Below are 288,358 nucleotides of genomic sequence, written 5' to 3' on the forward strand. Positions count from 1 at the left end.
CGGTTTGTTTATCCTTTAGGCCGCTCCTTGTCCTTCCTCAACTGCGGCCCCAAAGCTCCGTCCGCCCCTTTGCAGCTTGTCCACCTTCCGACATCGATTTCCTTAGACCCTTTTGCAAATCACTCCGCATGAAACACCAACGAGGGTCCGACACCTCTGGAGAAGGAGTAAGGAAGGGTGGAAAATAAGAAGTTAAACATGCATTTGGAGGGGACAGCCCAACTCCGTGGGTGCAATCTTCTCCGACCACAGGCGAGAAGGTCGCCGCCCGGGGTCCCCGCACCCCAAAAAAGACATCGACGACCCGCTGGTCCCGTTAAGAGGGTCTAAAGGATGCTCCGAGCCCAGGTGTGAACGGACTCCCTCAGTACCTTACTTAGAACATGGAGCAAGAGGCGTAGGGGGCCTAGGCAACCCCCGCAGAACCGTGAGGCCCCGAGGCAGGCCCCTGCGACCTCTGGAAGCCGCCTCCAGCCAGGCCCGCCCTACATCTGTCTCCAGATGAAAACTCCACCTCCCGGTTCCCAGGCTCCGGCCCCCGATCTCCTATGGGCTTGTCCTCCACTTCTCCATCCCCAAATACTCCACCGCTCGCCTCCCGCGTTGCTGAAAGCCTCGGACGGCTCCGCAGAATCGCCCAGCTCCCGCAATATGGCGGCCGAGCATCCTTTGCTGCCAGAGTTCGCTCTGGGCGCGTCCGACCCCGGAGCATTCTGGGCATTGTAGTTCCCACGGCAGCCTCCGGGCCCCGGCCAGGCTTGAAGACGACTACATTACCCAGCACGCAGCGCTCCCGAGCATGGCTATTGGGGCCTTTCGGATAGAGGGATGATGTCATTGCAAAAACCCCACTGCATTCATTGTGCTACGATCTACCCGCCCCCCCTGCTGCTGCTGCTGGGCTTGTGATTGCCGCTCGCTCCAGCTGAGCTAAGAGTAGCAGCGGCATCAGGGCAGGGACTGACTCCAGCCCTTGGACTTCAGGCTTCGCTCGCACCACCTTACGTTGCGTGCGTGACTCATTCGCATATCATTTCTGTTTATGCCTGGGGTGGGGAGAAATATCCCAAACCAGGTGAGTTGAAGTGATTTGTATTCAAATGGTTTTTACCAAGTTATTCCTCCCGCTTCATTATCAAGGCTTTTTTTTTTTTCTTCTTTTCTTTTCTTTTTTCTTTTTTCTTTTTCTTTTGGGAAGATGGGGGCTAGAGGGGGAAGGATTGAGGAGCTGCTTGCAAGCGCTGCTAAGCGAAAAGCTCTGTGCAATTGGGGTCACTGTACAGAACAACTCCGGCCACCTTCCCCCGCGGGAGGACCGATCCCTGCCAATGCTCTAGCCGCGACTCCCCTCAACCTCTCCGAAGCCGAGAGGGGGGCTGGGCTGGGCTGGGGAGGATGTTGGGAAGTGAGTGCTCTTGCAGAATCAGAAGGCTGAGGCGGGGGACCACTGCAGTCCTGTCACCCACGGCCCGCGTGCTGAGGTCTGAGTGGGGATGAGGTCTGAGTGGGAATGAGGTCTGAGTGGGAAGGGGGGATGCGTGGGGAGAAATGGAGACAGTGATTGAATGTGCTCGCACGACTTTAGAACATTTCTGTGTCGCCTGGGCGAGCAAACTCTCTTCGCTTTTAAGCTGGGCGTGCTTCTTCTCCGGAGGCTAAGTTTTTTTTGTGTGTGGGGGGGCTCTGCTTTCTATGCGTGTCTGTGCCGCTTGCCTCGCCTTTTCTGCGGATCTGAGGTGACCGTGTCCTTTCATGGTGCGCTCCGTGCCCGTCAGAAACCTTTCACGTGTCTCGGGAAGCTCCTCTTCGGGCTGCTGGGGAGCAGCCGTTTCGTTCGTTCAGCGTTCTTTTCCCCGACTGCAGGGTTTCAGGGTTTGTTTGGAAGCGGAGCTGACAGATTGGTGCTTGTGTGAGTGTTTTAAATTACATGGCAATGGGCTCCTCGCCACGGGCAGGGGTACCGTAATGAGCTGCTGTTTCCTGAGGCTCCGTCAAACCAGGCACGAATAACGGTCTGGAGAAGGGATCATTAGGGAAACCTGGGTTCGTTTCAACGCGTTAGGGGAGGAGGGAAAGTTAGAAGCGCCGTTCACCTTCATTTGCCATTACTGGAAGGTACCCATGAAAGAGTGATCCTGGCCAAGGAAACCAAGGAATATAGTAGTATTTTTGTTTTGTTTTCTTCTTAAAGGAACTAACATTTAACAGGACAGAAAACATTCTGACTTGTCTCATGTTGGCTCTCTTCTTGTAAGTAATTAGGATGATGAGTGCAATAAATATGTTACTTGGACATAAACAACTGGCTGACTCAAGAACAGATGGGGCCAGTCTTAGCTGAGAGATCTGCAGCATTGGAAATGAATAGACCCGGGGTCAACCACACCCCCCTCTTAGAATGTCAAAAGAAGGAGAAAACTCCAGGCACTTTATGCTTACCTCTAAAAGGCCAGACCTTTTCATAGTCAAGTCAGGCATTGGGGGGAAAGTCTTTACTGGTTATCTTCTGCTGCTGAATTGATCTTGCTCATTTTTAATTCTGATCCTTAGGTCTCCAAAGTTACATCTGGGTGGTGCTTCATTTAATGTTGCTTTTTTTTACTGAATGCAAAGGACAATCCATTGTGTGGGCTTTGTAGTGGAGTGATTTATTGGAACGCAGTGACCAGCTTTTGGGTTTGGGAAAAGATGGACTGCCTGGCTTTGCCTCTCTCTGTGTGTCTCTCTGTTGCTTACTGTCTGCTTTTTTGGGGCACCTTACTTGTTTCTCCTGTACCTTCCTTTCCCGACCCTTCTACATCTCTTGAAGTTCTTTCCGTTTCTTTTCCCATTTCTCCATTTGCGATTCTCACATTTCCTCCGTGTTTCAGAATTTCCCTCTTATCACCGGTATATCACATCTGTTTCTTTAAGTTTCTTCCCAGTCTCTGAATATCCTCCCCGCCCATTCTCCACCCTACCCAGAAACTCCGGGCTGCGTGGAGGCAGTGTGAGTATTTATTCCACAGAGTTCTCTTTGAGGAGGCTTTGTCCTTCCCCTGTCTGTCCGTTGGTGCTTGGCAGGATGAGCAACATCGGGCCTGACCCCTTGGCCTGGTTTGTGGCTTCTGTGGCAGCATGCGAACAATGAAATGTTGCAGTAGAGCTCATGCCAACTGTATTGCTGCCTTTATTAAGAGCTGCCAATGGGTTAGCACGGTTTTAAAATGCTTTACCTGGAGTGCTCTCATGATTCCTAAGGAATAAATAGATTTCAAATGGCTTTTGCCTCATTTAATATTCTCCCATCTCCCCCCCTCCCCCCCCATCCCTGCCCCGGTAAGTGGTGGGAAGTCTGCCTTTCTCCCCTCCCTTCTCTGTTGATTGCTGAGGAGCATCATCCAGAAGGGACACCTTGAGCAAAGACATCTTTTTTTCTTTTTCTTTTTCTTTCTTTCTTTCTTTTTTTTTAAAGAGCCCTTTTATTTTATTTTAAATACATTTTATTGATTTTTTTACAGAGAAGAAGGAAGGGGGATAGAGAGTTAGAAACATCGATGAGAGAGAAACATCAATCAACTGCCTCCTGCACAGGGTATGTGCCGGCAACCAAGGTACCTGCTCTTGACTGGAATTAAGCCTGGGAGCCTTCAGTCTGTAAGCCGACGCTCTATCCACTGAGCCAGACTAGTTAGGGCGTAAAGACATCTTTCTCTCCTGTGGTTTTTAATTTGTGGAGAAGAAAGTTTGTTATTTTATTTCCCCCTCTTAAGAAGAAGAGTATGGTGGTGGTTATATTTGTTTGTTTAACATGAGTGCTTCTCTAGGCATGGAAAGTCTAATGTCTAACTATTTGGAAGCAACTAGTACGACAGGCCGATTCAGAAGCTGTTATCTTAGACTTCTTCTCTATACCATCTTCTCATTTCTAGTGTTCTTCTCAGATGCTCCCTTTCCCAACCATGTTTCTTAGTGTTTTAGGGAGGAGAAATGCTATTTCTGTGCTCTTGAATAACTATGTAGTTCTTTCTATTTTAGTTTATATCTTTACAAAGGGATAATGATCCTTGCCTTTTGGTTTATTATACTTGGCCTGCTGCAATCTGGGCCCAGCTTATCATTCTGACAATAAATATTAATTGAGCAGCTACTGTGTTCTAAGGACCATGGATATACCAGGGAAAAGAGAAGCTTCTCTTGCCCTCATAGAGCTTATATTCTAATAGGGAGACAATCATTGAACAAGTTATTGCAAATGTGATGAGTGTTACTGACAAAGGGGGGGGGGGGTGTATTACAAGGTGGAACAGGAGTGCCTAACTGATGCTCTCCCCTTGTCGGGAGGAGTCAGGGAAAGTTTCCAGTAGAAAGTGACATTTCAAGAGACTTGAGTGCAAATACTTTAGGATGGTAATGGAAGGTTCAATTACATATGTAGTTGGTTCAATGTAATATATAGAAAGATATTAAAAACCTTACCATGGCTGTTAAGGGAAGAAAAAATTGGAGAGAATTGGCCAAACTGAATGTGTGACCAAGTAGTATGTCATTTTTGTTGTCTTAGTGTCAGAACCTTGGAGAGAAGGGATGAGATTAGAGAGACACAAAGTTTGAAGATTATAATTGATAAGATTATTAATTGATAGGATGTGAGGATAGGGAGAAGAGAGTCAAGATAACTTGATTTTTTTTCTTGAGCCACAATTTACAGAGAATGAGAACACTGGATGGGGACCTTGTTTTTGTTTGCTTTTTTCAAGAAGGAGTGACTTTTGGACATGTTGAGTTTGAAGTTCCAGGAAGACATCTAAGATCTTTCTCTCACCCTGTCCACATGTACAATGTGGCATGGTGGAATAGAAGAGAACTCTGGTGACTGGGTATTATTTATTAGCTGTATGATGTTGGACACGTCATATTCTTTTTTTTGATCTTTATTGTTCTCATCTGTAAAAATATGTATTCCATGAATTTATACTGATCTCCAGCTATATGTGCACTGTGCTAGGAAGGTAGCACTGACAAGATAGTGTTTACTTTGGAAGAGTTGAGGGAGGAAGACAAATAACCACATACAGAGAGGTATGTAGACCTTGGTAGAAGAGCACAGCCCCAAGGAATGCTTTTATTCTTCTTTGCTGGGGGGGAGGGGTAGTGTCTACATTGGCCTGTGACATTTGACCTGAGATACGAGGTAAGAAAGAATCCTCTAGACTGTCCCCAGACACCTAATAGAGTACCTTGCATAAATCAGGGAGTCTGGATATTTGTTGATTGAGTGAAGTAACCTAGGTCACTAAGGGCCCATTCAAAAGCAGGAAATATCAAAATACTGAAAGAGCAATTAGTAATGCAAATATCAAATGTGAAATGTTTTTAACAAATCCATTAACATGTATTCCTGAGACCTGAAGCCTATGAGATCTTTGGTGGATGAATTTGGGGAAATTCAGAAATATTTCAAATCTGGTTTCCTTTTGATCTTCACTTCCTTTATTCAAGTTAGTTTCTCAGAAATAATATTAACTGTATATAGTTTGCTAACCCAATGGATCTTAGACTTTTGAATTTTATAGATAAGTATAATTTTTAAAAATAAGGTAATATGGGGGGTGAGCGGTTGACAATAGTTATTTTTCTAATGTCCCCTTTGACTTTTATCTCATAAAGGACATTTAATGCCAAACGTTGTAGGAAGAGACATAATTTAAAAATTAAGAATATATTTAGCTTTATAATTTTTTTTAACATTTTCTTTATTTTCTCACTTTGTTGGAGAATGATTTAAAGAAGACAAAAAATATCCCTAGCCGATTTGGCTCAGTGGATAGAGCATCAGCCTGTGGACTGAAGGGTCCAAGGTTTAATTCCAGCCAAGGGCACATGCCTGGATTTCGGATTGGGGGCCTGCAGGAGGCAGCTGATCAATGATTCTCTCTCATCATTGATGTTTCTATCTCCCTCTCCCTCTCCTTTCCTCTCTGAAATCAATAAAGAAATATATTAAAAAATTTTAAAGAAGATAAACAATAAAAACTCAACATTATAATATTTTTAAAACATCAATTTATTGCTCCACTTATTTATGTATTCATTGGTTGATTTTTAAAATAAATGTGGAATATTTTTTATTTAAAATACATATCTATATTTTATTTATTTCAGAGAGGAAGGAAGAGAGAGCTAGAAACATCAATGATGAAAGAGAACCATTGATCAGCCGCTTTGTGCACACCCCCTACTGGGGATTGAGCCCACAATTCAGGAATGTGCCCTGACTTGGAATCGAACCCACAACTTTGGCCTATGGGGACGATGCTTTAAGTGACTGAGCCAACTGGGAATGAGGGCAATATCATAATAATTTATGGAACCACTGTCCTATATTCTTGGCTGTGATGAAAATGTGGCCCATCTCCAAATAAGAACATTTTTAAGTATGGAAGAATATTATATGGACCAAGGCTAATTTATTTTCAGTTTCTTCTTCATAGGAATCCAACCTTTAAAACTAGATAGGCCTCTGCAAGATTAGGCTAAGGCAGGGGTTCTTAACTAGTCCATGGAGGATTCTCAGAGAGAACATGAACCCCTGAGATCGCATGTTAAAGTGTGTCTGTGTGAGTTCACATGTGCATACACATGTTTTCTATCACTACATGTGTGTCCTTGGGCAAGGATACACATGTTGTGATATCCTTTGTTTCTTCGTAAGATTGTTGTGAGGATTAAATGAGATTATACACACACACACACACACACACACACACACACAAATATATTTTTATTGCTTTCAGGAAGGGAGAGGGAGAGAGAATCATTGATCGGCCACCTCCTGCATGCCCCCTACTGGTAATTGTGCCTGCAACTTGGGCATGTGCCCTTGATGGGAATCGAACCTGGGACCTTTCAGTCGGCAGGCTGATATTCTATCCACTGAGCCAAACCAGCTAGGGCAGATAATATATTTTAAATGTCTGGAACTATGCCTGGTGCTCATGGTAGCTGTTTTTAACATTAAATGCACTTATTGTTTTGAATATTTTATTTATTGGCTGAGGCTTGCTTAGTGCCCACAGTGATAAAATGAGTAAAATATAACTTAGTATAACTAGAAAACCTAATGCAACGGAAAGTATACAACATCATTGATGTAGAATTCTTGCCAGAAATGTTTGACCTAAATCTAATCATGAAGAAATAATCAGCCGAATCCAGGTTGCGGGACATACTGCAAAACAGCTGGCCTGCGATCTTTGAAAATGTCAATGTCATGAAAGACTAACAAAATGAAATAAAACAAAATGTGTGGGTGGCTGATCGAGACTAAAGGAGACTAAACAGTTGTGCCAACCAAATGCAACAGGTAATCCTTGGTTGGATCCTGGACTTAAAAAGCTATAAAGGAAAATTTGGGGACATTTTGGGAAACTGAATGGGAGCTGCCGATTAGATAATCAGTTACAATGTTAGTTTTCTTGAATGTGGTCATGGTACGTTCTGTTTAGCCTGACATGCTATGGTCTTGGTGTCTGGATCAGTGGCCATTCCTGAATGTCCTCTTTAGGAATGTGTTACCGCAAAGCTAGAAGACATCAAGGGCTGCTTCAGAAGGCAGTGATTTTTTTGGTCACTACAAGTATTTAATCAGCCTATGTGCTGGAATACCATTTGTTGGGGGGGCATTGTAAGTGATCTTTGTATCTTTTCTAAACATAATCCTGTATAAATTCTATAAAGGTGTAGACTTTGCCTGGCCAGTGTGGCTCAGTGGTTGAGCATTGACCCATGAACCAAAGAGGTCACTATTCGATTGCCGGTCAGGGCACATGCCCAGGTTTCAGCCTTGATCTTCAGTGGCAGGCGTGCAAGAGGCAGCCAATTTAATGTTTCTCTCTCATCGATGTTTCTACCTCTCCCTCTCCCTGCCTCTCTCTTTTTCAAATCAGTAAAAACATATTAAAAAAAAAAGAATGCAGACTTTTTAGCTTGCATTCTACCTTTGATATTAATAGAAGTAGTAATGCAGCTGGAGCTGCAAACTAGATGGTTCCAAAATGAAGAGGAAAGGCTGAGAAAGGACACAAAAATATATCTTAACTTTTAAAAAAAATTCCAGATATAAGATTAATCAAAATTTATTATAGAAATACACAATGAACTACATAGGAAACGTTCCCCTTAATTCCACCCTGTTGAGATTTTTATGTATATTCCTCTGTCATTTTTTTCCTACACATATGCTAATGGTATTAGTATAATAAATATATACATATTTTGCTTGCTTCCTTTAACTTAATATATTTTGGGCATTTGTCCCACGTATTTGCATGCTGCTCTAATTTATCCATTTTAATGGCTGTCGGGCACTGCTGCAGTGAATATTTGCGTATGCACCTTTTTGTGATGAATTTGTAGGACTGTTTCGGTAGCATACATTTCTAAGGTTAGAAACACTGGGTCAGGTGGCATGAACAGTTCCCCTTTAATTGTCCCCTGACAATTGATTTCCCGTGAACGTTCGTTGAGAGAGCCATTTCTACATACCTTTGTCCAGTTACTTAGCACTGGAGCTAAACTCTTTTACCGAGGGAAGAAACTTGTGATGGATAGACAGAAAGTGGGCAAAAATGGAACCGCAGACGTCCTGCTGGTTTTTGAGATGGCTGTAATAAAGGTTGATATGTAAATAACATGGAAACCCTCTGGAAAAGTAAAATACATTATCTAAGCCTGTGGCACAGCATGATGTTTAAGAAAAAAGTGAACTGAAAGAATAAAGCAGCCAAGAGTTTTCCCCAGAAATTTCTGCAGGAAATTTTTTTTTTTTTTTGAGTTATGGTTAACTTCACTAAAATGTGGACACCATCAATCTTGAGATGAAAATAACCTCTTCTGCTTAGTTCCGCTCCATCTCAGTCACACAACCACAGTGGAAAGGGGAATTGAAGCTTCACTTCACTTTTTAAATATCTGAAGCAGGTGGTTAAAAGGCCTGATTATCAATAGAAGCAGTCCGAGGGCAGGTTTTGGGCATTTTTTTCTGGTAAAAGAAAAAGGTCTGACTTTAGGAGTGGCTGTCAGTGACTCACTCTGCCTCAGCAAAAACCCTGAGGAAGCGATTGTAAGGATCATAGGCTGTGAATTATTTCAAATTTGTCAGCCAGTTGTTCCCTTTCTTTTGTGGCTGAGTGGAGCAAGCACACATTTGAGTTGTGTGCTACCTGGGTAATTTATCTTTTTAAGCCGCAGTTTCTTCACCTGTGAAATGGGGATTATTGTGAGGCTCAAATGACATAATGTGTATAAAAGGTTTTGGCAAATTCATGTGCTGTTGTGAAGGTGCTGCTGTCTCTGACTGGGCCAGCTCCTCTTAATATATATATATATTTTTAATAGAATTTGCAGCCTAAAAAGCATCTGTCTCATACAGTCTCTCATTACTTCTTTAACCAATATTCGTGAACGTAAGTTAAATGCAAGGCCCTGTGCTGGGTATTCTTATAGGGAAACAAAGGTGGACCCGTCCAGTTTTCCTTCTTCCCCACTTTTATTCTAGGAGACTAATAATATCTTTTAAAGAGAGTCTTTAAAATAAGAGATGCTTTACAATGCCGTGTTATGTATGCTGTCTCATTCTCTCAAACCTAGGTAGCAGATTTGAGCTCCATTTTCTCATATAAATGAAGAAACAATTCTAAGTGAGGTTAAGCAACTTGTTTTTTTAATTTATTTATTTATTTATTTTATTTTTTAAAGTTACCTAGCTTAAAAAATTTTGCAGATGTAGCTCCTAGGTACATTTTCTGGAACCAAAAACCATACTGCTTCTTCAGCTGCCTTCTGTTTCTGCCTTAACTTCTGATAAAAAATACAAACTTCATGAAGGCAAGGACTGGCTGGTGATGTTTCCTTTAATGTGATTCATTTTCCCTACATGCGTGGGGGAAGGAGCTTTCTGCAGATTTAGCTGAAGCCATGATGTGAACTGTCGTGACATCTACTGGGTAATAGACGGTTTATGTGTTTTATTTGCTTTCCCCCCAACTTATTTTGAACATGTTCAAACATATGGAAAAATTGCAAAAATATTACAGCGACCACCCATACACCCTTCATCTAGATTCATTTGCTTTCTTTATCTATGTTCACACATTTTCTCCTTCCCCTAGATTACTTGAAACTGTAGTCGTAGACATGACAACACTTTATCTCTAAATACTGGAAGCATGTATCTCTTGAGAACAAGGACATTCTCCTGTGTAACCATAATACCATTACATCGAAACAATAATATTTTCAGACTTTCCCAGTTGTTCCAATGTTGTTATAACCTTTGTCTTGGAACCCAAGATGGAAAGAAGGATTACACACCGTAGTTGTGTCTCTTTAGTTTCCTTTAACATATCACAGTACCCCTGCCTTTTTTTTTTTTTTTTTTTTTGTCTCTTATGACATTGAAATTTTGAAGATTCCAAGTCTGTTGCCTTGTTATAGACTGTAAGTTGGATTTGTCTGATTTTCCCCCCTCACTATGAGACTCAGGTTAAACATTTGTGGTTAGAATTCCCCATACGGAATGTTGCCTCCCTCCCTTGCGTCATATTTGGTGACACACAGTGTGAGTTTGTAACATCACTGGTATGTGAGGTGGTATTGCCAGATCTCTGCATTGTAAAGATAATGTTTTCTGTTTGTAATTAATAACATTATCTGTGGGGTTATCCTTTAAGATTGTTTAGATATTCTGTTCCTCTGCAACTTTCCAGTGGTTTTAACATCTATTGATAATCCTTGCTTAGGTCAATTGATATCTATTGGTGTTTTCCCGATTGGTTAGCTTTCAGCTTCCCTCTTCTTCTTCCCTTTTTTTTTTTTTTTTGTATCACTTGGACTTCTGGATTCTATAATCCATTACCAACCTTCTGTCTTCTCCCTCCCCGCCCCATCCTTATGCTTTTTGATACACAAATTATCTAAAATTTGGCCACAGGGTACCTGTTTTAATTTACTTAACTTTAAAAGCAACCTAATAAAGTAGTAGGTGGGATTTTGACCACTTTATAAGTGAGAAAATTAAGGCTCAGAAAGTACAGATAATCATCCCAGGTCACATAGCTAGTTAGCAGATGGGGCCAGATGCAAACTCAGTTCTGACTAATTCTAACTGCTTCCTGCTACTCACACTGCTTCCTGGCAATCCAGGAACAGAATGTCATCTGATGAGACCAGGTTAAAAGCATTGCATCATTGTTGGAGATAGTGAATGATTGGGAACAGCCTAAGTGTGCATCAGTGGGAGACTGGTTAAATAAATGGATATGTTCACACAGGGGAAACTATGAAACTACAAATAAGAATTAGGGTATTCTTGCCCAGACTCTTGATTCCAATAATTACAGGCTGTTGTTATTCCTGTGATTAAGCCCCTACTGGTTTGGCTCAGTGGATAGAGCACTGGCCTGTGGACTAAGGTGTCCCAGGTTTTATCCTGGCCAAGGGCACATGCCTGGGTTGCGGGCTTGATTCTTCCCCCCCACCCCCACCCCACCACCCCCTTCCCAGCCCCAGTAGGGATGTGCAGGAGGCAGCCAATCAATGCTTCTCTCTCATCATTGATGCTTCTCTCTCTCTCCCTTCCTCTCTGAAATCAATACAAATATTAAAAAAGAAGAATTAGGGTATTCTTGAAGTACTGGAATGGAGAGATCTCCAATAATATGTTAAGTGAAAGAAAGAAGGTGGCATAACAGCACATATTTTGTGAAAGAAATGGGGCTAAACATATTTCAGTTTGTATGAAGATTCCTTGGAAGGGTGTAAAATAAATTGGTTACTAGGCACTTGTACAGGGCAGTAGGGGTGAGTGGTTTGTATGTATAATGAGATTTCTTAAGATTTACTATTTTATATAATGCTGACTTTTATAATAGCTTTATTGAAATATAATTCACACATTACACAATTCACTCATTTAAAGTATTCAATTCAATAGTTTTTAGTATGTTGACAGAGTTGTGTCAACATACTAAAAACTACTGAACGATTGGGAACAGAGCTGTGTCAACATCACTAGACTCAATTTAGAACATTTTCATTATCCCAAAAAGAAATTCTGCACTCATCATCAGTTATTTACCATCTTCGTCACCCCAAGACCTCAGCCCCAGGCACCACCTATCTTCCAGTCTATAGATTTGCCTCTTCAGGACATTTTATATAAATGGTTTCTCTCATTAGCATAATCTTTTCAAGGTTTATCATGTTGTAGCATACATTAGTACTCCGTTCTTATTTCATTAACAAATAATATTTTATTGTATGAATATACCATATTTTATCTATTCACTTATTAATTGATGGGCATTTGGGTTGTTTCCATTTTGGGGGTACTATGAATAATGCTGCTTTAAACACTTGCGTACAAGTTTTTAAGTGGACATTAGTTTTTATTTACTTTGCATCTGTATCTAGGAGTGTAATTGCTGGGCCAACTGAGAGCTCTATGTATGAACTTTTGAGGAACTGCCAAATTGTTTTCCAGAGCAGCTGCACTATTTTACATCTCCTCCAGCAATTTCTCTGCATCCTTGCCAACACTTTTTATTATCTGCCTTTTTATTATAACCCTTCAATTGGGTATCACATTGAGTTTTGAATCACGTTAATATAGTACCATGTAATATCTATTCCAAAAATAAAATTAAATTAAAACAAGAAAATTAGAAAGAAATGGCAGCTCAGAAAGAAGTTTCAGATGGCCAGCCAAAGGGTCAGGGTGTGGTGATATGGCCTTAGGGTAAGAATGAATAAGGTTTGTCTTGTTTGCTTTGGTATCTTGATGCATATACATTTCCCTCTTCTGCTTCTTTCTTTCTTCCTTTCTTCCTTTCTTCCTTTCTTCCTTTCTCTCCCTCCTCCCTCCCCCCCCCCTCTTTCTTTCTTTCTTTTTGGTTAATCTTCATCCAAGGATGTTTTTTCCATTGATTTTTTATAAAGAGAGAGTGGAAGGGAGTGGGGAAGAAAGAGAGTTTCTTCATCTATAATAAAGGAGCCTAAAGTATCCACCTCATCAGAAGGTGCTTACTAGTTACAAAGGGGGAGAGAGTGACTTTACAGTGGAGAAAAGTGGCAGGCACCATTTTTAATTTCAGTATGAGACAAATCAACATCTGAGGACATATCATTTGTGTGGCATTCCTGCAGAAAATGCATAATCTGAATCTATGAGGAAATATTAGATAAACTGAGAAACAGTCTATAAAATAAATCAACTAAAAAAATAAAAATAAATAAAATAAATCAACTGTATTTCTCAAAAATGTCAAGATCATGAAAGACAAAAACTGAGGGATAGTTCTAGATTAAAGGAGACTAAAGACCCATAGAGACTAAATAAATCACATGATCCTAAATCAGATTGAACCAGGAAAAAAAATTTTTTTTTTTGCATTAACAGACATTATTTGGTGAATTAGTGAAATTTGAATAAGGGCTGGGATTATAGTATAATATTTATATTAATTTTCTGGTTTTGATAAACATACTATGAAAATATAAGAACATGTCATTATTATTATTATTATTTGTTAATCCTTACCTAAAGATATTTTTTCCATTTATTTTTAGAGAGAATGGAAGGGAAGAAGTTGGGGGGGAGAAAGAAAGAGATGGGGAGGAGAGAGAGAGAGAGAAAAAAACATTGATGTGAGAGAGACACACAGATTCGTTACCTCCCACACACTCCTTGACTGGAGCCAGGCATCAAACCTACAACCCAGGAATGTGCCCTTCACTGGGAATTGAAACCGAGATTCTTCCTCATGTGAGGCAACACAAGCCAGGGTGAGAATGTCCTTATTTTTAAGGAAATGCTAAGTAGTTAGTGGTAATATAATATCTGTTTACAGAGACAGCGAACGATAAAGCAAACGTGAGAAAATATTAACATATAGGTAATCTGGGTGAAGGATATATATCGATTCCCGATTTTTTTCCTTTCTTTTTGTATGTCTGAAATTAATTTGAAATAAAAAGGTAGAAAAGGAGGGAGAGGCTATGCCAATACCTAGAGCATAGGGTTGTTGTGAAGATTAAACAGGCCCCTGTGTGTCAAGTCTTAGCATGGTGCCCCCCACCTGGTGGGTCTCGATGGACAAGGCAGCCCATAGCCATTGCTGGGGAGCCAGATTAAAATTGACACAGGGGATATGGTGACCGTATTGTTCTGAATCCAAAATGGTAATGCATGGTCTGACAAGGAATTTTTTTCTTTACTTATAAATTCACTTAATTGCAAAATTTTACAGATACATATATTACATCTCATTTTGTTTTTCATTAGCAAGTCATCTTAGTATAGTGTTAAATTTACATGAAGTCATGATTTTTCTAGGAAAATTAGGTGTTGTTCACTTGGGGCCACATTTGGGCCGATATTAGCATTCAGGCAGCTTCCATTTACCTTTTCTTTTCCTTCCCTTCCCTCTCCTCTACCACACAACCAAGTTTCCGATTTTTGTCTCAGAGAGCCATTTTTAAAAAAAATATATATTTTATTGATTTTGTACAGAGAGGAAGGGAGAGAGATAGAGAGTTAGAAACATCGATGAGAGAGAGTCATCGATCAGCTGCCTCCTGCACACCCCCTACTGGGGATATGCCCGCAACCAAGGTACATGCCCTTGACTGGAATCGAACCCGGGACCCTTCAGTCCCCAAGCTGACACTCTATCCATTGAGCCAAACCGGTCTGGGCTCAGAGAGCCATTTTAATTAGCCATGTCAAATGTTAATTATTATGGCAGACAAAAAGAAACTTGAATAAGCTTTTCCTTCTAATACTTAAAAACTACTTTCTAAGAGCTAACCTTGGAAGGAATGTTTCTGGTCTGGAAAATTCAGATAGCAACCTCAAAAGGAATTCATGTCTTAGAGGAACTGGGAGGAGAGTGGGGAGTTCAGTTTCCTTTGAGACAGATTAAAATAAATATTTCTGTCTGAAATAGTAATGAAGGTCTATTTATTGCTTTCATCTTTTTGCTAAAAGCTTTACAACACGAATGATTAAATTCAAAATCGATTTAGCCGAGGTACCAAAAAATGCCAAAACCTCAAGTAATCCTGATTAAAAAAACATTTGTGAGATCTTGGACAGGCTGCTACTCTAAGTGAGATGACCCTTAGTATAACATTTAGGTCTGTTCCTTTGAAGTGATTTCCAGCTACTAGAATTGAAACCGTATAGCTCAAGATTTCACATTCAGTGGTACCAATTGGATTCATTGTTACTGCTGCGAAAGTGTCTGTTTTGACTGTTTCTTGCCATAAATTGTTTGGTCTCAGAATACTCCATGCTCTTTGCTTTTAAAGTTATTATGGTCAGGAAGCTCAGTGGTATGTTTGTATGTGCAATAAGTGACTTTTATTATATAACTTTATATAATAGTATTGGCCAAGTTTTAAAGTTTGTGATGTGCCAAGAGCTGTGCTGCTGTACATAAGTTAGAGCATTTAATTGTGGCAAAACCACATGAGAAAGTTGAAACTTTGAGAGCTTATTAAAATGCATAAGGTCCTATGACTAGTAAGAGGCAGATCCAAGATCAGAAATCAAGACTGTCTTACTGCAAAGTCTGTGCTTTTCTGCTGTGATTCTGCCCTTTTGCAGATTTGTATGGAAGATGATTCCTTTTTTCACTTCATGTTTGGAGCAGCCCTGTCTTATTTACTCGATGGGTACTTATTGAGTGCCATTACCTGTTAGGCACCTTGAGAACTGTAATGATGATTGAGACCCTTTATTTGTCATTAAGAAGTTCACACTCACATAAAGGAGAAGAAACAGATGCATCCATGTACACCCATGTTCATAGCAACATTATTCACAATAGCTAAAAGGTGGAAGCAACCCAAGTTTCCATCAACAGATGAATGGATAAGCAAAGTGTGGTATGTACTTACAGTGGAGTGTTATTCAGTCTTAAAAAGAAAGGAAGTTTGACACATGGTAAAACATAGGTGAACCTTGACGACATTATGCTAAGTAAAATAAATCAGACACAAATGGGCAAATATTGTATCACTAGAGGCCCGGTGCATGAAAATTCATGCACTGGAGTGTGTGGGGGGGAGGGTGGTCCCTCAGCCTGGCCTGCCCCCTCTCACAGTCCGAGAGCCCTCAGGGATGGGAGGTGACCTGGCGATCAGGGGCTGAGGGGACTGGGTGCTGCCATCTAGTGGCTATGGGCACCACCATATTTGTGATAGCATGATGGTCAATTTGCATATTCCCTCTTTATTAGATAGGATTTCACTTATTGAGTTACCTAGAGTAGTGAAACTCATAGAAACCGAAAGTAGAATGGTGATTGCCAGAGACTGGGGTGGAGGGAGCAATTGGGAAGTTATTGTTTAATGGGTATGGAGTTTCACTTTCACTAAATGAAAAAGTTCTTAGATTAGTTGCATAACAGTGTGAACATACCTAACAGTACTGAACTGTGCACTCAAAATGGTTAAGGTAGTAAATTTTATATTATGTGTATTTTACCACAAATTATAAACCCCAAACAAATATACCCCTCCACTATGTGGTGGAAACTAATTTGTGAGTCAGGAAGGTCTAATGAGTTCATAGGAATTAGAGATGGCAATGGGAGATGGGTAAGATTTGTGTGGCAACGAGGAAGGTGGGAAGGGCATTTCAGGTGAAGGGAATAGTGAGCAAAGTTATTGAGGCTGCTTGGTGCTGCCTTAAGATCCGATTCTAGCAAGGAACAAATCTCCAAGTACATGGTTCTGTAATTATGGTGTCCCAGCCACCTTCCATGTGGGCAGAGACTTATGCAAAGTCTAAACCATGAGGTCGTGGTATGTTGGACAGGGACTTATTCATGATTCATTCAGTAAACATTTATTTAGCACATAGTGCTATGCTGGGCACTTTATGTATGTTGGCAGGTTTAATACCCCCAACAACACTGAAGTTATTAATAATCCCAATTAACAGATGTAGAAATTGTGACTCAGAAATGAAGTACCTTGCCCAAAGTCACATGACTGGTAGGTAGCAGGAACAAGAAGACGTTGTCTGTGTTCTCCAAGCTTTACTGCCTCCCCTTGGTGGTGAGTGATAAATGATATCTGTCTTTGAACTCAAAGTCAAAATAGCATGTGACTGCCACCACTTGTCATCTTCTAGCTGCTTATGAGGATACCTTGCCTGAGTTATCTTACAGCTCTGAGGCTTCTTCCTTATCTGTGAAATGAAGACCTTGTGTTTCTCCCATATTAAAAATCCCATTCATCCCTCCCTCCATCAATCAATCCATCCATCCAACACTAATTTAGTATCTATTATATACCAGGTACCGTGCTGGTGGACACTGGTAATTGATATTTCACAGAGCACTGTTTTTGCCTGAAAGGAGAGTATAACCTAGAGAAGGAGACATAAAATGGATGATTATTATACAGTATGGTCATAGTGCTGGTATTGGTATAAATAAACAGAATCCTGGAGTACAGAGGAGGGGTGCCAGACCCTGTCTTGGATAGAGGATGTCAAGAGGAAATGGTTCTACAGATCAGGAAGATAATATAAAAAAGATCACACGAACTGCATCCTTCCGATGGCCATCTTTATTAAGTTTAAGAAAACATTGGTAAAATCAGAATTTCTTTTTATTTTAAGCCTTGTGGAAAGTTTAGTTGAATTTGGCCATTGTTGAGTACAGCTATGTGCCAAAGATATATAAGGTTTGAATTCTCTTTCAGATTGGAGGAAGATTATAAAGTTGAAAAGAGCTGAAACCGGTTTGGCTCAGTGGATAGAGCGTCGGCCTGCGGACTGAAAGGTCCCAGGTTCAATTCCGGTCAAGGGCATGTACCTTGGTTGCAGGCACATCCCCAGTGAGGGGTGTGCAAGAGGCAGCTGATTGATGATTCTCTCTCATCGATGTTTCTAACTCTCTATCCCTCTCTCTTCCTCTCTGTAAAAAATCAATAAAATATACTTAATAAAAAAAATAAAGTTGAAAAGAGACCTATGAGTTCGTCTCCCCATCTACCTACTTCTTCCTTCCTTCCTTCCTTCCTTCCTTCCTTCCTTCCTTCCTTCCTTCCTTCCTTCCTTCCTTCCTTCCTAGAATTTAAGAAGCAAAAAGTAGACTAAGAGGTCCAAGGGCCCAGAGTTATTTGATATGTTCAACTAAAGTCACAGATAGTTATATTTATATTTCACTTTTTTGTTTGTTTTTGTCTGTATCTTTGGTTGTTTTTGATGGTTATATTTCAAAGAGGTAAGTGAAATGTCAAGATATTGGATAACTGCCTGATTGGTATAGCTCAGTGGTTAAGTATTGAGCCAGGAACCCAGAGGCCACTGGTTTGATTCCTGGTCAGGGCACATGCCTGAGTTGCAGGCTCCATCCCCTGTGGGGGGCGTGCAAGAGGCAGCTCATAGATGATGTTCATCTCTTATCATGGATGTTTCTATCTATCTCTCTCCCTTCCACTCTCTCTGAAAAATCAATAAAATATATTTAAAAAAAAGATATTGGGTAATATATGTGATTCTTTCAAGATTACTAAGGGCCAGTAGATTAATAGTAATTAGAATAACTAAGTATTAGAATTCCAATATTAGGGGATTGATTGAAGGGGAAAACTTAGGAGTTAACATTTATTGATACACAGCTACTATTTATCAGGCACTGTGCTATGCCCCTTAGATTCATAATTTTGTTTTATCCTCCCCACAGTCCTATAAAATAAGCATCCTTATTCTTTACAGATATATAAATGGAAGCTCAAAGAGTTTGTGATTTGCTTCAGGTCACAGCTGACTAGAGTCTGAGCAGTGGTTCAAGCACAGGTTCTTAAAATCAAGGCATTTGCCCCTTACACTAACCCCGTGGTCGGCAAACTGCGGCTTGCCCCTTGAGTGTGGGTGGCTCTTGCACAAAATACCACAGCCTGGGCTAGTCTATTTTGAAGAAGTGGCATTAGAAGAAGTTTAAGTTTAAAAATTTGGCTCTCAAAAGAAATTTCAATCATTGTACAGTTGATATTTGGCTCTGTTGACTAATGAGTTTCCTGACCACTGCACTAACCTAATGCTTCTTCAGGATCTTGAATTTTCTATTTCTGGAGGAACTTCACTGGGATAGAGGACCTCTCTCTCATTCTTGGAGCCCAGGAAGTAATAGTAGTCAGGAGAGGCCGCCAGTTCTTCACACTTTCCATCATGCCTAAGGACAGCTCCCCGAATGTCCTGTGTCTTCCTTCTGAGTTGGTAGATCACCAGCTACCAGAGATAAATGGTTCTTACTAAAATGTCAATTATTTCTCTTCTTTGCCATTATCAGGCAGTATATGAATGCTTGCTTTTGATTAAATTCAAGGATGAATTTTGACAAATTGTCTCTTACAAGTGGCTCTAAAAAAATAATCGGAGAGAGCTGGCCAGGTGGTTAGAGCTGATGTGCTAAGGTTGTGGGTTTGATCTTTTGTCACGGCACATGCAAGAATCAGCCAATGCATGCATAAATAAGTGGAACAACAAATGGATGATTTTTTTTCTCTCTCTTTCTCTCTCTCTTTAAAATCATTTAAAAAAATCATGCTAGAGAATGCTCATTGAAGCCAACTAAATCTATATAGTGGATCCCCTCTCCCTCTCCAACAAAGGTTACCTTGAGCTCATTTGCCCTGGATTCTATCTTTGGAGTCCTGAGAGACCTTGTTGTCTGGGTCTCAGAAGCCTCCAACTATGAGATTTTTGACAAAATCACATGGAGGTCTCAGCACTTCTAACCCATGCCTCAGGCTCCCTCTTCCTCCCTCAAGGCTTCCCTGTGGGTATAAGCTATGGTATCTTGTCAGGGAATATTTTCCCAGCTGTTTTTGGAGGCAGGCCAGGCATCTTATCCCAGACCCTTTAACCCTCTGGGAAGTTCCCACATATGGCTACATGCAACAGAGCAAACTAACCTCCAACATGGGTTGAAGAATGATGGCACTGGGGAAAAATCTTGTCCAGCCAGGCCATTACCCTGCCCTGGAAGTCCATAGTGAAATGGACAGAGGTTCTGGAATTAGGAGACTGGATCTCAGGTCTTGGCTCAAGTCATAAACCCTGGGGCCATGAGCACTTGACCTGTCTGAGCCTGTGTTCTTAGCTGAAAATGAAGGGCCGATGACAATCTCGTCTTCACACGGTTGTTCTGAGAGTCAAATAACTCAATGTGTAGTATAAAAGTGCTTTATAAGAAGCCTGCAGAACATATCACAGATGTCAGTGCTTGTTGTTATAAAACAATTTTGGCGCAATGATAAACGTTTCTGGAAACTGAACAGGATGCATGCTCTGTCATCACTGGCCCCCAGCTTCTGGCAGACCTTTTCATTGCTCAAGTAGGCATTCATCACATCACTCTCCTGTTTATTTTGTAATCTTTTCATTTATAGTCTTATAAATGTTCCCAGAAGCTTTGCTAATTCTTGAATATTTATCTTTGAAAACTCTGGCCAGGGTTGTGTACTTATACCCAGAGCTATTTAGCCCTGAGTAATTATTTGAATTCTTAGAGCTCTATGTCGATCCATTTCCCAATAAATTATGGGACAACAGAGCTGGCTATGTATGATAAATGAGGTTTATCTTACTCATTAGGATTCAGTATGTTTGAGGACTCCAGAGGGTATCTAATAGTAGGTAAACCCTGAGGGAGGGCTATTACAACGTGGTCCATGCTTCTGGTAATAAATTGAGAAGGAAGAGAGAGTATCACATTGTAAATGGTTCATGATTTTATTTTTTCTATTTTAAAATATATTTTTATTGATTTCAGAGGGGAAGGGCAAGGGAGAGAGGGATAGAAACATTACTGGTAAGAGAGAAGCATTGCTTGGCTGCCTCCCTCACGCCCCCTACTGGGGATTGAGCCCACAACCCAGGCATGTACCCTGAGTGGGAATAGAACAGGACCTCTTGGTTCATAGGTCAATCCTCAACCACAGAGCCACACCAGTTGGGCTCAATGGTTCATGATTTTAGAGCTAGTAACCCTTGAAACTGAAAAGAGTCTTTTGTGGATTGTCATAAGTTTATTGGAATTATTACTCTGTTCTGAGAAATTTTTTAGACATTTGGGGATTGGTTACTTCAATCTTCTTGCCACTTCAAATGATTGCAATTTATTTTTCTTGACTACATTCCTCCAAATTATTTTTAAAAAATTATTTATTGATTTTAGAGAGGAAGAGAGAGAGAGAGAGAGAGAGAGAGAGAGAGAGAGAGAGAGAGAGAATGAATCATCGATTTGTTGTTCCAATTATTTATACATTCATTGGTTGATTCTTGTATGTGCCCTGGCGAGGGATCGAATCTGCAACCTTGGCATATTGAGAAGATGCTCTAATCAGCTAAGCTTTCAGAACTCCTTTATGTTGTAGAGATGAAAGACCCTAACTCAGCCTGTCTTGGGCAAAGAGGGAATTTATGGAAGAACACTAGAATATTTCATGTAACCACGGAAGGTTGGGTGCAGCTGGAATCAGGAGACGTTAGAGATATAACAACCCCCCAAGTTTCGGTGCTTAACTTGTCTATATAGCAGTCTGGAGAGCAGTTCAACATGGTGTCCTGGTTAGGCCACCTTCTATGTTTCAGGAAGCCAGGATCTTTCCATCTTGTGGATCCCTTATCTCAAAGTTCTCTCCTTTAAACCTGCAGTTGCAGAAGGAGATTGAAGGATCTCATGTGGGAGGTTCTCATGGGTTAAGTCTGGAAGTGCCTTATATCACTTCTGTCCTCATTCCATCAATTACTACTCAGTACATGGCTCACATAATGGTAAACGAGGCTGAGAATATGGCCTGTTTTCCCAGAAAGAAAAAGAAGCAGGTTTGGTGAGCACGTAGCTACAATAGTTTGAGCCACACAGGGACTCAAGTGATGTTAACATTCTGTTTCTCTCTCTCTCTCTCTCTCTCTCTCTCTCTCTCTATATATATATATATATATATATATATATATATATATATATATATACACACACACTTTTTTATTGATTTTTTTTTTTTAAAGAGCGGAAGGGAAAGGGTTAGAGATTTAGAAACATCTCTGAGAGAGAAACATCCATCAGCTGCCTCCTGCACTTCCCCTATTGGGGATGTGCCCACAGCCAAGGTACGTGCCCTTGACTGGAATCGAACCTGGGGCCCTTCAGTTTGCAGGTCAACGCTCTATCCACTGAGCCAAACCAGTCAGAGCAATATTCTCTTTTTTTTGCTTTTGCTTCTCTCCTACATAGCAGGGAGCATGGCCAGGATTGTTCCTGAGCTCTTTTTTTTTTTTTTTTTAAAGAACCTCTGGCTTTTAAAGACATATTTATTTGTTTTTTAATTTCAATGAGAGAAAATCATCAATTGGCTGCCTCTTGCACACCTCCTACTGAGAATTAAGCCCACAACCTGGTCATGTGCTCTGACTTGGAATTGAACCGTGACCTCCTGGTTCCTCGGTTGATGCACAACCACGGAGCCACACTGGCCAGGCTTTTTACCCCCTTCTTTGTTTTTTTCAGTACAGTTTTATAGTCATCTTTTTAACTCTTCTTTCCACAGCTACATCAACTGATTGTATTTCACTGAATCTTTGACATCATCATTTATAATGTGCATGATTATATTCTATGTATTACTGAGAAAGAAAGAGAAAACAAGGTTCCAAATAAACTATGACACAATGCCAAGATGCCTTCCATTGTAAAGTGCGTCCTAATTTTCAAGCTGTCAAAATATGAGGAAAAATGTTTTTAGAATTAATGAAAGATGATATTTATTACTTCAGAACCTATACTTTCATGCCTCAGTACTACTGCTCCTTTGTTTCTTTAGTCCATCCATTAGTTAAAAAATATTTATAGGCCAGGTAACAATGAATAAGACAGATTCAGTTTCCACCCCCTTAATGTTTACCACCTCTCCCCCTTTTCCGTCCTGGTGTAATGTAGTATCTGCTGTGTGCTAGGCAGTCTGTTAGGCACTGAGGGCTCATGAAGAAATAAGATTAGGTCCTTGTCCTCAAGGGACATACTGCCTGGTGTAGTAGAAGCTATAGGGTGTGGGCAGACAATCCTAGAGAGAAAGTAAGTAGGTAGCAGTTTTATCTTGCAGTGGAGTTAGTTTTCATTTCTGTACATTAATTACCTAGACTCCTTCCAGAGCCACTTTTTCACCCACTGATGCTTTTTCAGGCCCTAGTGGCTGCTCTGGATCACATGCTCTGCAGGAGGAGAGCAGGAGCTGCCAAGAAGGGCTGATGCAGGCACTCATGGCCATGCTGGGCCTGTGAAGCAAGGTTTACAGTGGTGGGATTTGGAGAAACGGTGGGTGAGGCTGTTTGGAACAGGGATCAGAGGACAGCCATTGCTGGGCTTTTCCTTAGAGAATCCCAGAAGCCAACACTATAACCCGAGTACTGGATTCTTCTCTTTCAAGCAAAGATTGTCCTTATCTTTTCAGCTAAGATTGAACCCACTTTGAAAAAAATACGTTTTCATTGATTTTAGAGAGAGAAGATGGGAGAGAGAGAGAGAGAGAGAGAGAGAGAGAGAGAGAGAGAGAGAGAGAGAGAGAGAAACATAGATGTGAGAGAGAAACATTGATGAGTTGCTTTCTGTACCCACCACTATCGGGGACCGAACCTGCAATCTGGGCAGATGCCCCGACCAGGAACCCAACATGTGACCTTTTGGTGCACGGGAGGATACTCAACCAACTGAGCCACATCAGCCAGGACATACTAAACCCATTTTGATCCATTTAAAAAGCTCATGAAAACAAGAAGACTCTGGGAAGTAAAGGGAATTTTTTGAGGTTTATACAGAGATCCACAGAAGGCTAGTCTCTGTCTATGTCTTCTGACTCTTAGGAAGAGCTTAACTAATGAGTCAGGAAGACAATCCAATCTTTAACTGTTGTTCTCTCCTCTGGTTTATGAAGAGTCTGGAAATAACTACTGAGCCATACAGGCTTTTATTCCTTAACCTTCCAGGTCACTGTGTGAATCTACCTCATTATTGGTTGAAGGGGGTCTTCAGGCCTCTGGTCAGTTGAGAGGAGAGAGAGCTCCAAGTAGCAGCAGCTGCTGCTTCTGCTGCTTCTTCTTCTTCTTCTTCTTCTTCTTCTTCTTCTTCTTCTTCTTCTTCTTCTTCTAAACATATTTTTTAAATTGATTTTAGAGAGGAAGGGAGGAGAGAGAGAGAGAGAAACATCAGTGATGAGAGAGAATCATTGATTGGCTGTCTCCTGCATGTCTCCCTACTGGGAATCAAGCCTGCAACTTGGGCATATGCCCTTGACCAGAATCAAACCCAGGACCCTTCCGTCTGCAGGCCAATGCTTATCCACTGAGCCAAACCGTCTAGGGCTCCAAGTAGCTTCTTTAGAGGAAAGTAAAGAGGATAGAATCTCTACATCCACTTTGCAATTTCTAAGGACAGTCTGACACAGTACGAGGTTGGAGTGTGCTCTACTTATAGTAGAACTACTTGATGAGGGGTGGCAGAAAAGCAGCCCTCACTCCCTTCAGGAGAATGCTTTGTAGGCTTACAGAAAGAGGAAGAGCAAAGAGCAGGGAGGAAAAAAAGAGAACAAGAAGCTCATCTTTTGAAGTCAGCAAAAGGTATATACCCGGGAGTGACTTATGGGTGTACAGAGGAGGAACATTAAAAGAATAACTGTTGGCTGTTTATTTTAGAAAAGTATGGGTAGTGGGAATGGAGGCAGGGAGCTTTATTTTCTATTTTACCTTGCTCCAACTTCCATTAGTGTTAATGGGGTTATATATTCTAGACTTTCCTTGGCCTGCTGCCCTGACATAACTGTTTGAATTCCTTGTTTTAGTATTATGTAGTCTTAACAACAGAGGGAAAGAGAAACAGAATGTTGTGTGCTAAATTATTCTAAGCCTCATTGTGGATGGGATTTATTCTCATGGGTCCATGGCTGTTAAGATGATCTGTTCAGATGATCTGTGTTTCTGATAGCTACTTCTAGATAGCTTTATAATTTGCCCAAGGGATTTGTTCAGGGGATGGCTACATGTATTTTTTATTTGCTAGAACAAGGTAAGTCTTAATCCCGGTTATCTGAGCTCCAGGCTGGTTCGGGGACTGCTATCACCCACAGGGCCAATGGAGCTATGTGTTCCTCTTGTGGGGAGTCGATCGTGGAGGTATTTTACTAGGCGGTCATTTGATACACATTGGCCCTTTTGGTGGGAGACTGTGTTCTTAGGATTACTGCTGCGGAATCCATTTATTCAATTAAACAAATATCAATTGAGCTCCAGTATTTCTTCAGTCGTGGGAATACTCTGTGCAAGAAGCCGGAATTGGACTGTTCAAGGAAACCCAGCAGAATTAGAATGCTAAAATTCCCGGTTTGAAAGAAATTTAGAGATAATCTAAGGGCCTGAGAATATGTATATTCATTTTAGGGGACCACAAACAGTTTCTGATGCATGTTATTCTGTTTGCTTTTATAACCATTTGAAAATGTGAGCCACCTTGGCAAGAGACAACTGATTGATGTTTCTCTCTCATCTCTCTCTCTCTCTCTCTCTCTCTCTCTCTCTCTCTCTCTCTCTCTCTCTCTCTCAAATCAATAAACATATCCTCCAGTGGGGATTTTAAAAAAAGAATGAGAACTATGCTAAACCAGGGGAAGGGACCACATAGGCTGGATTTGATCCATGAGCCATAGTTTCATGGTTTGTCAGCCCCTGATCTAATCAATTCTCCTCCAGTTTTTTTTTTCTTTTTTAATCAAAGGGGAAACTGAGAGCCAGAGGGTGAAATGATTACTCCCCTTATTGTCCACGCTCTCCCCCCCCCCCCATAGTTACACAGCTAGTTCTTGATATTGTTGGGTTGGTGACCCTTAAGAAAAGATCCCCAAAGTGCCTCGTCATTTTTGCAAACAGCTAGTTTTGGTACCGAGGGAAGTATGAATTTTAGTTAATTTTAAACTTATTGAGTGCCTACCTACCACCTTCTGGGCACTGTGCCTGGGATTTAGGATGCAAAGTTAGCATGACAAAGCCCCAGGCATCAGTCAGCTTAGCTATTGGTGCAGATAAGATGGCAGTGTGGAAAGCGCATATGGAGACAAGTAGTGGGTGCCAGGAGGCACAGGGAGGCACTCTGCCCTCAGTATGTGGATGCTTCTGTGGGTGAATGAATGAATGAATGAATTCATTCATTCATTGCACCTCCCCCACTTGTGTTTTGGATGCGTTACCCAGCCTAACGGAAGGGGACAGGGTTTGGCTTTCTCCCCACTTGCTTGTTTTTCTCTTGGGGGCTCATACCTTGTATACATCCTATGCATGCAGGGGTGGGTTAGGAGATTAAAAGAACCAAAGTGAAAAAGGATCCAGACACCCACCTGAGAAAGATGGCAGTTGTTTTGACGTACCCGTTTATCTAAGCAGTGGCACTGAGACACATCTGAAATCATATAATATCAACCATGGAGCCTTTACTATTTTAGAGTTGGAAGGACCTTAGAGGTCACTTAACTATATACTCTTCCATTTTACATATAAAGAGCTTGAGGCTCAGAGATGTTAAATTTCTGGGTCACACAATTAATTCACAGAATGAATCTCAGTGTTGCAAAGGACTGTAAAAGATATATAGTCTAACCACCCAGATAATAATAAGGAATAATAATTATAGCTAATATTTATCGAAAGTTTATTGACATATATAGTAGTATGTATTGTCTCATTTAATTCTGCCAGTAACCCAATGTAATAGGTACAATTACCATCCTTATTTTAAAACGGAGGAAGCTAAGCTTGAATAGTTTAAGTAATATTTTCCCAACAGATGTTTGCACAGTGAGTGAACCAATGAGCCAGGCAATCAAGTCGTACTTTCAGCAGTTGACACTTTTAGTGACAAGCGAATGGGAACTCAGTGGCTGAGCTAGAGCCATGCCCACGTCTTCTGATGACTTATCCTGTCACTGGTTGTATGCAGTGCTACAATGCAGTGCTAATATGCAGATGTGGTCCAGGAAAGTGTATTGTTCTGCAGCTGTCTTTACAGTGACACTGAACAGTTTTGAGAATTAATGTGCACAGTAGAATTTTCTTTGAACATCAAAAGTTCCTTGAAGATGTGACAGCCTGATTGGTTTCTCTGAATCTGCTGAAGTTTGTAGAGGCAACTGGAAGATTCTCTCTGTGTGAGGTACCTTCTTTTTTTTCTTTTCTTTCTTTCTTTTTTTTTTTTTTGCACAACCATTTAATTTAAAGTTGTAGTTTCAAACTATATTCTGAGGCATCCTGGCGTTTGTGCGCTACAGAACTGAGGCGCTCTGTAAGAAAGCATGGGCATGGATTTGGCTTTGAGCCAAATAGTGCCCCAAAACAAATATCTTTGCTGCACTAATTCTTTTAGCTCTGACAGATGAGCACAACCAACTTATTAGATGTACAGTAGCTTGTGATGTGTTCTTTCCTTATAAGTTGAATGTTTTTCTCACTGAACAATGGTAATATTTGGGCTTGTTTGATTGGAAGTTTTTGAAGTCAAAGACATTTTAACACATTTGTAGAGCTTGTTCTAAAAACAAAACAAAACAAACAAAACAAAACAAAAACACACCAAAACCTCTCCACCTAGATTACTGCTTTTTATGTAAAGAACAGCATGGGCATTGTTTGCCATCCATTGTAAGCAGAGTATCTCTGTATGGCATAGAAAAACTAAGGTTCTTGGATTTCAGCTCAGAAAGCTATATCCTTTGAACCTAGGCCCCGGGGTTGATTCATAACGTCAATACATAGCATTAATAATTGCTGCATATCACTTGGAGGAAAATCCACATTAAATAAAGGAGGCTTTCATTAGGTTGTGGAAAAACAGATTCAGGCTCCATTGGAAAGATAAACCACCATTTACTTGTTTGAGGGCCTTTCAGGGGGAAGAGATGTAATACAAGATCATCTTCTCATTTGTAGGCGTTTGAGAAATCCCTTAAAATAGAAACACATGAATATTTGTTTTCTAACACAAAACATTTCAGAGACCTCCCCATGTGTCTTGCCAGAGCTTTTTTCTTTTCAAGTTTCAGCCAACCACCACAAATGTTTTTTAATTATACCAGGGAGAAATCCTCACTCAGTGAATCCTTGCTATTAATACCTACTTTAAAATTTTTATTTATTTATTTTTTTAATCCTTACCTGAGGATATTTTTTTAAATTGATTTTTAGGGAGGGAGGGAGGGAGGGAGGAAGAGAGAGAGAGAGAGAGAGAGAGAGAGAGAGAGAGAGAGAGAGAGAGAGAAACATTGATGTGAGAGAGAAACATTGCTGTAGGATAGAAACATCGATCCATTGCCTCCTGTACAAGCTTCTTCTAGGATCGAAACAAAAATCTGGGAGTGTTCCCTGACCAAGAATGGAACCCAAAACCTTTTGGTGTACGGAATGATGCTCCAGCCAACTGACCTACCCAGACAGGGCAATACCTACTTTTAAACACTTCTTATGTATTAATAAACCTTTCTTTTAACTCTACCAGGGCTTGCCCCTGATCTACTCTACCTTCCTCTTCAGCAATAGTAGTCGCTTTCAGTAAAAAAGGGGTAGGAGGTGGAGGATCTGTTCATTATGTGGTGGCTGCTGTGTTACCAGATAAGCTTTCAGTGTCACCATGTTCTGGAGATAGGTACACATGTAGATTTCTAACTTTTCATTTTCAAAAATTTCAAATGAACAGATTAGTACAAAGAACATTCAAACATTCTTTTTTTTTTTTTTAATATATTTTTATTGATTTTTTACAGAGAGGAAGGGAGAGAGATAGAGAGCTAGAAACGCTGATGAGAGAGAAACATCGACCAGCTGCCTCTTGCATATCCCCTACCGGGGATGTGCCCGCAACCAATGCACATGCCCTTGACCGGAATCGAACCTGGGTCCCCTCAGTCCGCAGACCGACGCTCTACCACTGAGCCAAACCGGCTTCGGCTCAGACATTCTTAAATTTGCTAATTCTTAACGTTTTGTCACATTTGCTTTATTATTATGTATGCAGATTTGTGTTTTTGGGGGGCAGATGTCATGATACTTGATCTCTTAATATGTCAGTATTTATCTCCTGAGTATAAGGACATGTTTTTACATCACCACAACGGCATTATCATGCCTGAGAAATTTAACATTGATTCCATAATACAGTCTATATTTAAATCTCATCTTTTTTTATTTTTTTATTTTATTTATTTTTAATTTTTTTATTAAATTATTATCTTTGTACGTAACCATTGCCCCCCCCATACATCTTTAATCAGTTAACATTTGCTGTAAAACAAAACCATCATTTATTTGTTTAAAATTTTTTTTTATTGATTTCAGAGGGGAAAGCAGAGGGAGTTAAAACATCAATGATGAGAGAGAATCATCTATCAGCTGCCTCCTGCATGCCCCCTGCTGGGGATTGAGCCACGCCTGCCAGGAGAAATCACCATTTCTCATGATTCTCATGAGAATCACCATTTCTCACGCCTGCCAGGAGAAATCACCATTTCTCATATTAACTCTCATGATTCTGTGAGTCATCTGGATGGTTTTATTTTTTATTTTATTTATTTATTTATTTATTTATTTATTTATTTATTTATTTATTTTTTACTGTATGTAAACCATAGAACAGAACACAGATTTTAATTAAAAACTTCAAACAGAATATCCATGTGAAAAGTAAGACCGAAGGAACAAGGGCACTGATAATGATTCCATCCTACCTGGTTCTGCCATCTGAGACTTTTGTATTAGGACATCTCTTATTTTCTCCACCCAGAGGTAAAGAAAACTTTCACCAATATTCTGTATGTAGATCTCCTCCGGGCTGTTGGACAAGTCTGCCTGTTCCTGCCCTTTAAGCCAAGGAGCATTCAGCTGGTACACAGGGGGCGCTGAGCCCGGGGACTTGCTCGGCAGCATCACCTGCAGGCAGATCGTCCACTTGGGGTCGTCTATGTCGTCACTGATCCTGATACATAAGATCTTGGCGCTATCGTCGATGACACACCACTCCTCGCCATAGATGGCCGCCATGGCCTTAATTTCCTCATTCTGCCTCTGGTCACCGCCGCCGTCCCCCTCAGCCATGCGGACCTGGATGGTTTTAATTTGCATCAGGACCAGCTGATCTTGGCTGGGTCCCCTCAAAGTCTTCAGTCAATTGCTGGATCTATCAGAGACAAGCCATCCATAGTGCCTACCTTCTGGGTGTGTGTGTGTGTGTGTGTGTGTGTGTGTGTTTTAAGGATTAGGTGACAAAATGCCCCTAGATCATATAATGCATGCAAGCATTATAGTAATGGCTCAATAAATGCCATTTACACTTATTCTTATTATAATGTTTCAGGCATTAGACTTTGGTTCTCACAGCAATTATCCTGGATTAGGCATTATTTTTCCCATTTCTCAAAGAAAGAAGCTAAAACTCTAAGGACTTAAATAACTTGCCAGATATCACAGAGCTGGTCTGGGCTGTCAAGGATTTGCCAGGGAAGTTGTGGCAACTCCAGTTCTGAAAGTCAGCTTAATAAAGATTTTATCTTAAAACCACAGAATTCTAGAGTTTAGAAGGATTTTAGGCTTAGGAGGATTTGTCAGCCCAATTATTGAATTCTTTAACCGTGTAGCCAAGGGGTCATCTGGTTTATTCCTGAACACTTCCAATGACAGGGAAGTCTTCAGCACCTGGGGAAGCTCATTCCACTTCCCCAGCTCTGACCAGGAGATAGCCCAACTCCTCTCCTGTGTCTGCTCTCATTCCTAACTCTGCCCCCTCCCTGCACTTCCTCTGCCACCAGAACTCCCTCTTTAAGGCACAAATCAGATTGTCACTCCCCTAATTAAAACACTTTTTTTGATTTTCCATTGTCCTTATGACAAAATCCAAACTCTTTTCTGTGGTCAAGTAAGCCTGCCTCATCGCAAACATTCTTTTTCCTTGCTGTTCACTCAGCCTTGGTCCTGGTGGCCTCTGACACACCCAGCGTCTTCCTGCAGATGGCCCTTGCACTGGTCCTTCTGCCTGTGTGCTTCTTTTCTGAGCTTTGCAAATGGCTGGCTCGTTCTCATCTTTCAGATCTTGGCTCAAAGGCCACTTCCTCAGAGAGGCCTGTCCTGACCACTTATCTGAGCCCCTAACCTCATCTCCTGTGCCCATTCTTCATATCACCTTGCCTTCTCTCCCCATGAGAATGTAAGCCATGTGCCAGGATTACCCTGTAATTCCTCCTGTAGTTCCTCAGTGGCGGCACACACACACTGGTTGCGGGCACATCCCCGGTAGGGGGTGTGCAAGAGGTGACTGGACCTAGGAAACAGTGTTGGCAGTTGTATCCTCTACAGCAGCACAGTAGCTGTCCCTAGAAAGTGCTCCATAAATGTCTGAGGAATAATGAATGGCCTCATGATTGACTGAATGTAAGGTTGTGGAGTCATTGAAAATGGAGTTGAGTATTGTCCCAATACACCAAGCTTGTGGGTCTGATCACCAGTCAGGGCACATCCAAAAGGCAACCAGTGAATGTATCAATTGGTTGCGGGCACATCCCCTGTAGGGGGTGTGCAAGAGGCAGCTGGTTGATGTTTCTCTCTCATTGACGTTTCTAGCTCTCTATTTCTCTCCCTTCCTCTCTGTAAAAAATCAATAAAATATATTAAAAAAATATATATATATATTTTAATAGCATTTTCGAACTTGGCTACTTTTGGTGTAACTTTGGAAAAATTATGTTAACCTCTGGGCTTTTGTTGCTGCACCTGTATACTAGCAATCTTATCTACCTCACAGAACGTTATGAAGATTAATGAAGGTATCAGCTGTGAATGTACCTGTCACATTTCCTGGCATACGTTAGTGTCCAGTCCATCTCAAAGCCTGGGGCTTTATTCTGAGCACGTGTACAGGAATTCTGTGAAGTTTCAGCCTGATTAATGGAACTGTTTACATAGTGTTCCTATGTGTGTGACTCACAGTCAGGTGAGAGATGCCTGTGACTCCTCTGACGTAATGCTTGCCTGGCTGGGAAGACAGTGCTAACCCTGGATATCAGTTGTGCCGAGTGATGCTCAGTCTGATAACCCAGGGGCGCCAAGCCCAGAGCCTTCACTGGGCCACTGAACACAGCTCCCCAAACTAAATGCTCACATGTGACCTTGTGGCCAATCTCTTGCCAAGATGGATTGGGATGCTCTGTCTAGATGGTTGTCTCCCTTGGGAAATCATAGTTACCTAACAGGAGGCACACGGTGTCCTGTTAAGAATACAAATAGCCTGTGAGCTGTTTTTCAGGGGGTGGAGGAGTGGAGGTTGCTGTGAGGTGTGTGGGTCTGTGGAGCAGAGCCTGCAGACGGGAGCTGTCGGCTTCTCTACTCACAAGCATCTCAGGACCATGGTGGTAGCCTTCTCCTTCACACGTGCAGTGCCCGCAGAGCCCACAGGTCATGGGAAGGGGAAACTGTCACTGGCAGCCTAACTGGAGCCAGTGTGTGTGTGCCGCCACTGAGGAACTACAGGAGGAATTACAGGGTAATCCTGGCACATGGCTTACCTGCTGGGAAGGGGGCAGAAGTTTCCATGCAACTTGCTGGCTTGGCATGATGGCCTCGGGGGTTCCCCTCTGTAGGCTCTTAGGGTGAGTGTTTTAACATGGGGAGGTCTAAACTGAGACAGACCTAGGATCAAATCCTGGCCAAGTTATGACCTTGGCCAAATTATTTAACATCCAGCCTTAGTTTCCTCACTGAAAATGAAGATAATAATAATCCTAGCTTATTTGGTTGCTGTGAGGATGAGATGATACAGTGCATGCAAAAATCTTAGCTTAGTTATAGGCCCATAGTTCGTGTTCAGTAAATGATGATTCTTTTTTAAAAAAATATTTTTTTTTTACTGATTTCTTATAGAGAAGAAGGGAGAGAGATAGAGAGTTAGAAACATCCATCAACTGCCTCCTGTACACCCCCTACTGGGGATGTGCCTGAAACCAAGGCACGTGCCCCTGACTGGAATTGAACCTGGGACCTTTCAGTCCACAGACTGACACTCTATCCACTGAGCCAAACGGGTTTCGGCATGATGATTCTTTTTATCTGGTAGGACAGGTCAGTATTCTGCGTTTATTTCTGATGAGCTGCATTCATACTGAACTTTGAGTCTTGGTTCACCCCTGCCAGCTGTGTGCCTCGGACAAGTTATCTAACCTCTGAGTCAGTGTTCTTATCGGTTACATGCAGTTTATAATTCCCACCACACAGTGAAGGTAAAATGAGATAAAAAGCACCTGACACATGGTAAGTGCTCAAAAAATTCTTTTCCCTCACCTTTGGTTCTTGAGCGTCTGAAATACGGTCCCTTTAAGCTTGTTAAGATTCTTCACTAGCCTTGAATGCAGCTGTATTCAGACAGCATTGGCAGAAAGAGGCGCTTTTTAATTTTTTTATAAATGACTGTTTCATAATCTGTTGGCTCATCTGTGCTGCTGCCACACCCTGTGCCTCTCAGGGACTCTGGGTCCTATTGCATTTAGCATGTGCCTTGCCTCTCACCTAAATGACCCTGGAAAGTGGTTGCTGTGGGAGGTTGCTGAATGCTAAATGGATTTTTCTCCCTGCGTTTTGGGGCCATGCTGGCTCAGGGATTCTTAGCTGCAGGAGGAGGGGCTGGCAGGCCTGAACTGCAGTTGGACTTTGCGGCCTGGCGTTTTCTGGTTTTCATTAAAATTCTCTGGCTGTCTTTCGGGGTTGCTCCATTGGCGATGACTGTGCGCTGGAGCTGGTTGTGCTGTTTTCTCAGCCTCACACACCCATCAGATCACAGTGGCCCTGAAGACGAGAGGAAGTTGAAGGTGGGGAACAGGCTGATTAAAGGAACCCTTTTACAACTTACTCTTGATGACAGACTTGCTCTTGAGGCAGACAGGAGTTTCCTGGCAGCTGTCAGAGGGTCCTTGAATGTTAGTTACATTCATGAATGAGATCAGTGTGGTCTAATCATTTCTCTGAGGGTATCTTGGGCTGATACCCTCATAGCCCAATGATATGGAAATTGGGTAGCAGTTCTCTGAGTTTGACAGTGAATTGAGTAAAGAGGACTTGGTGTTTAAATGTTAATTTTTTTTTTATTGTCTAAAGTTTTACATATGTTCCTTCCCCTCCGCCTCTCCCCCAGCCCCTGATTGACCCTATCCCCAACCATTCCCACCCCAGGCAAGCCCCCACCACCCCAGTGTCTGTGTCCATTGGTTATGCTAATATGCATGCATACAAGTCCTTTGGTTGCTCTCTAACGCCTGCTCCCCTCCCCTGCCATTTGTCTCTGGATCTATTTTTGTTCATCAAATTATGTTGATCATTACATCCCACATGTGAGTGAGATCATGTGATATTTACTTCTTGACTGCCTTATTTCACTTAGCATAATGCTCTCTAGTTCTATCAATGCTGTTGCAAATGGTAAAAGTTCCTTCTTTTTTATAGCGGCGTAGTATTTCATTGTGTAGATGTACCACAGTTTTTTAATCCACTCATCTGCTGATGGGCACTTAGGGTGTTTCCAAATCTTCTGGTAGGGTATGATCACAGAGAGTGGACTGCTCTGTCTTTTCTACTCCTAGTCTCTCTCTGGCCTATCTCTAGCTCTCTGTGGGATGAAGTGAATGCCATCAGCTAAGCAGAAAGACAGCAGGGAGGGGACAAGCAAGATACTTCATCAGCACATTGTCAAGGCAAATAGGAAAGAATCTGGACCAAGTTTATTTATCATAATTTGTCAGGTTCAAAAGAGAGTATATAGTACCACCTATGGAATATTCTTACGTAAAAGTTGACCCTTCCACCTGATCAAACCTATAGAGCTGACTTTAATTTATTGGGAATACAGGGGAAAGGATGACAAGTTAAATTACACTCCAAGGAACCAAACACATAAATCTAATGTTGAACAACTGATTTGGTCTCTGCATGAAGTCAATGGCATGAAAAAAATAATGTGGTTTAGGAATGATAATCAAATGTGTTATATATATTTATAGTAGGGAACTTTAATGCCCCACTGACATCACTGGATAAATCTTCTAGACAAAAAAATCAACAAGGAAACAGCAATCCTAAATGAGACTCTAGAATAGATGGAACTAATTGACATCTTCAGAACATTCCCCAAAGCTACAGAATATACATTCTTCTCAAGTGCACATGGGACATTTTCTTTCTTTTCTTTTTTAAATATATATTTTATTGATTTTCCACAGAGAGGAAGGAAGAGGGATAGAGAGCTAGAAACGTCAGTGAAAGAGAAACATCGACCAGCTGCCTCCTGCATACCCCCTGCCGGGGATGTGCCCGCAACCAATGTACATGCCCTTGATCGGAATCGAACCGGGGACCTTTCAGTCCACAGACCGTTGCTCTATCCACTGAGCCAAACCGGTTTCGCTGCATGGGACATTTTCAAATGTAATATATAGATCTTGTTTTTATTTGGATAGTCTCTGTGTTAGTTTGTTAGATATCATAACAAAATATCACAGATTGGGTAGTTTAAACAAGAGAAGTTTATTTTCTTATAGTTCTGTTGGCTGGAAACCCAAGATCAAGGCGCTATCAAGGTTGGTTTTCTCTGAAGCCTCTGTCCTTGGCTTTCAAATGATTGCCCTTTTCCTATCTCTGTACATGGTTATCCCTCTATGCACATGCAGACACAGTGTGTGTGTGTGTGTGTGTGTGTGTGTGTGTGTGTAGGGCACAATTTAGCCCATAACACTCTACCTGTATAAAGGTGTTTTTGAGATGTTGGGGAAATTTTATTATGGACTAATATCAAGGGATTATTGTTAATTTTCTAGTGTTGTGATGTTAGAAAATGGGTAATATAGAGATGGGTTCAGAAGTACATAGGTTGAAATGAAATGATTGGAATTTGTTTTAAAATATTTAAAGAATGAGAGAATAAAGGATAGATCAAGTAAACAGGCCAAATGTTCATCATTGTTGAATCTGGGTGATGGGTATTGAGGTTCTACTTTTGAGTATGTTTGAAAATTTTATAATCACACAGTTTAAATATTTAGACTAAAGAGGGTTTAATGGCAGAGGGGTTGGTGGTGATGACCATCCTCAGTGTGTCTCCCTGGAGACTCTCCCTGGAGTCTTGGGGTCCTCAGTTGCTTGTCTCTACTAGATCTTCTGACTCTTGTTTACCACCTGGTGAAGGACATCCCCCAGCTTGTAGAATCTTCTCTTCTGCAATTTCACAGTCATTTCACGTTGTGTCCGGTGTGCTGGGTCCTTTCAACCTGGCAACGTGCACTCCTCCGTTCTTCACAGTTTTGTCGAATGATATTGATTCATCATGATTTTCCTTTCTTTTTTCTGTTCTCTCTTGGGAATTTATCTTATTCTGATAGGAGACACCCTGTACGGGTTTCCTAGAACAAGCATGTCAAACTCAAAGGCTAACACAGGCCAAATAAATGAGGCATGTGGTCCGTGGGCTGTGAGTTTGACATGCTTGCTCTAGAGCAGTGTTTCCCAAAGTGTGGTATGCGTACCCCCAGGGATACGGGAAGGGTTTGGTGGGGGTACGCGTTGCACCGGAGTTTGGTGGGGATATGCACTGCACCGTGCTTAGTTGCACCTAATTCTACGTTCTCATGAGTACGAGGGGTACTCAGCGTTACGAAAATTATAGAAGGGGTGCACATATGTCAAAAGTTTGGGAAACACTGCTCTAGAGTACTAACTTTCTCCTGTTTTCCTTATCTTTGTCTTTTGACTACACTAGCAGATTTCCTCAACTTTATCTTTTAATCCTTTTATTGAGTTTTTTTTTTTTAACTTTTGCTATTAAATTGTCAATTTCTAAGAGCTTTTTTTTTTTTTTTTTTCTCTAAGTGTTTCCTTTTTATAGTATCCTATTTTCACTTCATGGAGGCAATTTTACTTCCTTTTTGTGAGAATATTAATGGCACTCTCCCCCTCCCACATAGTATCTGTTTCCTTCAAGTTGCTCTTTTTGTTTACTGTGGTCTGTGTCTTTATTAGAGGCTTTCCCAAGATGTCACTCTGAATGTGATCCTTGGCTATGTTGCTCCTGATTGCGGGAGGGTGTGTGTGTGTGTAAATAAAAGCTGTCAAGATCTTGCCATTGTGGTAAGTGAAAGAAGCCACTCATAAAAGACCCCACAGTGTGTGATTTCATTTATGTGAAATGTCTAAAATAGGCAAATCTATACAGACAGAAAACAGATTGGTAGTTGCCTGGGGCTGGAGAGTAGCTGAATTGCAGAGTGACTGCTAATGGGTATAGGGTTTTCTTTGGGGGGGCAATGATGAAATGTTCTAAAATTGATGGTGGTGATGGTTGTACAACTCTATGAATATACTAAACACTGCTGACTTGTACACTTTAGAAGAGTGAATTGAGTATGTGAATTATATCTTAATAAACTATCCCAGTGGTGATGGTTGTACATTCTGTGAGTATACTAACTACCATTGAATTGTACATTGTAAGAAAGTGAATTGATTATGTGAGTTCTGTCTTAATAAAGTTGTCACACAAAAAAAGAAAGAAAAGCTGTCAGGAAACTGAGTATGGGATGGAGATGATTAACTCGGAGCCTTCCTGTGGCATGATTGGGCTGGGCTGTTTTGGGGAGCCCCCGAGGCAACATCTTCAGGTTCTCTAGATTTTTGCATTTACCCGAGAGGAGTCTTTCGCTCCTCTTTGCAGTATGTGGCTCTACCCGACAATGTCTGGTAGTCAGGAGGGTGTGAGGCACTCCACCTGTGTAGACACATGCCCTTTGTTATGTTTCCCTTCAGACGCGCTGGGTCCTTCTGGACCAGAGATACTCTTACTTTTTATTATGGAACATATGAACCCCCATGTTCCATCACCCACATTCACCAGTGATCACTTCATGGACATTTGTGTTTCTTTCTTTCTTTTTTTTAAAATATATTTTATTGATTTTTTATAGAGAGGAAGGGAGAGGGATAGAGAGCTAGAAACATCGATGAGAGAGAAATATCGACCAGCTGCCTCTTGCACACCCCCTACTGGGGATGTGCCCGCAACCAAGGTACATGCCCTTGACTGGAATCGAACCTGGGACCTTTCAGTCCGTAGACCGACGCTCTACCACTGAGCCAAACCGGTTTCGGCGACATTTGTGTTTCAACTGTATCCCCCAACCCCTTCTCCCAGATGGTTATAAAGCAAATACTGGGCATTTCTGTTTTATTCTCTCTGGAGACTAAGCAGCCAGCATTCTGCAAGTGGGGAGAGGACACAGGGACTGCTTTCCAGCTGCTTTCACTCTTATCTTAGTCATCGTAGCATCCTACGCCCCTCAGTACACGGGACTGCCAGTCCCAGGCCTGGAAGGATTCTGTGGTTTAAATCGGCTCAGTTCTCAGCTTTCCCTGCAACTGGCTTAGGGTTTAGAATTCTTGAATCTGCTAAGCCAGTCTCCTTTTTCCCTGAACTTGCACGGTTTTGTTATTAAGAAAAAAACAACACAACACTCCACCGACTTTCTGTGGGTTTCAGGAGCAAGTGAAATTAGATGCAGCTGTTCCGTGTGCTGCAGGCTCAGAAAGATCAGCTGGTCTTCCCCGCCCCCCCTAACGCGACCCCTCCCCACCCTGGTGTTCTATCCTACCCTGTTCTACTCAAGCCCTATTTCATTTACTTATGTATCTTTAGATTTATTTGCCTTCACAACTCATTTTCAATCTTCAGAGCACTAAGGGGACTCCTCTTCTTTTACCTCGCCTTCCTTCTGACCTTGAGACTAGGCGAAGTGAAGGAGTCCCGCATTTGTGCCTTGCTAGCGTTTTGTGCTCACCTCTTATTACAGAATTGTTTGCTTGCACTTTGCATGCTGCATTGCAGTTTGTTTACCTGCCTATTTCCCCGAGAAGCCGGGGTTGTGGGTAGGACTGCGTCTGTTTGTCTCTGAATCATGAGCACAATGCCTCGCTGCCAAGTGCACATTTGTTCACTCACAGACGGGATTGCTGAACACCCAGGGAGGGGACAGGCAGCAGACAATGCCTCTTTCCTTCTCGCCTTTTATTGACACCACCGTTTGGTAAATATTAAGGAGCAAAACATGCCTTGTCTGGTGTCTTGCTGTTATGCAATGCTGTTCCCTTTGCTTTCAAGTCTGGTGTTTTTTACTTAGTCAGCAGGTTGGAGAGGGAGGGAGGGAGGGAGGGAGAGAGGGTGGCTATTGGAGTGTAAACATCCTACCAAAGAAGGAATGGACTTTGTCAGAGATGCCTTGTTTCCCTTGATAGAAAGGCTGGTGTGTGTGTGTGTGTGTGTGTGTGTGTGTGTGTGTGAGTGTAAGGGGTGGGGGGGAGAGTGGAAGATAGGGGGGATAAATGGTGATGGAAAAAAATTTAAATTACATTAAAGAAAGAAAGGCTTGTGGTCTAACTTCACAACTGGAGAAGGAGGGTATTTGTTTTCTTTTAAGGATGGGCAATTTATTTATTTATTTAACCCTCACCTGAGGATATGCCCCCCTCCCACCCCCCACCAGAAAATGCTTTTTATTGATTTTATTTATTTATTTTTTAAAAATATATTTTATTGATTTTTTACAGAGAGGAAGAGAGAGGGATAGAGAGCTAGAAACATCGATGAGAGAGAAACATCGACCAGCTGCCTCTTGCACACCCCCTACTGGGGATGTGCCTGCAGCCAAGGTACATGCCCTTGACCGGAATCAAACCTGGGACCTTTAAGTCCACAGACTGATGCTCTATCCACTGAGCCAAACCGGTTTCGGCGCTTTTTATTGATTTTAGAGAGAGAGGAAAACATCAGTTGCATCCCATATGCACCTCCACCAGGGAAAGAGCTGTGACTCTTTGGTGCACAGGAGGGTACTCCAATCAACTGAGCCACCCTGGACAGGGCAGGCATTTGTTGGTTTGATAGCTACTTAGTTCTGCACAGCCTTCCATTGCTTTTTCCCTTTGAGCAAAATGCCAGGAGAATTTTTAAAATTACTGATTACAGTACTTAAAGATTTGGTGTTAAGGGGTTATCTATGAGAGGTCCTATTGCAAAATATAACTTTGCAAGGGTAACACTTAACCTGTTTTTTCTTAACGTTTGTTCCTCAAGATGCAGTGATCCTCCAGAGGGGAAAGAAGTAGAGAACTTGTGGTCAAAGTTGGGGTGTGAATTCAACAAAGTTAAATAGAGTTTCTTAGTTCAAGAATTCTCAGAGCCTTGCTACTGTGTGTTGTGGGTCTCTTAGAGGGCTAGGTAGTAGGCAGAATTCCCTAAATTTACTTTTCTTTTTTATAAAAAGTATATTCTTATTTATTTCAGAGAGAAAGGGAGAGGGAGAGAGAAATAGAAACATCAGTGGATGAGAGAGACTCATTGATGGGCTGCCTCCTGCACGCTTCCTACTGGGGATCAAGCCTACAAGCTGGGCATGTGCCCCTGACCAGAACTGAATACAGGATTCTTCATTCCACTGAGCCAAACTGGCTAGCGCCCTAAATTTACTTTTCCTCTGATGAGCAGGTGATTTGAGTTTTGTGTTTTGCAGACCACACATACAACTCTGGAGATAGCCCCTCAGCTTAAATTGATCCTTTGAGGTCTAGTTTAAATGCCACTTCCTCCAAGGCTTTCTCTCCCCCCCAGAGATATATACCCTTTTCCTTTTCTGAATCGCACTGTCTTCATTTGTCTGATTCCTCCCCAACCTTTTCCCTACATAAATTCTATATACATGTTGTATCACTTCCACTGCATCGGGGACATTGCCTTGTCCAAAGGTGCTCAAGAATCATTTGCCTTTGGTGTCCTAGCTGAGTCATCCGCAAAGTCCAGAGGGCAGTGGCCGAGTGGGACTCTCATTGCTGAGGGATATGGATGGGGAGAGGGCTCACAGCAAGGGCACAGGGCCAGCATAGAGCTTGGTCCTGAAGGACAGACTCGGAAAGCTCAATCAGGAGATGATGAGAACATTAATCAAATGTGCTGAAGGCTGGTTATATGCCAGCCACCCTGAGGTCAGCTTTGAATACTTAACCTTAACCCTAACCTTTCAAGTAGGTAATATTCTTCGCATTTCATAGATGAAGAAACGGGGCATCAGAAAAGCGAAGAAGGAATAAGTACCTGTATATACTAGGCACTGTGCTGGGGACACAAAGATGACTAAACACTCAGGCCTTTCCCTGAAGGGACCCCCGTTTTATGGAGTAGATAGTCTTATAAATAAATAATTGTAAACAGTGGGTAACTGCAGTGATTAAGCTGTGGCTAGGGTATCATGGGAGAACTTAACCTGTATATGGGGTGGGCGGTAGGTTGAGGGGTGGGCGGGGGAACGGGCAGGAAGGTGACAAATCCAGGAAAGCTTCAGGGAGAGTGATGTCTGAGCAAGGTGGAACAAGAGTGTAGGGTTTGAAGGGACCAAAAATAAACATATACTTACACAAATCTAACTAACCAACTACCTACCTAAATAAATAGCGTGGGCTGAGAAATATCCTGAGGAATTTATTGTTACTGGAGTATGAAATGTGAGTTAGGTGAGAAGTGAGGCTAGATGAGTTGAGATGATGTTTTAAACATGTTGAAGAGTTTAGGACTTGATTTTGAAAACCATGGAAAGCCATTGTAGAGTTTTCAGCAGAAAAGCAAGCTATCTGATATATTTTGGATAAATACCCAGGTGGTGGGTAGTAGGTAGTATTATTCTTATTTTCTAGGTGGGGTAATTGAGTCTCGGAAAATGACTTGCCCAAGATTACCCAGCTTGTCAGAGGTTGAACAGAACCATGATTTCAACTCAAATCCAACTCAAAGTAACCATGGCCAATGATTGTATTGAATTTTCTACTGAAAAGTACTGTTTTTCTCACTCTGACACTTGAATCAGAGAATAGTTTTGAGCATTAATATGATCAAGAGCTAGAACTTAGTGCCATTAGCTTCAGAGAAGGAGACACCAAGGAGGACTTCATGGGAGAAATGGCATTTATGTTGTCCTGAAGGAGAAGGGAAACTAGAACAGAGAGTGGGAAGCCAGGTGATAGAAAGATGGGGCTGGAGGGGTGAGGTTGTGCCACCATGTGGTAGAGTAGGAATGAGTATGGAAAACATAACAAGAGACACAGGCATGTCACTTGCTTTTCCAGATACCCATAGAAAGAGGAAGGAAACAAAAGTGATCCTGTTCCTTAATTTCCATCTTCACTTCAGCTGACTTATAAATACACAACTGGCATTTAAAAAATCTTTTTACTGCCTAATTGCAGTCACTTGAAAGATCTCCCTTACAGTGTACAGGGATTAATTTCAATGTCCCCATCCTTTCTTCAAACCCACTATGAACATAAAATGGCAACAGCTGAGGGTCCTATAGTTAGTAGGACTAAAGCCAGAGGTGCAATAAATGATATTTAAGTGAAAATGCGGTAATGAAAATTGAGCTTGCTTACACAGAAGAAGGGTGTGTTTGTTTGGCTTTTATTTCTCTAAATATTCCTTCCATCTCTGTTATGATTCACTTCAGAGGTTGGTGTTGGGATATTTTTCCAAGTACTATTGTGTTATATAGGCTGGGGCAAAAGTAGGTTTACTGTTGTGAGTATGCAAAATACAGTTTATTTTTGTAATATTATTGTTTTATTTTCCATAAAAACAACCGTACACCTGCTTTTGCCCTACCTGGTATATATTGTAGTCAATGGTGTGGTAGAAAGAGGACGCACCTGCCAAAACCGGTTTGGCTCAGTGGTAGAGTGTCTGTCTGCGGACTGAAAGGTCCCAGGTTCGATTCCGGTCAAGGGCATGTACATTGGTTGCGGGCACATCCCTGGTGGTGGGGGGGGGGTGCAAGAAGCAACTGGTCGATGTTTCTCTCTCATTGACGTTTCTAGCTCCCTATCTCTCTCCCTCCTCTCTGTAAAATATCAATAAAATATATTAAAAAAAAAAAAAAAAAAGAAAGAGGACGCACCTTCGAGTCAAAACACACCTGGATTAGTATCCCAGTTTCCTCTACCTACAATTATTCCCCCTAGGGCACATTATTAGCTTCATTAAGACTAGTCTTATAGCCTTAACTGGTTTGGCTCAGTGGATAGAGCATCAGCTTGTGGACTGAAAGGTTCGATTCCCGTCAAGGGCATGTGCCTAGATTGCAGGCACATCCTCAATAGAAGGTGTGCAGGAGGCAGCTGATTGATGTTTCTCTATCATCGATGTTTCTAGCTATCCCTCTCCCTTCTTCTCCGTAAAAAAAAACAAACAAACCCCCCCCACAAAAAAACAAACAAAAAACCCCCACTACTTGATCTTTGATCTTATAATTATGTCCATAATTATTAAATTTACCATCATTAAATTTATCCTCATCCCTGGATAATTATTGGTAGCAAAGAAGCATGCTCTAACATTTCTTATCGGAAAGCAAAATAACAAATCCCAAACCTTTTCTAAGCTTGTTTATTATTTATCTTAAACTCTGTTGACATTATATTTTTCTCTAGCTATCTTCTAGGTTTTTTTTTCTTCTCATTAAAACTTAAAAGTTGTCTGTAGTTTTTTTGCTTTGACTTCTTCCTCTCACTCTAATCTCTTCCTATCATTCTACCAGGACTATTCTTATCTGTGTCTACTAATGACCTTTTTGTTGCCAAATCTGAGGCCACTGTTTTCTATGTGACCTTTGACCTGCCCCATGTCAGTCTCTTAGCCTCTTCTCATTGACCAAGCACCCAGCCCCATTACTTTTGGTTCCTGGAACATGTCATGTTCATTCTCACGTTAGGGCCTTTGCAGCTGCTGTTACTACAGTCTGAAATGTTTTTCTTTCATCTTTATGTGCTTGGCTCTTTCTTATTTAAATATCAACTTAAATATAGCCATCTCAGAGAGGCCTTCTCTGACAATCCTGTCTACAACAGCTACCTAGTCAGCCTCTGTCCCTTCCTCCTACTTTAATTCTCTAGTAGCACTTGTCACTATCTGATATTTTTCTTGTTAATTTATGTATATGATCATTTCCCCATTCATTCATTGCTTGTTCTTCACTATAGTTCCTGGACCAGTGACTTGACTGACTCACAGCAGATGCTCAGTACAGATGGATGGAATGAGTGAATATGTCTTTCTTATCAGTAAAATGGAAAGGCCAATACTCGTGTCTCAGAGTTGTTGAGGACTTGCATGATCTAATTTGAAAATACATGTAAAGTAGTAGTTCTGTGTTGAGCACTCTGTGTTTAATAAATGGAAACTGATTTTCTAAGTACCTGGGTCATCATAGACATTGTACAAAGATTAGTTAGTTGTCTTTCTTACAGTCTGCACCCCCTGCAGTATTTTTTATTTAAATAACCCATACTCTGGACAAAGTGAAGCTATGACTCTTTGTTTTTTGAAGAAGAGTTTTAAAAAGCATTATTCAATGAATAGTCTACATAAGCTAGTTTAGAACCATTATTAATGTATCTTCTGTCCCCTACCTCCCCATGCGCACAGAGACACTCCATCATAACAAGGTTTGGCTTTCTCTTGGGAAATTATAATTTCCTTCTTCTCTTTGGTTATATGATCTTTGCCAATTAATCCTCCATAGGATCAAAGTGTTTTGGGGCTTGATTTCCTCTCTGGTTGTTTAGGTTCTCTGAAAAGTATTTCCAGCTTTTTGTGTGTCCTGATCACTTTTTCTTTTGCGTTTATTGAATAAATATTTATTTAGGGACAACTGAGTGCCCGGCAATGGGGACACAGATTAGAATTCTTAGGAGCCTCTGTCCTTAAGGGCTAGTGGGGAAAGCAGAATACATAAACCGGTGAGGAAAATGAAGTGTTCATGGAGAGAGTCTCCGTAGAACATAGTGGAGGCACAAAGGCGCGGGTGACTGATGCACGTGGAGAGGGAAGGAGGGTTTCAGAGAAGTGTGGTTGCTCTCCAGCCAACAGGGAGAGAATGGGCGTGTGAGTAAAGATGTGGAGGATGAACCTGCCTCAGGCTCCGCACTCTGGGAGCCTGCTGTGGCTCTGTGGTCACAGCAGTGGTGGCAACTCAAAGGTCACGAGAAACAAAGCCAGAGAGATGAGCAGGGGCTGAGTCGTGGATGGCTTTGTGTGCCCGGCAAGGGACTGTGAACTTTCTCCAACAGTAACAATGACAAGAGCAGCACCTAACATTTATTTTTTTAAAATATATTTTTATTCATTTCAGTGAGAAAGGGGGAGGGAGAGAAAGATAGAAACATCAATGATGAGAGAGAATTATCAAACGGCTGCCTCTAGTACTCCATCTACTGGGGATTGAGCCCACAACCTCAGGCATGTGCCCTGATTGGAATCGAACCTCCTGGTTTATGGGCCGATGCTCAACCATTGTGCCACACCGCCTGGGCAACACCTAATATTTCTTGAGTGCTTCCTCTGTGCCAGGTTCACTCCTTCATGCTGAGTTGTATTAATTCCTTTAATGGCACAACCACCTTTGGAACAGGTACTGTTATTACCCCTGTTTACAAATAAAGAAACTCAGGCACCAGGATGATAGGGGACTTCCGCAAAGCCCCCAAAGGCAAAGGCAGGACACAGACTGAAGCAGCTTGGCTCCAGAGCTCACTCTCATCACCAGGGCACTGGACTTCCTTTCAAATGGTTTTGTATAGGCACCAGGGAGCAGCAGAGCAGATCTAAATGTGGAGATGACACGGTCAGATTCACTCTTTGGAAAGGTTGCTGTGGAATCCCATTGCCTCTGGTACAGGAGTTGGTTTCTAAAAGCATCCATGGCCACCGGGCCTGTGTGGCTCAATGGTTGAGTGGTGATCTATGGACCAAGAAGTCATGGTTCGATTCCTAGACAGGGTATCTACTCTGTTGTGGGTTCAATCACTGATGAGGCAGGAGGCAGCTGATCAACGATTCTCTGTCATCATTGACGTTTCTATCTCTCTCTCCCTCTACTTTCCTCTCTGAAATCAATAAAGATCTATTTTAAAAAATAAAGTAAAAGCATCTAAGGCCAAAAGTGCAATTACATTTCTCCTGGAAGTGAGGAGTGCCTGAGTGAGTTTTGCTACGTTAGCGGTGGCATTTCATGTCTGAGCCAGCTCAACACAGCAGCTTTCCCCCAGCCCTGGAACAGAGGGCAGTCTTCGGTAGACGTGCATCTAAGAGATGAATAGTCGGCTTGTGTTAATGGGCCCTGGTGTGTGAAAAGCACAAAAGCGTGTCACACCCTGTGGAAACTGAGCCCCTCAGTGGTGACCGCAGACTCAGCTGCTCCTCTCAGTTTTCTCAGGGCTCACACTCACTCACGGGCTGCAGAGCCCATGTGCTGCTTAGATCGTGATTTCCCCCGTCCCTGTTTCTCTCCCAGGAGGAGTGGCATGAGTGTACGTTAGGCCTGTGCGTGACGGCAGCAGAGTGGAGGAAGGTCTGCCTATGAGAGGGGAAGTGAGAAGAAGGCAGAGAGAGCAGGCAGCACAGGGCAGCTGCAGCCCAGGTGTGAGAGGCTGGCCCCCATGAAGGTCAGGGCAAGTGCACAGGAGAGTGTGGATGTGAGAGATGTAGAGAGGTTAAATATTCTGGACCCAATGACCGATTGAATTTGTTCCCTTCAAGCTTTTTCTGATCTGAAAACATAGTTCATCATTGCATCTTTCTGTTTTCACTCTTGTAAAACCCCTTCTAATTTCCAACTACATGAGCCTTAGTAACACTCACTCCTGGTTTGTGGCCACTGAAATAGGCTTAAGGGTTTTCTGCACGCATTAGGAATTTTGACCAATCTGTCTATTCTGTCACAATGGTGAAATATTTCTGCTTTGTTGTTGCTGTTGTTACAGACATTATATTGGGCCAGATCTCTTGATAGCACTTGAAAAAAATCACCACGATGTTTTTCTCATACAGATTTTATGCTAAGTTCATGGATTCTTAAAAAAAAAAAATCAAAATGATTTCTAACTACTTTTAAGAAAACTTGAACATGATTACAATGATAAAAACCAAACAAACCCACCCAGTGTACAGGAAAAAGAGACAGGGAGAAGCATATAAAAATGCTGACAGTGATTGTGTTCCTTTTGGTAATTTGTTTTCCCCTGTGCTATGTTTTCTACATTTAAAAAAAAATGTCAGTGGTACATGCAAAATGTTAAAAACGTACTTAAAAATGGAAAAAAACTTAAAAAATAAGCTCCTTGGAATCCCATAATCCTAACACAACACATGTTCTTACTTTTGAAGTGCCCTTGTTCACATGCAGGCTTATTTTTCATGGCCGAAGTCTTGATAAGTGCAGCTTTGTGTATTCTTTTTATTTTATAGCCCATTGTCAACATTATTTCATATTTCTGCATAGTTTTCATAATCGGCATTTCTAACTGCTGCCCTGCATTCCAGGGTGTTGATGTTCCACGCTGAACTATCCCTTGTTGGACGTTTGGATTGTTTCCAATTCTCTTAGATAAGACGTAGTGAGCATTTTTGTTCACTTAGCATTCTGAGTTGGTTCAGTTCTTTCCCTAAAGTGATTTCCCAGCAGTGAGCTCAGTGCATGACAACTTTGAACTCTGTGATGGCTTTGGCCTGTACCAAGAAAGATCATGATTTCTGGAAGGGCCAGTTGAAAGTGGTTGGTCACTGGTGTTTCCACAAAGTGTTTTTTTTCTAAATTTCATGATTATTGAAGAAAATTTGGGAAAGATATAAGCCTATAAAGAAGGAAATAAGCTATAATCCCGCCACCCAGAGGTAAGCATTTTGAATGCATTTCCTACCCGGCTGGTGTATATCAGTGGTTGAGATCCCCAGTTCAATTCCTGGTCAGGGCACATGCCCAAGTTGCAGGCTCGATCCCCTGCAACTCCAGAAGGGGGTGTGTAGGAGGCAGAAGTTTGATGGTTCTTTCTCACTGATGTTTCCATCTCTCTCCTTTCCTGTCTCCTCCCCCCCCCCCCCCCCGCCTTAAAAAATCAATAAAAATGTATTTCCTTTCAAGTATGTTTCATCATGTTACATCGTGTGGCTCTATGAAAGCATAACTTCTTCTTTGTTGTTGGATGGCAGTTTACTCCTTCCTCCAGTGTGCATACCGGAATGAACTTCGTTGTGAAGAAATCTTTGTACACATCTTGGAATCATTCCTTAGGAAAAGTCCCCCACGCAGAATTGCTAGGTCAAAGAGGATGCACATTGCTAAGGCGTTTGATGAAAATCGAAAACTTGCTACTGAGGAAAGTTGTGCCATGTTATACGTCTCCTGGTTAGAAGTGTACAGGAGATTGGCTGGGTGACAGCTGACCAGGGCCTGAGCCATGTGGGTGTGGTAGAGACAAGCTGGAGCAGAGAGGGAATTCAAGCAACATTTCTGAAAGAAAATCTGTGGACCTTGGTGACAGACGGCTTTTGGCATGCTGTGTGTGTATTGGGGGACCATGCTGAGAAAGAATATCTACCTCGTCTTCCACATAGGAATTCACCACGATGCAGATACGATAATGAGCAAAGCACTTGCAACCCTAAGGTGTTGTTTAGACATAAAAGCTTATGGATAGTAACAGTGACTAAGAAACCCCTCCCAGCAGGGCTGTCCCAAGGATGAAATGGGCTGGTGTGTGTAGAGCTCCTAGGCTGTAGACAGATAGTTTTTTCCGATAGGCTGTAGACAGATAGTTTTCTCTTGAGGAAGCACATTCCTGTAGCTTATCCTCATCTATGTGAGTCCCAGAGCACGTGGACACCTTCTTCTCTTCCATTCTGTCCTGCTTCCAGTGCAGAGGGAATCTGCGTAAACAGCTGATAAGAGTTTAGCTGGAGCGAGAGTCTCCTGGCGGAGGAGACACCTCGGTCCTTGGTGGGCCTTGCGTCCCACTGTGGGCTGCAGCCCTGACCTCTGGCCACTTGGCCAGGCTGCATTGTGTGCGCAGCCTCGGGGAGGAGACTGAAGATACTGATAAGAAGGCCCTTCCGGTCCAGCCAGACAGGCTCAGGAAGGCTTCTGCAGAGGAGAGATTAGACACAGTCCCTGATTTAGAGCAACAAGGAGGGCCAGGGAACAACCTCCCGACTCCTCCCCTTCCCTCTCCCCCCCCCCCCCTCCCCAGTTCTTTATGGGTGGTATTGTTTATTGTTGGAGGAGGACAACAGAGGGAGCCTTGCTTGCTTGTGCAGAGTACGGAAACAGCAAGCTGGGTCTGGAAGGGCCTTTTTTTAGATCAGTTCAGTAAACATGATCTGCAGATAGAATCTCTCCATCTTGGAAAGCAATTAATGAGTAGGAAGGGTAATTTTCTTTTCCCCCAGGAAACAAGGTGCTAGTATTTCCAGGAGCGCCCAAGACGCTTTGTCAAGCACCTGCGCCCAGGTGCTTCGTACCCAAACCAATGAGCTCTGTCTGGGGAGTTAGTGCAGGGGGAACCCAGTGTAGCCACCCTCCCTTCTCCTCTCACCTCTCTGTGGGAGAGCCAGCCTGTGCTCCGGGCAGGGACACCTGCTCCCTCTGGAAGGTGACAGAGCATTGTTACTTTAACAACCTGATTCAGACATCTGCTTTGGTTAACGCTGATGAAATGCTGTTTCACGGCTTAATTTTCAATTTCCTTATGTGTCTGGTATCCCAAATGTATTGTGTATGTCCAGGAAATAGGAAAATATAAAAGACAGTGCAGACAAAGACTATGAACAGTAAAATATTTTATTGTTTTGCTTTTTAAAAATAATACTTTGAAGGTCTCAGGCCTACTTTATTTTTAGTGTTTATTTATTTTGGAGCTCCCTCTCATCGATGGCTCCATGCCAGCCTCCCTGGAGGTTATGTCCTTGGCCTTGCTCAGCAGGGAGTTATCTTTGCAGACCTTATTCATCCTTCCTAGCAGCAGCTCTGATTTGGTATCAAAGGAGCATGAATGCTCTTCTGGTTGTTGCTGGCATGCTGCATGGCTGGAGGCACCTCACTCTTTTGAATGCTTGGAGGAAGATTCTGTGTCAGAGTACAGTGAGAGTAATTTCAGAGCGGGAATGCATGATACACATGTGCCAGAGTTTTACTTTTATCAGTGACATAGATACACTATTGTTCTACCCTTTGGTTTTGGCTGTCATACACCAGATACTTGGTTTTGAGGGAAATCGGTCTGAAAGAATGAATCTACGGTATAGGGATTTGCTGTGCTGAGATATGTTTATTTATTTTTAAAATCCTCACCCAAGGATATTTTTCCATTGATTTTTAGGGAGAGTGAAAGAGAGAGGGAAACATTGATGTGAGAGGAACACATCAAAAGGTTGCCTCCTGCACAATCTCTGATCATTTAATGCACATTGCAGATGTCCTTTGCCGGGGAGGAGCCTGTAACCAAGGTATGTGCCCTTTCTGGAATCAAACCCGAGACCCTTTGGTCTGCAGCCGACACCCTACCCACTGAGTCAAACCGGCTAGGGCCTGAGATATGGTTTAATAGAGAAGCAGTGGTATCCAGAATCTAGGTGGGATAGTGTCATGTGAAAGGGTGCAGCAGAGCAGACAAAGAAAAGAACAGAGAAACAGCACCCCAAAAAGATTTTTTTTAAAGGGCGTCTCTCTGTATTAAGCACTACTGTACACTGAATAGAAGAGCAGAGTATAATTTTTTAGGATTTGGAGGTTATCTTTTTTCCTAGAAAAAACTAGATACCTCAGCATCCCCAGAGGTAACACTTGCTGGTTTTCTTTCGTATCCTTCCCGAGAGCCTTCATGCTTCCGCAGATAAATAATGATATGCCCCCTGTTCACACTATACACACCACTTTCCACCTTCCTTCTTTCACTTAATGCACATGACAGATGTCCATAGCAGGCTGCGTGGTACGTTGATGTATAGTTTCCACAGACTATACAACTATTTTCCTGCTGCTGGACTTTCAGACTGTTTCTATTTGCTGTTGTAATGACATTCCAAGTGTCTTTGTGCACGTGCGTCAGTGTAAGTGTAGCATAGATTCCTAGAGGTGGAATTGCTGGTCAGAGGGGTTGTAATAGCCTTTCTGTTTTAAATCAGCATTGCCCTCCATAGAGGTGGCATTGACTCACCTCCTGTAAGGTCCCAGCTAAGAGGTTTGCGAAGCAGAAGCAAGACACGGAATCCAGGCGATTAAAAGGGAGGAGGTTTTAATCTGTGCTCCAGGGCAAAGCTCTCTGGTCCAAGGTGGGCCAGGGAAGTTCATGCCAAAAAGCAGCATAGGCACTTCTTTTATACAGTGTTTAGGGAGGGGAGGGCGGAGGGCATGAGAGGTGTGGAATTCCTGCCTCGGGCCGGGGTCTAGGAAGGCCCTAGGAAGGTGCCAGCTAGCCAGCTATCTTTGTCACCGTCCACCTTGCAGATGCTTGCCTCGGCTCTGGACTTCCCCACTGCCTCAACCTAACACCTCCCACCACCAGCGTACCAGTCTCGCCAATACAGAATGAACTTTGCCAATCTGCAATGAAAAATGGCTTCTGTTTAAACATCCATTATGATTTTCATTATGAGTTATAATTTACATTTACAATGAAAACTTATGATTATAATGTACAATTATGAATGATACATTTTATAGAGTTTGATTTACTCTTAAGAGTGAAGCTGATCATTAAAAAAATATGTAAGTGCCCCTTTTATTTTCTGTCTTATAAACTATCTGCTCATGGTCTTTACCCATTTTTTTTTTTCTGTTGTGTTATTCAGTTTTTCTTACTGATTTGTAGGAGGAACTCTTTATGCATTTAAGGAAGTTAGCCTTTGGTTGTACGTATTTCAATCGGTTCATTTTTGTTGTTATGTCATATAGAATTTTTAAAAGATTTAATGAGTCACTGGTCGATCTATTTATTTTTTGGCAGGGGTGGGGTACGTCCAGCCAATGGGCCGCTTAAGTCCCGCGGAATCATTTGGTCTTTGGTCTGGCTCTGCCAAGGCATTAGGGGTGAGTTAATTAAATGTTTGACCAAATATAGCAGGCTAATTTTTAAGTTGATAATTTTGGTGGCCTGTGAATGATGTTATAAATATCCAAATGGCTCTTGGCAGAAAAAAGGTTCCCCATCCCTGTCTTCTGGCCTTGATTTTGAGTGAGTTTTAGAAGGTTATTCCCACTTTAAGATTTTTGTATATATTATGCTTTTTTATAGTACTTTCATGTTTTTATTTTTAAAAAATCCAAATCTTTAATTTATCTGGAATTTATTTTAGCATAAAAAGTGAGATAGAATTCCAATTTAACATTTACCTATAAGATGTGGGTTTTGATTTGTGTACTTTTACTCACTAGTTTTCTAATTTTGACCAAATTAACCTCTGTGAAGCTCAATTTCCTTATCTGTATAATGGGAATGGGGATAATAATAATTACCCGATGGAGTTGTTGAAAAGGTTAAGTAAGAGTATATATGGAAAACATTTAGCATAGTTCCTGGCCCATATTAAGTGTTCAAATCATGGTCCACATTCTCAGGAACCTGGAACTTCATAGTGTGTTCCAGCAAGCAGAGAAGTTCCAGGTGGTTAAGAGACAGAGGATACCTAGCAATTTCCTAGGGTGTGATTTAGGGTGAGTCACTTTGTCACCTAAACCCTCAGTTTCCTCACCTGCATATTGAATGATCAGAGCCATCCATGAGATATTGGCAGGTCCCCTGTAAGGGACCATATAAAAAAGCTGGAGAATATGGCCCAGTAAGTAGGAGCAGGGATGGCACAGGGGGGTGTTTGACACCCCTAGCCAAGGAGCATAATTACCTTGCAATAACATGAAATTAACAGCCGGTGTTAAGCAAGTGAGCTTGCAGCAGTTGATTATAATAGTGTTTAGTAATTGCCTTCTGGTAATTAAGCAATAATGAGCTTCCTGAGACAGAACCTTGTTAGAGCAAGAGATGGATCAAATGCTTTCACTTCAGCGTATGCATCTTGAGCACAGCGGAGGGATATGCAGACACGAGTGTCTTGTTGAAGCACGCTTCTTGTCCTCGAGGACAGTTGGGGCAGTAGAAGGTAGAGCACTCCCTTCTCCACCGGGCAGGTGCACGCACCTAGATGTACTTGGAGGAAAGCCCACAGCGGCTGGGGTTGTCCAGGATGGAGAGACTTCGCCTTCAGAGCCCCGTATGCCAGACCCAGCCCAGTCCCCAAGTGTGGCCCAGCATCTAAAGAGCCCCAGCTCAGAAATGCCTTCTTCAATGTCACGTGTTGCCCCTTTTTATTCTCTCTGTTCGGTTGTTTGGCGTATTCTGTTTCTTATGCTCTGCAAATCTCCCTCCACAGCTTCTGGGTGAGCTTGGTGTGTGTTCAGGGCCTCTGTTTTTACTGGACTTGCTGACTCAAATTTTCCCTGGGTGGGGTTGCCAGATAAAATATAGGATGCCCAGTTAAATTGGAATTTCAGACAAACAACCAATAATTTTTTCAGTGTAAGTATGTTCCACACACTTCTATACTAAAAAATTATTCATATGTCCATGTCATATTTGGAATAAACATATTAAAATGTATTTGTTGCTATCTGAAATTCAAATTTAACTGGTATCTTTTCTTTTCTTCTTTCCCTTCTTCCCTTCTTCATTTCTTCTTTGCTCCCTTCCTTCCTTCATCTAGCAGCCCTACCTGTATGGCCCCAATTTCAAATGCTATAAAATAGCATTGATTACACTAATGTTTAATGGCGCCCTAGTAGCAAAGGGCATTAAAAGGTGTTATATGAGAAAAGAATTCTGAGCTACAATCATGCTTGGTAAACCCTGGATTAAACAAGGTTAGCCAGTTTTCTTAATTTTGGGAATTTCTAGAACCTTTTAAATTTCCAACATTGGGTTGTAGTATGTAGTATTTCTCAAAGGTATGTCACTGTCCTTCCCCTCTCCATTTCTGAGTATTTAGGGTTATAGGAGCAAATGCTGAATGGATGCTGATGGTCTCTGATCATAGACCATGAATTCTTATGTTGGGTTTTGGGAAAATACTTCTCTATAGAAAAAACAACAACTTTGTATAATGTTATGATTCTGTTTTTGTTTTTGTTTTAAAAAAGTATATTTTTAATTGATTTCAGAGAGGAAGGGAGACAGAAAGATAGAAACATTAATGATGAGAGAGAATCATTGATTGGCTGCCTCCTGCACACCCCTACTGGGGATCGAGCCCACAACCCGCACACGTGCCCCTGACTGGAATCGATCTCAGGACCCTTCAGTCCATAGGCCAGTGCTCTACCCACTGAGCAAAATTGGCTAGGGCTGATTCAGTTTTTGTTTTAAAGACATACATTTATAAAATATACAGATAGATGTGAGTATATAGAGATTTAAAAAAAAAAAAACCAAAAAAAACCCCCCAAAACTAGAAGGATGTATATACCACAATGTTAACTGGTCTTATCCCCAGAAGAGGTGTGGAGAAGGAAAAATTATAGGTGATTTTCTTTCCTTTTTGTTTTGCTGTATGTCCTGTAGTCTGTATATATGACTCTTATCAGAGGGTTAAAAAATGTGATTATTTCATTTTAAAAAGGATCACTATTCCACATATTATTTTATTTGTCTCCCAAGCAACTCAGTGATCTAGGCTCTAATAGTATCCCCATTTTATGGAGGACACTCAACACAGCTCTGTAGCAGACTCGGGTCTTCTCATTCTCAGGCCTGTGTGGTGTGAGAGAATGGGCTGTCCTGGGAGGGGTAGTAGCACCTGTCCACCCAACCCTCACCTCCCGCTCCCTCCTCTCCAGTTTACAGAGTCTCAGGTGAGACTGTGAGAGGGAAAGGACCTGAGTGAGACACATGGTTTTTGAACAAGGACATGTCCTCAGATTATCTTTTTCTTGGGCAGAAGGTAGGACAAGGATTTTGCTTTTTATTCACTAGAAGCCTTGACTTTATCTGTTACACTAGACCAGAAGGACAAGGGGGAAGTGTTCTGATTCACAATGGTGAATACAGTTTTGTTTTGTTTTTTTAAAAGGTCACTTTGATAAATGATTTATGTTGCCAAAATCATATTGCTCAGAATTTTTTTCTTGTCTTTTTTAAAAAAATCTTTATTGTTGAAAGTATTACATAGCTTCACTTTCCGCCCCCCATTATCCGCTCCCATCCTCCCCACCCCAATTTTTTTTCTTTTTAAGCTTTGCAAAGTACCTGGTTTCTGTATCTTTTTTATTTTTATTTTTTATTTAAAATATATTTTATTGATTTTGTACAGAGAGAAAGAGAGAGGGATAGAGAGTCAGAAACATCAGTGAGAGAGAATCATCGATCAGATGCCTTTTGCACACCCCCTACTAGGGATGTGCCCGCAACCAAGGTACATGCCCTTGACCAGAATCGAACCTGGGACACTTCAGTCCACAGGCCGATGCTCTATCCACTGAGCCAAACTGGTTTCGGCTCCTATATATTTTTTAAACTCATTTTTTTCCTTTCCTTTGTCTAATTTTTCTGTTTTGAACCTTAGGCATATCTCCATTTATTTAGAGCTATTGTGGTGATCATGCCATTTGGGGTTTTGCTTGTTTATCTGAGTCATGATCCTGTCTCTGTGCCCTGTGCCTGGTACTTGGTTACATGGATGAATGATGACGGAATTGTGGGCATGCTATACAGGGAAAATCTGGGTCCAGCTCCTAAAAGAAACCTGCGCTCAGAGGTCACAGTGAGGAGCAGTGCTTGTATGATCTGGAATCAGTGTGTGAACCTATCAATGTGGGTGCTGCTTCCAGAGCGGGGAGATTCTAGAGCACTGTAGTTCAAAGGGGCTGGGTTTCCATTCACCTGGGCCTCCGCCCTTATGACAGATAGAGCAGTGCTATTAACACGAGGCAAGGGGCAGCGGCATCTACTTCAGAAGGAGTTGTGCTTTGGAGTTTGATGGGTCTGGGTTTGAATCTTGGTCCAAAGACTAACTAGCTGTATATGTTTAGCATAACCTCTCTGTGCCTCAGTTTCATCTTCTGAAAGCCAGGGATGATAATATTCCTGGACAGAACCTGGCACATCATAAACATTGAGTGTCAGCTATCATCATCATCATCAATAATAGAATATACAGTTTCTAGAGTAGCGCCTAGCCAGTGGCATGTCTTGGCAGGGGCTTGCTTCCCAGACAAGGTGTGACTTTGCTCCCCCTTTAGGGATGGGTGTACCTGACTGCTTCTGGATGGGTTTCCCTTCCTGGGAACCTGCCTCATCACCTGGTGATCGGTGATGCCTGAGCTGTTGCATTACTCACCAAGCAGAAGGGCTTCCTCAGAGTGCAGTTTCCAGAGAATTATGTGAGCTTTTCACTCAGCATTGTGTCTTCTATTAGAAAGAAAACAGTAACCACAGCAGGTAACATGGAGTTTACAGTTCAGCCTTAGCCTGCATTTTTAAAGAATCCAAACACTTTCCTCCCAGATGTTTTTTTTTTTTTTTAATTCAATAGAGCATTAAAGTAATTTCTTATAGAAAGAAGAAGAGCCTTAATTTTTATTCTGTGGCTCACTCCAGGTGGTAACTACATGAGACTTGATGATGCCTGTGGACTTGGACCAGATAACTCTTTGCCTTCCTTTCCTGAAGGTGCATGATTTGGGCACTGTTAACCTTCTCTTAAGAGCCCTGTTCCTCAGGTTGTTATATTTGAGCTAGAGACCTGGTGCACAGGGGTTCCCTCAGCCTAGCCTGCACCCTCTCCAATCTGGGACCCCCTCAAGGATGTTTGACTGTCCCTGATCCTGGGGATCAGGCCTAAGCCGGCAGTCAGACATCCCTCTCACAATCCGGGACAGCTGGCTCTTAATTTCTCACCTGCCTGCCTGTCTGATTGCCCCTAATTGCCACCCTCTCCCCCCACTGCAAGCCTGATCATCCGTAACCACCTCTGCCTGACAGCCTGATTGCTCCTAACTAACCCTCCTCCCCCGCTGGCTTGGTTGTTCCTAACAATCCTCCCCTTCCCCCTGGCCCCCCACCGGCCTGGTTGCCCCTTACTGCCCGCCCCCTCTCCCCCCCGCCAGCCTGGTCGCCCCACACAGCCTGCTGTTCAGTCGTTTGGTCATCCGTCACTAACCCCCCTGCTGGCCTGGTATCCCATACAGCCTGCTGATCATTACTGTTACTGTGATGGTGTCCCAGACAATTTGCATATTCCTCTATTATTAGTATAGATGCTGTTCTATAGATTCTCTGCTTGCTTCTTTGACCTCTGCCAAATATGGAGAAGTAAACGTGTGGCAAACAGTTTAAGCTCAGAAAAGGAATGCAGCCCTATCCTGTATTCCATGTTTATAGGCTCATGAAAGCAATGAGCTGTGGTCTGTGGGTGGTCCACATAGCCTCACATCTTTCTGCTATGCTTGTGCTGTCACTGTGTTTTCTTTCTTTTCACTGTTAACAGCTTGAGTTTTAATGAACATATTCTGTCCCTGAGTTTTTATTCAGAGTTTGACCTTGATTTTTATTTAGATTACTACAGTGAGGTGGAAAAGAATTTTGGATTTGAAGCCACAAGAGAGAATGGAAATCATATATTTCTTAAGTGCTTACCCTTTATCATTTAATGTGTCAGATCTTTTTTAAGCTCTTACTATGAGCTAGGTACTGTGAAAGGCACAACAGGGCAGTAGTTCAGGGAAATGAACCCAGGCTGTCTTAACAACTTCAGTGAGGTCTTAACAACTTTTTATTTACCTTCTCTTCTGCTTCAGTATCCCCATTTGCCAAGTTAGGCTGCTAATAGTGTCCACCAGATTGGATCGTTTGGAGGATGAAATGAATTAATAATATATAGTGAAATGATGATGATGGGGACAGGTTGGGATCAGGACTGAACAACTTCGTTACTCTCATCCTGCTCATGGTCCTGAGTGTGTGTGTGCGTGTGCGTGTGCGTGTGCGTGTGTGTGTGTGTGTGTGTGTGTGTGGCCGAGGTGCTGAGACATGATGATGGAGACAGATCTATATGATTAAGTACAGTCGAACATGATGAGTACTACTAAAGGAGAGGAGGAGGGTATTGTGGGAGCATATAGCAGGGTACCCAGTCCCCCTCAGAGGTCAGAGAAGCACACTAGAGAGAGCTATGTTTAATCTGAGATCTAAGGAAGGAATAAAAGTTACCAGGGCTGGGAGCAGCGAGGGGAGGTTGCATTCTGTGTGGTGTTTAAGAAACTGGAGAAATCTAGTGAGCCTAGAGCATGGGCAGAGATGGTGCCTGCGATAATGAAAGCAGAAACCAGACCATGAAAAGTGTGAGTCACAGTGAAGATTTGGGGTGACTAAGAGCCAGATCCTGTCCTTGGGGCTTTTCATTAATTACTTCAAGCATCACAACTGTGTGGTATACATGTTATTAACCCCATTTTGCTGGTGGTGAAGTTAAGACTCTAAAAAATTTTCACTATCCTTCAAGGCACAGACTTAAAAGTCAGGGTGTGAACCTAGGTTTCTCTGGCTCCTTTTGATGACTTCAGGCTAGCCTCTTAACTTCCTTTGTCTTCCATTTACTCACTCGTAAAGTAGAGAACATAAATAAATATCCACCTCATAGACTTATGAAAACAAATGGGAATATAGAAAAGGTGCCAAGTACCTTGTCTGGCATATAGCAAGTACAATGACTTCTTACGGACCCAGGTTCTTGACAGAGAAATATTTTCCTTTCATGGTCCCCTGAGCTGAGACAGAACCCCATGAGCTGCCAGCTGCATTTGGCCTGGTTGTCAAGTCATCTTCCCAAGGACTGGTTGAAATTAAGATCCACAGAGAACACATCTTTGCATACAGGAAACCTACTCCTCTTGCTGCCTGTCAGGTGACAGTACAGTGGGCTCTGCTTCTGCCCCGAAACCCTGAGTCATTTGCCGTCCAGCTGGCTGAGGCTTCTCTAGCTCACCAGGCATCCTTCCCCTCATGGCTTGCTGTCACCCTTTCCCTCCTCCTCCAGAGTCCACCCGGCTTGTTCTGCCTGCACCTTATGAAATGAGCTCTGCTACTGATTGGAATTGAATTGAACTTTGTTGATGTTGTTTGGCTTTTCTCATGTTGGTCTTAATGGCAGAGATCTCTGTATGGTGATTAGCACAGTACCATCGTAGGTACTCAGTACACTACAATTATTTTCAGTAGGATGGGGCTTTATGGATTCTAAGACTCTATTTTATAGGTGTTGTTGTTTTTTTTTTTTAATCTTCACAACGGTCCCCTGAAGTAGAGCATATAGTATTCTTAGCACACTTGGAGAAGCTAAGGCCTATAACTTAAGCAATATGACCATTAGTGAATATTTCATTCTAGAGTAGTCATTTACTAGGTGTAACTCTGTCCCTAGGAAAATAGAGCTGAAAGAGGTAAGCCCTTTCCTCAAGGATGGGATAGACATTTGAAGAAATAACTGTATATAGCAAGTGAAGTTTAGGACAGAGGAATGATGAAGGTGTTTAACTGATAGTTGGGGAAGATCAGTGAGGACTTCGGAGAGAAAGAGATGGGTTCTCCTTTGCCTTGCTGCCTTGCACCCCGACTTCTCCGCACATAGATCTGTGTTCTCCTTTCCATGCGAAAACACATCTTATCACACGAGCGACCTGCGACCTGACTACTTGGAAGTGTAAAGGTTACCAGGTGAAAGAACATCTGTGTCATTTGCTCTCCGTGGTGGCTGGGGAGGAATAAAGTCCATCTGTGACCAAACACCTGTGCTCCCCTCTCACCAGCAGAGTCACCAGAGGGGAGCATTAAATTGCTCTTCAAATGAGTCAGACCCACTGTTCCCGAGGAGACAGGGCCAGTGCAGCTTCAGCTCTGCGGGCAAGTCTGACCAGGCCCCATCTCACGCTTGCCTGTGTTTGTTTGCCTTGCAGCTGTGTAAATGAGTATGGAAGATTATGATTTCCTGTTTAAGATTGTTTTAATTGGCAATGCCGGCGTGGGGAAGACGTGCCTAGTCCGACGATTCACTCAGGTAAGAGAACTCGGAAGTCCGGGGTTGGCTTTCTCGGTGTGGTCGGTGGGGTTAGGAGGAATAACAGGACAGGTGACTGGCCCCGCGCCAGCCTCTTGGCTGCCTATTGTTAACTCGCCATGTGGAAGAGCACCAGCTTTGCAGCCTAGGCTAGAGCTTTTAAAGCACCTCAAGGAAGCATGGCTCTCTGGGTCACCACCACTTTCCCATGGTCTTGTTGCTTCTTTTAATGAAAAGGGGCAAGTAGATTTGTTTTTAGTGTGCAGCATCAAAAATAGATGATTAGGCCCTGGCCGGGTGGCTCAGTTGGTTGGAACATCATCCCTTACAACAAAAGGTTTTGGATTTGATTCTTGGTCGGGGCACATACCTAGGCTGTGAGTTCAATCCTCGGTCAGGGTGGGTATGGGAGGCAACTGATCAATGCTTCTCTTTCACATAAATTTCTCTCTCTCTCTCTCTCTCTCTCTCTCTCTCTCTCTCTCTCTCTCTCTCATTCTCTCCTTCTCTCAAAGCAATAAACATATCCCTAGGTGAGGATTTAAAAAACAAATTATTAGATTAATAAGTAGATTATTAATAATAACTCAAAGGAGGAAACAAATAAATCTAGATATCAAATTAAACCTAAATATTAATTTTAAAAAAATCTTTATTTTGAGAGGATTACAGATGTCCCCTTTCCCCCTCCATTGCCTCCCTTCATCTAGTTCCCACCCTGACCTAGGCCTTCACCACTCTTATAGTCTGTGCCCATAGGTAATGCATACATGCATGTAAGATCTTTGGTTAATGTCTTCCCATCCCTTCTCCCCGCTTCCTCTGTCCATCTGTCCCATGTTTCCATACCTCTTATTCTATGTTATTCATCAGTTTATTTTGTTCATTAGATTTCTTGTTCGTTTATTTTGATTTTTATATTCAATTGTTGAAACTCAAATACAAATTAAACCAATCAGATTGCATTCTCAAGTCCTCAGAAAATGGAGGGAATTGTTTTGGTTCAGAACCAAATATGCTGATTTTTCTAGATCTGTTAAGTGGAATGAATTGAGAACAGTGAAGGACTACTTGAACTAAATAAAATCTCTGCCGTGGGTTGAGCCCTTATCTTATGATCTGCGTACAAATTTCCTTTGGGGCTGCCCTGTTGAGAATTATTGCCAGAGATTATATACTTGTTTTTATACAGAAATGGTGGGAAATCATTCTGAGGTTGACCTTCTTTTGTGTTTTTCCAGAAAAGATTTGAATGGCATCCTTTTTGGGATTATCATACATGCATCTTGCATTTTTCATGAAGTGCTAGTTGGGAAAGTTGAGACTAGTTCTTTTATCTGAGGCACAGAGCAAGCTGGTGCCATGGAAAGGACATTGCTTTGGGAGTCAGGACACAGGTCCTAGTGCCAGCTCTGTCCTTGACTCATCTCTGAGCCTGGGTAGGTTACCGCCCACCTGCCTTCCTGATGGATATGAGGGGCCTGGTGTCCTTCAAGGCCCCTCACAGCAATAACAGCCTGTGGCTCTGGGGAAACCTGGAGAGGCAGATTGGATAAGGCAAACAGCATTGGGACAGAGAGTCACCTTTGGAAATGTCAGGGTTTCCCCCATTACAATGAACACAATAGGTCTCCTGCTTTTTGCTCAGTCTCAGCCTTGTGAAATCAAAAGTAACAGACTCAGTCAAAACCACAGGGGCGTCATATTGGAAACTCCAACTGGTTTTACTTCCACCCAACATTGGCAGGAGGACAAGACTGCAGAAATGTAGAGAAGTTTTCAGTCATTCCTTTGACCACCTCTTATTGCAGAAAGATCCTTTAAAGAGCCCACGCCTCTCATTTTATGGGTAAAAACCTCAGGTCTAGAGGGATGAAGTGAACTCTTAGTATCACATATCAATGTTAGTGGCCAAGCTAGTATTAGACTCAGGTCTCCTGGTTTTCATCTTTATCGTCCATATGTTCTATCTTCTGAAACCATAGGCATCTTTTTAAAGGAAAAACCTTGTCATTAGAGGTAAAACACACACACATACACACACACACACACACAAAAACACAACAAAAAAACAAAACAAAACAAACAAACAAACAAAAATCAAAAAAAACCTTCCACTTTTGAACAGATTTTTACCAGTTAGCACATCACCCCTTATTTTTCATTTCTGTGTGCTTTTTGCCCCTCCCAGTCCCTCAGCTCCCCCTAAAGTTCATATTTCATAGACAGGCTTATGTGTGGTTTTGTTATTTAGTAGGCAGTTAAAATGAATTGGATTCAGCTGTTGCTGAGGCAGGAGGAGTTGGGGAGCAAAGTGAGGGGAGAAGACATTAGAAGGGATTTGTTTTTCTTTCGTGGCATTTGTTAGCCTGCAAAACAGCTGGAGCTGTACGCTTGAAGCTTGGCAGCCTCGTGTTTGAGCCAAACCAAAATAGAAGAAAATTGATTCAATATTTGTAAGTAAAGTTATGAATGTTTATGTTTACATCTTTTGCAGACATGCAATGGAACATTTTCTGTTGTTTTGAAGCTCAGTCTTTTAAGATTAAACATAAATTAAAGATTTCTCTTAGTAAGGAACGGATTTAATTAAAGATGGCCCAATCTTAGCTGCCAGAGCCAATAAAATCCATTTTACTCTGATTTCTGGAAATTCTGGAATGTAAGTGACGAGGGAAGAGAAACTAGGTGAAATGTTCTTTCTTGATAGAACTTCCTCCCTAAGCTTACAGGAAACATTATGTAACAGTCAATTACATTACGCATCTGATTTTGATAGAATCTAGTGTAGCTTCCAGTTTGAGATAAACTTTGTTTTGTTTAGAAATGCTTATAGCAGCTTCAAACTCACTGGATTTGAGGCCCAGATTGGGTAATTCGTTTGCCTGAAGTCAACAGAGATCCTGGGCTGTTACCTCCGGGTTCAGTGCTATTTCTATTGGTCTTTAATCCTGAATGACTGGTTTCTTCAGTTATCTTCCCAGTATCATTGGCCTGGGTCTCATGTAATAATATATCACCCTAAGGGCAGGGGGAAATCCAAAAGCTTCATTGCCATGTTTATTTTTCTCATACTGCGTTCCTGTTGTTTCTCAGATTGTTGTCCACCTCCATGAATGTCCATGCCCTAGACTGAGAACTAGTTTGGATCTTCCTTGATTTTACCTCTTTTAGAGAACCCACCCATTTTTGCCTTCCCCCTAACAATCCTGATCTCATCCTGGTGGCTCAATGCAACTCAGTCTTAGTTTGTGTCTGATTTTTTTGTTTCATTTTTTGAAACCAGATCTGCACCTCTGCCCATTCCCAATTCTCTCCTTCATCCTCTGTCTTCTTCTCCCTTATTTGTCCCCCTTTCCATTTCTTTCATTTCCTTTCAGAATTTTTCTCTCCCCTTTCCTCCTTCTTTTCTCTTTCCTTCAAAACATACATACATGTAAAGTTAAATGACACAGGTCTCCCGGGACACTAACTAGGTTCTTCTTTCTGCTGGTTAACTCAGCCAAAGGAAGGGACTGGTGGTGGGGGACGTGGGAAAATTTTCTGTAATTATAAGATTTGCTTAATTATTATTTTCCATTATTTCTTCTTTAGGGTCTTTTCCCCCCAGGTCAAGGAGCCACAATTGGAGTTGATTTTATGATTAAGACTGTGGAGATTAATGGTGAAAAAGTGAAGGTAAGATGCTACGTGTTCAGTAAGGCTTTTATTGTGCTATGTGAGAGGAAATGGTGCTTTTATAACATTTTTCATATCTCCTAATTGAAACCCTCATTGAAAATAATACACTCAGTCATAGCAGCTTATTTCCCAGTAGAGCTCATTCCCTTTATGGGAGCAGGAAGGGGCTGTAGATGATGCATTTACAGATGGGAAGACAGAGAAAGAAGGGCTAAGGCAAGTTTGTCCTGTTTTTGTCACATCAGAGGTGATGCTAAAAGGAAGGCAGGCATTTCTTGTTGGGATCTCTCTCTCCTGAGTTGGGCCAGGAGGTGGTGCTACCTCTTCTGAACAGCAACCCCTTGAAGAGCCAGTGGATTCCTACCCTGGTTATAGGTCATTCAGTCACATGGATCATTTGCTATCTCCCATCATCCCCCTGTTCCTAGCAAGGGAGAGATTCTATGAGAGGTTCAGGAGGGATGCATGACCTCTCCCTCCCCCTTTGTGGCCTCTGGATAGTTTGATGCCTGTAAGAACTATGGTGTCGACAACAGGAGAAGGGAGATGGTGTCTATCAAGTGCCCAATATGTGTCAGTCCTTTTGCTAGTTGATTCTGCACATGTCGTCCTATTTGACTTAATCCTTACTATAACTGTTGTGAGGCAAATATAGAAAATTATCTTCATTTAAAAAATATATTTCATTTATTTTTTACAGAGAGGAAGGGAGAGGGATAGAGAGTTAGAAACATCGGTGAGAAACATTGATCAGCTGCCTCCTGCACCCCCTACTAAGGAACATGCCCTTGTACCTGGAATCGAACCTGGGACTCTTCAGTTCCCAGGCCGACGCTCTATCCACTGAGCCAAACCAGCCAGGGTTTATCTTCATTTTGTAGGTTTCAGAGAGGTTGAGTGACTTACTTATCTGTGGCTTCACAGTTAGGAAGGGAGGTGGGAGATAGGCAGGATCTGAATCATCCCACTGCCTCCCTGGGGTCTCCCCTGCCATGAAAGAAGATGGGAAGGAAGGCAGAATAAGCTTGTCACCTTGAAGCAAGGAAAGAAAGAAGGTGTTGGAAAGGTTGAAATGAGATTAATCACACGGAAGGAGGATAGAGAGACTTGAGTTAGTGAAATTCCACTGTCAGGTCTTCCAGAGCTGAGGCCCATGGAAAGATTCCACGGCCCTGGCAGCAGCTGCACAGTGAAAACCATGGCATCAGCCCAGCTAGATCCCAGCCCAAGCACTCCAAGTTTGAGTCCCCGACATTTGCATCCTTCTCCTGTATACACCTGCATTCCTGCCCTCAAATGCTTGGGGAAGGACAGAAAAGCTCCAGGGTGCTCCTGCAGCGTTCCAGAGACACACAGAGGAGTGTTAGGATGAGGCTCCTATGTGGGGGACAGCTCTCTGGTGTCGTCCAGCAGTGACTCCACCAAGTGGCTCCTTACTGCAGACATTTACACCAAATACATTAGCGACGGAGAGCTGGAAAACCGAAACGGTGCGGAATCCACGAGTGGCAGGGCAGGGCCAGAACCGAGGTTTCTCCCCTGACTTCTCATCATCCCCTTCCCCCCGTGCTCCCCTACAAGCCTCATTCTTTCTAGAATGGCTCCCAGAATTGAAGACAGAAAATAAAAAAGTTTTAGAAAGATTCTTATAGCTATTTAGTGCCAAGCCAATAAAGCAAAACTGAGGAAGAGGCCCTTTTTGTAAGGTGCTCTGCATTAATGAAGGTGACCTTGCCCAGAAAATGTAACTAAAGCATACAGAATTTTCTCTTTTCCATTGATCTTTTTTAGTCTAGCATAATTAAACTAGAGGTCCGGTGCACGAAAATTCTTGCTCTGGGGTTGGTGGGGGGTGCGCCGTGGGAGGGAATCCCCTCAGCTCGGCCTGCACACTCTCACAGTCCAGGAGTCCTCAGGGAATGTCCTAAGCTAGTCTACCATATTTTAACTTTAGGAGATTAATTATAGTAATAGACTCTCCCCTCACCCCCTCTAATCAGGTGTATTTTGCATAGAAAGCAAAGTCTTGAAAGCATGCACATGTATTTCCTTATCCGACCACCCATCTATCCATTTATTTATACGTCCTCTATTATAGTAGATGCTTTGTTCCAAGCACAGTGTTAGGTAAAGCACCTTGCTCCTAGTAACTTACTATTATCTAGCTCAAACATTTTATCTATGAAAACATCTTTAATACTCTACACAAAATTAACCCTTACTCTGTGATTCCACAATCCTTGGACACTAGCCATTACTCAAATGTGTCCACCGTGTACCATGTACTGTGTTAGGAAGGCACTGGGGTATAAAGTAAGAGACAGTCCTGGCCCTTAACGAACTTAGTCTAGTAAAGAGACACACGAGTAAACCAATGATTACAGTAGGTTATTGTGACGGTGAGGCAACAGAGGTGTAAGCAATGTAAAGAAGAGAGCCCGTGAACAGCCTAGCCCCATGTGGTTAGCCCGTGGCTGTGGCGATGAGAACAGATTGGCATGAGACTAACGCTAGGAGGAACTTTCTCCTGCTGGTGCCTCTTTAAAAGGACATCTCATGTTTTATTATGGTCAGTTAATATTGTGTTTATCTTTCTTACAGACTGTGAGCTCTTTGAGATCAGGGGTTGTGTTTTATTCATCTTTGTATTCTCCCAGTGCTTAGTACAGTGCTCTGCACATATTAATGAGCTATAAATGCTGAGAAGGAGCAAATGAATTGCAGAGAGAGAGAGAGTGATGAAACTGAGCTAAAAGATAAAGGCAATTAAATATAGATATCCTCAAGAAATGGGTAGCCTCCTATGAGAAAGCATCCTGGCAAGGTAATGCAATTACACTTTCAGGAAATATTTCAGTGGCTTTAATGCTTGAGGCTGTTCTCAAGATGCGCCAGTCATGAGAACACACTGCTTTCTAATGACTGACAGTGCTAAGTCCCATCACAAGTGATTTTAGAGGCTCCGCGAGTCACTAAAACAATAGTCCGTTGTTCTAAGGTCCTAGCAGAGGGGAACCATGTCTGTATGTTTGGGGCAGGGGAGAAATAGTAACCTTTGTCCCAGCAAAAGCCAGAACGTCTGTACGGTCGCCTGCAGCCTGCACACACTTCCATGTCCACCGTCAAAGAGCAGCTGTAACTCCAAATCAGAGAGCCTTTGTGCCTCGGCCAAACGGGTGTGAGCAGCGGGTGACCCCGCCTGCCTCATCCCCGCTGGATGCCAATGCCCATGTAAATGAGTCTCTGGCAGCAAACAGCACAGCGGCATGAAGTGCGTCCTCAGCTGGGAAGGCCTGCAGTCTGAGTCCCAGCTTTGTGAGTCACCATTAGGAGGTGGAGTTTCCTGTTCATGAAGGGGAGGCATACACCTGCCGAACCCACTGGATTGCTGTGAGACTTAGGCCAGACCATCGGTAAATATTTGAACCTCCTATTACTTGCCAGACACACCGGTGCAGGGAAGACTGGGTGAATTGGACCTTGACTTCTCCCTCGTGAAGCTTTCAGTTTAGTGAGGCAGACACCTGATAAACAAATTATTACAGATAAGTGGATGGTTCACATGTGTCGAGTGCTGTGAGAATTATAGGGTGGGTTGCAGGAGAGAATATGGGGCTGGGGCTGGGGCTGGGGCTGGGGAGCCTGCCTCATGCGAGGGTGCCCAGGCCTTCTCTGAGGAAAGGATGTTCTGTTTATAGGGGGTGAAATTGCATTGCTCGACGTGTGAAATGTATGCAGTTAGAAGGGAAGACTATCATGGTTATTTCTGAAGGTCTTCCGGTTTGTTCTGACTCAGCGGTCTCTCTGGAGGATAGCTGTCTTTCAGTATCTTCTGTTCTGTGCAGGGAAATTTGGGGAGAAGTGAAGTATTTTGCCTTTCTTTTTTTGGTTATTTTATTAGGCCATAGAACTGATAGATGACTTCAGAAAATGTGCACTTTCAGCAGGTTTATTAACCTCTTTTTATAAAGAAACTGCTGAAGCCTGAAGAGACTAAGTGACTTGGTCAAGGTCACAGAGCTTGAAAGTGGTGGAAAAAATTATTTTTTTTTCTGCCTTGGTACCGTTCCTGTTTTTATGAACAAAGATAATACCTTAATACATTCATTTGAACTTTGAACTGGAAAAGGTGGTGAAGTTGGATTTTCTCCCTCTCCAATTGCTGGCTGAATGACGGCTCTCCCTATATCCTGACTCTTAAATATTGCATTGTGATTAAGAGCAGGGACTCTGGGACCAAACTGCCGGGTGGGACTGGCTTTGGAACATACTGGCTGTGAGATGGTGAGCAAGTTAATTAATGTCTTTGTGCCCCATGTGAGCATTGGATACAGTTAAAAGTGCCTACCTCATAGTCATTGTGAGGATTGAGTTATTACATGTAAAATGCTTGGAATGGAGCTTGACACAGACAACAGTGTGGTGATAGCCAGCAGGGGCGGAGGTAGGTAGTGGAGGGCAAAAGGTGTGGGGGAAATGGAGATGAAAAGAGACTTTGATTGGGTGATGGGTGCATGATGCGTTGTGCAGATGATACTTCGTTGAGTTGTAGACTTGAAACCTGTATGCTTTCATGAACCAATGTCACTCCAATCAATTCAATAAAAAGGAAAAGAAAAAAAAGAATAAAGGGAAAACTTTAAAAATAATCTAACAAGCACATACACACACACACACACACACACACACAACAACAACAACAACAACAAATCAAAGCAAGCCCCTATCCCTAACTAGACACACACAACAGATTAAAAAAAAAAAAAGGTAAGTGCTTTTTTTCTTTTTTTTTCTTTCTTTTTTTTAAAATATATTTTATTGATTTTTTTTTACAGAGTGAAAGGGAGAGGGATAGAGAGCTAGAAACATCGATGATGAGAGAAACATCGACCAGCTGCCTCCTGCACAACCCCCACTGAGGATGTGCCGGCAACCAATGTACATGCCCTTGACCGGAATCGAACCCCGGACCTTTCAGTCCTCAGACCGACGCTCTGTCCACTGAGCCAAACCGGTTTCGGCTAAAGTCAAGCAATGCTTTTATTTCTTTTCTGCTTCTCCAACCTGATCCTTCTTGTATGCCTTTACAGCTTCAGATCTGGGACACAGCAGGTCAAGAGAGATTTCGGTCCATTACTCAGAGTTATTACCGGAGCGCCAATGCCTTGATCCTCACCTATGACATAACCTGTGAGGAATCCTTCCGCTGCCTTCCTGAGTGGCTGCGGGAAATAGAACAATATGCCAGCAACAAGGTCATCACTGTGCTAGTGGGTAAGTAAGGACTAATGAGGAAGGAAATTTATTTTTGGGCATCAGAGGATGTATAATCACACAAAGCACTGGTGCCTTCCAAGGATATAATCTACAGCTATATAATTCGAGCAGCCAGCCAGCATTTAGTTCTGCAGTTGAAGAGAAAATTAAATAAGTCCTATCCCATGGTGATGGTTCAGAAAAGGAAAGTAGAAAATACTGCTGATTGATTTTTCTATCAATGGAGACTCTAGGGAAGAAGATAGACTGCCGTGAAATTATGTGGGCTGATAACCATTATTTTAAATCTAATTATGAGATCATGAAACTGCTGGTCTAAAAGTAAAATATCTCTCTTAAGTTGATAAGAAATTCATTATTGAAGCAATTGTTTTTTTGCCTAAAAAATGGACTTTGGCTAATTCTGTCCCTTCTTTCATTTATGCTAACTTGAGAAATTCTTAATTTTCAGAAAGAATCCACTAAGGGAAATTCTGCAGTTTATTTCATTTTGTAGGAGAGTAAACCTCTGTTTTGCATGGGGGGAAAACAGAAAACAACCCATGATTTTCTATGGTAACATATACATCCATTTAGCCCAGGCCTGTTGAGTAATGGCTAGAGCACCAGCCTGCAGACCAAAGGGTGTGGGGTTTGATTCCCAGTCAAGGGCAACTGTTTCAGTTGCAGGTAAATTGTTGGAAAGATAAAATACACCATGAATTATTCATGTGGTTACTTCCATTTATAATTTAGAACTTCAGAAATTTTACTTAACCTTGTTAATCTTATATCTGTATTTACTTTTTCTCATGACAAAAATCCCTGTCCCAATGACACTTGCACAACCACTCACTTGCTTTATCCCCAACAAACATTCATAGCAGCCTCAGAATAACAACGCCTGCACTACCACTGACAAGATGATTACTGCAAGAATTTAAGATTTTTTTCCTTCAATTCTTTTTGTTCTTGGGGTATATGTGACTAGAGATGCATAAGTTACGGTCTCTTAAACTCACATGAAATCGTTTCTCTGTGGGTTATGCTGTTTCAGGATAAACAGGCTCACTTGTGTAATTTTGCTTTCAACTTTAGGAATTGCTTTTTAAATTTAATTCCATATTAATTGTATAGTTATAATTAATTATTTATTTATGTAAAACATTTATAAAATTCTGAAGTCAAATCTATAAAATAAGATATATTTAGAGAGTTTTTAGTTTCTAGCCCTCTCTACCCCTATTAAAATATATTTATATTTTTATTTATTTCAGAGAAGAAGGGAGAGGGAGAGAGATAAAAACATCAATGATGAGAGAGAATCATTGATTGGCTATCTCCTGCACACCCCCAACCAGGAATCGAACTGTGACCTCCTGGTTCATAGGTCAACACTCAATCACTGAGCCACGCTGACCCAGGCTTAACCTTATTTTTTTTAATGGGTAATCATTATCTTTAAAATTAAGATTATGGTTTATTGTCCCATTAAAAAATAAGCAAATAAACTGTGTGTATATTTTTCATCCTTGTTCTTAGATATACAGTTGTATGTTATACACTACTTTTTTCTACTTTGCTTTATTCACTTAACAATACATCCTAGTGTCTCAACTGGCAGTATATATAGACATGTTCCTTATTGCTTTTCACAGTAACAAATTACTATGGGTCTATTATAGTGTATTTAGCCAGTGCCCAGATGATGGGCATTTGGGCTGTTTCTAGTCCTTTGCATTACATATGGCACTGGTATTTTAAAATAAACATTCCAATAATTATACTCCCATTATTTGGCTTTACAAACCCATCTGTCTGGTTTGACTTCAGATTAGGAATTGAATTTTGCTGTTTCCAAGCCTGCAAAAAGTCAAATGATGATTCCGTCTGTGATTCTACCACTGTTTTAGGCAACAAGATTGATCTGGCTGAAAGGAGAGAGGTCTCCCAGCAGAGAGCAGAAGAATTCTCAGAAGCCCAGGACATGTATTATCTGGAGACCTCAGCCAAGGAATCGGATAACGTGGAGAAACTCTTCCTTGACTTGGCGTGTCGCCTCATCAGGGAAGCCAGGCAGAACACCCTTGTGAACAGTGTATCATCACCCTTACCTGGGGAAGGGAAAAGCATCAGCTATTTGACTTGTTGTAACTTCAACTAAAGGCCAAGGCAAGGAGAAGCAAGAGGAATCACCCGCTGTACCAATGGGCCACACATTGCTGGGGAGATCTGGCGATGATGATGGCTCTCGCCCTCAGACCTTCTGACTCCTGAGTTTACAAGCATGGCAGGCCAAGGGCCTAGTCCACAGGCCGGGATTAGCAGAACATATAATGGTTTCGTCCTTTTGCAGTCGGGAGTCAGAGCAAGGAGACGATTGCACTAGGTGCTCCATGCCCTGCAGAGCATGTTGCTTTTGTTTTTTCTTTTAAAAAAAAAGCAAGCAAAAGCGCATTCCTGAACACAGTCCAGGGGAATCCCTCCTGCACACCAGTGGGTGCACGTGGAGGCTATTCTTTAGGGCTCCTGGGGACCTTGGTTTTCTTGTCCACCGGAGAAACCAGAACTGGGAAGGCCAAGTACTGTCTCTGTGGTGCGTGTCGATGACCCCATGGAGAGTTTGAAGTGTTATTTCTCTTATTTACAGGCACTTTCAAGAACTTTGAGATGTAAGATGAAAAATACCTTTACCCATGACCAAGAATTAACATTTATTGTTTTAATGATATATACAAGCTCATGACTCCTTTTGGTGCTAATGATTCCGCTATTTCACAGACCAAATGTTTTAGTACATTGATGTCCTTGCGTGTATTTCATAGAAATAAAAAAAAAAAAATTAAGGGAAGTCCATGAATCAGCACTCTTTCTCAAAGTCTTGTTATACTTTAGTAGATTTGTTGGAAAAGAGCATACTTTCCTTTCATGTTTCCCTCTAAATCTTACCATTCTCTTCTATTTTCTCATCTTTCCTGCCCTTTGAGTAAATGAAAAATTTTGAAAAAATGGAAATAAGAATGGTTGATAATAATATTCTGATATAAAAGATTATCTGTAAGACTCTATGAGTATGTGTGAGGAAACAGACCAGATCTGACCAAAATACTGTGGATTCATGGACTGCAGTGCAGAGCTCCTTGCAGAGCACAACCCTTGAGCGGGTCACATCTTTCTCTTTCTGGTACTATCTTTCTTGGACAGACCAAGGCTTGGGGTTTTGTAGGTTTTTAGTATAAGTGAAAATAGCAACAGATGAAAACTCTCATGAACCATTTTTGTATGTTCAACGACAACCTTAGAAAATGTCTGCTTGTGGAAGCAGGTTCAATTGTCATTTGTCACCTCCTTTGTGAAGTAATGTCACCTTCAGACCATACCTTCTTTCTGTTTCTTTTCTCTTTTCCTCTGTTTTTTTTCTGGTCTCTCCCTTCTTCTCTTCTTTCCTCCTTCCCTCTCCCCAACTCCCTCCTTTCCTTAGATGCATGTGTTACTGAAAAATCTCCAATTCAAATGGAGGTGTATATGCCTTTACTTAGCCAATTTTAAACCAGGATTCAAAAATGGAAGACATGCTGCTGAATATGTATTATGTCTTCAGTGCCATACTTTGATACCTTCCAATTTATTCACTGATATAAATGCAAATTGGGAAAATAATTAAACCTGTACGTTGTTGATGCTGTCAGATGTTTATGTAGCTTGCTGCTTAGCATAACTGAGGGATGAGTAATGGGATAAGGATATAATATGCAATTAAACTGTTTCTGTAGATGTGGCAATCTCCGTCCTGATAGGTTGATGTTTGAAAGCTAATTTTAAAGAAGTGAGACATGTAGAGACGGTATTGATAAAGCATTTCTAGCATTCTCTAGCCTGTTTCAGAGTGATCCACCTCTTGCACATGGAAACTATTATATATAGTATTCTTTAAGGGACTTGGACTGGTTGGCCCCACTGTGTTTGTGCTGATTGTATGGGTAAGAGAGATCCCAGAAGTTTAGAGTGTTTTTATTTTAGAATTTCTCTCTACAAGAAAGAAAAATCATTTTAATAAACACCAACCAAAAATAATTTATAACTGTTGCCTTTCCATCTCCATCTTCCCCACTAAGCCAGCAACTAAAGGTATTCAGAAACAAGTTGATCAGGGTGGGCAGAACTTCTCTTTTTAAACTGTAAGGAAATGTCTCTACATTTAGATTTATTATCTTTTAATTAGGTCAAACGTCCAGTTACCATAGGACATCATGACCCAACTTTGTCTCACAACAGCAAGTATATTGAAAATAAAGTTGCTTTGTGAACTTAGAGGATAGGACCTTATTAGATTGGACACATTTATATAAAATAACAGCTTCTAGTCATTCTAGCATCTGAAATTCTTTTTTCCCCCCTTTATTGATTAAGGTATTACATATGTGTCCTTATGTCCCCATTGCCCCTCTCCTCCCATCCCCCCCGCCCCTGCTCGTACACTCATCCCCTCTAGTGTATGTGTCCACTGGTTATATTTATATGCATGCATGCAAATCCTCTGGTTGATCTCTCCCCCTTATCCGCGCCCCCCCCCCACCCCCACCTTCCCTCTGAGGTTTGATGGCTGATTGATGCTTCTCTGTCTCTGAATCTGTTTTTGTTCATCAGTTTACGTTTTTCATTAGCATCTGCAATTCTTATTCACCTGCCCCTATCTACCTTTGGCTGCACTTAGAAGGGGATTAGAAGGTCTGGTCTCCGCCTCTTCCTTCCCTTTAACCTTCCAGCCTTTCTGTAATGTACAGTCACCCATCCATGGCCCATCAGCAGGACAGATGAGAATGTTAGGGCTTTCTTTTTTTTTTAAATCTTTAGTTGTGTGAATTCTAGATTAGGCCTTATGGACACTTATTCACTAATGTAGCTCAAGTTTGAGAATAATCCCTGATAAAATGGTAGGTGTTTAATAAGTGTAGTTGAATAAATAACTTAGTGCCAAGAAGAACTTTTTTTTTGGTTAAATAGAAATTTCTCAAAAAGAACTCGAGAAAGGACACTAATTAAATGTGGTCGTCTTAATCCAGGCCAGAGCCTAAACTTACTGGTTTGCCTTCTAATTCTGACTGTCATGGCAATATTTGCTAAGATGATGATTCTTAAATACAAAAGAATTCTCATTTAATGGTGATTGAAAAAGAGTTACTTTCTCATAAATCAGTTTGGTTTAATTTGAAGACTATCAGATTCCACGTCTGTTTCCATTTTTGGTGTGATCTTTTTCTTCTTTTAATAAAGTTACTAAATACATCCCAATAAAAATGTATCCTATTTATGTCATGGTGTCAGGTTTGGGAACATCTGTGAAATCATACAGTTTGATGATTATTAATGATTTATTATGGCTTTGTGTCGACTGCATCATCAAAGGATTTCGTGCTTTCTCTTTTACCTATGCAATGATTTTTATTACGTTATATGCTTTTATTAGATGTATTGAATTATATTAACATTTAATTTTGATTATATGGGGCCAGTTGCCCTTTCTGTGGATTACTTAGATTAGCCTATTAGCTTTTTCCGGCCTTACTTTTCCCCTTTTAGTCTTTCATGTTCTCATCTCTTCTTGAGTAAAGTGGCAAGAACACAAAAAAATGAAAGCCAAATGGATTGATTTGATGTCATAATTTCTGATTTAGAACTTGGTAAAAGCCACTGGCCAAAGTTAGATATTTGGATTAGGATTATTTTAGGCAATAAAGACTTCTGAGAGGGTAGAGGGAGAATTTAATAGAAAACTGGATGCATTTTCTGTTCATGAACATATGTCCTTGGAGGACACTAGTGACTTCCAGTGTTAGATTAATGATTTGCCTCATTTCCCCTTTTAGCCATCTCATAATTCTTCCAGATTCAGCACCCACTTTCGGGTAATGAATCATTCTGAATAAATACCAGTTATGATTTTGAATTGGTCTTCCAACTAAAACCCAAACATCTTTTTTTAAAATTATATATATAAACCAGCCACATTAGCTCTGGAAGAGCTCCTTTGGGGTTTGCCCTTTCAACTAGAATTGGTTACTTATTTTCCTCAACTATAGTCCAGAGAGATTTTTTTTTGTGTGTGTGTGTGTCTGTGTGTTTTTACTTATTATTATTATTTTTTATTGATTTCAGAGAGGAAGAGAAAGGGAGAGAAAGTAGGAACATCCATGATGAGAGGGAATCATGGATTGGCTGCCTCTTGCACGCCTCACACTGGGGATCGAGCCCACAACCCAGACATGTGCCCTGACCAGGAATCAAACCGTGACCTGCTGGTTCATAGGTCGATGCTCAACCACTGAGCTGTGCTGGCTGGGCCAGACAAATGTGTTTTAATGCAAGTATAATAATACTTCCAAGACTTAACTAGAAAATCAAAAGCAGTGAAAAAAAACATGTGTATCCCATCCTTCAGTCATAAGCATTATAGTTGAATACTAATTTGGGGATAAGAGAGGGATGTTCTTTTCTTTTCCTGTCTCATTTCTGTCACATGAGCCTGTGTTTGGAAGGAAAATTGCATTCTCTTATTCTTCACATTGGGCACATACTAAATTAAGAACTTATCATCCCTTGAGACAACTAATTAATGTAGTAATGTTATCCCAAGGGAGATGACACTTCATTGCTTTTCATAAGATGTTGGAGTGTTATAATCATTCCTGGAAACCATACTTTGAAATAAACAAATTGAGGCATAAAAAAATATGTGAAGGAATTTAAAATTTAAGATATTTGAATATTTGAAAGATTTTGGGGAGATTTAGCTTGTGAAAGGGGGAATACAATTAGTGCGTTAGAGCAAGGCTCTGGTTCAAAGGGGTGTATTGAGGCCCCTTAAATAAGAGGCCATAGGGCCACGGAGTTGGGCTCCACATCTGAGAACATTCTTTAAAAGATGTTCATTATGGAAGGGGCTGTTTCAGTAATAGTCTTTCAAGCAGAGGTTAGATATGAGCTCAGCAAAGATGATGTAGAGAAGATTCCAGAAAGATTAGGTGTTGGAGCAGATGACCTAGTAACTTAAGATTCTATGTCCCAGTGCTTTGTCCCTCATAACATGTTTAGTTAAATATTTGTTGATCCACAGCTTATAATTTGAAACAAAAAGGCTTTGCTCCTCTATCAAAAGTGAATCCTATCCTCCAGCTAGGATGCTGATTACATGTGTTAGGCCAAGGCTACTTGCCGTTATGCCCTAAGCTGGGGTTGCTTTGTCAGTCCACCCATTGATGTCCTGTTGAAATCACAAACTGGTTCTTGAGTTAAACATTTTTAAAAAGGTGTTGTTTTAGTAGAAGTTACCTGAAATCATGAAAATTGTGTGTTAGTCACTTGCCAAAAATAAACCAGACTCAGGTTAGTAAATAATTGATGTCTCTATAGGATTTCAGGATAGGCGTTTTTAAGTAGAGCAACATCTTCAGCTAAAAGTCTCATAAAACCAACATGAAGTTTTGCAGCTCCCATCAGAGATGGGCTGGTGGATCACTGGCATAAACAGTCCCCAAGTTCTATTTTGGAAAAATCTCAAATGATATTTGGTTTTATTCTCTTGAAAAAAAACAAAAACAAAAACAAACAAAAAAAAACATGATCTGAAAGTGATTTTAACAGAAAGGAGGCCAAATTGCTTCATATAAAAAGTAATAAAACACAGTCTTTGAAAACCAGGAATAAGCAACATTTGCCAATAAATCCCATGACCCAAATAATTTTACCTGTAAAATAATATGCATCCTTGCTACACTGATAGATTCATTGGCATTTATTAAAAAGTCGTTGGTTTCACCCGGTTGGTGTGGTTCAGTGGTTGAGTGTTGTTGACCTATGAACCAGGAGGTCTTGGTTTGATTTCTGGTCAGGGCACATGCCCAGCTTGCAGGCTCAATCCCCAGCAGGGGGCGTGCAGGAGGCAGCAGATCAATGATTCTCATCATTGATATTTCTCTCTCTCTGTCCCTCTCCCTTCCCCTCAGAAATCAATTAAAAAAAAAAAAATTATATATATATATATATATATATATATATATATATATATATATATATATTAAAAAGTCATTGGTCTTGCATCAATAGGAAAACTTGAGTTTGAGTGAAACCTTTTGATTACTTTGGCTAAGAGGACAGAATATAAAAGCTAGCCACCTGTTCATTAATTGACTTCCTGAGATGCATAAGTCAAAATTTTACTTTCCCACTGAGTTAAAGCAGAATTTTTGGAGATGTTGTATTCTAGTTCCTGATGGAATCCTTCATGGGTTGTGATTCTGACACATAAGGGAGTGATGTAGGGAGCTGCATAGAAGGGGAAACACTAGGCTAGGTGTCAGGAGTCCTAGTACTGCCATGAATTAGCTGTAACTTTATACAAAGCACAATCTCTTGAGTGTCAGATTCCTCATTGATGATAGACATATAATACCTGTTAGGATTATTATGAAAATTAGATAAAGTATGGTGCTTGTAACAGTAAGCACTCAAACATTAGGTTTTTTATCTTTGATTTAAGAGCAGACTTTGGATGATCTCATGCAAGCATTGATCCTTTGGACAAAATAAGGAAACCTTGATGATTTCAAAGAAAAGAGCTCCATTTCTAAAAGGGTCTTAAAAAGAAGTCATTTATTTGATCCATCAGCCTGCCTTTGGGTATTACGGTTACGCAAGAGACTCTTCATTTCTTTACATATTTCAGGAAAGGCATTCTTTCTCTTTCCTCCCCCCACCCCCAATAGGTAATTCCAGGGTTGTAAATTCCTCTATCAGGAAAGTTAACCTTATTACTGAAATACCTCACAGTGCAATTTGAACCTGTTTCTTCCTGATCCTATTCATGGGAAGGAAAATGGGTTGATCCTATCTTCTTTTTAAGGGGCCATGTTTGGCATTTATTATTGCCCCTTTGCTTCATTTTTTAAAATGACAGTCAGAAAAGCTCATCAAGGTGATAATAATTATTCCTTGAGGGAATGTCAGGATAGGTATTTATAAACTCTTAAGCTTCTTATTGGTATGATATTTAGACATAATTTTACTGTTGGTTAACTTTTGAATTATCCATGTATTTTTCTTCCGTTATGTAATGTAATTGATAACAAAGTGTGCTTCTGAAGAATTATTTTGGTTGTGTGGCTTGTTTCTTACTCCTGGTAAAAATTAAGTCATAATTCCAGTGATAATCTACTTTTAGAATTTAATTTCATAAAGGACATTATTTGATGGACCCATATACCAACAACAAAATTTAGCTGGGTTTCTTTCCCTTTTTATGTGTGCACTAAATTCTGAAATAAAAATTGGAGTACCAAATGCCTAATTAAGCAAAAATTCATGTACAGAATAACAAAAGATAAGAATCTGGTCTGTTAGGATAATTTGTCACTAGTTGGTTGAATGGTGCATAGCTTTTGTTTAAGGTTACTTATGCCTGAATTAGATAACAATAGCAAGACTTGATAAGCCTTCTGAAAAACAGCTGCTAAACCCATTGCTTTCTGAACTGTAATCATTAAGAATAAATATTCTCTTCTCCTATACAATTGCCGAATGCTGGTGGAACTTTCTTGTAGGCTATTTGACAATGAATGTTAATTCATTTAAATAAAAATTTAAAACAAAATCCTCTTATCCCTTTAAGGCATGTTGGGACTTCCATGTCCCAGTTGTAGAAAATTTCAAATGATTGGAATGCTGGCTTCCAATTTCTGCTCACTGAAGTGTCCTCTAGACATACCAGATTGTTGGCACTCCTTTGATAATATGTATGGGAGCTACATCAATGTATTTGTCAATCCATTTACATAAAGGTAAGTATGTCAAATTGTACACTTTCAGCAAAAACAAACAATCCTCAACATTTCAGATAATAAAAGTTAGATTTTTTGATAAAGGGAAAAGTGTGCTCCATATATTGAATATATTGTTGCATACACGCATGATTTTTTTAGTACAGGGATGAAATAATATGCAAAATATATCATTCTGGAGGTCTTCTTGGCAGCTAGTAAAAATATTTAGAGAAACTGTTTTATGAAGACTTAAAAAATCCTTGACATCCCCCCTCCAATTTCCTATCTCTTTTCATAAAAACATGGATCTTAACACACAGCTTGACAAACATACTAGTCATCAAATCTTATGAACTCAATTCTTAATATTTGGCTGTTGGTTTTAAGCATAGGCTCTCAGTAATATCTGAATACACCAGTATATGAAATCTAACCATCAGCTTCAATGCAAACATAAGACTTGGTTTTAAATGTTAATATTGGATATTAGCATTACACTGTACCATGTCTTATGTGATCATGTATCTTTTCCCCTTAATAAAAAGCCTGGTAGACACATAAGCCCATAATGACCTGAGTACAGTTAGCTACAAATATTCTGTAGAAAGGTGATTGTGTATGAAAACTTCAATCAATATTAAAAAGGAGGGGTAGGAAACAGAATCTAAACAAAATATTTTAAATGAAGTTGCATCTCTCATTTAAAAATTAAGATATAATTCACACATTATATAATTCCATGTACCGCATTTTTTTGCTGTAGACATCTTTGTTGTAGCATCTTAGCCAGAAACATTTTTGCCACAAATGTTTTTTGCCGCATAACTAATTGTTCAAAAGGCAATTTTGCTGTAAACGATAAATAACATTTGTCTTTTGTTTGGTTTTATTTCTCCATTGACAAATCAACCATTGTGAAAAAAGATAAAATAACTGCTTGGCAGTTGGGTTTGGTTGGTTTGGTTTCTTCATTGATGAATCAACTGCCTTACTGTACTTAAGACTTAATGTATTTAAGCTGGTCGTCAGTTTAGTTTTATATTCCTATTGACAAAGTTTTCTCAGTTACTCCCAGTTTTGTATTATATATAAATCTTAGCTAGCCCTTATAATGACCTATACAGTGATGAATAAAGATGCCTACAGTGAAAGTATTTAGAACCATACAATTCACCCCCTTAAAGTGTACAGTTCAGTGTTTTTTAGTATTTTCACAAAGTTGTACAACCATTACCACTATCTCCAGAACCATCATTCCAAAAAGAAACTCCATACTCATGAGCAGTCACTCTCCTCCTCTGCAACCCTGAAGCTTCTGAGAAGCACTAATTTACTTTCTGTCTCTATAGATTTGGCTATCCTGGCCATTTCATATTAATAGAATTATACAATATGTGGTCTTCTATGTCTGACTTCTTTCTAAATTTAGCATACTGTTTTCAAATTTCATGTTGTAGCATGAATCAATACATTCATTTTATGTCATATTCATTTTAAATACTATATATATATATATATATATATATATATATATATATATATATATACACACACACACACACACACACACACCATGAAATAGTATTCCACATTTTATTTGCCCATTCATCAGTTGATGGATATTGGGGTTGTTTCCACTTTTGGGCTATTCTAGATAATGCTGCTATGGACATTGCGTACAAGTTTTCTGTGTGGGCATGTTTTTACATCTCTCTTAAAAGCAATTAGTCTAGCAAATCTAGTTGTGTGTTCATTTAAGCAGAACTTCTTAAACTCCTATTTAGGGAATGCAACCTATAACCTTAAATCAATTGTTCAACTAAGAGACGGCTACATATGTCCATAAGAATTTTTCTACGAGCCTATCATTTAGATATGATAATTTCATGAAGACAGCTTCAGTCTTGTAGAAACTGAGTTGTCATCATATAGAGAATTTCTAAAGTCCTCTGCATTGTTTTAAAGGACAGCTACACGTCATGCTGGAGAGGAAAAGTACTCATTCAATCTTCTAGAACTCAATGAAGGAGCACTTTTAACATATAATTTCCTTTACATATCAACTATCTTTTAAAGTTTGGATTTTCCTCCTAGAAAAAAAAGATTTGTCAAATAGCCAAACCACCTGACTGTCCATTGTAGCTTAAGTGTTTATTATTAAGACATAATTCACACTGAGAGTCAAAAAGTAAGAAGAATGTATTTTGTGTGCAAAGGATGAATGTATCGGTAACTTTATTTGTAACAGATTTTTTAAAAACAAGATGAATGGAAATTGCTCTCCCATGTACTTGTATATAAATAAACATTTCCTGTTGCCCACATTTGGAGGATGATATGCTATCAAAGTTCATAAAAAGCAAATAAGCTTCAAGTACACTAATGTCTTTCAGCATTACGGAATGTGCTCTGGACTTGGCCATCTGGAGGCCTGAGCTTGTTGATTCTCTAACTGACTAACCTGGACAATTCATTTAACGTTTTGCACCATGGATTTCTCCTCTATAAAATAAGGGGCTAGACATAATAATCTTTAAGTTCTCTTAGAACACAAAATAAGACTTCTCTGCTGTTCTCAGGATGTGAAAGTAATATGCTAATTATTTCTAATGGTGAGAAAGATGCTTTATCTGATGACATAGTGGAAGGAGTATTATTACACCGAGAATGAGGAGTCAAATCTAGTTTCAGTTCCGACACTGAGGAGCCATGTTATACTAGATTAGATAACTTTAAGATCCTTTCTAGCTAAAACACATTATAGGGTTCTATATCCTCATTTGGGCAATTCCTTGGCAAATTGGAAATCGGTGTTTTGAAAAACCTTGAGGATCACTTTCATTAGTTGACTCAATTATTCCACATCTGCTACCCACAAACTATACCGGATATATGCTATCTCTATACCCTCAAGTACATCTGCAGCTGAAAGACAGAAACTGGAGCTATTTTTAAACCACACCATGTGCCTGTGTTTTGGGCCAGGTGCTCACCTCTGAATATTTCAAGAACTGAAATATCCTATTTCCATTCCTTGCAGGAAACCACATGTTAGTTACATAAGACATGCTACCTAAATGGTCATATCTAGAATTTATTCAGGCTTCCCAGAGAATAGTTATGTTTTCACATGTAGGTAAAAATAAGCTTAAAGACACAGGCTAGCCTTTCTGACTTTAATTTTGGAGATGAAACCATAAAAATTAACAACTGTATGTGGCTTAACATTCTACCAAGTTTATTGATGCTCAGAAGGGGTAAGGGGGCTCCCTGTGACCTTTTAATAAGGGCACTAATCCCATTCATGAGGGCTTTGTCCCCATGACCAAATTACTTCCAAAATGCCTACTCTCCAAATATGATCATATTGGGAATTAGGTTTCAACAAAGGCATCTGGGGAGGGGGGCACAAACAGTCAGTCAATAGCAGATGGTGTCTGATTAATCAGCCAATTGGTTACTCAGAGTTATAGGTTTAGTAGCGGAGTAAGCATATCCATTTCCCCTTCGTTATATATCAAAGAGATACCCCCAGATCAAAGAGTTATAACACACTGTCAATGGCTTTTGACTCCAGTTAACTTAATCTTATGTCCATTTAGCTTGTTCAAATTAATATTTGTCGAAATACTTTCAACCAATCCCTTCATCTGGTACCAACTGGACTGCAAGCCTTGAGACAAGTAATTTGGTTAAGGTCTGCTGACTTATGACTATTTTGCTAATCACATGAACTTTAAGTTTAGATCTTTATATTAATTGTTAACACACTAACATTCCAGTTAGAGGACAAAGATCGCCAAACTGGACAACAAAACAAAACCCAACTCTTCAAGCCTTCCAAGAAGCACATGTAAGACATAAAAATACAGATTGAAAAAGAAATGAACAACAAAAACAAAAACCTCATGCAAATACTAAGCAAAACAAAGCTAATACAGTACAGTGATACAATTAGTTTTTAGGACAAAAATATTAATAGTAATGAAATGGGACTTCATTACTATTAATATTTAAATTTTTAGTCCACTAGGAAGATACAAGATTGAATTTGTACCTAGTAATGATCTCCAAATAAAATAAAAACTATAAAACTAAAATGAGAAATAAGCCGAAACCAGTTTGGCTCAGTGGATAGAGCATCGGTCTGCGGACTGAAGGGTCCCAGGTTCGATTCCGGTCACAGGGCATGTACATTGGTTGCGGGCACATCCCCGGTGGGGGTTGTGCAGAAGGCGGCTGGTTGATGTTTCTCTCTCATCAATGTTTCAAACTCTCTATCCCTCTCCCTTCCTCTCTGTAAAAAAATCAATAAAAAAATAAAATAAAATAAAATGAGAATATGCATTCACAATCACAGAGATTTTAAAATCCCTCTTCCAGTAATTAACAATTAACAGAATGGGGAAAATCAGTACATATATAATTAGAGCAACATGATTAACATATCTAGTACATTTAAAATTCTAATACACATAGTTAGGTTTGTGCCCTTTCAGAGTGCATATGGGAGACAACCAATCAATGCTTCTCTCTCTCTAAAAAAATCAATAAATCATATCTTCGGATGAAGATTAAAAAAAAAATTCTTTGCCCAATAACTGCAGAACACATGTTCTTTTCAAACACATGTGGGACATTTAAAAAAACTAACTATAGATTGGACCACTAAACAAGTCTCAACAAATTTCAAAGGGCTGAAATAAGGAGAACATTTGTAAAAATCTTATACATAAAAAAATAAAACAAAAAACACATGGAAATAAAATACTAGAGGCCTGGTGCACGAATTCGTGCACCAGTGGGGTCCCTCAGCCTGGCCTGCAGGATTGGGCTGAAACCGCTCTCCAACATTCCTCAAGGGGTCCCAGATTGTGAGAGGGCACAGGCCAAACCGAGACCCCATCTATGCACAATTGGGGCCAGGGAGGAATGTGGGAGGTTGGCCAGCTGGGGAAAGACTGCAGGAGGGCTCCAGGGTATGTCTAGCCCATCTTGCTCAATCCCAATTGGCCAGACCAAGCAGCAAGCTAACCTACTGGTCAGTGTCTGCCCCCCGTGGTCAGTGCACATCGGTAGCGACTGGTCAACTGCCCCCCAGGTGGTCAGTGCACATCATAGCAAGCAGTTGAGCATAGCATATCATCATCACGCTTTGATTGGTTGAATGGCCAACTGCATGACTGGACACAGCATACCAGGCTTTTATTATAGAGGATTTTGAACTGAATGAAAACAAACACTAATGTACATGCTTGGTCTCAGGAGAAATTCTAGATAGAAGACTTCAAATTAAACAGCTTATGGGTAAATATAGATGAGTGAATGAATTCAACTGAGTACATGTAGAAAGGACAATAATAGAACACTAAGCTAAGGCACTATCTTTTAAAAGGCAGGCAAACAGGAGACAGCCAAGGATAAGGGGGCCCCCGGGGAGCTTAGACAGTACCTTTGAGATCTGAGTAAGCAGGGATCCTGCCCCTCACGTGTCAGGAACACTTGTGCCTTATTAGTAGATGCCTTTTTCAAGATTTTGTAAATCCTCCTCGTTCCTGGGACTCCACAAGCCACCCTGAGCCTGGATTTGGTCTCATATGGGACCTGGTTGCCAGAAGTACCTCTTGAGGTTTTCTAACTCTTTGCACTCCGCTGTCCCCTCTCAGGGGACATAGGAATTCTAGCATATCACTCGGATGTCCCCTCTCAGGGGACATCGGAATTCTAGCATATCACTCGGATGTCCCCTCTCAGGGGACATTGCAGTTTATTAGTGATTACAGGGAATTGAGTTATTTCAACGCAACTTTTTGAGACATGCATGTTTCCCTGAAGTTTTATCTTGAAATGGCACAAGAAATTAAATCAAAATATTGTAAAATTACTAAGATATATACAAGAAATGTCAGCGGGTTTTGTGTCGGACGAGAACGTGAGATGTGTGCTCACAACGGTCCGAGCACTTCGCGACGCCACTTGAAAAGAGCGATAAGGGGAGTTTGTAGAAGAAAGGTCGGTTTTCGAACATAGTGCGCACTGTATAGTGAGATATATAAGTACAAATAAACAAGTCTACATCTGGAGGAAAAGATTTTCAAAGCTGAGCTCATTTTGGTTTGAAGCTTCGAGCAGTGCACATAGATCTAACGAGTGAGAAAATCGGAAAAGTGATTCTTTTCTTAGTGAATAAATTGTTTGGTGAAAGCTATTTTGGTAAATATCATCTTGTCAGTTAGTAATAACAATTAGAAACTTATCATACTGTACAAAATTATAAACAATAAAATATTGTTTTTTTTGCAAATATACATTCCTCGATGTCACCCAATTCATATAAGTCCAATATCATTATAATACGTTACTTGGTTCCAAAATTATACTAAATAATACGAAGGTCTGTAAATGCACATTTCCGCCGCTACAGCGTCGAGAGTAGCTGGTAGCCAATGTCCAGAATGGTTCGGAGTGCAAAGGGCTAAATTTCACTTTGGTGTGTGAAATATTATAGATGTTATTTCTCTCCTTTGACCCAAGGAAATATCAACAGGTGATCTCAATCTTCTCCGTGAAAGGAAGCAAAAGGAGCAGCAGGTTGGCGGCATGAAGAGAATGAAGATTTGGAATAGTTGCTGTGGGGAATGGCACAGGGAGCAGAACAGAGTACAGGTTTCACAGCTAAAGGTTTAGCTGAGGGGCTGCTAGGGACTTGTGTGTCTAGAAACTGCTGTTGATTTTTGCTCCTATGAGCACTACAAGCTTATGTCCAATCACAGAACTTATCAGATACTGTTTGTTTATTAGACCATGAATTTCTTGAGGGAAGGAGCTTGGCTTTCACCTTTGTATTCCCAGTACCTCGAATGAAGTAAGAATATAATTAATATTTATTAAATAAAATAGTCACATTTAATTCTACTACTCAGTTTTTTTTTTTTTTTTTACTTTTCTTCTTATCCCCAGCCCAGATTCTGCTGGGCTCACTGCTCCCCTATCAGGATCCCATAGCAACATGAATGTTTGTAACAGCCACTAAAAAAACTCTTTCATTGCATTTGGTGCATTGTAGTGAAACTGTAATATGTCTGTCTTACCTAGTGGAGCAAAATCTTGTAGGCTTGCTATCACAAACTTGACAGAGTAGTTGGCCTAATACACAGCAGGCATTTTTCTGGGCTGACCAGACCAATTAATGAAGATTTTAAGTCTTGTTTTGTAAAGGCTTTATTTCTGAATATACATGTGAGTTAAATAATTTTAACAAGCAAAACCAACAATATTACTAACATACAATCAAAAATATAAAGTGCCAAGTTATCCGAATCAGAATATTGTGGATAAAACACAGAAAAACAATTGCTTTATAATATTTTTAAAAGACAGCAGCTCTTTTCTATTTGTGCTTCTTCAAGTGTTCAAAATGGGAAGAATGCTTCCCATGCCAGTGGAGGCAAATGTTTCCAAACAAACCTTTAAAGTAGGGGTGTCGAACTCAATCAGAGAAGGGGCCAAAATCTAAAATCCAGCCTAAATCGCGGGCCGAATGGTTTACTGAACAGTCATAAACTGACAATGTCATAAACTGACAGTGGAGTGCAGTGATGACAGCGCGGTGCGGGCCACATTGCAAGGCCTGGCGGGCTGGATTTGGCCCGCGGGCCTTGTGTTTGACACATGTGCTTTAAAGGTTTAACCATTGGGTGGAGGTGACTTTCTGTGAAAACAATTCAGGAGACCAAACATTTTTAGTTTCAGGCACTGAAGGAGGCCAATTTTCTGAAAATGAAAGGCAATAACTGACTTCTGAACTAAAACCACGTCCCAACACTGACTCTTTGGAAATCCAGCCTGAGTGTGTACTGCTGTAGTTAGGAGTTTTCTGGTTTGCGACTACTGCTGTAAGCGTGTTCTTTATATTTAACTCTTTCTTAATGAAACGCTCACTGGTTCTTTGCTTGATATGCTTCAGTTTCTTTCTCGGTAATGTGTTCTCATCAGGAGAATTATAGGCAGGAAGGCATTTTCTTATACCCAAGGCTTGGAATCCAAGCCTATCGGGACGAAATGCTTTTTTTGTGGTAGGAGGGACCCACTCATCAATGTCAGATTCAAGGCACTCAGCAATAGAACAGTTGTTGTCAACCTCTGGTTGTGTCACACCAGGTATAACAGGGCTTTTGGCTTTCTGGCTGGGTATTTTTATATTTTTTTGAGACCTGGGAGTGGCTTGCTGTGCCTCATTTTCAGAGGAAATCCCTGCTTTTTTATAGTTAGTATCAAGATCCACATAAAAAGCAGGTAGTTTCTTGAAAGCTCCTTTCACCCCATGAATTCTTGTTTGGTGGAATCCTGCAATAGGAGTTGACTGTGAACATGGAACGAAGTCCTGGCTACTTTCAATATCACTTTCTGAATCTGATGGAAAATGTGGTGAAGAGCATGTTTTTGGATTCATGGAGGCAGGTATGTTTGGTAAAGGTAATTTTTGTGAAGATTGGCTGAAGTTTTCAGAAAGTGATCTCAGTGAAAAATCAGATTCTATATGATGACTTTCTGCCAAAGACTTTCCCCATTGTAACAAAATATCCTGTGACTTTTTGGTGGTTTCTGTTGAAATGTCCATTTCTTTAGCACTATCATCGAAGAGATCAGCAGAAGCATTGTAACTGCTTTCATGACCAGGAACATAGGTCTGTGTTAAATTATCTTTGATATGTCCATAAGGCACTTCTTTCAATGCATTTGTACTTCTATTTGGACTGCCGCAAAGAGCTTCTAAGGAATATGTAAGTTTCCTGCATATTGTAAGACTGTCACCTTGGTCCTTTGGCCACCTCCTACATTGTTTATTTTCTAAGTTGCAAAGGTCAGAAACATCATTATACCTCCTGGAACACAAAGTCATCAACTTTTCACTCATTTCCAAATGTGATTTTTTTCCACTTCCATGAAAACATTGGATATTGAGATAAGAATGGTCACTCTCTGAAGTACTGTGTGTATGTGAAATCGTAGCCCTACGTGGTGGAATTCTGGTAGACTTCCTAAGAGTACGTGCTGTTCCTAAACCTTTTGAAATTGGATACAGAGCTGGCAGAAAAGCATTTGATAGAAAACATTCAGAAATATCTCTTCCATTTCTACCTATGGAGACAGCCTCTGCTGTGTTATCTGGTTGTGACTCCTGAACACTAACAGCTGGATTTGCTTCACAGTTGGAAAGAAAGTTACCTTTGCCACAGTTTGCTTTGACTGCTGCTTGAGATGATCTTAACGCTATAGGTGGTGTATGCAAGGCTCCAGCAGTTCCCTGGGGAGTCACAGATAAACTGCTGTGGTCTGCCTGTAATTCATCGATGCCATTATCTAGATGATGCTTCCTACTGCTGGCATCTGTGGGGGTTATAGCAATCTCACTTTCGATAGCTGCCAGAAACTTGTTTAAGCTTTCAGAGAGTGGCAGATCTTCCCAAATCTTGGGATCATAATCCTGGGAACCATCAGCTATATCTTCAAGACTGAGTGACATAGGTGGACAACATGCAGATCTTTCCTGAAGGCTGGAGGGAGTATTGATATCATGACACGTTAGCTCATGCTGGGAATTTGTCTTTTTAATTCCTACTGCACTGTGGAAGGATTTTGTATTACTTGGTTCATGGGACTCTTGCATTTTCAAGGAGAATATATTAGAACCAGTAACTCCAGTTTCATGATGACTGCTGTGTGCTGCACTTGGCTGATTAGCTTGTAAGCCACGTTCATCACCTAACTTTTGTGCTGTGCTCTTTTTATCCATATACGAAACAAGGCTCCATGAACCCTGAATGGCATCATGGCAACCACCTGAACCAGTGGCCTCTGCCAAGGAAATGCACTTTCTGTTTTGGTGAAGAGTATCAAAGGCCTTGCTTTGTTCTGAAGCTGAAAAATTATCCTCATCTGTTAGTTGTGAAACAATGGAAGTGAGTTCAAGTGAAGGCTGCCAGGACATTAAAAAGTTATCTCTGCCAAGGGACTCAACAAAACAAGAGCTGCTGTCAAGGTCACATATGCTGCTGAGATCGCTATTACCGGAGCATTCTAAAGCAAGCAGGTGGCTATTAGGTGCCCGGGAGCCACCGTGGAGTTTCCTGAAATTGGAAAGCTGCAAAAGCTGCCGGAAATAGTCAATGACAGTGAAGCCTGCAACACCTGGGTCTGGTAGGACGATCTGGCAAGCCAATAGCTCTTTAATTTCTCTCCTGCGGCCAGGGCACTGTTCTAAGAAGTTACTGGAATCTGAACCTTGCCCATGTTGGTTTTCAAAATTCTGTGAAAGAAGTTAATACATTTAAATGAGAATAAAATTTTCTTCGACTAGAATGTGAAACATTTAAAATAATTTCACTTCATCTAGTGTTATAGACATAGTAGTATAAATAAGAAAAGTAAACTTTGGAGTAAAGCGACTTGTATTCAAATCCTAGTTCTAACATTTACTGGTGTAACTTTGGACAACTTATTTAACCTTTTTGAGCCTTAGTTTTCTCATTTATAAACTATAGATTAAAAAAATGCAAGTTTACTGTATTTGCAGTAACATGGAAAACTATACTACTTAGCAAAAAGTAGTTGCTCAATAAATGATTGCTATTATATCTGTCATTAACTTTCATAAACTTTAAATGCTTAAGGGAATGCTCTCCCCTATTAAAAAAAAAGATAAAAGAATTATCTAAGGTTTTAACAAAGAAAAGCTCTGTAGCTCCTGGCTTCACCTTCCCTTTGGTCTTTCTCACTGTGCAGTTAGGGAGTGCTCTGTTCTTAGTTTTAAAACCCTAATTCCCATGCATATAAGTACAACCAATGGACACAAAACTCTGGGGAGGGAGGGTATGTATGGGGGGGGGGCAATGGTAAGATATGTACACAGATAATAATTTAATAAAAAAAAAAAAAAGAAAGAAAGAAAAAAAACACACCCTAATTCCTATGTGGATAAAATTTACATTTGTTTCCTTTAGCACAGATGAAATAGAAAATGACTACTCCTTCAGAATTAGTACATTATTTTCAGCTTCTATTATCACTTTTATAATTATTTAAAACCGTCCTTTCTAACCTATTATTAGTTATCAATATGCAGATAAACAAATATCTAACACTTCTGAATTTATATAAAGTTAGATTTTTAAAGTTCTGAAAACATTTAAACTAGACTTTTCTGACTTTTGAAAGGGGAAGTTGTCACACATGGTGTTTAACCGATAGCTATTTTTACACAGTCTAAAGTGCTTCTACAGGATCTCACATTTATGACTCCGAGAAACTATTTAGAGAATTAAAATAATTTAATTACAATGGAAATGTTAACAGAAGAAAGTCTTAATTACCGTCACTCCAAAAATAAAGCTCTGTCCAACAAAGCAAGTTTCAACTGCTTTAGTCAATAGGTTCTGAGTTGCATCCCTATCCAGTGCTCCTGGAATTTCACTGGAATCCTGAATGTACCTTGATTGGAAGAAAAAAAAAAAAAAAGTGTGAAGAGATAAACTTTGAAATTTTAACTTGCCATAAAGTCAGAAATATGAACAATTAGTTTGAAAATGCAGCATGAAACTTTTGAGTTACATATTTAAAAAAGTGACTTTAGCCCTAGCTGATTTGGCTCAGTGGATAGTACGTAAGCCTGCGGACTGAAGGATTCCAGGTTTGATTCTGGTCAAGGGCACAGGCCTGGATTGTGGGCTTGATCTCTGGTAAGGGGGAAGAATGGAGGTAGTGCAGGAGGCAGTGGATCAATGATTCTCTCTCATCACTGATATTTCTTTCTCTCCCTTCCTCTCTGAAATTAAAAAAAAAAAAAAAGTGACATTAAAAGCTAGGCATTTTGTTCCCTCGTTTCCCATAGCTAGAAAGACAAAAACAATTGATCAAATGTGAATAAATAGATGCCTGCCTAGGAATTAGGCCCAGCAATTATTCTAGAAGTAGCAGTAGAAGCAGTGATGGAATCTCTAGTCCTCATCAAAGCAGACGGGAGTCTTTCCTCTTCCCTGGCGATCCTGTGGTCCCTCTGCTGTCCCTTTCTTCAAATGAGTCTGCTCTCGACTATAAGGAGACAGGCATTTCTTGTTAGGGATTAGGGGAGGTGGGTAGAAGACTGCTTAAATATATCCTTGCATTTTTAGGACATCATCATAAAAGGTCAAACTATGCAGGTAAGTTGCAATGAGAGAAATAACATTTCGACATATGATATGCAAATATTCCCACAAAAGACTTCTTCTGCCTCAGGGATGTTGGCCAACTGAATGTAAGTAACTTGGATAATCCCTCAGTTTGAAACAATTTTACTTTCTTATTCTATGTCCTCTAATTTGGATTAGAGTTTTGGAATTTAGTATTCTAATCACAGCTTAATTGGCTTGGATAAAAGGAGCTTGGTTTAACATTATCACATTATATATTTAGGAAATAAACATCTATTTCTTGATGATCTTTTATTATTTTTATTTTATTTATTTATTTTTTAATATATTTTATTGATTTTTTACAGAGAGGAAGGGAGAGAGATAAAGATAGAGAGAGGAACTTCGACCAGCTGCTTCTTGCACACCCCCTACCGGGGATGTGCCCGCAACCAAGGTACATGCCCTTGACCGGAATTGAATATGGGACCTTTCAGTCCGCAGACCGACACTTTACCACTGAGCCAAACCGGTTTCGGCTCTTGATGATCTTTTAAAGAAACTGATGTTCTGAGGGTTGAGCGGTCAATGAATGAGGTCATCATTTTTTTTTTTTAACCAAATGTTTATTACCTTAAAAACACATATTTTAAAATTCTATTAATATACTAAAGGTGTAGATAGGAAAAAGAATGCTTTAAATAATCTTACCTATGCAAATCAGTGGCTGTAAGACCAAAAAATGCATCTAAGCAGCTTCCAAAAACAGTAATGCCAAATAATTTGTTTGATTCTGCAACTTTTATGCAAAGTCTGTATCTGTAACTGGCATTTTCAGCTTCACCAGTAGAACCACATTTTGGACAATTAGACCTGGAAAAGTAGAAGAAAAAAGTATAGAAATGTTCACTAATTTTTTTTTTTCATATGATGAAAAACAAATCTGGAAAAGTAAAAATTAAAAATAATGTTTTGTGTACAAATGTTCCTATACAACTTACATTCATCTTAAACTATTTCAGATTAGTTTCTTTTGAATTTCTTTACTCATAACAGCTGCTTTCAATGGTTTAAATTAAGTGGCATGAACTGACAGAAAAGTGAAGGGAGTGTGTGTGTGTGTGTGTGTGTGTGTGGAGGATTTAGGAGACAGCATGGTGGGAAGAGATGTTCTAATAGCTAAATCATCATGAACAAAGTGAGATACATTATAGCCTGGGGTTGGGGGTATGTGCAAACTAAATATAATGAAGTAAACACTATGCCAACAGGAGACCTGAAAATTAATGTCTATCTTTTATTAAAAATAATTAATAATCTTGAAACAATTAATAAAAATGTATATATAGAGAACCCAGTTACATTTTTTCTCACCATTATAAAAATAACCTTACTTTCTTTAATTCATTGGAATATGTTAAGAATTTATCAGATTACAAAACATCTTATTTCACTTGTTTTTCTAAGGCAATGTATAATTATCGTCAATGTCTTTCTAGTGAAAAAACCTATTAAGTGTAACTTTACTGTCATGTACTAAATGTCTGGTTTTAGGATATTTACTAAATCCCTTAAACCTTGATTGCCTCATCAGTAAAATTCAGGGTTGAAGAAGTATAAAAGAAGACAAAGAAAAAGAAAAGAAAGTAAAGAAAACATCTATTGCCAATTTTACCAATTAATAAGTTAGTTTGATTCTTGTTATTAAATATTGTAATGATATTGTCACTTCTACTGTTTCCCTCCTTTTAAGTTGTTTGCAATAATGTCTTATAACTTACATTCTTAATTTAGCACACTGACTGATGAAAACATCTTTTGGTAATAGTTAATCTTAGGATTTTTTGTTTTTTGTGTTACAGCTTAGCAATTATCAACCTTTTTCATTTCATGGCACACATAAACTAATTACTAAAATTCTGTAGCACACTAAAAAATATATACTTTGCCAATCTGACAAAAAATAGGTATGATTTTGATTCATCCACACAGATTGCTATTGTTGTGTTGGCTGTTGCCATTTTTTTTTTATTTGGCAATCTAAGGAAAAAGAGGTGAGTGCCCCTGACTAAATAATCAGGTATTACATTTTTTAAAAATTCTTGTGGCACACCAGTTGAAAGTCACTGATCTAGCTTAAAAAAGCAAATATTGTAGAATATGCTAACAGAAAATAAAGAGAGCTGTAAACATTAGATTGCTGCCACATAGCCACTAGGGGGAGCCTAAACTCCACAGGACCAAGGTGACTATTTTGAACAAAGGTTAATCCTTCATATAAGAAGTTATTAATTCATCATTAGATCTGTGCTAATTATTTTTTTGCTACACTTAGGATGGATCTGTGCCAACCCATTTGTGTAATCTTACCCAAATCTTCTGGAGTTGTGTTGTAGTTTGGCTATAAATATACCTTCTTTAAAGATTATATAATAATGCATTCAAGTCTAATGTAATATTCTTAGCTAGCAGGGTCGCCCAAGACCATTGGAAAACACAGATATTTACATTACGATTCATTAACAGTAGCAAAATTAATTATGAAGTAGCAACTAAAATAATGTTATGGTTGGGGGTCACCACAATATGCGGAACTGTTTTAAAGGGTCACGGCATTAGAAAGATTGAGAACCACTGATGGAAGCTATTATGCTAAGTGAAATAAGTCAGTCAGAGAAAGACAAATTCCATAGGATTTCACTTACATGTGGAATTTAAGAACAATATATTGTAAATGAGCAAAGAAAACAGAAACAGACTTATAGACACAAAAAACAGACTGATGGTAGTGGGGTTAGGGTAAAAAAGGTGAAAAGATTAAGGAGTACAAATTGGCAGTTACAAAATAGTCACAGGGATGTATAGTACAGCAGACACGTCAATAATATTGTTATAACTCTGTATGGTTCCAAATGGGTACTAGAAATATCAGGGGAAACACTTTGTAAGGTATATGATTATCTAACCACTATGCTGTACACCTGAAACTCTAAAACTAATACAAAAGAATACTGAATTTGAACTGTAATTGAAAAAAAGTACTTTAAAGCTTTACATACCACTTCTCCCCAATAGGAGAAAACTATGATCAATGTGTGTAAAATTCAACTTATTTAAATAAATGACACAAACTTTTTGGGTGGCTGAGCAGTGGGGTGGAAAGGGATAGGAGAGAGGATAGATAGTGTCTGAGCTACAATTCACATTTTAAGACAGGAAATGGAAGTGCTTAGTATCAGAGAGATTTCTAAACTAAAGAAACTATGTGTCCCATTATGTAACTTAGAAGGACAACTCACAACTGTTTGGGTTAGATGAACAGCTTATGTGGATAAAAAAGTACACCCCCCCCCCCATAATTTTTGGGAGAGCAAACACACACACACACACACACACACACACACACACACACACGCGTATATGAATATGATAATCTTATATGAATGATCAAAACTTTTCAAACATGTGTTTTTTATATCTGTACATCTATGTGTCTGCATCTTTATATACATCATGGAACTTTTTTAAATGAAATTTTGGAACCCTAACAGAAGGATGAAAATGGAGGTCTTACTGAAACAAAAGTGGGGGCCCGAGCCCATCCTACTTGTTAGCACTATTATTCCTTCTCTAATCCCCATTTCCCTCTAGAAGCATGAACCCTGAAGGCTCTGCAGAATGTAATTTGAAAACCACCACTGCTCTAAATCTTGAAGGTTAAAACAAAGAAGAAAGTTAACCTTATTAAATACAAAGCACCTATTATAGATTTTATCACTAAGGATTTGGAATTCAAAGAAAATCTTTAGGTGGAAATTTTTCTGCTCTTTGGTGTATCTAAAATCCTTTCCAAAGGCTAGAGTATGGAATTCCTCTGTCAAAACCTTGCTATGCTGTGCTGTAGCAGTGGGGAAATGCAAATGGGGAATTTCTGTTTCTTGCACTGGCTTGCAACTGACTTGTATTGGGTCGGCAGGTAAGTAATTGCGGATTTTTTAAAGAAAATCAAAGACAATTTTTTCATGGAACTAAATAACTTCATTCTTTAATGTATTGCCCATTTTGATCAATGACCTTTTGCCATCTTTCAGGCAGCATCATAATCCCACGTTCAAAAAACTTCTGTTTTTTATTAGCAAAAAACTGAACCAGGTACGATTTGACATCATCATCATTATTGAAATTTTTACCATTCAAGGAGTTTTGTAAAGATCGAAACAAAAAGTAATCAGATGGTGCAAGGTCAGGACTATATGGTGGATGTGGCAAAACATCCCAACCAAGCTCCATTAATTTTTGCCGAGTGACCAAAGATGTGTGTGGCCTTGCATTGTCATGATGGAATACAACACCTTTTCGATTTGTCAATTCGGGCCGCTTTTCTTCAACTGCATTGTTTAATTTCGTTAGTTGTTCAATGTAGACATCAGAATTGATCATTCGGTTGGGTGGTAAGAGTTCAAAGTAGACAATTCCTTTGTAATCCCACCAAACTGATAACAAAACCTTCTTTTGATGAATATCAGCTTTTGATGTTGTTTGAGTTGGTTCACCTGGCCTGCTCCACGATCTTTTCTGCTTGATATTGTTGTAAACAACCCATTTTTCATCGCCAGTTATCAGTCGTTTTAAAAATGGATCATTTTCATTATGTTTCTTTAGCAAATCGCAGCTGCTAATGCGTTGCGTTAACTGTGATTCTTTCAGTTCGTGAGGAACCCATGTATCGAGTTTTTGAACATAGCCAAGTTGTTTTAAGTGATTTTCAATGCATGTATGTGATACATGAAGCTTCTCTGCAATCTCACGTGTTGTACTGTGACAGTCCGAATTGATTATTGCTTTGATTAGGGCGTCATCAACTTCAACTGGACGACCAGAGCGTCTTTCATCTTTGAGTGAAAAATCACCAGAACGAAATTTGGCAAACCAATTTTGACACTGCCGTTCTTTTAAGGCTTCGTCACCATAAACAGCACATAACTTTTTATGAGCTTGTGATGCGTTTTTCCCTTGCGGAAATAAAAAAGCAAAATATGACGAAAATGTTCCTTTTGATTTTCCATTTTTCAACGAACGCCAAACAAAAACTACAAAACAGATCAAAAAACTTTTTTTACTGATTAACAGCTGAATAGCCAACTATCAAATACAAAATGTGTTTTACATTTGTACTACGTCTGCAAACCTAAAAATTCAACTGAAGCCATATATGTGTGAAACCCGCAATTACTTAGTTGCCGACCCAATATTTCCTCTCTTGTGTTTACAGGCTTTACATTTACCTTTTGGAGACTAAGATTATCCGAGAGAAACACTTTTGACATGAAGGATATATAAAACTTGAATTTTGGAGAGCAAGAACGGAGGCAAGAAGAAACTTTCTTTTTCTGTTCATGTATTCACGCTGTGGCCTGCAAAACAAAATAGTCACTGGGGTGAGTGGCAAATCTTTAATTGTAGGTGCATAATTCATTTCTGGAGATGTCTTTTCTAGTAAATGTCTATGTATTGAAAAGCTAATTTTCTTTTCATGCTCATTTAAAGTATTAATAGAAAGAAAATAAAATTTAAAACAGAATAGTTCGAACAAACGTTCTATTTCTGAATAAATATTCCATTTCCAATAATTCAGGAAAAGTCATTTAGCTTCTTTCACATCTTTATAAGAAAAGCTACACAGAACTTTATTAGATCTCAGTGTGTACATTTTGACACAGCTTAAAAAGAAAATATTTTGCAAACAAAAAAAGCAAAACGTTATATGGTGAAAAGAGAGTTCAAAGTACTTTAAGATCCTTGTATAAAACATATCAGAGAAATCCTATATCATAAAAGCATAATATGCTAAGTGTCTGACTGTTTGACCATTTGACCAGTCACTATGACACACAGTGACCTCTAGGGGGCAGATGCTCTGATTGGTAGGTTAGCTTGCTGCTGGGGTCTGGCTGATCGGGACTGGGCGAGATGGGCTGGCCATGCCCTGGAGCCCTCCGGGCCTGATCGTGCACCTGTGGGGTCCCTTGGCCTGGTCTGAGCCCTCTTACAATTCTGGAACTCTTGAGGGATGTCGGAGAGTCAGTTTCAGCCTGATTCCTGCAGGCCAGGCCGAGGGACCCCGCAGGTGCATGAATCCGTGCACTGGGCGTCTAGTAAAAAATAAAATAGTGCCCTAGCTGGTGTGGCTCAGTGGATAGAGCATTGGCCTACAGACTGAAGGATCCCAGGTCCGATTCCAGTCAAGGGCATGTATCTTGCTTGGTTGCAGGCATATTCCCAGTAGGGAGTATGCAGGAGGCAGCTGATTGATGTCTCTCTCATTGATGCTTCTAACTCTTTATCCCTCTCCCTTCCTCTCTGTAAAAAAAAAAAAAAAAAAAAAATCAATAAAATATACATATTTAAAAATAGCAACATTTTACACTCTTAAAATTTCAAATGTTAGTTTGTTTTCCAAAGTAAAAGTCATAATTAAAAATAATAATAGAAACTTTTAGGCAGAACTCTATACGAGATAATCAGAAATTTAGAAATGTGGTGAAGATGAAGACAGATCTTAAAATGGTACTAATCCTGCCCATCAATCAAAATGTCATTTCTATGAAAATAGACAGGGAAAGAGAGAAGCTTCAATCAGTTTCCTCTCTCATGAGCTCCAATTGGAGCTGGGGATTGAACCCACAACCTAGGCATGTGCCTTGACTGGGAATCAAACCCAGGACCTTTCAGTGTATGGGATGACTCTCCTGCCAACTGAGCCATAGTACCCAGGGCAAAAACTTGTTTAATATGTGTTTTTCAGGAACTAGAGTAAGGACCATCTTTTTATATCCCATGCCTAATTCAAAACTTGTCAATCTGATCTTTAGTTATTAAATTTTTTCCTGATTTTTAGTTTCCCTTTTCTTGAGTCAGTTCCAACATGTATCATTCAATATAAAATACCACTTGACCAAATCACAAAACAATTTTATATGTGTATACTAGAGGCTCAATGCACAAAGATTCGTGCAAGAATGGGCCTTCCTTCCCCTGGCTGCTGGACTGCCTTTGCTTTGGCTGGTGCCACCTTTCCACCTTCCCACTCTGTCCAGAGGTCTGCCGTGGCTGAGGTGGTGCAGAAGCCTGCGTCCCACCCTGCCCCCAGCCGCTCTGCACCTGTGTATGCAAATTAACCCACCATCTTTGTTTGCATACTCACTCCTGATTGGCTGGTGGGCATCATGAGGGTACAATCAATTTGCATCTTACTCTTTTATTAGTGTAGATACATTACAGTAGAGTAGTTTCATATATGGTGCCTTAATTAAAACTTATTTTAACCTTTACTTAAATTTTATCCTTTTTGGATTTATTTTCTTTAATTATGGTTATATGAGCAGAGATGATTTTATTTAGAGTTCTAAAATTTTATATTGTACCAAAACTATTGGCATGCATCAAATCATATTCTTCACAAAACGATTATCAAATTCAAATTTTAGGAGATAGATTAAACCTGTATGATGACTAGGACTCTGTGCCAAGTGTTGTGGGGAAATTTAAAAAATAAGATACTTCCTGTCCTAAAATGTTCACTGTTTAAGTGGGCAAACAACTTACCAATAAGTGAAAAACATATAAGCAAAAATATTTGGAAATTAATTTCTAAGTTAAATGTTAAGAACTAATTACTATATTTTTAAAGGAAGGTTGATTAAACTGTCTTTAAGGATTTACTGCACTCTAGTGGATAAAATAAGTATGTCTAGAAAATTATGACTAGCAAATTTGAGAACTGAAATGAAAAAGGTCATCAAATATTTCTGTTTCACCTTGTAAACCCCAGAAAATTACAAAAAAAACTTCCCATTCATTGTCTGGTGAACAAAAATATAATAATATCCTTTTAGATAGTTACTATTAGTTATTCTTGGCTGTTTCCTTTATGATACTTGTCATCTAGTTTGCTTTGTCTCTCTCTGTCTCCTGCTTGACTTGCAGTATGGTGAATCCATATTTGATGCATAACTGAATGAAGTATTGGGAATGAATAAATACTAAAGTTAGGCAAGCACAATGATAGACTTAACAATTTCATATGTGGTATTCCTTGCAATTTATCTTTCTTCTTGATTTTTATTAGAAAGGTTGGTGATACAGTATTACATTTATTTCAGCTTCATCATAGTCAGCAAACCATATCCTGTGGGAGGCTGAGTAGGAGGGGTGTGGTAGGAGTGGAACAGGTGCACGGGGGCTGCAGCAGAACAAGGCTAATGTATGAGGCACTTGAATTCTTGGTTTAAAACCCCTATATCTGGTTTCAACTATCAACTTATCATCAGCCACAAATCAACTGGGAGAAAGGGAGGCTCAAAGGATTGAAGACAAGTGCTTTCACTGAGCACAGAGAATAATGCCAGTGTACTGAGGAAACACATTTACATTACTTACCCTAAGGAACAGAATGTGGTACAGAATAAAAGCACTAAGAAAATCCTGAACCAGAGGCAAACAATTTCCAATTAAATAAATCTCTAAAGAGCAAGGTATACAATTATATCTAGTAGAGCTTTATTCTATTATAATCATTTGCTAATTTTATTTTTTCATTTTTTAAAAAGAAAATTAACCAATTAATCCTCAATTTCTTATACCTACTTGTACTTTCAATGTAACTTTGTCCCATTATGATCAGGAAATTCTTTTACTAAATACATTTAAGGGGAATAAATTCCCATTTAGTTAACAAATTCATAGAAACAGGGGTAGAAAAAGGTCCAAGGGACTCATTGCTTTGGAGAATAAGCTATCTTTCCATGCTGGTCTGTAGCTTTTGACCCTCTCTGCCAACTCCCAGGTCTGATGACTTTTACTTATTGATTTCAGATAGAGAAGAAGGGGGAGAGAGAAACATCAATTTATTGTTCCACTTATTTATGCATTCATTGGTTGATTTTTTTTTAATTTTTAATTTTAATTTTTAATTTTATTGATTTTTCAAAGAGGGGAAGAGAGAGGGATAGAGAGTTAGAAACATCGATGAGAGAGAATCATTGATCAGCTGCCTCCTGCACACCCCCCACTGGGGATGTGCCCGCAACCAAGGTACATGCCCTTGACCGGAATCGAACTTGGGACCTTTCAGTCCGCAGGCTGATGCTCTATCCATTGAGCCAAACCGGTTTCGGCCACTGGTTGATTCTTATATGTGTCCTAACTGGAGAGAACCCACAATTTTGATGTATGGGGATGCATTCTAATCAACTGAGCAATTTGGCCAGTCTTGGGTCTGATGAATTTTAGTAAAAGAAAAAGCTTGTTCCTCTTCTTAAAATGCTGAAATTTGGTATTTTTTTTTTCTGATTTTGAGCAAGAAAGGAATGGCAATTAAACTTAAGTAAGCCTAATTGTCTTAAATCTCTTCTATTGTTTACGGTTTTATTTTTAATTATACCGGTAATTTGTCATTTTATCTTCTATTTAAACTGCCAAATATATTCACATGGCCTGAATTTTTTACAATATCATTAACAAAAAGACTTAAAATAGCCAAAACTGGTTTGGCTCAGTGGATAGAGCATCGTCCCGTCCTTTTCCTCCCCTCAAAAGGCATGTTCACCCCGGCACATGTGCTCTTTTCTCCTTGGAAGGCAGCCCGGCAGGGGTCTTCTGCACCAATAAAGCCCGTGTTCTGCTCTCTGGCCCCTCCGTTTCATCTTTCAAAAACAGAGTGGAGAAAGTGTTTACAGAAATCTAGCCAGCTGAGTGTACTTCTTACCACAGGCATCCCCTCTGATCCTCAGACAGATGGAGAAATTGCCTCCAAGTCTCATCTTGCTCCTTACCCCAGGCACCCCCACTACCTCTTTCACACAGGCTGCCTGGAAGTGGATGGAGCATTTTGCATTTAGGTCTCTTCTCATCCTTTTCCCCAAGCAGCCAGGCCTACTGTCCATCACAGGCTAGGCTAAATCTGAGAATTTGACTCCAGGTCCCTCCTCAATCTTGACCTCAGGACACCCTCTGTCCATCATGTACTTGGCGAAGCTGGAAAAAATGCCATCAGCTCCAGGTCTCTCCTCACCTGTTTCCCCAGGCACTCTTCTGCCCATCACATGCTAGGCTGGCATTAGGATGAATTATTTGCCTCCAGGTCTTGCCCTTTTACCCTGGACAACCTGGCTAGAGCCAAGATGCAGAATTCAGCTTAAGGCCTCTCCTGGCCCGTTAATCTCAAAACACCCTTGGCCCTTCACATCATGGCTGGAGCCAGGAGAGAAAATTTGTCTTCAGGCTTCTCCTTGTCTTTTAACTTATGAATCCAGGACATAAAGCCACATACAAGGACTCCAGACCCCAGACACATAGCTAAATAGATTTGACACCAGATCACAGGCCCTGGGGATGGAACCCAGATCCATAATCAAGACCGCATAGCCAGACTCCAGAGTTGGAGCCGGACAATGGACCCCCGTTGCCGCCAAATGCAGAGGCTGAACCAGATCCTCATGATGTAAACAGGCTCATGACTCAATGAAGAAATCTCATGACTCTCTAAGTCAATGCAGCTAGCTTCGCAAATGTAGAAGAGAGGAAAATAACTCAAAGCACTTCTAAAGTCTACCAAACGCTGCAGAAATAGACCAGAAAGGCAGACAGAGTGAACAAAAATAATGCTTACCTTTGCTGGCAGATGTTCATGATCTTTCAGGTGCAGCAATTTCCAGAAGTTAGCAGTGTCCCTGCCATTAAGTTCATGACTGGTTCATCAGTACTGTGGATTAAAAAAAAAAAAAAAAAAAAAAAAAAAAAAAATTCTGCCCTAGCTGGTTTGGTTCAGTGGATAGAGCATCGACCTGCAGCCCGAAGGGTCCCAGGTTCGATTACAGTCAAGGGCACATGCCCAGGTTCTGGGCTTGATCCCCAGTGTGTGGTGTGCAGGAGGAATTCATTAATGTTTCTATCTCTCTCTCTCCCTGTCCCTTCTCAATGAAATCAATAAAAATATATTAAAAAAATATTTTCCTCACACTTTGTAAGTTAAAACAGATGGGCTAATAATCAAATTAGCATATTTAGATTAACAAGCAATTCAAAGTTTAATACATGTGAAGGAGAATTTGCATACAAATAAATAGCAAAAATATTGGGTATACAGGACATTTTGGAAATGGGGGAACAGGGTCTTAAACTTTAGGTGAAATAGGCTATAAGCAGGTAATTTTAAAAAAGTGCAACATACATGGCAACCCCCAAAGCTGTAGCACATGGTCCGGGAGAGATAAGGAGGTCAACAAACTCCTGCTTGGAGTCTGAATTTCTAAAGCTAAAGTGATTATGCTTACGTTTTCTTCCTAAACCAGATTTTCCTAACGAAATATCTTAGGAAAAAATGAGATGAGAACCATAGGTTCTTTCTCAGTTTTTTGTTTCTTAACAACCAGCTTAAAATCAACATGCAAAAAAAAAACAAACAAAAAACAAAAAAACAAAACAAAAAACAAAACAAAAAACAAAAAAACCAACACGCCAAGTGCAAAACTTTGGTCCTCTTCATCCCCACCTTTGAAACTTTAAATAAAAGTTTTAGATCCACGAGCTAAATTACTAGATTGTTCCATATGTTCCATATTTCACTGATATAATCACTTAGTCTTGAGAATAACTTAGTTTAGTTAAATTGTTAAAACTTTATTTCAGGAAACGGTGACGTTAATGTACTCCCCAAATTTACCTACTATTAAATGTCTGATTATTTGCTTATGAGGGAAAAGAACAAACTTCCCTCTAACCTCAAGGTTCTATATCCTGATCTAATCAAATATATATGAGACAAATTAGCAAAAAAAAATAATCAAATTTAAGACATACATATGTATGAAATCCTCACATACATGAGTCAGAGACTCCAAATGCAGAAGAGGATCAGAGATAGAAAGAAAACTAGGATATATAAGATATTCTGAGCTAGGGATGATGTAAGGTGCCTTCAAAGTGCCCTTGCAAAGTGGCAAGAGGCTTAGTAAAAGGTGCTATTCCCAAAACGTACACTAGATGGCAGCAAAAAGGGAAAATATTTACTGGTGGCCTCAATGTTATTCTAAAGATGCACACTAGCTGGCAGTATGCATAAGTGTTGAAAGGGAACCCATTCTGAGAGTAGAGGGTCCACTCACATTAGCTCTGGGTCATATTCATGTTGGGAAAATTATTTAAAGTCCTATAACATGAGTTCAGTTCTGGGTCCTGTGACTGGACAGAGGTCCCTCTCTGAGACAATAGTGGTTCCTATCAAACCAGCTCTTGGTCTGGTTAGTTTGGTAAAAGTCCCACCTGAGAGAATAGTGGATCCTGTCACATGAGCTTTGGATCCTGTTACTATGGAAAGGAGTCCCACCTGAGAGAGTAGTAGGTCCTGCCACATACACTTTGGGACCTACTATTATGGGCATATGAGACATTCTGAGGTAGGGATGATATAAGGTGCTTTGAGGAATTCATAGGGTCCTTGCAAAATGATAAGAACAGATGATTAGTGAATAAGCATCTAGTCCCAAGATGACAGCAGGGAAGAGCACTTCCTGACAGTATGCATCTGAGTGTATGGAGCTCTTCCACTCTCAGAGCAGGGAGGTCCTGCCACATCAGGTCTGGATTCTCTGAGTGTTGGGAGGGGTCCTCCTTGAGAGTAGGAAGTCCTGTCATGTCAGCTCTGAGCCTTGTGAGTGTGGGGTGAGTTCCCTCATGAAAGAGTTGGGGGATGCTTACACATCAGCCCTGGGTCTATTTAGTGTGGAACGTTGAGCCACTTGAGAATATGGGGTTCTCATCATCTCTGGATCCTGTGAGTGTGGGGAGGAGTCCAACCTGAAAGGGTGGGGGAATCTCGTGACATTAACCCTGAGTTCTGTAAGTGTGGAGAGGGGTCTCACTCTGTAAAAGTTGTGTGTCCTGTCACATGAGCTCTGTATCCTGTGAGTGTGAGGAAAGGTCTGTCCCTGAGATTTGGGGATCATGTCACATTACCTCTGGTTCTTGTGAGTGAGGGGCAGGGTCTTTCCCTGAGATAGCAGGAGGTCCAGTCACATCAGCTCAGGGTCTGGTGAGTGTGGAAATTAGGTCCTTTTCTGAAAGAGTTGGGAGTCATGTCACATAAGCTCTGGGTCCTATGATAGTGGACTGGGGTCATACCGGAGACAGTAGGAGATCTGATAACTTCACAAATAATATTTACAACTATTTAAAAAAAATAATCAGAGGGGAGAAATCACATAAGAGTGTTTTATGGAATATAAATAGAAATGAAGGTGTTATCTAATGGTTTCCTTCAAGGGAACAAAGTTGTCATAAGATGTCCCTGAGAAATGATTTACTAACTTCATATGAAAACTCTAGAAAGGGAAGAGAGAGGCCGGCAGGAGATAGAAAATTAAACAAAAAACAAAGAGACAAAACCTCTTTTGTCTAGAGAAATATTGGTGAATATTTTGAAATGTTATTCAGGAAAATCTTAGTGATTATAACACACAGTTTGTCCACTGCATTTATGAGTGTTAACATAAGAAACATTCAAACCTGTGAAGAATTTTTCTGAGTTTATTTGAGCTAAAGTGTTGACAATTGTTGGGAAGCAGAATCTCAATGGATTGAGATAATGCTCCAGAGAATGGCAGTTTTGCACCTTGTTTTATACGTTACAATAAAAAAAGGAGATGTAAGTGGATTACATAAAGTCCACTGGTGATAGATTAGAGAGGTGGGAAAAGCAAATCAGGGAAACCTCTGTGATTGGATAAAAAGTAAAATGATAGACACATACTCCTTTTACTTAGGCGAGCACAGGATAGTAACAGTCAACAACTAACTCAATAATAATGAGAAGATTTGTGGTCAATGCAGAGTGGTGCCTGTGTTTTGAGGGGTTCAGAAAAAGGAAAATTACTTTGACATTCCAAAAATATGTAACTGTAGATGCAAAAAGGCAGTAGGCTCACTTAAGGTAAAGACTGACAGACTGACCTTTGTCAGGGAAGATACCAGCCTAGGATATGAGTATCCACCATAAATGGCTTTTTAATTTTAAAGTTTTAATTTCAGAACAACATTTGTAGTTACTTTAGGTCTCTGAGTTTGCAAGACTTCCACACAGTCAGGTTAGCATGTGGCCCCTTTTTGTCCACAACAGGTAATACTATTCTGGGAATAGGGGAGGGAACAGGGTTACAGACAGAAAAAAACAGGCTTGTGTTCAAGGAATTTATAATCCATTGGCAATGTATAATTGCCAATGTATAATTGCCAATGAAGTGACACAAAGGTGCACACAATATTTACAAGCTCCAGACTTCCATATCTTTACTGCTCATCTGAGAGCCAACAGTATTTGGATGTCTCATAGACATCTCAAGTCTTAATAAGGATTCTTGGTTTCCTCTCAAACCTCTTGTAATTTTCTCCATTTCAGTAAATGGCACTACTCTCCATCAGTAACTCTGGCCAGATATCTAGGAGTCATAGGTTTGCCACAAGTCACACAATATACCCATAGGCAAATGCTTGAGTCTATTTTCCTTATCTAAAAACCATCATTCACTTCTCCCCTCCCCCTGCCCAATCCCACCTTAAGCTGCCACCACCTTAATGTAAACAACCATTACCTCCTGCTTTTGTGGCTCCATTCACAACCTAACTAAGTGGTCTGATCCCTGCCAATCTCTCCAGACTCATCTCATACAACTGTTCTTTCTGAATATATATATATTTTCCAGCAACATTGGTCTTTTCTGTTCTTGAACACGAAGAAGCCAGACTCTTTTTGGCCTCAGGGCCGTTGTATAATCTATTCACTCTGGAATGTTCTTCCTTTCCAGTTCAATGCCTAGATTATTCTCATCTCATAGGCCTCAATTTAAGTGTCGACTTCTCAGAGGCCTTCTGAAACCAACCTGATTCATATGGGCTACCTTGTTATTCCTCTAACGTCCATCTAGAGAAGGTTTAAGTTCTATTAGGGCGGGAATCTATCTTGTTAACCATTGTAATCCCAGTACCTTGCAGTTCTTGGCAAAGAGGAGAGAATCACTTAAAAAATTCTCAGCAGAATGAATAACTAACTGGAGGTGAGGGAGATGGTGCATTTGAAGAACTCAAAAAGACATTCCGTATGGCTGGAACCTAGGGCTAGAGTGGTGAAAAACAAAGCAGGAGAGGTTGGCAAAGGCCCAACAAGAAAAGCCTGGTGACCCATGTTAAGGAGTATAGATTTACATCTGAGGGAAGATCGGAGCGATGGAAAGGTTTTATTTATTTATTTAATTTTTTTTAATTGATTATGGTATCACATAATTGTCCTTATCCCCCAATTCTCATCCCAAACCCCTCTCTACATATGCCCCCACCCCCCTGTTGTCCATGGCCACTGGCTAGGCCCATATGCATGCACACAAGTCCTTTGGTTGATCACTTCCCCTTACCCCCACCCTCCTCTACTTTCCCTCTGAGGTTTGAGAGTCTGATCTGCTTCTCTTTCTCTGAGTCTGTTTATGTTCATCAGTTTATGTCATTCATTATTTCCTCTAGATGTGTGAGATCATGTGATCCAAGAAATACTCTTATAAGAACCTAAACTGCGACAAGCCATAATGGATATGCTGCGAGGCAAATGAATCAGTCTGTAGAAGACAGAAGAGACACAATTCAGAGATGGAAGATGCTGACGACGCCTCACCATACCAGCAGACGGAAAGGTTTTAAATGGGGAGTGCCGGGACCAGACCTGAGCTTTACCAGCCTGGCAAGGTGGAGCCTGGCCTGGAAGGAAACAAGACTGAAAGAAGGAGAGCCAGCTGGGAGGCTCCTGTCACAGTGACTGGCTACATGTGAGCGATAGGAAGGAATCTAGAAAATGTGCACGTTTCTGGTCTGGTCCCACCGCTCAGTTACTCACTTTTCCCTCTGGGCCACCACGGCAGTTTGGAAAAGACGCCTTTGCAGCACGAATTACTTTTCAGCGCAGCAGCTGGCGGTGTCTGTCTCTCCGAGCACCTCCAACGCCGCGGCGTCCCATTGTCCTTTCTGTATTTCCAGTTCCAGATGCTGATCCGGGTCCAGCTCGGTAGCTCAGTAAGTAAATGCTCAGTAAACGATGGCGAGAGCTCCGTCTCAAGTGAAAAGGACCGCCCTTTTAAAGAAGAGGCTACCTCCTGGAACAACAACAAAGAACGCTCTGAGTCTCATTCATAATGTTCAGGGGGTTCGTTAGGAGTTTCGGGGTCTCCCCCTCCCCGCTGCCACTCACCGCAGGCCGAGGACCGGGACCCGGAACCTGCCCGGGCAACACACCCACCGGCAGGCAGAGCCGGCTCCAATCGAACCTCCCGCGCCCCGCTTCCGCCGGAAGTGACGCTCCCGCCGTGGCTCCTGGGAGCCAATCAGAAGGCGGCGCCGCGCCGAGGGTGGAGACGAACCAGGATATGCTGTGAACGTTTGGGAGCGACCATTTTCGTCCAACTGGGAGTGGAGGCAGGTTTGACGAGTTTTTCCCCGGCCGGCGGGGCAGTGGTACTGCCTGTGAAGGGGGCGTGGGCGCGGCGGGGCCGCCTGGGCGGGGGGATTGCCGCGGGGGAGGAGGGCGGGAGGAGGGAGAAGGGGCGGAGCCGCCCTTCGGACTGGGCTTCGGCGTGGCGGCTGCCGCAGGGTGAAGGCTGGGCGGAGAAGGGGTTGGTGGAGCCCCGAAGTCCGAAGGGGTCTGTGCCCGAGGGGATGGCACAGCCCGAGGCTGGGGACCGAAACGGGTGGCAGCGGGAGGCGGGAGAGGGGCATACACGGAAGAAGGGACCAGGACCCAGCGGGATTCGGGGGCTCTGTGGGCCCCCGGCGACCTCTCGGAAGGGGTGGGTGGTGTGGGCTGCGCGGGGGTTCGGGTTGACCCCCCCGATAGGGCCCCGCGGGAGGTGGTTGGACTGACTGACTGACGAGGTGAAATCGGGGAGCCCGGCGGAGCGGTCTGAGAAGCCGGGCTCCACTTCGGAGGGACCCAGGGCAAGCCCCGCACCTGCCTGAACCCGTTTGTATAAATGGGATCAACAGTCAACAGATCAGTACGCACGCAAAGATTTCCGTGATGGTTGAGTTAGAGGAGATGGTGTGTGTGTGTGTGTGTGTGTGTGTGTGTGTGTGTGTGTGTGTGTGAGCTTATTGCTCACTTGACACAGTGACAGGTAGTGAACGATCCTCAGCAACCTGCACTTGTCCACCAGCTTTACATCACGCCCCTCTATAGTCACGAAGTACTCGATTCACTACATCGAACAGTCACGGTAGCTGTTAGTATTACCGGTATATCGGATTTAGGGAGGGCAAGCGGTGTGGCAATGTCAGTAAGACGGACAGGGTAGGAGGTGACGATAAGGCGAGAATGTAGGGTGAGCAGTTGGAAAGGGGGCGATATAGTCAGGTAGTTTGGGACCCTGGGGAGATGAGGACAGGTTTGTAGTGTCCCCGAAAGGAGGGTGGACTCTAAAGAGGAGGTGGCACGAGAAGGAAATAAAATGTGTGGCGCCCTCGGGGCGGGGGCGGTGTGACCCGGGTTGGCCGGGTTGCAGAGGGGCCTGGCGACTTTGGGTTTCCCGGGGGAGGAGCCGATTGGTGGCGGGCGGAGCTGCGGGCTGGGCTCCGCTCTGGCTACGCGCATCAGCTGGTCCACCTCCCGCCCGCACTGCAGCCTCCAGCCCGAGTCATGGGGCGCCTCGTCCGGCTTCTACTCCTGGCTTTCCTGATGCCCGGGCTCGCCATCCCCTTGCCGCCAAGACTAAAGGCCCTCAGCAACCTGCACTTGTCCACCAGCTTTACATCACGCGCCTCTATAGTCATGAAGTACTCGATTCGCTACATGGAACAGAAGGTAAGGCTGGGTAAGGGGCCATGAAAGGACTGGGGCTTCCCGGTGGTCTCCCGCCAAACCGACGAGACCCCAGGCACCGGACGGTGCCCACCCATTGGGGGAATTTCGGGGCCCCCAATGCCTATGACTTGTCCCATCTCCGGATCATGTTTTCTCTAGGGTGGCCCTAAGCCCAGTTCTGTTTAAAATCTGTCCTCCCTTTACCAATAGTTTACTCTTAGCCCTGGCTCCATACTCTTCTGTAATTGACCACGACAGTCACTTCGAGTCCTTCTCTCTGAGGATGCTCTCATTCAAATTTCCTTGAATCCCACAAAATCCAACTTATTTAATGACAACTCTGCTCCCTCTTCCGCTGTAGCAGTCAACCTTTATCACAAAGTTGTCCTTAAAAATACATTTCCAATATCTTATTCGATGATCCTATGTAATAAAGAGCTAATATGCTAATTAGACCGAACAACAGAACAACCTCTGGACAATCCTTTAGGACCACTGTCCTGACAACTTTCCGGAGAAAGCCAGGGCTGCTAGGGAGTTTTGTGCATAGGGCCTCTAGTCTCTAATATTTAACCTAAAACGCCAGCTTGTCATTGTATGCTCAGCTCAAAGTTGATTTTGTAGTCCTTTTATTAAGAGTTTTTAATCTTCCTCATTCTCCATACGACTGAACATATTTGTAGTCCCTGCCTCTTCTTTCAAAGTCTTGGAATGTTGATCTAGGAGGGTTATTTCATTTCTTTTACTCAAAATAAGTGAATCAGGAGAGCAGACAGAGAATAGTTCATCACTTGGGCACATCAAGGCTCTTGGGTACATGTGTTGTAAAAGACTCCTTGGGATGTGTGGCTTGTGGTTACAAGGTTTTCCTGCTTCTCACTACCCTCTACCTCCCACACTAGCCCCTCAGACTGGAATGTGAGTCCTGAGGGCATTTTACTGTGTGATATTGTGGGGAAAGAAAATGGGTCCACCTTGTAGGCATGGCTCAGTGGTTGAACCAGGAGGTCACTGTTGGATTCCTGGTCAGGGCATGTGGGTGGATTCCAAGTAGGGATTGTGCAGGAGGCAGCTAATTAATAATTCTATCATTATTGATGTTTCTATCTCTCCCTTACCTTTCTCTGCAATCAATAAAAATATATTTTAAAAAAAGAGAGAGAATGGGTTCTATTAGGCTGTCATTTTCATGAGTGATGACATAAAGAGCAATATCTATTAATCAGGGTTCTCTAGAGAAACAGAACAGAGAGAGAGAGAGAGAGAGAGACGCTCCACAAAGAGAGATTGATTATTTTAAGCAAATGGCTCATATGATTGTGGAGGTTTGGAAAGTCCAAAATTTTCAGGGAGAGCCGAGGAAGAGTTGCAGTTTGAGTCTAAAGGAAGTATGCTTGCAGACTTCCTTCTTGCTCAGGGTAGGTCAGTCTTTTGTGATATTTAGGCTTTTACATGATTGAATGAATCCCACCTATATCATGAAGGGTAAATCTGCTTTACTTAAAAATCTGATTCTCTGATTGAAATGTTAATTCCAACCAAAAAACACTTTCATAGAAACATTCAGAATAATGCTTGACACTGTGGCCCAGCCAAGTTGACATGTAAAATTAACCATCACATCTACCAAGGTTGTTATGAGACTTAACACATGAAAGCATATGCACAGTGCCTGGAACCATGGTAGGAACTTACGGAACTTAATAGAGTAGTGCTCCTCACCCATCCTGTCCTAAAAGTACACTCTCCATAGTATTACACATTTCAGATTGATCCAAATGCCTGCCAGTTGTGGAAATACCTATTCTAGAAACCTAGTGGTTAGTCACCTATACTCAACTGTTACTCTTTAATTACTGACCCGTATTTATGTTAGAACGCTGCAACTTAGCCCAGCATTGAGCTCATGGCCACTTGTAGGCCTCTCCACAGCTTCCTCCTTGTCTGCTGTGAGGCCATAACAGTGGGCTTGATACAGTTCTCCTTTCATTTTCTATTATAGTTCCCCTTTCCTACTCTTGTGTCAGTGGCAGAGATGGTTAGTAAAATGTATCTATGTCAGACCCCTTGGAAAAGCCTATTGCTCTTGTCTTCTTATTCCCCCCCCCCTCGCTTCTTGTCTTATTATTGGTTTATCTATTGATCGCCTTCTCTTTAGACCTAGAGCAATGGTCGGCAAAACTCATTAGTCAACAGAGCCAAAAATCAACAGTACAACGATTGAAATTTCTTTTGTGAGCCAAAATAATTAAACTTAAACTGATTCTAATGCCACTTCTCCAAAATAGACTCGCCCAGGCCGTGGTATTTTGTGGAAGAGACACACTAAAGGGGCCAAAGAGCTGGATGTGGCTCTCGAGCTATGGTTTGCCGACTACTGACCTAGAGTATAGTGTCACAGATATTATATGAATTCTGAACTGATTTCTGTTTTTGCTCACAGAATCATTGTCAGAAAGGGTCATAGAAATCATGTAGTCCACCCCATAGAAATGATGAATTAACCTTGATTTAAATTATGGAGGGTCAGGATTTGATAGAACTTGAATACCATATGGGTTTGAGAATGAATTCTGTTTTTACCACTACCTGAATAACTTTAGATAAATTAGTCTGAGCTTCCATTTTTATAATCAGCAAAATGGAGATAATTATATTACCCATTCTACCCATTTGTTGTGAAATGAGCTGATATGTGTAAAGTTCTTATTTAGCACAGTTTATATCATTTAATAAACACTCAATGAATGGTAAATATTATTTTTCTCATAGTTTTTTGCTTTTTTTTGTTTTTTTGTTTTGAGAGAGTGAGTGAGATAGAGTTTTGTTGTTCCACTTATTTATGCATTCATTGGTTGATTCCAAGATCAAACCCACAACCTTGGCATATCGGGACAATGCTCTAACCAACTGAGCTACCCAGCCAGGACCTATCTTGTAGTTTCTTAATGTACATGGCTTTAACTTACTCCCTCTCCACTCAGAATAAAATACTTAAGTCATCCCTTTTCATGATCTAAAATAATTACTACTCTGAAAAATATGAAAATCTATGTGAATTCTTTTATGTTACAAATATATCAATAGTACATACCAGGGGGTTATAACTTAGTACACTTGTAAATAAGGCATGGAAATTGACTTGTTTCCTTGTTTAAAATAATTTTCTTCCTCACAAGACTGATACATAAAGGCATATGAAACTATTTTTTTCTATGTTATTTTGAATTTAGTAAATTATAGGGTAGAAAATATGATAACGTATCCTTTTAAGTTTTTGCAGGTACTTTTTCACATTGTCTTTCTGATATCTGAATTTTGAATATTTTACCAGTTAGTGCTAAAATGCACTTTCAGTAAAAATTAATTTTAGGTTTTGCATTATTATGTTTATATCTGTTGGCATATTATAGGGACTTCGTGCTTTAGGCACTTAAAGCATTTTCAAAGTTTGGGTTCTGGTATTAGCTCATGTTATGACCTTGGGCAAGTTGCTTAACTCTAGATCTCACTATACTAACACAAGGAAAGAGGATTGGATTGGCTGATCTCTGATGCCTGTAATTCTGTTCATTGTGGGCCTCTATAGGGCACTGTATTAGGAGCAGTAGGGATGTGGGCACAAGTCTATTTTTTGCCCTATTATTGATTGCATTTGGTAAATCAGACCTAAACAAAAATTTCCATCTCAATATTGAATAAAATCCAGACTCATATAATGTTAAGTGTTTGGTTGTTTTTTGTTTTTGTTTTTTTAAATTAACTCTGCCAATGACAATATTTATAACTCAGAACATGTATTTTTGTTTATGATTTTAAAGTTTGCTTGTTTATGAGTGAATTGGAGAAGAAAGAAAATTGTAGGTAAGAAGAATCACTGAAGCTGAAACCGGTTTGGCTCAGTGGATAGAGCATCAGCCTGCAGACTGAAGGGTCCCAGGTGCGATTCTGGCCAAGGGCATGTACCTTGGTTGCGGGCACATCCACAGTAGGGAGTGTGCAGGAGGCAGCTGATCGATGTTTCTCTCTCATTGATGTTTCTAACTCTCTATCCTTCTCCCTTCCTCTCTGTAAAAAATCAATAAAATATATTTAAAAAAAAAGAATCACTGATGATATGTCTTATCTTACTTGTCTTCATTCCTAATGTTTTGCATAGTGCCCTCTATATATTAATTCTTAATAAATATTTTTTTTGAATTAAAATGAATAAGGAGTAAGAAGTGGAAGAGTAAAGTAAAATATGCAGTACATAAATATCTAATGCATTAATAATAATATGCTACCATTTATTGAAAGCTTTATATGTCCTAAGTATTCTGCTAAATACTTAATAGACATTCACTTAATTAATGAAGTAGATATTATTGCTCTATGAAGTAGATATTATTGCCCTATTTTGTAGGTGAGAGCTATCATATAGAGATTAATTTACATGTTCATGATAAATTGCTAAACTGTACAGTTTTTTTTTAAAAATAAACTCCCACAAATTTCTAGTTCTAAAATAAATACCATTACCTCGGTTATTGCATAAGTCAGAATAGGCTAGGTTATATTCCTGTAACAAAACTCCAAAATTTTTACGACTTACCCAAACAGAAATTTGATTCATACTGTATTTTCATTGGGATGGGCAGAGGCTTCTGCTCATTATATTCTTTTGGAGGCTGAGGGACTGATAGAAACTTTCTCTCAATATATGCTCTCATAATCATTGTAGCAATGGAAAAAGAACCTAGAAGAACTTATGCCAGCATATAAATGCTCCAGTATGAAAATGACACACATGTTAATTCTCTTCACAATTCATTGGCCAGAACAGGTTCTATTACTGCATCTAATCACAGGGTGGGAGACAAAAGGTACCGACTTTGGAGTGCCAAGAAGGAACAACAAACTCAATTAGTCACTTAACCACCTATCCACCTACACAGGATTCATCCAGTCCTTTTACATGTCTGATACTGGGCTAGTTCTTAGGGAGGACTTATACAACAAGGCAGGACGATTAGTACATCTTGAGAACCTTACATTGTATTTGTTGACTATTCCTGTAGCATATACTCAAACTTGTATCTGAAAAATATGGAAAAGCACTGATAAATTTGTAATGTATAGGCATATACTAATATATGGCAGCAACTTACAGATTTCTTCAAAGAATATTCCTGAAGTGAGGCTGATCTACTTAATGTTTTCTTGCTCCTATCATAATCATAATTCACTGACCTCATATATATCTCTATATATATCTATATATATATATGACAAAGTAATTTATTTATTAATATGGTTATTTAGTAATTAAAATAATTGTTTTACCTGTCTTTTTTTAAATAATAAAAGATACAAAATTGATACAGGTTTTTATAAAAAAATCTCAAGCATGCTTTGTAAGTATTTGTTAATTGTTCAACAAAAAGTCAAATTCTGGCCAAAACCGGTTTGGCTCAATGAATAGAGCGTCAGCTTGGGGACTGAAAGGTCCTGGGTTCGATTCCGGTCAAGGGCATGTACCTTGGTTGTGGGCATATCCCCAGTAGGGGGTGTGCAAGAGGCAGCTGATCGATGACTCTCTCTCATCGATGTTTCTATCTCTCTCCCTTCCTCTCTGTACAAAATCAATAACAAAAAAAAAAAAAGTCAAATTCTGCATTGGAAGTCCAGATATTATTGGGAGATTTATAAAAAATTTTCTTCTTATGCTTCACAATTTAAGAAAAATCCTAGTTTTTATTTATGACAATGAGTAAATGAACATTTATTGATTTTTAAATCTGGGCCAGATACTATGCTAAGCCCTTTTACATGTTTGCTTTCAATTATCACAATTACTTTTTAAAAAAAGATGTTATAAGTGAGGTTAATAGAGAGGAAGTGTTTTGATCAAGTCATTAAGAACAATATTATGAGTTCCATTTTAATTTAGGATATTTCATTCAATTGACATCTAAGTAGTTGTAATAAAACTGTCTCTGTATAGATAGTTATATTGCACATTCAATCTCTACAATGCTCCTGTGTGGTTGATATTATCCTAATTTTTAGAGATGAAACTACTGAAGTTCAGAAAGATCAAAGGAAGAAATACCCAAAATTTCCCACTAGCAAATGTTCTGATTTCTCATTTCTAGATTGTAGATGATTTGTGGTCTATCTATAAATGGAATATATTAGTCTGATAAAAAGAATGGATTTGAAGTATATATGACAGTGTAGGTAAATTGTCATGAATTGGTGGTAAATAAAAAAAGCAAAATAGAAAATTGATTGTACAATGTGTTTCCAAGCTTATTTACTCAGTTTTTATTAAATGACCAACTGTGTGCTATGCACTATTCTAGGCACTGGGGGAAGAACATTTAAGGTATGAGGAAGAGCAAGTAAAAAAACCCCTGAGGTTGGTGTGTGCTAGGCAGGAGCAACTTCAAGGAAGTTAGTATGACTGGAGAGACATAGCCATGGGAGAGAGTAGTAGGGCATGAGGACAGTAAAGAGGAAAGAGAGCGTAAATACTCCTGTATTAGAGAAGGCTGTAAATGGACTAGAGATATAGAATTTGATTGCTGGGCTGCCTTGAAGTCTCATGAAAGTTAGCCATTTGACATGGCTGTATGTTTCTCTAGCTACATTCAGTTTCTTGAGTATGGGTATGAAGTTGGTGGAGAGTTCTTTTTATCCAGTTTGCCCTTTGTTTCACAAAACGACTAAAACAAAATGAGAAAGAGACATGGGTACTGAGGGATATATGCAAGAGAATGATTATGCTCATGGGCCATGGAATTTAAGCTGAGTAAAGAAGGTTTGAAGACGAGGTAAGGGACAGGGAAAAGGTGGATTATTGGTACTAATATATGAGGTGGAAGGATTTAAGGAATCATAGTAGTAAAGGGAATGAGATGAAAAGATATGGGGAAGTAGTAGAATGTTTGCAATTAAGTGTATGGTGGGATTACAGTTACTGGGAGTGACAAAATCTAGGGTTTAACCATGGGGAGTGACTTAAGTAGGTGGAAGATGAGGTCATTGGAGCAGAGGATAAAAAGGAACTAAAAGGCTAGGAAATTGAAATCACTAAGAATTTTGAATGGCTTTATGTTGGAGTGACAGTGAACAGGAGATAAAATCTTCAAGGAATGAGGGAAAGTGAACCTGGGGGAAGGTGTGATGAGTCTTAACAGGTCCTCCTTGCTACCTGTAGCTCTCCTTCCACTATAGTCTCCATGGGTCAGAAATCAGCTCTCCTCTAGGCAAACCATTCTTCTGCTCAGAACTTGCAATGGTTCCTTATTGTTTGCTTTATTAAGAAGAAAATCCTGGAAAAAAAAAAAAAAAAAAAAAGAGAACAAAGTCCAGTAACATTCAAGACCTTCCACCCTATAGCCCCAACCCACCTTTTCAGTTTGCTAATCTATTCTGCACACATGTCCCTTCCTTTGTTTTTTCTCTGCTTTAGCCCACATTGTTCCCTTTGCCTGGAATGCCTCTCTCATGCTCTTCCCTTCTTAATCTCATCTCAGACTCTGCTTCCTGTGGCTACTTCTTTTTTCTTTTTTTATTAATGAGTTTATTTGAGCCAAACTGATGACATATTCTGGGGAGCATGATCTCTTGGAGCCATTTCTTAATCTCCTGAAAAGTATGTGATTGATAAGATCAGGGGTCTTCAAACTACGGCCCTCGGGCCACATGCGGCCCGCAGAGGAGTCTGATCCTGCCCGCCAGGTTTTTTGGGCAGTGAGCGCAGCCAAGGTGTTACAGTAGGGATTAGTAGTTCATATAGTCCGGCCCTCCAGCTCTCTGAGGGACCGTGATCTGGCCCCCACTTTAAAAAGTTTGAGGACCCCTGGATAAGATCTTTCTTTATCCTTCCTTTTTGGTACAGGTCTTATGTTAAAACCTTTTGTATCCTTGCTTTAATCCCCTTTAAAAGGATACTCTTGTAAGTATACATACTTCTCCATAGTATACTGCACATTGTTTTACTTAAGAGTATCATCTTCATGAATGTTTATTGAATCTATATCTTTTCCCCTCTTCCCTTTCCTGCTTCCCTACACATTGAGGTAAGGAGGGTGTGTGTGTAAGGAAAGAATATGAAAACTTGATTCCCAACTGTCTTATTCCTTTAGGGAATAAGATAGAAAGTCATGCAAATAAAAATAGTGCGGCTTGTTTTCATTCTCTTATTTTGATGATCTGGAAGCTGTGGCTACTTGTCTGTACTGACTCTTCTTAAAATATCTACAAAGAAAGAGTCATTGGAGGGAGTGCTCTACAGTTCCTATGTTTATTTGTTTTGTGTGTGAGTGAGGGTTAAGAGAAGGATGAAGAATGAACACATTGGGAAGAATGTCTCCTTAAAGGCTACTTCTGTGGTAATTGTGTTCTGCCCAATTTTTTAGAGAGCAAAAGTAAAGGCAGTTGTTTTTATGATTTTGGTTTTTTATTTGCAAACAGAGGCCGATTCACTACATATATTTGTAAATCCTTACTACCTATTATGTACATGTCAATTCCAAGTTGCCCTGTGGTCCTGCAACTGGAGAAGTCATCATGTTCTTTTTCTTGCTGCTCATATTGTGAGAACTACCCATATGGGTTAGTAAAAGGCAGATTTGTTTTGTCAGATTTCTTTAGGAGCTTTCTCTGACCTGTTCTGTAATTTTGCTATATAATAAAATGAAGTATCACTCTATTACAGCAGGTGTGATATACATTTCTATAGTAAAGCAGCATAGTTATATATTTATTTAATAAATGTTTATCAAACTCTTCCTATGTGCTGTATATTGTGTTAATAGCTGTGTTAAAACAAAGACAGCTTTCATCAAAGTTACAGTTTAGTGGGAAAAAGGATAGGGATAGTGCTTTAAGGAAATAGTTTGTGGTGGGATCTACAATAGAGTCCTCAGTTTTGGGTATTAGGGAATCTGCTAGGCAGTAGTGGTGTTAAAGCAGAAACCAGAAAGCTGAGCAGGAGTTAATCAGGAGAAGGGAGATAACTGACATTTCTTTCCAGATAGAGGGTATATCACATATAAGATCATGAGTTAGTAAAGAACAGGTCATGTTGGAGGAACTGAAAGGAGGTCAGTAAGACAGACAGCAGACCAGAGATGAGGAAGGAGGCTGAAGCCCTCAACACTGAGGTTAGTATTGTCACTTTTTCCGTTTGCATTCTTGTGGTATGGCTATTCCTTCTCTGAAGCCTTCATTCACTCTAAGAACATATCTTGGTGTTGAAGTACTCATATGGGTTAATGGGGCAGAACATGCTGCACACGTTGAGCAGAATAGATGCATTCATCTTGTGGCAGGTACTGCATAAATGCTCAGTATATTTTTTCTTCAGGGAGGTACTACATCCTATACTATAAAGAGCTAATATGCTAGTTAAACCAAATAGCAGAACGACAGTCCGGACAACTTTCCGGACTAAGCCATTGCCTCGAGAGCTGGCCAAGGATGCAAGGGTCTGTAACGGCCGAGCTCCTTGCATGAATCTCATGCATTGGGCCTCTAGTTGTTTTACAGAGGGATAAAGGGATCAGAGATGAAATCATATATCCATAATCACATAGCGAATAAGTGATGGTGATAGCACCAGGATTTAAACAGCTCTGTTGACATTAGAGCTTTTGCTCCATGTTGCCTCTGTACTAGCCATATATTTGAGATAGAAGTTTTGTAACTCATGTCCTGATTTTAAGATAGTCATGGAAGTCACATTTATTAAGGAAATACAGATTAGACAATAATAAAGTTGAGGAATCTCAATTGTCTTTCAACACCAGGTTGGGTAATTTTGGAGAGAAGGGAAAAAAAAGTTTAAAAAACAGAATTTTGTTCTCACTTTAGCTTTGTGTTATGGAAAGAAGAGCTTTTAATGAATGGCAACTATGTTCACAGTCAAAAGGGACTATGAAACCTCAGATAAAACAGACTTAGATATTTTGAGGTGGCTCTGTACATTGTAGAGCAAAAGTTGTTAAGAGATGTCCTTTGATGATCAAAAAGGCACTCTCCAAGGGAATAAAGGAGACTAAATTGGTGAGGCAGGAGTGATTTTACTACTTTAGAACTTTGTTCCCTTAAGCTTACTCAGGGTAGTTTACCTTAATTCCATTAGCACATCCTTCATCTTAAGCTTTCCCTATGTACAACAGTCTGTGTACAACAATTGGCTTAGAATAAGTTAATAAGAATTCATGTAAATGTCCCTAATCTATGCTGCCATATATTCATCTTTCACTTCATTTATAGAGGTGCTTACATATCCCACCTCCTGTTCAGAAATTCAAAGGGACAGAGGTCACCTGTTTGGCACTCTGCTTTTGAAAGACTACCATCCCTTGGATTAGTAAATCAAATTCAATGACTTTGTGTAGATATTTTGTTTTCTTTAAGAGCCTGGATATTTGTCTCATCTTTTAAAACTATTTATAGAATAATAGCACTATTCTTCTGTTTAATAAAGTATTATAATTTTAAAGGACATTAGATTGAAATTTTAAGCTTAATCCCTTTAACTTTTATAATCAGAGACCTGGTTGTTGAACCATGATTGTAATGATATTATTCTGCTATGTAAGAGAAAATAAGTAGTCCATGAGATGTAGATTTATAATCTCCAGGTTATGAAGTGATCAAAGTGTTATCACAAATTGTTTTAAAATTATTTTATAAATAGAATATCCAAAGCACTTAGGTTTTATTTCTGCCATATGTACCTTTCCTCAGAGCTATGTAATTTCTACAGTGATGAATTTGTATGCATAGTATATTGCACTGTCACAGCATTAGTAACTGGACAGTAGGTCAAAAGCAAAGCATATCACATACCAGGACACATCATATTGGGTGTGTAAGAGAGGTCCCCACTGTCACCAAGTCACTGCCCTGTCATCAGCTCCAAGATGGGTGCCATTTTATTTTATTTTTTTACTTTGCAAGGTCATGGTTTTTAAAGTGAACTTTCCGAGCAAATTTTTAAAGTTTATGTCATAATTTCTTTTGTATAGATGACAATATTAAAATATAATATTATTGTATATGTTTGCATGTGAGTTTGGCAATGATTTCACACTTGGGAGGTGCATTATAATATGCTTCAAAAATATATTAGTAATACATCAAGCTTTCTCTTTCAGGCCCTTGCTGGACACTTGCACACATGTATTATCCAACTTCATCATCACAGGACCCCTCTGGGATAGTTATTACTGTTTTCATTGTACATACAAGAAAACAAACCAAAGACATGGAGTAACTTCAAGTTTAAATAGATCTAATAGATGGGATAATTGACCCTCAAACTCAGATCTCTCTTCAAATACCCTTCTCTTTTCACTGTATCACAGAATGTTTGTGGTTTTCAGAAGGAAGACACACACACACACACACACACACACACACCAAAAAAAAAAAAACAAACCCAAAGTTTTTGAAAGATCCCCTTGGTACTGGTTAAATTTTAGTCTGTGTGTGCATATGTGTATTTAAGCCTTGACGTAATTTGCATTTGGTAAGTTTACCTGATGCTGTATAACTAGCATGTTTGGCCAGTATCCTTGTGATTTATCCAAGGAACGACAGCCCAAACAATGGCTCTGATGCAGCAGATAGGAAAGTGAGGAAGTACTTGTTATTATTTGTCAGTGAATTTTTATTTTTATGCAGTTTGAGCCAAGGGTCACACTGCAGACACTGTCTGTTAAAACTGTCGGAAACCTCTGCACTTCCTGAGCACTAATGGCCTTTTCCTTTAAGGGAGCAGCTCATACAATAATTTTGGAAAGCAGTGGTGGTGACTTTGGTGTTTGATATTTTCTTTCTCTTGAACAGTTGGCTTTAATGACAATGACCAGTACAGCCCCAACAAACTAAAACAGACTTTTGTTTGCCTTTTTATGTAGTCTATTTTCTAAAAAATGACCTCACTTTATTTATTTTTTGAAAAGATTTAAGAGTTTATTTAAGCCAAACTGACAAAATACGTCAGGAAGCAAGATCTCAAATATTCCCATAAAATGACCACACCTTAAAAGAGAAGGAATTCATATTTGCTGAGCACTTCCCTGTAATCTCCTCAAGGATAGCAACCTGGGATTTCATGTGTGGATGTGGGAGACCACAGCACCAAGCTCTGAACATGTGGAGCTGAGATGAAGGGATGGCACTGCATTATCATGCATGTCCTCTCTTATCGCAGATGTTAAGTGCAAAAGCCTATTGCTGTTACTTATATGCTCCCAGTGCTTTAGTCCATCTCTGAAGAATGTGAGTGTAACATGGTGAAATGAATATTGACTGAGATGCCAGGGGAGTTATTTGCCGCAAAGTATGGGTTATGGTTTCCAGAAGGGCTTTTTGCAGTCACATTAATATTTACTTAATATGAATTTATAGTCATTTATTTACCTATAGTCTCTGTTTCCAGGTGATCTTGTTTCTTCACTTCACACCCCAGCCAAATATATACGTCTTTTTACTCTTTCCTCTTGTTCTTCCTGCAATGTTTTATTCTTTAAATACATATTTGATCTTTAAGTTGTCTGGCCTGTTTAGTGCTTCCTTGTTCCCTTCTGTTAAGAAATGCATAACAAATATTATCACTGTTCATGCGGTTTGGACCCCTGACCTTTCCTACCTAGAGATAATATCTAGACCTCAGTTGTATTTCATCTCAAGGCCCATAAAAGCAGCAAAACCAGACGAGTGATGTATCACATGACCTCAGGACCAGCTGCATTGAGTAATGAACCCCTACCCTGGTGCCAACCAGTCATTCAATGGAGAACCCAACCCTGAAAGGACATACCTGAAAAGCTGCTGAATATTCTATTAATATCTTCCTCTGCGACCTCCCCTAAAGTCTCTGCTCTTAAAACCCTTAGGATGGAAAACCCAGGGTGTTCTCTCTTCTGGGAGCATGCCTGAGCCTTTCCTCTCCCCCTTTCTCCACTCTATTCCCCTAGGTGTGTCATCATTATCTTCCTTACTTCTAAGATCCAAGGGCCGTTCCTTTGCCGCAATTACTTGTTTCCTAATCCTGATTCTTCTATGAATTATTTCTTATACCTCTGTGATTTTCTATTGATAAATAAATGTTCTCGTGTTAAAAATAAAAAAAGAGCCCTGACAGGTGAGCTAATTGGTTAGAGCATTAGCCTGCACACCAAAAGGTTGCATGTTCAATTCTTGGTCACGAGCACATACCTGGGTTGCAGGTTCAATCCCTGGCCCTGGTTGGGGCAGTATGCAGGAGGCAGTGGATTGATGTATCTCTCTCAGATTGAGTTCTCCTTCTCTCTCCCCCTGTCTCCTTTTCACTTATTCTAAAAATCACAGAGCATCATAGTGACTGGTCGACGGATTGTTCTGGTTGTATGGTCATAACAGTCGCTTAGGCTTTTATATATATAGATTTGCTTGTTTATTGTCTCTTTTATTAGACTACGAGTATCCTGGTACACAGATTTGTGCACAATGAAAGGAAATTAAATTAGAAGAAATATTTTAATATTGCTATTCACTCTTTCTCTATAATAGAAGTGTCAACCAAATTCACAATTGACAATGACAGATGGAAGCACACGCATGTGATTGGTGCCAGTGAGAGCTTTATATATATAGATAAACTTGCTTAATTAGACCTGCTTTCTGATTTAGCTAATCTTTTTCAGCCCAGTGAAGCATGCCAACTTCTCTTTCAGGTAATTGCCAGCTACACAGCAGTAAATATCAACACAAAGCAGATTATTATTGTAGTAGATCATGCAGGGAGAATAAAGGGTGAAATATTTAACCGTAGCAGGGTTGGACTATATTCTGCACAGTGAGAAAACCTGAAGTCATTTTCAAGGTCCGCCATTTCTTACTTTTTTTCAGTTGGGTCAAATTTCTAAACTTTCTAAATCTCCATTTTCCGGCTAATGAAAATAAAATAGGATTCTACAGAGTCTCCTATCTACCTACTGTAGGACTTCTGTGAGGATCAAATGAGATGAGGCACATGAAAATGCTTCACAGACATTTGGTTAAACTATAAAATGTTTGCACCTGGCTGTAAAGTAGGTAGAGTTCCTGGGCTAAAAAAACTCCAAGGAGGCTAGTCGCTAGGGAGAAGAAGCTGGGCTTTGCTATGTGACATCATTACCTGGCACCCACAGCAACTGTTTCTGGGCTGGGCTGGGCTGGGCTGTGGGTCATATTTTGTGTGAAAGCATCTTGGCAATGTTGGCTGCAATTTAGTGGGCTGTTGCTCCAGTGTGGTGGCGGGGCCTGGGTCCCACTTGGGGGAAGCCAAGTGCTGGTTTGTCTGCACCAGGTCTGTGGTGCCATTTCTTTTTAAATGGCCAGTGCACGTCATGGTAGCTCCTGTGTTGGTCAGTGTGCATCATAGCTATCTGTCAGATGGATGCTTACGTTTTTATGTATATAGGTAGTACTGGGAGGGCAGTGACCATATTCAACTTGTTCACTGTTGTATTTCTAGCCTTTATCCCAAGGTAGACACTCAAGAAATATTTGAATAAATGAATGAATGAATGACTTTAATCACTGACTCTTGCAAAATCCTATTCATGCTCTCTACATTTCTCTCTACATCCTATTATCTCTGGGAAGTTGCTACACAGGATGGTGACGTGGTGGCAAAAGCCCCTGAAAGTAATCAAAGAAGCAACTTTGTTCTGTTTGAACTTGCTGCTATTGTTCTGAGCTTTTTGGTTTTAGCTGAGGATATCCTTTTCCCTTCCTTTATCTTTTTTTATAGTGCCCTATAATTCAGGCCGGATAAATGCTGAAGACAATGAGTAGTCTATAGAGTTGATGATAAACGCCTCTAGAGGCCATTGCATAGTGAAACCATAACCAGACATTTGATGTTGGAGTTCCCCAAGAGGAAAAAGCTTAGGCAGCTACTTTTTTCAGTTGCTTCCTTTTGTGGATACTCTTCATATGGAGATTTTGTAAAATTTAATTTTTCAGACCTTAAAGTTTCTAAAATCAGTTATTAGTGTAAAAAGAATAATTCTTTTTAAAAGCAATCTCTAAAAAGAGAATGCTGTAGTTTTGTTTCAGTGGTTCTTCCAGTGTGAATCATAGCAGGTCCTCTGTGCAAAAGGAGGAGATGCATTTTTGCATTATGTTGTAATACCTTGTTTGTATGTAATACTTTTTTTTTAATTAAAAAAGTAGTTTATTAATTTAACAGAGGGAACTAGGTCAAGATTGTGATCCTGTTGTCTTATCTCACCAGAGGGAAGCAGGGACTAAAGTTTCAGAACTATTAGATTCTCATTTTGTAAAGTTTCTTTAAATAGTATTTAAAAGAAAAGAGTGGAAATTGAATCTACTTCGTTAACTTCCATTAAATGTTAGGGGGAACCTGATGGTCTTGGGACTCTCTCACCAGTGTAGAGGGGCTTTTTCTCTTAAAATGCCCACAGTGACAGGCAGAATCAGTTATAAGAGGGTGGTAAAGGTTGTTACAGCTGTTCAAAGACTTATTTTTGTTGATTGCTATTATGTGAATGCTGCTGATGTCATACATTGGGTCCTTTTTCATTGTGATATTTCCAGACTGTATAATTTTGGAAAGTGAACATTGTTTATGGTTGTATATGTAGCAATTGAAGAGACTTGGGTTTGAAACCTGGCTTATTTATTAGTCTTATCATCAGCTCTCACCTGAACCTTTTAGTAGCCTTTTGTTTACACTTTCTCCCTTTCTTTATCATCTTTCTCCAGGTCATTTTCCACAGAATAGCCTGTCCAAGTCAGATCCCTCCATCTGTGCTATGGACCCCATTCCTTTCTGCCACCTCATAATCTCTCTGCATCATGGAATCCCCCTCTCACTTATAGTCTCAACTATTCCCTCTAGTCCTTTATTGTCCTTGGCCATTATACCCTTCTCAGGTTTCTTCCTTCTTCATGAAACTCAGCTGTTGAAAAAGTGTATTTTAAATATTGATCAAATCAACATTATGCAGCATATTTAGGTTTATTGAACTCGAGTATGTTGCTAAATGGGCTGTTATGATATACATTTTACAAGAGGTTGCTATTCAGTTTAAATAACTGCACTGGCTGAGAGCTCAGCTTTAAATCCTTTCAGCCCTGAAAACTGTGACTAATACTGTCATAAGATCTGGTATACTTCAGGTTATATATTTTAGTAAAATGCTGATTAACCCTTTCCTGACCCTCCACCCAGATTCTGACCTTTTGTCCATATTAATGTGTAGTTACTTATCTTCTCATTTCTAACTCCAGCAGAGGGCATGCAGTTTCTGCTTCCTCAGCAAAGGCTAAACTGTTATGAACTAGTTTTAGATTTTATGCTTGGATTCTCCCTCAGGCATGTGATATGTCACTGGGCAAAAGGCACATCCAACTACAGCATTCTGCAACTCTTCCACAGCCAATAGCAGACCCACACAATAAAAGAACCTCACAAACTTGATCTTGGGAACTTTGATCTCCATTCTCATTATTTTGAGTCATGCTGTTCTTTGAAGCTGGGTTTGGTCTATTTTTATACCAATTTTGCAGAGCTAAGTTGTATGCATACAGTCATTCATTCTCTACATATTCACTGATCTACTAATTTGCCAGACATTATTCTGGTCTCCTTGGCCTCATTAGGCTTTAATTTTTAATGGACTGATTTTATTCACTGTTGGTTTATTTAGAGAGGCAATTTCAGATTTCAGTTAGGTTTCTCTTTATTGGAAGATTTTCACATCTACATCTAGTGGCAGCGTGATGAATCTAATCTTTCCTTCATAAACTACTCGTATATACCTCCTGCCATAAAACAACAGCTTCTGTTTTTTTAAAAAAATATATATTTTATTGATTTTGTACAGAGAGGAAGGAAGAGAGATAGAGAGTTAGAAACATCGATGAGAGAGAATCATCGATCAGCTGCCTCTTGCACACCCCCCACTGAGAATGTGCCCGCAACCAAGGTACCTGCCCTTGACCGGAATTGAACCTGGGACCTTTCAGTGCACAGGCCCACGCTCTATCCACTGAGCCAAACCGGTTTCGGCAACAGCTTCTATTTTTGTTCTTCACTGTTAATCATGCTCCCTTTGCTTAAAATTCTCTTCTGTACCTGAAAAAAATTTTGTTTCTTGTCAGGGTTCAGCTCAGATGTCACCTCCTCAGGCAGGATGGTAACCCCTTCTACTTAGCTTCCACAGCACTTTGTATATATTGAACCTAAACATACCATCATGCAATTGTCTATTAATATGTTCATTCCTTTTGTTAGATTCAAACCTTGAGAGATAGAACTATATCTTACTCAGTTCTCTTTCCTTAATGTCTGTCACTTAAGGGTACTCAATACATAGTTTTTAAATGAAAGAAACATTTAATATAGATGCAACTTGGAGCAATATAATTTACGGTTGACTATAGTGAAATATAAATCTAGACACCATATGTATATTATAAAAGAAATCTTAAAATATTAAATATATCTTTTTAAAAATATACTTTATTGCTTTTTTTCCACAGAGAGGAAGGAAAAGGGATAGAGTTAGAAACATGGATGAGAAAGAGACGTTGATCAGCTGCCTCTTGCACACTACCTACACGGTATGTGCCCACAACCAAGGTACATGTTCTTGACTGGAATTGAACCCAGAATCGAACCTGAGATCCTTGAGTCCACAGGTTGAAGCTCTGTCCACTGAGTCAAACCAGTTAGGGCTGAAATATATCTTAAAGGAAAGCTTAAATAGTAACAAAGCTATTTAAAAAAAATCTTTATTGTTCATATTATTACAAATGTTCCTCATTTCCTCCCCCTCTATTGCTCCCCTCCACCAGGTTCCCACCTCACCCTCTGCTCTTTTCCACCCCCCATTGTCCTCATCCATAGGTGCACAGTTTATGTTTAGTCTCTTCCCGCACCCTACCACTCCCCTTTTCCCTGAGAATCGTCAGTTCACTCCCCTTCCATACCTCTGATTCTATTATATTCACCAGTTAATATTGCTCATTAGATTTTTTAAATTCCCTTGGTTTTTAGATTCACTTATTGATAGTTACGTATTTGTTGTTCATAATTTTTAATCTTTATTTTCTTCTTCTTCCTAAAGAACCCCCTTCAGCAATTCATATAATTCTGGTTTGGCGGTGATGAACTCCTTTAGCTTTTTTTTTTTTATTTGTGAAGCTCTTTATCTGGCCTTTGATTCTGAGTGATAGCTTTGCTGGGTAGAGTATTTTTGGCTGTAGGTTCATCACCTTGAATATTTCTTGCCATTCCCATCTGGCCTGCATGGTTTCTGTTGAGAAGTCAGCTGACAATTGTATGGGTGCTCCTTTATAGGTAACTACCTGCTTTTTTCTTGCTGCTTTTAATATTCTCTCTTTGTCTTTTGCTCTTGGAATTTTAATTATGATGTGTCTTGGTGTGGTCCTGTTTGGATTCCTTTTGTTTGGGGTTCTGTGTGCTTCCTGGACTTGTAAGTCTATTTCTTTCCCCAGGTGGGGGAAGTTTTCTGTCACTATTTCTTCCAGTATGTTTTCGGTATCTTGCTCTCTCTCATCTTCTGGGACCCCCATAATTCTGATGTTGGCTCTCTTGAAGTTGTCCCAGAGGTTTCTTACATTATCTTCAACTTTCTGGATTCTCTTGTCTTCTTGCTTCTGCCAAGGAGTGTCTTCTGGCTTTTTATGTTCCAAATCTTTGACTTGATTCTTGCGATCTTCCATTCTGTTTTTAGGACTCTGTATAATATTTTTTATTTCAGACATTGTATTCTTTATTTCTAGTTGACCCCTTATTAATTTTATTTGATCCCTTTTCATATCCTCATAGGTCTCGTTTATTTTATCTGCCTTTTCTAGGAAATTCTTGAAAAACCTTATAAGCGTGGTTTTGAACTCTATATCCAGTCGCTTTTTGTCCTCCATTTCTTTCGTTTGTGTACTGTTTCCTTATCTCGGCATTTTCGCTGCTTCCCTGAGTTGGTAGGGTGGCTTTGTGTGCTAAGGTGTCCTATATGGTTCAATGGGTCAGCCTCCCAGTTACCTGAGGTGGACTCTCTTGGTGCCCCCTTTTGTGAACTGTGTGTATAGCCTTGTTGTAGTTAAGTCTTGATTGTTGCTGGTATCACTGGGAGGAACTGATCTCCAGGCCAATTGGCTGTGAGGATCAGCTGTGTCAATGCCAGGAGACAGCCTTATTCGACTAGACTTGGAAAATTTCAAAAGCCTCTATGCTCAGCTTGGATGGGGCGGAGTTTCAGGGTGTAGCCTACAGCCTTGGCTTAAGTCAACAGTCTGTTCTCTGCTCACAATGTGCGTGCCTCTGGGACAGCCTTTCGCCGCTCCCCTGAGTTTCCACCTTATAGTTCAGACTCCCTCCGTATGAGCCTGGGTCCCCAAGGTTTCGCCAGAACCCCAAGGTTTCGCCAGAACTGAGGTTCAGTGCAGTTGGAACTTGGCCTCAGCACAGTCTGGAGCCTTTGTCTCCTTCCCGCTAGGGCAATCTAGCAACAGAGTCAACAGTCCGTCCTCTGCGCGAAATGTGCGCGCCTCCGGGACTGCCTTTTGCTGCTCCCCTGAGTTTCCGCCTTGTATCTCAGACTCCCCTCATATGAGCCTGGGTCCCCAGGGTCTCGCCCAGAACTGGGGTTCAGTGCTGTCGGAACTGGGGTTCAGCGCAGTCCAGAGCTTTTATCTCCTTCCCGCTAGGGAACGCCAGCCAGACACTCAGCCTCCCCCTCCTCTCCGGCTCCTTCCTCTCCCCGCATACACCGTGTCTCCGTACCTTAGGCTTTTACAGCTCCTCTGATTTTTCTTCTGGTTTTCTCTTTCCTTCTAGTTGTAGAATTTCCAGTTAGTCTGGATAATGTCCATTTTGTATTTTAGTTGTATTTTTTTGAAATTGTTGTATGAGGCTGCAGTTAGGCATTTACCTATGTCGCCATCTTGGTTTCTCTCTTCATCTCAAAGCTATTTGTTAATTATCTTATTATACATATTGAAAAATGCACTATCTTAACTTCAGAATCCCTTCTTTTTTTTAAGAGTCACTTTCCCCCTGCAAGGATAACCACTATCCTGATTCCTAACAGGATAAATTTTAATCCCTGACTTTAAAAATGATGATGAATGCCATATTTGAATGATATGAATATATCTTTATTTTAAAAAGAAAGATTTAAAATAATTGGCATTTCTAGATCTCAGTTTTTTTATTTAAGAGCTTGGACTGAATATCTAAGTTCCCTTCCTGTTCTAAAATACTACGAATCTATTTAAATCTCTACTTTATTTCTTATACTACAGCGCCCTCTGATGGCCAAACTTTTATGATGTAATATTTATGTGTTTCATAACAGTGGCACTTCTCTAATTTGGGAGCTTATGTTGAAACCAGGTAATTCTAGTGGCACAAAAGTCGGAAATTTTTGAACATGTGGTGCTTTTTGGAGTTGTTTAGTTAGCAGGTGATACCGGAATCTTTATCTGATGAAACATTGTACTCTTAGTTGACAAAACATGTTACTTCTTGATTTACCGGAACATGTCAGTGTTTTCCAGGGCAGGGTATCTCCACCTCTTCTGTAGTAGTAGAGCAGACAGTATTTTGATTTCATAGAATTTTCATTTCTGTTTGGAACCCACAGTGTGCGTCATAGTGACTGGTCCTTCCGTTGTTTAGTTGATTTGCATATTACCCTTTAATTATATAGGATGTTACCTTGGTCTAGTTATCTGACCTTTTTGAGCTTTAACATTCTTATTGTAATACTGGCATAATGAAGGTGCCCCAGAGAGTGACTGGGAGGATGATGAGTGATCTGTGGAAAGCACCTGCATGGTGCCAGGCACATAGTAGGTGCTCTGTCCCCCTTATCCCTGTGGCTTCAAAATTGCCACTAAAACTGTGTCTACCAGATGTAATGTTCTCATAGGCTTTTCTGTATGTGAACTTGATTTTTGAGTTTTAAAGTCCAGATTGTTATTTTTGTCACAATAAACTTTATTTAAAGAATGTTTTGTTTTGCTTTTTTTGTACTTGACTTACTCATCTAATGGATCTTTCTCTCCTATACAAGGTGAAGAACGGAAGCATCTCTTTAAAATTTCTTAGACCACATAAACTAAATTGCAAAATTAATTAAAAGTTCCAGCTCTGCTTCTGACTTGTGACAAAGTCACTTGATCTTTAAGCCTAGTTTCTTCAGCTGAGCAACGCATATAAAATAGTTTCGAAGGCCCTTGTCCCCTTTCATGTGATTTATAAAACTTCAGGAGGCAGAGCTGGAAGTGGCATGTAGGTCCCAATTCTCAACAGCAGAGGGCACAATGCTCCTAGTATTCTAAGCCATTAGGATTTGGAAAGAAACTATAATACGTTTATGTAGCTGGAAGTTTATATTCTTGGTGCCAGAGGGAAAGAAGAGAACCATCAGGGTATTTATTTCTCTGGCTTCCTCCCTGAAGGCTGACTCAAGCTGCCTGTGTCCCTCATCTGAGGGCAGCTGGCTCTGCAGGATCGTCTTCTGGATTTCAGTAGCCATGCCCCCATCCCATTAACCCTTTTAGGCCTAGGAGTGGTAAAAGCTCTGCTGTACTACCCATAGGTTGCTGCACTATCCTGCTTATCTCTCCTATACTCTGCCCACACCTTCATAAATTGTCCCTTTATTAAGTCTCCTGAATTATTCTAATTTGAATGTGCCTTCTGTTTTCTGTTTGGACTCTGACACAAGAACCTATTAAGAAATAGACACAGGAATGTAGCAGATGGAAATATAAATATCACTCTTATTACCGCCACAACTTTGGACCACATGGTTGGGGTCCACTAGGGAAGCAGGTTTGCTGATATTTCACCCCCGAGGCCAGCCTGTGAGGGCTTATCCCTGTAACACTCATGGCATGGAGGAACAGAGAAGGATGAGTGCCTTTTCACTGAGAGGACAGAGGATGGGACTGAGCTGAGTGTTTTGGCCAAAGTTATCAATAAGTCGAGTTGTTCTCCTTCCCTTGGGGAAGACCCGGAAAGTAGGGCAAGAGGCCAGGATATTTCCACATGGAAAGGCAGATCTCCTTCTATACAGGAACATAAAGCTTGATAGAAGGGTGGCTCTCCTCCAATACTTCACACAGGAAATAAACTTTAAATAAAGTCGAGGCCATAGACTTTAATATCCATAATTTCTATAAGAACACCTGCAGCTCTAGCCGGTTTTGCTCAGTGGGTAGAGCGTTGGCCTAGGGACCCAAGAGTCCCAGGTTCAATTCCGGTCAAGGGCAGGTACCTGGATTGCAGGCTCCTCCCCTCCCTTGGCCCCCATTAGGGCTCATGCAGGAGGCAACAAATTGATGTGTGTTTGTTTTTCCTTCTTTCTCACTCTCTCTAAAACAGTGTTTCCCAACCTTCTCTCATGATGAGAATCACCTGGTGGAGTTGTTAAAACACAGATTCCTGAATCCCAACTAAGAAGTGCTAAACTAGAATTTTTGGGAACATATAGGTAAAATTGTATACTTAACTAGTGCTCTAAGACAGATTTTATATACAGAGCACTAAGTTAGGTATGCAATTTTACCTATATGTTCCCAAAAATTCTAGTTTAGCACTTCTTAGTTGGGATTCAGGAATCTGTGTTTTAACAACTCCACCAGGTGATTCTCATCATGAGAGAAGGTTGGGAAACACTGCTCTAAAAGATCAATGAAAAAATATCCTTGGGTGAGGATTAAAAAAAAAAAAAAGGACACCTGCAAACTGAATAATTAAAACTCCAATAAGCTAATTGAGAAGTGCACAAATTACAAATAAATAATTCACAAAAGAGGGAATGTTAATTGCAAATAAGCATCTGGAAAAAGGTACAAACTCAGTAATTTATCAAGAATTTGCTTTTTAAAATGTTTTTACTCCCTCCAGATTGGCAAAAATCTTAAAGACTAATGTTATCCAGCGTTGATGAAGATGCAGGGAAGCAAGCAGTAATAGACTGTTAGTAGAACTGTAAATCGATAAAGCCTTTTGAAGGGCAATTTAGCAGTGAGAAACAAAAAAGGAATTCATCATAAGTGATTCGTGTTTCGTGTTGTACCATTGGAAGAGATACAGAAACCCTGCCTACCTCACTGTTAGTGATGCTCACATTGATCACTAGATTAAGGTGATGCTAGCCTGATCCTTCCATTGTGAAGTTACATTTTCCCTTTGTGAAAATACAGTATTCTCTATGATATTACTTTGGCACGAATATGAATGTTCGTTTCTCTATCATTCACTCTCCTATTGTGCACCACTTGGTAATTTTTACCCGAATCAGTAACTTCATGAGGGATTATAAAACTATGATTTTTCTATTTCTGTCATTGCTTCTGCATTGATTGAACAGAGTTCTTTTTCATCAACTGGGACTATTTGGTACACTGAAATACAATTCTTTGGAAAAGGCAGCTTAAATGTTTTTTTTTTTTTTTTTTTTTTTTTTTATATATTTTTTACAGAGAGGAAGAGAGAGGGATAGAGAGTTAGAAACATCGATGAGAGAGAATCATCGATCAGCTGCCTCTTGCACACCCCCTACTGGGAACGTGCCCGCAACCAAGGTACATGCCCTTGACCGAAATCTAACCTGGGACCTTTCAGTCCACAGGCCGACGCTCTATCCACTGAGCCAAACTGGTTTTGGCTAAATGTTGAGTTCTTTACTCTTTCGTTTTCCAACCTAAAAGGAGTTGGTTTATTAGACACCTTAAATGGTGGCAAATGCAAATTTTTCTTGCTTTCTCTTTTTTGATACCCTTATAGATTAATGGCTTTTCATGAATTGAATATTTTAATCTACTACAATTATTCTCTTTATGCTCAGTTGGTTTTATATTCAATTTGTTAAAACTTTACCCAGTGATAATCTTTTGTAATTGGTTCCTATGCCTTTTAGACACAACTCCATTAATTTTTGAGCACTTCCTTGCTTCCTTGAACAGTAAAAGACATAGCTTCATTTACTCGCTTCCTTGACCCAAATGTTAGTCAGACACATCACTAACAAGCCCCAGTTCCTTTTAGTGGGGAATGGTATTAGACACAAATCCTGGCCCTTGAAATGTCAAGTGTTACTGGGCTTACAATGTTTATAGACCTTTTCAGTGGTCTATTTAGTTTTTAATTTTAATATTGAAAGTTTAGATAATGAAGAGATTTTAAAAATTAATGGGCTCAGAAAATAGAAACTGACTCATAAATACAAAGGTAAAGGGGGATAAATAGAGACCGGAGACTTAACTTTGGGAGATGATGTATTATGGAATTGTACAATTGAAACCTATATAATTTTATAACCAATGCTACCCCAATAAATTCAATAAAAATTTAGAAAAAAATAATTGGTTCACATCAGTATTTTCAATTTAATTTTAACATCATTGTGTTTTAAAGTAGCTATTTCATTTTATAATTTGTACTAGAGGCCCAGTGCATGAAATCTGTGCATGGGGTGTGTGTCCCTTAGCCCAGCCTGCACCCTCTCCAATCTGGGACCCCAGAGGGATGTCTGACTGCCCATTTAGGCCTGATCTCAGTAGGATCGGGCGTAAATGGGCAGTTGGACATCCTTCTCACAATCCAGAGTTGATGGCTCCCAACTCCTCACCTGCCTGCCTTCCTGATTACCCCTAATCACTTCTGCCTGCCAGCCTGATCACCCCCTAACCACTCCCCTGACAGCCTGATTGATGCCTAACTGCTCCTCTGCCAGCCTGTTTGCCCCTAACTACCCTCCTCTGCAGGCCTGGTCACCTCTAACTGCCCTCCGCTGCAGGCCTGGTCCTCCCCAACTGCTCTCCCCTGCAGACATGGGTCCCCCCAATTGCCCTCCCTGTAGGCTCGGTTGCCCCCAACTTCCCTCCTCTGCCGACCTGGTCACCCCTAACTGCCCTCCCCTGCAGGCTTGATTGGCTCTAACTGCCCTCCCTTGCAAGCCTGGTCACTCCCAAAGGCCCCCCCCCTGCTGGCCATCTTGTGGTGGCCATATTGTGTCCACATGGGGGCAGCCATCTTTGAGCACATGGAGGCAGCCATCTTTGTGTGTTGGAGTGATGGTCAATTTGCATATTACTTTTTTATTAGATAGGATTAGATAGGATAGAGGCCTGGTGCATGGGCGGAGGCCAGCTGGTTTGCCCTGAAGGGTATCCCGGGTCAGGGTGGGGGTTCCCTTGGGGCATGGGTGGCCTGGGTGAGGGGCCTGTGGTGGTTTGCAGGGTGGCCACGCCCCCCAGCAACCCAAGTGGAGGCCCTGGTATCTGGGATTTATTTATCTTATATAATTGAAACTTTGTAGCCTTGAATGGAGCCAAGCCTCCTGCTCTCTTCATGGCATCAGCTATTTTTGTTGGGATTTATTTATTTTCTATAATTGAAACTTTGTAGTCTTAAGTGGAGGCCAAGGTAGGCCAAGGCTCGGGGAAGCTTGGCTTCCTCCATCTCTGGGGACAACTCAAGCCTCCTGCTCTCTCCAGCTCCATGGCTACCACCATTTTTGCTGGGATTTATTTATCTTCTATAATTGAAACTTTGTAGCCTTGAGTGGGATCTAGGGCCTGCCAGAGGGGGCAGAAAACTTGGCTTCCTCCATCGCTGAGGAAACCAAAGACTCCTGCTCTCTCAGTGGCTGAAGCCATCTTGGTTGGGTTAATTTGCATACTCACTCCTGATTGGCTGGTGGGTGTGGCTTGTGGCGTACGGTCAATTTGCATATTGCTCTTTTATTAGATAGGATCTTTTCTCTTATACTGAAAATCTTGACCACCACCAACATTGCTATCTTGCAATATAAAGAAAATAATTTTGTTTCTTCTTACAATATAAAAAATAACAATATCAGTATTGCTACTAATAGTAAAATCAAATGAAGTATAATTTTTGTACCGTAGGTGGATTTTAACAAAAATTTAATTATTTTCTTGTTTATTTCATTTAATTACTTTTCTTTGAAATATGTGTCTTGTCTGTTTTGTTTTTGTCATAGATTGATCATTTTGGATTTAATAATGAGAAAACTTTTAAACAGCGGTACCTAATAGCTGATCAACACTGGAGGAAAGAGGGTGGATCAATACTTTTCTATACTGGTAATGAAGGGGACATTATCTGGTTTTGCAACAATACGGTATGTGCAGATTTGTGAAATTCCTATGCTCTATTTATCATGAATAATATTTTGGAAAAATATTTTGCAGCATGTATGACCAAGTATTATTGAACTTAATTGTGAAGCTCTTTAGGAAAATAACAAAAAGATAAACTCACTAGAAAAACATAGAAAAGAAGCCCAAAACACCATGAATAGGCAGTGTACAAAAGAATAAATTCAGATGTCCACTAAGCCTGCATATTTTGCCTTAAAGAATTACACATGAAATAATAAAATAGTATATTTAGACAGTTGAATTAAAATAAATTTTTTTTTGAAACCCTATCTTTCTTTTTTGAATGAACAAAAATAAGAAAATGGGAACAGGAATGTTTTGGTATACAGTTATTTTATTTTTATTATGGTCTCTGGAATGTAAATACAAAGGCACATATTTTTGTATATTTGTTTGGTATTATATGCTCAGCATCCAGGACTGCTAGGTATATAGTAGATGCTCAATAAACATTTGTTAAATAAGTGAATGAATAAAACCTCATCAAAGCAAATAAAAAAAATACAAGTTTAATTGTCAAATAGGAATGGACAAAGGTAAAGTTCTAGCTATATTTTAATTTAGCTTCACTGTTTTATCATTTTTCTTATGTTTATAAGGGTCAAAATGGTATAGTTGTTAGCTTGCTTTCCTTTGTACAATATGTTTTACATTGTCTTTTATAATAAAACTTAAGTCCATTAACAAAACTTATTGTAGGACACATGAAATTTTCCTTTATAATGTGCCAGAGCTATGACAAGAAAATGTCAACTTTCTACCCCAAACCTAATCTGTGAATTACCTTAAATTGGGAACAAAATCATGTTTCTTCACTGCTGTTGTCTGGCCTGGTGCCTGGTATTCAGGAGGTCTCAGTAAATGTTGACTGAACTGAATTGAAAGCAAAGGTATGAACCCAATCATTATGTTATTTGCACACCAAATTTATGATTATTTCCTTATGAATGTTAAGGGTATAAATATGTTACTTGAAAATAAAATAATTCTCTGAGAAATGAGATTCTAGGATGCCTGTTTCTCTTAGATTGGAGACAAATGAAATCAGAACTTAGTTTCTATCAGATTCCTGCTCTGGTTTTCTGTGAAACAACCAAATCTGCCTTGTATCCCTTTCTTTTTCCTGTGTGACTTCCCTTTTATGCCAAGGCCACGGGACAGTGAGATTCTCCCAGCCACCACTGCCCTTACTGACACTGCACAGTAATTGAAGGCTTACCTTCTCTGACCTCAGAAGTGATAGAAAGGAATAGATAGTGTAGGAACAGTTCCAGAGAACTGACTAGAGCCAGATCCTAGAAAGATAGATTCTGGGTCCTTTACTTACTAAAATGTTCCAGTTGCATATTCACATAGTCTGGTAATTCGTTTATTGAGAGATAGTATATCATGGTAGGCAAGGATGAAGACTTCAGCCAGACTGATAAGGCTTGAATTTTGATTTTGCCACTATCTTATGTGACTTTGGGCCAGTTTCTTATTCTGAGCCTCAGTTTTCTCATCTGTTAAATGGATATGATAATAATGTCTGTAGAATTATTGTGAAAATTAAATAAGAATCAGACACTTAGCACAATGCTGTTACATAATTTTATTAAATATTACTATATTATATAGACATCTTTTGAAAAATAAAAATATCCCTGAAGTTAAGGCGAATAATCACTTATTCCAGTGTGAATCAGTTCAATTAAATTAAAGCTTGGGGTTAACTCCACAGAGAGTCTGGCTGTTTTGATGGATGGCCCTTACCCTTAAACAGCTCATAGGCCTGTAGGGTAAGGTACACATATAAGCAAATATTGCAACCCACGTTATTTAAACTCTTGTGCTTTAGTGACCTTGTCTGTAAAATGGGAATAATCAAAATGCGTATCTCTACATTGTTGTGCAAATTGAGTGAATTGATATATATAAAGTGTTTAAAACAATGCCTGACACATTGTAAGCACTTAATTAATATTGGCTATTGCTAGTTACTATTTATTTTCAAGTAAATAAGATTAATATAAAATGCAAATGAATCCAGTATGCTTATTTGTACTCTTTTATGTTGTAAATGAGTAGGCCGTGAACTGAGACATCTTCAGCTCTTTCTTAGATTATTTGGCACACAGTACAACTTGAAGACTATCCTATCTAATAAAAGAGTAATATGCAAATTGGCCATCATACTTTTTTCATATCCTGATAATATTCTCTGAATTTGTAAATTCTTTCTAGGGGTTCATGTGGGATGTGGCTGAGGAACTGAAAGCTATGTTGGTGTTTGCTGAACATAGATACTATGGACAGTCTCTACCCTTTGGTGCTGACACATTCCAGGTAAGTATGCTTTTTTACTTTTAAGTTTAAAAGTTTTAAAAATTTTAGAACATTTTCTAATGACAATACCACTATAAGAAAGAAATGAAAGCTTTAACTTGAACTGCCTAAAATTTCAATAATTTATATATGTGTGTGTGTGTATATATATATATATATATATATATTAAATATTTTATTGATTTTTAAAAATATATTTTATTGATTTTTTTACAGAGAGGAAGGGAGAGGGACAGATAGTTAGAAACATCGATGAGAGAGAAACATCAATCAGCTTCCTCTGCACACTCCCTATTGGGTAGGTGCCCACAACCAAGGTACTTGCCCTTTACCGGAATCAAACCTGTGACCCTTGAGTCTGCAGGCTGACGCTCTATCCACTGAGCCAAACCAGTAAGGGCTCAATAATTTATATTGATATTTAATCTTTCACTTTTATATACAGTTTGAACAGATTGAGGTTCTTTAAAACCATAATATTATCATTTCTAATGTTGATCAGTTTTTAACTCAGTGTGATGAGGCTAGTTTTTCTCTATGGTTCCAGAGACTGTAGAGGGAACTTTTCATTGTTTCAAAAATATCAGCAAATTATGCACTTAACTTATTGGGTCTACCACTGGAAAAGATATAATGGGAACTAAAATGTTTGTTTAATAAGATGTTTTTCAGTAAAATAAGGACAAACAATCTCTACAATTCAATGTGGCTAGTTAGCTACTTGGATTCCCTTTTGGCCTTTCCTGTTCTCATAAGGAGCTTTGGTCTTGGCCATAGACTTTACGACTAATAAACCAGGACACTTTTTCCTCAACTGAGTCATCCCTGTAATATCCTGTGATTCTGGCTATATGATTTTGCCATGTGCACTATTTTTTTATTTAATATTTTTCTTTCAAAGTTAACACTAACTTAACAAGGGTTTTATGTACAAGTTATTTTTTCTAAATTATATTAAAACAAGTATTAAATTTAAAGTGTTTGTGTAATACCTAAGATCATCATACATACCAACAGTATACACATACCATGCTTTTGAGGAACTCTGAGTTAGAAGAACTTGGGTTCAATTATTTTTCTCAGCTGCCTGTTTTGTAAGGAGTATTTTATTTTTGTTCTCAGAGGTTTTATTACCTTGTTATAAATAAAATAAAAAGTCTTCATGTTATAAATGAAAAGCAGAAAAATTTGTTGATATTTGTTGGTTTGCATCGGAAACTCTGTATTTAACTTATTATTTTGCATAATTATCCGATTATGGAAGTTGAGAATTCCTGAAATCATTGGGAATTAGTCAGCTTGTTGCAGATAGAAACATAACCTCCTCTCTTAGGGCTCTGTGGTTCATACTTGGTTAGTTAAATGGAGCTAAGAGCTCTTTTTAATAATTTTCTTTTTGTATGCTCACAGAATTTGTCAGTTGCCTGTAGGATATTACAAATATGCAAGGATTGGAAAAAAATGTCATACATATGTGTAATGCCATGAAAACACGTAAAGAATAGTGACAGGCAGTGAGGGGGGAGGTAAGACAGAAGGCTAAAGGAGTAGGTGACAAACATAGGAAAGAAGGGAACTATGTGACTCCCAATGTGCCAAATGATGGAAGGAGTCAGAGTGGTGAGTCCAAAGTATGAGGGCTTTTAAAGGGAGATACTTCATTAGTTTCCCTAGTGCAGTAAGACTAGGCAGAGAGCTAAATGATCATGGCACTTATTTTATGAATATTCTTTTCTAAGGTATTAAGATCTTGTGTTTCTGTTTTCCAATGCCTGAAAATAGTTGTTCTATAATTATTGTTTTTTAACTATAATTAAAAAAAATATTTTATTGATTTTTTACAGAGAGGAAGGGAGAAGGATAGAGAGCTAGAAACATCGATGAGAGAGAAACATCGACCAGCCACCTCCCGCATACCCCCTACTGGGAATGTGCCCGCAACCAATGCACATGCCCCTGACCTGAATCGAACCTGGGACCCTTCAATCCCCAGACTGACGCTCTATCCACTGAGCCAAACCGGTTTTGGCTTTAACTCTAATTTTAATAGTTATTTAGATCAGGCAAACTAATTTGTTTCAGTTGTTGGTATATTAGATATAATAATAATTTTTCTGCCCTGGCCAGTGTTGGCCTATGCATGGAAGGATCTCGGGTTCAATTCCAGTCAAGGGCACATACTTGGGTTGCAGGTTGACTCCCTGCCCTGGTTGGGGTGAGTGTGGGAGGCAACCAGTCAATGTGTCTCTCTCTTCCTCTCTCCCTAAAAAGCAATGGAAAAATATCCTCAGGTGAGGATAACAAAACAGCAAACATCCCGGCTGATGTGGCTCAGTGGTTGAGCATTGATCTATGAACCACAAGGTCATGGTTCAATTTTGGCTCAGAGCACATTCCCAGGTTGTGGGCTTGATCTCCAGTAGGGGGCATGAAGGAGGCAACTGATCAAATGATTCTCTCTCCTTATTGATGTTTCAGTCTCCCTCTCCCTCTCCCTTCTTCTCTGAAATAAATAAAAATACATTAAACAACAAAAAACCAAATAATTTTTTTGATAAAGAAGGATGTGTTTTGCCGAAACCAGTTTGGCTCAATGGATAGAGTGTCGGCCTGTGGACTGAAAGGTCCCGGCTTTGATTCTGGTCAAGGGCATGTACCTTGGTTGCCGGCACATCCGCAGTGGGAGGGTGTGCAGGAGGCAGCTGATCGATGATTCTCTCTCATCGATGTTTCTAACTCTCTCTCCCTCTCTCTTCCTCTCTGTAAAAAATTAATAAAATATATTAAAAAAATTAAAAAAGAAGAATGCGTTTTATTTTTATTAATGATTCTTTAGTTTTCCATAGGATTTAGTTTACCTTTGCCTATTGTAAATGTTTGAAGATTTAAAATATAATTGTAATACAGCAGGTGCCTTAAGCTTAGTATTGTATTCCATCACATTTATTGTTAAATAGTATTTGCAGTTTATTTCTATTGTTTCTAAAACCTCAACAAGGTCTTTGGTATATAGCATTTAATGGAAATTATATTTGAATGCAAATACATTATGTTCTTGCCACAAACTTAAAATTACTTTACATCAGCATTGCTATGACTAAACTCAATTGCCTAGAAATTTTATTTGGAGAAAAGCTTATCTGACTCTGGCTTTTTACTGGATCTATGCTATACCTAAGCTGCTATTATGTGCACATTTATACCCATGTTCTTTGTTATTTTTCTTTAGGATCCCAGACACTTGAATTTTCTGACATCGGAACAAGCTCTAGCTGATTTTGCAGAATTAATCAAACACTTAAAAAAGACAATTCCAGGAGCTGAAAATCAACCTTTCATAGCCGTGGGGGGCTCTTATGGTGGCATGCTTGCAGCCTGGTTCAGGATGAAATATCCTCATATGGTGGCTGGGTAAATGCATTTATGTTGGACATGAGTACTTCTTAATGGTTGTCAAGGCAAACTTAGAGATTTGTTTTGAGTAAAACATGTACCATTCTATTGTTCTGAGATTCCTAGTTTCTATTTCATTTACAACTATTATTTTTCTTACTAATTTTGTTCAGTATCAGTTTTAAATTAAAAACTTGAATTTGGCCTGGCAGGAGTGGCTCAGTTGGGTGAGCATCCTCTCATGCACCAAAAGGTTGCCAATTCGGTTCCTGATCAGGGCACATACCTAGGTTTGGGGTTTGATTCCCAGTCAGGGAGCATAGGGAAATCAACATCACAGATCAATATTTCTCTTTTTTCCTGTCTGTCTCCCTTTCTCTCTCTAAGTATGTCCTTGGGTGAGGATTAAAACAAAACTAACAAAAACTTGAATTTGATGAGTTTCATTTTCCCCTCTTTTCTCTTTCATTATTTTATTACCATTTAGAGCTCTTGCAGCCTCTGCCCCTATCTGGCAGTTTGAAGATTTAGTACCTTGTGGAGTATTTATGAAAATTGTAACTATGGATTTTAAGAGAACTTGCCCAAATTGTTCAGAGAACATCCGAAGTTCCTGGGGTGCCATTAATCGACTCACAAGAAAGAGTAAGCTTTAATTAAGGGAATGAAATAATGCATTGTTGTTTTTTTGCCTTTCACTTGTTAAATTCAACATTTTCCACATTTTTTAGAAACTTAATTTAAGTGTAACATACATATTTAAATATAACATTTTGAAAAGCACACAAATCAAAATACATAGCTTAATGAATTTTCACAAAGCAAGCATGTAGTGTAATTAGCATCTAAATCAAGAAATCCTTTCAGAAGTCTTCTTGTGCCCTTTCCAGTCACTATCACTATCCTGACTTCAAAACCATAACTTGATTTTGCTTGCTTTTGGATTTTTTAGTCATTGGAATTGCATAGTATGTATTTTTTTTTTTTTTTATTTGTGTGCTGTCTTTTGTCATTGCTGTGTTTGTCAGACACATCCAGTTTTTTATTTAATTGTAGTTTGTGCCTTTCATTGCTCTATAGTGTTCCACTTAATTAATTATTTATTTATTTCCATAATATCTTTAGAATAGGGACTAATTAAAAGTATGCGTTCTGGTAAACTCCAGAGGATAGACAACTTGTCTATTTGGGATTATGCAGTTACTCTAAAAACATTTTATGGATGTTGAAAAAATATTCTAGGAGAAGTGGTGTTGAAAGTTGAGTTTTCTAAAATATCAAGTGAAGAATCTATAAAACCTTATGTTGAGCAGTGCTTCTTATGTTTCAACATTCGCAGGTACTGGTTTGGATTGGCTCTCTAAAGCCCTTCACTTATGTACACCATTAAAAAATGCTCAGGATGTTCAGCATTTGAAAGATTGGATCTCTGAAACTTGGGTAAATCTGGCAATGGTGGACTACCCTTATGAATCTAGCTTTTTACAGCACTTGCCTGCTTGGCCAATCAAGGTAACAGGAAAATATCCTTTGCTCAATCACTGTCAATAACATACTTTTCCATTTTTTTTTTTTTTTGTGTGTGTGTGTGTGTGTTCTCTGATGTACAGTATCAGTGGAAATCTCAGTGACAAAGGGGCTCTGGAGTTAGTCAAATCTGGGCAGGAATCCTGGCTTCTGTCACTTTCTGGTTACTCAACTTTGGACATGTGACTGAACTTTTTGGAACCTCAGTTTCTTCATATGAATAATGGAGATAAAATGCATAGATTACAGAGTTATAAAAAGTAGAAATGAGACCAATAGTTGCTGTTAATGGGATAATTACTATGTGTCAAATCCTGTGCTATATACTTTACATATTCAGTTTATTTAATCTTTGTGATATATGTGAGACACGTAGTGCTATATAATATACAAGAGGTCCATCCACGAAGTAAGTGCATGGGTGTGTGTGTCCCTCAGCCCAGCCTGCGCCCTCTACAATCCAGGACTGCTGGCTCCCAACTGCTTGCCTGCCTGATTGCCCCTAACTGCTTCTGCCTGCCTGATTGCCCCTAACCGCTTCTGCTTGATCACCCCCTGACCACTTCCCTGCCAGCCTGATTGCCCCTAACTGCCCTCCCCTGTAGGCCTGTTCCCCCCACAACTGCTCTCCCCTGCTGGCCATCTTTTGGTGGCCATCTTGTGTCCACATGGAGGCAACCATCTTTGACCACATGGGAGCAGCCATCTTGTGTGTTAGAGTGATGGTCAATTTGCATATTACTCTTTTATTAGATAGGATGGTCAATGTGGCAGCTGCTCTCATAACACTATGATTCAGTCAACTACTTATGCATTCTAAGTGCTACATACATGATAAAGGGGTGATCTACATGCAGCTAGGTGGAGTGGAAAAGTACTGACTGGATCTTTGATCAAGGACTACCACTTAACAGCTGTGTGATCTTGGGCAAGGCTTTCTTCTGAGCCTCCATGTCTTCCTCTGCAGAACGGAATAATGGTACTTACATTCTCCATATGACTGTGCTGATGATCAGATAAAATAATGCATGTGAAAACACTCTGGAAAGTGTAATTCATTTTAAGGTTCTTGTATATCAAAATTCATCATTGTAGGTGCTCTTTTTAAAACATTCATTTGTAAAGCACATTCCTCTTAGTTTTAAAAACAAAGGCCGGCCAACTTGATGAATATTAAGTGTAGAGAATATGACTGACTCTACAGCCAAAATGAGTGCTGGAAATGCGAATAGAATTGGTAATATGAGAACCAGGTTTCAAAGCACTTTTAACATAACTGTCCCTGTGAGTTATTAAATGCACACCTTGCTTAAAACTTGGTAGCTGAAATGGAACAAGGCCATTTGCTATTAGAGATATTTATCTACAAAGTAGAATAATGATAAATAAAGAATAAAAGGTGGAGTGATCAGTGGGTGTCTTGAACATAGTAAGCCAGAGGTTAATGTGTACTGAATTAATCTGAATTTTGATAATACAAAATTATTTAAAAGAGTATATCTCTCTCATGAATCAAAATAATGAGAAACACTAAATCTGAACCAGTCTCCATATATGTCTATGTGCTAATAATACCTTATCCTTTTACATTATTTCACTGTTTACAAAGCACTTTCATATACACTGTCTCATTTAATCCTCACAAAGATACTGTGAGAAAAAGAGGTATAATCCCAGTTTTATGGAGAGGAAATTTAAGCTCAACAAAGAGGGTGGTGGATGTGGGATTTGAACTCAGGTCTCCCATTGTTCAGAACCTAGGATCTAATCTAGCACATTGCACTGGAATAGAAGACTTGACTAAAGGTTTGGGTTGGTTGCTGGCAACAGTGTGACAACTATCAGATTTAATTCTGAACTCTGTATACAAAGTGAGAATTACATCTGCATCTTTACACCCACCTGAAGAACAAATTAATTGTTAGATGGTAAGAACATGGGGGATTCTCTTGTTATATCTGTAAAGATCTAGATAATAAATATTTTAGGCTTTGTGGGCCATATGGTTTCTGAAACAGGTACAGCAAAAAAGTAGCAGAAAATAACCATAGACATATTTAAATGAATTATGCTAATTGTGCTCCAATATTGCTTAGTATTTATAAAAAATGAATTGGGCTGGATTTTGCCTGGGGGCTATAGTTTGCCAGTCTGTGTTAGGAAAAAAGGTGGGATACAGTTTTTTCGTTTGCTTATGATTTGGAACAGTGAAGAGTCTAACTTTGGTTTTCTCCACATTTCTTTAATGTTCCTTTTTAAATTTTATTTTTATTGACTTCAGAGAGGAAGGGAGAGGGGAGAGAGGGATAGAAATATCAATGATGAAAGAGAATCATTGATTGGCTGCCTCCTGCACACCCCTGCTGGGAATCGAGCTGGCAACCCCGAGCATGTGCCCTTGGTCGGAATCGAACTGGGACCCTTCAGTCCACAGGCTGAAGCTCTACGGAGCCAAACCAGCAACGGCTAATGTTCCTTTTGAGATATTTTCTACTGAGTCTTAAATGTAAACAAATATTCCATTTCTCTCTCTCTCTTAAATAATCACTCAAAATGAATGGAACGTATCTCAAATGTTTTGTCATCTGTTTTTGATTTAGCACAATCCTTCTTTTATCTTTTGTATACATACAGTATAAAAATTTATTTTTTAGGGCAAGATAACTTTGTGTCTGTCCCAAATCACCTTTTATTTATTTATTTTTATGCAGGACTAGTTCTTGTAATTTTCTTCAGTTATTTTTTACTGACTTTATCCTTTTTTTGACATATTAAGAAATTTTTTGATTGCATAAGATACATTTATGATTCTGTTTCTTGTCTGAATTGCACCCAAAATAAACTTCTTTCTGCTTCTTGCTTGAGAAACTTTGATTGACTACATCTGTCTTTGGTTTCATCCTGATTTCAGAATTTTCCCACTACTTTTAGTTTTAGATACTTTCTTTCACTGTTCATCCTATTTCTCCTTTCTTGACCCCCCTCTCTGTCCTCCCAACCCACTAATCCCTGGAACATTACCCAGTTGGAGACGGCTCTTTCACTTGGATAGTTCCATTTAACCAGGACTCCTCCTCCCTCTGATACACTTCCTCCTTTTTAAAGGGCTGACAAACAGCCATCCTTTTCTTTCTTTTCTTTTTTCCATTTCATTTTTAAAATTAAATTCATAGGAGTGACATTGATTAATAATATTACATAGGTTTCTAATGTACATTTCTATGGTACATTATCTGTATATTGCATTATGTACCAACCACCCAAAGTCAAATAATCTTTCATCTCCATATATTTAGCCCTCTTTACCCTTTACTAACACCTCCCCAATTCCCTCTGATAACTACCTCATACTGTTGTCTGTGTCTATGAGTTTCAGTTTTATATCCCATGCAGGCTTAGGATAGTGAGATAATAAGTAACAGTTGAGTTATGGAAAAAAGCAGGTGATTTCCATTTCTGTCTGGTCCTTGTACAGTTCTGAAGGATCCATAGGCAGCAAGTTTCTGTGTCAACTCAAGTATCACTCTTTTCAATTTGTCTTTGGGCTTTGCACAGTTAGATTTTATTTGCTTTGTTTACTGCTAACAGAAGCGGCAACATTTATGCAGAAATAATCATGGACTTGGCCAACAGGACACTAGGAAGATGAGAAAAGGAAAATAGAAAACCCTCTGTCACTTGACTGCTCCGTCAGCATAAAACTAGCTCTCCTCTCAGTTTAAAGAGCAGTTTTAAAGGGTGCAGTGGAGTTTATTTTGAAATTTTTTTTAGCTGGTAATTTACCAAATCTTTTAGCTTAGCTTTCTGAGCATGCAGCTAGATATTGTGAAATAATAAGACATAAAATGGAAAATCTCTTCCATTTGTCTTAGTGTTTGGTAATGTATGGGACCTCTCTGGGTGGTTTAAACCGGTTTAGGTGCATTCAATGAAAAGGGAGCTTTTAATGACAAAACTAATGTGATTATCTGAGTGAGTGTGAGAGGGGTATTGAAGCCTTAGAGAATGAAAATCTGTTAGAAAAGCTGAATGTATCTGCTTAATCCTTTCTGTAATGTGGATGGACCATTCTCTCTAAAAGGAGATTCGTCTTTTTTTTTTTTTTTTTTTTTTTAACCTATCTTATTTCCTTCCTTCTTTAAAAATGTTCCTTGCCCCCTTTTCTTCTATATTCAAATGCTTATCCTCAGAGGTGGGGACACTTAAAGCTTCTGAGCAAATCATTATCTTTCTCTGGTGTTCACAGGCTCAAAGGACCGAACCTAGTATTTGAGTGCAGAGCTGATTAGTTTGGTACTGAGGGTAGAATGTTCTATCATCTCCACAATCTCTACACTCTTAAAAACCACACATAGCCAAAACCAGTTTGGCTCAGTGGATAGAGCGTCGGCCTGCGGACTGAAGGGTCCTGGGTTCGATTCCGGTCAAGGGCATGTACCTTGGTTGCGGGCACATCCACAGTAGGGGTTGTGCAGGAGGAAGCTGGTCGGTGTTTCTCTCTCATCGATGTTTCTAACTCTATTCCTCTCTGTAAAAAATCAATAAAATATTTTAAAAACAAAACAAAACAAAAACCCCCCACACATATTAAAATGGATTTCTAATGGTCTTTTCAAATTTTTCCTGAATGTTTACCTTTGTTTTAGGAAACAGAAAGTGAATTTAGTCTGTTCATTTCAGTGATTCTTGAACCTCATATTACTGTTTTACAGTTTTCTTCTTACTATAGCATAATAAAAAAGTTTTATGATTTCATAGTGACACAGAATCCCTTCTAAGTGTTTACAAAAAACAAATAAACTTAGAAAAATAAAGACAGTCTAAAAGTAAAAGAAATTTGTATAAAAATTAAGTGTGGAAATAGTCATGGGGATGTAGAGTACAGGACAGGGAATATAGTCAATCCTACCTAATAAAAGAGTAATATGCAAATTAACCATCACTCCACAAGCCATACCCACCAGCCAATCAGAGCCAGTATGCAAATAAACCCAAACAAGATGGCTACAGCCACAGAGAACAGGAGTTTCCCCGGCAATGGAGGAAGCCAAGCTTTCCATCTGCCCTTGCCAGCCTAAGCCTCCACTCAAGGCTACAAAATTTCAATTATAGAAGGTAACAAATCCAAACAAAAACAGCTGCCGCTACAGAGCGAGCAGGAGGCTTCTCTCTGAGTGAGCAGGAGGCTTCGCTCCACTCCAAGTTACAAAGTTTCAATTGTAGAAGGTAAATAAATTCCAGAGACCAGGGCCTCCCCTTGGGTTGCCAGGGGGTGTGGCTGGCCTGCAGACCACCATAGGCCCCTCACCCAGGCCGCCCCATGTCCCTACCTTGATTTGGAACACCCTTCAGGGCAAACCAATCTGTGCTCCCGGCCTCTATCCTATATAATAAAAGAGTAGTATGCAGATTGACCATCACTCCAACACACAAGATGGCTGCTCCCAAGGTGGTCAAAGGTTCTGCCTCTATGTGGGTACAAGATAGCCACGACAAGATAGCCAGCAAGGGAAGGTAGTTGGGAGGAACCAGGCCTGCAAGGGAGGGCAGTTGTGGGTGATCAGGGAAGTAAGGGAGGGCAGTTGGGAGGCACCAGGCCTGCAAGGGAGGGCAGTTGAGAGGGACCAGGCCTGCAAGGGAGGGCAGTTGGGGACAATCAAACCTGCAGGGGAGGGCAGTTAGGGGTGACCAGGCCAGCAGAGGAGGGAAGATGGGGGCAAACGGGCTGGCAGGGGAGCAATTAGACATCACTCAGGCTGGCCTGGGAGTGGTTAGGGGGTTATCAGGCTGGCAGGCAGAAGAGGTTAGGGGCAACCAGGAAGGCAGGCAGGCAAGCAGTTGGGAGCCATCAATTCTGGATTGTGAGAGGGATGTCCAACTGCCCTTTTAGGCCTGATCCCAATGGGGACATCCCTCGAGGAGTCCTAGGTTGGAGAGGGTGCAGGCTGGGCTGAGGGACAACTGCCTCCTCCCCCTGTCCCTGTGCACGAATTTCGTGCACCGGGCCTCTAGTAATGTAATAACTATGTATGGTGCCAGGGGATACAAGACTGGGGAGAATCATTTTCTAAATTATATAAGTATTTAACTACTATGTTCTACACCTGAAAAAGTATAAAATTATATTGAATGTCAGTTGTAATTAGCAAATATAAATAAATAAGCATGAGATTACAGGTATATTTAGTCTCTGTTTATGTTGTTATTTGTTTTAGACACTGTAACTTTAAAGTTGAGTATGTGTAGTGTCGTAGTTAAGCTTCAGAGTGAGTCTGTATTTGAATCCCAGTTCTGCCACTCTGGCTGTGTGGTTTTAAGCAATTCTCTCTCTTTTTTTCTCTCCAGCTTTTATTTTCTATTTATTACTGCTTAGAAAGTGTTATACTTTGATTTAGGTCAGCTTTCACAATTTATAGTATTTGAGAAAACACAGACCTATAAATAAGTATTTTTCTTAAAAATTCTTTATTGTTTAAAATATTATATATAGTTCTAGAGGCCTGCTCCCTCTGGGGAGAGGGCCTAACCCGGCAGAAGTGGGAGAGGCTCCCACCCCCACTGCTGTGCTTGCCAGCCATGAACCTGGCTCAGGGCTCAGGGCTTCTGGCTTTGCAGTGCTCACCCTGTGGGAGTGCACTGACCACCAGGGAGCAGCTCCTCATTGAGCATCTGCACCCTGATGGTCAGTGTGCATCATAGTGAATGGTAGTTCTGCCATTCAGTTGATTTGCATATTAGCCTTTTATTATATAGGGTTATATATGTCTCCTTTTTCCCCCGTTGGCCTCTCCTGGCCACCCCACTCCCCAGCATATGTCCTCACTCCCCTAGTGTCTGGGTCCATTAGTTATGCTTAAATCCTTTGGTTGATCTCTTACTCCCCCATTTCCCCTCCCTGTCCCCACCCACCTTCCTTCTGAAATTCGATGGTCTGTTCAATGCTTCTGTGTCTCTGGATCTAATTTTGTCAGTTTATGTTGTTCATTATATTTCACATATGAGAGAGATCATGTGATATTTATCTTTCTTTGACTGGCTTATTTCAGTTAGCATAGTGCTCTCCATGTCTATCTATGCTATTGTGAATGGTGAGAGTTCTTTTTTTCTTTCTTTTCTTTCTTTCTTTTTTTTTTTTTTTTTTTTTTTTTTTTTTTTTTTTACAGCAGCATAGTATTCCATTGTGTATATGTACCATTGTTTTTCAGATCACTCATCAGCTGCTGGCACTTGGGCTGTTTCCAAATCTTAGCTATTGTAAAGTGTGCTACTATGAATATAGGGGTGCATTTCTGATTGGTGTTTCTGTTTTCTTGGGATATATTCCTACCAATCCATGAACACGGTAAATTCTTCCATTTGTTTATACCTTCCTCTATCTTTTTTCAGTGTCCTGTAGTACAAGTCTTTTACCTCCTTGTTAAGTTTATTCCTACGTATCTTAATTTTTTGTGTGCAATGGTAAGTGGGATTGTTTTTGTTGTTTCTCTTTCTGTGAGTTCATTATTAGTGTATAAAAATGCCATAGATTTCTCAGCTTTAATTTTGTATCCTGCTACATTGCCAAATTCATTTATTAAATTTAGTAGTTTTTTTAATGGAATATTTAGAGTTTTGTATGTATAAAATCATGTCATCTGCAAATAATGACAGTTTTACTTATTCTTTTCCAATTTGGATGCCTTTTATTTCTTCTTGTCTGATCTGAGCAATTCTCTTAAACCATTGTATGTTTGTTTCTTTATCTGTGAAATGGGCTTAATAGTCATTGTAATGCTTATTAGTGTCAGTATGAGGATTTAATAGGATCAGGTATATAGTAAGCACTAAGTCAATGCTAGAGCAAAGGAACAACTATTTTTATTACTATATAATACCAGGATTTTGTGGCCAAAATCTGGGTTCAGAATTGATTTTTTAAAAACATTTATTTTTTTGGTTGATTTCAGAGAGGAAGGGAGAGGGATAGAGAGCTAGAAACATCAATGATGAGAGAGAATTATTGATGGGCTGCCTCCTGCACGCCCCCCAGTGGGGAGCCAGCCACAACCCAGGCATGTGCCCTTGACCAGCATTGAACCTGGGACCCTTTATTCCTCAGGCCGACCATCTATCTACTGAGCCAAACCAGACAGAGCCAAACTGAAATTTAAATTCTGAGCTTGTTTCTTCCTGCAGACTGTCATTATATGTTTCTTCCTGGATCATTTTAGGGAAAGCACTGACCTCAAGAAACATTCAATAGTTATACAAGCAGCCTCAGCCTCAGCTATTCCCATATGAATGAGTTTATGGCCTTACGCATGTAGATAGTTCAGAAGACAGTATTTGTTAGTGTCCATAAAATATATAGTAAATATGGTACAGGGGTTATATTGGTGTTGGGTATTTTGGATGGAAGTGGTTGGCAGCGACTCTGTCCTTATTGTCTGATTAGATCACAGCCTTCAAGTCAACAATCCACAGACTAAGTGCTTGCCCTTATCAAGTGGGTAATATCTACAAATTATCATGCTTAAGTTGAAGTCTTATATGAGATTGAACCAAATATGCCAATATTTGACTGTGTTTGACTTATTAACATGGCAATTTTATAGGGTTCAACCTTTATGTAGTGTTTTGTTCATTCTATAAATCTTTAATAAAATAAAAGTATATGAATATCTCTTTTTGAATTACTACAGTCTTTGACCAAGTATGGGATTAATGTTGAGGTTTTGCCGGTATGACTTCACTATTTTTTTTTTGGAAAGCTTTATTTACTTTTTGCTACCAAAATTGTTTGTTTTTTTAAAAATATTTTATTGATTTTCTTACAGAGAGGAAGGGAGAGAGAGAGAGAGCTAGAAACGTTGATGAGAGAGAAACATCAACCAGCTGCCTCCCGTACACCCCCCACTGGGGATGTGCCCACAACCAATGTAAATGCCCTTGACCGGAATCGAACCTGGGACCTTTCAGTCCGCAGACCGACGCTCTACCGCTGAGCCAAACCGATTTCAGCTTTTGCTACCAAAATTGTTAAGGAAAGGCATAGAGATATGTAGATATTCTGGTGTTTTTTTTTTTTTTTGTGTGTGTGTGTGTGTGTGTGTGTGTGTGTGTGCGCGTGTGTGCTAGAGAATGATGCTTGAACTCAGTTTCTTTGAGATAGAAAAGAACTTTTGAATTACTTATAATAACAAAATTTCCTTAGTGAATTTGCAAACATTTTTCCAAAAAAATTTTAAGTGTTTTTTTTTTGTCTTCTACTAGCATATTAGTAGAATTATAAATGGGTACTTCCTTTCTAAAAGGTAATTTGATAGGATGTTGCAAAGGCCCTAAAGATGTTTATTTCCTTTGAACCAGTACTTTCTCTAAGAATTTATCTCAAGAAAAGAATTAAGGATATATGTAAACATTTATCCCCGAGTATGTTTATTGTAACCTTTTTTGTAATAATGAAAGATTGAGAATGATACAGATGAACAACTGTAGGGTTTCTTCAGTTTCCCTCAACTTCCCATCCTGATTGTTTCTCTCTGGACTTTCTCATGTTAGTCAGTGTCCTTCTTAAAGTGTGATGCTCAGAAGTGGACCGAGTACTTCAAGGGTGCTCTCAAAGTGGATAGCAAGCAAGCTGGACATAGAATTTCTACTATCAGAGGCCAAGTTTAAGACCATGATCTTTCTCTTTGTGTAACGGGGGCTGCTGAAACCCTAAGTATTGTCAGCGGTGCCAGTCCCCAGCCTTACTTGTGTCTTTTAAGGATAACTGCTGTTTGTAGAGATGGCTATTCATGGGAACTCCTTTTCTTCGCCTGACAGAGGCCCAGTGTTCTAGTGCTGAGAGGGGATCTGATGCCAACATGTGAGTCACGCTCACTTGCTACTATTCTTTTCTAGAGTTTGAGGCCACTTACTGCTACACATCGGCACCCCATTCCCCCTGCCCAGCTTCCATTGTCACTCTGCCTCATCTACCATGCTGTGCTTGGACATAATGCTCTTCTCTACATTCTATGTGTCTACTCTGTAGTTTTGTGCTGCATTTTGAAAGAGCTGGATCCACTATTGGTGTCCACATACAGGAAAGAATGCTGATCAACTGTTGGAAATAGGCAGTTGAATGAATTCTGTGATTGATTCTTGATTTCCATATTTTCTTGGTTATTTCTGATTCTTATATTTCTTAGGAACATTTTCTAAGAAAAGTGCTATACAATTAGGTATGTTTTTTACTTGCCATGAATGATTAAGAGTTGTCAGGATAGTAAAACACTGTTTTGTCTTTTTTCTTAATCTTGCATTTACTTATTATTTTAGGCTCAGTAGTTTTATGAGGCTTTCAGTTTAGCATAACTCATTTCTTTATGGATAACATACCTTAAACCTTGGTGTATGACTTCACAGTTACTGTTTTAAAGTACAATATGTCCAGTTATTTGGACATGTTAATTTCTGACTCTTTTCATAATCAATATTATAGAAAACTTATGGGGAAAATGCATACTCTATCTCTTTTTTGGCAAGTCACATTGTAATTAAGCATGTCACAGACTCAGAGAAATCCTACAGTCAAGAGAACTTCACATTTGCTAGTACATTTTCTAAAATTTTCTAAAACCTTTTATATCATGCACTATCATTTAACATTTCATAGAAATATTGTGCTGAATACATTTGCAGAGAGGCATTTATTTTTTTGTGTAATTAATTTTCTCTGTTTCAGGTTTCCAGGAAAGTGTAACTGGAAACTGGTCATAGGCAGAACTGTGCTGAGAGACTGTGCTTGCTTGTGGCCACTTACTTCTTTCTCAGTGTCCTCCTTTCCTGACTGGGAGCATATGCCCAGACCAACTCTGGTTGCTCCTCCTGCCCAGAATCTCTCTCTAAAGTGAAGTAACTGAGTTCCTTTTTTTTCCAGGCTTCTTCTTTTCAGGATTCATATATTTACTTATTTCTTTTTGTCAGAACTTACCTGTTATATATGTTTTTTATCTGAAATGAGAAAAGACCAGATCACTGAATTTGTGTGAAGATGTTAATAGAAGATGGAAACATAATGTGTTTTTCTTGCCATTGGGGCTCTTGACAGTTTTATAGGGTATACAACCTAAGCTGTGTAACATGATGAGTAAGATGTATATTTCACAACCAGAGACATCTGGTGTTGAACTTAGGTCCGACCATTTACTTGCTGGATGACCTTGAATAAAGTGATTTAACCTAAGAATCAGTTTCTTCATGTGAAATACTGGATAATAATACATCTGATAAGATTGTTTGAGGCTTAAGTGATGTAATGGTTGTAAACTAGGGCTCAGTAATCAGTAGCTATCATTGTTGTTATTGTTATTATTCAGCTTTGATTCCATTGTCTGTGATTTCCCCACAGCATTTTATTGTAAAAAAAATTCAGTAAAGTTGAAATAATTGGACAGTGAATACCTATAAACCTACCACCTAAATTCTATAAATAATATTTTATTATATTTGGTAAATTATATCAAATGGATTCACCTATCCATCCTTCTATCTTATCCTTCATCTCATTTTATTATTAAATGCATTTCAAAATTAAGTTGAAGACATCAACACACTTTCTAAAATCAGCTTTAATGTCTTTAACTAGAGTTGAGTATTTGTTTGATTTTTTTAGGTAAAATTTACATACAGTAAAATGTACAAATTGTAAGTGTACTGTTTGTTGTGTAACCTAGACCTCTAGGAAGATGTGGAATATTTATATATCCTTGTAAGCTTTCCATGTCCCTGTCTAGATAGTCCCTGCCTTCTTTTCCCACCCTGAGGATTGTCTTTGAGTTTTAATACTGAATTGCAGGTACTGAGTATAGTCCAGTGATGGGAGTATTTGGGAGCTGGTCACCCCTAACTGCCCTCCCCTGCAAGTTTGATCGCCCCAACTGCCCTCCCTTGCAGGCCTGGTCTCTCTCAACTGCCCTCCCATGCTGGCCATCTTGTGGTGGCCATATTGTGTCTACTTGGGGGCAGTCATCTTTGACCAAATGGGGGCAGCCATTTTGTGTGTTGGGGTGATGGTCAATTTGCATTTCACTCCTTTATTAGATAGGATTAGATAGGATAGAGGCCTGGTGCACAGGTGGGGGCCAGCTAGTTTGCCCTGAAGGATATCCCAGATCAGGGTGGGGTTCCATTGGGGCTTGGAACAGCCTGGGTGAGGGGCCTGTGGTGGTTTGCAGGCCAACCACATCCCCATGCAACCCAAGTGGAGGCCTGGTGTCTGGGGTTTGTTTATCTTCTATAATTGAAACTTTGTAGCCTTGAGCAGAGCCAAGCCCCTTGCTTGCTCCATGACCAAAGCCATTTTTGTTGGGATTTATTTATCTTCTATAATTGAAACTTTGTAGCCTTGAGCGGAGGCCAAGGCAGGCCAGGGCAGTTGGAAAGCTTAGCTTCCCTCATTGCCGGGGACACCTCAAGCCTCCTTCTCTTTCCATCTCTATGACTGCTGCCATTTTTGTTGGGATTTATTTATTTTCTATAATTGAAACTTTTAGCTTTGAATGGAGGCCAAGGCAGGCCAGAGGGGGTGGAAAGCTTGACTTCCTCCATTGCTGGGGGCAACTCAAGCTTCCTGCTTTCTCTGTGGCCGCCGCCATTTTGGTTGGGTTAATTTGCATACTCGCTCCTGATTAGCTGGTGGACGTGGCTTGTGGTGTAGTGGAGGTATGGTCAATTTGCATATTGCTTTTTTATTAGATAGAATTTATATTCTGACTCTTTTTATTTCTCTAAAATGACAGGTGGTGTGCCAGTATTTGAAAAATTCCAATTTATCTGATAAAGAGTTGCTGCAGAATATTTTCCATGCTCTGAATGTATATCACAATTATTCAGGCCAGGCAACATGCCTGAATATGTCAGAGACATCAACTAGCAGTCTGGGATCCCTGGGTTGGAGCTATCAGGTAAGTATGTATGATTTCTCCAAGTGGAACTTACTTTTCATTGCTATGGTTGTGCTGTAACAGAGTTCACAAGATTTTATCACCTAACCTGGATCTCAATGTGGTCTCTCTCTGAAGTCATGATAAGTGTCCTCATTTATTCATTCACTTATGTATTTAATCATCGCCAAATATATTCTGAGTATTTATCATGGGTTAGGCATCCTTCTAGGCTCCACAGATACAAAGATAAGTAAGACATGATTGATTTTACTATCAAATGTAGCTTTTTAAAAAAGAAGCACAATTAATATTATAATAGATTTTGATAAGTCCTATAAAGGAAAAATTTTATGGACACATAAATGAAGGGGAGTCTAACTTGATTCTTTCTGATATTTTGTTCTTTCATCTGTACAGTGAGAAATATAAGAATAAGAATATTTTCTTTCCAGAGTTGTTTTGAAGATTTGATCCTGTATAATAAAGAGCTAATATGCAAATGGCCATCACACCCTCATGCCCTCATGCCCTCATGCTGACCTAATGGATCAGACACTCAACACTGGGGAGAGGAATGGGGATCAGCCAGGCACAAATGAGCTCATGAGAGAGGAATGAGGACCAGCTAGGCACAAATAAGCTCGCAAGAGAGGAATGGGGACCAGCCAGACTACAGCCCAGAGAGGGACAAGCTGCCTGCCCCATGGTCCCAGGTGCCAGTGGCTGAGGCTGTGGCCTGGGAGAGGGACAAGCTGCCCACTCTGTAGTCCTGAGCACCAGTGGCTGTGCTGTACCTGCAGCCCGGCCAAGGAGAGGGACAAGCCACACACCCCATTGTCCTAGGTTCCAGCAGCTGGGGCTGTAGCCTGGGATAAGGCAAGCTGCCTGCCCTGTGGTCCTGGGTGCCTGCAGCTGTGGCCTGGGCAAAGCCACCCAGCCACAGTCCCCAGTAGCTGCGGCCAGCCTGGGAGAAGCTGGCCGGGTCCTGGGTGCCTGCAACTGACCAGAGGAGGGAATCCTGGGTCCTGAGTGAGGGGTGAGATGGAGGTGGTTAGGGGAATCAGTTAGGGATGATCAGGCCAGTAGGGGAGCAATTAAGGGCTATCAGGCAGGCAGACAGAGGGGTTAGGGGTGATCAGGCAGGCAGATACTGTAGGTGAGCAATTAGGAGCCAGCGGTCCCTGATTGCAAGAGGCAGTCGGACATCCCCCCAGTGGTCCTGAATTGGAGAGGGTACAGGCTGGGTTCAGACCCCCCTCCTTCCATGCATGAATTTCATGCACCAGGCCTCTAGTATGGTAATATTATATATGTGAAAGAAAACAGTTTACAAAGAAGGAATATACATATAGCTCTAACTTCTGTGATTTCTCATCCGAGCCTTTCCAGGAACAATGAGAGGTGGTATGTCACAGAGGTAAAGAGCAGGAACTCTGAAGCCAGACTGCCTGAATTCAAACTCTGTGTTTGTTGCTTATTAGTGTATGACTTTGGACAATTTATTTAACTTCTTTGTGCCTTATTTTTTCACTAGACTCTTATGGATTGTTTTTTTAGGCTTGCACAGAAATGGTCATGCCCTTTTGTACCAATGGTATTGATGACATGTTTGAACCTTTTCTGTGGGACTTGAAGACATTTTCAGATGAATGTTTTAAACAGTGGGGTGTGAAACCAAGGCCCTCCTGGATCACTTCTATGTATGGAGGCAAAGACATCAGTTCCCACACGAACATCATTTTCAGGTGAGTTATTGCTGTTCCAAAGAAAAACTTTGTTGTTGGAGACATTTGTAGAATAGCTGAGAAAATAGAACCAGGAAAAATGTTGGACAATGAAATAATATAGAATACTACCAATGGTATTCTGTTTTCCTATTACTTGAAAGATAGAGGATGCTGGAAGCATTTGAGATCTTACTTCCAGGCATGTCATCAGTTTGGATCAAATAAACTCTTATAAAAATTCCCGAAAAGAAGAAGAAGGAGAAAAAGAAGAAGAGGAGGGAGAGGAAGGAGAGGGAGGAGGAAGGGCCGAGGGAGGGAGAGGGGGAAGAAAGGGGAAGAGGAAAGGAAAGAGGAAGAAAAAGACAGAAAGAGGATGTGGAGTAGAGATATGATTTAGAAGAAGAAGACAGAAAGAGGATGCAGAGTAGAGATATGATTTTACACTATTACCTCCATTGTTAAAGGCTTAAAAACAGCACAGCAACAAAATGAAAAAAAATTTTTTTTTAACATATATTTTTATTGATTTCAAAGAGGAAGGGAGAGGGAGAGAGAGAGATAGAAACATCAATGATAAGAGAGAATCATCGATTGGCTGCCTCCTGCACACTCCCTAATGGGATTCGAGCCCACAACCCAAACATGTGCCCTTGACTGGAATCAACCTAGGACCCTTCAGTCCACAGGCTGATGCTCTATCCACTGAGCCAAACCAGCTAGGCAGTGGTCGACAAACTCATTAGTCAACAGAGCCAAATATCAACAGTACAACGATTGAAATTTATTTTGAGAGCTGAAAACCAACTTCTGCGCATGGGCCACGAAGTTTCAATCGCACTGTACATGTGTGTCCGCATGTGGTATTTTGTGGAAGAGCCACACTCAAGAGGCCAAAGAGCCACATGTGGCTCAAGAGCCACAGTTTGTCAATCACTGAGCTAGGGCATGAAAATATATATTTTTTAATTCCTCAGCACAAAATGAAGCATCATTTGTTCACAATTTGCCTTACTTTTGTTACTATTGTTATTCACGGTAATAAAACTTTTTTAGTATCTATTCAACAAATACTTTTGAAGTTACCCAATCTGTTCTGTTCCAGGCACTATATGAGGAATTTTAAATAAATTATCAAAAATTTAACCCTTATAATAATCCTGAAAAGTAGTTGTTATAGTTCCTTTTTTCTGAGGAGGAAGTGAGGGTCACTGTGTTCAGTCACTTGCCAAAGTTCATTCAGCTTTATTTTAGTTACTAATAAAACCAGATTTCAACCTTGGCCTGTTTGACCACAAAAATCCTGTTTGTTCTTCTACATTGTACTACTCTTATAGTGACATATATGGTATTGTTTCACATCAGAGTAATTTGAGTAGACTAAGTGTATCTGATTGCCACTTCAAAATTTCCATGTTTTGGCTTGTATATCAGGTTGTCAGATATTAAAAATAGCAACTATTTTTAATATCTGACAAGTCTATATGGAAATAGTAAAGAGATAGCCATACACATCTCTTAACCTGGAGCTATTGTATAAATTGTAAATGTTATTCTTTTACAAATGTTTATAAATAAGAGTTATTTGGCCGAAATCGGTTTGGCTCAGTGAATAGAGCATCAGCCTGCGGACTGAAGGGTCTTGTGTTTGATTCCAGTCAAGGGCATGTACCTTGGTTGCGGGCACATCCCCAGTAGGGCATGCAAGAGGCAGCTGATCGATGACTCTCTCATCGGTGTTTCTAACTCTCTATCTCCCTTCCTCTCTGTAAAAAAATCAATAAAATGTATTTTTTTTTAAAAAGGAGTTAAATTTGATCTTCAGGACATGCTCAATAGCTTTTAGAAGTAAGGAGTGATGTTTTGATCAAAGGATCACTCCTTGGGTTTAGGCCCATAGCACCGCTCACTTTGCAATCTAGTTTATTGGGTTGATGATATTTTCTGATCCAGTAGGGTACCTACCCAAAATAAAAGGCGAAACACTTTAATGGAAAACTTAAAGATTCTTTTTGTTTAATTTCATTAAGATTTGTTCCTTGTGCTCAATAGGATTCTTCACAGCTATAGTCTTCAGCTCAGCCTTATAAAAGTGACAGTTGGACAAATAAATCTTTTTAGGGAATTTAAGGAAATGGTGCCAAATTTGGGTGTTTGGAATTAGGTAAATGTAAAAGGACAGAGAGGACTGAAGAAAGTTTAAGTACAAGCCTAGGGTCTCCAAGCTTATCATTCTTCCTCAGAGGAGAAAGTACTTTGTCAATTTTTTGTTTTTCTCTAGAAGAAATTTTTTGTTTACTCTGTGTAGTATTTATATGGATTTCTCTTGCATGCCAACATTCCAAGGTACCCTTTCTTGTTTTGACCTTATAAAGCTGAAGTTCAAGTTGAATTATAAAGTGGAGTCTGTATGAACATTTTAATATATGTGTTTTGGTTAAATACATTGTCCTTTATTTTTTTATTGGATTCAATCATTATAGATATGTATTTTAGTTATCCATTTGTCCTGGTGTATTATTTTCTTCAGGCCATCAAAATAACAATCATCATCATAATAGGGAGGGAGATAGGTTTTTTATGAGAAAAATTTGGGGGAAAGAATTGAAACACATAGGTGGAAATTATAAAACTTTTAGTTCAGTATAAGAAAGGACTTTCTAACAGTTCAGTATAAAAACAGACTTTCTGCCCCATGAGATTGTGAACTTCTTAATGGCAGAGACTGTCTTGATCATCTCTGTGCCTTTAGCACCTGCAACAGGGACTGGCACATAATGAATGTGCAATAAGTGTATTGATGAGGATGAGGAATGGAATACGAAACTGAGGAAGGCTTCAGAGGCTTGTGCAAGTTTAAAGGCAGGACTGTGTGATAATGCTGGTATAGCATTCTGCCATAGCAAGTCTACTTTTAAAAAAAATATTTTTCCATATGTTCTAGGTGAAAAATTCAAAGCAAAAAATTTAAGTGATTTAAAAATTCAGAATTCCCCTGTTTTTCTGAAGGAGGCATATTTCCAAAGTAAAGGAGCACCTCGAGTGTCCCTGTTCTGTGTACTTAGTGGCTACCAGCTAGAAAACATTTCTGGTTGATGAGTGAGAAAATGTCTAAGGAACCATGTGAAAATATCTTTATGTTCATGCTTTTCTCCTAAGGTTGCCTCACACAAATCCAAGCATGACTGCTTCTCTAATTAGAAAGTTCAGTCTGTATTTGTTGGATTGATGATTTGAAGGTTAAGAGCTTGGGCTTTGAAGTCAGAGAGACCTAGGTGCTGTTTTTCCTTTTTCACTAAGTTAGCTGTGTAGCCTCAGGCAGATTGCCAATTTATATTATTAGAAAACTAGAGGCCTGGTGCACGAATTCATGCACATTGAAAGGAAATTAATTAGAAGAAATATTTTGGAGGCCAGGGAGGGACCTCGGGAGGGCTCCAGGGTGTGTCCAGCCCATCTCTCCCAGTGCTCATCAGCTGGACCCCAGCAGCAAGCTAACTTACTGGTTGGAGCCTCTGCCCCTGGTAGTCAATGCATGTCATAGTGACTGGTTGAGCGGTCAACCAGTCAGTCAGACACTTAGCATATTAGACTTTTTTATATATAGATAGTGACTTCCTGACAGGTTTATTTCAGGGAGTAGGTAGACTGTTATGGAAAGGGGTACTATGAGGGTAGATATTTTTGTCTTTCACTGAATTCCCTGTGCCCAGTCAGTGCCTGCCACAGAGTAGACACTCCATAAACATTTGCTGAATGAACGAAGACTCAAGAAATAGTAGCTATTAATGGTTTAACTTTAGCAGTTTTTTCCATATTGGTTTTGTTGTAAGTATTAATTTCCCCCCCATCCTTAATTGGTAAGAAATTATGTTATCCCAATGGTTATTCTTAGGTATTTAAATATAAATCAGAAATGGAATTCCTAAGAAGCTGATTAACATAATTTTTCAGGCAAATTAATTGTTCCCAGCAATTAAGTGAGGCTCATTGTTGGAAATTATATCTAGGCAATTAGATTTTCTCATGAAAGCTATTATTACTTTTCTTTTTCTTTGTAAATTTCCCAGTGACTGGTTTAGCTTTCACATGTCTAGGATGAAGAAATTCAAGTCCATGTGCATCTTAGGTCTCTCAGCAACTCCAAACACTGTTGCTAAGTCACTCAGCTGATTCAGATGACCTTTTAAATCAAATGCAGTTTGTGTATTATGTGGCTGTTAGGATGGCTTTTTTGTTTTGCAAATAATGGAGAGTTTCCTAATCGGGTTGGTCCTGTCAAATTGAAATAATGATAAAGGCTATTTATCCACTCAAGAGAATCCAACCCCTTATGTAGTTTACTTTTAAAATATATTTGGTAGTTGAAAACTAAGGATCCTATTTTGCATCTGAGTTTTGCCTTTTGTTTTTAATAAAACAAAAAATATATATTTTTGGATTGATTCTCTCCCCTCCTCCAAGTATAATGTTATTAAGTTGAAATTAAATGTTTTTTTTTCTTAAGGAAAGTGAAAATTTGTGGTGAGAATTTAAAGTTGCATTTCAAACACATATATTTAATGTACCTACTTGCATATTTTTCATTTAATTTGTACATTTGCCTGAAAAAACTGATTGCATTAGTTTTCTGATCCAATTTCTATGAGAAATGGTTTCACATTCCTTTTCATGATTCATATACTTCTCAGAAGTAGCAACACTTCTTAGGCTTATAAAATATGATAATAATTTTAATGCTGCACATTTATGTGGTATTTTATAGTTTATAACTTTCATATATAATATTTAACTTGGACCCCACAATATCTCTATGAGGGAGGGATATTATCTTAAAAAAATTTTTTTGGGGGGTGATGCATGTTGGAATTGAAGGTCTTAGAGGTCAGGTAACTTACTCCAAGTCATGTGGCTAATAAGGGTATAAAAACTTAGATCTGCTGACTTAGTTAATTGTTCTTGCCATTCTACACACAGGTGAAGTCAGTCTATATTTATATTAATCACTTATATAACTCTGCTTTGTCATATAAAAAGTACTGAAGTGATTTAAATGTTCCTAACCTTGTATATATGTATTTATAGATCTCTTTTGATTAGGGCTTCTGGTATCTGGCCAGACAACTAGACATTCACATTAGTTTTTCATTCATTTACTAAACATGCAAAACAATGAAGTTGGATCCCTATTTCATACCATACCAAAATATTAACTCATAATGGATCAAATGGAAGAAACCAAGATAGCGGCATAAGGTATACACCTGTACATGCTACCTCTCACAACCACACCAAAACTACAACTAAAAGACAAAACGACTATCCCCAGAACCATGGGAAAGTTGGCTAAGTAGAAGTTCTACAACTAGAAGGAAAGAAAAAAGTGCATTGAAATCGGGTAGGATGTGCAGAGGTGAGGAAAAGTACAGGTACAGAGGCATGTGAATTGGGCTGGTGACTGGGTGTGCTGTTTTTTTTTTTTTCAATTGGGAAGGAGATACAAGCTCCCTACTGCTTTGAACTTCAGTTTCCGGCAAGACTTTGGGGACCCAGACTCCTATAGGGAGAAGCTGGACTGTCTGGCATCAGGTCGGAAAGTGAGGGTGGCTTTCTTGCAGAGGTGCTCTTAGGAATCATTGTTTACTGCGCAGGGGCACAGAATGCGGGGACACGGAGACACAGAGATGGCTAACTGGCAGCCATTCCTGTTTGCTACACCTTGGTGATTCCCTGAGACCCTGCCTCACCCAATTTACAAACCTACCCAAACAGTGCACAGCCGCTTTTGCATATGAGTGGTCTGCCCTTCCACAGCTTAATCTAACAAACTGAAGTTGGGTCAGAGAGCTCCAAAACTTCCAAATCCCAAACAAAGAGGAGAAATCTGTAGATCTCCCTGTAGCTCCTGCTGGGTTGCCTCAGGCAGTAGCTGACTTGCACTTCCTGGGAGATCCAGGAGCTAGTGTACCTAGTGGTCAGTGTGAAACGATACCAGATTTCAACTCCTCACATCCATAAGTGACACACTCAAGGGGCAGACTCAGAGAGCACCAAAGTCCACTGAAGCAAGCCCTTCCCCATAAGGGTGTTTCCAGCACAGCAGTTCTTCCATTATAGACAAAGCAGGTCCTCACAGCCAGTTGGCCTGGAAGTCAATTCCTTTCAGTATACCAACAGCAATCAAGGCTTAACTATAACAATACTGTGCACCCAGCCCACAAAGGGGTGCACCAAGATTGTCCACCTCAGGTGATTGGAGAGGCTGAGCCACTGGGTCCTATAGGTCTCCTAGCACACAAAGCAACTCTATCAATACAGGGAAGCAGCCAAATTGAGGAGACAAAAAAACATGTCACGAAATGAAAGAAATGGAGGAAAGCAAATGGCCGGATATAGAGTTCAAAACCACATTTATAAGGTTACTCAAGAATGTTCTAGAAACCTCCAAGAAATTTAGTGAGACCTTCAAGGATTTTAGTGAGAATGCCAAAAAAATGGAAAAGGACCACTCAGAAATTAAGCATACAATGTCTGAAATAAAGAATAATATACAAATTTAAAAGTAGACTAGAGGACCCTAAGAATCAAACCAAAGATTTGAAATATGAGGAAACAAAAATCACCCAACCAGAAAAACAAAAAGAAAAAAGAATTAAAAAAATGCAGATAGTGTAAGGACAACTTCAAGTGTACCAACATCTGAATTATGAAGGTGCCAGAAGAAGAAAGAGAGCAAAATATTGAAAACCTATTAGAAGAAATGATAGAAAACTTTCCTTACCGGATGAAAGAAATAGACCTATAAGTTCAGGAAGCGCAGAGTACCCCAAACAAGAGGAATCCAAAGAGGACCACACTAAAACACATCATAACTATTGTAAAATGCCAAGGACAGAAGACAAAGAGAGAATCTTGAAAACAGCAAGAGAAAAACAGTTACCTACAAGGGAATACCCATATGACTGTCAGCTGATTTCTCAACAGAAACTATGCAGGCCAGAAGGGAGTAGCAAGAAATATTCAAAGTGATGAATAGCAAGAACCTACAACCAAGATTACTCTACACAGCAAAGCTATCATTCAGAATTGAAGGTCAGATAAAGATTTTCACAGATAAGATAAAGCTAAAGGATTTCATCAGAACCAAAACAGGATTATATGAAATGTTGAAGGGTATTCTTTAAGTAGACAAAGAAGAAAAGGTAAAGATAAAAATTGTGAACTATAAAGTGACAACAATACATATCTATCAACAAGTGAATCTAAAAATCTAGTGAATAAAAAATCTGAAGAACAGGATAAACTGGTGAATATAATAGAATCAGGGACATAGAAAGGGAGTGGACTGACAATTCTAGGGGGAAGGGAGAGTGAGGGGTGTGGGAAGAGATTGGACAAAAATCTTACACCTATGTATGAGGACAGTGGTGGAGGGTAAGGGCATGGGGCGGGGGTGGGGTTAGGTAGAAGGGAGCTATGGAGGGGGGAAAAAGAGGAACATCTGTAATAATCTGAACAATAAAGATTTATTTAAACATTAAAAATAAAAATAAATGAATCAAATGATTTAAATGATGACCCAGTTTAAAAATTGGGAAATGCAAATCAAAGCCACAAATAAGATTCATTTCATACCCACATAGGATGACTGTAAACAGAGGATGAGGGGATAGGTGAAAAAGGTGAAAGGAAATATAGTCAATAAAACTATTGTGATAAGTTTGCACAGTGATAGGTGATTACTAGAAAGAGTGAGATGATCACTTTGAAAGGTATAGAATTGCTATATTGTACACCTGAAATTTATATAACTAACATAATATTGTATACCAACTATACTTAAATTTAAGTAAGTAAAAAACAAAAAATAAGTGTTGGCAAGGGTATAAAAAAGTTGGAACCCTCATATGTTGCTAGCGCAAAATGTAAAATGGTTCAGCCACTTTGGAAAAACAGTTAGGCACTTCTTCACAAGGTTAAGTCACCATATATATTAGCAATCCCATTCTTAGGTCATTCTGTACCCAAGAGAAATGAAAACATGTATCCATGCAAAAACTTGTACGTGAATGTTCATAGGAGCAATATGCACAATAGGAAAAAAAATGGAAACAACACAAATGTACATCTGATGAATGGATACATAAAATGTGGCATATTCATACAATGGAATATTATTTGGCAATAAAAATGAATAATGTACTGATACATACTACAACATAGATGAAACCTAAAAACATTATGCCACAGTGAAAGAAGCCAATCACAAAAGACCACCTATTATATAATCCCATTTACATGAAATGTCCAGATTAGGCAAATCCACAGATACAAAGAGTAGATTAGTAGTTGCCTGTGACTGAGTGAGGGAGTTTGGGGGAGGGGAATGGGATTACTAGCTACCAATGAGTATGGGTTTCTTTTCAGGATGAAAATGTTCCAAAATTTTGGTAATGGTTACAAAACTCTGACTATACTAAAAACCATTCAATTCTACATATTAAATGGGTAACTTTTGTGGTGAAATATATCTCAACAAAGTAGTGAAATACTATTAGGGATGCTAATAATATTTCATGATTGTATTGGATTTTTACTAAGCTAAACTAAATAGCCTGCTTCAAGGATTGATTTTTTTTTTTTTTTTTTTTTTTTTTTTTTTTTTTTTTTTACAGTGAAAAGTGTTGTGTGAACCAGCCAGGATTAATAACTTAATAGCATTTCTGTAACTTTAAAGTCAATGTAAAATGGGAGTGTTTGAATAATGGCCAAATTTTCTGGTTCAGATTTGGAGGAAATTTTTCAGTTCAGTCATCCTGTTTCCCAAAGTACTGTACTACAAAGAAAGCAGTGTATGAAAAATGAAGGGTTGGTATTTCTTTTAAAGAGCTAAAAAGATAATTATCATTTCAAATATGAGAGTTTTTATTTATTACTTTCATAGTTGGCTCCTAGGAAAGTGGCATTAGTTGAGGAACTGCCATGTGCCTGATTCTTGTGTTCATTAAATATACCCACAGTACCATCTTGTTTAATCTGTACAATAACCTTATGAAGTCAGCCTTGTTATCTCTCTTTTATAGAGGAGGAAGGTCATATGGCTTTTGAGTGATGAAGCTGGGATTGAAATTTAGGTTTTTAAATTCCACTTTCCAGTACAATCTGGGTTGACTCATGGGGCACCACCTTCATTCTTTGGTCCCATTTCTTTCTTAAAAAAAAAATTATATATATATTATTGATGTCAGAGCGGAAAGGAGGAGAGAGAGATAGGAACATCAATGATGAGAGAGAATCATTGGAATCATTGATGGCTACCGCCTGTACACCTCCCACTGAGGATCGAGCCTGCAACCTAGGCATATGCCTTGAATGGTAATCGAACCATGATCTCCTGGTTCGTAGGTTGATGCTCAACTACTAAGCCATGCCTGCTGGGCTGGTCCTATTTCTTGTACTTGTATTCAGAAATATTGTAGAATTCCAGTATGAATCACATTTCTATAGGACAGATTCAGTCTTCAGATCAATCCCCCAGTTTATCCTACCTAATAAAAGAGTAATATGCAAATTAACCACCACTCTCCTCAAGCCACACCCACTAACCACACCCACCAACCAATCAGCGTGGGTATGCAAATTAAACCCAACCAAGATGGCTGCAGCCACGGAGAGCAGTTGAGAGACTTGGGTTTCCCTGGCAATAGAGGAAGCCAAGCTTTCCATACACCCTGGCCAGCCTAGGCCTCCACTCAAGGATACAAAGTTTAATTATAGAAGATAAATCCCCCCCAAAATAGCTGCAGCCAGGAGCTTTCCACCTGCCCTGGCTGGCCTAGGCCTCCACTCCAGCTACAAAGTTTCAATTATAGAAGATACATAAAACCAAACAGAAATGGTGGCAGCTGGAGTGAGCAGGGGGCTTGGCTCCACTCCAGTATACAAAGTTTCAATTGTAGAAGGTAAATAAATTCCAGATACCAGGGCCTCTGCTTGGGTTGACAGAGGGCATGGCCAGCCTGCAAACCACCACAGGCCCCTTGCCCAGGCCATCCCATGTCCCAAGGGAACCCCTACCCTGATCCAGGACACCCTTCAGGGCAAACCAGCTCCCCCCCCCCCCCCCCCCATGCACCAAGCCTCTATCCTATCTAATAAAAGAGTAATATGCAGATTGACCATCACTCCAATACACAAGATGGCTGCCCCCATGTGGTCAAAGATCTTGTTCCCATGTGGACACAAGATGGCCACCACAAGATGGCCAGCAGGGGAGGGCAGTTGGGAGGCACCAAGCCTGTAAGGGAGGGCAGTTGAGAGGAACCAGGTCTGCAAGGGAGGGCTGTTGGGGGCGATCAACCCTGCAGGGGAGGGCCGTTAGGGGTGGCCAGGCTGGCAGAGGAAGGGAAGTTGGGGGGCAAACAGGCTGGCAGGGGAGCAGTTAGACATCAATCAGGCTGGCATGGGAGTGGTTAGGGGGTGATCAGGTGGCAGGCAGAAGCAGGGGCAATCAGGAAGGCAGGCAGGCAGGCAAGCAGTTGGGAGCCATCAATTCTGGATTGTGAGAGGGATGTCCAACTGCTCACCGGGACCGGGTCTAAATGGACAGTTTAACATCCCTCGAGGGGTCCCAGATTGGAGAGGGTGCAGGCTGGGCTGAAGGACATCCCTCCACCTGTGCATGAATTTTGTGCACCTGGCCTCTAGTGTATGTGTATGTATATATATATATATATATATATATATATATATATATATATACACACATACATACAGATATATATATATATATATATATATATATATGCTTATAATTTTAGTTGTTGTGCATAAAGTAGGTTTCTTCTAACTTATCTGGATATAGGTATGAAAAACTAACAATCTTACTTTTTCTTCTTTCTCTCACATAGCAATGGTGATCTAGATCCCTGGTCAGGAGGTGGAGTAACCAGGAACATCACAGACACCTTGGTTGCCATCATTATTCCAGAGGGGGCCCATCATCTAGATCTCCGAGCCAACAATGCCTTTGACCCCATGACTGTGCTATTAGCCCGCTCCTTGGAAGTTAAATACATGAAGCAGTGGATTAGAGATTTCTATGCTTGTCTAAGGAAGAAGGACTAAGCAACTTTTGATCATTTTCAGTTTCTTTTATGTTCATTCCACCCACATTCCCATTCACTTTGGTTTTCTACACATAACCACTTTCCCTTTTTTATCATTAGATTTGGTGAGGCAAAAGTTGAGATAGAAGAGAGGGTGATGGTGGTGACAGCAGCCACCCCACATCCCAGGTTCTAGCCATCTTTGCCCCTCTTTCAGAAGAAAAATTTTTTGTGTGTGTGACAGCTGTCCCTCACCATCAGTGGCCCTCATAATTGGAGCAGAGTTCCTGACTGCCTTTCACAAGAGTGAGAGTCAGTTCCTTTGTTTCTCTGCAAGCAGGGATTTCTCTTGCTTTTGAGACAAGTCTCTGGCTCATTTATTATTTCACTCCCCTGCCCTCCCAAAAGGAACAGCAGAAAATAGATAAAAATGATGTAATTGCAGCTGATAGGAAGGGTGTCCATTGCCAATCCTTGATATAAGAGCCATTTCTTTTGTACTTGATTTACAGGTTTTGAACTGTGCTGTAAATAAAGAATAAGGCTGGACCTTGTACCTGTGTGTTGCTCCTGAAGCTCATTCCAGCTGTGGGGAATGCTGTGTGCACTGGGCTTGGCTGTTTTTGGAAAGTCCTTTAATTTTCTCTTTTCCACTTGGCAGCTCTTCTTAGTTCTGGGATATTTGCCACTGTGGTACTGCCAGTAAGAAATCTGGCCTGTTTCTGCTTCATTTCTTTGTTCCTAAGGTCAGTTTTGTGGTAATTTGGTTTCATTTTGCCCATTTAGGAAAATAACTGTGGTTTGCTTCATTTTACACCAGAGAAAGCTTTTATATGCTATGGTCACTGATGATACTTCAGTAAAAAGCCTTTAAAAATTGATAATCAGCTATTCAGGAGGTAGAATGTAGTTAATGTTCAGTATTTTTTTAAAATTGTATTTTCTGGTAGTCATTGCAGCTGTCATTCAAGCTAGAAGTGTCAGGACACTAAGAGGCAGGTGCACGAGAACTTTTCTGTATGGCGTGCAAAAGACAAGCTGACTAATTCATGCGGGCAGCATATTTGACATTAATAAATGGCCAAGCCGTTCCTACTTCCAAAGGGTTGGCTTCTTTCAAGCAGTTCTTACACTGAAACCTTTCTTCAGAAGAGCTTTTCTAGGATAACAAATAGGGTTGGATCAAAACCTTTCAGGGACACAGAGAGAGACTAACAGTTTCTACTCTGTTGAAAGAGTTCTTCCCCCTTGTTTCTTTTTATTTTCTCTCAAAAAATTTTTTTCTTTACCTTGCCTTGAGAGCATTTTCTGCTTTTTAGAAATTGTACCTTGCTCTCAATCATTTCTAAAGTACCTATTTTTTTAAAAAATGCATGTGTAAAGTTTAATTCTTGGGCAAGGGACTGAAATATTTCCCTTATTTTCCCTGGCATCCAGGAAATACAGAAAAATCTTTGTCTGGTTTCAGAAGCCTTTAGTTCTCATTGTAATGAGTTGTCCATCAAAGCATTTGGTCACTACTTTCATTTCAACATCAGAGAAAAGTCTGCTGATGTGGGAATTTAAGAGTCAAAACAATACTAGTTTTCAGTTTTTACTCTTTGTCAACTAACAAGTTATATAATGCAAGGTTTATGGGCTTTCCAGATGATATTTTTACTATTTATTTTAGGATACTGTTGATTTTAGGGTATTTTCCTTGAAATCTTTTTACTTGTTTAAAATCTTTAAAATTCTTTGCCACTTCATTTTGTATTAATTCTTTGGTTGAATCACATTTTTGTAAAGAAAACAATTACCAAAAAAAGAGATGTCTCTTCTGCAAGTATATTTTGGTCTTCTGTACATGATTTTTTTTTTCTATGTAAATTTCATGACAGATGGCAACCATAATTAAAGGTAGCCTAATTATAATATGCTGAAATTTACTTTTAAATTGAAAAAGAATTAGAACATCAAATAAACCTTACTTAAAGCATTCCTCTAATTAATAGATGCTTTTGAAAGACCAGGAAAGAGAGCCAAAGAGAGATGGGGTGGTTTTTATTTTGTTTTTGTTACTTTAATTACATAGAGTCAATGGTGAAAACAAAGGAAAATTAAGGATCTTTCTTAAGGGTTCTGTATAGTCAAGAGATTATCCAGAGGAGGCAATGTCTAGTCTAGCATACTAGTATTCGCAAAGGCACTTCAAATCCTTAGTCCAATCCCACTATTTGTAGGTAGATGGCATTGTTGCACAGAGAGAAATAACTTGTATAAGGTGTCACAATTCTGGCAGCACTAGGCCACCTTGAATGCAGGTTGGTTTGTTATCATTTTATTGGTGTAGGTTAATCTTTAGATTAAAAAAATAAAACCTCACCAGTTTAAGCAAAAGAGAGAATTTATTGAAACTGCAGGAATAGCTTCAAGACTTGGGTAATTAGGAATCACGAGGGAATGGAACTGGGGTCTTGAAAGTCATTAAAAGTCAAGTCTGCTATTTCTCTTTCGCTTGGAACAGAGGTCACTAGTTTTCAGCCAGTGGGGGAGATTTGCTCCTCAGATGTTTAGTTTGGCTAGCAGTCTAAAGTGTGCATGTGCATCAGAATTACCTGGAAGGCTCCCTAAAACAGTGATTGATAAGCCCCACCCCAGAGTTTGTAATGAATAAGTTTTAGGGTGGGTCTTCGGAAGTTGCATTTCTAACAATTCCCCAGGTGATGCTGAGTGTTGGGTCATACGTTGAAAACTATATTTGAAAGAATTCTGAATTTCAATTTCTTCGAACAGGGCATGTCCCTTTAGTTCACCTCACTCCTGTTGTTCTGTCTGATCCCATTTGAGTATGGGAACTCTGCCCATCATTTCTCTTCCCATGGCTTTTCCAGTCTCTCTGCAGACCAATTTCCTCTTCTTTGCTTGCACAGAGCCTATGGTGACTTACCAAAATGATGTTCTCAGGTCCTGGAGGTTACACCACAAGACTCAGATGGTTAGGGAGGGGCATGGTCATAAAAATATGGTATCAAGAGACACTATTTGGGATGAAAGGGAAGAAGTTCAGTCAACTCAGTATGTATCTAACACACAGCGTTTCTGGGAACACAGGCATCCAACAAAACGCCAATAACTTGTGCAGTAGAAAGATCCTCCATAGGTAAGCAAGTTTGAAAAATAATGTGTTAAAATTAAATAGTTGGGTTTTTAAAATCCGTAAATATGCATTGTAATTCTCCAAAATGGTAATTGAGAATGCAACTTTTCCTACTTTTTATTTACTTATGTGCCCCAGACATGAAACAGTTCTTCCTGTCCCCCTCATTTCCCCCCGCCCCCTTCCGGCCCCAACTTGGTTGAGCACTGAATTGTTCAAGATGGGAAATATTTGAGACCTGAGGTTTGACTGTATCAATCTTAATAAAGTTTACATTTTCCTGGGAGAAAGATATGAAGTGTCAAATTATACACTGAGTTGCTATAATTATAAGTGCTATGAAGAATGGAGGCTCTGAAGGCATTTACCAGGGAATCTGAGTTAGACTGTGGGATGGGAATAGGACTCCTTTTTTGAGATGTGATGTCTTAGCTGTTATCTAAATGATGAATGGGAGCTAACTAGGAAGAGAAGTGGAGAAAACAGCTTGTGGAAAAGCCCTGAGTATAGCATATTCAAGGAACTGAAAGAAGGCTTCTGTAATAGGATTGAAGAAAGTGACATAAGTTTGGAAATGTGGCAGGAAAAAGCTCATTAAAGTAGACCATGGTCAGGAGTCATAAAGAATTGATGGTCCTTAATCAGGGGAGTGACATGAACAGATTTTTTAAAAACTAGAGGCCTAGTGCATGAACATTCATGCACCGGGGAAGGGGAGGGGAGTTCCTCAGCCTGGACTGCCCTATCTCACAACCCGGGAGCCCTTAGGGGTGGGAGGTGACCCAGCAATCAGGGGAAGTTGACACCCCCATCACACTTCTGCCTCTGCAACTGCTGGCAGCATGAGCCTTGTTGGCCCAGGTTACCTGAGTCTTAGGCGGCCCTGGGTGGCTAGGCAGCCGCCATCTGAGGCTTGCCTGTGCCTGGAGCTGGCCCTGGGTGGTTGGGGAGCTGAGAGGACTGGGAGACTCCGGAGGCAGGCATGCAGAGTGCCCAGACCCGCCTGGGGGCAGGCCCAGCCGTGTTGTGCACCTACCGTCCCGGTGGGGCTAAAGGGAGTCAGCACCACCATCTTGTGGCTGTAGGTACTTCCATTTTTGAGGGCATGACAGTCAATTAGCATATTCCCTCCTTATTGGCTGTGGGAGCCGCCATCTTTGTGAAGGTGTGATGGCCAATTAGCATATTCCCTCTTTATTATATAGGACTAGAGGCTTGATGCATTATATTCGTGCATGAGGGGGTGGGAGCGTTGTCCTTCAACCAGTCCCATACCCTCTCCAATCTGGGACCCCTCAGGAGATGTCTGACTGCCAGTTTAGGCCTGATCCCTCTCACAATCCAGGACCACTGGCTCCTAACTGCTCACCTGCCTGCCTTCCTGATTGCCCCTAACGGCTTCTGCCTGCCAGCCCGATTGTTCCCTAACCACTCCCCTGCTGGCCTGATTGCTCCAACTTCCCTCCCCTCCCAGCCTGATTGCCCCCAACTGCCCTCCCTGGTTGGCCTGATCTCCACAACTGCCCTCTTCTGCTGCGACCCTCCTCCACTGGGACCGCCTCCTCCGTACGAGGCAGTGGAGATGGCAGGACCGGCCTCCTCTACACCACTCAGAGCTGTGGGATTCCTAGGTCTCACTGTGCAGAGCAGCCGCTGGGCCCTACCACTGCTGTGTGCACAGCATCTGTGGTGGCCAGATAGATATTTACTTGCTGTAGTAGACAGTTGAACAGGGAAAAAGGAATGAAGGATGTTTTATAACATACATGAAATACTAGTTTGAAAAAAATAAGCTCAGATACCTGAATTTATTATCATCCTTGGCTCATGAGTACATTATTGGACCAACTGTAGCTCACCAGCTATGTGAAGGCAGAGAGTCAGGTGTTTTGACCACCAAGATGTTTGCATCTGTTACTAAATTTCCTCTGTGGCTTTGGGAGGTGGTTTTAACCACTTCTCTTTGTTTTATAACCCCTGAAATCTGACATAAATAGCAAAAGAAAGGTTTATAGAAAACAAGCAATCAATAACTCCACGATATTAAACTCCAAATGAAACTTTTGCTCAGGTGATATTTGGATGCTATGACACTGAAGGCAGACAATAAGCACACTTGAATAAGTGCAACTTAGCAAAGTATCTAGATGGTTTGGTAAATGGCTTCTTTCTTTCACCAATAAAGGCCCATGAATTACTCTTGTTCCTTTCTAGTTGACAGAGACAGTTTATATGTTACCCTGATGTCAGTTCATTGGGTCAATCTATCTACCTTTAGAATGCACGGTACAACATAAACTAGTAAAATATTTATCTGTATTGAAGGCACTCATGGGCAGACTTCCACCATCTCTTTTGTCTCCTTTTCTGAGGTCACAAAACCCTCACCTTCAGGAGTTTACTCTTTAAGACTAAGCCAGTAGTTTTCAACTAGCAGCACATTTGGTCTGCAGGGGACCTTTGGCAATGTCAGGAGACATTATTATTTGCCACAACTCTGGGAAAGGGGGAGTTCCTGCTGGCATCTAAGGAGTAGACACCAGAGATTCTGCTAAGAATCATACTATACAAAGGACAAACTCCCACAACACAGAACTATGTGGACAAAAATGGTGATAGTATTGATGTCTAACCTAAATCTCAATCATAATTTAAGGCCCTTTATTAAAGATTTATGTTGCAAATTTTAATCATTGTACTGTTGATATTTTGCTCTGTTGACTAATGAGTTTGCTGACCACTGGCCTAAGTAGAAGTCATTAAATTTACTGCTTTTATATATCCAAAAGACATGAGCATATAGGTCCTCAAAATCATATGTGAAAGGAAGTTTAGCGTACCTTTATTAATAATATTTTAAAATTAGAAACAACTTACAAATCTCCTCACAGAAAAATGGAAGAATGATAGTAAATTCAAATAATAGAATACTACACACCTATAAAAAAAGAAAAAAAAATCCTGATATGAAGAAGAATATGGGTTAATTTCATGGATATTATGTTGAGCAAAAGAAGTGGGACACAAATGAGATACATCATATAAATCCACTGATGTGAATTTTATAAATTGATAGTACTATCAATGATTATAAAGGTCAGAAAATTAAGACATTCTGAGAATAATAGTCAGAAAGGAGGATGAAGAAACTTCTAAAATCTTGAAAAAGATTCTAAATTTTATATTGGGTGTTACATAAAGAAACATGTTTGATCTCTACATTTGCATTTTATGCATAGATGGAGTTAAATATAAGTGTTTTCCAGGACTGAAAATTGCTTATTATTTGAGTTTGGGTTCCTCAACTTTCAGAGTCCATGCTAATCTCCATTATGTCATATTACCATCTGAAGATAAATAGTGCCATCAAAATCTAATTCTACAGCTCAGTAACCCTGAAAAATGAAAAAGGATTTATCCTGATTAAGAACTCTGAAGAAATCATACTAACAATTCAATATAATTCAAATATTCTGCATAAAATATTATCTCAAATAGACTACCATTTATGATTCAATAATTGGAATTTAAGAGGAAGTAAAAGAGTAGGTTTTTTGTTATTCTCATAGTTTGTGGACTCAGTAATAATACTGATAAACTATTGAAAAAGTAGGTGTTTACTTTTTCTACAAATATTTAAATTGTTTGGGTAATACCAAAAGACTGTAAATTTTTAGCTTAAGTATACTTTAATAAATTTTTATTGTTAATTTTAGAGAGAAAGGGAGAAGGAGAGAAATATAGAAACTTAAATAATTGATCAGCTTCCTCCTGCATACCCCACACTGGGGATCTAGTCTGCAACTCAGGCATGTGCCCTGACCAGGAATTGAACTGTGACTTCCTGGTTTATAGGTTGATGCTCAACCACTGAGAAACACCAGCCAGGCAGCCTAAACAGTGACTGTCATATATTGGGAAATGAGACATTAAAGTAATATGTAACCCTATGTAATAAAAGGCTAATATGCAAATTGACTAAGCAGTGGAACAACCAGCCACATGACACGCACTGACCACCAGGGGGCAGATGCTCAATGCAGGAGTCTCTGGTGGTCAATGGGCTCCCACAGGGGGAGCGCCGCTCAACCAGAAGCCCTGAGCCGGGCTCACTGCTGGCAAGTGCAGTGATGTTGGCAGGGGCCTCTCCCGTGGGGAGTGGGCCTAGGCCATCAGTTGGACATCCACCGAGGGCTCCTGGACTGCAAGAGGGTACAGGCCGGGCTGAGGGACTCCCCACTCCTGCCCTGCCCCCGAGTGCACAAATTTGGTTCACTGGGCCTGTAGTGCTTATATAATACTGTTTAGGCCTCAGAACTCTACTGCCTGCCTTTCTTATTTGACCCCTTCAATAACCTTGGGTGAGAGGGATGGCAGGTAATATCTCCATTTTGTAAAGTAGGACCATGAGGCCAACAGAGATAAAGGAACTCTCTCTCACCTCCAGCCATGGCCACAGACCTAGTTACTGGCAGTTGTCTGATCCCAAATCCTGTGGTTTTTTTCTCTTCCTTGGTTCCAAACGCAATTTTCTGTGCAAAGAGGCAAGCCCACTTCTTTCTAACCGCTCCTTGCCCTGCCATCTTCATCTCTGTCTTTTGTTTTCTGCTGGCCCCTATGCTGAAGGAATGTTTCGGTCTTCCCAGTTCAGACTGCTGAAAGACAGCCCGGGGTAAGGACTGAGAATGGCTGTCCTGCCACTGTCCATTTGCAAACTCATTTCTACCTTGATTCCCCAAATTTTGAGGAATAAGGAAAACTGAGATGTGGGACAGAAAACCCCTTTTGTTTGTCTTGGTATTTGATAATGTATGCAACCTCTCTGGGTGGTTTAAGCGGTTTAGGTACTTTCTATAAAAGGGATCTTTTAATGACAAAACTAATGTGATTATCTGAGTGAGTGTGAGAGGCGTATTCAAGGCTTAAAGAAAATCTGTTAGAATAGCTGAATGTATCTGCTTAATCCTTTCTTTAATGTGGCTGAACAATGCTCTGGGAAGCCATTGGTTCAGCCTCTCTTCCAGTAAATTCCTGTCTCCAGAGGTAGGGACTGTTTGCAGCTTTTGATACTCTTGCTTCATCTTCTCAGCTGCACAAAAGCACAGGAAAAGCTTGGAGGAGCCCAAAGCACTTGCAGAAACCATTGCCTCCTCTGAAAGCTTAGGGCAAAACACAGGGCGCATGCATGCTTTCCCCACAGCACGTGGAGAAGCCAGGGCTGCGGGCACCGAAGGCATCTCTGAGAAGGGCCCTGTGCCCAGTGATTGATTTCTTTGGGTGCTGCATGAGGGGTCATTTGTGGAAGCTTAAAATCTTACACATGAGTTTTTTTTTTTTTAAAGGCTTTTTATTGATTCTTATTTTTATTTTTTAAAAAATATGTTTTTATTGATTTCAGAGAGAAGAAGGGAGTGGGAGAGATAGAAACATAAATAATGAGAAAGAATAATCCATTAGCTATCTCCTGCATCCTACTGGGGATCGAGCCTGCAACCCGGGAATGTGCCCTGATGAGGAATGGAACCATGACCTCCTGGTTCATGGGTCAACGCCCAACCACTGAACACACTGGTCAGGGATACACCTGAGGGTTTTCAAGAGTGGTTTAGGTATTTCTTTTTGGGGGTTGGGGTGAGGGTGGGCAAGGGAAGAATGAGGGGAGGAAAGTGATACTAGGGTTCTGCAACTTGCTCTGTGACTTTGGGCCAAAATGACATCCATCTGAGTCTGTTCTCTCATTTGAGAACTTGGGATAATATCTGCCACATGCATTTATTATGAGAACCAAAGTGAAAGTGTGAGCATGAATGTGAAACTGTCCCAGCCAATCTAGGACATATAATACCATTCTGTACACTTTTTATTTTAACTTTACTTAAAGTACTTTAAATTTTTGTTCTTTTAAAAGCACTCTAGTTTTCTAAATGAATAATTCAATTTCACTCCACAAAACATTTGTTAGCTGTTTACTATGTGCAGAGCATCACGCACAGTTCTAAGAATACAGTATGAACAAGTCTGAACTTTAGGGCGGTCACAGCCTTATGGGAGAGACAGGCATGTAAAATTCAGCTTGACAAATGTGTTTCAGAAGTGATTAATCCTAACCTGGGGTCACTAAAAATAATGGCTAAATCTCACACCGTGCTTATTATTTGCCAGAGCTTGGACAAATTCTTTACTTGGGTTACCTCATTCAATTCCTATAGCCCTATGAGGTAGCAGCCAATGTGCCCATTTAACAGGTGAGGAGGCTGAGGCTCAATTTGACCAATTATGTCAGGTTTCCACAGAACCACAGCTGGCAAGTGACGACCAAATGAGAGTCCCAATCTGTCTGCTGTTACAGTCTGAACTCTTGGTCATTGTGCTTTGCTGCATCTCAAGTTGAGGAAGATCTCCCAGAGGAATTGACCAAAGCTGGGTTTCAAGACTGAATTTGAAGTTGGTCAGGTGTACAGAGGAGAAAGGGTAATCCAGGAGATGGAGCAGCAAAGGTGAAAGCATGTTGGCTAGAGGAACTAGAGCAGTTTGTGGTCAGTGGTGGAAGGGGGCAGTGGGAGGAGTAAGTGAGGGCCAGATTATGATCTCTCACACTGTACCTTTGTGGGAAAAGTAGCTAAATTATTTATTGTAATGAATTACTTGGTTTAGGTCCTATTTGTTCAAAAGGATTTTGCAGCAAAGTGGGAATTATTGCCACCTTTATTGTGCAGAATCGCACAAAATACTTTAAATTTTAGAATCAGAAAACTTTCAGGATGGAAAGCAAAGAGATTATTCATTCTTTCAAGAGCAAATCAAGGCTGAGTGCATATAAATGTTTTAATCAAGGTTACAAAGTACTTTCATCAGGTGAGTCAGGGATATTTGCTTTTTAGATATTTGCTTTTTAATTATGGAGTTAAAGCAAACATTAAATGAGAGTTACAGGATTATCGTCAGATGCATTTATGGATATTGGTGAATTGAAAAGAAAGAGAGATATAGTGAACAATCCAGAGAATTGAAACACAGTCCTCAGCTGAAGCTGTAAGCTCCCCCCTGGGAACCTTTGTGACCTCTCTCTTCTGAGAGTGGGGTTGGTAAGTGAATTAGCTGAGTTGAAGCTGGGAATGAGGTTTGCCTGGAAGGTAGAGTTAGGGGATACCTTTCTATGTTATTCATTAATTCTCATTGGCTACTTTAAATGGGGGCCTGGTATAGATAGATGTCTGCACGTTCTTGTTCTCCCGGAGTTCACAATCCAAAAGACAGGGCAAGGAAAGACACAGGTAACTGCAACAAATGGAATTAGTCTTGCAATAAGGAATAGGATGCTATGGCAGCTCAAAAGGGGCATGTGTAAGCCAACTATGTTCTGGATGGGTGAGGGAAAGCTTTCTGGGAGGGGAGTGACATCTGCGATAAGATAAAAGTGTGGTGAAGGGAAAGGCAAAGAGTGCTCTCGATAGAGGGAACAGTTACTGCAACTGCCTGGAGGACAGACAGTTACATTTGGGAAAATTCCATTGAATGCGCCATTCCCATTTGTAGCTCAAGTGTAGTGGTGACACTTTTTAAATTTATTTTCTCCAATATGAAAGGTTTCTTGTAAAGGCAGTTTACTAGATTTAGGTCTGGGCCAACAGGAGCCAGGCTAAGACATTGTGAGTTTAAGAAATTTTACTGCATTTTCTCACAGCGGGCTGGGACCAATGTGTCAGTGTCAGCCCCTTGGGAGTGTTTAAGTTCTCCTACAGAGGGACTGGGTCAGGGCTGCATCAGCCAGCTGGGGGAGCTGCCTGAACAACAGGACGTCCTTAGAAGACAGCAGGATATCTGGTGGTTGCACAACTCAGTCATGCAGAGGGGAGCGCCCGAATCCGTTGGGGAGTGTTTCTTTCATCTTATCTTCTGCAGGTGCAGGCTGTTTGCTTCAAGCAACGGAAAAAACTTGTGACAACGTATTTCAGAAAAACATGTCCAAATAGGAGAGACCAGGGGTAGTATATCCTAACAAGTGTCACAACTCAGAAAAATTCAAATATGTTTGGGAGTGTCACAGGGAGCAGGTGCTGATGTGCTAGGCGTACGATAAACGATGGCAGAAAACAAAATCTCCAATATTCCCCCTCCACACGCCATTGCCGCCATCCCACTGACCTGAGAACCGGTCTCCCCAAAGGGGCTACTTCTCACCTCCAAGACGGAAAACAAAAAGGCATGAAATCAATGCTCTGGATATAAGCGAGACAAATAAATGTCTGTGCAGCAGGAGGGGAGAGCAATAAAGTGAGCAGGCCTGAGTGATGGGGTAACCTGCTGGATTCCCAGGTCACAGAGTAATTTACTGACTAGTCCTTGGCCACTAGATAATTGTCCAGACAGCCCTGATTCTGGTGCGAAAGCCTCCCGCTGTTTATGTTATTAATACCAGCAGTAACCAGCGGGTGTTGGTGGGAGCAGAGAAGAGCAACCCAAGTCCCCAGGCTGCTGAGTGACTGTGGAGGCACCTGCCAGGGCCCTCGGAGCTGGACCTCACCAGAAAGACAGATCAGCTCCAGCATTCGGCATTCAGGGTTTAGCCCAGCTCTTGTCCTCAGAGAGACGCTCTCCACAGGTGGCTGAGGGCTTGGACAAAGGAAGACACACCCAAGTCCTGGAGTTTGACCAGCTTATGTCAAAGAACCTCTGGGTAGTCATCCTTGGAACTGACTGGAAATTGATTTGGAGGCCTCTCTAGAATAACAAATTAATATCCAGGAAGCAGTGTCAAACACTCCTCTTTGACATGGCGTGGGAATTAGACTTCACTGCACTCACGTGGGGCCAGGGAAAGGGATGGTGTCTGTTCTAGGGTTTAATCATTTGGGAGCTTGACCTCGGGTAACCCTGAAGAGATTTCAGGGGGCAAGTGGTATGGGAGTGGGGCTCTCTTATCTCATATCCCCTTTTTAAAATATGGAACCATATGTGAAATCCCAGCACAAAGACATTTTCATCAATCTAAGTGTACTTTTCTTCCTGCTGTAACATTACCCAGTGAATGGGCTGACTGATCGTTATCTTCTTTTCCCTCTAGCACAGTGGTTCTCTCATCCTAGGGCAATTTTGGTTCCCAGAGAACATTGCCAATATCTGGAGTGGCATTTTTGGATGTGATAACTGGGTAGGGAGGTGCTACTGAACTTAGTGGGGAGGGGCCAAGGATGCTGCTGAACACCCTGCAAAGCACAGGACAGCCCCCAGAGCAAGGAACTAACCTGTTCCAACATCAGGAGCGCTGTAGTTGAGAAAACCCACTACAGGAGATTTTGCATACTGCAGCCACAGTAATCCTTTTAAATACAAATCTTACCGCATTTTCTGGCGTATAAGACGACCCCCTAATTTTACAGTTAAAACATAGGTTTAGGCCTATATTCGCTGTATAAGACTACCCCCCACTTCTGAGGCAACACCAATTCTTTTTTTAATAGACCGCCTCTCTAACTCAGCCAATCCAAGCAGGCTTTTTATGCATGCAAATTATACATGTTCTGTACCCGAAGCTACACTATGTTCTAGTAAAAAGCCTGCTCAGATTGGCCAGAGTCAGAGAGGTGGTCTATTAAAAAAAGAACTGGTGTTGCCTCGGAAGTGGGAGGTAGTCTTATACAGCGAATAGAGGCCTAAACCTATGTTTTAACTGTAAAATTAGGGGGTTGTCTTATACACCGGAAAATACGGTAAGTCATTTTCTTGCTCCAAAAAAAAAAAAAAAAAAAGGTCTCAAATGGTTTAGTCATCATCATCATAAATGCATTCCTAATTATCATTCAATATGTACGTATGGAGCACCTGCCTGCGGTAGACTCTGTGTGACATTACAGGTACATTTGCATAGACCCTGCCCTTGAATAGGTGATGACAAAACACTGACTACTGTCATCTCCAGGGTCAAGTCCAATCAACTGAGGGTAGAAAGGGGGTGTAGGGGAGTGGAAAATGAGAAGTTGGTTTGGGGACTTGAGGAATGACAGTGCTGTGGGACGTCCAAGCAGATTAAGGAGAAAGAACAAGAAGTAGCAGTCCAGATGTAACAGAACTTTCCACACACAGAGGGGTGCGAGTGGACTACTGTGTTTCTTGTCTCAGTAAATAGAACTTCCAGCTCCTCTTGTCCCCTGCCAGAAACTCAGATTTCCTATATTTTTTTATTTCTTTCTTCCTCAAGGGCTCTCTATTCAAGTCTTTCTCATGTATTTCAGGAAAGCATTATGATCCAGTGCTTGAAGTACCTATTGTTTGTAATGAATTCGTTTTTCTCCATTGCATCCAGAAATCCTAGCTATGCACTGTCATTTTGAAAAATATTAAAAAAATTATTCAAAATATTTTCTGTAATAATTTAACTTTTTCAAGGAGCTCTTGTGGACAAAGGTTGAAAGCACATATCTCCAAGGCTTGTGTTTTAATTGAACTCTTAATGTTATGATCTTTAAAGATTTTCCTCCTTTATAGAAATGTCTATTCAGGCCTTTGCCCATTTTTTATTTGGGTTGTTTTTTGCTGTTTGTAGGAGTTTCTTAAATATTTTCAACATTAACCCTTTATTAGTCATATGATTTGCATATACACTGAGTGGCCAGATTATTATGATCTCTGAATGCATAATAATCTGGCCACTCAGTGTATATATACTGTGTATTTATAGTAGAGGCCTGGTGCATGAATTTGTGCATGGGTGGGGGGAGGCGACATGAGTGGGTTGGCCGGCCTGCCTGCTGGTTGGACTTCTGGTTGAGAGGACAATTTGTATATTATCCTTTTATTATATAGGATTATATAGGTACTACACTGAGTGGCCAGATTATTATGCATTCAGAAATCATAATAATCTGGCCACTCAGTGTATATATCTCATTCCATAGGCTGCCTTTTCAGTTTGTTGATGGTTTCCTTTGCTGTGCAGAAGCTTTTTAGTTTGATGTAGTCCCACTTGTTTATGTTTGTTTTTGTCACCTTTGCTTTTGGTGTCACATCAAAGAAATAATTGCCAAAGCCAATGCCAAGAAACATTTCCCCTATGTTTTCTTCCATATGTTTCATCTTTTCAGGCCTTAGTTTTAAGTTTCTAATCTATTTTTTTTTAATTATTGACTTTTTTACAGAGAGGAAGGGAGAGGGATAGAGAGTTAGAAACATTGATGAGAAAGAAACATCCCTCAGCTGTCTCCTGCACACCCCCTACTGGGGATGTGTCCACAACCAACGTACATGCCCTTGACTGGAATTGAACCTGGGACCCTTCAGTCCACAGGCTGACACTCCATCCACTGAGCCAAACTGGTTAGGGCAGTTTCTAATCTATTTTGAGTTTAGATTAGTGTATGGGAACCAATTTTATTCTTTTGCATGTGGCTCTCTAGTTTACCAGCACCATTTATTGAAAAGACTACCCTTTTTCCATTGTGTATTCATGGTACCCTTATTGAAGATCAGTTTACCATAATGTGTGGGTTTATTTCTGAGCTCTTTATTCTGTTTCACTGGTTAATATATTTGTTTTTATATCAGTACCATACTGTTTTGATTACTAAACTTTATGATATATATTAAAATTAGAAAGCATGATGTCTTCACATGGTTCTTTTTAAAAAATGCTTTGGTTATTTATAGTCTTCTCTGGTTCCATGCACATTTTAGGATTATTTGTTCTACTTCTGTGAAAAATGCCATTGGAATTTTGATAGGGATTACATCCCTAAAAAAAATATTTATTTGAGAGAGAGAAAGAGAGAGAGAGAGAGAAACATCAACTTATTGTTCCACCTATTGATGCATTCATCGATTGCCTCTTGTATGTGCATTGACTAGAGGTCAAACCTGAAACCTTGGCCTATTGGGATAAAGCTCTAAACAACTAAACTATCCAGCCAGGGTGGAAAACAATTTGACTTACTAGTTTCAGGTGTTTTTATGAAATTCAGCAGCCCGAATCCCTGGAAGTTAAACACAATAAGTCAATTAACTTAATTAAAACAAACCTATAATTTTCCAGTAACTGGCTATTCATTGTTCCAGCTTTCTGATCTTTAAACTGACAGTAAGTATGTCAAGGTTGCTAGAGGAATATCTGATGAAGGTTTCAACAGTAATTCATAAAAGTGATGGAACCACAGAGATGGGGTCTGCTATAATTTGAGGCTGGTAGGCCAAAGCCAGCCACATGTCCTCCCCCCAGCTCATCATTTCCAGAAGCATGGCAGCATGTAAATGCACTATTGGATTGGCTTTGTGCATCCACTCAGTCTGCCTGTTCACCTGTGCTTTGAATGAACGGCCCTGTCTTGTTCCCCATGAGATTGGCTTGGAGCAGTGCCATCTTCCTTCCACCATGCCCACCCTCAGGCATCTTTGACTTCTTCCTCTGCCCTCAACCTCATGTCTGTCCAATCTGTTGCCAACTTGGTGCTTTGGGGGAGCTGATTACATCATGAATGTGGGGTCCTCACGAATAAAGACACAGTGAGAAGGCAGCAGTCTGTAACCCGGAAGAGGGCCTTCCAGGTTCTGGCCATGCTGGCATTCTGACCTTGGCCTTCAGCCTCCAGAACTGTGAGAAGTACATTTCTGTTGTTTATAAGATACACAATCCATGCTAATTTGTTATAGCAGCTAGAACTGACTAAGACAATGTCATTACTTGTTTTTTTCATGTTGTTTCACTAGACTGGGAGGGTCTCTGGGAAGAGACTAAATCCACACCCCTTCTCTAAACTATAATTGATTAACTTCTGAATGGCAAGTACTGTATAAGAATTATACCTATGTTTTCTTCTCCTCCTCCTCCTCCTCCTCCTCCTCCTCCTCCTCCTCCTCCTTCTTCTTCTTCTTCTTCTTCTTCTTCTTTTGCTTTCTCAGCAATCCCTGGAAGTAGGTATTAGGAAATCCACTTTGTAGGAGAGGATTCTAAGAGCAGAGTTTAAGTGACTTGCTGAACTGTCTTTATAGTCTTTTCTTTTTTTTTCTTTTTAATTTTTTTTATAATATATTTTTATTGATTTTGTACAGAGAGGAAGGGAGAGAGATAGTTAGAAACATCGATGAGAGAGAGTCATCGATCAGCTGCCTCTTGCACACCCCCTACTGGGGATATGCCCGCAACTAAGGTACATGCCCTTGACTGGAATCGAACCCGGGACCCTTCAGTCCCCAAGCCGACGCTCTATCCATTGAGCCAAACTGGTCTCGGCTGAACTGTCTTTATAGTCTATTGCAGCAGCCAGCTCCATAACCAGGCATGTGACAGATACTGCATGCTGAACTGAAACCAATATTTCCCAACATAAATTTCAGTTTAGGCACCTCCTCTTCTGGGAATTCTTCTGTGACCTCTTTGTTGCACATGAACCTTGATCAGACCTGTTTACAAATTATCATGCTGACTTGTGATCTTTCAACACACCTGTAGTTTTCCAGGCCCTTTGGGTGGACTAGGTGGACTATGCTTGTTGTCTGGTACGGGGGAGCCGAGCGGCAGTGGGAGGCTGGCCTGCTGAGCCATCCTGGGAGAAATGCTCCGGGGACACCCAGGGCCGAGGCAGTTAATCTATCCCGGTGGCGAGGAGGAAATTTCTTGTGAAGGCTAGCTCCCCTCAGAACAATGTGGCCTTTTATTTTTTAGCTTTGGAATGGAGCCTAGCTGTCCGTGGAGACAAAGAGAGGGGAGAATCACTGAACCGGTCTTGCACATAAAAAACCGACCATGTCTGTCTTTGAAGTCTCCTTTATGTTGTTTAGAAAACTTTGGATTATAGGGGTGTTTTTCCCTCCTTTTCTTCCTCAGTTCCTCACCCCACCCCAATTTTTTTTTTTCTTCAGAGAAAAGCAAGGACTGGGTGTAAGGGAACCTTTCTTTGAAACAGGGCAGAAGTCATTAATTAAGGCTCCCATTCATTCCCTCTGACACTTGCTCATCAATCAGATTTGCGCTTAGCAATTCTGATGACCCTGCTGACCTGGAGTCCTCCATACTGTCTGCCAGACGGAATTGAAACTCAGACCACACACCAGAAAAGAGGGAGTGGGTCCTGGCTCCTGGCTTCCTGAGACCGAGGAGAGAGAGGCTGGGGACAAAACTGGCTGGTGGGGAACTCTGCTGAGCTGAGGTGAAGGTGACTAAAGAAGATATTTTCTTTGCGGAAGCAAGTGTTGTCCCTTTCACTGAAACAGTGACCTATCGTTGCCCTTCTCGTCCTCTCCCCAGCCCAAGGTGAGCCATGGAGGGCGGAGCCCAGTCAGCTGGGCCAGGGCAATGAAGCTAGCAGCTTCTGTCTGCCAGCTAGGCACTGCTATAGGAAGCTAACAGCATTAAGCCCGCCCCCCCCCCCCCCCAAAAAAAAAAAAAAAAAAAAGTACAGGAAGATGTTCTGGAGATGACAATGGCATTCTGGGCCTGATCTGTAGGACCTTTTATTTCATCACTCACTACTAATTTATTCATTCAGCAGCCATTTACTGGGCACCCACTATGTAGTAGGCATCATGCTGGGTACTGAAGACAGAACTATAAATGAAGCAGGTGCAGTCTCTATCCTCATGGAGCTTGTAGTCTATATGGGAATGTACCTGGGACTTCTCATCAAGAAAAATTGAGTCTTTAGGAGGACCCACCAGTGATCATGTGCAGTTAAAATGAAATGACTATTTATTGGTTTCCTTCTATGTACTAGGCATATTTTGGGGAAGATTGGAGCAATTAAAAAATATGAAATGGTAGTTTGTTAAATCTGCCTCCCTATCATAGGTATAAGGATTTCTAGATGTTTTGCTATGGTGAACTTGGCAAGCAAGGTTATACTTATCGTTTTGTTTTTGTGTTCCCCCCCTACCCCCCCCCCCCCCCTGCATAAAGCTTTATTGTTTCCATTTGGTCCAATGTATGAGAGTGGGCTTCATGGCGGTTAAAAGAATGTCTAGGGATTTTGGAAAGAGGCTCAGGCAAAAGCCAAGGGAATGCAGAGAGGCCCCTCAAAGGCCTCTGGGCTCCAAAGGCTCCTGGCTTGAGGGTGAGCGAGCCTTTGGAAGAGATAATCTCCCAGCCCAGCCTGGGGGCCTGACAGCCTGCGGAGGTGAGTCAGGTGGTCACCCATCTTCTTGATGAGTTTCACCTGCTCACCCAGGAAGTGGTTCTCCCGGAGGAAGTCACAGCGATGAGGGTCTGCGCGGGTGGAACCCAGGGCCTGCAGCTCCCAAAGGGCCTGGCTCAGGTTCCTCTCCAAGGCCAGGGCGGCTTCCATGGTGCCCTGAGCTTTGGCCTCTCATCCTGGGAAGGCTTCAGCACGTCCTGGGAGTGAATGCGGCCACCGCGCTTGTTTTGCAACTTTAAGAGCCGCTTGGAGCCCTCGCGCTTCTTCTCCTCCAGCTCGCGGAGGAAGTGGCCCAGGCCCTCCAGAGCCACATCGTAGTGGTTGAAATAGAAGCCCAGAGAGAGGTAGGTGGTAAAGTGACCACGGCGTTTTAAAAAAGTCCCAAAAGATTTAAAAGAATCTTTCCAAAAATCGGGACGCGGGACAAATGGTTAAAAACCAGGACTGGCCGAAACCGGTTTGGCTCGGTGGCAGAGCATCGGTCTGCGGACTGAAAGGTCCCAGGTTCGATTCCGGTCAAGGGCATGTACATTGGTTGCGGGCAGAATATCTCTTCCAAAGGCTCACTCACCCTCAAGCCAGGAGTCTTTGGAGCCCAGAGGCCTTTGAGGGGCCTCTCTGCATTCCCTTGGCTTTTGCCTGAGCCTCTTTCCAAAATCCCAGTAGGGGGTGTGCAAGAGGCAGCTGGTCGGTGTTTCTCTCTCATCGACATTTCTAGCTCTCTGTCTCTCTCCCTTTCTCTCTGTAAAAAATCAATAAAATATATTTTTTTAAAAAATAAAAAAATAAATTGTCTCACCAAAAGCGGGACGTCTGGTCACCTTAGGTTGATGGCAGCCTCCACCTCAGTGGAATAATTCTGATGAATTTGGGAGCTCTTGGTTGTTCCGCAATAAGGAGTTAAGGTAGAAAAAGAACCCCGGTGTGTCGGCCTGTCTCGGAGGTGGTTCTGAAGGTGGTGACTGGATAAGATGCTGGAGAGTGGTTGGAGGCTGGAAGAAGGGGCGTCCCTGGGTCTGTTTTATCAAACACTGTTGAAGCAAGAGACAGATCTGGGACCGCCCAGTCTTACTTTGTCTAACACTATGATAAACTAGGCAGTTTAGACAGTGAGTCACTTAAATTATTTCAAAGGTGTTTACCATTAGCCCTGTCATATACAGAAACTTGGAGATTGATATTGTATCAGAAGTCACCCAGCTTGTAAGCAGTAGGCAGTACTGGGACTACAACCTCGGGACTTGTAAAGCCTCGAGATGTACCTTGCACCCTCTGTGGTCATCTAATTGAGCTGTCATCCCCGGCAAAGCTGAAGTCACTGACTCCTTCAGTCACACTGGGCAAACATGGTCATACACAGGAAGGAGCAGAGACCAGGGATGGTAAAGTGCTAAACATACTCAGATCATCTCCAGAAAGTCTTTAGCCATTCTTAATAGTCACATACACAGTTCTTTATAGATCATAAAGCTCATCGCATTTCTTAGTTGACCTTCACAAAAACCTAGAAGCAGGTATTCATGTTATCCTCCTTCTACAGGTGAAGGAACCAGGTTTTAGAAGAACTGAGTAAGTTATAAAAAGATCTAGGTAGAACGAAGACCCTCAGCCAGATCTTTTTATTCTTAATGAGCAACACACATGGAAGACGTTGCCTTCCTGTTTAGTTCAAGGACAGGCAGAGAGTCTCGAAACATTCTGCTATGTTCCCGTCTTCTTCCCTGTAAGTGGGATCCTGGCCCTTTGGCTCTCCTTCAGGTCCTCCTGTCCTCTGACCGGTGGTTGATTTTGTGTCTGGCTGTGCTGTTCAGGACAAGTGGAGTCTGAATTTCTGACAGGTGATAATTGGTGATGGGTTATTTCCTTCTCTGTAGTCTGAAGCTTGGCACCCACTGCAGCTGGGAAGCAGTTGCCCATAGCGGGGGTGTGGTGGCAGATGGGGAATCTGAAGCTGCTTGGCCACAGGTGAATGCAGTTACACAGGCTTCTGTTTCCAAAGCTTTTGAAAGGTTCTACATGAACTCAGACCTTTCTGACCAGCTGGTTTGGCACCTTTTCCTCCCTGTTTCTGAGAAGTCAGAGAGGATGAAGGATAAGGGGAAAATGCCTGTCTGCTGACTAGAAACCTGAAAGTCTGAATAAATTGGCTTCCACATTTAAAAAGAAAAATCCCCAAATGAATTATGAGCAGAAGAACTGACTTGTCTCTTATCGTCTGCTGCCTGTTGACTTTGGCTGGGAGATAATCACCATGGTTAAGGAGGATCCTGGCAGCCAGCTATTATTCATTCCTGATCATTCCCATTCCCTATTGTTTTGACATATGAAACCTGGAAAGACTATCCAATCCCTTAATGTTCTGCAGCATTGTGATTTCTCTTTATGAACAACAACTTCCTCATCATTTTCCCAGCTCTCTCTCCATGTCTGCTCCCTTCTCCCCATCCCTATCAACCGCAAGGGACAAGGAGGGGGCTGAGCAGTTGGCCTTGCAGACCTCATGAGCTCTGCTGCTGTCTGCTTTATGAAATGGCCTACTGAGCACCATTGCTCTGAGGGGTTCCTCGGTGAAACAGTTGAAATCACATGCTCTCAGGTGTCCACGTTCTGCAGCTACAAGTTTTGACAAGGTTGAGGCAGTTGCATCCAAGCTTCCTGTTCTCCATCCGTTGTACTTGTAAGTGCAAACAATCGCTAGTCCTCATTATCTGTCCTTTCCCCAACTGTGACATTAGAAAGAAGGTGAAGACACCCTGGCACATTCTGTTTGTTCAGGTGCCTGACAACTGATTGAATTTATTCTCTTTGTCAATCTAAGTCTGCCTAGAGCTAATATTCCTCTCTGGGAAAGGGTGACCACTCCCAAGTTAACTCAGTCTTCGTCCAAATTTTGTTTGGTCACTGGGGAAGGTAACAGTGTTCACATAATTCTGTACTTTTAACTATTCTGGACTCACTTACTCAAATACATAGTATGAAGATATTATACAAAAGGATGGCTCCACAGTTAATTTGAGCATCATCATGGGCTTGCTCCAGTTGGCTCTCTTCAGTTGGCATACTATTTTGGACTTACCTTTCTGTCACATATCAACATTTTTCCTTTTATACATATAAAAATTTTCTCTCTGGATCCATAAGTTGTACTGGACACAAAAGTGTATCCCTGTCTAAACCTTTTTTCCCACCAGACCCAGAGAAATAAATTCTAGGGCCTTCTCCTGCTGAATTTTTGTCAGGGGGCAAGAAACAGAATTGTAAAAACTTAAGGAAAGTTCAGAGGAGACAGCAAAATCTCTATCAGAAATGGGTCATGAAGTCATTAATCCTTATCAGGCCCTGAGGTAGCAGATCAAGACCTAGCTTTTACCTTCACAGTGCTCATAGGCCAGTAGAGGAGGCAGCTTTCAAAACTTTTTTTTAAGTGTCATTAGTTCAATGCCATAATAGATTTCATGTCAAAAGCCAAAGGAAGGAGAGAGTAATTATTGCACTAAAAGTTCCATGAGTGCAAGGATCCTGTATATCTTGTTCACAGCGCCTAGGACATAATAGTACTTAGTGTATATTTGTTTAATTGAATGAATTAATCTATAATAAGTATATGCAATGGTTTGATTGATTCATTTAATTACTTAATCATTCATTTAGGCCTTTATTCACGCCTTAAAAAATGTTAGCTGTTTTTCTTCTTCTTCTTTTTTTTTTTTTGGTAGTGAGACAATTTCTTCCCATTGAATTTAAATGTAAAATTATCCTTAAATAACATTAGGAAGAATTTTGATTAAATATAAATGAGAGTTATGACTCTATCATTCTCCATAGGCAGAACAGAAAATAGAAGTTTATAGAGCTGAAATAAGTTGCCTGGTTTATATAATGGGATTCAAAGCCAGGTCTGTCTGCCTGATTCCAAAGCCCACAATCATTGCCTACCCTACACTGCCTCTGCTAGATGTGTGGGAACTTAATGTCAGGCCCTGGAGAGTGGATGAAGTTGGATTTAGGGCTGAAATTGAGGGAAGTTAAACTGTCAGTTTGATCCCTGATGGACATGGCTAAGAACCTAAGAAGTTGTGATGGCCGAAACCGGTTTGGCTCGATGGTAGAGCATTGGTCTGCAGACTAAAAGGTCCCAGGTTCGATTCCTGTCAAGGGCATGTGCATTGGTTGTGGGCACATCCCCGGTTGGGGGGGCGGGTTGCAGGAGGCAGCTGGTAGATGTTTCTCTCTCATCGACGTTTCTAGCTCTCTATCTCTCTCCCTTCCTCTCTGTAAAAAAACAATAAAATATATTTAAAAAAAAAAAAGAAGTTGTGATGAGAGTGATTTGATCTTCATTTGAAAAACAGGGCAGGGCGTGACATGGTCCCAGGCAGTGAGGATACTGGGTCAAGACAGCAACAGAATGTGAAATAGAACTAGAGCTTGCCAGGTGGGGGAGGTAGCGGTGAGACAGACAAGGTGGGACTTACTCATTGAGAGAGGAAACTTGAAAGTTTGGCTTTTAAAACCCAGGCTATGTAGTCTGGATTCAGGAAATTAAATTATTATACTTGCTGAATTACACTGAATGTTGCTTTTTAGGGCATATCTTTCATTTCATCCTTTCGCTGATATATTAGCAATATAGCTGTAGTGTGGTAGAGTATAAAGAATCTTAAGATTTGTGACTCGTTTCTTCCTATTTGCTAGTTTGAATATTTTATCCAGTGGGCTCATTTCCCTGAATTTTACTTTACTAATTTTGAATGTGGGAGTTTAAGCATTTGCCTTAGTCTGTGGTTATGAAGATCATGTGAAAGTTTGTGAAGTACATTTTCTGTACCACCTGAAATTTTATTCTTATGTGCTATGTCTATTTTTAACAATTCAGAAATCCCATTTCTAGGGATATATTCTGAAAGAAAAGGAAAACAGAATCTGGAAGTATATCAGCATCCCCATGTTCATTGTAACATTATTCACAGTAGCTAAGATATGGTAACAACCTAAGTGTATGTCAATGGATGAATGGGTAAAGAAAAGATAATGGCATATTATTTAGCCATTCAAAGGAAGAAAGTCTTGCCATTTGCAATACTTGTATTAACCTGGAAGACAGTATGCTGAGTGAGATAAGACAAACAGAGAAAGAGAAATACTGTATGATATCACTAATATGTGGAATCTTAAAAAGTTGAACTCATAGAAACAAAGAATAGAGTAGTGATTACTAGGGACTGAGGATCTGGGGAAATGTTGGTCAAAAAGTTTAAACTTCTACTTATAAGATTAACTAGAGGTCTGGTGCACAAAATTCATGCATGAGTAGGGTCTCTGGGCCTGGCCGGTAATCAGGGCCATTTGGGGCCTTCTGGCTGCTGGCCGGGGCCTTCCTTCATTCTGTGCTGCCCCAGGTGATCAGTGCATCTTATAGTGAGTGCTTGAACTCCCAGTCTCCTGGTCGAACTCCCGAGGGGACAACTTGCATATTAGGCTTTTATATATATATAGATAAGTTCTGGGAATCTAATATATAGCATGGTGATTATAATTGAAAGTTGCTAAAGTGTAGATCTGAGAATTTCTCATCACATAAAAGAAATGGTAAACATATGACAGTATGTTGGTTAAAGCTGTGGTGATAATTATTTTGTAATATATAAGTATATCAAGTCAACACATTATACACCTTACACTTACACAGTGTTTTAATATCAATTATATATCAACTAGTGGCCCAGTGCACAAAATTTGTGCACATTAAAAGGGAATTAATTAGAGGAAATATTTTAATATTGCTATTTGCCCTTTCTCTATAATGGAAATGTCAGAAATGAAAGAAAATTAGTAAAATGTATATGAAAATCTTCCTCCTGTCAGAATCTGGGGCATGCCATGGAACCCAGAGTCAAGTCCTCACCCACCCATGTGTGCCTCGATATCATGTGAGACCCAGACCTGGCCGGCCCCACCCCCTTCAAGTCCTGCCAGGTGGGGGGCACAGCCTTAGGTCCCCTGGCCTGGTGCCAGACAGGGGTGCAGCCTCAGGTCTCCTGGCCTGGTGCTGGGGCAGGGGGTACGGCGTGAAGTCTGGCTTGGATTGGGGTGGAGAGTGCATTTTGAGTTCCCCCATCAAGTCCCACCAGGTGGGGAGTGTGGCCTGAGCTCCCCCATCAAGCCCCACTGGGCAGGGGGCACGACCTGAGGTCCCCTAACAAGCCCTGCCTATTGGGGTGTGTGGCCTCAGGTCCCCTGGCCCAGTGCCAGGTGGGGGCACAGCCTTAGGTCCCCTGGCCCAGTGCTAGGTTGGGGGGCACAGCCTGAGAGTCCATCAAACCCCATGTGGCAGGGGGCACAGCCTGAGGTCTCCTGGCCTGGCACCGGGCCAGGGGGTGTGGCCTGAGGTCCCCTGTCAAGCCTTACCAGTGGGGGGAAGGAGCGCAGCCTCAGGTGCCCTGCCCTGGCCCAGCACCACACAGAGAAAGATGGGCTTCAAAGTCTCTCTCTCTCTCTCTCTCTCTCTCTCTCTCTCTCTCTCTCTCTCACACACACACACACACACACACACACACTCAAGATGGGGAGGAGACATACTGGCAATAGGACAGATGTGGAGAGGGATTAGAGAAACAGCACAATGAAATGCCCAGAGACAGGGAGAATGAGTGTTTGAGGAGGATGAGGAAGGAACAGAACCTTACTATAATTTTCCAACAGTTTCTTCAGTTCCTCAGAAATAGAAGAACATGAATGTATGACCAAAATGAAATGAAACACATATGAGAGGAGTGGGACTGGCAGGAGAAAAATGAAATGGTTGTTTCTTTACTTCCCTAGTTCAGTGATATAAAAATGAGGAGTAACAAATCTTACACATTTCCTTATGGAAGCTCAGTCTCAGAATTTCCTCCAGTAATTTCTGGGAAATGTGAAAATCAAAAGGGAAAGAGTGTATTGCCTTTTATAAAAAAGACTTCAGGAATGGTGCAGGGACTAGCATTTTACTTACTTAACTTCCCTTATAATAAAGAGATAATATTCAAATTAACCATCACTCCAACACACAAGATGGCTGCCCCAATGTGGATACAAGATGGCCACCAGAAGATGGCCAGTAGGGGCGGGCACTTGTGGGTGATCAGGCCAGCAGGGGAGGGCAGTTGGGGGGGGGGAGGGACCAGATTGGCAGGAGAGAATAGTTAGGGGTGACCAGGCTGGCAGGGAAGGGAAGTTAGGGGTGACCAGGTCAGCAGGGGAGGGCAGTTAGGGGCAATTGGGCCCAGAGGGGAGCATTTAGGCATCAATCAGGCTGGCAGGGGAGTTGTTAGAGGGTGATCAGGCTGTCAGGCAGAAGTGGTTCTGGGCAATCAGGCAGGCAGGCAGGCAGGCAGGCAGGCAGGCAAGTGGTTGGGAGCCAACAGTCCTGAATTATCAGAGGGATCCCAGATTGGAGAGGGTGCAGGCTGGGCTGAGGGACATACCTATCCCCTGTGCACGAATTTCTTGCACTGGACCTCTAGTAAGTTAATAAGTTAATCTGTTACTTGTTAATCTGTTTCCTGGATGCCAACAGAAGAAACAAGACTGCTGGATCAGAGAGTAGGACTTTATTACTCATGGCATGCTAGACACCAAAGTTCATGTTCATTTGCATCCATCTCCATGTCTCTCAGTACCCATAGGGGTGATTCAAAGAGCTGTTAATAGACTTCTGCATATGCAGTGATTGCACTACAAAAGATAAAAAACAAACAAACTGAATTTAGGGATTTACCCTTCTTCCCTCCCTAAAAAAGAGGCTCTTATTGCCTTTGGCCCACAGTTTATATTTCACATTTTCTCTTGGTCCCAGGTCTCCTGGGTGGAGCTTGTCCCAGGGTGGTCATCCTTGTGGGAGTCCCTGTGCAGTGCCTGGTGAGGAGATGGGACACTGTGCAAGGAGATTGTGCATCTGGCTATGCCTCAGTTACTTGGAACTCCTGTGTCCTGACTGCTCTGCTTAGCACCCTGAGGTTAGCCCATCTGCAGAAACATGGAGTTGTCACACCTGGCAGTTCCAGCTTGGTGTCATGGGTGTGCCACCAGGTCCTGAGAGCTGTCATGCCTGACTGGCTGGAACACTCGTTGGTGTCCATCTGGAGCCTGATGATACACGGGCCGCCTTCATGGTGGCATCATTGATGTTCCTGCTCCTGCTTCTCCAAGTACTTGATGCCGCTGTCCATCCTACACTATAGCCCCTTGGGCTTGGCCTTCCGTTTCAGAGCCAGAAGAGACACCTGCACCTGTGTCATGTTCCTATTTTCAAACAGGTCACTGGGCTCAAACTGGTCCATGGAGTCTATGCCAAAGCTGGCCATGGCCTTAATGAATTTGGAGAGGTTGTCTTTCTGTTGCCAGGTTTGTGAGGTGTGGTTTTGGGCGAGTTGATTGATGTCAGGGATGGAGCCTGGCTGCAGCTTATTCATGAGTGTGCACAGAATAATTCCATCCTTCAGACCCTTTTGGAAGTCAGGACCAATAGACTGGCCTGTGAGTCCCTCTATCCAACTGCGGAGTTCCACCTTATGCTGAGTGTCATATTTAGACTGAGGACGGTGCTTGACATTAGCTGTGTTGGAGGCATTAGGGGTTTCCACGGGTATGAGGGCATCCCCCAACGTGTTAACAGTAGTGTCATCTTGGTCAGGATTAGAGGCATCAATGCCCTCTGCTTGGGCAGTCCCCAGCGTGTTGGCTCTGGCAACTTCTTGGTCAGGGTGCGCAGCACTGATGCCCTTGGCTTGGGCAGTCCCTGATGCGTTGGCACTCACATCCTCTTCGTCAGGATTAGCAGCATCAATGCCCTCTGCTTGGGCAGTCCCCGATGGGTTGGTGCTGGCAGCTTCTTGGTCAGGGTGGGCAGAACTGATGCCCTTGGCTTGGGCAGTTCTCAGTGGGTTGGCACTTGCAGCCTCTTGGTCAGGGATGGTGGCATCAATGCCCTCTGCTTGGGCAGTCCCTGATGGGTTGGCACTGGCAGCCTCTTGGTTAGGGTACACAGCACTGATGCCCTCTGCATGGGCGGCTTTGAAGGGGTCAGCACTGGCCTCAGCAGGGTCGCGTTTAGGGACCAGAGCATAGGAAGGGGTGATGATAGCAGTAGCAATCTGTGTCCCTGTGCTTTTGTAAAAAGAGGAAACAAGTTTGTTCTTAGTCCAGAAAAAAGTTATTTTATTTCTCCTTGTGACATTCCTATGCTTGTCATAAAGTACTATAATATTGTTTCAAGGTAGAATGGGACAAGTTAGAGATGCTTATTTTAAACTCTAAAGATGCATATTTGAAACCAATAAAAAATGAAGCAAAAAGGTATACTTAATAGGTCAATATTAAAGGTAAAATAATAAAAATAATTAAAAAGGGCAGGCAATGAAGAAAACAAGGAACAGTTTAACTAGTACAATGTGTCAATAAATAGCACAATGGTAAATTTAAACCTATCTGTATCAATGGCCTAAATATTTGCTGTCCAACATGTGGCTATTGAGCATATGTCATGGTTATTGCAGTTGAGAAACTAAATTTTAAAGTGTCATTAATTTTGATTCATTTAAATGTAAAATTTGATACTCCAATTATGAAAAAAATTTCAAGTGTGCTTAGAGCAACTTGAGTATGTGCATCTAGTTTTTCAAGTATAAATTTTATGAAATCTAAATACAAGTGAATTATTTATGAAAAATATTTAGTGTTTAAATTGAGTGTGCTGTAAATATAAATGCATACTGAATTTTGAAGACTTGATACAAAAATGATGTAAATTATCTTGTTAAAATTTGACATAATATTTTGATATATTGTACAAAAACACTGTTATAATGCTTGTTTTTTTTTTTTAAATGTGGATACTATGTAGTTTAAAATTATGTGCCTTACATTTTATCTCAATTGGAAAGTGCTCATCTGAACAATGTAGTTAAAAGACAGAAATTGTACCCTACTGGTGTGGCTCAGTTGATTGTAGTGTCATCCTCTGCACTGAGAGGTTATGGGTTTGTTTCCTGGTCAGAGCACATACCCAGGTTGTGGGTTTTATTCCTGGTTTGGGCACAGACAATAGATCTCTCTCTCTCTCCCTCTCTCTCTCTCTCTCTCTCTCTCTCTCTCTCTCTCTCTCTCTCTCTCTCTCTCTCTCCCTCCCTCTCTCCCTCCCTCCCTCTCCTCTCCTCTCTTTCTAAAATTATTATTTTTTAAAAGATGGAAATCATTCGACTGGATAAAAAGTAAGACCCATATAAACTTTTGTAAGTAATCCACTTTAGCATTGGCTGGGGGGCTTGGTTGGAGCATTGTCCCACACACCAAAAAAGGTTGCAGGTTTAATTCCCAGTCAGGGCACTACAAGAGGCAACAAGTTGATATATCTTTTTCACAGACATTTTTTCTCTCTCTCCCTTCCCCTTTTTAAACCTTACCAGAAGACAAAAACTTATCTTCTGGTAAGGTTTAAAAAAGAAATCCACTTAACATATAGATTAAAAGTAAAAGAATGGGGAAAGATACACTATGTAACCATTAATCATAACAAGGCTAATGTGGCTATACTGCTATTAGATTCAGTAGAATTTAGGAGAAGAAATATTACCAGGGATAAAGAGGGACATTTATAATGATAAAAAGGGTCAGTTCATCAAGATATAAAATGCATATCCTATATAATAAGAGGAATATGCTAATTATCCATTATGCCCTGAGGTGTAACAAATGACCAGATCATGGATCAGCAAGAGGGTGGGCCAGCAAGGTACAAGTGGGTGGTGGAGAGCTACAGGAGGGGGCAGGGCTGCAGGCTATGAAGGAGGAAGGGGAGGAGGGAAGCTACAGGAGGGTGGCAGCAACCTACTGGCACATGTATTCGTGTACAGGGCTACTATAGTATGTATATAAGTACATTATAACAGAAAACAAAATAAATAGAGCACAGCGATAAAACTGTAAAGGAGAATTATAGAATTGTACACCTGAAACTTTACATAATTTTTTAACCAATTTCACTCCAGTCAATTAAAAAAATGGAAATTGAGAAATAGACAAATGCACAATTATACTTTAAAATTTCAATATTCATTTCCTTCCCCCCCCTCCCCCCCAGCAATTCCTGAAACTACAATAGTAGATGGAAAATTAGAAAGGATTTTAAAGGCTTTAATAATACAATCAATCAATTTGACCTAATGGATATTACAAAACATTCCACTCAAAAATAGAAGAATACAAATTATTTATAAGTACACATATTTTGTTCCTTAGATTCCACATATAGGTGAAATTCTATGGTACTTGTCTTTCTCTGTCTGACTTAGGTTACTAAGCTAGACCATATGCTGGACAAAGAAACAAGTCTCACTAGACTTAAAAAGATTAAAATAACAGAAATCGTGTTCTTTGACCACAGTGTAATCAAACTAGAAGTATCTTGAATATTACTAAATATACCAAAGAAATTAGAAAATATTTGCACTGAATAATAAAAATACAATACATTAAAATGCACGAGATACAGCCAAAGCAGTCTCTAAAGGAAATTTTATTTTTACATTTAATTTACCTTACTAGAGGCCTAGTGCACAAATTTGTGCATGGGTGGGGTCTGCCCCCAATTGGCTGAATTAGGGCCTGGCCTGTTGGGGAGAGGAGATAGCAGGAGGTTGGCTGGCTGGCCCACCCTGATCTGGCCCTGATTAGGGCTGGGTTATTTGGGGCAGGGCTGAGGGTGATTGGCTGGCAGCCCTGCTCCCAAATGGGATGTGAGGGACTGATTGGGGACAGGACTGGCTGTGGGAAGGAGCTGTGGGCGGTGGGCCTTGAATGGGGGGGGCTGATCTGAGGTGGGGCTGGCTGTGGGGAGGGGCTGTGGACAGTGGGGCAGCCAGCCCCACCCCCAAATGGAGTGGGGGGGCAATTGGGGACCAGCAGCCTGGGGGCAGGGTCATGGGTCATTGGCTGGCCAGCCCTGCTCCTGATCGGAGTGGGGGGCCTATTGGAGGTGGGGCTGACTGGGGGGAGGAGCCTCAGACAGTTGGCTGGCCAGCTCTGCACCTGATAGAGTTGGGGGCCTATATGGGGTGGGCTGGGTGGGGGGAGGGGCTGCAGGAGGTTGGCCATCTGGCTCCACCCCCTATTGGGCTAGGGGGCAATGAGTGTTGGGGTTGGCCAGGGAGAAGTGGCACAGTGAGGAGGTTGACTGGTTGCCTTGCCTTCCACCAGGGTTGGGAGAGGCCAATCAGGGGTGGGGCCAGCTTGGGAGAAAGGCTATGGGAAGTTGCCACCTGGCCCCACCCCAAGATCGGGCTTGTTTGCTGGCTGCAATGCGTGACATAGCAACTGGTCATTCTGTTTGTTATGGCATTCTGTTCGCTGGCTTTTTATATATAGATTTTGAATTGGGTTCAAAGATTTTTTTTAATGATAGACTAAAAAATACAAATAGTACATTTTCTTCACTCTATTTTGAATTAAGTTTGAAGATTGCTTAATGATAGGTTTTTAAATTATAGTTTTGGATATTAGCAGAATTGCTCAACTACTGTAGAACAGTCTAATTTGTTCACAAACTCATCTAATATGGAAGGTTCTGCTAGCCCCAAAGGCAAAGTATTTTTTTTTGATATTCAATTTTATTTTATATTAGTTTCAGGGGAATAGCATAGTGGTTAGACATTTGTGTAACCTCTGAAGTGACCATTCTGATAAATCTAGTACCCATCTGAAACCATACATAGTTATTACAATATCATTACCTACATTCCCTATGATGTACTTCACAATCCTGTGACTACTTTGTAACTACCTTCACTTTTTTTTTTACCCACCCATGCAATCACCTTGCCATTTGGCAACCATCAGTTTGTTCTCTATATCTATGTGTCTGTTTCTGTTTTTCTTGTTCATTTATTTTTTTCCTTAAATTGTACATAGAGGTGATATCTCATGGTATTGTCTTTCTCTGTCTAGAAGGATATAATGCTAAGTGACTGACATAGGTCAGTCACTTAGCATTATATCCTTATAGAGAGAAATTTATAGGATTAAATGTTTAAATGCTTATATGAGGAAAGAAGCAAAAGACTAATCACATAAGCTTCTACCTCAGAAACTAGCAAAAGAAGAGCAAATTAAATTCAAAAGAGAAAGGATACAATTAAATTAAGAGCAAAAGGCATAATAATCCAATTAAAAAATAGGCAAAAGACCTAAATAGACTCTTCTCCAAAGTGGACATACAGAAGGCCAAGAGACATGAAAAAAATGCTCAAAGTCACTACTCTTCCAAGAGATGCAAATTAAAGTGACAATGAGAGAGAGAGAGAATCCAAGATGGCTGCACAGGTGAACGCCTAGACACAGCTGCACACAATTTCAGTAAAATACAACTAAAATATAAAATGGACATTACCCAGAACTACAGGAAAGTCGACTGACTGGAAATTCTACAACGAGAAGCAAGGAGAAAACCAGAAGGAAGCATGGAGGAGCTGTAAAAGCCTAAGGTATGGAGACATGCGGCGCAAGCAGAGAAGACGGAGCCGGAGAAAAGGGGCGGCTGATTGCCTGGCTGGCATTCCCTAGTGGGAAGGAGATAAAAGCTCCGACTGTGCTGGGCCCCAGTTCCGACTGCTCTGAACCCCAGTTCTAGGCCAGACCCCGGGGACCCAGGCTCATCCATAGGGAGCTGGGCTGTAAGGTGGAACCCCGGAGGACCGGTGAAAGGAGGTCCCGGAGGCGTGCACATTACGCGCAGAGAAGGGACAGTTGGCTGTGCCGCGGGACTGCCCTGGCGGGAAGGAGACGGGGCTCCAGACTGCTCTGAATGCCACCTCCAACTCCACTACCAACTGAACTGAACCCCAGTTCCGGGCTCATTGGGGGAGAGCCTAGACTGTTTGGTAGCAGGCGAAAATCGAGGGCACCTTTCTCTCAGAGGTGCTTGCAGAGAGTACTGAAGGACCCTGAGACTCAGGAGCTTCATAGGGCGGGGCTGACGGAAGCCAAAGCTGTAGGCTCCACCCTGAAACTCATCCCACCAGGGAAGCTGCAAAAATGAGACAACGAAATAGATCACAAACGAAAGAAATGGAGGAAAAGAAGAGACTGGATATAGAGTTCAAATCTACGCTTATAAGGTTTTTCAAGTATTTCCTAGGAAAGGTCGATAAGACCTATGAGGATATGAAAAGGGATCAACTAGAATTAATAAGGAATCAACAAGAAATGATAAGGGATCAACAAGAAATAAAGAATACATTGTCTGAAATAAAAAATATTATACAGAGTCCTAAAAACAGAATGGAAGATCGCAAGAATCAAGTCAAAGATTTGGAACATAAAGAGCCAGAAGACACTCCTCCACAGAAGCAATAAGACAAGAGAATCCAGAAAATTGAAGATAATGTAAGAAACCTCTGGGACAATTTTCAAGCGAACCAACATCAGAATTATGGGGGTCCCAGAAGATGAGAGAGAGCAAGATATTGAAAACATACTGAAAGAAATAGTGACAGAAAACTTCCCCCACCTGGTGAAAGAATTAGACTTACAAGTCCAGGAAGCGCACAGAACTCCAAACAAAAGGAATCCAAAGAAGACCTCACCAAGACAAATAATAATTAAAATTCCAAGAGCAAAAGACAAAGAGAGAATATTAAAAGCAGCAAGAGCAAAGCAGGTAGTTACCTATAAAGGAGCACCTATACGATTGTCAGCTGATTTCTCAACAGAAAGCATGCAGGTCAGACTGGAATAGCAAGAAATATTCAAGGTGATGAATAGTAAGAACCTACAGCCAAAGATAATCTACCCAGCAAAGCTATCACTCAGAATCGAAGGCCAGATAAAGAGCTTCACTAATAAAAAAAGCTAAAGGAGGTCATCACCACCAAACCAGAATTATATGAATTGCTGAAGGGGGTTCTTTCAGAAGAGAAAGTAAATAAAGATAAAAATTATGAACAACAAATATGTAACTATCAACAAGTGAATCTAAAAACCAAGGAAATTAAAAAAAATCTGATGAACAATATTAACTGGTTAATATAATAGAATCATAGGTATGGAAGGGGAGTGAACTGACGATTCTTGGGGAAAAGGGGAGAGGGGGATGTGGGAGGAGACTGAAAATAAACTGTGCACCTATGGATGAGGACAATGGGGGGTGGGTAAAGGGCAGAGGGTGGGATGGGAACCTGGTGGAGGAGAGCAATGGAGGGGGGGAGGGGGAAAGGAACATTTGTAATAATATGAACAATAAAAATTTATTTAAAAAAGAAAAGAAAAAAAGAAAAGGCCATGTGAGGACACAGGAAGAAGACAGCTGTCTACGTGGCGAGGAGAAAGGCTGAGGGAGAAACCCACGCTGCTGACACCTTATGTTGGACTTCCGGCTTCCAGAACCGTGAGAAAATAAATTTCTGTTGTGCAAGGCCCCCCTCCCCCCCCAAAAAAAAAGTGACAATGAAGTATCTCCTTAAACTTGTCAGAATGACTAACATAAACAAATCAATAAACAAGTGTTGGTGAAGATGTGGAGAGAAAGAAACCATAGCACACTGCTGGTAGAAATGCATACTGTTGCATCCACTGTGGAAAACAGTATAGTTTCCTAAAAAAATAAAAAATGGAACTCCCATTTGACCAAGTGATCCCTCTTCTTATGAATATATTCTAAGACAATGGTCAGCAAACTGTGGCTCTTTGGCCCCTTGAGTGTGGCTCTTCCACAAAATACCACGGCCTAGGCAAGTCTATTTTGAAGAAGTGGCATTAGAAGAAGTTTAAGTTTAAAACATTTGGCTCTCAAAAGGAATTTCAGTCGTTTTACTGTTGATTTTTGGCTCTGTTGTTTAATGAGTTTGCCGACCACTGGTCTAAGAAACTGGAAACACTGATCAGAGAGAATATATGCATACCTATGTTCATAGCAACAGAGTTTACAATAGCTAAGATTTGGTAACAGCCCAAGTTACCATCAGAAGATGAGTGGATAAAAAGCTGTGGTACATTTACACAATGGAATACCATGCAGCTGTAAAAGAGAAAGTACTCTTACCATTTGCAACAGCATGGATGGAACTGGAGAGTATTATGCAAAGGGAATAAGCCAGTCAAAAATAAGTATCACATGATCTCACTCATATGAGATCTACTGAACAAAATAAACTGATGAACAAAATAAATACAGAGACATAGAAGCACAGAACTGACTGTTCAATCTCATAGGGAAGTTGGGGGAATACAGGTGGGTGGGAAGAGATCAACTAAAGAACTTGTATGCATATATGCATAATATATGGACACAGGGTTGGGGTAGGTTAGAAGAGGTCAATGGGGGACAAAAGGGGGACATGTATAATACTTTAAACAATAAAGATTTTAAAGTAATTACTAGCTAACAATAAGATATTCAATAAATCAAAATGTAGTACTTAGGAAAAATTAATAAAATGGATAAATTTCTAGGTGGATTGATCAAAGAAGAAAGGTAAAACACACAAATTTCAATATCAGGAATGACAGGACATTACTACAGACTCTTTAACATTAAAAGAGTAATAAGAAACTGTTTTAAATAACTCTATGCCAAATTAAGAAGCTCAAGACAGAGTTTATTGAATCAATTTAAGATATAGCAAGAAGCCAAGGGAAAGAGATGATTGAGATGAACACTTTAGAAGAGTATGCAAGCACACTATGCAAACTCTGTATTGAGCAGTGTTCATAGGTCCTATTTTTTCTCTGACTCATCAATCCTCTTGCTGATTGTGTGGTTTAAAGACTAAAGTGACCTTGAACAGGGGATGTAAGCAATAGGTTACCTGGGCCAATACCCATACTTCCGGGGCAAGTATACCTGGCATGGGTGCAGCTCTTTGTTGGTCTAAGGAGCAGCTATATATTTTATCCTCATTTCTTGTGCAAAAGATGTATGATACCAAAATGAGCATTTCCCATGGGAGGTCAATGTAAGCCTTCATAAATGAGTGCTCTATATGCCTCATGCATATTTTCTGTATCATGAATATTTGGTCCTTCCATCACTTTTTCAACCCTTTCTACCTTTCTCCTCCTCTTCCTCCTCCTTCTCCCATAACAGTGATAATAATAACAATAATAGCCTTTTATTGAATGTCTTTGTGTTGGTGCAAGGCATGGATGTTTTATGTATATTATTTCTTTTAATTCACACAGTTCTATAAATAAAATATTATTTTCCATATTTTTGGTTGAGGTATTATAGTCTTATTGATATGACTTCCTCTGAGCATAGCCTTTGCTGATTTTGATCTTGTTTCCAAGCAGAAAGGTGAAGGACAGATACCTTAAGAAGGGATATTTGAATATTGAGAAAGAAATACATTTACCTTTTTTTGTAAAAATAAAGTCCAGTGGGTATGAGAATAATCAGCACTATAATTGTTCCCAAAGCTATTATCGTGGCGATGAGGGCTGAATTGTTGGACTCAGCAACTGAAATACAGACATCCCACAATCAGTTTCCCTGAAGAGAGTTGTTCCCACATTCACTTCTTGCTCAGTGAATCCCAATCATGCTCCCTCTAATAATAATACATTGTGGATCCTCCCTCTACCTCCATTTCCCTTTAAGATTATTGTTAATTAGTAATTAACAAGCCTCCTTTCAAATACTATCTTACTTAGTTTACCAATTCAGAAAATAAATTCAAGCAAATACATTCATTTCTTTCATGGAAGAGTAGCACTGTAACAGTATGTAACAGAACTGAGAGTATTGAGAAAAGAGATGGTCTGCGAGTCAACCCAAGGGATACACATGGGGCTGAAGCTGGTACCTGGGACAGCATGAAAGAATCAAGGGACCAGAGGTGTCTGTGAGGCTGAAAAGCCTGTATAAAGAGAGGGTAAGTATAAAATTGGAGGAACTGAAAGTCCTGCTAAAAGTGTGAGATATTGGGACTTAATATTTTAGAACTGAAACATGTTCACTTTTGGGTCAAGCCCAAGGTCTGACAGTAGCAGTGGGCGATTGAAGTGAATTGGGTCTCTGCACTCCCCTATTCCTGGAATACTTCTTGCCTTTCTCTTTATCATTCCTTCTGGACAGCTTCTACTCCTTCTTTAGTCATCAGGTGCAATATTATCTCAAAGAAGCCTTTGTTGAGAAAAAGTGCCTAAAATATGGAAATAAGGCAAAAAATTCCATATCTTTTTAATGTCCTACTAAAAGGTTATCTAACAACTTATGTAAGGATCATCTGACTTAGGCAAATAGAATTTTATTGACATATAGAACATTAACTTAGTCCTTTCTTATTTTATCATTGAATTTTTTTCATTGATTTTGAATCAGTTTTGTTGTCTGCTCTTTCTTTCATTTATGAATTAATTAAAATTATGGCACCTAATTTCTATATATTTTTTTTGAGAATTATGTATTTGACATTTTGATAATTGTACTTTGACTTCTTCTCTTCCACTTTCCATATATATCTTTCCTTTGAGTTTTCATGGCTTCCTCTGCTTGCTCTATACTGGTGGTGTGGGTGTGAAAAGATCAGAACCAAGCTTACGTTCTTAGAGCTGCCATCTCCACAGAGTGTGAGCATCAAAACCTATTTTGTGGGCACAGTGAGAAGGGAGAGAAAACTGACCTTCTAGGGACAACCGTCCTTCCTTTTTCTGATTCAGTATTGGGTTCCAGACAGAACATGTCAGATTCTCCTCAGTTTCTCTGTATAACAGTGATGTTACATGGAACAAGCCATCTTTGGTCTGTGTATGAGTCTCAGACTCAGCTGGAATTTCTCTTCCCTCAGAGTCCATCCACTGGACGTCTGGCTGAGGGAACCAGCCCTCTGACTTGCACACCACTTGTCTTTGTCTGGACTCAGTGACTTCCACATGCAACTGAGGACTTGAGCCGAGAACTGGGAAGAGGAAGACAATAAAGTCAGGTCCTAAGCTCATTTTCCTGTACACACATCCCCCCCCTGCTTCTGAAGGTTTTTACTGCTGACTGGATCTCAATGTACAGAACAGGGAATGGAAACTCTGAAGAAGTCTTGGCAACAAAGGATGGGACGTAGACTCCTGGGCTACGTAATCCAAAACATAATAATAATAAAAAAAAAAATGGCCTCTGCCTATTTCTTAACTCCTAATATGAGTTTCTATATTTTCTTTTTAAAAAACATTTTATCTTTATTGTTGAAAGTATTACAGATGTCCATAATTTTCCCCCCTAATGACCCCTTCTATCCCACACTGGCCCCTCCCATGCTTTCACTGCACTATTGTCTATGTCCATGAGCTGTGCATATCTTATATAATAAAAGGCCAGAGACTGTAACAGTGTCACGACCATAGTGATGGTTAGTTCAGAATCATCATGTCCTCTCGTCAAGCTAGCCTCCCCCCAAGCAAGTGATTAGGGGTAATCAGGCAGACAAGCAGAGTAGTAGGGGTGATCAGGTAGGCAGGAAGTGGTTAGGAGCAATCAGTTAGGCAGGCCAGTGGTTAAGGATGATCAAGTAGGCAGATAGCCTCTTGCAGGGCTGACCCTGCCCCGCAGCAGGCAGTTAGGGGCGATCAGGCAGGCAGGCAGAGGGGTTAGGGGCAATCAGGGAGGTGAGTGGTTAGTAGCCAGTGGTCTCGGATTGCGAGAGGGATGTCCAACCACCAGATCTGGCCTAAACTGGTAGTTGGACATCCCCCACAGGATCCCAGATGGGAGAGGGTGTAGGCCAGGCTGTGGGACGCCCCCCATCCATGAATTACATTCACTGAGCCTCTAGTCCATAATAATCTATAGTAATAAAAGCATAATATGCTAATTAGACAGGACAACCGAATGACCTTTTGGATGTCATTCCAGACAAAGCTGCAATGGTGGGGGCCAAAGCAGAGGTGGTTAGGGGTGATCAGGCTGGCAGGTGAGTGGTTGGGGCAGTGAGGCAGACAGGCAGGCAGAGGGGTTAAGGGTGATGAGGCAGGCAGGCAGAGTGGTTAGGGGAGATCAGCAGGCAGGCATGTGAGTGGTTTGAAGCCAGTGGTCCCGGATTGCAAGAGGGATTCTGAATGCCAGTTTAGGCCGCAGGGATTCCTGTGGGATCAGGCCTAAACCAGCAGTCAGACATCCCCTGAGGGATCCCAGATTGCGAGAGATGTAGACTGGGCTGAGGGACCCCCTCCCCATACATGTATTTCATGCACCCGGCCCCCAGTATGTATATTAGTTCCCTGGTTAATCTCTCCCCACCAACCCACCATCCCCACCTCCCCTCTGAGATTCTTCAGTCTGTTCCATGCTTCTATGTCTCTGGATATATTTTGTTCATCAGTTTATTTTTTCATTGAATTCCATATATGAGTGAAATCATGTAATATTTGTCTTTGTCTTTCTCTGACTTATTACACTTAGCTTAGCCCCAAGCAGTGATACATGGAATAATATGGTGATCAGAAGTAACGACCATCTCCCTGTCTCCTAGACTTTTTATATATTTCCCAGGAACATTGGATCAGAGAAAGGAGCCCATCCCAGAATGAACTTGGGATCTCAAAGGGATAAATGTGGGCAATTACCTGCAATTTTCAGCATAATAAGTGCATCACTGTAGAAGGAGTCATGTTGGAATGCACAGCGATACTGGCCACTGTCAGATTGTTGGACATTGGAGATTCTCAGGATCACAACCCCCTTATGCATAGATTCTCTCATAAGCTGTGTCCTTCCAGAATACTCCTCATGGGCTTCCTCAGGCTTGTCCCTCCCATCCTCATACAGGTGCACCACCTGGGAGGGTAAGAATCGAGTCCAGCTTATTTCCATATTTTTAACATCTTGAGGAGGCAAGAGGAAACAGGGCAGCTCAGCTTCACCACCCAGCATGGCCACCATGGTTTCCTGGGGGCTCTGGACTTGGAATGATCCTGAAGAGAGAACAGAGATGGAGTCAGGGTGGGCTTGTGGCAGGTTTAGTGCAGATGAACATGATTTTACTATGCAAACGATTGGCTATTTTCATCCTAAAAAAGTCCTGGGAACAAATTCTGAAAAAAGTTGCTGGATCTTGGAAAAAGGAAGTCTGTTTTCAGACATGAACTATGAAGGATCTAGGAAGGAGCTGGAAGTGTTGGATGGAGGAGGTGTAGGCCTGGCTAAGGTGAGGAGTGCAAAGAACTTAGGGCATAAATATTGAGGAGGCACTCCCTTTCTGGGTTTTAGGGTCAGCAAGACCTGAGAGGAAATGTCTCTTTAAATTTTGGGCCATAGGTTTCTCACTTAACTTAGGGAGGAATCTGAGGAATGCAACTGCAGGAGAAGGGAAATACTGGTAGACATGCTAGCTTCTTCAGGTGAAGTTTTGTTTTTGTCTTTCAGAGAGAGGGATCACACAGGAGCTCTGATGGCTCTGGATAGATAGTGGATAACTGTGCTGAGAAAGAATCTGAAGCAGCTCAGTTGTAAAAATGTTTGAAAATCATTAGTAATGTCTACCATGAGCTTGGGATGAGAAAATGGGGGCATACCAGCTAATTGTTGCCAATCTTATTCTACATTATGTTAAGGCCCTAAGAACTTATGCTTCTTTATTTTACTTTTTCTCTCAATCTTTGCTCCATTGTAAGCACATTTATACTCAGGTGTACACACACACACACACACACACATCAGCAGCAGCAGGCGTGGACAAAGAGATATGAGTAAAAATGCCCAGTACACTGCCTAATACTTAGTAAGCAGAATAAACTGAACTTCTTTACTTTTTTCCAGATCTCACAGTATTTGTATTTTTTGTCAAAAATTTCCTTTCAGCTTCCTACCCTTTTTTCCCCCCTTCCCTTTACATATGAGAGAATCAGAGGCTCATCTAAGAATTTCAACCAATGCCCTAGCTGGTTTGGCTCACTGAAGGGTCCCAGTGTCAATTCTGGCCAAGGGCACATGCCTTGGTTGTGGGCTTGATCCCAGTGTGGGGCATGCAAGAGACAACCAATCAACATTCTCTTCCATCATTGATGTTTCTATCTCTCTCCCTCTCCCGTCCTCTCTAAAAGTCAATAAAATATATTAAAAAAGGAATTCCAACCTGTAACAATCTGGAGGCAGAGGTAGAGTGAGATGAGGCTGCCATAATACACCGTAGAGACTTGCTGCCTTTTCAGTTGACTGAGGCAGGTTGATTCCAAGGTGTTGTACTCATGACTCATTGGAAATGGAGGGAAACACTGTAATGTGGAGAGAGATAAAAAGGGAATTCTGAGTCTTAAGTCAAGGAATAGAGAAAGGAAGGAATGCAGGAATCTGACTCTTGGACAGGCTAGCACATGTGTCAAACACAAGGCCCGCGGGCCAAATCCAGCCCGCCAGGCCTTGCAATGTGGCCCGCACCGCGCTGTCATCACTGCACTCCGCTGTCAGTTTATGACATTGTCAGTTTATGACTGTTCAGTAAACCATTCAACCCACTATTTAGGCTGGATTTTAGATTTTGGCCCCTTCTCTGATTGAGTTCGACACCCCTAGGGGAACATCTCATCTATGGAGGTCAGTGAGGGACAGGGTAAGGTTCTTGTTCCTTTTTCTACAAGTGCTGGGATCCTTGATTTTTATAACTTTGCAGGGCACTCATGGCTCTAGCCACCTTCTACATGCTGATGACTCACTCCCAAATGTACATGTTCTGGTGACCCAGTGGTAAGACCCTACTTCTTGAGGGACCAGGATCTTAGGGGCCCCTCTGCCTTGGACCAACAGAAAATCAGGTGGCCTCTATCATTTCCCACCTTACTCCCTTTCCCAGATTGGCCAAGGCCAGCTTCTGATGTCCCCTTCTAGAACATGTAAATTAGTAGTGATCGTGAGGAAGGACCTGTAACATACCTCAACAATCGCATCAACTTGAAATTCAGTGGCCATGGCTATGAAGTTAGTTGCCCAGGTCCCTGGTCTCAGGGGTACTCTAGAAAAGGCTGCCCCAAAGAATGGAGGGAAGACATTCCAAAGGCCATGCTCTCATTAAGTGGAGGGGAATATGCTTTATATATGAGGGAATGGATCCTCAGCTGATGGAGACATGTGGTATATATTTGCGCAGGGTCTTAGGGACCATGGAAGCACTACAGAGATGGAGCATATATTACTTTTCAATGGACTAGGCAGCATTTCTCAATCTTTTTTAAGTCATGGCACACAGAAAAATTGATGTTATTTTTTGGACCCACTATAGTAAACTGGAAAGTGATTAGCATATATTAAATTAGTGGGAAAAAATGACATTATCTGAAATTTTCCTATGGAATAAAAATGGAATATGCTAATTGACCATCATGTCATGACAAACATGTGGCACCCAGAGCCAATAAGGAGGGAATATGCAAATTGATGTGACAAAGATGGCGGTGGCTGGGCTGGGACACTTGTGACTATGAGAGCTTGTTTGGAGGTTCTAGGAGGGGAGCGCAGCTACTCGTATACCCTTGACCAAAGACCGGTCCTCTCCTCTTGGGGGAAAGTCGTCCTCTTCGACCGAGCGCGCAGCTTCGGGAGGGACGCACATGGATCGGTGAGGGAGGAGGGGGACACCCGCCTAGCCAGCCAGATCAGCCGAATCAACCCTGGTGATCAATGGGGTGACAGATGTCGCAGCCAGATCGCCCTCACATCCGACACTTGTGACTATGAAAGTCTTCCACCCTGTCCTGGCCTCTCTGGGCCTCTGGGCAGCATGCACATACAGACTCAGAGCGAGATGCCTGCTATGAGGAGTAGAGGGGAGGATGGCAGAGGGTGGAGGGAGCTATAGGAGGGTGTCAGGACAGGAGCAAAGGCAGAAGGTGGCTCTGGCCAGAGTGAAGGCCCAGGTCCTGGGTGCCAGAGGGTAGCCAGTGCCAGCAGCCAGGAGAAGGTAGGCCTATTCTTGCACGAATCTTCATGCATCTAGTATAATTATAAGAAAATGAAATATAAATGTGCCTCTAGTATAATTATAAGAAAATGAAATATAAATGATTGAAAATATATTAAATGTAAATTTTAGAATGAATATACCTAGAAATCTTGAATTCTTATAATTTTTGAAGATCCTTCAATAAATATAGCTTTTTTATTTTTGGTTGTCTACTTGAAATAACTACAGATAATTATAATGTTCAATTATAATGATCTGTAACGATCTATTCAATTTCTTGGCTTTCTTAACAGTCACTATTGGTGAGATATTTTAGTTGAATAAGTAGGTAATACAGATTTTTAAATCTTTTTCATTTCCATTTGTTTAAATTGTATTTTAAGAACCTAACATTTTCTTTTATTTACAAATGGAATGTTGAAATTTAAAAAATGTGAATGGTTTAAAACTCAATTGAACTTTTTCTCATCCAGTGTTTCAAAATAAGTTTCTTTGTAGAAAGTGCATGAAAATTTAAGATAACCACCTTGCAGTCAGTTTGCACATATCAACAGCAAATTTAAAAAACATATGTTGTAAATGAGGACAGAGTTATGGCGCTGCTGCTTTGAGCTCCACCAGGAACACCTGCCTGGCCTCTTTGTTCCTCCCATTCACTCCATGTAGGGCCACACATGGGTTTCCTGGAGCACCTGCTTTCTGAAATCTTCCTATTGATCTGAAGGGTGGCAGCATTCACTGCAAGTGGCTAAAGACTAAATCTAGGTAGTTGATCAAGCAGAGTGTGTAGTTGCTGACACCAAACAGAAGTTGTCAGAAATTGCTCTCACCATTTGCTGTGTATCTTGCAAAGGCATCTGAAGGACCCAACTGGTGGGGAAATTGTTATAAGACATGCTTAAGGGTGAAGCATGAAGTCCTACTGGTATCTCTACAGGTACATGGTACCTTCAACTAAGTGGGGGTCTATTTCCAAATCTCTTGAAAGTGTAGGAAGTAACAGGTTAGGGACAAAATTTTATGGCAACTTTCACTTGAGCTAGAGAAACTTATCTTCCAGCTCCCCACCAATGGCAGGGAGAGGACACTGTGTAATCAATGCAGAGACCCAGGAATCTTTTGAACGAGCTAATAAAGGTGTGAAGGTTCTTAGCAAAGAGTTCAAGGCTATTAGTGCTGAGCTCTTCAAATAGCTCAGTCTAACCAAAACTTCCTTATGGAAGTTCATTTTAAAATTAAAATATGCAGGCTTATGCGAAGCACCCAGCCTACCCTCACCACAGCACCTGTCACCATGGCGTCTGGGCCTTGGTGCATCAATGTGACCCATGGGGAGGGTCAGCCTGGCAGTCATATTTAACACATTGGAATTAATAATGGCAGCCAGACTCAGCTTTGAACAAAGGAAATTTATTCTAAAATGCTACTGGAACTTTGAAAATGCAGTAGAAGTACAAAGACAATTTATGAGGGAGTTTCAAACAGATCCACCTATGAGACTTACCATCACTTGAATTAGAGATAAGTTTGAAGCCGATGGAACTATTATTCAGAATGTCCACCAAAAGCGTTCCGGAAGACCACAGCCATCGACGAGCCCCACAAAGCAGGAAAGGATACTGGAGATGTATCACCAAAGCTGGAGGATGACATAGCAGTTTGGGGTTCTCTCAGGCAACTCTCAAGCACACCAGCAGTGAGGGGCCTTACTTTCTATGAGAGGGGATTTATAGTACTTTTCCAGCTGTCAATCATACTTTGCTGGATCAGTCGGATGTTCTTGGTAAATTTCTTCAGGGACTTCACTTGGTCCACCATGGCTACTTCCTCAAGCTACACTGAAATAACCAGCAGTGATTTCATTTGAACCTCTCCCACTACCTTTTGATTCCTCCTCCCTGCCACACATTCATAATTATAATTTCCTTCTCTGAAAGTGAGAATCATGGCTCTTGATCCTTAATATATCCTATATAATAAAAGAGTAATATGAAAATTAACCATCTCTCTGCTACACCACCAGCCATGCCCACCAGCCAATAAAAGCAAGTATGCAAATCAATCACAACCAATATGGCTATGGGCCACAGAGAGCAGGAGGGAGGCTTGGGTTTCCCTGGCAATAGAAGAAGCCAAGCTATCCATACACCCTGGCAGGTTATCCATACACTCAAGGGTACAAAGTTTCAATTATAGAAGGTAAATAAATTCAAGCAGAAATAAGGGCAGCCACAGAGCTGAAAGACCAGGAGGCTAGGGTTTCCCTGGGCAATGGAGGAACCCAAGCTTCTGCAGCCTTGGCCCCCTCACTCCAGGCTACAAAGTTTCAATTATAGAAGATACACAAATTCCAACAGAAATGGCCTCTGCCACGGAGAGAGCAAGAGGCTCGGCTCCGCTCCAGGCTACAAAGTTTGAATTGTAGAAGATAAATAAATTCCAGATACCAGGGCCTCTGCTTGGGTTGCTGGGGGGTGTGGCTGTCCTGCAAACCACCACAGGCCCCTTTCCCAGGCCACCCCATGCCCCAAGGGAACCTGCACCCTGATCTGACACACCCTTCAGGGCAAACCAGCTGATCCCCACCCATGCACCAAGCCTGTATCCTATCTAATAAAAGAATAATATGCAGATTGACCATCACTCCAACATTCAAGATGGCTATCCCCATGGGGTTAAAGATCCTGCCCCCATGTGGACACAAGATGGCCACTGCAAGATGGCCAGCAGGGGAGGGCAGTTGGGAGGGACCAGGCCTGTAAGGGAGGGCAGTTGGGGACAATCAACCCTGCAGGGGAGGGCAAATAGGGGTGACCAGGCTGGCAGAGGAGGGAAGTTGGGGGCAAACAGGCTGGCAGGGGAGCAGTTAGACATCAATCAGGCTGGCATAGGAGTGGTTAGGGGGTGATCAGGTTGGCAGGCAGAAGCAGTTAGGGGTAATCAGGAAGGCAGGCAGGCGAGCAGTTGGGAGCTAGCAGTCCTGCATTGCGAGAGAGATGTCTGACTGCCCATTTAGGCCTGATCTTGGTGGAATCAAGCCTAAACGAGTAATCGGACATCTCTTGAGGAGTCCTAGATTGGAGAGGGTTCAGGCTGAGCTGAGGAACACCCCCTGGTTCCCTGTGCATAAATTTCATGCACTGGGCCTCTAGTATATATATATATATATATATATATATATATATATATATATATATATATATATATATATATAATATATAACACACACACATACACACACACATATAGTCATAAAATAATACATTATTAATATCATATATATTATATATGTCAACTTCTCTGTACATTCTCACTTCTGTTGCTGCCCTTTCTCCTACATGCATGCCCTCCTCAATCCTCTCCAGCACTATGCTGGGCATTCCCTCCACATGGATGCTTTTTTATCTTGTGTGGGCTCTGCCATGTCCTACCCCATTCCTTACTCTGCTCTGTCTCTGCCACTCGTCAAAGAACTCCCTCCCACCATAGACTTTCACCTCCCCCCTATCAGGCTACCTCCATGGGTTGGTATCCCTTCACTGCGTGGGTTTTGATCCCTTACTGTGGGTCACCTCAGTTCCACTTCTACACTCTGTTCCTTTGACTGACAGCACAGTTATCAAGTTTGCTCTGCCTACATGAACATTTTAAGACTGGGTTTTTTTTTTTTTTTTTTTTTTTTTTTTTTTTTTTTTTTTTTAACATGAAAAGAATTTATTTTTTTTTTTATTTTTTTTTTTTCATATTTATTTTTTATTTTTTATTTTTTTTTAATATATTTTATTGATTTTTTTTTACCCCCTCCCTCCCTCCCACACATCCCCTCCCTCCCCAGAGTTTTGTGTCCATTGGTTGCACTTATATGCATGTATACAAGTCCTTCGGTTGATCTATTATCTCCCCCAGATCTTCCTCCCGTCCCCACTGTAACTTGACAGTCTACTTGTTGATATACTGTCTCAATATCTATCTTATGGTTCACCAGTTTATAATGTTCTTTATTATCCACAAATGAGTGAGGTCATGTGGTGTTTCTCTTTCATTGATTGGCTTATTTCACTCAGCATGATGTTCTCCAATTCCATCCAGGATGCTGCAAATGATGAGAAATCCTTCTTTTTTATGGCAGCATAGTATTCCATTGTGTAGATGTACCAAAGTTTTTGGATCCAATCATCTGCTGACGGGCACCTAGGCTGTTTCCAGATTCTGGCTATTGTAGATTGTGCTGCTATGAACATAGGGGTGCATATATCCTTTCTGATTGGTGTTTCAAGTTTCTTGGGATATATTCCTAGAAGTGGGATTACTGGGTCAAATGGGAGTTCCATTTTCAGTTTTTTGAGGAAACTCCACACTGTTCTCCACAGTGGTTGCACCAGTCTACATTCCCACCAGCAGTGCGCGAGGGTTCCTTTTTCTCCGCAACCTCGCCAACACTTGTCGTTTGTTGATTTGTTGATGTTGGCCATTCTGACAGGTGTGAGATGGTACCGCATTGTTGTTTTGATTTGCATCTCTCGGATAATTAGTGACTTTGAGCATGTTTTCATGTGCTTTTTGGCCTTCCTTCTGTCTTCTTTTGAAAATATTCTATTTAGGTCCATTGCCCATTTTTTAATTGGATCATTCATCTTCCTTTTATTTAGTTGTATAAGCTGTTTGTAGATGTTGGAGATTAAACCTTTATCAGTGGTAACATTTGCAAATATGTTCTCCCACACAGTGGGCTTTCTTGTTGTTTTGTTGATGGTTTCTTTTGCTGTAAAAAAGCTTTTTATTTTGATGTAGTCCCATTTGTTTATTTTCTCTTTAGCTTCCATTGCACTAGGGGTAGTATCAGTGAAGAAGTTTTTTTGGCATACGTCTGAGATTTTGTTGCCTGTGGATGCTTCAAGTATTTTTATGGTTTCCCGTCTGATGTTTAAGTCCTGTATCCATTTTGAGTTTATTTTTGTGTATGGTGTAAGTTGGTGATCTAGTTTCATTCTTTTGCATGTATCTGTCCAATTTTCCCAACACCATTTATTGAAGAGACTGTCTTGACTCCATTGTATATTAGTGCCTCCTTTGTCAAATATTAATTGAGCATAGTGATTTGGGTTGATATCTGGGTTCTCGATTTGATTCCATTGATCTATATGTCTGTTTTTGTGCCAGTACCAGGCTGTTTTGAGAACAGTGGCTTTGTAATACAGTTTGAAGTCTGGTATTGAGATACCTCCTACTTTACTCTTCTTTCTCAGGATTGCTGTGGCTATTCGGGGTCTTTTATTGTTCCAAATGAACTTTTGGAGAGTTCTTTCTAGGTCAGTGAAATATGCCGTTGGTATTTTAATGGGGAGTGCATTGAACTTATAGATTGCTTTAGGAAGTATGGACATTTTGATGATGTTGATTCTACCAATCCATGAACATGGTATGTTCTTCCATCTGTTTACATCTTCCTCTATTTCTTTTTTCAGTGTCGTGTAGTTTTCCGCAAATAGGTCCTTTACTTCCTTAGTTAAGTTTATTCCTAGGTATCTTAATTTTTTTGGTGCGATCGTAAATGGAATTGCTTTTTTAGTCTCTGTTTCTATAAACTCACTGTTGGTGTATAGAAATGCCATAGATTTCTTGGTGTTAATTTTGTATCCTGCTACATTGCCAAATTCATTTATTAAGCCAATTAGTTTTTTAATGGAGTCTTTTGGGTTTTTTATATACAATATCATGTCGTCTGCAAATAAGGATAACTTTACTTCTTCTTTTCCAATTTGGATGCCTTTTATTTCCTCCTCTTGTCTAATTGCAATGGCTAGTACTTCCAGTACTATGTCAAAGAGGAGTGGCGATAGTGGGCATCCCTGTCTTGTTCCTGTTCTTAGAGGGAATGGTTTTAGTTTTTGCCCATTGAGTATGATGTTTGCTGTGGGTTTATCATATATAGCTTTTATTACGTTGAGGTATGATCCTTGTACTCCCACCTTGTTAAGAGTTTTTATCAGGAAAGGGTGTTGGATTTTATCAAATGCTTTTTCTGCATCAATTGATATGACTATATGATTTTTATCTTTCAACTTGTTTATGTGATGTATCACGTTTATTGATTTGCGGATATTGTACCAACCTTGCATTCCTGGTATAAATCCTACTTGGTCATGGTGTATGATCTTTGTGATGCTCTGCTGGAGCCGATTTGCTAGAATTTTGTTGAGGATTTTGGCATCTATGTTCATGAGGGATATTGGCCTGTAATTCTCTTTCATTGAGTTGTCTTTATCGGGTTTTGGTATTAGGGTGATGCTGGCTTCATAGAAGGAGTTTGGAAGTGTTCCTTCCTCTTGAATTTTTTGGAATAGTCTGAGGAGGATAGGTTTTAGTTCTTCCTTGAATGTTTGGTAAAACTCTCCTGTGAAGCCATCTGGCCCTGGGCTTTTGTTTGCTGGAAGCTTTTTGATGACTGTTTCAATTTCTTCCCAAGTCACTGGTCTATTGAGATTTTTAGATTCTTCCTGATTGAGTTTTGGAAGTTTGTATTTTTCTAGGAATATGTCCATTTCCTCCAGGTTGTTCAGTTTGTTGGAATAGAGTTGTTCGTAGTATTTTGTAACAATCCGTTGTATTTCGGTGGGGTCTGTTGTTATTTCACCTCTTTCATTTCTGATTTTGTTTATTTGGGTCCTCTCTCTTTGTTTCTTGGTTAGCCTGGCTAGAGGTCCATCTATCTTGTTTATTCTTTCAAAGAACCAGCTCTTGGTTTTGTTGATCTTATGTATTGTTTTTTTGGTCTCTATGTCGTTTATCTCTGCTCTGATTTTTGTTATTTCCTTCCTTCTGCTTACACTGGGTTTTTCTTGTTGCTCCTTTTCTAACTCTTTGAGTTGTAGAGTTAGATCATCTGTTACTATTTTTTCTAGTTTTTTGCAATAGGCTTGTAAGGATATGAACTTCCCTCTCAAAACTGCTTTTGCTGTGTCCCAAAGATTTTGGATTGTTGTGCTTTCATTGTCATTTGTTTCCAGGATGTTTTTAATTTCTTCCTTGATTTCTCTGGTAACCCAGTCCTTGTTTAATAGCAAGCTGTTTAGTCTCCATGTGTTTGATTTCTTTGGATTATTTTTATTGTAGTTAATTTCCAGTTTTATGCCATTATGGTCTGAGAAGATACTTGATATGATTTCTATCTTCTTGAATTTGAAGAGACTTTGCCTATGTCCCAAAATGTGGTCTATCTTTGAGAATGTCCCATGTGCACTTGAGAAGAATGTATATTCTGTGGCTTTGGGGTGGAGCGTCCTGAAGATGTCAATTAATTCCATCTGGTCTAGTGAGTCATTTAGGATTGATATTTCTTTGCTGATTTTTTGTTTAGATGATTTGTCGAAGGGTGACAGTGGGGTATTAAAATCTCCTACTATGATTGTATTGCTATTAATCTCTCCCTTAATGTCCTCTAGCAGTTTTTTAATGTATTTGGTTGCTCCTGTATTGGGTGCATATATATTTACCAGGGTTATTTCTTCTTGTTGGATTGTTCCCTTTAGTATTATGAAGTGGCCTTCATTATCTCTTGTTATGCCCTTCACTCTGAGATCTAATTTGTCAGATATAAGTATTGCTACCCCAGCTTTTTTTTCATTTCCATTTGCCTGGAAAACTTTTTTCCATCCCTTCACCCTCAGTCTGTGTGCATCTCTTTTTCTGAGGTGGGTTTCTTGTAGACAACAGATGTATGGGTCTTGTTTTCTTATCCAATCTGTTACCCTATGTCTTTTGATTGGAGCATTTAATCCATTTACATTTAAGGTTATTATTGATAGGTACTCATTTGACGCCATTTTTATTCTATACCCGTGTTCCTTCTTCACTTCTTATTTCTTTATTTTTACAGTAGACCCTTTAGCATTTCTTGCATTGCTGGTTTGGTGGAGATAAATTCCTTCAGTCTTTTTTTGTCTGTGAAGCTCCTGATTTCCCCTTCAATTTTGATTGATAGCCTTGCTGGGTACAGTATTCTTGGATTCAGACCCTTCCTTTGCATGACTTTGTATATTTCATCCCATTCCCTTCTGGCCTGATAAGTTTCTGTTGAGAAATCAGTTGCTAGTCTGATGGGGGTTCCTTTGTATGTAACTTTCTGTCTCTCTCTGGCTGCTTTTAAGATTCTTACTTTGTCGTTGTTGTTTGCCAATTTAATTATAATGTGCCTTGGAGTCTGTCTTCTGGGATTCATTTTGGTTGGGACTCTGCGGGCATCTTGGATTTGTGTGGGTTTTTTCTTTTCTATTTCAGGAAAGTTTTCTGTCATTATTTCTTGAAATACTTTTTCCATGTCTACCTCAGTTTCCTTTCCTTCTGGAACCCCTATTATTCGAATATTATTTTGTTTTGTTTTGTCCCAAAGCTCCCGTAGGCTCTCCTCCTGCTTTTTAATCTTTTTTTCTAGAAGTTGCTCTACTTGGGTATTTTTTTCCATCTTATCTTCTAGCTCACTGATGCGGTCCTCTGCTTCATCTAGTCTACTCTTGATGCTTTCTATTGAGTTCTTCATGGTAGCGATGTCACTTTTCATTTCTTCTTGGTTCTTCTTCAGTTCCTCATGGCTCTCCTTCATTTCCTCATGGTTCTTTCTCATTTCTTCTTGGCTTTTGTCAAATTTCTCTTCCATTCTTTTTAGCCATGCTATGATCATTACTCTGAATTCTTGCTCTGGCAGGCTGCTTACCTCTGGCTCGTTTACTTCCTTTTCTGGTGATGCCTGCTTTTCTTTCAAGTGCGGACTATGTTTTTGTCTCCCCATGGCCTCTCTTTTCAGGATGTCTGGTTATGTGGTATTCCTTCTCAAAGCATGAAATTCATGCAGGGCTCCTGTCTGGCCTGCTGCCTCTGAGGCTGGGGGCCTCTGCCTCCTCTGCCTCAGTTCCTGCCCACTGCGGCTTTGTCTGGAAAGACGTCTAAGACTGGGTTTTTAAGAAAAACAAAGGAAAGGGAACAAAAGGTAAAGGAAGGGAAGAGAAGGGGAGGGGAAAGAAGGTAAGGGAAATGAAAGAAAAAAAGGAAGGGAAGAGGAGGGAAAGGCTATTCCTGGTTTTTAAAATAAAAGGATGATTGTGAGAGATTGAATACAAATAAGCCTGTCTAACCAATGTTAAGGAAGAGCACATATGGGGTCTCAGTGTATGAGCACTCACCTTGTTCACACTACTTCTGAGGATCTTGAAGAGTCTTTTCACAGCCTTGTGTGTATGTACACTCTATTGTGAAGACCACTGATCTAGGTATCACGGATTAATAATAGGAAGCAAACACTTAGGAAGAGACTTTCCACCTTGGAATCCTGGCAAACAGGACATCAAACCTTTTAATTATCATAATTATTTTACTCTAACCTCTACTGTTCTATCTCCCCATACCTTTCCCTCATTGTGTCCTCTTTTATTCCACTTTCCTGTCAAGAAGCTCAGCTCCCTCCATCTATACCTCCTCTTTGCTGTAGAACCTTTCACAGAAAACACTTTGGTCTTTTCTTCAAATTGCCTCCTCCTCCAACTTTGGACTGACTCCATAGGCAGGGCCTCCAGACTTACCTTTATTTGTGCTGTGGAGCTGGGCCTCTCCTGATCTGTGGTAGCTCTGATTAGGGGATCTTCTCTCAGGAGCTCAGGGCCTGGAACTGGATTAGAGGAGGGATGTGCAAAGGTGCTTGAAAAGGGAGAAACTTCATGAGACTGAGATTCATTCTCTGGTGGAATTTGGACTTTGACTGGGACTATATGTGTGGCATATCTAGGGTGAAAAGAAGTATTGAATGCCACAAAACACTATTCCAAGGTCCTTTTATCATCTGTACTTCAGAATGTAAAACTGATAACAAGGTCATGAACACAAATAGCATATAGTTCGATAGGTTGATTTCCTACAATTAATGATTAACATCACCAAATGAATCTGAAATGCGGTCTGCCAACCACATGAGTTTCCTTGAACATGCTCTACATCCACTTACATACCTTTTCTCTCTTCTCAATCCTCATACCTCATCCTGTAAGTCTTAACAACTGCCTCATTTTATTGACCAAAAAAAAAAAAAATCATCGGATGTATATCAGATATATATTTCTATACCCACTATCCCCCCAAACAAAGCCCAACTTCATCTATCTTTATTTTCCTCCTCTTCTGTTTAATATATATATATATATATATATATATATATATATATATATATATATATGTATGTATGTATATATATTTGATTTTACACAGAGAGGAACTGAGAGGGATAGAGAGTTAGAAACATCGATGAGAGAGAAACCAGCTGCCTCTTGCACACCCCCTCCCCCCACTGGGGATGTGCCCGCAACCAAGGTACATGCCTTGACCAGAATCAAACCCAGAACTTTTCAGTCCACAGGCTGACGCTCTATCCACTGAGCCAAACCGGTTTTGAGGGAGAAAGTAGTTTTCTACCTTCATGCCCTAGGACTTCCTATCATTTTGTGAACTCATAATTTGTGTATTCAATCCTATTCTGCTAAAAACCTATAGAGATGCTGCTATTCCCTATATTTCATACTGACTTATACACTCAAGTCCCAGTTTTCTCATCTGTTAAATTGGTTTAATAATAATAACTGCAACAGAAGGGAGAATTGGGTCTGACCTTGGGTTTCACACTTTAGAGGTCTCACATCTCACAAATACTTACAAAATGCATTTATTAAAGAAAATCTAGACAACACTATCACATGGTATTCAGTACAACAGGTATCCTCATACTTACACTCTCACAATTAACACTATTCAGGCCCCAGGGAAACATACCTCCACATTTTTGTCCTTTGACCTTAGAACTAAACTGTATCTGAATGCAGTAAAAGTTTGTGGTTTATATATTGTGTGTGTGTGTGTGTGTGTGTGTGTGTGAATTTCAAATACAATTTGATTTAAGACATTGTGTTTTCCACTTATACTACAGTGACCAGAAAAAGAAAAGCTATTTCTTTTCTCTGTGTACATGTTCCATATTCAAGTATTGAGAATTGCAGTTACTCATTGCAGCAGCTCAGCCTTAAAAGTGCCATGGAATTTGCTATAAACTTTAGTTTTTCAATACTTTCTATGGAACAACAACTAAATACATGTTCAGGTTGCCATGATCCACCTCTTCTTTGGTGGGTCCAGAAGAGGAACCACCAGGTGGAAGATTTCAATCACTTGAAAAGCCCAGGCATTCCCCCTGGCTTACCTCTTGCACTCTGGGGTAGCTTGGGAATCATAGGGTTGCAACTTTCTCCAACTCTTTCTGCTGATACTCAAATTCTTCCTCTTTTGCACTCTGATTCCTATCAAGGCAGTTCATCATTATTATTCTTTTTTTTCTTGTTTAAAGTATTACAAACAGTAGTACATATATATCCATTTCCCCCCATTAACCTCACCCAGCCTCTCCCACCCCTTGGCACATGCCTTCCCTCCCTCCCCCCAGTGTCTTTGTCCATTGGTTATGTTTATATGCATGCATACAAGTCCTTTGGTTGATCTCTTAACTCCCCCATCCCAAACCCTCCCCTGCATTCCCACTGATGTTGGACAGTCTGTTCTATGCTTCTTTGTCTCTGTATCTATTTTTGTTAATCAGGTTATGATGTTCTTTATATTGCACAAATGAGTGAGATCATGTGATATTTATCTTTCTCTGGCTGACTTATTTCGCTTAGCATAATGCTGGTGTAAATGGTAAGAATTCCTTCTTCTTTTTACAGCAACATAGTATTGCATTGTGTAAATGTACCATAGCTTTTTATTTTCTATTTATTTTATTTTATTTTATTTTATTATTTTTAAAAATATATTTTATTGAATTTTTTTGCCCCCCTCCCTCCCTCCCACACATCCCCTCCCTCCCCAGAGTTTTGTGTCCATTAGTTGTACTTATATGCATGTATAAAAGTCCTTCGGTTGATCTATTATCTCCCCCAGATCTTCCTCCCCTCCCCGCTGTAATTTGACAGTCTACTTGTTGATATACTGTCTCTATATCTATCTTTTGGTTTGTCAGTTTATAATGTTCTTTATTATCCACAAATGAGTGAGGTCATGTGGTGTTTCTCTTTCATTGATTGGCTTATTTCACTTAGCATGATGTTCTCCAATTCCATCCAGGTTGCTGCAAATGATGAGAATTCCTTCTTTTTTATGGCAGCATAGTATTCCATTGTGTAGATATACCATAGTTTTTGGATCCAATCATCTGCTGATGGACACCTAGGCTGTTTCCAAATTCTGGCTATTGTAGATAGTGCTGCTATGAACATAGGGGTGCATATATCCTTTCTGATTGGTGTTTCTAGTTTCTTGGGATATATTCCTAGAAGTGGGATTGCTGGGTCAAATGGGAGTTCCATTTTCAGTTTTTTGAGGAAACTCCACACTACCCCTAGGGCAATGGAAGCTAAAGAGAAAATAAACAAATGGGACTACATCAAAATAAAAAGCTTTTTTACAGCAAAAGAAACCATCAACAAAACAACAAGAAAGCCCACTGTGTGGGAGAACATATTTGCAAATGATATCACTGATAAAGGTTTAATCTCCAACATCTACAAACAGCTTATACAACTAAATAAAAGGAAGATGAATAATCCAATAAAAAAATGGGCAATGGACCTAAATAGAACATTTTCAAAAAAAGACAGAAGGAAGGCCAAAAGGCACATGAAAACATGCTCAAAGTCACTAATTGTCCGAGAGATGCAAATCAAAACAATAATGCGGTACCATCTCACACCTGTCAGAATGGCCAACATCAACAAATCAACAAACAAGTGTTGGTGAGGTTGTGTAGAAAAAGGAACCCTCGTGCACTGCTGGTGGGAATGCAGACTGGTGCAACCACTGTAAATGTACCATAGCTTTTTAATCCACTCATCTGCTCATAAGCACTTAGGCTATTTCCAAATCTTAGCTATTATAAATTGTGCTGCTATGAACACAGGGTGCATATATCCTTTCTGACTGGTGTTTCTGTTTTCTTGGGATATATTTCTAGAAGTAGGATTACTGGGTCAAATGGCAGTTCCATTTTTAATTTTTTGAGGAAACTCCATACTGCTTTCCACAGTGGCTGCACCAGTCTGCATTCCCATCAAGTAGTGCATGAGGGTTCTCTATTGTTAAGTTGTATGAGTGTCTATAAATTTTGGAAATTAAACCCTTATTGGAGATAACATTGGCAAATATGTCATCTCATTGGATGGGCTTTCTTGTTTTGTTGATGGTTTCTTTTGCTGTGCAGAAGCCTTTTATTTTGATGTAGTTCCATTTGTTTATTTTCTCTTTAATTTCCATTGCCCTAGGAGCTATATCAGTGAAGTTATTGCTTCGCCATGTCTGAGATATTGATGCCTGTGGCTTCTTCTAAGATTTTTATGGTTTCCCATCTTATGTTCAAGTCCTTTATCCATTTTGAGTTTATTTTTGTGTATGGTGTAAGTTGATGAACTAGTTTCATTCTTTTGCATGTATCTGTTCAATTTTCCCTGCACCATTTATTGAAGAAACTGTCCTGACTCCGTTGTATGCTCTTGCCTCCTTTGTCAAATATCAATTGAGCATAGTGTTTTGGGTCGATTTCTGGGTTCTCTATTCTATTCCATTGATCTATATGTCTGTTCTTATGCCAGTATCAGGCAATTTTGAGAACAGTGGCTTTGTAACACAGCTTGAAATATGGTATTGAGATTCCCCCGCCCCAACATTGCTCTTCTTTTTCAGGATTGCTGTAGCTATTCGAGGTCTTTTTTTTTTTTATTCCAGATGAAATTTTTTGAGAGTTCGTTCTAGGTCTGTGAAATATGCCGTTGGTATTTTAACAGGGAGTGCATTGAATCTATAGATTGCTTTGGGTAGTATAGACATTTTAATTATGTTGATTTTACCAGTCATGAACACAGTATGCTCTTCCATCTATTTATGTCTTCCTCTATTTCTTTTTTCAATGTCCAGTAGTTTTCTAAGTAGAGGTCTTTTACCTCCTTAGTTAAGTTTATTCTACTCCTTAGTTAAGTTTATTCCTAAGTATCTTTTTTTTCATTGTGATGGTAAATGCAATTGCTTTTTTTAGTCTCTCTTTCTGTAAGTTCACTGTTGCTGTATAGAAATGCCATAGATTTATTGGCATTAATTTTGTATTCAGCTACAATGCCAAATTCATTTATTAACTCTACAATTTTTTTTGATAGAGTCTTTAGGGTTTTCATTGTACAGTATCATGTCATCTGTGAATAATGACAATTTTACTTTTTTCCCCATTTGAATGCCCTTTATTTCTTCTTCTTGTCTTATTGCTATGGTTAGCACTTCTAGTACTATGTTGATCAGGATTGGTGAAAGTGGTGAAACTGTCTTGTTCCTGTTTTTAGGGGAAATGGTTTTAGTTTTTGCCCATTGAGTATTATGCTGACTATAGGTTTGTCATATAAGGCTTTCATTATGTTGATGTATGATCCCTCTATTCCTACTTTGTTGAGTGTTTTTATCAGAAAAGGGTGTTGGATTTTGTCAAATGCTTTTTCTGCATCAATTGATATGACTATGTGATTTTGTCTATCATTTTGTTTATGTGATGTATCCCATTTATTGATTTGCGGATATTGTACCAGCCTTGCATTCCTGGAATAAATCACACTTGGTTATGGTGTATGATCTTTCTAATGTAATGGTAGATTTGGTTTGTTAGAATTTTTTGAGGATTTTAGTATCTATGTACATGAGGGATATTGGCCTGTAATTTTCTTTCTTTTGGTTTCTTTATCTAGTTTTGGGATTATTGTAATGCTGGCTTCATAGAAATTGTTTGGGAGTATGCCTTTCTCTTGAATTTTTGGGAATAGTCTGAGAAGGATAGGCTTTTGCTCTTCTTTGAATGTCGGTAAAACTCCCATGTGAAGCTATCTAGTCCAGGGCTTTTGTTTCCTGGAAATTTTTTGATTACTGTTTCAATTTCATTGGAGTTATTGGTCTTACATGGACATTTTCAAAAATTGACCAAATATTGGGTTACATGCAAAGTCTCCCGAAATTTGAGAAGATTGAAATCATTTCAAGCATCTTCTCAGATCACAATGGCATAATATTAGAAATAAACTATAATAAAAACAATAAAAAACACAAACACATGGAAGCTTAATAGTGTGCTATAAGATAGTGATTGGGTTACCAATGAGATCAAAGAAGAAATTTAAAACATCATGGAAACTAATGACAATAAAAACACAACAACCCAAAATCTATGGGATATAATGAAAGAAGTCCTGAGAGGGAAGTTTATAACTCTACAGGTCTACCTCAAAAAAAAACAAACAAACAAAAAAAGCAAAAAATAACAAACAAACAAACAAAAAAAAAACAAGAAAAAATGGTAGTAAATCAACTCAAAGACTTAGAAAGAGAGCAACAAGAAAAGCCTAGATTGAGTAGCAGGAAGGAGATAATAAAGATTAGAGCAGAAATAAATGACATAGAGATGGAGAAAAACAAAACAAAACAAAACTAAAAAAAAAGATCAATGAAACCAAGAGATGGTTCTTTGAAAGTATAAACAAGATTGATGTACCTCTTCCCAGGCTTATGAAGAAGCAAAGAGAGAGGACCCAAATAAACAAAATCAGAAATTAAAGAGGTGAAATAATAGCAGACTCCACAGAAATACAAAGGATTGTTAAAAAATACTATGAACAATTCTTCTCCAACAAACCAGACATCACATAAACAAATTGAGAGATAAAAATTACATAGTCATGCCAATTGATGCAGAAAAAGCACTTAAAAAATCAACACCCTTTCTTGATAAAAAATCTCAGCCAGGTAGGAATAGAAGGATCATACCTCAAAATAGTAAAGCCATATAGGACAAAGCCGCAGCAAACATCATATTCAATGGAGAAAAACTAAAACCATTTCCTCTAAGAACAGGAACAAGATAGGGATGCCCACTCTCACCACTTCTGTTTGACATAGTACTGGAAGTACTAGCCATCAGGCAAGAAGAAGATATAAAAGGCATCCAAATTGGAAAAAAGAAGTAAAACTGTCCTTATTCACAGATGATATGATGCTGTACATAGAAAACCCTAAAGACTTCATCACAAAACAATTAGAATTAATAAATGAATTTGGCAATGTAGAAGGATATAAAATTAAAACCCAGAAATCTATGGCTTTTTTTTTTTTATAAGCAAAAAAAAAAATAATAATTAGACTTAATAAATGAATTCAGTAATGTAGTAGGATACAAAATCAATGCCAAGAAATCTATGGTATTTCTTTAAACCAATAGTGAACTTACAGAAAGAGAGACTAAAAAAATCAGTCCCATAATCAAAGATGGCTGCTGACGAGAAGGCAGACTACAAGATAGTGTGCGAGTGAGAAAACAAAGGGAGCATGTGTGGTTGCTCAGGAAGTGTTTGTTGGTGAGTTGAGGGATAGCTATACTCCAAGAGACTGTGTGGGATTGCTGGAAGGGGCTCCCCTGACTGGGCAGCCCCCGCTCTTGCTGGGTTCCCTCTTGGAGTGACCATCTTGGATGCGGAGACTGTGCCATCTTGAAGGGGAAAGTGGATGTTATCAGAAGCCTGAAAAGCCCGGGGAACCTACAAGTACGGTACCCACTGAGCAGCTGCAAACGTGAGGACACCAGTCCCCAAGTGACGCAAGCATGTGAATTTAGAGGAGCTTTTCACTCTCTCATGGAAAGGTCAGTTTTCACCTGGGATAAGGAGAGAGAGAACTACATAATCGGACACCTGGAGAAGAGAGATCATAAGGAGACAAAGAAACATCCTGCATATGAAAGAAAAGCAGGCATCACCAGAAAAGGAAGTAAACAAAATGGACATAATTAACCTGTCAGAGAAAGAATTCAGAGAAATGGTCATAAGATGGATGAAAATAATGGAAGACAAATTCGACAATATGTATAAGAACCAAGAGGAAATGAAGAACCAAGAAAAAGTAAAAATGACATTGCTGCTATAAGAACTCAATAGAAAACATTAATAAAAAATACAAACTTCCAAAACTCAATCAGGAAGAATCTAAAAATCTCAATAGACCAGTGACTTGGGAAGAAATTGAAACAGTCATCAAAAAGCTTCCAGCAAACAAAAGCCCAGGGCCAGATGGCTTCACAGGAGAGTTTTACCAAACATTCAAGGAAGAACTAAAACCTATCCTCCTCAGACTATTCCAAAAAATTCAAGAGGAAGGAACACTTCCAAACTCCTTCTATGAAGCCAGCATCACCCTAATACCAAAACCCGATAAAGACAACTCAATGAAAGAGAATTACAGGCCAATATCCCTCATGAACATAGATGCCAAAATCCTCAACAAAATTCTAGCAAATCGGCTCCAGCAGAGCATCACAAAGATCATACACCATGACCAAGTAGGATTTATACCAGGAATGCAAGGTTGGTACAATATCCGCAAATCAATAAACGTGATACATCACATAAACAAGTTGAAAGATAAAAATCATATAGTCATATCAATTGATGCAGAAAAAGCATTTGATAAAATCCAACACCCTTTCCTGATAAAAACTCTTAACAAGGTGGGAGTACAAGGATCATACCTCAACGTAATAAAAGCTATATATGATAAACCCACAGCAAACATCATACTCAATGGGCAAAAACTAAAACCATTCCCTCTAAGAACAGGAACAAGACAGGGATGCCCACTATCGCCACTCCTCTTTGACATAGTACTGGAAGTACTAGCCATTGCAGTTAGACAAGAGGAGGAAATAAAAGGCATCCAAATTGGAAAAGAAGAAGTAAAGTTATCCTTATTTGCAGACGACATGATATTGTATATAAAAAACCCAAAAGACTCCATTAAAAAACTAATTGGCTTAATAAATGAATTTGGCAATGTAGCAGGATACAAAATTAACACCAAGAAATCTATGGCATTTCTATACACCAACAGTGAGTTTATAGAAACAGAGACTAAAAAAGCAATTCCATTTACGATCGCACCAAAAAAATTAAGATACCTAGGAATAAACTTAACTAAGGAAGTAAAGGACCTATTTGCGGAAAACTACACGACACTGAAAAAAGAAATAGAGGAAGATGTAAACAGATGGAAGAACATACCATGTTCATGGATTGGTAGAATCAACATCATCAAAATGTCCATACTTCCTAAAGCAATCTATAAGTTCAATGCACTCCCCATTAAAATACCAACGGCATATTTCACTGACCTAGAAAGAACTCTCCAAAAGTTCATTTGGAACAATAAAAGACCCCGAATAGCCACAGCAATCCTGAGAAAGAAGAGTAAAGTAGGAGGTATCTCAATACCAGACTTCAAACTGTATTACAAAGCCACTGTTCTCAAAACAGCCTGGTACTGGCACAAAAACAGACATATAGATCAATGGAATCAAATCGAGAACCCAGATATCAACCCAAATCACTATGCTCAATTAATATTTGACAAAGGAGGCACTAATATACAATGGAGTCAAGACAGTCTCTTCAATAAATGGTGTTGGGAAAATTGGACAGATACATGCAAAAGAATGAAACTAGATCACCAACTTACACCATACACAAAAATAAACTCAAAATGGATACAGGACTTAAACATCAGACGGGAAACCATAAAAATACTTGAAGCATCCACAGGCAACAAAATCTCAGACGTATGCCAAAAAAACTTTTTCACTGATACTACCCCTAGTGCAATGGAAGCTAAAGAGAAAATAAACAAATGGGACTACATCAAAATAAAAAGCTTTTTTTACAGCAAAAGAAACCATCAACAAAACAACAAGAAAGCCCACTGTGTGGGAGAACATATTTGCAAATGTTACCACTGATAAAGGTTTAATCTCCAACATCTACAAACAGCTTATACAACTAAATAAAAGGAAGATGAATGATCCAATTAAAAAATGGGCAATGGACCTAAATAGAATATTTTCAAAAGAAGACAGAAGGAAGGCCAAAAAGCACATGAAAACATGCTCAAAGTCACTAATTATCCGAGAGATGCAAATCAAAACAACAATGCGGTACCATCTCACACCTGTCAGAATGGCCAACATCAACAAATCAACAAACGACAAGTGTTGGCGAGGTTGCGGAGAAAAAGGAACCCTCGCGCACTGCTGGTGGGAATGTAGACTGGTGCAACCACTGTGGAGAACAGTGTGGAGTTTCCTCAAAAAACTGAAAATGGAACTCCCATTTGACCCAGTAATCCCACTTCTAGGAATATATCCCAAGAAACTTGAAACACCAATCAGAAAGGATATATGCACCCCTATGTTCATAGCAGCACAATCTACAATAGCCAGAATTTGGAAACAGCCTAAGTGTCCGTCAGCAGATGATTGGATCCAAAAACTTTGGTACATCTACACAATGGAATACTATGCTGCCATAAAAAAGAAGGATTTCTCATCATTTGCAGCATCCTGGATGGAATTGGAGAACATCATGCTGAGTGAAATAAGCCAATCAATGAAAGAGAAACACCACATGACCTCACTCATTTGTGGATAATAAAGAACATTATAAACTGGTGAACCATAAGATAGATATAGAGACAGTATATCAACAAGTAGACTGTCAAGTTACAGTGGGGACAGGAGGAAGATCTGGGGGAGATAATAGATCAACCGAAGGACTTGTATACATGCATATAAGTGCAACCAATGGACACAAAACTCTGGGGAGGGAGGGGATGTGTGGGAGGGAGGGAGGGGGTAAAAAAAAAATCAATAAAATATATTAAAAAAAAAATAGAAAACATTAATAGTAGACTAGAAGAAGCAGAGGACCACATCAGGGAGCTAAAAGACAAGGTAGGAAAAAATACCCAATTAGAGCAGCTTCTAGAAAAAACAATAAAAAAGCTGGAGTAGAGTCTAGGGGAACTTTGGGACAACATGAAACAAAACATTCGCATAATAAGGGTGCCAGAAGGAGAGGAAACCGAGCAAAGAATAGAAAACCTGTTTGAAGATATAATGACAGAAAACTTCCCATATATAGGGAAGAAAAACCCCACAGAAACCTAAGAAGCTCACAGAGTCCCAAGCAAAATGAACCCCAAAGATCAATGCCAAGGCACATTATAATTGAATTGGCAAGCACCAATGAAAAAAATAAGAATCTTAAAAGCAGCCAGAGAGAGACAGAAAGTTACCTACAAAGGATCCCCCCATCAGACTATCAACTGATTTCTCAACAGAAACACATCATGCCAGAAGGGGAATGAAATATATAGAGTCATGCAAAGGAAGAATCTGAATCCAAGAATATTGTACCCAGCAAGGCTATCAATCAAAATTGAAGGTGAAATCAGGATATTCACACACAAAAAAGGTCTAAGGTAGTTTATTACCACAAATCAGCATTGCAAGAAGTGCTAAAGGGTCTGCTATAAAAGAAATAGTAAGCGAAGAAAGAACACATGGGTATAGAATAAAAATGTCGACAAATAAGTACCCATCAATTATAACTTTAAATGTAAATGGATTAGATACCCAAATTAAAAGACATAGGGTAACTGAGTGGATAAGAAAACATGATCCATATATCTGCTGTCTACAAGAAACTCACCTTGGAAAAAAAGACGCACTCAGACAGAGAGTGAAGGGATGAAAAAAGGTTTTTCAGATGAATGGAAATGAAAAAAAAAAAAAAAAGGTGGGTAACAATACTTATATCTGACAAATAGATTTTTATGAAGAACTCACACAACTCAATACCCCCAAGACCTCACAAACAATCCAATTAAAAAATAGGCAGAGGACCTGAATAGTCACTTATGCAAAAAGGACATACAAATGTCCAATAGACATATGAAAAGTTGATCAAAATCACCATTTAGCAGAGAGATGAAAATTAAAATCATAATGAGATATCATCTCATACCTGCCAGAATGTCTAATCAAAAAATAAATGTTGGCATGAATATGCTCAAAAGGGAACCTTAGTGTACTATTGGTAGAAATGCAGATTGGGGCAGGCACTTGGAAAAAAATATGGAGGTTCCTCAAAAAATTAAAAATGGCCTAGCCAGTTGGTGGAGTGTCATCTCATGCACCAAGAGAGCATGGTTCCATTCCCATTCAGGGCACATGCCTGAGTTGCTGGCTCAATTCCCCAGTAGGGATTGTTTTGGACAGAGGTTCCCAAACTTGTTTGTGCCATAGACCCCTTGCCATGTTTTTCGGTTTTGGGTAGACCCCCTACTTACCTGATATTGATTTTTTTTGTAAATTTCTAACTGTAGTGAAGTTTAGTGTTAAAATTTAATAAAAAATAATGTACCTACTTTTCTCCGGCATTCTCAAACAAAATAACACTGATTCACTATAATTTGTATGATAAACTACCAGTTTATATTTTTTTAAATATTTTCTCAGCACTTTCCTATTCAAGATTCAGGAAACGAATGAACGTATTTTTCTCACAATCATATTTATAGAGTGACGAATTGAACAAGTCGGTGCAAGTTCGTGAAGCTTTGAGACAAAAATTGGCAAGAATGTTTACTGCGCGTATGCTTGTAACAAGATGATACTGGTATATCATTATGTGCAGGTTTTTATCCTACAACTTACACAATTTTATAAACATATATAATAAATTTTTTACTTCATAGGTACTTTTATAAATAATTTATATGTTTTTATATTATAAGATAATATGATGTAAGTAAATAGGTACTATCAGTGTATGTTGAGATCCACTATCGTGGACCCCCATTTTCATTTCATGGACCCCCAAATTTTTTTTTCGCTGACGTAGACCCCTTGCAGGTTGTCATAGACCCCTGGGGGTCGATATAGACCACTTTGGGAATCACTGCTCTAAAAGATGTCTGAGATTTTATTGCCTATGTTTTCTTTCTTTTTTTTTTTAATATCTTTTATTGATTTTTTACAGAGAGGAAGGGAGAGAGAGATAGAGAGCTAGAAACATCAATGAGAGAGAAACATCGACCAGCTGCCTCTTGCACTCCCCCTACTGGGGATGTGCCCGCAACCAATGTACATGCCCTTGACCGGAATTGAACCTGAGACCTTTCAGTCCGCAGACCGACGCTCTACCACTGAGCCAAACCGGCTTCGGCTATTGCCTATGTTTTCATCTAGAATTTTTGTAGCTTACATTCATATCTTTTGTCCATTTTTATTTATATGCATGATATAAATTAGTGGTCTATTTGCTTTTTTTTTTTTTTTTGCTTTGCTGTCTAATTGTCCCAGCACCATTTATTGAAGAGACTGTTTTCACACCATAGCATGCTCTTTCCTATTTTGTTAAATATAATCAACAATGGTTGATTCATTTCTGGGTTCATTTGTTATGGTCCATTTGTCTATATGCCTGTGATTGTGCCAGTAGCAGGCTGTTTTGATTATGGTGGTTTTGTATTATAGCTTAATATCTCATGTTGTGATCCCTCTAACTGTTCTTCCTCAATATTGCTGAGGCTCTTTGGGGTCCATTTAGTTCCATGTAAATTTTTGGTATATTTTTCTAACTCTGTGAAATATACCATTGGCATTTTAATAAGAATTGTATTGAATATATAGATTGCATTGGACACTATGGGCATTTTAAGGATATTAATTATTTCAATCAATGACCATGGTATATGCTTCTACGTGTTTGCATCTTCCTCAGTTTCTTTCTTTAACATCCTATCATCTTCTAAGTGTAGGTATTTTACCTCCTTGGTTAAGTTTATTTCTAGGTACCTTATTTTCCCCCCCTTGTTTTCTTGCCAGTAGTAAATGTGATTGTTTCCTTAGTTTCTCTTTCTGAGAGTTTATCACTAATGTATAAAAATGCCACCAATTTCTTTTGTATCCTGCTACTTTGCATAAATCATTTATTAGATCTAGTAGTTATTTTTGTGGAGTCCTTAGGGTTTTCTATGTACAATATCATGTAATCTATAAATAATGACCATTCTATTTCCCTCTTTCCAATTTGTATGTCTTTCATTTCTTCTTCTTGTCTGATTGCTATGGCTAGGACTTATACTACTATGTTATTAAGAGTGGTAAAAGTGGGCATCCCTGTCTTCTTGCTGTTCTTAGGGGAAATGGTTTCAGCTTTTGCCCATTGCATATGATATTGGCTGTAGATATTTCATGTATGACCATTATTTTTTATTTTTTAATAAATCTTTATTGTTCAGAATATTACAATTGTTTCTCCACCCCCCCCCACCCCCCATATTGCTCCCCTCCACCTGGTCCCCATTCCACTCTCTGCCCTTACCTCCCTCCTGCTGTCCTCATCCATAGGTATATGATTTTTGTCCAATCTCTTCCCATACCCCCCAACACAGACACCCCTTTCCCCCTGAGAATTATCAGTCCCCTCCCATTCTATGCCCTTGATTCTATTATATTCAACAGTTTATTCTGTTCCTCAGATTTTTAATTCACTTGACTTTTAGATTCACTTGTTGATAGGTATGTATTTGTTGTTCATAATATTTATCTTTACTTTTTTCTTCTTTTTCCTCTTTTTAAAGAACACCTTTTAGCATTTCATATAATATTTTAGCTTTTTCTTATCTGTGAAGCTTTTTATCTGCCCTTCAATTGTGAATGATAACTTTGCTGGGTAGAGTAATCTTGGTTGTAGGTTCTTGCTATTCATCACTTTGAATATTTCTTGCCACTCTTGTCTAGCCTGCATAATTTCTGTTGTGAAATCAGCTGATAATTGTATGGTGCTCCCTTGTAGGTAACTGTTTTTCTCTTGCTGTTTGTAAGATTCTCTTTGTCTTTTGCTCTTGGCATTTTAATTATGATGTGTTTTGGTATGTTCCTCTTTGGATTCCTTTTGTTTGGGGTTCTGTGCACTTCCTGTACTTGTAAGTCTATTTCTTTCACCAGGTGGGGGAAGTTTTCTGACATTATTTTTTCAAATAGGTTTTCAGTGTCTTGCTCTCTCTTCTTCTGGCAGGCCCATAATTCTGATGTTGGTATGCTTGAAGTTGTCCCAGAGGCTTCTTACACTATCTTCAACTTTCTGGATTCTCTTCTCTTCTTGCTTCTCCAGAAGAGTGCCCTTTGCCTCTTTGTATTCTAAAACTTTGACTTGATTTTTGCGTTCTTCAAGTCTGCTGTTGTCAGGTCTCTGTACAATATTTTTTATTTCAGTCAGTGTATGTTTAATTTCTAGTTGGTTTAATTTCTTTTTTATATTCTTGAAAGTCTCGTTAAATTTATTGGCCTTTTCTAGGATATTCTTGAAAAATCTTATAACCAATGGTTTTGAACTCTATATCCAGTCTTTTGTTCTCCTCCATTTCTTTTGTTTAAGATCTCATTCCTTTTCTCGACATTTTTGCTGCTCTTCTGAGTTGGTAGGGTAGCTTTGTGGTCCTATATGGTTCAATGGTCAGCCTCCCAGTTGCCTGATGTGTACACTCTTGGTGCACCCCTTTGTGGACTGTGTGTACAGCCTCGTTATAGTTAAGTCTTGATTGTTGTTGGTGTCACTGGGAGGAATTGACCTCCAGGCCAATTGGATGTGAGGACCCACTGTGTCTATAACAGAAGAATTACTGTTCTGGAGACACGTTTATGGGGGAAGACTTGTTCCCATAGGGCTTTGGTGCTCACTGAGTTTGTCTCTTGAACATGTCCCTTATGAGAGTAGTTGAAATCTGGTGTCATCTCACACCGACCACTAGATACAATAGTTTCCGGTTCTCCAATGGGGTGAAGTTCAGCTACTGTCTGAGTCCACCCAGCAGGAGCTAATGCAAGAACTATAGTTTTTTCCTCTTTGCTTGGGATTTGGCATTTTGTAGCTGGAGCTGCAGTTTATTTCATTAAGCTGCCACAATATAGGCCATTTATATGCAGAAGCAGCTGTGTAGAGCCAAGGCAGGTTTGTAGAATGTGCGGGGTGGGGCCTCAGGGTGGGGCGGGGGTCTCAGGACATCACTAGGCTGGGGTGTGGCAAACAGCAATGGCTGCTGTCAGCAGTCTCTGCCTTTCAGAATTTCCAAGTCCCCGAGTCCCTGTGCTCCAGCACAGTAAACAATGATTGCTGTTCACACTTCTGCAAAAAAAGTCACCCTCACTTTTGTTCCTGGTGGCTGACAGACCAGCTTCTCCCTGTAGGTGTCTGGGTTCCCCACATGACACCAGAAACTGAATTTCAAAGTGATTGGGAGCTTTTTTCCCTTCGAGTTGAAAAAAAAGCTGTGCGCCCCTTTGCCCACCACCAGCCCAATTTGCATGCCTCCATTCCTAGGCTTTTCAGCTTTTCAGTGCTTGTGGGCCTTTTTCTTTCAGCCGGCTTTCCCGTGGTTCTGTGTGATAGATGTTTTGTCTTTTAGTTGTAGTTTATTTAAAAAAAAATATATTTGTATTGATTTTTTACAGAGAGGAAGAGAGAGGGATAGAGAGTTAGAAACATCGAAGAGAGAGAGACATCAACCAGATGCCTCTTACACACCCTCTACTGGGGATGTGCCCGCAACCAATGTACATGCCCTTGACCATAATTGAACCCGGGGCCTTTCAGTCCACAGACTGATACTCTATCCACTGAGTCAAACCAGTTTTGGCTTTAGTTATAGTTTTGAAATTGTTGTGTGAGGTGGGAGATTAGTTGTTTACCTACGCTGCCATTTTGGTTTTTCTCTTATGTATGACCTTTAATATGTTAATGTATGATTCCTCTACTCCTACTTTTCTCTGAGTTTTTATCGTAAATGGGTGTTGGATTTTATCAAATGCTTTTTTTTTGGCAGTTATTTATGTGATCATGTACTTTTATTTTATTTTTATTTATTTATTTTATCTATTTTTTTTTTACATGCTGTATCACATTTATTAATTTTTAAATATTGTACCAGCCTGGCATTCCTAGAAGAAATCTCACCATGTATGGTGTGTGATCTTTTTCCTTTCTTTTATTATAAAAAAATATTATTATTTACAACACACCAGAATTTATACTCCTCTTAAATACATTTATATTGAAAATTCTGAAAGCCAACTTAAAATATTCCTATTTAAAAATAATCTTTATTTTTGCAAGATTTAGAAATGTCCCCCTTCCTTCCCTTTAACCTCTCCCTTCCCATCTCCCAACTCTAGGCCTTCATCACCCTATTGTCTGTACATATGGTTATGCACATATGTATAAGGGTTCATTGGTTGTTCTCTTCTCCCCTCTCCCCTGCCTTCCCTCTGACGTTTGACAGTTAATTCACTTCTTCTCTATCTCTGGATCTGTTTTTGTTCATCAGCTCATTATATTCCACAAATGACTGAGGTCATGTGATACTTATCTTTCTCCGACTGACTTATTTCACTTAGCTTAGCCCCAAGCAGTGATACATGGCCTAATGTGGTAAGTAGAAGTAATGACCATCTCCCTGTCTCCTAGACTTTTTATATATTTCCCAGGAAAATTGGATCAGAGTAAGGAGCCCATCCCAGAATAAATTTACCCCTATGGGATGTTCAAGGGGATAAATGTGGGCCATTACCTGCCATTTTCAGCATAATAAATGCATCACTGTAAAGGAGCCCTGTAGGAATATACAGTGATATTGGCCACTGTCAGAGTGTTGGATATTGAGGATTCTCACGATCACAACCTCCTGATACATAGAGTCTGTCACAAGTTGTGTCCTTCCAAAATACTCCTCATGGGCTTCCTCAGGCTTGTCCCTCCCATCACTGCACATGTGCATCACCTAACAGGGTAAGGATCGGGTCCAGCTTACTTTCATATTTTTAACACTTTGAGGAAGCAAGAGTAAGCAGGGCAGCTCAGAGTCACCATTGAGCATGGCCACCATGATTTCATTGGGCCCTTGGACTTGGGATGATCCTGAAAAGAGAACAGAGATAGAGTCAGGGTGGGCTGGGGGCAGGATTTGTGCAGATGAAGGTGGGTTGACTACACACATGATTGGCTATTTTCATCCTACCAAAGTCCTAGGAACAAATTCTGAAAATGGTTGCTGGATCTTGGGAAAAGGAAGTCTGTTTTCAGACATGAACTATACACACAGAGCTAGGAAGGAGCTGGAAGTGTTGGACAGAAGAAGTATAGGCCTGACTAAGGTGAGGTTCGCAAAGGACTTAGGGCACAAATATTGAGGAGGCACTCCCTTTCTGGATTTTATGGTCTGAAAGACCTAAGAGGAAATGGCTCTTTACATTTTGTGCCATAGGTTCCTCACTTAACTTAGGGAGGGATCTGAGGAATGTGACTGCAGGAGAAGGGAAATAGACATGCTAGATCCTTCAGCTCAGGTTCTGTTCTTGTCTATAGGAGAGAGTGATCCAAAGGAGCTCTGATGGCTCTGGGTGGATTGTGGGTAAATGCTGAGAAAGAATTTGAAGCATCTTAGAGGTATAAATGGTTAAAAATCATTAATGATGTCTGCCAAGAGCTTGGGATGAGAAAATGGAGGCATACAAGCTAATTGTTGCCATCCTTATTCTACATTATCTTAAGGCCCTAATAACTTATGCTTCTTTATTTTACTTTTTCTCTCAATCTTTGCTTCATCCTAAGCACATTTGTACTCAGCTATACACACACACACACACACACACACACACACACACACACACACACACCAGCAGGCGTGGACAAAGAGATATGAGTAAAAATGCCTGGTACACTGCCTGGTACTTAGTAAGTAGAATGAATTGAACTACCTTACTTTTTTCCGGATCTCACAGCATTTGTATTTCTGTCAAAAATTATTTTCCAGCTTCCTACCCTTTTTCTTTTTCTTTCCCCTTACATATCAGAGAATCAGAAGCTCATATAAGAGTTCGATCCTATAACATTCCGGAGGCAGAGATAGAGTGAGATGAGACTACTATGATACTTGCTGCCTCCTCAGGTGACTGAGGCAGGATGATCCCAAGGCATTGTGATGATGACTCATTGGAAATGGAGGAAAACACTGTAATGAGGAGAGATAAAAAAGGAACTCCGAGACTTAAGTCAAGGAACAGAGAAAGGAAAGAATGCAAGAATCTCACTCTTAGACAGGTAAAGGGCACATCTCACCTATGGAGGAAGGTAAGGAACAGGGTAAGGTTATTGCTCCTTTATTTATCAGTGCTGAGACCATTGATGTTTTGGACTTTGCAGGGCAGTCATGGATCCAGCCACCTTCTACATGCTGTTGACTCACTCCCAAATTCACATGTTTTGTACATAATGTCTGGTGACCCACTGGTGGGACCCTGCTTCTTGAGGGACCAGGATCACAGGGGCCCCTTTGCCTTGGACCAACAGAAAATCACATGGCCTCTATCTTTTCCCACCTCATTCCCTTTCACAGACTGGCCAAGGCCAGCTTCTGATGTTCCCTTCTAGAACATGTAAATTAGTGGTAGTAGTGAGGAAGGAACTGTAACACACCTCAACAACCACTTCAACTTGGAATTTGTTGGCCATGGCCATGAAATTAGTTGCCCAGGTCCCTGGTCTCAGAGATCTTGCTGTTCAGGGAGTCTCTAGGAAGGGCTGGCCCAAAGAATGGAAGGGAAGTTGTTCCAAAGGCCATGCTCTCATTAAGTGGAGGGGAATATGCTTCATGTATGGGGGAATGGATCCTGAGCTGTTGGAGGCATGTGGTATATAATTGTGCAGGATCTTAGGGACCATAGAGATGCAGAGATGGAGCATATATCACTTTTCCATGGACTAGGCAGCATTTCTCTCTCTCTTTTTTTATATCATGGCACACTGAAAAATGGATATTATTTTTTTGAGCCCACTATAGTAAATCGGAAAGGGATTAGCCTATATGGACTTAATGAAAAAAAAATAACATTATCAGAAATTATGTAATTATAAGAAAGTGAAATACAAATAGTTAATAAATATGTTAAATGTAAATTTTAGAAGAAATACACCTAGAAATTTTGGATTCTTATAATTTTTAAAGAACCTTCAATAAATATAGCTTTTTGATTTTTGTGTACTTGAAATAATTACAGATAATTATCATGTTCAATTATGACGATCAGTAATGATCTCTTAAATTTCTTGATTTTCTTGACAGTCACTATTGGTGATATATTTTAGTTGAATAAGTAAGTAATATAAATTTTAAAATCGTTTTCATTTCTATTCTTTTAAATTGTATTTTGAGAACCTAACATTTTTTTTCCATTTACAAATGTAATGTTGAAATTAAAAATGAAGTGAATGGGTTTAAAATTCATTGAAATTTTTCTCATCCAATGTTTCAAAATAAGGTTTTCTTTGTAGAAAGTGCATGCAATTTTAAGATGATCACCTTGCCATTTTTATTGCTTGAGTTTTGATTTTGTAGACTGTAAGGAAAACAAAGAGAATTATAATGACAGCAATGTTTAGTACGATTAGGTATTAATTTATTTTAGGAAACTATGTGGTGGTGTTTATTTATTTTAAATGTTTTTTTAATTGCATTTTAAGCAGTAGTCTCTTTTTTTTATGTTTATTGATAGCAAGTAAGGACTTTTTATTTATTTTTTATTTATTTTTTATAAATATATTTTATTGATTTTTTACAGGGGGGAAGGGAGAGAGATAGAGAGCTAGAAACGTCAATGAGGAGAAACATCGACCAGCTGCCTCTTACACACCTTTTGCTGGGGATGTGCCTGCAACCAAGATACATGCCCTTGATCAGAATTGAACCCGGGGCATTTCAGTCCACAGACCGATGCTCTATCCACTGAGCCAAACCAGTTTTGGCTTTAGCTATAGTTTTGAAATTGTGGTGTGAGGTGGGAGATTAGTTGTTTACCTACGCTGCCATCTTGTTTTTTCTCTTATGTATGACCATTAATATGTTAATGTATGATTCCTCTACTCCTACTTTCCTCTGAGTTTTTATCATAAATGGGTGTTGAATTTTATCAAATACTTTTTTTGACAGTTAGTTATGTGATAATGCGATTTGATTTGATTTTTATTTATTTAATTTATTTTTTTACATGCTATATCACATTTATTAATTTTTTAAATATTGTACCAGCCTGGCATTCCTAGAAGAAATCTCACCATGTATGGTGTGTGATCTTTTTCCTTTCTTTTAAAAAAATATTATTATTTACAACACACCAGAATTTATACTCCTCTTAAATACATTTATATTGAAAATTCTGAAAGCCAACTTAAAATATTCCTATTTAAAAATAATCTTTATTTTTGCAAGATTTAGAAATGTCCCCCTTCCTTCCCTTTAACCTCTCCCTTCCCATCTCCCAACTCTAGGCCTTCATCACCCTATTGTCTGTATATATGGTTATGCACATATGTATAAGGGTTCATTGGTTGTTCTCTTCTCCCCTCTCCCCTGCCTTCCCTCTGACGTTTGACAGTTAATTCACTTCTTCTCTATCTCTGGATCTGTTTTTGTTCATCAGCTCATTATATTCCACAAATGACTGAGGTCATGTGATACTTATCTTTCTCCGACTGACTTATTTCACTTACTTCACCCCAAGCAGTGATACATGGCGTAATGTGGTGAGTAGAAGTAATGACCATCTCCCTGTCTCCTAGACTTTTTTTTATATATTTCCCAGGAAAATTGGATCAGAGTAAGGAGCCCATCCCAGAATAAACTTACCCCTGTGGGATGTTCAAGGGGATAAATGTTGGCCATTACCTGCCATTTTCAGCATAATAAATGCATCACTGTAAAGGAGCCCTGTAGGAATATACAGTGATATTGGCCACTGTCAGAGGGTTGGACATTGAGGATTCTCACGATCACAACCTCCTGATACATAGAGTCTGTCACAAGTTGTGTCCTTCCAAAATACTCCTCATGGGCTTCCTCAGGCTTGTCCCTCCCATCACTGCACATGTGCATCACCTAAAAGGGTAAGGATCGGGTCCAGCTTACTTTCATATTTTTAACACTTTGAGGAAGCAAGGGTAAGCAGGGCAGGGCAGCGTCACCATTGAGCATGGCCACCATGATTTCATTGGGTCCTTGGACTTGGGATGATCCTGAAAAGAGAACAGAGATAGAGTCAGGGTGGGCTGGGGACAAGATTTGTGCAGATGAAGGTGGGTTGACTATACACATGATTGGCTATTTTCATCCTACCAAAGTTCTGGGATGAAATTCTGAAAATGGTTGCTGGATCTTGGGAAAAGGAAGTCTGTTTTCAGACATGAACTATACACACAGAGCTAGGAAGGAGCTGGAAGTGTTGGACAGAAGAAGTATAGGCCTGACTAAGGTGAGGTTCGCAAAGGACTTAGGGCACAAATATTGAGGAGGCACTCCCTTTCTGGATTTTAGGGTCTGAAAGACCTGAGAGGAAATGTCTCTTTACATTTTGTGCCATAGGTTCCTCACTTAACTTAGGGAGGGATCTGAGGAATGTGACCGCAGGAGAAGGGAAATAGACATGCTAGATCCTTCAGCTCAGGTTCTGTCCTTGTCTATAGGAGAGAGGGATCCAAAGGAGCTCTGATGGCTCTGGATGGATAGTGGGTAAATGCTGAGAAAGAATTTGAAGCCTCTTGGAGGTATAAATGGTTAAAAATCATTAATGATGTCTGCCAAGAGCTTGGGATGAGAAAATGGAGGCATACAAGCTAATTGTTGCCATCCTTATTCTACATTATCTTAAGGCCAGGCTGCTATGATACTTGCTGCCTCCTCAGGTGACTGAGGCAGGATGTGTAAAGGTGTGTGTGTGTGTATACACCTGCTATGATACATGACTGCCCTGCAAAGTCCAAAACATCAATGGTGTCAGCACTTGTAGATAAAGGAGCAATAACCTTACCCTGTTCCAGACACCTTCTACATGCTGATGACTCACTCCCAAATGCACATGTTTTGTACATAATGTCTAGTGACCCAGTGGTGGGACCCTGCTTTTTGAGGGACCAGGATCATAGGGGCCCCTTTGCCTTGGACCAACAGAAAATCACATGGCCTCCATCTTTTCCCACCTCATTCCCTTTCACAGACTGGCCAAGGCCAGCTTCTGATGTTCCCTTCTAGAACATGTAAATTAGTGGTAGTAGTGAGGAAGGAACTGTAACACACCTCAACAACCACTTCAACTAGGAATTTGGTGGCCATGGCCATGAAGTTAGTTGCCCAGGTCCCTGGTCTCAGAGATCTTGCTGTTCAGGAATACTCTAGGAAGGGCTGGCCCAGAGAATGGAAGGGAAGATGTTCCAAAGGCCATGCTCTCATTAAGTGGAGGGGAATATGCTTTATATATGGGGGAATGGATCGTGAGCTGTTGGAGGCATGTGGTATATAATTGTGCAGGATCTTAGGGACCATAGAGATGCAGATGGAGCATATATCACTTTTCCATGGACTATGCAGCATTTCTCTCTCTCTCTTTTTTTATATATCATGGCACACAGAAAAATGGATATTATTTTTTGAGCCCAGTATATTAAATCAGAAAGGGATTAGCCTATATGGACTTAATGGAAAAAAATAACATTTTCAGAAATTATGTAATTATAAGAAAGTGAAATACAAATGTTAATAAATATGTTAAATGTAGATTTTACAAGAAATACACCTAGAAATCTTGAATTCTTATAATTTTTAAAGAACTTTCAATAACTATAGCTTTTTGATTTTTGTGTACTTGAAATAACTACAGATAATTATGTTCAATTATGATGAACAGTAATGATCTCTTAAATTTCTTGATTTTCTTGACAGTCACTATTGGTGATATATTTTAGTTGAATAAGTAAGTAATATAAATTTTAAAATCGTTTTCATTTCTATTCTTTTAAATTGTATTTTGAGAACCTAACATTTTTTTTTTCCATTTACGAATGTAATGTTGAAATTAAAAATGAAGTGAATGGGTTTAAAATTCATTGAAATTTTTCTCATCCAATGTTTCAAAATAAGGTTTTCTTTGTAGAAAGTGCATGCAATTTTAAGATGATCACCTTGCCATTTTTATTGCTTGAGTTTTGATTTTGTAGACTGTAAGGAAAACAAAGAGAATTATAATGACAGCAATGTTTAGTACGATTAGGTATTAATTTATTTTAGGAAACTATGTGGTGGTGTTTATTTATTTTAAATGTTTTTTTAATTGCATTTTAAGCAGTAGTCTGTTTTTTTATGTTTATTGATAGCAAGTAAGGACTTTTTATTTATTTTTTATAAATATATTTTATTGATTTTTTACAGGGGGGAAGGGAGAGAGATAGAGAGCTAGAAACGTCAATGAGGAGAAACATCGACCAGCTGCCTCTTACACACCTTCTGCTGGGGATGTGCCTGCAACCAAGATACATGCCCTTGATCAGAATTGAACCCGGGGCATTTCAGTCCACAGACCGATGCTCTATCCACTGAGCCAAACCAGTTTTGGCTTTAGCTATAGTTTTGAAATTGTGGTGTGAGGTGGGAGATTAGTTGTTTACCTACGCTGCCATCTTGTTTTTTCTCTTATGTATGACCATTAATATGTTAATGTATGATTCCTCTACTCCTACTTTCCTCTGAGTATTTATCATAAATGGGTGTTGAATTTTATCAAATACTTTTTTTTGACAGTTAGTTATGTGATCATGCGATTTGATTTGATTTTTATTTATTTAATTTATTTTTTTACATGCTATATCACATTTATTAATTTTTAAATATTGTACCAGCCTGGCATTCCTAGAAGAAATCTCACCATGTATGGTGTGTGATCTTTTTCCTTTCTTTTAAAAAAATATTATTATTTACAACACACCAGAATTTACACTCCTCTTAAATACATTTATATTGAAAATTCTGAAAGCCAACTTAAAATATTCCTATTTAAAAATAATCTTTATTTTTGCAAGATTTAGAAATGTCCCCCTTCCTTCCCTTTAACCTCTCCCTTCCCATCTCCCAACTCTAGGCCTTCATCACCCTATTGTCTGTATATATGGTTATGCACATATGTATAAGGGTTCATTGGTTGTTCTCTTCTCCCCTCTCCCCTGCCTTCCCTCTGACGTTTGACAGTTAATTCACTTCTTCTCTATCTCTGGATCTGTTTTTGTTCATCAGCTCATTATATTCCACAAATGACTGAGATCATGTGATACTTATCTTTCTCCGACTGACTTATTTCACTTAGCTTAGCCCCAAGCAGTGATACATGGCGTAATGTGGTGAGTAGCAGTAATGACCATCTCCCTGTCTCCTAGACTTTTTTATATATTTCCCAGGAAAATTGGATCAGAGTAAGGAGCCCATCCCAGAATAAACTTACCCCTGTGGGATGTTCAAGGGGATAAATGTGGGCCATTACCTGCCATTTTCAGCATAATAAATGCATCACTGTAGAAGGAGCCCTGTTGGAATATACAGTGATATTGGTCACTGTCAGAGGGTTGGACATTGAGGATTCTCAGGATCACAACCCCCTGATTCATAGAGTCTGTCACAAGCTGTGCCCTTCCAAAATACTCCTCATGGGCTTCCTCAGGCTTGTCCCTCCCATCACTGCACATGTGCATCACCTAAAAGGGTAAGGATCGGGTCCAGCTTACTTTCATATTTTTAACATTTTGAGGAAGCAAGAGTAAGCAGGGCAGGGCAGCGTCACCATTGAGCATGGCCACCATGATTTTATTGGGCCCTGGGACTTGGTTTGATTCAGAGATGGAGTTAGGGTATGCTTTGGGCAGGATTTGTGCAGATGAAGGTGGGTTGACTATACACATGATTGGCTATTTTCATCCTACCAAAGTCCTGGGAACAAATTCTGAAAATGTCTAGGGTGGAAACAAGTATCAAGTTTTACTTGATTGTAAGGAATTCAAGGGAATTTTGGGAAGACACCTTGTCCCACTGCTTCTTGTGTTCAGCTTTGTACTTCACTGCTTCTTGGCCCCATGTGTTTGCTTTCTTTCTTGGTCAAATGGTTCTTGTGTTTAGTGATGGTAATCTTCTTCACTTTTTCTGTACCTTTATGCATCAGAGACATTGAAAGTGCCATTGGCATCAAGATCAAAAGTCACTTCAATCTGAGGAACACCATGGAGTGCAGGTGGTATATCTGTAGTTCAAACTTGTCAAGTACAATAGGTTGTTATTTGTGGTTATGGTGCACTTGTCTTCATAAATGAGCACACCTGGATGGTGGTCCCAGTAGCTAGTGAAGGTCTACATCTTCTTAAATGGGTTGATAGTATTGTGCTTGATAAGAACCGTCATGGCTCTGGTGGCAGTTTCAAGCCAAGAGAAAGAGTGACTTGCAAATCTCTAATGTTTTCCAAGTTGTCTCCAGATAGGATGGCTTCCTGGATAGCTGCACAGCAAACTACATGAAGGTTAATGCTCTGAATCAGTGTCTTTCTTTTGAAGAAGTCATGTAGAAGTTTCTGAATCTTGAGAATATGAGTAGAATTACCCAGCAGAACATTATCATGGATCTGATATTTGTCTAGCTTTGCAACCTGAAGGGCTTTCTGTTTAGTGTCCAGTGTGCCACAGGATAAGTGAACATTCAATTCTTAAACTTGGGCATTGGTAATGGAAGGAAAGAAGTTGTTTCCTCATAGAGTCACTCAACCTCAATACTGGCCTGGGTGCTGGATGAGAGAGAACTCTTACCATATTCACAAACAGTACAGGGGCAGTGGTCAGCCCTCTTGTTCTCAGTGATTTCTTAATGCTTGCCCTTGAACTCCACAATAAAATGTTTCACCATTCGATTGTTAACAGTCCTTTGCACCTAAGTGGCTGTCTCCAGCTGTAGATATAATCCCAAAGATGAGATTCCATCTTCAACAGTTTTGACATCAAAAGTGCAACCCCCCTCAGTCAAAGATCAGCTCATTTCTTTCAGCTCTAACATTTTGGTTTAAGCTATAAACAAAAGCAACAGCAGTTGGATCCTTGATGATTCTAAGTTTATTGAAACTGGCAATGATTCCAGTGATGCAGAGTCATTAAAGTAAGGTGATATTGTAACAATAGTATTGGTCTTCCCAAGGTAGGCTTCTGTGATTCTCTTCATCTTGCAGAGAATTTTCATTATAAAATAGAGGCCCAATGCATGAAATTCGTGCATTGGGGGGGGGGGGTGTTGTGTCCCTCAGCCCAGCCTGTACTCTCTCCAATCTTTGAGGGATGTTCAACTGCTCTCTCACAATGCATGACTGTTGGCACCCAACCACCCACCTGTCTGATTGCCCCTAATCGCTTCTGCCTGCCAGCCTGATCACCCCCTAGCTACTCCCCTGCCAGTCTAATCAAGGACTAACTGCTCTCCTGCTGGCCTGATTGCTTCTAACTGCCTTCCCCTGCAGGCCTGATCACCTGTAACTGCCATCCCCTGCAGGTTGGTGTCCCCTCCAAATGTCCTACCTTGCAGGTCTAGTCACGCCCAACTGCCCTCCTCTACCAACCTGTTCACCCCTAACTGCCCTCTCTTGTAGACCTGATTGCCCCAACTGCCGTCCCTTGCAGATCTGGTGCCTCCCAACTGTCCTTCCCTGCTGGCCTGGTCACCCACAGTATACTCCCTCTTCCAGCCATCTTGTGGTGGCCATTTTGTGTTCACATGGGAGGGCCATCTTGTGTGTTGGAGTGATGGTCAATTTGCATATTACTCTTTTATTAGATAGGATGGTTGATTGATTTTATCAATTTTTTTTCTGCATCTATTGATATGGCATGTGATTTTTATCTTTCCTTTTATTTATAAGACGTGTTTATATATATTAATTTGCAAATAGTATATTAGCCTTGCATCCCTGGAATAAATTCCACTTGATCATGGTTATGATCTTTTTCATGTATTGTTGGATCTGGTTTGCTAATATTTTGTTGAGGATTTTAGCATCTATGTTTATCAGGGATATTAGCTTATAATTTGCTTTCTTTATAGTATATTTATCTGCTTTTGGAATTATGATAATGCTGGCTCATAAAGGGTGTTTGGAAGTATTCCCTCTTCTTGAATTTTTTGAATAGGTTGAGGAGCATAGGTGTTAGTTTTTCTTTAACTGGCAAATTTTGCTTGTGAAGCTATCTGGCTGAGGCCTTTTGTTTGCTGGAAGTTTATTACTGCTTCAGTTTCCTTAGTTGTTATTATCTATGCAGGTGTTCTGCTTCTTGCTGCTTCCTTATGTTTTGGAAGATTATGTGTTTCTGGGAATTTGTCCATTTTCCAAGACTTTCCAATTTGTTGGTCTATAGTTGTTCATAGTACGTTCTTACAATCCTTGGTATTTCTGTGATGTCAGTTGTTACTTTGCCTCTTTCATTTCTGATTTTATTTATTTGGGTTCTTTGTCTTTGTTTCTTGGTGAATCTGGCTAAAGGTTCATCAATCTTGCCTATCTTTTCAAAGAACTAACTTTTGGTTTCATTGTTCCTTTGTTTTTGTTTTTTTAGACTCTATGTTATTTATTTCCACTGTGATCTTTATTACTTCCTTATCTTTACCCTAGCTAGTTCTTTTAGGTGTCGAGTTAGATTGAGATTATTCTTGCTTCTTGAAGTATGCTTGAAATGCTATGAACTTCCCTCTCAGAATTGCTTTCAATGTGTCTTTTAGATATTGAGTAGTTGTGTGTTCATTTTCATTTATTTCTAGGTAAATTTTTATTTCTTCCTTGATCTCCTTGTTACTACCTTCATTGCTTAATACCATGCTATTTATCCTCCATGTGTTTGAGTATTTCTGAGTTATTTTTATTGTAGTTGATTTCTAGTTTCATGCTATTGTGACCTGATATTTCATATGATTTCAATTTTCTTGAATTTGTTAAGACCTATTTTGTGTTTTGACATGTTTTGCTCTGTTTTTCAGAATGTTCCAGGTATACTCAACAAGAATGTGTATTCTGCTGCCTTGTTTCAGCGTGGTGGTTAAGGTTGTTAATTGTGGTTGTTTTTTTTGTTTGTTTTTTTTTTGGTCTGGAAGTGCTATCCAGTGTATTGTAGTGTAGTGCTAATGTCCCCTACTATGACTTTATTGCTGATCCTATCGTGAGTGCATATATTTTATGAGGGTATGTTTTCTTGTTGGATTAATCCTGTTAGTATTATGTAGTGACCTTCTTAGTCTGTGCTTATGTCCTTTGGAGGTCTATTTTGTCTGGTAGGAATATTGCTACATCAGCATTTTTTTACATTTCCATTTGCATGGGATATTTTTCCCCCCATCCCTTCATTTTCAGTTATTTTGAATCTTTTGTTCTGAGGTGGGTCTCTTGTAGATAAAATATACATAGGTCATATTTTATTATTTATTTAGTTGCCCTATTTCTTTTTATTGATCATTTAATCCATCTAGATTTAACATTATTTTTGATAATTATTTATTGCCTTTTTAAAATACATATATTCCTCTCTCACTATTTCTTATTTTCTTATAGCAGACCCTTTAACATTTCTTGTATTACTGGTTTGACAGTAATGAACTCTTTTAGCCTTTTTTTGTTGTTGTTGTGTGTTTGTTCTGGGAAGCTCTTGGTTTCAGATAATTGCTTTTCCTTACTTTGCATACCATGCCAATTCCTTCTGACATGAAGTTTTTTTTGTTGGAAAATCAGCTGACAGCCTTGTGGGACCTTCCTTGAAAGTAACTAACTTTCTCTTTTGATGCCTTTAAGATTCTCTTTTTGTCTTTAACCTTTTTATTTAAATGTTAATGTATCTTCATGTGGGTCTCTTTACATTTTTCTAGATTACTAGTCTCTCTGCTTCTGAACTTGTGTGACTTTTTCCTTCATCAGGTTAGGGAAGTTTTTTGTCATTATTTCTTGAAACAAGTTTTATATTTCTTGTTCACTTTTTTCTCTTCTAGTATGCCTATGATGCTGCTATTATTATGTTTCATGTTGTTCCACAGTTCTTTTAAGGTATCCTCATTTTTAAAATTATTTTTTTCCTTTTGTTCCTCTGACTGAATTTTCTTTTTCTTTTTTCTTCCTACTTCGTTTTCCTTCTGGCAACCATCAGTTTATTCTTTTTATCTATGAGTTTGTTTTTTTTTTTTTTTGTTTCATTTTGTTTGTTTATTTGTTTTGTTTTTAGGTTACACACATACGTAAAATCATATGGTATTTGTCTTTATCTGTTCAACTTATTTCTCTTAATGCAATACTCTCTAGGTCCATCCATATTGTTCCAATTTGGGATACTTCATTCTTTTTTATGACTGAGTAATATTCCATTATATGTATATACACACACCACATCTTCTTTATCCATTCATCTCTCAATGGATACCTAATTGCTTCCATGTCTTGGCTGTTGTAAACAATGCTGCAATGAACCTAGGGGTGCATATATGTTTTGAATTATTATTGTTTTTGTTTTCTTCACATAAATAACCAGAAGTGAAATTCCTGGATTATGCAACGCCAATGCTGACCAGCAGACCCTGAGTGATGAATGAATGGATTACTCTAACATAAGCTTTGATGTGAACAAGAGGGCTAAAGGACTGCCTGGCTAAAGGAACCAGAGAGCCTCGATTGCATGTCTTGTTAGGCTTTTATTGTAGCAGCAGTTTGAGATAAAGTTTATCTTTTAGATGTAATCAGTAGAGTAAGTAAACTTGGGAAGACACATGTGTTTGTAGTGTCCTTTAAGCAAGGACACCCAAAAATTAAGCATGAAGATTCCAGAAAACACCAGGGTCTATGCATACACAGACTTGTTTGGAAAGGTCAAGGAATAATTAGGGGCACCACCTTAGGCACTCCCCTAAGTTGGAATTTCAATAAAAGTGTGGGCGGCCTTCTGCTCACTTCCCTTTTCTTGGAATGTCCTTCTTACAAACTTTCCAAGTATGTTTTGTGTGCTCCTCAATGATGCAGTAGTTCTATTTTTAATTTTTTCCATAGTGGCTATACTAGTTTACAATCCCACCAACAGTGCATGAAGGTTCTTTTTTTATCCCATCCTTGCCAAAAGTTGTTATTTGTTGTCTTTCTGATAATTACATCTGACAGGTGGTTTTAGTTTGCATTTTCCTGATTATTTGTAAGGTTGAGACTTTTTTTTTTTTTTTTGCATATGTAATGTGTTTGTTGTCATCTGTATGTTTTCTTTGGAGAAATGTATATGCTGATCCTCTGTGCATTTTAAAATTAGACTTTTTAATGTTGAGTGTATGATTAGTTTATGTATTTTGGATATGATCCCCTTTTTAGATATATCATTTACAAATATGTTGCCTTTTTGTCTTGTTGATAATTTTCTTCACTGCATAAAAGCTTTCCCACCACTATTTAGTAAAGAGACTTTTTCTCCCTAGTGCTCAATAATAAGAACTACACTAATTCTCCCTTATTTATAGTTTTGTTTTTCAAAGTTTTAGCTACACATGGTCAACTGTGGCACAAAATATTAAATGGAATATTACATAAATAAATAATTTCTATATATTCAGGGTGGCTCCAAAATGTATACACACTTTAAGAGCTCATAGTCAATTGATGTTTCTTTATTTTCAGATTTAACCATTGAAATTAATAATGTATAATATGTGTGTAGACATTTTTTTGGGACACACAGTATATTTGTTGAAGTTCTCACGGAGATTATCTGTTCTTCTTTCAAGTTTGTTGAACATTTAAAAAAACATATATTATTTATTGGTTTCAGAGAGGAAGGAAGAGGGCTATAGAGATAGAAATATCAATGATGAGAGAGAATCATTGATCAGTTGCTGTATACACCACAGTGGGGATTGAGCCTGAAACCCAGGCATGTGCCCTGACCAGGAATAGAACTGTGGCCTCTTGGTTCAAAAGTCTATACTCAATCTCTGAGCCATACCAGTCACACTCATTGAACATTTTTATAATCAATGCTTTGAACTCTTTAACTGTACATTGCTTACCTCTGATTTACTTAGTTCTTTTTTGGGGGTTTTATTTCATTCTTTTGCTTGGAATATATATATCCCTATTTTCTAATTTTGGTTGTTTCTTAGTGATTGTTTTCATGAATTGGGTAAAGCAGCCACCACTGCTAGTCTTGAGAGTGGCCTTGTGTAGTAGTTTCCCCTTTGTAGACTCTGTGTACCAGGCGTCTTTGGCCAGCTGTCTGGAGCTGGACGTGGCATGGGTTGCACATAGACTTTGGGACATATTGCACCAGGGCCAATTTGATAAGCCAGTTGGAGCTGGAGCTAAAGCTGGTGGAAGTGCTAGGGGCAGGTTGTACCAGAGCCTGGACCTGTAGCTGAAGTGGGCATGGTCTGGGGGCAGGCTAGGAGACAAGCCTCAGAGGCAGGAGTTGTAGTTGGAGCTAGCTCCAATGGCTGGTAGTCATTGGAGGAAAGTCTGCTCAGGTTCAGAGCTGAAGCCAGAGTGGATATGAGCCACTGAGAGTCCTGGGACAAGCAGGGACGATTGGAATTCCTAAGAGCAAGCTTCTCTGGAGCCCAGAGCTATGTCTGAAGAGGGCATAGGCTATGGAAATTCTTGGAAGCATGCCACAGGGCAGAGGTAGGTCTGGGACTAGGGATGTACTAGGACAGCCTTGGTGGGCCATATAGAATTCCTGAACTATACTCTTGTTTGCACAGTCAAGGTGGACAGAGAGTGCAACAAATGATGCTTTCTGGTACCTCTGACAAGAGATTTTCTGGAGCAGTGGTGGAGATTATGGGAGAATTGGAATTGGCAGCATTTGTATCCCAGGACCCAGAAGTAATACAAATGTTGAATGGACTGACAGGCACCAGTTTCAGCTTTTTAGAAAATGCCAAGTTCTGCTTCCATTTATAAAAGCCACAAGAGCTTATCACTTACACCTTAACAAACAGTTAAATCAGGATGATCTGTAAGACCATAGAGCCCTTCAGAGAACTAGCTAATGAGGCAAGAAGGTGAAATGAGTTCCAGAGAGTGACAGGTCTCTCCAAAGGTAGATAGGACACATGAACTCTTTCTATGTTGAAGAATACAAAAACAGGAAGGAAAGAAAGACTTGGATTTTAATAAATTAATAAAGATTGAGTAAGTGTTAGTAGGACAGTTTGGAATTCTTGGAAGGTTGATATTCCCTTACTAGCCATTTTCTGCAGTTATCCTCCAGTGCTCATGAGAAGATAGAGGCAGGGCAGGAATTCAGGAAGAGTAACCCTTGGAACATAGGCACAGAGCTGTATCCACTTCCCAGACTCTTTGAACTTTTTATAGGATTTCTGCTGGGAAATGGGTAAATGTAAAAGAATCTTTTATTGGTGGTGAAAGGTAGGAACTCTCTTGAGGTAGAGATCCCACAGTGTAGAAAATGAATGCCTTTCTCCATTAAGGGAGGGGCAGGAAGTTTACCCATATAAGAGCACCTACAAGGCAGAGTTCGCCTGTCATAGTGGGAAGGAGAAGAAATGTTCAGAATGTTCCACTTCTGTAGTCCAAGTGCATAGGGCTTGTCTAAGATTGAGCCTGGAGCAAGAAAACCAAGAACTTCCAATACCCTTAGAAAACATGTTACAACAAACAAGCCATATCAGCCTACTCTGAGATCAATAACAGAGACCCCCCTTGAGTGACAAAGTTAGATAGTGCCTGCTAAAAGCTGAAAGTATACACTCAAAAAGAGTCCTGACACCTCATACCTCACATTAAGAACTGCTTAATGTGGTCTGTGGTGCACTTCACACAGTTACAGCAACAAAAGACCAACACACTCAGCTCAATACTAACTAAATGGCCTCAATCTCACACACTAGTGGCTTGACATATGGAAAAGTGAACTATTTGCATGTATAAATATTACTTCTCTCATTTTATCCTGGTCTTTTGCATACAATGTCCACCATTCAGTCAAAAATTATGAGATATGCAGAAAGCAAGAAAAGAATTATTAAGAAATAAAGCAGTGAATACAACCAAACAAGATAATGACCAAAATTTGGAACCACCAAGCAGGATATTAAGTTAACCATGATTTATTGCTGGAATGCAAGGTTGGTACAATATCTATAAATCAAGTAATATAATACATCACATAAACAAAATGAATGATAAAAATCATATTAGTAGGTGCATAAAAAGCTTTTTCCAAATCCAGCATCCATTTATGATAAAAATTCTCAGCAAAGTGCTAATACAGGGAACATGTCTCAGCATAATAAAGGCCAAATGAGACAAACCCTGAGCTTACAATTGACTCCATGGGGAAAATCTAAGAACATTTCCCTCAAGAGCAGGAACAAGACAAAAATGCCCACTTTCACCACTCTTATTTAAGCCACAGCAATCAGACAAGAAGAAATAAAGGGCACCCAATTTATTTTCAAAAAAATATTTATTGTGGAAAGTATTATATGTCTCCCATTCCCCCCATTGACCTCTTTTAGTCCATGCTCACCCTACAAAAGGCATCTAAATTTAAAGAAAGAAGTAAAACTGTTATTATTTGTAGATGAAATAATACTATATAGAAGAACCCTAAAGATTCTATAAAAAACAAAAAACTACTAGAACTGATGAGTGAATTCAGTAAAGTAGTAGGATACTTAATAAATATTTACAAGTATTTGAATATATGTTTTTTTTAAATATAACTTCAGAAAGAAAGGGAGAGTGTGAAAGAAATATCAATTAGATGTCAATCAGCTGCCTCCCGCACACTCACTGGGTATAGAATCTGAAACCCAGACATGTGCCCTGACAGGCAATTGAACCAGCAACCTTTTGGTGTATGAGGTGACACCCAATCAACTGAGCCACACTAGCCAGGGCAAATTAGTTGCATTTTTGTACACCAATAATAAACTATTAGAAAAGGAAACTAAGAAAAAATTCTTATTTACAATTGCCTCAAAAAATAAAATACCTAGGCATAAACTTAACCAGGGAGGTAAAAAGCCTGATACTCAGAAAACTGTAAGAAAGAATTAAAATAAAATACAAATAAATAGAATCATATGTTGTGCTCATGGATAGGAAGAATTAAAACATCCATACTGCCTCAACAATCTATAAATTTAATGTAATCCCTATAAAAAACCTATGTCATTTTTCACAGAACTAGAAAAAATAATCTAAAAATTTATGTGAAACTATAGCAATCTTTAGGAAGATGAACAAAGTTGGAGGTATCACACTACCTGATATTGAACTATAGTACCAGAAACTAGCATGGCACTGGTTATAAAAACAGACACATGGATCAATGAAACAAAATGGAAAGCCCAGAAATAAACTCATGCCCATATGGTCAATTAATATATGACAAAGGAGAAAAGAATATATAATGGAGTTAAGACAGTTTATTCAGTAAATTGTATTGGGAAAATTAGATACATGCAAAAAAATGAAGCTAGACCACTTTCTTACACCATACAGAAGAATAAACTCAAAATGGATCAAAGATTTAAATGTCTCAAGCCATATAACTCTTAGAAGGAAGCATAGGCAGTAAAACCTGACATGCCTCTTAGCAATATATATTTTATCTGATATAACTCATTGGGCAAGGGACACAAACAAACAAACAAACAAACAAAAAAAGAAATAGGACTACATCTAATGAACAAGTGTTTGTACAACAAAGGAAACCAACAAAATGAAAAGAGAACCTGCTAAGTGGGGGGAAGATATTTGCCAATGATCTACCTGATAAGAGGTAAATATCCAAAATTTATAAAGAACTCATACAATTCAATACCCTCAAGTCCTCACAAACAATCCAATTAAAAAATAGGCAGAGGACTTGAATGGACACTTATGCAGAAAGGACATACAAATGGCCAATACACATATGAAAAGATGATCAACATCACCGATCAGCAGAGAGTTGCAAATTAAAATTACAATGAGATATCATCTCATACCTGTCAGAATGTCTAATAAATAAAAAAATAAATGTTGGCATGGATATGGTCAGAAGGGAACCTTAGTGCACTGTTGGTGGAAATGCAGATTGGGGCAGGCACTTGGAAAAAAGTATGGAGGTTCCCCAAATAATTAATAATGGCCTGGCCAGTTGGTTGAGTGTCACCCCATGCACCAACAAAACATGGTTCCATTCCCATTCAGGGCACATGCCTGGGTTGTTGGCTCAATCCCCAGTAGGGAGTGTTTAGGAGGTAGCTGAAAAATGTTTCTCTCTCACTGATGTTTCTCTCTTTCTCTCACTCTCCCTTCCTCTCTGAAATAAATGAAAACATATGAAAAATTAAAAACAGAACTGCCTTCAGGGTATATATCTGAAGAAACCTGAACCAATAATTCAAAAGATTATATGCACCCCATTTTAATTGCAGAGTTACTTATAATGAAAGTAACCCAAAGGCCCATCAAGAGATTACTAGATAAAAAAGTGGTGGAATATTGCTCAGCCATAAAAAGGAATGAAATCTTACCATTTGCAATAGCATAAATGGATCTAGAGTGAAATAAGTCAGACAGTGAAAAGCAAATACAACCATTTTAGTTATATGTGAAATCCAAAGAGCAAAATAAACAAAATGGAAACAGACCAATTGATACAGAGATTAGACTAGTGATTGCCAGAGGGGAAGGGTGTTAGGGGCCTGGGCGAAAAAGGTGAAGGGTTTAAAAAGTACTAAAAAATTAGTCACAGGGCTGTATAGCATAGGGGATATAGTCAATAATATTGTAGTAACTATGTATGGTGCAAGATAGGTACTTGATTTATGGGTGAAGAAGGGACCACATTGTAAAGGATATGATTGTCTAACCACTTTGTTGTACACCTGAAACTAATCCAAAATAATATTGTATGTAAATTGTAATTAAAAAATAAAATTTAAAAAATCTCAGATAATATAGTTAGTAGAAGCTTCTTAATGATAATAAACATTTAAATGTCAGCATTTAAAAAAATCAAATAAAAACCAAAAGAAAAAGAATGAGAAGGAATACAAATAATAGCTATCATTAATATGCTAAAAGCTCTAGTGGCAAAGATAGACAACATGCAAAAACAGTTGGAGTATTTCAGCAGAAAGATAGAAATTACGATAGAAGGCTAGAAATAAAAATGTACTATCTAAGATAAAGAATTACTTTCCTATGCTTATAGTAGACTGAACACAGTCAAGATAAATGATCTAAACTGAAATGCAAACAGCAGAAGGAGTGAAAAAACACCCTTTCCCTAAATAAAACAGAACATCCAGATCAGGAACTTTTTTTTTTTAAACTCTAATACTTGTATGTAATTAGAATCCCAAAAGGGAGGGAGGTAGGGAGAGAGAGATCAGGCAAGAAATATTTGAAGAGATAATGGCTGAGGTTTCATTTATAATTTCTGTTCAAGTAAACAACTTTCATCTTTTATAGTCATTTTTCTTGGATGTTACCTTTATAAGTTTAATTAATAAGCTTAAAATATTTTGAAATTGTAGATATTTTTAACCAATTTGAGATATAATTCACATACCATACAATTCACCCTTTAAAAGTGTATAATTCAATGCTTTATATTCTATGCATAGAATTGTGTATTTATCCCTGCCATAAATTTTATTATTATAATTATTATTATTGTTATTATTATTTTAATATATGTTTTTATTGATTTTTCACAGAGAGGAAGAGAGAGGGATAGAGAGTTAGAAACGTCGATGAGAGAGAATCATCGACCAGCTGCCTCCTGCACACCCCCACTGGGGATGTGCCCGCAACCAAGGTACATGCCCCTGACCGGAATCGAACCTGGGACCCTTCAGTCCGCAGGCCAACGCTCTATCCACTGAGCCAAACCGGTGCCGACATCCCTGCAATAAATTTTAGAACCTCTTCATTACTTCAAAAATACAACTTAGAGCCATCACCCCATATGTTAGTCATGTTTTTCCAGAGAATTACCTTTTGTGGCTGTTGTGAGGATTGGCAACTCTGAAATTTTCAGATGTAGCTATAGGCTGAAAATTCTAGAAGGTATTTGTAAAATCCACTGTAGATATTATAGTATTAAGTTTGAAAGCAGTCTGGATATAGAATTCCTTCCTTTTTGAGAGATCTCTATCTTTTAAGACATTTGATTGATGAGCCCCACCCTCATTATAGATAGCAGTCAGCTTCACACATAGATTGTTGATTTAAATATTAATACATCTAAAAGCACCTTCACATAATCTTCCAAAACTCAGTCAGGAAGAATCTAAAAATCTCAATAGACCAGTGACTTTGGAGGAAATTGAAACATTCATCATAAAGCTTCCAGCAAACAAAAGCCCAGGGCCAGATGGCTTCATAGGAGAGTTTTACCAAACATTCAAGGAAGAACTAAAACCTATCCTACTCAGACTATTCCAAAAAATTCAAGAGGAAGGAACACTTCCAAACTTCTTCTTTGAAGCAAGCATCACCCTAATACCAAAACCAGATAAAGACAACACAATGAAAGAGAATATCCCTCATGAACATACATGCCAAAATCCTCAACAAAATTCTAGCAAATCGGCTCCAGCAGCACATCAGAAAGATCATACACCATGGCCAAGTAGGATTTATTCCGGAATGCAAGGATGATACAATATACACAAATCAGTAAACGTGATACATCACATAAACAAATTGAGAGATAAAAATCATATAGTCATATCAATCGATGCAGAAAAATTATTTGATAAAATCCAACACCCTTTCCTGATAAAAACTCTCAACAAGGTGGAATATAAGGATCATATCTCAACATAATAAAAGCTATATATGATAAACCCACAGCAAACATCATACTCAATGGGCAAAAACTAAAACTATTCCCTCTAAGAACAGGAATAAGACAGGGATGCCCATTCTCACCACTCCTGTTTGATATAGCACTGGAGGTACTAGCCATTTCAACTAGACAGGAAGAAGAAATAAAAGGCATCCAAATTGGAAAAGAAGAAGTAAAATTGTCCTTATTTGAAGATGACATGATATTGTACATAAAAAACCCAAAAGAGTCCATCAAAAAACTAATAGACGTAATAAATGCATTCGGCAATGTAGCAGGATAAAAAATTAACGCCAAGAAATCCATGGAATTTCTATACACCAACAGTGAATTTACAGAAACAGAGATTAAAAAAGCAATCCCATTTACCATTACACCAAAAAAACTAAGATATCTAGGAATAAACTTAACTAAGGAGGTAAAAGACCTATATGCGTAAAACTACCCGACACTGAAAAAAGAGATAAAGGAAGATGTAAAAAGATGGAAGAACATACCATGTTCATGGATTGGTAGAATCAACATCATCAAAATGTCCATACTTCCCAAAGAAATTTATAGGTTCAATGCATTTCCCATTAAAATACCAACGGCATATTTCACTGACCTAGAAAAAACTTTTCAAAAGTTCATTTGGAACAACAAAAACCCCGAGTAGCCACAGCAATACTGAGAAAGAAGAGTAAAGTAGGAGGGATCTCAATACCAGATTTCAAGCTGTATTACAAAGCCACTGTTCTCAAAACAGCCTGGTACTTGCACAAGAACAGACATATAGATCAATGGAATAGAATTGAGAACCCAGATATCAACCCAAATCACTATGCTCAATTAATATTTGACAAAGGAGGCACAAGCATAGAATGGAGTCAAGACAGTCTCTTCAATAAATGGTGTGCGGAAAATTGGACAGATACATGCAAAAGAGTGAAACTAGATCACCAACTTCCACCATACACAAAAATAAACTCAAAATGGATACAGGACTTAAATGTAAGACAGGAAACCATAAAAATGCTAGATGCATCTACAGGCAGCAAAATCTCAGACATATGCTGAAAGAACTTCTTCGCTGATACTGCCCCTAGAGCAATGGAAGCTAAAGAGAAAATAAACAAATGGGACTATATCAAAATAAAAAGGTTTTTTACAGCAAAAGAAACCATCAACAAAACAACAAGAAAGCCCACTGTATGAAAGAACATATTTGCAAATGTTATCACTGATAAAGGTTTAATCTCCAACATCTACAGACAGCTTATACAATTTAATAAAAGGAAGATAAATGATCCAATTAAAATATGGGCAATGGACCAAAATAGAAGGTCCATTTGACTTCTTTTGAAAAGTCAAAAGAAGACAGAAGGAAGGCCAAGGGGCACATGAAAACATGCTCAAAGTCACTAATTTTCTGAGAGATGCAAATCAAAACAACAATGTGGTACCATCTGACACCTGTCAGAATGGCTATCATCAACAAATGACAAGTGCTGGTGAGGATGCGGAGAAAAAGGAACCCTCTTGCACTGCTAGTGCGAATGCAGACTGGTGCAACCACTATGGAGAACAGTATGGAGTTTCCTCAAAAAAAAAACACTGTAAATGGAACTCCCATTTGACCCAGTAATCCCACTCTTAGGAAAATATCCTAAGAAACCAGAAACACAAATCAGAAAGGAAATATGCATCACTATGTTCATAGCACAATTTACAATAGCTAGGATTTGGAAACAGCAGATGATTGGATAAAAAAACTATGGAATATCTACACAATGGAATACTATGCTGCCATAAAAAAGAAGGAATTCTTATCATTTGCAGCGACCTGGATGGAACTGGAGAACATTATGCTGAGTAAAATAAGCCAGTCAATGAAAGAAAACGACCACATGATCTCACTCATTTGTGGATAATAAGGAACATTATAAACTGGTGAATAAAAAGATAGATACAGAGACAGTAAAGAAACAAACATACTGTCAAATTACAGCGGGAATGGTAGGGATATATGGGGGAGATAAGAGATCAACCGAAGGACTTATATACATGCATATAAGCATAACCAACGGATGAAAACTATGGGGAGGAAGGGCATGTTTGGGAGTGGGGAGGGGGGTAGAGATTGGTAAGGTATGTACACATATAATACCTTAATAAAAATGAAGGGAAAAATAAAATAAAAATCACCTTTACAGAAACATCTAGAATGGTGTTTGTCCCTGCAACTGGAAACTGTAGTCACTGGTTCTGGGTGACTGATTATGAACTCCTCACACTCCCTGAAAATGTTCCCCTCTCCCTATAAACTCCTGAGCTCTGCTGTCCCAGACCCTCTGCCAGGAGATGAGATCTTAAACATTTTAGGGGACCAAAAGAAAGATGGGCTTCAAAGTTATACACACACACACACACACACACACACACACACACACACACAAGTTAGGGAGGAGACATATATTGGGAATGGGACAGATGAGGAGAGAGAATAGAGAAACAGAAAAATGCAATACCAGAGACAGGGAGAATGAGTGTTTGAGGAAGATAAAAAAAACATCTTACTATGATCTTGCAACAGTTTCTTCAGTTCCACAGAAATAGAGAAGCAAGAATGTATGACCAAAGTGAAATGAGGCATCTCTGATAGGAATGTAGGGTAACTTGTAACTTCCCTTTTTCTGGACCTCTCAGAGCACACCAATGTGCCAGGGTGTCATGGTGGAGACCACAGAATCCCTCATTGTTATTGTTATCTTGTTAATTGTTGACTGTTAACTATCCTGAACACGCCTATGTAAAAGATGCACGTGTCTATCATTTTACTTTTTATCCAGTCCCAGAGGATTTCCCTGAATTTTTTTCTCAGACCTCCCTAATCTATCAACAATGGGTTTCATGTAACGCACTTACATCTCCTTTTGTACACAAACAACCAAGGGGTCCAGGCTTCCTGCTACTACTTCAACCAATTAAGCAGAGACAGGGTTGAATCATATAAACGTTTATTCCAATAATGCTGGTAGTATGGGAGAGCAGCAGGTCATCCACAAAACTCTGCTCTCCCTCTCCCCATGAGCCAGCTGTTTACACTGGGTAGAAGGACAAAGATTATGTGGGAAAGTAGGAATTACAGGCATGGGAAATCAGGCACGGTATAAGCATTACAGGTTACAAGTCATTTGGGCTGGGGGGAGGGGTTAGAAATGAGGTGAGCCTCCCCAAAACCAGGGATCCTAGCAGAAAACAAAAGATACTCAGGAACCAGACAACAAGGCAAATATCTACTCCTGCAGGAGGGTGCGCAGGCACAGGGTCTGGGAGCAAATGCACAGTGAGTGGGAGGTCTACTCTGTATTTTATGCTTGACAAACATTTTCTGTCACCCCCCCTTTTTTTCCTGAAAAAAGGATGTTTTATCATTTTGACTTGATCATAATTATAATTATTATCATTTATGAAAGTTACATAAATGCAGGCTGATCTTAAAAGCTTAAAAAAGCCAAATGTAAAGTACAGAAAATAAATTCAATTTTAAAATGTACTGACATAATTTTTTTATATGCTATGCAAAATCTTAGAATCATTGCAATAATTATTAAAGGTAATATTAAAGATAATACAAAATATGTTTGGTTTAAATGTAAATTTAAATGCACAGTGTCTATAATAGATCTGAGTGTAAAATTATATTTGAAAATTTCTAACAGAAAAAAATAAGTTAGTTTGCAAGTACTCTGTATTCTTCAGGGAAATAAGAAAGCAGATCAAGAATCAAATGTTGCATAGTTTTATCAACCAGACCACCTTTGACAAGTAATTTTTCAGGGTGGCTAAAATGAGCAATGGTAAAGCTCTACACATATAACTGAACCATCTGTTATACTAGAGCTAGTACAGCTGATCCCTGGAACAATGTGGGGTTTGGGGTGCTGATCCCATGAGCAGTCGAAAATCCACATATTACTTGGGTCGGCCCTACACATTCACAGAGTCCCAACCTCAAGGAAAAAATACTGTTTTGATCCAAGGTTGGTTGAATGCATGGAGGCACAACCCAGGAATACAAAGAAATAACTGTATATTTATTGAAAAAAAAATTTGCATGTAAGTGGATCTAGCCAGTTCTAATCCATGTTGTTCAAGGATTAACTGTATTTTTATTTGTAGAGTTTACAAATCAAAATGTAACAAATAATTATAAAGCGAGTATTGGCAGGAATACCAAATATTATTTCACAATTGTTCTCTGACACAATGGGCACAGATCCAGGCTTGCTATGCTTGAGATGATTCACTTCCTTCCCTCTGTGAGCTTCTCTCATGATGTGCTGTTCTTGAATCTGGCTGCAGATTGGTTTTGGTAGATGGCGGTGATGAGTAATACATTTTTTATGAGGATGATGTTGAAATTTCTTCTTCAACTTCTGGTTATAATCTTTGGCTGCTTTCTCTTGTGATATAAGCACACCCAATTTTTCAGAAGCATTAGCTTTCCACAGAGGAATGTTCATTTCATCAGTTCCTCACATAAGGTACTTGCTATCAGAAGTTCATTTTACACAAATAACATGTTGCATTATCTTTGTGTGATATACTTCCCTGTTTCTACTTTTGTGCACAGCAAATTTTCGCGTAGATTTATCAAAATTAGTGGACACAAACTCTTTCCCAGTGGGAGAGGGTAATCCACATCCAGCACCACAGACACGTGATCCATGTGCACCATCACAGGAATGTCCAGTGCACACATATCAAAAGTATATAAATTGTAATCTTCATTTGCTGCGGTAAAAATGAAGGCTTCCATAGGGTTCCAACAAATTGTATTTGTTCTCATATCTAAGATGATCGTTTTTAGAGGAGTAGCTTGCCTCATATCACATAGTACTACTAGTGGCCCACTGCATAAAACTGTGCACATTAACAGGGAATTAATTAGAGGAAACATTTTAATATTGTTATTTGCCCTTTGCTTGGGGCAGGATGTGAGCCTCACATCATGGGCCCATTGCCAGGGACGGGAGCATAAGCCTCACCACCCTAGGCCTCTTGCTGGGGGCGGGAACATGAGCCTGAAGTCCCCTCAAGGCTGGCCTGGGGGGAGGGGGGGTTTGCTGAGCCTCATGTCCCAGGCAGTGCAAGTCCCTGCTCATCTGCTTCTTCTTCACATGCAGCCTGCTAATTGGTCATTATGTGACAATGTCCTGACCAGTTTGCATATTATTCTATCTACACTAATAAAAGAGAAAGATGTAAATTGAGTATACTTCCGCAATGCCCACCAGCCAATCACGAGTGAGTATGCAAATTAATTTGACAAAGATGGCATGGCCCCTGCCCAGCAGCTGCTCCAGGCTTATGGGAGTCGGAGAAGTCGGGCACCAGCACTTGAGGCTGACTGAGGGCCAGGATATGAAGAAGCCACCTGCCCCATGATCCCAGGCTACAGCCAGCTACAGAAGCCTCATGTCTCCCTGCCCCATGTACTGGGGGAGTCGGAGAAACCAGGTGCCAGCACCTGAGGCAGGCTGGTGCCCGGGAGATGAAGAAGCCACCTGCCCCATGATCCAAGGCCACAGGCAGCCAGCGAAGTCACCCACACTGCATCTGAGGGAAGATGGAGAAGCCATCCACCTGCGGTCCAGGTGCCAGCACCTGTGGCTGGCTATGGCCTGGTATATGGAGAAACCAACCACCCCATAGTCCCAGGCACCAGTACCTGTGGATGGCTGTGGCCTGGGAAATGGAGAAGCTGCCCACCCTGTGGTCCTGGGTGCCAGTACTTGCAGCTGCCTCCCAGGCAAAGCCACCTGCCCACCATTCCCTGCGGCTGCAGCTGGCCTGAGTGCCTCTGGCTTACCAGAGCGAGGGAAGCCTGGATCCCGGGTGCCTTTGGTTGGATGGAGGAGGGAATGTTGGGTCCTGAATGTGGGGCAGAGCAGAGGTGGTTAGGGGCAATCAAGCCAGCAGGGGAGCAGTTAGGGATGATCAGGCTGGCAGGCAGAAGCAGTTAAGGGCAATCAGGCAGGCAGGCAAGTGGTTAGGAGCCAGCAGTTCTGGATTGTGAGAGGGATGTCCAACTGCCCATTATTCCCCGAGGGGTCCCAGATTGGAGAGAGTGCAGGTCGAACTGAGGGACCCGCTTCTCCCCCGACCCCAACCCCTGTGCACAAATTTCATGCACCAGGCCACTATGGATGGATATTTCTGTCAGAAGCACAACTTTCCAAGAGAAATATCTCAATTGGGTTAAATTTAACAGTACTTATACTGTCAAATACCGAGGTCATTGAACGTAAACGACTGGTTTTCTGTTTATCCCAAATGTCTACTTGCTGTCCACATGTGGCAAAATTTCCTTCTTTCCAGTGATGATCAGCTCCTGTATACACTGTGTTTCCTAATATTGTATGTGATGACTCTTCCTCTTCTCCAAAACCTGGTCCATCCATTTGCCAGTGCATCACCGTTTTGTCATCACCAACAGTAAAAAACGAACTCCCACAAAAACGAGTACATATTCCTCATACAAAACCTTCATGTGCCTAAATTGTACGGATACAGTTTTGTTTGGTCAAGTTCCAAATTCTGATCTCTTCATCACATGCCCCAGAAAGGACAGTAGCCAGACTCCTTGGATACTTTGCCAAACGATTGACTGCATCTCGGTGACCATCCAGAGAAGCAAGGAATGGTTTTGCAAATGTGCATTCCAGTTTGGTAGCATTTAAAGCTCTTAAGTATTCTCGAGGGACCTCCAAAGGATTTAAGGTAGGATCACAGTTTCTTGGAACTCTCTGTAAGTCCAACTTGGTTTTGTGGACATAGTTGTCTGGGTTCAGGCTCAGCATCTTCACCTTTATCTTGGCTTCCAATGCTCGCCCACTCCATGAGCCTTTCCCTCTGGGTTCCAGGTACTTTCCCTCTCACTTTATTTTACATAAAAAAATCAAGGTTAATAGTTCATTATACTCTGGATAGAGATATTGAGGGAGCAGAGAACTCTGCTGTACTCAGGGTGTATGGAACATTCATTTACACACTGCATACACTTTACAATACTGGAAGGCATGAACACCCATGAGGCATTATGGCAGAGGAGACACCCATAGGTCTTCATGCCAATGACAAAGAAACTCCCTCAGGGCCTGACAGGTTAACACTGAGGGATGCAGTGACTGGTTAATGAGGGTTAAGGGGACGCCAGCTGGGACACTTGAGGGGCACACATATGGGAGTGCCAGAACAGTGCCCTCTGCCCACTGGTTCTCAGGGACCAGGAGCAGGGCAAGGGTCCTCCCCAGGCTAGCTGGGTGGGTGATGGGGCTCACCTATGGCCTGTTGCTCAGGTTGTGGGGGCATCTGTCCCATTTATTGCACATGTAACATGTGAAGAGGCCTGTCGTACCGACTCATCAGGCCAGGGACAGCTCCCTGGGGTCCTGGGTGCCCATGACCACAGGGAAGGCACGTTGTCGCTAGACCATGGGTTTGAGAGCAAAGGGGCCCTGCTTTTCAGGAGTCTAGGATGGGGACTGCAGGGAGACCCAGGTCCATGACTCCTGTGGGCTGTGAGTCTCACACCCTCTGGCTCTGACTTGTATAAAGGCCTATCCATCTTCATCCGAAAGGTAATGAACCAGGCCCTTAATTTTCACAGGAATCAGTGGAGGGCTCCTAGGGACCAGGACCTCAGGCCTGGGGGAGCCAGCAGTCCCTGTGACCACAGGCACAAGAGGAGGAAGGTTGCCTGGCGGCCCAGGTGGAGTTTGGCACAAGAATGAGGCACCTGTGTTTTGTGCTTTGGTGGCAGCTGCAGGGGGCCCACTGAACTGTGGTCCCAGGCCCTTCCAGGGCCTCAGACCCCCTTGACAGGAGCCCACCAGGCTATTCCCTGTCCCTCACTCTTGATTGGAAGACTTAGGCTCCCAGTCTTGTGTGATTGGCTAATTTAAAGGAAAAAGGGAGGGGTTGACTTTTGCCATTTCAAAATGGCCACCCCCAGGGGAGCAGCAAGTCAGGGAGCCAAAATGGAGGCGGCCTAAACTCCTCCCTTTGACAGAAAAGATTGCCTGTTAATTCTCACAGGGCAGGGTCAGAAGCCTCTGAGCCCTGAGACAGGATTATAGGCACCTGGGTTTGGGGTTGTAAATGGTGAGAGCCTCGGGGACTAGCTTGTTTGATATACAACAAGGTGAAGAACTGCCATTATCCGGAGCATTATCTGAATCTATTGAGATTCTGCTTCTGGCAATTTTTGACAGTTTAGCGCAAATAAACTCATCGAAAGTCTTTACAGGTTTGAATGTTCCTTACCTTAATGGTGGCCCTTGGCAGGCAGATAGTTGCATGGCCCATGGGTGGAAGGACATGATTTTGGGGGAGGCAGACAAGGGTGCCTTCTCATGCCACATGGCATCATGGCTGAATGGCTGGTACACTTGTTGGTGCCCCTCTGGAGCCCCATGATGTGCTGGCTCACCTTCAAGGTGGCATCATGGGTGCTCTGCTGCTGCTTTTCTGCGAAGTTGATGCTAATGTCCTCACCACATGCAGCCCATTGGTCTTAACCAGAGCCTGAGCTGGGGAGACACCTGCCCTGGCCTCATGTTCCCTCTCTCAAACAGGTCACTGGCCTGGAACCGCTCCCCGGGGTTCATAGGTGACTATGTTGAAGTTGGAGAGGTTTTCTAGCAGGTGCCTGTTTTGCATGGGGTGGTTGATCCTGGAGACTGAGCCTGGCTGCAGCTTATTCGTGAGTTTGCACTGGACAATTCCCTCAGGACCCTCCTGCAAATAGGGACTGATGGACAGGTCGGTGAATCTCTCCTTACTGCCGCGGAGTTCCACCTTCTTCTCAGGGTCATATTTGGACCAGAACAGAACCTTCGCAGGAGATTTGGAGGTGTTGGAGTAGAGGGTGTCATAGGCCTCGGCTAGGGCCACCCCTGGCAGGTAGGTGCAGGCGACTTCTGGGTCAAGGTCAGCGTTGGTGACCTTGGGGGTGGGGTTGTGGAGGGAAGCCCCAGGCAGGTGGGCGCTGGCACCATCTTGGTCAAGGTTGGTATTTTGGTCCTCTTGGGTGGTAGGGGCTGTCCTAGGTGGGTAGGTACAGGCAGCTTCTGGGTCAAGGTCAGCATCTGTGGCCTTGTGGGTGTCTCTTCCAATGGCAACATTGCCAAGGGCGGTCCTGGGTGGGTCCACACTGGCACCGTCCTGGTCAGGGTTGGTGGCAGCAACACAGGTGTAGGCCAAGATGGCAGGCCCGGGGGCATTGGCACTGGTGCCCTCGGCGTCGGACTCAGCGTAGAATTCCGCGTGATCAGCAGGGGCTGCGGCATAGTCCCTGGTCACAGGAGGGATGGACTGCCAGATGTGATGGTGGGTGTCGTTCTGCTGTTTACGGCTTCTATAACATGAGGAAACAAGTTTGCTTTTTGCTCAGAAAAGAAATTATTTCATTTCTTAAGGTTGATCACTGCAAGCGTGGATTTGAGAAATGATGCAAGTAAAGGGAACCCCGGGCATTGCATTCTTTGCACACTTAGCAAGCATGCTCAGGGCAGAGCTGGGACTAGTGTAGGCAGGTGATGTAAAGCATAAGGAGATGCTTATTCTCAGTGTCATGCAAGAACAGGGGCAGCATTTACATAAATCTGAGTTAGTGTCTCCCTAAATGTTTTGTCTTAGGCACCTCCTTTACTTCAGCCTACTCCTGGGAGGAGTGCCTGGCTGCTCAGGGCCCATGACAGCCTGCCTCTCACTTTGTGTTTGGCCTTCCTAAGCTCTTTCCCTTAGTTTCTTGGGCAGGCTCTGAGGGCAGGATAACCTTTAATAGGGTCCCAGAAGTCAAAGGAATATTTCCATCTATACTTCCAGCTATAATGAAGTAACTGGGACTAGACATGCCCTCCTGGCATAAACACTAATGAAATCAGATAAAATATATTTTAAAACTGTTTCAGACATTAAATAATAGCTTCACAGGGTTATGATCCTGCAGCAAAGAGCAACAATATAATTTTCCAACCTACTGTGTTGAGACTATTTCTAGACTGAAGAGCAGAGAAGAGAATCTCGTGGACAGAACTGCCTTGTGAAGATGAAGAGACAAGGATCGGAGTTCAGATAGGTAGAGGGGGTAGGATTTTTGGACAAGAATACCAGAGCAAAGGAAGCTAGGCAGAGAGAGAGAAAGCTCCAGAAATCTGCACAGGGGTTTTTCTGAACTGGTTGCTGAATACTGTGCTATATATGAGGTGAGGCAAAGTACCAATAGAAACTTTAACTGGACAATCCTCAGAGCTCACACAGAACCAAAGCACTAACATTAGAGTTCCAACTAGCCAGTGTGGAGATACCCTGCTTTTTAGTAGAGAGCCCAGAAAGATTGACAGGAATAGGACTAAACTAGCTTTAACAGTAAAAGCTACTCTAGACTGGCTCTATATCCAGTGAAAATAGTCTTAAGAAAAAAAAAAAAAGAAAGAAAAGAAAAGAAAAGAAAAGAAAAGAAAAGAAAAGAAAAGAAAAGAAAAGAAAGAAAATGGAAAGGAAGGCTTCTTTGGCAAATAAAAGCCATGAGAATTTGTTATCAGCATACACACACAGAAGATATGTTACAGTTTCTTTAGGTAGAAGGGTAATTATGTTAGATGGAAATTAACACATTTATAAAAATCAAAAGGAAATTAGAAAATGTTTGAACTGAATAAAAAAAAAATACAATACATTCCCTGGCCATTTTGTTCAGTGGTTAGAACATCGGCCCTTGGTGTTGGGTTTGATTCACAGTCAAGGGCATGTATCTGGGTTACATTTCAATTCATGAGATACAGCTAAAGCAATATCTAGAGGATGTTTTATTTGTACATTTTGTTCACTTTATTTTGAACTGGGCTCAAAGATTTTTTTAATGATAGAATTTTAAATGATAGTTATGGGTATTAGAGAGAATTGGTCAACTACTGTGGAATATTCTAATTTGTTTACAAGCTCATCTAAAATGTGAGGTTCTGATAGCTGCAATGTTAAAAATTTTTTTTGAAGTTCAATATTATTTTATATTAGTTTCAGGTGTACAGCATTAATAATGGTTAGACATTTATATAACGTATGAAGGGATCACCCCCATAAATCTAGTACCCATCTGACACCATATATAGTTATTATAGACTGTATTCCTTATGCTGCACTTTACATTCCTGTGCCGATTTTGTAACTAACAATTTGTACTTCTTAGTTCCTTCACCTTTTTTACCCATCCATTCAACTACCTTTCTATCTGGCAAACATCAGTTTGTTCTTTATATTAATGAGTCTGGTTCTGTTTTGTTTGTTTATTTATTTTGTTCTTTCAATTCCAAATATAAGTGAAATCATATGGTATTTGTCTTTTTATGCCTGACTTGTTACATTTAGCTTAATACCATTCTATAAAGAAATTCATAGTATTAAATATTTAAATACTTACATAAGGAAAAAAGAAAAGTTTAAAAACTATGACTTAAGAAGCATCTACCTCAAGAAATTAGCAAAGAAGGGCAATTTAAGCCCAAAGGATGAAGGATTTAATTCAATTAAGAACAAAAGTCAATGAAAGACTATTTCAATGAAATCAAAAGATAGTTCTTTGAAAAGATTGATACAATTGATAAATTTCTAGTTGAACTGAACAAGAAAGAAAGATAAAGCACACAAAATTCTAATATTAGGAATGAGAGGACATTACTATAGCTCCTTACAAATTAAAAAAGTAATAGGAAAATGTTTTAAACAATTGCCAAGTTAAAAAGTTCAAAATACAGAGTCTATTGAATCAATTTAAAGTACAGCAAGAAGCCAAGAGAAAGAGATGATTTAGATCAACACATTTAGGAGAGTTTGCAAGAATACCATGCAAATCCTGTGTTGAGCTGTATTCATATGTCCTGTTTTTCATCAATTCTATTTGCTGATTGTGTGGTTTTGAAGACTAAAGAATCTTGAACAGAGGGGCACTGTATTGAGTTATCTAGGGCCAATGCACATAATACAGGACAAGTATACCCAGCATAGTTGTAGCTCTTTGTTGGCCTACTGAGTAACTAAGTTTTACCCATATTCTTAGGCAAAATATGTATGATATCAAAATGAGTAGTACCTATGGGTGGTCAATTTAAGTCCTCATAAATGAGTGCTTCATATGCCTCATGTATATTGAATGTATCATGAATATTTGTCCTTTCATCATCTTTCATCCCTTTCTTCATCCTTCTTCTTCTTTAACATTATTATTATTTTTTTAACAAAATATATTTTATTGATATTTTATAGAGAGGAAGAGAGAGAGAGAGAGAGTCAGAAACATCGATGATAGAGAATCATCGATTAACTGCCTCCTGCCCAGTCCCCACTGGGGATGTGCCCACAACCAAGGTACATGTCCTTGACCGGAATCTAACCTGGGACCTCTCAGTTCGCAGGCCGACGCTATATCCACTGAGCCAAACCGGCTTCGGCCTCCTTTAACATTATTAATAATAAGGATAGACTTTTGTTGAATGTTCTTGTGTTAATACAAGCAAGAATGCTTAATGTATAGCATTTCTTTCAATCCACACAGAAATTTTATAAAGTTTATTTTCCATATTTTATGGTTGAGGTATCAGAGTCTCATTGTTGTGACTTCCTCTGAATAGAACTTTGCTGATTTTGATATTGTTCCTAAGCAGAAAGGGAAGGACAGATATCTATGAGAAGAGATATTTGTATATTGGGGGAAAAAAGGCTACATTTACCTGTTTTTGAGCGGGATTTTCAAATAAAGTCTGATGGAAGTCAGGAGTATCAGAAATGCTGCCAAAAGTATACCCACTCTTCTAGTGATTGTTGCTCTGATGGGCTCAGCAACTGAAAAACAGATGTCTCACAGTCACTTTCTCAAGAGAGTTGTTCCCACATTCACGTCTTAGTCATTCCCCAATTGTGTTCCCTCTAACAGTAATATGTTGTGATTCCTCCCTTTATTTCCATTTCCCTCCCAAATTATGGTTAATTAGTAAATTCAAGCCTCCATTGAAATATTATCTTAGGTTACTTGTTCAGAAAATAAATAAGCAAATAAAGTCATTTCTTCCATGGGAGAGTAGCAATACAACAGAAAATTGACAAAATAGTAAATCAGGGAAGTAGTACATAGGGTTTAGATGAGGCTGGAGCTGGTAGCCTGGCATAGAATGACAGAATCAAGGGACCAGAGGTCGCTAAGAGACTGAAAAGACTGTGTAAAAAGAGGTAAAGTATAAAGTTTAAAGAATTAGAAGTTGTTTTCAAAAAGTGAGACATTGGGATTTAAAGTTTTAGAACTGAAACATGTTCATTTTTGGATCAAGACCGCGTGTGATACTGGCAGTGGGCGACTGAAGTGAAGTGGGTCTGTGCACTGTCCCCATTCCTGGAGCACTTGTCGCCTTTCCCCTTACCATCCCTACTGGACAACTTCTATTCACTATTTTGTCAGCAGGTGCAAAATTACCTCAAAAAAGCTTTTGCCCTGACAGGTTTAGCTCAGTGGATAGAGCGTCAGCCTGGGGACTGAAGGGTCCCAGGTTTGAGTCAAGTCAAGGGCCTGTACCTTGGTTGTGGGCACACCCCCAGTAGGGAGTGTTCAAGAGGCAGCTGAGCAATGTTTCTCTCTCAGTGATATTTCTAATTCTCTATCCCTCTCCCTTCCTCTCTGTAAAAAATCAATAAAATATATTTTAAAAAAGCTTTTGTTAGAAAAAGTTACTAGAATACGGAAATAAGGCAAAAACAAATTCCATGTCTTTTTAATAATATGCTAAAACATTATCTAATAAATTTAATGATCATCTGACTTAGGAAAATAAAGGTTTTTTATGGTTTTATTTACCTGTAGCTGTCCCATGAACTTAGCAGTCTTATTGTAGGACTGAATTTTGTAATTAATTTTGAATCAATTATGTTATCTACTCTTTTTCTCACTTATGAATTAATTAAAATTATGGCCCCTGATTTCTATGTATTTTTATGAGAATTATGTTTTTAATATTTTTGAAGTTGCACTTTGAACTATTCTCTACCCCTTTCCATAACCTATCTCTTTGAGTTTTCATGGCATCCTCTGCTTGTTCCATATGTTGTATTATAACTGAGTTTAATTCGTTCAAATAATATGTATTGAATTCCTCATAGTTGCCACATGCAGTGATAGTGTTAGTGTTAGTGATACCATAGTGAACAAGGCAGGTATTGTCCAGCCCTAAAAGTTTGTTCATTTGCACAGCCTTTTCCTCCTACTAAAGTATATAATTGATAAGTATAGACTAGGTCTTAGCCATTATGGCCTTCTCAGTGTTAAACATTGTGTTGTCCCACAAAGTTGCTCAATAAATATTTGTAGGATAAGTGCATGGAAGAATACATAATGGTGGAAATATGGCATTTATAGAGCTGAAATGCTAGTGTATTAGATGAACTGTCACCTTGGACTTGAAGTAATCTAAGGTGATGGGGGACGAACAGGCCAGCAGGGGCAGGCAGTAAGAGGTGACCAGGCTTGTTGGGGGTGGGGACAGTTAGGGTTGTCCAGGCCGGTGGGTGGGGTGCAGGTGGCGGTGACCAGGTCAGCAGAGGGAGAAGTTGGGGGCAATTAGGCTGGCAGGAGGGGCAGTGAGGGGCAACTAGGCTGGCATGAGGGGCAGTTGGGGGGTGACAAGGTTCACAGGAGGGACAGTAAGGGGTGATCAGGTCAGCGGTGGGGGGCGGTTAGGAGTGATCAGGCCAGAAGGAGGGGGCAGTTGGGGGTGACATGGCCGGCAGTATGTGGGAGGGCAGTTTGGGGCAACCAGGCTGGCAGGAAAGGCAGTTAGGGGCAACCAAGCAGGCAGGCAGGTGAGCCATTAGGATCCAGCGGTCCAGAATTGTGAGAGGGATATAAGACTGCTGGTTCAGGCCCAATCCCATAACAACATCACCTGAGGGGTCCTGGATTAGAGAAGGTGCAGTCTGAGCTGAGGGGACCCCCTCTGCTGTGCACAAATTTCATGCATCAGGCATCTAGTATATATATATATATATATATATATATATATATATATATATATATATATATCTCAAAACCATAACTGCATGTTTATGGTCATAGCATTTTTGCAAAATTTTATATAGGTAGAGGGAGAAGAGAACATAAAAAAGGCTGAGGAGAAACATTGTAAAATGCGAACCAGGAGAGATGGGCCTGTTGGAGAACTAGGAAGGAGGAATTATGGAAATGGTTCCTGGTGAAGAGAGCTCTGGTTTGAATGTTTCTGTCTCCTCAACAATCATATATTGAAATCCCAAATGACCAATTTGTGGTCGTGAGTTCATGAATGAGATTAGAGCCCTTAAAAAAGAGACCACCCCATACCCTACTTGAGCTCCCTAGAACTTTCTACCATGTGAGGTCACAGGAAGAAGTTGGCTTTCTGCAACCCAAAAGAAGGCTTTTACCAGAACCTGACTATGTGGACACCTTCATCACAAAATTGCAGCCTCCAGAACTGTGAGAAATAAATTTTTGTTGTGTATAAGCTATCTACAATAGTCTGTGATATTTTGTTATACCAGCCTGAATGGACTAAGATAAGAAGGCCCTGTTCCATTGCAAGGTTAAAAGGTGAAGACTGGAAAATTACTCAGGAAAGAATGGGAGAAGTTAGAAAAAAGAGGAGGGAAGTTGAGTTCTGGCAGCAAGATTGGTGTGTGTGGGTGTGATGTAGAAAGCAGAACTAAGCTTATATGCTGAGAGTTGCCGCCACCATGGATGTTAGCAGTGAGGGGAGAGAGAAAACTGACCTGCTATGGACAATTGTTCTTCCTTTTTCTGATTCAGAACAGGGTTCCAGACAGAACATATCAGATTCTTCTGAGAAGTTTCACTGAGGAGCAGTGATGTTGTTACATGGAACAAGCCACTTTTGTCCTGTGTGTGAGTCTCAGACTCAGCTGGAATTTCTCTTCCCTCAGAGTCCATCCATTGGACCGTTGGCTGAGGGAACCAGCCCTCTGACTTGCACACTATTTGCATTTGTCTGGACTCGGTGAGTTCCACATGGAACTGAGGATGTGAGCCGAGAGCTGGGAAGAGGAAGAGAGAGGTCATATCCTAAGCTCATTTTCCTGAAATTATATCCCTCCCCCTCTTATGAAGAGTTTTTGCTGCTGACTAGAACTCAGTGTACATACAGAACAGGAAACTGAGGCTCTGAAGAAGTCTTTGCAACAAAGGATGGGACTTAGACTCCTGGGTGAGAGAGAGTAGAACACAATCCAAAACAAATGGCCCCTATTTCTTGTCTTCCACTATGAATCTCTATTATCTTTGGTTTAGCCCCAAACAGTGATATATGGGGTAATGGGGTGAGTATAAGTGGTTGCCATCTCCTTTCCTCCTATGACTTCATTATATTTCCCAGGGAAATTGGATCAGAAGAAGGAGCACAACCTAGAATAAACACCCCTGTGGGGTGACAGGGCAATAAATGTGGGCCATTACCTGCCACTTTCAGCTCAATCACTGCATCACTGTAGAAGGAGCCATTTTTGAATGCACAGCAATACTGCCCATTGTCAGAGGGCTGGACATTGAGGATCCTCAGAACCACTATCCCCTTATGCATGACATTTTTCACAAGCTCTGTCCTCCCCAAATACTCCGCCATAGCTTCTTCAGGCTTGTCCCTCCCATCCTCATACAGGTGCACCAGGTGGGAAGGTAGGGATCTGTTCCAGTTTATTTCCATATTTTTAACATTTTGAGGAGGCAAGAGGAAGCAGGGCAGCTCAGCTTCACCACCCAGCATGGCCACCAAGGGTTCATGGGGCCCTTGGACTTGGAATGCTCCTGAAAAGAGAACAGAGATAGAATCAGGGTGGGCTGGGGGCAGGATTTGGGCAAATGAAATAGTTGACTACACACATGTTTGCCTATTACCATCTTAATCAACTGGGGAGAAGGTCTGAAAGGAGATAGTTGCTGAGTCTTGGGGCATCCCTTTTCTGACCTGAACATACACACACAGCTAGCAGGTAGCTGGAGGTGTTAGACATAGAAAGTCCAGGCTTGGCTATGCTGAGGCATGCAAAGGACTTAGGGCATAAATTTGACTAGGCACTTACTTTAGGGGCACATATCCAGAGTTAACAAGATCCTGAGAGAAAGTGCCTCTTAAAGTTTGGGCCCTAGCCTCCTCACTTAATTCAACCTGTGGGGAGGGACCTGAGGAATATAACTGCAGAGGAGGGGGATAGACATGCTAACACCTTTAGGTCAGGTTCTGTCCTTGTCCATAGGAGGGGAAAATCCACAGAAACTCTGATAGCTCTGGATGGATAGTAGGATATCTGTTGAGAAAGATTCTAAAGCAGTCACTGGAAAAGATATTTGGAAATCATTAATAATATTTGCCATGAGTCCGGGGTGAGAAAATGGGGGCATACAAGCTAATTTTTGTCAATCTTATTCTACATTGTCTTGAGGCTCTAGGAACTTATGCTTCTTTATTACTATATGGGCACTTCCATTATCTCTATTTTTATCCCTCCACATCATATGCACTTAGGTGTATACACACACACACACACACACACACACACACACACACACACACACACACACACATCAACAGGCCTTGATCAGGAGATAGGGATGCAAATACCTAATACTCTTCCTGGAACTTAATAAGTGGAATAAAGTTATCTTCTTTACTTTTCCAGGATCTCATAGCATTTGTGTTTTTGACAAACTTTTGCTTCCATCTTTCCTCCCTTTTCCTTTCCATCCCCTTAGATAACAGAGAATCAGAAACTCAGAAGAATTCATACCTATACCCATTTGGAAGCCGAGGTAGAGTGAGATGAGGCTGCCATGATAAATTGTAGAGATTCGCTGTCTCCTCAGGTGACTGAGGCAGGGTGATATCAAGGCTTTGTGCTGACGACTTATTGGAAATGGAGGAAAACACTGTGATGAGGAGAGAAATAAAAAGAAAACTCTGAGACTTAGATTAAGGGTCAGAAAAAGGAAGGAATGCAGGAATATCTTGGACAGGTAAGGGGCATCTTATCTATGGGAATAAGGTGAGGGGCAGAGTTCGATGCATGCTCCTTTTCTACAAGTTTTGTGACTTTGATTTTTAGGAATTTACAGGGTACTCATGGCTCTAGATACCTTCTATATACTGATGACTCATGCCAAAGTATACATTGTCTATATATAATGTGACCCAGGGGCAGGACCTTGCTTCTAGAGGGACCAAGAGCTAAGGTGTTCCTCTGTCTTGGACCAACAAAAATAAACAGGTAGCTTCTATTATTTCCCACACCACTACGTTCTTTGCCTGGCCAAGGCAGACTTCTAATGTCCCCTTCTAGAACTTGGAAATTAGTAGTAGTAATGGGGAAGGGGCTGTAACATATCTCATCAACCACATAAACTTAGAATTTGGTGTCCATGGCTGTGAAGTTTGTTACTCAGGGCCCAGGACTCATGGATCTTGCTGCTCAGGGAGTCTGTAGGAAGGCTGGCCCAAAGAAAGGAGGGGAAGGCTTTCCAGAGGCCATATTCTCTTTAGGTGGAGGTAATATATGAGGGAATGGATCCTGAGCTAGTAGAGGCATGTGGTACATAATTGTGCAGGGTCTTAAGGACTATGGAAGCACAGAGATGGAGCATATATTACTTCTCCATGGATTAGGCAGCACTTCTCAACCTTTTTGATATAATAGAGAAATTGTTGTTATTTGTTGGCTCCCCTATAATAAACTGGAATGGGATTAGGCTATATGGCCTTCATGGGAAAAATTATTTTCTCTATATTATATAAGAATAATAAAGTAGAATTTACTAAGAAATACTATGTGCCCAGTTGGTATGGCTCAGTTGATTGGGCATCATCCCATGCATTGAAAGGTCACTAGTTTGATTCCTGCTCAGGGTATGTGCCTGGCTTGCAGGCTTAATCCCTAGTGGGGGCATGCAGGAGGCAGCCAATCAATGTTTCTCTTGGATATTTCCATCTCTCTCTCTGTTCTTTCCTCTCTCTCTCTGAAAGAAATCAATAAAGACATATTTTTAAAAAATAGGTTAAATATAAATTTATAAAGAATATTCCTAAAAATCTAAAATTTTTATAATTTTTAAATTTAATTTAATTAATATAACTTTAAAATGTTTTTATCTGAGTTTATCTGAGCCAAACTAATGAAGCATGATGTGGAAAATGATCTAAAATACTCCCATAGAATAACAGTTTTTCAGCTTCTATCATGCATTTGAAACTAAGGAGGGGAAGTAAGGAAGATTACATGGAGGTAGGAGTAAGCAAAGTGAGAATTGGATTGCAGGATAGCTACCAAGATATGTGCTCTCTTGAGAGTAGTATGGTTAATTTCAAATGTGTGTTAGCCACATTAACACATTTTGAAAAATATTCATTATTTTGAACAAATACAAGTTTTTGACTTCTGATTGTATACTATTGATATAATAACTACAGATAATTATAATGTTCCATTATAATGATTAATTATGTCTTCAATTTCTTCATAGTCACCATTGGTGAGTTATTTTAGTTCACAAGTAAATAATACAAATTTAAAACCTTTTCGTTCCAATTCTGTTTAAAAAAGATTTTTTAATTGGTTTTTTAGATAGAACCAGAGAAAAAAGGAAGCGTCCATGTGAGAGAGAAACATTGGTTGTCTGCCTCCTGCATGTCCCCTAATGTGGATCTAGTCTGCAGCCTGGGCATGTGCCCTGACCTGGAATCGAACCAGCAATTTGCCAAAACACAGGATGACATACAACCAATGAGCTACACAAGCCAGAGCATTCTCATTATTTTCCATTGTATTTTAAAAGTTTATGGATCTTTCCCTTCTTTGTTCACATATGTAATGGATTTAAAATCCAATTGATTTTTTTTTCATACAATGTCTCAAAATAAGAAGTTTTTGTTGTATGTACATACAAGAAGTTAATCACTTTGCAGTTAATTTGTATGTATCAGCTACAAATTGATACACACAAAAAAATCTGATGTCAGTGAAGACAGATTTTGAGGGCTGCTGCCTTAAGCACCACCAGGATCCTGTTCCTGGCCTCTTTGTTCCTCCCATCCACTCCAGGTAGAGTCACATATGGGTTCCTTTTGCTCCTGCATTTTGAACTCTTCCTGTTGCTCTATGGTAGGGGTGTCGAACTCAATCAGAGAAGGGGCCAAAATCTAAAATCCAGCCTAAATTGCGGGCCGAATGGTTTACTGAACAGTCATAAACTGACAATGTCATAAACTGACAGCGGAGTGCAGTGATGACAGCGCTGTGCGGGCCACATTGCAAGGCCTGGCGGGTTGGATTTGGCCCGCGGGCCTTGTGTTTGACACATGTGCTCTATGGGATCCTTTTCCCGAAGGGCAGTATTCAGTGCAGTTGGCTGAAGACTACACCTAGGCAGTCAGTCAAGCAGAGTGTGTAGTCATTATCACCAAACAGAGGTTGACAGAAGTTGCTCTTCCCATTTGCTGCTCATCTTGCAAAGCCATCTGTAGGGTGCAACTGGTGGGAAAATCGGTATAAAGACATGTTTAAAGATGAAGCATGAAGTCCTACTGGTATCTGTGTTGTACATGGTACCTTCAACTAAATGGGGTCCTGTTTCCCAATCTCTTGAAAGTGTAGGTCATGACAGGTTAGGGATGAAAATTTGTGGCAACTATCTTATGTGGGCAAGAGAAAGTTATCGTGTCCCCCTTCTCTCTACCCCCACGCCCCCCCCCCCCCAGGACAGAGCCTGCTTCCCACCAATGGCAGGGAGGAGACACTGTGGATGCGATGTAGAGACCTAAGAGTCTGTTGAGAGACCTGATAGAGAAAAGTGGGATGGTCTTAGCAAAGAGTTCTGAGCTATTAGTACCAAGCTCTTCATAGAGCTAAGTCTTGAATAAAATTTATTTATAGAAACTCACTACAAAATTAAAGTGCCCAATACAACTTTTCCAATAATTCCCTTGTACTTCTGCCATACCACACATGATGTATTTATGGTGGAAACAAGGGAAATAGTTTTGAAAAAGGAAAGCAGGAATGAGACTTACTGTTCTGTGGCATCTCAGGGGGGCCTGGAGGATCATGTGACTGTTAGGGGTTCTCTCAGGCAACTCTCAAGTGGCAGTACCCCAGCTCTAGTTCTAGAGCCTTACTTTCTAAGAGCAGGTGTTTTGAGCACTTTATCAGCTGTCAATCATACTATGCTGGATCAGTCTGATGTTCTTGGTAAATTTCTTCAGAGACTTCACTTGGTCCACCATGGCTACTTCCTCAGGCTACACTGAAATCCCAGCAGTGATTTCATTTTAGGTCCACATACCCTTCAGTATTTGTAACTTTTTTCTCTGAAAGTGAGAATCCTGGCTTTTGATCCTTAATCCTATCTAATAAAAGAGTAATATGCAAATTGACTGTCACCCCAACACACAAGATGGCCAGCAGGGGAGGGCAGTTGTGGGTGATCAAGCCAGCAAGGGATGGTAGTTGAGAGGGATTAGGCCTATAAGGGAGGGCAGTTGGGGATGATCAGGCCTGCAGGGGAGGGCAGTTAGAGATGACCAGGCCAGCAGAGGACGGCTGTTGAAGGCAATCAGGCCTGCAGGGGAGGGCAGTTAGGGGCGACCAGGCCCAACAGGGTAGGGCAGTTAGGGGTGACTGGACTGGCAGGGGAGAACAGTTGGGAGGGACCAGGTCTGAAGGGGAGGACTGTTGGGAGGAACCAGGCCTACAGGAAAGGGCAGTTGGGGGAAACCAGGCCTGCAGAAGAGGGCTCTTTTGGTGACCAGGCCTATAGGGGAGGGCAGTTGGGGGTGACCAGGCTAGTAGGGGAGGGCAATTAGGGGCAATCAGGCCAGCAGGGGAGCAGTTAGGCAGAGATCAGGCAGGCAGGAAGTGGTTACTGGGTGATCAGGTTGACAGGCAGAAGCGGTCAGGGGCAATCAGGCAAGCCAGCAGGCAAGCGGTTGGGATTCAGCATTCATGGATTGTGAGAGGGATTTCTGAATAACCATGTAGGCCCAATCCCTTAAACGGGCAGTTGGACATCCCTTGAGGGGGTCCCAGATTGGAGAGAATACAGGCTTGGCTGAGGGACACATACCATCCCCCCACATGCATGAATTTCATGCACTGGTATATTTATATTTTTGATCAACCCCTGTGTGTGAGGCCAATTTCTCACATCTATTTATATGCTTTCTCCTATATCAATGCCCCCCTCAACCCTCTCTAGCACTATGCTGGGCATTCCCTCCCCATTGACCCTTCCTTACCTTGTGTGGGCTCTGGCATGTCCTACCCATTCCTCACTTTGCACTGCCTCTGACACTCATTAGAGAGCTTCCTACTTCCATGGACTGTCACCTCCCCCGTGTCAGATCACCTCCTGAAGGGCAACCTAACACTGCTTGGGCTCTGACCCCTTGGGCTCTGGCCACCTCAGTTCCCCTTTGTCCAGTACATCCTGTCCTCACTGCACTGCCAGAATAAATGTTGACTTTGCCTTATCCAAAAAGTTTAAGATTGGGTTGTTCAGGGAAGGGAAAGAAAGCTAAAGAGAAAAAGGGAAGGAAAAGAGGAGGGAAAGGCTATCCCTTGCTTTAAAATATTTTTATTGTTTAAGGTATTACAAATACTAGTACATATGTATCCCCCCCCCCCAATAACCTCCCCTTCCCCCCACCCTGCACATGCCCTTACCCTGCCCCCACCCCCACAGGGTCTTCCATCTGTTGGTTGTGCTTATATGCATGCATATCAGTCCTTCTCTTGATCTCTTACCCTGTCCCCCCCCCACCCCACCCTCTGCTTTTTAAAGTAAAAGAAATACAACTTTGAGAGATGGAATAGAAAATAAGCCTCTCCAATCATTTTTGAAGAGCCCATATGGGATTTAAGGGTACAAACATTCACCTGGTTCACACCACTCCTAACTGAGCATCTTATCTTGAAGTCTTTTTACACCTTCAGGTGTATGTATACTGTATTTTGAAAACCACTGATCTAGGCATCACAGACAAATAATTGCATGCAAACACCTAGGAAAAGACTTCAGAATCCTGGCAAACAGGCCCCCCAAGCCTTTTAGTTGCCATAATTATTTGGCCCTACACCCTAACCTCTACAGTTCCATTCGCCTTCCCTCCTTCTGTCCTCTTTCATCCCACTTTCCTGTGAAGAATCACAGATCTCTTTATCCACACCTCCTCTGTGTAGAACTTTCACAGAACACTAACTTGTTCCTTTCTTCAAACTGCCTCCTCCTTAAAATTTGAGGCTGACCCTCTCCATAGGCAGGGGCTCCAGACTTACCTTTGCCTCTGCTGTGGGGCTGGGTCTCCAAGGATCTGTGGCAGCTCTGGTTAGAGACATTTCTCTCAGGAGCTCAGGGCTGGGAGTAGAGAAAGGATGTGCAGAGGTATTGAAAGGGGAGGAAATTCATGAAAATGAGGTACTTCTTTGATGAACTTTTGACTTTGGACTTGGACTGGGACTGTGTGTTTGTCATAGAGTGGAATAAAGCACTACATTTCACAAACCAATATTTCAGGGCTTTCTATGTCTCTGCTTTAGTGTATGAAACTGATCACCAGTTATGTATCTTGGTAAATTTCATGAACATAAAGAGCATATAACTAAGAAGATTTTGGGCCTATAAATTAATGGTTAACATCATCAAGTTTAAATGAAGAGCATAAAGCTAAGAAAATTGATTACCTGTAAATTAATGATTAATATCAGCAACTAAATGTGAAATATTGGCATTCACACCAGTTACCTTGAACATGTTCCACATCTATTTTCATATGTTTTATTTCTTCTCAAACCCCATACCTCACTGCTAGTCTTCTCAGCTGCCTCATTTTCATTAACCCAAAGAAGCAATCAAATCTTTATATCAAAAGGGAGTGGGGGATTAGAATGGGAGGTTGAGGACAAATATGTGATACCTTAATCAATAAAGAAATTAAAAAAAATCTTTATATCTATACTTATCTCCCTGCAAACAAAGCCCAATTTCATCTATGTATAATTTCTCCTTTTCTGTGATAATGGAGAAAATAGGTTTCTATCTCCATGTTCTAGGCCTCTCAATGAATTTGTAAACAAATAATTTGTGAATTAAATCCTGTTCTGCTTGAGCTCTCTAGAGATATTTCTCTTTCCTATATTTTATGCTGACTGATACACTAAAGCCCCAGTTTTCTCATCTGATAATGGGTTTAATAATAATACCTACAACATGTGGGAAAGATGGATCCTTGCTTGGGTCTCACATTTTGGAGGGCTAACACATCATAACTACTTACAAAATGCATTTATTAACAAAAGTGAAGACAGCAGTGTCACTTGTAATCTGTCCTCAGTACAAAGCTCTCAGAATTAATACTACTCAGGCCCAGGGAAACATACCTCCATAGTTTTGTCCTATATCCTTAGAACTAATCTATATTTAAATGTAGTAAAATTTTGCAGTTTATAATGAGGTGAAGTTTTCTTGTGTGTGTGTGTGTTTTTGTGACAAATTCAAATACAGTTTAATTTAATACCTTGTGTTTTATTCGTACACTGCAGTGCCTAGAAAGTGCAGGGTTATTTCCTGTACCTGTGCACAGGCTCTATATGCAAGGATAGAGATTGCCAGTTACTTTTTATGGCAGCTCATTTCTTAAAACTGCCATGGAATTTGTTGCAAAATTGGGTCTTTCAATGTTTTGTATGAAACAAAAACCAAGAAGTGGATCAGGTTTCTGTGATCTACTTCCTCATTGGTGGGTCCAGGAGAAGGAACCATTAGATGGAGGAACCTCATTGCTAGGGAAGCCCCAGGCATTCCCCCTAGCTTATCTCCTGCACTCTGGAACAGCTTGGGAATCATAGGGTTGCAGACTTTCTCCAGCTCTTTCTGCTGATCAAATTCTTCCTTCTCTGCAGTCTGATTCTTATGAATCTAATTGATGATTTCATTACATTTATCAAGAATCATTTACTTATCCTCATCATTGAGCTTAACTTGAAGTTTTTCATCTTCATAAGTTATGCTTTTATGTTGATTGCCAATAATTTAAGTGATATATTGGACGATACCTTGTCCCACTGCTTCTCCTCTTTAGCTTTGTACTTCTCAGCTTCTTGCACCATGTATTTTTTTTTAAATTAATCTTTTTTGTTCAGATTATATAATAGTTTCTCCTTCTCTCCCCCTGCCCATAGCTCCCCTCCACCTGTTTCCCACCCCACTCTCTGCCCTTATGTCCCCCGCACTGTCCTCATCCATAGGTGTACAATTTTTGTCCAGTCTCTTCCTGAACCCCAAACCCCTTGCCCCCTGAGAATTATCAGTCCACTCCCTTTCTATGCCCCTAATTATATTATATTCACCAGTTTATTCTGTTCCTCAGATTTTTAATTCACTTGATTTTTTGAGTTCACTTGTTGATAGATATGTATTTGTTGTCCATAATTTTTATCTTTACTTTTTTATTCTTCCTCTTCTTAAAGAATACCTTACAGCATTTCATATAATACTGGTTTGGTGGTGATGCACTCCATTAGGTTTTTCTTAACTATGAAGGTCTTTATTTCACCTTCCATTCTGAATGATTACTTTGCTGGGTAGAGTAGTCTTGGTTGTAGGTTCTTGCTATTCATCATTTTGAATATTTCTTGCCACTACCTTCTGGCCTGCATAGTTTCTGTTGAGAAATCAGCTGACAATCGTATGGGTGCTCCCTTGTAGGTAACTAACTGTTTTTCTCTTGCTGCTTTTAATATCCTCTCTTTGTCTTTTACTCTTGGCATTTTAATTATGATGTGTCTGGGTGTGGTCCTCTTTGGATTCCTTTTGTTCGGGGTTCTGTGCACTTCCTGGACTTATAGGTCTAATTCTTTCACCAGGTGAGGGACTTTTTTATTTTATTTTTTTTTATCAATCTTTATTGTTCATATTATTACAAAGGTTCCTCATTTCTTCTCCCCTCCACCAGGTTCCCACCCCACCATCTGCCCCTTCCTCACCCCCCCATTGTCCTCATCCATAGGTGCACAGTTTAAGTTTTGTCTCTTCCCTTTTCAGTCATTATTTCTTCAAATAGTTTTTCAGAATTTTGCTCTTTCTCTTCTTCTGGCACCCCCGTAATTCTGATGTCGGTATGCTTGAAGTTGTCCCAGAGACTTCTTACACTATCTAACTTCAACTTTTTGTATTCTATTTCCTTTTCCAGAGGAGTGTGTTTTGCTTCTTGGTATTCTAAATCTTTGACTTGATTCTTGCATTCCTCTAGTCTGCTGTTGCGTCTCTGTATACTATTTTTTATTTCAGTCAGTGTATGTTTAATTTCTAGTTGATCCTTTTTCATATCCTCAAGGGTCTCGCTAAATTTATTGGCCTTTTCTGGGAAATTCTTGAAAAACCTTATAACCATGGTTTTGAGTTCTATATCCAGTTGTTTATATTTCTCCATTTCCTTTGTTTGTGATCAGTTTCTTTGTCTCCGTATTGTCTTACTTGCTTTAATGGTTCTTATGGTTAGTGATGATAACCTCATTTATTTTCCTGTATTTTTATCCCCAGCAAAGACTTTGAAGGTGCCATTGGTGACTTCCATCAGAGGAACATCACAGAGCTCATATGTCTATGAGTGTGAACTATGTCTATGAGTTCAAATTTGCCAAGTAGATTATTATCCTTTGTTATGGTGCACTTGTAATTGTAAACCTGAATGAGCACAGCTGGCTGCTGGTCAGAATAAATAGTGAAGGTCTGTGTCTGCTTAGAGCCAGTTTATGAGACTGGTAATTCTTGTTTAGGAAGGCTATTAATTATTGATTCAATTTCTTCTTTTTAAAAAATCGTTGATAGTATTATAATTTCAACCATTTCATTTCCCTTTGCTGCCCTCCACCTAGCCACTGCCCCACCCCAGCTTTCAGCATACGATTGTCTATGTCCATGGGCTATGCATATATACATATATATTATTGTATTAATCTCTTCCAGTCCCTCTCTCCCTTTCCCCCTATGAGATCAGTTATATGTGTCCATGCCCCTAGTCCTATTTTATGTCAGTTTATTCTTGTTTATTAGATTCCATATGTTAATAAAATACTGGATTATTTTACTTAGAATAATCATGACCAGGTCCTTTCATGCTGTCACAAACTGTAGGAGTTCCTTTGTTTTTATGCAGTGTTCCATTGTGTAAATGTCCCACAGCTTTTTTATCCACTTACCTACTGATGAATACTGATCTTGTCTATTATAAATAAGGCTGCTATGAACATGCGGGTACATATATTCTTTCTGATTGGCATTTGAGATTCTTAGGATATATATCCAGAAGTAGAATCATTGGATCAAAAGGCAGTTCCATTTTTAATTTTTTTGAGGAAATTCCATAATGTTTTTCACTGTGGCTATATCAATCTGTATTTCCATCAACAGTGCACTTGGGTTCCCTTTTCTTCACCTCATGGCCTACATTTGTTATTTGTTGATGTATAGTAGCCATTAACATGTGTAAGGTGATACCTCATCATAGTTTTAAGTGGATGAAGCTCAAGGTCTGACACTGGTAGTGGGTGATTGAAATGAAGTGGGTCTATGCACTGTGTCTACTGCTGGAACACTTGTTCCCTTTCCCTTTACCATTCTTAGTGTACCACTTCTATTCCCTCTTCAGTCATCATGTGCAATATTACCTCAAAAAAGGCTTTGTTGAGAAAAAGTGCCTAAAACATGGAAATGAATCAAAAACAAATTCCCTGTCTTTTAAATATCATGCTACTACATTATCTGAAAATAATCTGACTTAGATAAATAAAACTTTATTATGCTTTTTCTGATCTTTAGAAAATTAACTTAGAAGTCTTATTTTAGACTTGTTTTTTTTTTTATTATTTTTGAGCCAATTTTGTTATCTGCTCTTTTTCCTCACCTATGAGTTAATTAAAATTATGGCACCTGATTTCTCTGTATTTTTATAAGAATTATGATTTAAAAATGTTTGAAAATTGCACTTTGATCTCTCCTCTTTGGCTTGCCATATCTATCTCTCCTTTGAGTTTTTAAGGCATCCTCTTCTTGCTCCATACATCTATATTAATAAAAGGGTATTATGCTAATTAGACCAGTTGACCAGCCATCTTCTGGATGTCAGACTTCCTTCAAAAAAAAAAAAAAAAAAAAAAAAAAAAAAAAAAAAAAAACCATGGTGGTGGGGGCCAAGGCAGAGGCAGTTAGCGGCGATCAGGTCGGCAGGGGAAGGCAGTCGGTGGTGAGATCATACCAGCAGGGGAGGGCAGTTGGGGAAACCAGGCCAGGAGGGGAGGGCAGTTGGGAGCAAGATCAGACCAGCAGGGGAGGGCAGTTGAAGGTAAGATCAGCTAGATTTCAGGAGGTTCTAAATAATAGTTATTCTGTATTTTAGTTGTAATTTTGATGTGATTGTGGGAGGTGGTAAGTACTGCCATTTGCCTATGCCACCATCTTTGTTCCAAGGCCATTCATTTCATTCTCTCTTTTAAAAAAATATTTTTTATTGATTTCAGAGAGTAAGGGAGAGGGAGAGATAGAAACATCAATGATTAGCTACCTCCTGTACACTCCTTACTAGTGATTGAGCCCCCAATCTGGGAATGTACCCTGACCAGGAATCAAATAGTGATCTCTTGGTTCATAGGTTGATGCTCAACCAATAAGCAACACTAGCCTGGAATACAGGAATCATTTTCTATTGGAGGTTGGTGCATTGGGAATGGGTTCCCATGCTATAGTGTCTCCATATATCCTACATGTTTCCATGTGGTTTCTTTCTCACTTGTTGTTAGAAGCTGCTCAGTCAGCCCCCAGGTATTTTTCAGGGGGAACTGCTCTATCTGCAGGTATGAATTTAATGTATTCATTGAAGGAGGTGAATTCAGGGTCTTTTTGCACTGTCTTTTTGGACAGGAAGATAGAGATATTACACTAGAGATGGAATCTTACAGGGTGTTGAATAGGGTGAGGTCTCCTTTTAGGTGCTAAGGCTCACCAGGAGGTTAGACAGGATTTGACTAGTCCTCTAGAGAAGAAACTTAGAAATTCTCTCCTGTAAACTAGCTGCCCAGTCAGAGACACCATTGACCTATGCACCAATGGGGATACGCAACCAGCACCCATGAGCGAATCTTATCTCAAACATACATTATTTCATTAATCCTCATAATAGGTATAATTATGGCATTTTATTATTGTGGATGATTACATTGGGAGGCAGCAAACAACTTGAGATACCCTGTTTTTCCGAAAATAAGGCAGTGTCTTATATAAATTTTTGCTCCCAAAGATGCGCTAGGTCTTATTTTCAGGGGATGTCTTATTTTTCCATGAAGAAGAATACCGTACACATTTATTGTTAAATGAAAATAAAGGAAATTTATTTACCTGTATACCGTATGGTAGTATGGTAGTTGTCAACACAAACCATACAAACTGTGAATCCTACAGTATCAAGAATTTACTCATTTATTCAATGACAATCATTTCATCAACTTCTGGAACATCATCATAACAATCCAATTCCTGAATTTCCTGGTGAATTTCTTGTGACTTCATTTCTTTCAGAATCAGTGGACCAAATCTCTCATGTTTAGCAATAGCATTCTGAGACAGAGCCTAGGGAGGGCCTTATTTTCGGGGGTATGCCTTATATTTCACTCAGAAGGAAACCTGTAAGTAGGTCTTTTTTTTTTTTTTAATATATTTTTATTGATTTTTTACAGAGAGGAAGGGAGAGAGATAGAGAGCTAGAAACGTCGATGAGAGAGAAACATCGACCAGCTGCCTCTTGCACACCCCCCACCGGGGATGTGCCCGCAACCAATGTACATGCCCCTGACCGGAATCGAACCTGGGACCCTTCAATCCGCAATAGGTCTTATTTTTGGAGGATGTCTTATTTTTGGGGAAACACGGTAGCTTCCTTTCTAGCTTCTTAACCTGGTGTATGGCTGATTTAAAACTTAACCCTTGCCGAAAGTGGTTTGGCTCAGTGGATAGAGCATCGGCCTAAGGACTGTAAGGTCCCAGGTTCGATTCCAGTCAAGGGCATGTACCTCGGTTGTGGGCACATCTCAAGTGGGGGGTGTGCAGGAGGCAGCTGATCAATGTTTCTCTCTCATTGATATTTCTAACTTTCTATTCCCCTCCCTTCCTCTCTGTAAAAAATCAATAAAATAAATAAATAAAAATAAATAAATAAACTTAACCCTTACATGCAGGGACATTTTTCTACCTCTTCCAAATGGTCTTCAC

At 40.2% G+C, this 288,358-nt stretch overlaps 7 protein-coding genes, 1 long non-coding RNA gene and 1 pseudogene across 20 annotated transcripts in view; 4 read left to right on the top strand and 5 right to left on the bottom strand.

The window, feature by feature from the left end:
* Positions 1-884: 884 nt before the first annotated feature.
* Positions 885-72,683, top strand: RAB30 (RAB30, member RAS oncogene family). Of its 3 annotated transcripts, none has more exons than XM_084895292.1 (5): positions 885-1,075; positions 59,968-60,068; positions 63,663-63,746; positions 68,840-69,023; positions 70,919-72,683. In XM_084895292.1, exons 2-5 carry the CDS (start codon positions 59,976-59,978, stop codon positions 71,167-71,169), a joined length of 612 nt encoding a protein of 203 aa, XP_084751418.1. In that variant the 5' UTR covers positions 885-1,075; positions 59,968-59,975; the 3' UTR covers positions 71,170-72,683. The 3 variants fall into 3 exon arrangements, with proteins under 3 accessions (XP_084751418.1, XP_084751419.1, XP_084751420.1); XM_084895293.1 differs by lacking the exon at positions 885-1,075 and adding an exon at positions 1,399-1,481; XM_084895294.1 differs by lacking the exon at positions 885-1,075 and adding an exon at positions 39,034-39,189.
* A 13,342-nt stretch (positions 72,684-86,025) lies between these two features.
* On the bottom strand, positions 86,026-107,370 carry DDIAS (DNA damage induced apoptosis suppressor). The gene is made up of 8 exons (XM_084895244.1): positions 107,276-107,370; positions 106,925-107,180; positions 101,660-101,752; positions 96,276-96,404; positions 91,702-91,863; positions 90,193-90,310; positions 86,497-89,129; positions 86,026-86,287 (listed from the first exon to the last, which is right to left on the bottom strand). Exons 3-7 carry the CDS (start codon positions 101,677-101,679, stop codon positions 86,499-86,501), a joined length of 3,060 nt encoding a protein of 1,019 aa, XP_084751370.1. The 5' UTR covers positions 101,680-101,752; positions 106,925-107,180; positions 107,276-107,370; the 3' UTR covers positions 86,026-86,287; positions 86,497-86,498.
* A 44-nt stretch (positions 107,371-107,414) lies between these two features.
* On the top strand, positions 107,415-170,075 carry PRCP (prolylcarboxypeptidase). Of its 4 annotated transcripts, none has more exons than XM_084895279.1 (10): positions 107,415-107,499; positions 108,701-108,880; positions 134,926-135,066; positions 137,330-137,431; positions 140,661-140,842; positions 141,312-141,469; positions 142,164-142,336; positions 155,119-155,283; positions 156,823-157,010; positions 167,900-170,075. In XM_084895279.1, the coding sequence occupies exons 2-10, from the start codon at positions 108,716-108,718 to the stop codon at positions 168,114-168,116; spliced, it is 1,491 nt and encodes a 496-aa protein (XP_084751405.1). In that variant the 5' UTR covers positions 107,415-107,499; positions 108,701-108,715; the 3' UTR covers positions 168,117-170,075. The 4 variants fall into 4 exon arrangements, with proteins under 4 accessions (XP_084751405.1, XP_084751403.1, XP_084751406.1 ...); XM_084895277.1 differs by having other exon boundaries at positions 107,427-107,503; XM_084895280.1 differs by having other exon boundaries at positions 107,446-107,538.
* Positions 170,076-193,930: 23,855 nt separating this feature from the next.
* Positions 193,931-211,906, bottom strand: LOC311628233 (butyrophilin-like protein 2). 3 transcript variants are annotated; one of them, XR_014795980.1, is made up of 7 exons: positions 211,772-211,906; positions 208,447-208,585; positions 206,939-207,286; positions 205,006-205,281; positions 203,731-203,842; positions 195,285-195,528; positions 193,931-195,076 (listed from the first exon to the last, which is right to left on the bottom strand). XR_014795980.1 is itself a non-coding variant. In XM_084895288.1 (4 exons), exons 1-4 carry the CDS (start codon positions 208,565-208,567, stop codon positions 203,733-203,735), a joined length of 855 nt encoding a protein of 284 aa, XP_084751414.1. In that variant the 5' UTR covers positions 208,568-208,619; the 3' UTR covers positions 203,694-203,732. The 3 variants fall into 3 exon arrangements, 1 of the variants encoding a protein (XP_084751414.1); XR_014795981.1 differs by lacking the exon at positions 211,772-211,906 and having other exon boundaries at positions 208,447-208,619; XM_084895288.1 differs by lacking the exons at positions 193,931-195,076; positions 195,285-195,528; positions 211,772-211,906 and having other exon boundaries at positions 203,694-203,842; positions 208,447-208,619.
* Positions 211,907-249,297: 37,391 nt separating this feature from the next.
* The window catches only part of LOC311628242, a 1,314,020-nt gene continuing 1,274,959 nt past the window's right edge, over positions 249,298-288,358 (top strand). Inside the window, exon 1 of the long non-coding RNA XR_014795984.1 lies at positions 249,298-249,343. This is a non-coding gene — a long non-coding RNA (uncharacterized lncRNA). The remainder of the gene's footprint in view (positions 249,344-288,358) is intronic.
* Positions 257,032-288,358, top strand: part of LOC311628228 (tigger transposable element-derived protein 1-like) — a 457,475-nt gene continuing 426,148 nt past the window's right edge. The window contains exon 1 of the mRNA XM_084895274.1: positions 257,032-258,411. The gene's annotated coding sequence lies outside the window, so the exon portion shown is untranslated. The remainder of the gene's footprint in view (positions 258,412-288,358) is intronic.
* Positions 260,959-262,921, bottom strand: LOC311628234 (DDB1- and CUL4-associated factor 13-like; annotated as a pseudogene). The gene has a single exon. The product of its transcript is annotated as a DDB1- and CUL4-associated factor 13-like (transcript).
* LOC311627519 (DDB1- and CUL4-associated factor 13-like) lies at positions 260,959-266,331 on the bottom strand (the record flags this gene model as incomplete). Its single annotated transcript, XM_084894031.1, is given in 4 exon segments — positions 260,959-264,497; positions 264,501-264,518; positions 264,522-264,896; positions 266,290-266,331. Coding segments are annotated over 4 exon segments (768 nt in total). The 3' UTR covers positions 260,959-264,164.
* LOC311628227 (uncharacterized protein) overlaps positions 260,959-288,358 on the bottom strand; it is a 50,496-nt gene continuing 23,096 nt past the window's right edge. Inside the window, exons 1-7 of one of the 5 annotated variants that reach the window (XM_084895273.1) lie at positions 281,377-281,507; positions 275,842-275,980; positions 275,281-275,361; positions 274,514-274,861; positions 273,814-274,095; positions 270,753-270,864; positions 260,959-267,382 (exon numbers count right to left, since the gene is read on the bottom strand). In XM_084895273.1, the coding sequence (XP_084751399.1) occupies positions 266,602-267,382; positions 270,753-270,864; positions 273,814-274,095; positions 274,514-274,820 (1,482 nt within the window). In that variant the 5' untranslated portion in view covers positions 274,821-274,861; positions 275,281-275,361; positions 275,842-275,980; positions 281,377-281,507 and the 3' untranslated portion in view covers positions 260,959-266,601. Of the gene's footprint in view, positions 267,383-270,752; positions 270,865-273,813; positions 274,096-274,513; positions 274,862-275,280; positions 275,362-275,841; positions 275,981-279,113; positions 279,446-281,376; positions 281,868-288,358 lie in introns of those variants that run through there. The other 4 variants (XM_084895271.1, XM_084895270.1, XM_084895269.1 and 1 more) reach the window with 4 other exon arrangements.

This window comes from Pipistrellus hanaki, assembly GCF_964339955.1.
Source record: "Pipistrellus hanaki genome assembly, chromosome: 9".
Taxonomy (NCBI): Eukaryota; Metazoa; Chordata; class Mammalia; order Chiroptera; family Vespertilionidae; genus Pipistrellus; species Pipistrellus hanaki.

Bases quoted from the DNA above. Each gene is read 5' to 3' on its own strand.
- RAB30 (XM_084895292.1), top strand. From the start codon at position 59,976: ATGAGTATGGAAGATTATGATTTCCTGTTTAAGATTGTTTTAATTGGC. The intron at 60,069-63,662 runs GTAAGAGAACTC...TTTCTTCTTTAG, and splicing joins TAGTCCGACGATTCACTCAG to GGTCTTTTCCCCCCAGGTCA. The intron at 69,024-70,918 runs GTAAGTAAGGAC...CCACTGTTTTAG, and splicing joins GGTCATCACTGTGCTAGTGG to GCAACAAGATTGATCTGGCT.
- DDIAS (XM_084895244.1), bottom strand. From the start codon at position 101,679: ATGAACATCTGCCAGCAAAG. The intron at 91,864-96,275 runs GTAAATGTAAAG...CTACTTTTCCAG, and splicing joins ATAATCTTAGTCTCCAAAAG to GTCTAATTGTCCAAAATGTG. The intron at 90,311-91,701 runs GTAAGATTATTT...CTTCCAATCAAG, and splicing joins ACAGCCACTGATTTGCATAG to GTACATTCAGGATTCCAGTG.
- PRCP (XM_084895279.1), top strand. From the start codon at position 108,716: ATGGGGCGCCTCGTCCGGCTTCTACTCCTGGCTTTCCTGATGCCCGGG. The intron at 108,881-134,925 runs GTAAGGCTGGGT...TTTTTGTCATAG, and splicing joins TTCGCTACATGGAACAGAAG to ATTGATCATTTTGGATTTAA. The intron at 137,432-140,660 runs GTAAGTATGCTT...ATTTTTCTTTAG, and splicing joins TTGGTGCTGACACATTCCAG to GATCCCAGACACTTGAATTT.
- LOC311628233 (XM_084895288.1), bottom strand. From the start codon at position 208,567: ATGAGTCATGAGTACAACACCTTGGAATCAACCTGCCTCAGTCAACTG. The intron at 205,282-206,938 runs GTAATTGCCCAC...TCCTCTTCCCAG, and splicing joins TATTATGCTGAAAATTGCAG to TTCTCGGCTCAAGTCCTCAG. The intron at 203,843-205,005 runs GTCAGTTTTCTC...TCTGTATTTCAG, and splicing joins AGGACGGTTGTCCCTAGAAG to TTGCTGAGTCCAACAATTCA.